Below are 288358 nucleotides of genomic sequence, written 5' to 3'. Positions count from 1 at the left end.
CTATGGTGGTTCGATAATATTTTCAAAGTCCAAAACAATAATAATTGAAGCTATAACCTAAAAAGGAAAGTTACTTAGAAAAAATGGTCGGTTACTTCTAGATATAATGGTAATTATTGGACCGTTTTGAATAATTTATGTAAATTTTCTAGCTTGCGAAGAATTTGTCAAGCATAGAAAACATTTTTTTCTAATTTACACAATTTTTAAGCCCAAGTCTATTATGTTAATTTTGTAGTTTTGTGTTCAAAAAATTATAGCTAAGTTAGATATAAGTATTGTGAGTGAATAAAGTAAATGCGACGGGTTGTTAGTTCCATTCTGAATGAGGTAAAGCACGGCGTTGAGTGCCGCCAATCAACACGCAGATAAGATACATTTGACCTGAATGGGTATGAAGTATCCTAATACTAACTTCCCGAGGCCTCTCTGTCTACTCTGCTATATGCGGGATACATTATACAATAATTTTGAACCCTAAACTTTATTACTATGGAAATTTTGCTTAACAGCTTTTCACTTAAATAAAATGCAATATTTTCGGCTCTCACTCATAAGAGCAGAATGAGATTTACATAATAATTACATCCAGCTTTTATGTGCGCAAACAAAATATAACATAAACCCTATTATATTAAAAAAAAGTCCGTTTGAAAAACCGAAGACATTGAAAATTTACAGGGAACTCTCGAGAAGGTCTGAAGATGAGGTCGACTTTCATCGTGGCTGTGAACAAGTCATTTTACCGGAGCATTCGACGTTTGAGATTCTACTTCAGAATAATTATGCTCCTCAAAGAACACAGCAGTTTTAACTTATTCAATACGACAGTATATATATTTGGTCACTAATATTTTTTAAACATGGAGAGTAAAACAGAGAGAATTGAAAAATCGAGAATACACAATTGCAATCTGCAAATATTTATAAGTTTTTCTTTAGCTTCACGCAGCCGATACAATCAGTAAAAGGTTTTTATCAAATAATACTATACCTTTTTATATAATTTATTTTCAGTCACTTAGATGATGGAAGATGGAGAGATGGAGCCCACAACCTGTCACGTTTACAGTCACACGCTTATGCTACTGCGCCACGACTGGCCTAAATGTCTCCTCCTCCTCCTGGTCCTCCCAGAGACCTAAATGTTGATATCATCTAAAATATTGTAAATACTACTTCCTACTACTAAACTGTTTTTGAAAAATATTAAGAACTATGTCGTTATCAAAACAATTATCCAATTGCTGTCTCGGAAATAGCTTCTTGACACACACTTTATTAAGTTTATGAAGGTCTTGAAGTTAACGAACGCTCGAACGCTAAGCGCATATTAAAATATTGTATTTTATAGTAAAAACACTGGTGCTTACGCGTGTTCTTTTGAATATTGAGTTAAGTATGAAACAAGCGCGAGTCGGGCTCGCCCACCGAGGGTTCCGTACAAAAATTGGAGGCCTCGAGATTTTCTAATATCTATCCTATTAAGAACTCCTGTATGCGGGATATAGGGTGAAGCTTTTAAAAAAATCTTTGTAATTGAAATCTAAGTTATTTATGTTTTAAAATGTGTAAAGAATATAAACATTGAATATTTTATGCGAGGATTTGCCACTTCCATATAATGATAAAAATAAGATTTTCATTCAAGATTCGAGGATATACTCGTATGTAAGTAAACTGTGTTCCTTGCATCATCAGAATTAAACAATACCAAATAAACAATAATGTTTTCAAGAATTCTACGATTACGCAATGGATAAAATAAAAGCTAGTTAAAGTCTATAAAAGCTAGTTTACGAACACTGCTTGAAAGGACTTGAAAAAATAAAGTCTTTTTTAAATATCTACATAGAAACATAAGCCTATTATAAAATAAAAAAATAAATATTATAATATAAACGCTTCTCAGCTTTTAACGTATTTTCATTTTACAAAATACCTGAGATTGAAGTTTTTTTTATTCATTATTTCAGGGAAGATTGAAAGAATACGCCAAAGTTTCTTTTTGTAAGAAGTTTTTATTGCCGTATATTAATTTTACTTAAACGAAGAAGAAAAAGAAATCGTTGTACGTCGAGGAGGCGTGTTAATAATGTTTTTAAATAGAGAATGTAAAGCCAATCCAGATAAATTAGGTAAATTGCGGAGCGGATCTCAACACCGTGCTTTGACTCGTAGCCAGAGCAAAGAAATGAAAATATTAAATATTTCATATCCCTGAATGGGAATCAAACCCTCAACCCGTCACATTTACAGTGGTACGCTTGTCTCGCGCCACGACTGGCTTCTTCGTCTATGCCACAATAATTCCATATCGTATGTTTTTTTTTTAAATTGTATATTTTATTAAAACCTAAAGCTTATAAATAAATTCTGCAGAATAAATCCGGCCATCATGATCGCTCTGGTACCAACCTAAAAGCGCGGCGTTAAGTTTCGCCGCTTTCACACAGTATCTGGAAAAAATACCAGAATGTGGGTAGCGGATATTAACATTAGGTTCGCTCTGTTTACCCTGCTAATTGCGGGATATAGCGTGAAGATGAAGAAAAAGTACAAAATATTCATAATGTACATAAATATAAATTATTATCAACGTTAATTTATTCATTGTTTGCTATTAGAAGTCAATTAGTCAGCTCTGGAACACGGAATTTTGAAGACTGGACGGTTAAGTTTACGGAGCGTGTTTGACTCTAATATCCTAGACATTATATTGCCTATATTATTCTTATTTCCTACATAGGCAGAGAGATTTTTTTTCTTTTATGGTTCGAAATCCTAGAAAAGTATAGTTGAACTTAATGATCATAATCGAGGAATGTCTAATAAAGATCTATCTTTTGATATTTTTTTAAGACTTGTCAAAAGACAATTTACTTAAGTGTTTAAATGAAGCACAATGAAATTAAGGACAGAGTAAGTACTTACAGAAAGTAATTTATAAAGTTATGGACTTCTCAACACTTTATGTATGAAGTGTTAAATTTCAGATAATATTGTTATAAAGAGATTTATTCGCTAAGTTATATGACAAATACAATCTTAGGAATGAAGTTTGTTAAAACTTTTATAAGTAGATGACTTAACAACCTTTTGAAGTTTATCAAACGTTTATTTGTATAATAGATATAGGTTTAGAAAAATTGTTCTGAAATTTAAAAAAAAGAATTATTTTTATATTTCTTCAAAACTAAAATAAATTTATCTATCAAGTTTAGTAGACGCGTAATGTTTAATTTTACCTTTATTTTTTATTTTTTTAAATAAGCTATAAATGGATCTCGGAGTTAAGTTTTAATTAATTCTACAGATTTTATAATATAATAAAAAAACACCCTGCATCGAATATATAGAGGTTTAAACAATTTGTTGCAATCCCAATGTTGCTATCGAGTAGCAGCGTGCGTCACTCGTGATTTAGTGTTCCTTGATCAACTTAGCCTGAGGCAGCAGCTGCGGGAAGGATTTACTACCGAAGCCTGCAATACCCATAAATATATCGTAGCATATATGGTTCTATAAAGCTTTTGCACTGAAAAGTCGTCTAAGTGTAAATGTTAAGATAAAACACTATAGCAAGAATCTTCATTAATTCATAGTAAAAGTAGTAAAGTATTAATTATGTCTTAAAATTATATAATCTAAATATACATTAAACAAGATAGAGTATAAGCATAATTTTGTATTAATATTGTGGTAAACAAATATGTACATTTACCATATTTACATGGGTTCCATATAAAGTTTGCTCTCTCCATACGTATCCTATGTATTTTAATTAAATTGGCCATCATATTAGTTCCAGAGCCTCGTGTTGTTATAATTTGCAATTCAGAGATTATCTTTGAACAAACATTGTATTGATAAAAATGCATCGCTTTTTTATTGACATTCGCTATCGATAACTAAGCTTTACTTACAATGTAGGAACTTTTTAGGATTTTTTTTTCTTTTTAAATTATAAAAGTTGAATACTATAAAGATTAATACTACAATTCTAACGGAGATAAAACACAGCTGCTTGCTTAAATTAAAAATAATATTTAATTTATATTCAACCCTCTTTTCGTGCCTCTGTTATTACCCATGTAAGCTTCAAAGCTTTAAATAAGATAATAATATAAGAGTACTAATGGGTAAGATCACGCTCGTGTTTGCTACTTGTCGATGTAGGTCAAAAAGAGATCGAGTCTCTGATATATTTCAATGAGTTACATGATATAAAAGTCCAGCATAAATTTAAATTCGTGTTCGTAAATTTTAAGAGAATATTATAATTTAAGAAGTAAAGAAAAAAATGACACAGAATTATGTTGATTTTGATGATACAAAATCAAGCTGTAATTAGTGTCAAAATTTTCAGATCTACGTTCCCTCAGAATACAGAAAAAAACACTATGTTCTATGTCAACACAATAAAAAAAAAGATACGAGTATTTATATCTATGCATCGTTTTTGTAGCTTTTTGATAAAGTTAAGATAGCTATGGACATGAAGTGAAAAGTTAAAATACAATTAAAGGAAAAATCTAAAAATGAAAAATACAAAATTAGTGCATGCAAAAGTTTGTCAACTTCATTCCCTTTTTATGCTTGAATTAACCCCGTAAAGCTGTACTGGAGGTGAACAACACCAACCAAGGAACTGAATTGAAAGAACGGCTTATTACTATTAACTTAAAGTTATATTAATAAAATAATAAATTTATTATCCATATAAACCACATACAAATCAGGGACTTTGCCGGTTTCTATAGAAGCATTACTTCAAACAACCATTCTCCTTGTACCCTTTTAGCTTTATAACGATAATTACTAACACATGACGCTAAATTGTCATTAGATGTCATATGAAGGGCAAACTGGACTATTTAAACTTGATTTTAGCGATTGATGAGAACGGAAGCAGCTTTGAAGTTCTAGGTCAGCCCTTAGGCCATTCTATATAACGTTATTAATTCCCAGAAACGATTCAGGTCGTTTTAATAACAGTAGAACTTGTATTAATCTTTTAGATATTTCCATTGAAATAAAATGTTAATTAAGTTATCTTTATGATAGCTTATGTCATTTTTGTAGCTTATCGTAGTATTCTTCGAATAATATGTGGTGCTTTTTCAGCTTTGTTTGCTTACTGTTTTGTATACGTTACTCTATTACAATTTTCAACAATTTTAAAAGTCTTTTTGGCGTAATTTGGGTAACTATATTTACATTTTACTTTAAAACAATGCGAAGCAATATTTAAATTTAGTTGTCTTTGTCAACCAAAGCGGGAAAAACAGAAAAATTTAATATATTCCTCGAATTCCTCGCCCATTGCCTTACCCTTGAAAAGTAATTTGTGAATTATAAATCAGATAAAATGAATATATTGTTTAATTTTATTCGCTAATTAATTATGTTAGAATGTTGACCGCATTTTTATTACGTTAACCCGAATCACGTACGTAGAGAGCGCCCCCTCAAATAAATACGTCACAATTACACCGCCTGACATAATCCCGTACTATATCCTTATATGACAATAGCTAAATCCCCCTTTATTGCCGTATAAAATATGTATTGTATTACCAGATTTAGTATTTTTTTAGCTTCATGATGTGTCCTGAACCTAGTGGGAACCTAGTGTTTCCCACCGTTTCTCACTTTCTGCCGAATTCTCGAGGCATTGCGTGTTAAGTAGTTAACTTAACACCGCGCTTTGCCTTGTTACCAGAGCGAACAAATGAAAATATTACAATTATTTTAAAATTGATATTAAACTATTACAAAAAATATTACAATTAAAGCCTTCGTAACTAGTTTCGAAAAAATAAAAAAACATAAGAAAAATAGAAAAAATCTTGCTCGAAGTGTACTCTTGAGAACGGATTTATGTCTAATGTGACTAGTTTTGCCATACCTCAGTTTTATTATAGCGTTAAGTTACGAATTTAATAGGAATAGTTCATTTAATATAAAATTAATAGAAATATTTGTATCAGAAAACTAATTAAATTTATTGAGGGTCCAAGTTCTGTGAAGTCGGTTTTGGAGGAATACTTCCTTTGCCTTTGGAACTTACCACAGATTTTCACTGCAATTTAAACTTTAGAGTAAAATATAATGTTATTATGAATACAGTGAAGTAGGTTACTTAAACATGTTAGAAAATGTATATACTCGTAATTATGCTATGCACCAAAAGTTAATAAAAAAATATTGTTTGTGCGTGTGCCGAATGAAGTTCTTATAATTGAGTTTTCTTTTAATAATGATTTATTTTGATATATTAATACTTTTATTTTATTTCAGATTTAGCCTAATATGCATAATTTCTCTGCGTTTTTAAGAAATTACAAATTAAATATAAACATTCTGTCGATGCAAATCAAAAACTACAATCATTTTACTCTTTTTAGAAGCAATTCAATTGAAGTTTACGTAAAATTTTGTAATATTCCAAATATAAAGGAAAATCAGTATTTATAAACTAAAACTTATTGAGCTATAATAGCAAAGTTGAGTGAACTTTCAGTCCGTTCAGTCTCAGCTGGTATACAAAGACATGCATAATTTTATATCATTTAAAAATTTAGATGAATACACTGAGTTATCAGATCGTATTTCTCGATAATTAGTCCAAAATCTATGTGGAGGACAGCTATGGCGCAGGGGCACTAAGTATAATAATCCCCACTAGAGGAAATTAAATATTTATTTAAATTTTTAGTCTGGTGTCGAGGCAAAGCGCGATGTTGAGTCAAAATTTGGCAAAAAATGAGGACGGAGTGTCGTCAAGCTAGGTTTCCTCAGCCTACCCTGCTGTGTGCGGGATACAGATGAAGCTGATATATGTTTTAGTATTTTGGTCTTTATAAACAATCGCATTGGGCTACTCCTAATTTATAATAACACAGTACATTACTACGTAGTACATTCATCTCCTGTCCTAATCATGTGCGAACATAAAAAAGTCAGGAAAATTCGCGCAGTTATATTCTAATTTAGACCAGAAAATGTTTTCATGTATTTTAAAAATCAACCTTTCATTTACAAAGGCTGAGTGCGCGAAGGCATTAGTGATTCAAACCAAAAAAAAAAACAGCCCGCGTAATCCCGGGAAAATATTAACTTTAAAAGAGGCTTGAGTAAAGGTAAAAAAGTAATCTTTTTATTTATGCATGGGATGTTGGTTTTAATAAAATATCATTAAGTTAGCATGCAGCCATGTTGGCGCAGTTGAACGCCGTATAACTGTGAATACGATAGTTGTGGTTTTGAACCACACTTAGGTGAATAACTCTTCACGGCGGAAGAGGGCGGAAAATGGGAAATGAACTATTAATTTAATACATATATACTTTTTTATAACTTTATATTCCGCACATATATGTAAATGAAATTACAACTTAATAAATATTAGATAGCTCATACAGTCACGATCTACGAAGATAAGTCATATGGATTTGAAATACATTTCTTATTATGGTATATAAAGTAAAAATTTTTTGCTCAGTTTTAATTTCATTTGATATATTAATTTTATTATTGTTAAAGAATTATTAAAAATATTGAGTTTATTAACATTTATTATTAATATCATTTTCAGTTTTACGCATATAGATGAAAACAAAACCTTTAAAGTATTTCTCACAATATTTCGAAAAAAAAAATTAAAATGTTTGAATAATAACGAGTATCACCGGCGTTCATTAATGACAGTTCAACATGGCATCTGTTAATGAAAAAGGTGTGGAATTCCAAATGAGACGTGCGATATGAAATGAATCAATTAACAGGAAAGTTGGGGCACGTTTCTCCGAATTAACTTTTTTATGACTAGTGTGCTTCTATTTTATAACGTTTATTACATGTTAACAGCTCTTCTGCTGTATCCTGCATGTAGCAGGGTCGGCAGAGGGAACCTAGTGTATGACACTCCACTTTCTCTTTTCCACAAGTGACCTTTATTTTATTTCCGATAGGAGAAATTGCAAATCGATTTCTCTATAGGTATCATTGCATAGATATCCTATGGTGTTCGGATAATTTCTTCATCGCCTAAAACAATAGTGATTGAAGCTATAACCTCAAAAGGTACTTAGAAAAAGTGCCCGGTTATTTCTAGATATAATTTAAATTATTGAACCGTTTTAAATAATTTATGTAAATTTTCCAGTTCGTGAGGAATTTATCAAGCATCGAAAACAAGTTTTTCTCATTTACACAATTCATTTAGCCCCAAGTCTATTATGTTAATTTTTAAGTTTTAAGTTTTTTTTAAATATAATTGAAAAAAGTTAGAGCAATACCTATTTGGTTTTGTTCAAAAAAATATATCTAAGTTGGATGTATGTGTCGTGACTCCTGAGTGAATAATGTAACTGTAAACGCGACAGGTTGTAGGTTCCAATCTGAACGAGGCAAAGCGCGGCGTTGAGTTTCGCCACTCAATACACAAGGCCTTAAGAATTAAGCGGAAAGTCGGGAACGGAAATATCTTAATGGGTATGAAGTATCCTAGCACTAAATTCCCAGGTTCTCTCTGCCTAACCTGTTGTATGTCAGATATAGCGGGAAGCTACAAAATCTGTAAGTTAAAATATTTATTACATTATACAAAAACTTTGCACCCTTAGCTTTATTACTATGGAAATTTTGCTTAACAGCTTTTCACTTAAACAAAATTATGCAATATTTTCCGCTCTCACTCATAAGAGCAGAGTGAGATTTACATAATAATTACGTCCAACTTTACTTTTTGTGCGTAAACAAAATATAACATAAACCGCATTATATAAAAAAAAAGTCTGTTCGAAAAACCGAAGACATTGAAAATTTACAGGGAACTCTCGAGAAGGCCTGAAGATGAGGCCGACTTTCATCGTGGCTGTGTACAAGTCATTTTACCGGAGCATTCGACGTTTGAGAGTCTACTTCAGAATAATTATGCTCGTCAAGGAACACAGCAGTTTTTACTAAAGCACATATTTGGTCATTAATATTTTTTTTTGTTTATTACACAGTTATTAGATCCTCTATAATTTCAATTTGAATTACTTGTAAAGTCTTATATGTCAAACAGGCAAATTTCAAAGGGTAAGTAAACTTTTTTGAACTGGTCTGGTCATAAAATCTTATTCAGAAGTAACATCGTGTTAAAGTTTCAGACAAGTATTTAATTACTACCGCCTCAGAGTTTGTTCGGGCAGAATAATGACCAAATGATTAAAGGCCACGGATGATCCGTCTCATCCTTAATTTGCAATTTATAGCAAAGTAAATAAATGTGTTTCAAATTTGTCTTATATGACAAAAATTAACTTTAAGCTGGGAAAGCCAAGGACAGTTATGTAAATGACATGGCCAGTTCCAAATATATGGAATAGTGTAAAATTTTACAAAATATACCGATCAACTGTTTATATTATAACTAGCGGACCTGGACGCGGCTACGCCTGCTTGAAATATAAGAATATAATTTCTATAAAAATATAATTTCAATCTAGATGAAATGCTAAAAGTGACTATTATATTTATTTTCATAAGGATCAATATCAAAATGACGCGGTAACGAACGCGGTCGCGTAGCGACGACGGTTGTTATTAACATGGCAGAATAAATTGCATGTCAAATTAGAAAGTATTTTAATTTATTAGTATATATGTGTAATGTAATATTATATATAGCCTATAGCACTTCTGAAGAATGCAGCTTTCATACAAAACAAAAACAAAGTAAATCGGACGAGTAGATCCAGAGATCTTAGCGTTCAAACAAACAAACAAACAAACTCTTCCGCTTTATTATATTAGTATAGATAATTCAAAAGTTAAAAGTCAGTTGTCTTTTGACCACTTTTGAAAAATTGAGCAGATAACAATAATTTTCACAAGAGATTCGGTAGAGCAGACTATTAGATAGGTACTTTTCTAAAGAGTAGAGTTAACTTCTTAATGTAAGTCTTATATCCGCTCGTGTTAAAAGTTTAAGAAAACTTTGCGTACACTTTAATCTTTTCTATTTTTAACTTTCAAACTCCTAAATTGCCATAAAAGTGTGAAACTCTTTAGCAAACTAAAATTGCGATTAAGTAAAACAAATTTAATTTAAAATTAATAAATTATAAAGAATAAAAATTAATAAGTTATAAGGGTCATAATCAGAAAAGTGGACATTTTCGAATTCGTAACGTAACTGATAAGTAACAATACTGATAATGTTTGTTACGAAACTGATGTTATAAGGCATTATACACAACAAAATAAGAATATTATATGAATAAAACTATTGGTTTTTTTTATTTAATGAGACACAAATTAAAATTTTAAAGATTCAATCGTTGAATTAATAGATTATAAATGTAAGAAAACATAACAAAGTGGCAATATTAACTATATAATAACGCTAGTTCGTAACGTAATAAACTTATATTTCTAGTTAGAAATCACAAAGTTAATGATAAAATTAAACCCACTTTAAAATATATCAAAATTTGAGTCGTTATCACGGGAATTAAGTTGAATTCTTTGTAAGTGTTTATTTCGCATATCTTCATTGATAGGATTGGTCTATTTAAGACGTTCTCTATATCTTTTTTGTCTATCAGCATTTGACATAGGAGCCATGACGCTTACTGAAAATAAAAAATAGTTATCAATAGGTATTTAATAATATTTCATGTATATTGTCTAGTACAGAACCTATTTGTTTTTAAATAAAAGCCTCACCCGCTTGAGCTACATATTTATTAATGCACTATCTCCAGAGAAAAAAAAAATTACAAAATCACAACTAATTTCAGGAAGAATAAAAAAATGTTTTTAACTAAATCGGTTAAGCCGTTCTGAGATAAGCGTGCACAAACACATTAAACAAACAAGCAAACAGACAAAAAACTTAAAAATCATTATTTTTGGTTACTTCACGTTATCAAAAGTCACTAATTATTTTTTTCATATGCCAGCATTTTTTTTTATATACATAATCTTCCTATGGTAACGTAATTATGAACTAGGCTTCATATTTTCTCAGTTCCGTTACGTAACGAAATATAACAAAATTGAGAATAAAATCTGAGAAATTCTAACCTTTTTAAATATTTGCTCATAAGCCACGTGTTGCATGTGCAAGCACTGAAGTTCTTTTGTGAGATTTTGTAAAAAGACGCAAATAACATAAACAAGAAAACGAAATTATAGAATACTTACCAAAATAAAAGCCGTTTATAACCCTGAGATGTAATTTCACGCATTCCCTCTAAAACATTTGAACCCCTCAACTGCTGCGAGAACACTACTGGTTGTAGTTACGACAGCATTGACTTTAAGAATTATGGTGCCACAATAAAAAATAATATTAAATATCATTCAAAATAATTGCGTTCATAATTTAATTGTACGTTACTAGCCCTGAGTAACAAAAAGACAATATTTTGGGACAAATCTACTTAACTAATATATACTATTTACTAAATAATATATCAATAAAAGTAGTTCTATTTAATATTATGCATAATGTAAAGTAATATAAACACATCTGAAATCAAATAAAACCATAAATATTCGTAACAAATCTATTTTTAAAAAGTAAAGTGGTGAATGGGACACGAAAAATTGTATGGAAGCATTTTGAAAGGATTTTTGCAACTAACAAAAAATACTATTATTAGCCATAATACATTTAAAATATTACAAAAATCTTTAAGTTAATAAGTAAATTTATCTTAAATGGCAAAATATTTAAGCTATCTTTAAAATTGTATTTTTAAAACGCATTCAAAGTAGCGGGACAAGAAAAGACACAAAATGGTCACTTTTTCTGATTATGACCCATAAACGAATAAACTATTAAAAATGATGTATTCGGCGTTATAATGCTAATCGAAGTCGAAATAGCGGGGTGTCTAAACACTAGGTTCTAGTTTCTTATAATACCTTATACAGCTATGAAACTATTGTAGGTATGTTATTCACAGTAAAATTTTATCTACCCACTTTATCAGGCTCCGTTTCAATTTTTCTAGTTTTCTGTTGTAGCGTTTATATAGTACCTATTTTGAACTATCGCAAAATTTTCATCTTTAAATTCTTTTCTTGATTATTTGCAATTTAAACTAGACAAACAAACAAACAAACAAACAAAATACTCTTTATTGTACCATAGAAAATACACATCTACATGTATTAATACATAGAACAGTACAATAGGCAGCCTTATCGCTAAGAGGGCGATCTCTTCCAGGCAACCTTTGGGTAGAGGTGAGAATACACTGTCTGAAAAGGGAACGGGTGCACAGAGCTGATATCTAGTTTTACATACACTACTACTAGATACTATATAATACTAGACTTAGAAGTAGACAACAATTTACTTTAAAGTGTTTTACGTTGTCATTTCACGACATGAAATTAAGAACGGAGTATGTACTTACAGAAAGCAATTTATGAAGTTATGGACTTCTCAACACTTTATGTATAAAGTGTTAAATTTCAGATAACATTGTTATTAAGAGATTTATTCGTGAAGTTAAATGACAAATACAATCTTAGGAAGGGAGTTTGTTAAAATTAAATACGACGATTAGACGACTTAGAAACATTTTAGAGTTATATTTTTAGGTTCTTATATTATGGGTAAGGAATGTGTAAGTAAATAAGCTATAAATGGATCAAATAGTAAAGTGCTTATTAATTCTATAGAGTTTAAAGGATGCAAAAGCGTGAAGTTATATAAAAAATCCTTCAAATATATAGAGGTTTGCAGCGTGCGGCACTCGTGATTTAGTGTGCCTTGATCAACTTAGCCTGAGGCAGCAGCTGTGGGAAGGATTTACTACCGAAGCGTGCAACGCCCATAAATATATCGTTGCATATACGGTTCTATAGAGTTTTTGCACTGAAAAGTCGTCTAAATGTAAATATTAAAATAAAATCAGTAACGCAAAAATCTTCATTACTGCTACAGGAAAACTATATTGTAATAACTTTAATGTACTAATTATATTGTTAATTCAAATAACACCAAACTCACGCAAATCTACTCCAAAATCGTTAAGTTTATGTTGCTTGTTTGCTTCCACATGTTTACTTCATATTACACGAACATTACGTTTTGTAATATTAGTATTAATATTGTGGTAAACACATATTTACATTTACCATATTTACATGAGTTCCATATAAAGTTTGCTATCTCCATACGTATCCTATGTATTTTAATTAAATTCGCTAACATATTAGTTGCAGAGCCTCGTGTTGTTATAATTTGCAATTCAGAGATTATCTTTGAACAAACATTGTATTGATAAAAATGCATCGCTTTTTTATTGACATTGGCTATCGATAACTAAGCTTTACTTACAATGAAGCAACACGAGCTACAATGCCTTTTGTTTGTTTCATTTATATTTATTTTCTTGCAGTGAAAAATTATAAAAGATTAATACGTACTACAACTTACTGAGTGCACGACTGAAAGTTTTAATACTAGACTCTATCTTTCTATTTTACTTCGCACGAAACCACGTAAAGCTAAAATTTATTTAATATAAATAAAAAAATATCATATAAAAATTACAACAGATTATATAAGCTCAAAAGGAAGAAAACACTAACTAACTAGCGGGCGCCCATAATCCACGAAACTTACGTTTTTTCATTGTTTTCTATAAACAGAAACAAAGGAGGAAACTTTAATAAAGCTTATTGTTTATATAAACATTTATAAGAACATAATATCGCGAAGAAAATGTTACAAATAATATTAAGTTATAATATAAGGTCTTGAGATGTTTCTTGAGGCTCGATTAGCTGACAAAGATACTCCTTTAATTGGATTATTGTGAGGTGAGAGCTGAATGGTCCTCTCATGAATAAGAGCTCCCGGAAAATGGTTTATATTGATATGGGCCTATTGAATAGAATCAGGACTATTGAGACACAATCAGTATCCAAGTAGATATCTTCATAGCGGCTAATAATTTTTTTACTGTTCAAATATATAATATATATTTTTTTATTGCTTTTTTTTATGGTAAAAGGACAAGGCAAACGAGCGTTCGGGTCACCTGATGGTGATCACCGCCGCCCACGACCCCGTGCAGCACCAGAGGAGCTACAGGTGCGTTGCTGCCCTTGGAGGTGGAGATAGACGCGCTTTTTAAAGGTACCCATATCGTACCAACCTGGAAACACTGCCGCGGGTAGACCATTCCACAGTTCTGTGGCGCGTGGAAGGAAAAGTGGAGTGCCACGTATCCAGATGGTGTGGATGATATTTAAGTTTGTGACGTGCTGTGCGGTTAGAAAATTCAGCGGCAGGTAACAGGTCAAATAGTTCTTCAGAACACTCATCATGATAAATGCGATAGAGAACGCACAGCAAGGAGACGTCTCTACGCAGAGCCAAAGTGTCAAGCCTTTCACAGCTTACTGGGTCCTTAATGATATAAATAAAAATCAGCTTCGGGCTGTATCCCATAAACAGCAGGGGGCAGAGGGAACCTAGTGTTAAGACACTCCCGTCTCCACTATGCCCTGAATTCTTGAGTGGCGGAAAAAGAGAAGAAATGGAAATATAAATTTTAAATAAATATTTTATTACCACGAGTGGGGATCAAATCCACAACCTTCTTCAGTCACAACCTTGTAGCACTGCGCCACGACGGCAGTATATAGCTAAGGTATAATATTGAATTGAAAGATTAAGTGACCTGACAAGACTTTACTAGACTTACTCGTTTTTCCTCACTTTGTACTTTAGTTGAGTAATTGAATACGTGGCGAGTGAAAAATGCTAGCTCCGCTTGTTTTATTGAAATGGAATAGTTTAAAAGTTAATATAATTTTACATGTGCGAATAAATTAAAAATGTAATTAACTACGTATATTGGAAGCGCCAATTTCTATAATAAATTTATTGCGACATACAAATTGTATAATATAAAAATAAATTACATTTCGTAATTATCAACGTGACGCCATGGTGGCACAGTGGGAAACCATCGGATTATTAACGCCACGGCTTTAGCTTCAATCCCCGTCATGGTATTGATTAATTTTTTTACTAACAGAAATAAAAAAAGGAAGCTGTTTGATTCCGCGATCCCCACTCGAGGAAAGAAAATATTTATTTAAATATATATTTTCATTTCTTCCCTCTGGCATTAGTTAAAATATAAATATCTATCTGATATCTCACATGAACTTTACTTTGTGTCTCAAATGGGAATCGAACCCACAGACCGTCGTTCTAACAATTACCTGAGCCACAACTGGCCTCGAACTTTATATTAAAGGAAAACATGAAATATTATTATTATCCTATCTTACATAATTTTTATTCAACCTTCAACTCTTCTTACCTACAAAATATTAAAAAATATCAGCAAAAAAACAAAGTTCAACACAAAATTCAATTTCTTCCTATAAGAGCGGAGGCGGAAATTCAAACAAATGCTTGAGTTACTTCGTCACGTAATTTCACTTGGAAAGAAAGTAAGAGTTATTAAGGATATAGGGCTGTAAAATGCAGACAGTCATTCTTTGCCCTGATGCTAACAAGTACCTACTTCGTTTGATCTACTCATGGACGCCACTGAAGTTTTTTTAGGGTTCCGCATCTTTTAAGGAAAAAAGAACTCTTATAACATCATCTTGTTGTTCCGTATGAATCAAACTTAATAGAGTACTTCTGGTTGACCTAGAATTTTGAAATTTGGCCGCTAGTATCTACAGATAGTACTTGTTTAGTAAAAAAATAAAAAAATATACATTTATGATTAAATCCTAAAAAATAATAGCCTAGCCTAAAAGGAGAGCAAATTCTAATATTAAAGTTGCTGTTATATTTAGGAATTAAATTTATGAAAATAAATATAATTTTGTAAAGCAATTTGTTTAGATTAATTAACTTAAATATACTATGCTATTTTCATCACGCTTTGACCTACTCCTGACCATGTATGCGTATCTTCAAGTAATTGGTAGCAAGGGGTGTAAAATTAGTGACAAAGTTTAATTTAAAACAAAATATGTTTATGGAATATCAATATAAAGTATTTTTAAATTATATTTGCCAGAAAGTAGTGTAGTTGCAGTAAATTAAAGATATGATTTTTATTTTAATAAATTAAAAATATCCATGTTCTTAAAACAAAAGCGTAGAGTAAATCTATAACATCTTTTATCAATAGGCTTTGTCCCGCATATATAGCAGGGTAGGCAGACAGAAAGAGAAAAACAAAATCTAATCCCCCGAGTAAGAATCGAACCCACAACCATCATATTTGGGCTTAATCAGAATTAGAATTAAAATGAATAAAACACATATTTTATTAATTAAATTATTTTTAATTATAAATTTTAATACAGTTCAAACGTTGTACATAAAAAGTATATTATGTATTATTACAATACAAAACAGTAAATTACAAAAGTTTAAATAAACAATAATTAACAATATACTATATGTAAAATTAACTTTGCACAATTTTAATTAATGAAATACAACATTTTTTATTAAATTTATTTTACATATAAATAATAGGTATTTACGAAGATTTTTTGGACCCTAGAAGTTAAAATATTCACTATTTCTGTAGAAATATAACATATTTAACTAACAGTTAATTAAATTACTTAATGCTATAAAGGTTATGTGTATTCTACGAGTATACGGTCTAGTTTTGGCGTCATGGCTCAAAAGACGCCAGAACTAGTACCTATTAATATTAATATTTACAGAAAATTCCATACTTAATTATGTTAGGATATAATATACAAAATATAAAACAATTTTCATGTACTAAATTATTATATATATAAATCTATTAAAATTAAATCTATAAAGACGTAATCTTGCTAGTTTTAACAGGTCGGACTCGGACATATTATCTGAAAAGAAAGTAAGAAGGTGTGAAAGTTATATATTTAGAACAACACAATTAAAAGTTCTGTATAATAAAAAAAAATAAGGACATAGTGAATAAGAAAATAATCATGAAGAAGAATATCATCAAAATCACCTTCACACTATATCCCGCACACAACAGGTAGGCAGAGAGATCCTAGTGTTAAGACACTCCGATCCCCACTTTCCGTTGAACTCGCCTCGACACCAGAGCGAAAAAATGGAAATATAGATTAAAGAAAATATTTAATGTCTTCGAGTGGGCATGGAATCCAAGAAAAGTCGCGATTACAGTCACACTGTGCTCGAAAAAAAATTATATCTTTTTGAAAGTAATAAATATTAAATATTTATTATATTTGGCCAACAATGCTATAGTTATTACTTAATACAAGTAATATAACTAGCATTGTTGACCAAATACAATAACATAAACCTAGCGTAATTGTTAAGGCAAAATCAAGAAGATTAAACAAGTAAGTAGTTATGATGTAGGGCTTCCAATCTTCTGCCTGTATTTAATCTCGATATTTGCGGGACTGGAAATTTCGGTCCCACGGGATCCTAGTGTTTGCGGGATCCCGAATTTAGAAAATGTTGTTATTGTTATAATGCACAAAAAAACAAGTGCAATTAAAATAAAAAATTGAGACAAAATAAAAAATATATTTATGTTTTCTAAAGGATTATAAAATACAATCAATGAACAAATAAGTATGAAATTATCTTATAAAGTAGCTTTTCCATTGAGATACGTTTAAATAAACAACACATTTTAATGCTGTTTTCACTAAAAGACAAAGATTCAAAAATATTGTATAGTTCAAAACAGCAAAGCAGCGGCGGAACACTAGTTTGACTAATAAAAAGAAGAATACAACGTTATTATCTCGAATACTAAAAAATGGCAATCAGAAGAAAGACTTTTTATGAATTGTATGTTTTGGCATTTTTATATTCAATGCGAATAAACTTTCAGATAGTAGAGCTCGCTTTTTCATGAAATAAAATACAACGCTAAAATGATAATAATATGACGACTCATGTTTATGTATGAACACTATTTAAATAATATTGAATTCTGAAGATATGTTGTTAACATGAAACTAGTAAAATTAAAAAAAGCTAAGCAAATGGAACCTAGTGTTAAAATACTCCGTTTTATACTGTGTAACAGTTTAAAGTAAGTAACAAATCGAGGTCAGTCATGGCGCAAGCGACAGTGACAGGTTGTAAGTTCAATTCCCACTGGAGGAAATGAATTTCATATTTTCATGTCTTCGCTTACGTCGAGACAAATGCGGCGTTGAATTTCACTCACTCGATTCGACTCCGATTCTAGCATTCGGTCGAAAATGCCCTACCCTACCCTACACTGCTGTGTGGGAATATTACTTAACGTTTAAAAAATACAAAATGAATATTGTAAAATATTATAATGTAGATATTAAAAGCAAAAAATATATATCATAAATAAAAATTAGGCCAGAAATAAAAACATAGGCCATAAAAGTGATGCCATAAGTTGATAAATGTAAAATATACTCGTAAATCCGTTCTTGAATTACATAACAATTATTATTTGATGTTTTACGAATGTACTTATAATGTTGCCAATATATTATTATTATTTATTAGCATACAAGCCGGCCAAGTTTCATTTAATCATCAAAACGCTTTGACGAAAGCGAGGAATCCTTACAATTATCGATATTCGATTTCCGAATCGATTTACTTTAATACATAGCGAAGCCTAATTGTTTACCTGTTCAAATCTATATTATACTCTCCACCACCCTGCTGAGGGCGGGAATCTGTCGCTATAGCGGGCCGGTGACCTGGAACAATGTCGTATATTTTCATTTTTCATAAAAATAACATCGTTCAGGTTGAATTTCCATTGAATTTCGGCCTTTTCGCATTAATAAAAGATGGACAATGCCGTTATATTTTACATTAGTAAGTTATATAAGTGAAGCAACAGTTAAGTATTTAAATTAAAAAAGTTAGAAAGGGAATTTTGTAAGGTATCTACCGTTTCTTAGGTAAAATGTTTTACCATTAATTATTTAACTAAATAGGGATAACGTGATAAATATATAGAATCTTATATAGATGGTAAAATAATATAATCAAGAGTATATGTATGTGAGTAAATAAATAAATAAAAAAAAATTGTGCGAAGACTTCGTCAGTATAACAAAGTCTAAAGAATTTGCGATTAATAACCGACAATTTAGCACTAACATTTATATTTCCTCGAAATTTAGTTCAGAATTTTGTGTCGACAGGATTATATTGCTTGCAAAATAAATTTGTTAATATTGTTTTCTTAGCGAGTGACAGGCTCTCGATCATTTCCCTTTATTTATTTGACAGTGTTGCCACTCGAGCTTTGTTTTCAGCTTTTTAAATCAATTATGTGAAAATTATTTGAGAAGAGCTAAATCTTGTGAGTTTACAACATAATCACAGTTCAGTTGTTGTTTTATAAAGTTATAAACGTTCACAAAATACTGCCAACAAGTTTGCAAGCGAATTTACTAGGAATCCGTTGAATTATAAAAAACCTAACGTAATTTAGTCAAGTAATAATAAATGAGGACTAATAGGTATGTATTATAATTTTCTGTTTGTCTATATATCTGTGTATAACCCACTTCTCTGTAAGTTCTGATTACCTTGCGAGTTTCGAAAGTTTGCGAAAATTTAATGGCTTAATTTTTTTTTTTCAAAAAACCAAGGGTAGACCTGAGTATTTGATATAAATTTCAACTTGATACCTCTACGCATTCCTCACAAAAAGGGTCTGGACGGACGAACGGACAGAAAACAAAGTTTTTCTTTTCGAAGTACAGAGCCCTAAAAATTAACATTTGATGAAAAATCATCATTAACATTAAAACATAATGAAATGCTTCTTTAGCAACGGTGTTCGGTGTAGTGGGCAATTTTAATTAACAAATTATATTTTAATTAATTTTATTTCCCCACTTCGGTAAACCACTTGTAGGTACAACTTATACATTTTATATAAAATTACAAATATCAAGTTTCCAAGTATCGAGCTTCCAAATATATTTAAACAAATTGTTACTTTATACGTTGTTAAAAAGGTAAAGCAACTGAAAAAGCTAAATAACGTCGAAATGAACCGATAATGGCACTCAAGGGAATTTCATTGACGTGCTTTTATTCACACTGATTTCATCTCGGCTTTTACAGGGTTAGCAATAAAAAGTAATTTTAATGCACTGACACAGACAATTTTCCGTTGTGTTAGGTTTATCATTTTAGAGGTATAAAAATTGGAAAAACATATAAATCTAGAAATTTTTCATGAAAAACCTTGTAATCGATGTTATTAGATTGACAAAATATATTAATTATAGAAGTAAAGCGGGCAACTAATAATAATAATAATATTGATAAATAAATATTTGAAATAATTTCGGCTAGCTTAATTACATGATAGAAATACCAAACTACTTCAATGATATTGAAAACGGCGTTTTGTTTACTCAGCCCTCATTGCGCACTTCAAATTCATAATAAGCGAATGCCAGACTAATATTTTGACGTATAAAGTTTCATTATTTTGAAGTTTTACATTTATCTATATATATAAAATCGAAAGGTCACTCACTCATCACGAAATCTCAGAAACTACATGTGCTAGGAATTTCAAATTTTGCATAGGAGTTATTTATAGGACGTAGGTGCTCGCTAAGACGGGAATTTGTAATATTCGACTTCTAAGGGGTTGTTTTTGGGGTTGAAAGTTTGTATGAAACTTCGTTACTACAAATGCTAGGAGTCTCAAATTTTGCATGGACATCACATATAGGACGTAGGTACTCATAGAGACAGAAATTAATAATAGCGTAGTTCACGCAGGCGAAGCCGCGGGCGGGCCGCTAGTTTCTAATATTAGCTGTACGACAGTATGCAAACATGCAAAATTTTATTACGATTACTATAAGAAGCTATACTCAGTTATTACAAATTTAGAAGTGTTATCGCCTACCTGCGTTGTAGGTTCAAGTTTAGTACCGAATTTAGCCGGTTCTTCTGTTGTGTATATCATTCGTCGAGCAAGCCTCGCGAAGGTACACCTGAACTGTCTGCTCATACTGCAGTATAACACGAAGTTTACTGATGATGTGAAGAGCGCCAGGACGTCCATCAAATCTCCTGCAACAGAATTTAAATTTTAGTTTTTAAAATATTCAGATACAAACCAACTAGGGCCTTGTGTTAAGAACCAAAGAAAATAGCTGGATAGCAGATATTCTCATTTTTTTGCCCTGGTGTTGAAGCAAAATCGCAGTTCCTTCACTCAACACGCAATGCCTCCAGAATTCGGCGGAAAGTGAGGAACAGAAGTGTCTTAATGGGAACGGATGGTCTTAATACTACGTTCCCAAGTGATCTCTACCTTCTTTGCTAAATTAGGTCAATTTCTAAGCAACGCTTCTTCTTTGTAGCAACCTTTTAGCTTTGATCTATATATAACGATTTTTGCTGGATAAATTGAAAGTTAAAACGATTAACGAGGTTAATCACCACGCAAGAACTTTAAAAGGAAAGCTACGTAGTGATTCATCAAAAAGTTTGGCCCCTCCCCCACCAGGGATCGAGCGTGATATCCGTTTGTCGTTTTAGAAATCCGTAAAAGTAATATTATCAGAACAATTATAAAGTAAATAATAAATAAAATATAATAATATTGTCTTGATAATTGAGACCAGTAATAGCTAACATGACAATATTGTTATTCTGTTCATTTATTAATCTTTATATAATACACAAGTTAGTATGGGCAAGTACAAAAATAATTATATCTACAATCAGCTTACCTGAGTAACGTGATACTATTATAAAAGCTTAAAAATATAAACTTATTCTTTAAATTCTAATTGTTAAGAAGTAGGGTCTGCTATCATCATCACCGTTTCAGTAATATCATCAGCCGATGACAATAAGAAATTAATATATGATTATTACAAGAAATTATACGAAACACGTAGTACGTTCCTATAAAATTCGAGGATTTCCCTCGATCTTCATTGGATTTCATTATCAGATCATGATTTCGTGATAATGAGACCAATAGGAAAGTATGGTCTTTTAAATATCTCTTGTACAACCATTACCACCATTAATTACCATTTATGGTCCGATTTCAGATTTTTATAAGGGAAAAATAGAGGGACAAACATAAAACTATAAAAATAGTGAAAAAATACTAACTTTGTTAATAATTCAACAAGTTATGTGAATTTATTACGCACAGCTGCTTCAGATTTCCACGGTGAAAGTCAAAATGTATGTTCTAAGATATAATCTCTACCACATTATTTAATATTAAATGAATGTTTCATACAACTAAAACAGAATCATTTGCTTAAAATATTTTACACACGTGTACGTGTACGCACTTTACATTTACTGAGATACACTGTGTATTATTTATTTACTTTTAGGGTTCCGTACATCAAAATGTAAAAACGGAATCCTATAAGGATTATGATTTTACTTCTATGACCGTCTGTCTATCTGTCAAGACCATTTATCTTGAGATTGGTGGAGGTATCAAGCTGGAATTAATATTATACAGGATGGAAGCGTCTGCGCTCTTTTTACGGAATCCTCGGTGGACAGGGCCGACTCGTACTTAACAGTTTTTTTTTATTTTCGCATGTTCTCTATATAAAGGTTAGGCAGAGCCAAAATTGCTTCTTTTTTCTATTGTCCGCCCATTTTAAAGACAATGCATATTGTGTAGCGTTAGCTAAAGCTGAGCTTTTCAAACCAAAATGAAGAAATAAAAATGGACATAAAAAGAAATAAAACTTTTCTTCTGGTTGAGAATAAATCGAATCTATATTCTCTATTCTATGTCCTATATTCCTCAACTGAGCTCATATGGCGTGAACAATTTATCTAAATTAGGTAAATTTGATTATTCAATACATATATTGAAATAGAGGAACTATTTGCTCCATTAGTATTAATAACAATGCAATTAAATTACAGTATAATGGTTAACCGCAGATTTACTTTGTGTAATTACATTAGTGCTCTTACATTAGTTAATTATAATAAATGGAAAAAAGTACCGGAGTTGTATGTTCATATATTCTTGTTTACCTTATAAAGTATGACAAAAAATTGTAAACTTTGTAAAAATTATCACATTTTTTTAAAATTCGGGTAGGTTATCTCTGTCTACCTTATATATAGTAATATACGGTGTATCCCGCATATAGCTATATGCGCGTGAAGCTGGAAAAAATTCTAAAAAGCTGGAAAAGAGTCGATTTCTATACGATTAGGTACTATTCCATGCTCTACTTTGCCAAAATGGCGCCGAATTTTCCTCCAAGCAAGAGTAAGCTCAATCTTGACGAGCCTTATGTTTACAGTATATTTTGCATTTCCGCAATTTATGAAACCTACCCCTTTTGGTGAGCGTATAATTAATAATTTATAGGGAAAATGATGATGTTACAGGACTAGAGTTTCTTTGAACCCTTCAGACCGTGGTTTAACATGGTAGGGGCCTGTTTACATTAAAAAAAAATCTTATACACATTTATTCATATCACTGGTGTTAACAATATTATACACTGATCCTAGTTTAATGGCATGTAAAATGCATAACTTCTACTAAAATTATTGAGTTTTATATGATTAATTTTGTCACTTTATTCTCTTTTCTATGCTATCATAGCATTTTCGAGAGCAAAACTAAACGCCACAATATTAAATGCTAGTTACATTCTCGGGTGGGAGATGTTACTGCAAATAGTTCCCTAAATAAAAAATAATAATATAAACCATTTTTCATTATATTTTTAATTCCATCGAAAAGAATCTAACAATTCCATTAAGATCACAAACAAGTATGTATCTATAAACACAGATAAAGCGATCCTATTTCGCCGTAATCCCAGCTGTAAGTACGCACATATAAAAGGTCCCTCCGACATTCAATATGTGTGTCTCCTCGTAATCGGCGCACTAAGTCTGGTATTACACCGATTTATTATGATTTACATAACAATATATATATATATACAATTAATATATATTCTACTATCGTACCAATATTATAAATGTTGAAGTTTGTGTGTGTGTTTGTTTTACTCTCACGCAAAAACTACTGAACGGATTTAGATAAAACTTTACAGTAATAGCTATCATCAGAATAAAGCACAAGCTACAGGCTACAATTTATGTATGATGAAGTATAACTTTAATATAATAATAAGTTTAATCGGGTGAAGCCGCGTTTGGATCGCAAGTATGTTCATATATATAAATACTCGTACTATACATATATAGAACTTCTATAATATAAAATATATATATATATATAAATACAGAATTTCTATTTTAATAAGCTTTTTTGTTGTCACTGTCTTAATAATTGTATTTGGCAAAGATCTAGAGTCTAGAGTTTTCTAATACTATGATAAATATAATAACCATTAGCAAATATAATATATTTGAAAACGTTAACTACAAATTTATTTATATAGGATCCAAATGCTTAGAATAGTTAGTGCCTCGTAAATCAATAGTAAGACCTGGGATTTACTTGGGAAGCTGGATGATTTAATCTTCAAACGATAAGTTCAAAACAAACATTTAACAATGGTATTCTATGTGACGCTATATGAATTAAAACAGTATTTGTCTGACAAAAACATGTATACGTATTACACATAGATTTATCTAAAGTAATATAATAATATGATTTTCTTCTTTTCTTTTCGCTTTTAAAGCGTTTATGAATTTACTGTTGTTTTTTTCCAATAATCCACGAACACAAAGATTTTTTAAAGTTCACCTTGATATAAAAGATAATAAAGAATCTTATAGAAACCAATAAGTTTCTTTTTTCTTTCACCTTAGAAAATACATACTGTATTTCCTATATTTTTTTGGCTTCTTAAAACTTCTCTAAGAATAATGTATGCGTTATATATTACGTTGCAATAAATCAAGTTTAATTTATTAGAATTTCTCACAACGTACGTCTCAGTGGTATATTTAATCCAACGTGGCTGTTACAATTAATTTAGGCAAAGAATTTATTTCAACCCTTTCCCTAATACTGAATATTTATAAATGGATAAGGAAAACTTACTGAAAACGTACCATATTTGGTATTTCCCCAAATAACAAAATTTTCCTTTGGAAATTACATTAGTACACTTTTAGATATTTTAAGTGATTATAAATTATAATATCTTGATGAAAATATATAATATTTGAAGAGAGATTAACCAAAATTACTTTTAGCTTTGCTTTACTTATTAATGTGAAATGTCCTAAGGAAAGCCCAACTTAAAGAGAAATATCGATACTTAATTATGTTACTACACAATTACTTTGCCCTAATGTATTAAAAAAAATACCAAAATACTTTTTGTATTCTACTGCTGTTATATATATAACTGTGTATACATTAGTTAGAATTTGAAATGTTGACTATAATAAAAATATTTTAGTCGAAGAATATTGATGTCTTACTCTTTTCTCTTTCTCTTTCTTTGATCTTTTTCGCTGTAATATAAGTGTGAATTAATGCGAATAAGACGAAGGTTCTGGTATGTGCTCAGCTGGTTTGGGTATGTCGAATGAACGAGTGGCGAAATAATGGCAAAAAGGATGTAAGAAGTGAGAGGTAAGAGAAGTAGGGCGAGACCTCGGTGGACGTTCGGAAACACAAGATGACAGTGGACGAGGCGGTAGAGGTATGTAGAGGTGTATATTTATTTATAGCATTAAGACGATATATACAAAATCTAAATTTTCTACGATAACAACCACATTAGTGTAAAGCTGTGTAAAAATATAAACAATAAATAACAAGATGAAACAGGTAGGGTTGAAATACAATCCCTTCTACCTATCCTTTGACCCATTAAGTCTTAACAGGAACTCATGTATAAATAATCCAATTATTTTACTAAAGTTTCAACCTCTACATGCCTAAGTACTTGCTGAGTGGTTTACTAGGCGTATTATACTGGCTATTATTACACAATGTTTTAAGCAGACAAATTCCAGTTTAATTAAGTATTTGCGGCGTTGAGTTGTGCAACTCAACACGAAATGCCTCCAGAATTCAGCAGAAAGTGGGGAATGGAGTGTCTTAACACTAGGTTCCCTCTGCCTACCCTGCTGTGTGCGGGATACAGCGTGAAGCTGAAGCTGAAAGAAAGTAAGAGAAAGTAATTAAGTATTTGTCTTTAACAGGTCTTTCAGACCCTAATGTGTAATTATCGTCATCAGTATAAACTTTTACGACCTGGGACGAAGACCAGTCATAAAAATTTTACTGACTTCGTCGTTTGTAGAGCCATCCATCTAAACATGAGATAACATAGTGCATAATAGGTTTATACTAACTAAGTTGACAACTATAAAACAAATTAGTCCAATTATTTTAACTTTGGCCTCATTTATATGAGTACAGCGTTATTTTGCGCTAATTAAAATTCTACTCTTATACGAGTACAGTACAGCACTGTGTAAATAAAAATATTTTCATAATATTTTATATATTTTTATCTATAATATACAATTCACTATGTACTGTTATTCTAAAGCATAACAATAAGAAACTATAGTATACTGTTTTTCTTTTTCTAATAAGTTCAGAGTGTTGAAGCTTTATTTTTTAAATATAAACATACATTTATTATACAGTTTGAAAGCATGCTTACCAAATAAACTGTAACAGCTTTTGAAGAAATCTGGGGCCAAAGCGCTCGCCAAACCAAGCAATCCTTGTGGCACTTCAGTGGATAGAAATAGACCCAGGACTGCAAGCAGCATCCGAGTTGTTCGATCAGTTCGGCTTGATCTCCGCGCTGATGATTCCTCGGCTAAGGTTTGCTTTTCAGGCTATTAACAAAAAATGCTATTATGCTTTACTATGTGCTCATGTACGTAATAAACGTTTAAAATTTAAAAGTAGGGAACTGAGTGTCCTAGCACTAGGTTCTCTCTGCCTACCATACTGCGAGATACAGCGTGAAAAAAAATGAATCCTATCTAAAACGTGCCTTATTATATATTTTATTTATTTAATAAGACCGGTTTGGATTCTTATTGAACAAGACCTGTCATCATTTGAATATGACATCCAATTTTGTTGTGAATAAATAGTACGTCAACCACTCTACCCCGGAACGATTGTACGATTTTTTTGACATATGTACTTATTGGAAAATTATTTTTTCTTTTTTGACCTCCTATTTAATATCCTTAATAAGAGTTATCATTTTATATTTTCCTTATTCTATCTATACATATAATAAAATTTTAACTGACTAATGGGCCCCCCCATATAAAAGGGGGCATTAACTAACCTGAATTTGTGATTTTTCAAAGTTTTGTCTGTTTGTCTATATATCTACGTGTTTCTGAGAGTAACAGCGTAACTGTTTTTAAAACAGTTCTCACTATTGTATTTTGGAGAATTTCGCTTAACATTTAATATTTGTTTTACTGCTCTTGGTGTATAAATGAAAAACTTATTCCAATATTTTTTTTTTTACTAAAATCCTATAAAAGTTTTATTGAATAGAACTTTCGTTTTAATATAGAGAAGAAGATGTTGTATTAAAAACGATAATTGTATTAGAACACGAAAGTAGTTCACAAGTTAAATAATTGTGCAAGCCTGGGTGCAAGTCACTAGTATAGTGTATAAGAGATTTTCAAACACTCACCTAAAGCGATAAATAAAGTTAAAAATATATTTTAATTGCTCTTCAATAAAACTATTTCATACCAATTTGTATGAGTTTTATTTGAAAATATTGTACGATCATCTTGAAATGAAATTCCATAGATATTTTTAATATTTCCTAGTAAGTATTCGCTACCATTAGTTATATTATTTTAAATATGTAATACTAAACAATTCTTATTATATTAAACAGAACTGAATTGTTCTATCTATTAAATAGAAAGGAAAACGTAAATTCCGAAATTAAATAACACACCTAAATGCTTTTAATATAATAAGCTTCATAATTATAATTAAAGCAAACGATTTCTATTTCAATAGCCATTACGTTAATTGTATTAGGCAAACATTACAAGGTTTTCTAGAAAGTATACCAGTACAAGATAGTTTGCAGACGGGACTTTAATTTTGCCGAAGTAGATTTCTGTGAATTTAGACGTTAGATCTCATTTCTCGAAAAAGGGCCATGTTCAATGTTTGTAGTAGGTTTTGGTAACGACTATTCTATACAGTAGTAGTCTCAGTTTTATTTTTTATCTCTATTTCACAATACTACTTATGTAAAGTAAACAAACATGAAAATATAATATTTAAATATTTACAATAACAATCTCATTACTTTTTTTTATTAAATTATATTATATGTATATCATATTATTATATTATATTTTTTATAATAATTTCAAGACGCTCTGCCAACGTTCGTAGCTTTTACAGGCGCACGCCTGTGCCCCTACGCTACGCTACGACTGGCCTCATATTATTTACAGTAGCTACCTACATTGTTTACATAATAATTATACATAATATAAGGAATATTTTCACTTCTAAATGTTAAAAAATTAAATTTCATCGTAAATTAATTTTGATTTAATTTTATTGAATATGAAAATTAAATTGCGCCAAAAGTTTTTTCTAGTTCCAATTTTAGTGATTTTCGTGAGATGTTCTCATTATTATAATTGTAACATACAAAAATTTTACACAATATCTTACATTTGATAAAGCGACAATGGGTCACATTATGTAGTTTCTCAGCGACCTTTGGAGAGTCATACAAACCGTGAATAAAAGACCAGCAGCTGTGTCCTAAATAAAATTACAAGTACTTATGCTTAATATATATAATTTTAATATCACTTTCAATTCCTAGGGACGCCTGAGTAAAATATCAAAAGTAAAAAATTAACGAATGTTGTTATTGTTCTTTTGAAGTACTAAAAAGTTCAAATGTTTTTTACTTTTTCTAAATTTCAAATAAATAGTTATTTATGGGTGTTTTTGACATATATGTAATCGAAAACTATTACTTGCTATTTTTTTTATTCTTCTCACAATATCTTTTAAATATACCCATATAATAGGCAGCCATTTTATTCCCATTGTTCTCGAACGTTATATGTACGATATTGATATTACTCTGCTCAGAATTCTAATGGAGAGAGTAAAAAAACACTAACATAAAGTTAACTTGACTAGATACTTAAGAGTGGAGCAGAAGTCACTAGCAGAACTTCGATGTGTCTAACGTGACGCGATTAACGTGACCTACTTATTTGGCTTAGCGTCTGTATAAGTGTTGTGGTTGTATAATTCTTTAAAATTTCAATATACATACTATATATATTCGCTAGAATTCACATCGATATCAACTTTTCATTTAATATTATTGTACATTTATTTTGCAATGGGACCATTCAAACCCCGAGGGAATGATGATAATATTTTAATTCTTTTCATTTCCCGGTTCGGCAAAGCGTGGATTTCTGCCACTAAGTGCAATGTATCATGACTTTGATGAGTGGGGAGTGGGAGTGTCTTAGCACTAGGTTCCTTTGGGGAAAATACGTAAAATTGCTACATTACATAATAGGAGAAAAAATTCACCAGGATGCGTTGTCTAAACAGACTGTAGAAACGGAAATACATATAAACACTGCCCATAAACGATATTGGAACCAATTACCATCACGCTCAGCCAGGCACGTTCTCAAAGCTCATTAATTTGACAAGTATATATAGGTACATATATATTATGTATTGTATATACTTTTCAATTGTAGTATGTCAGTCTCAACAACCCAGTCTGTTTGCCCAACTCTGACAAAGGCCTCTTTCCTTTCTATCCATTCGATCTAATGTTAAAAGGAAGTAAGCAATATTCGAGTATATTTTTATTATTTTTGTATTTGAAAAGATAAATTATTTTCAAGCAGATTTAATGATAAAAAAAAAATCTAAACTACATATTTTAGTGAGGCTGTTTTGCTTAGTGAGGCCTGTGTCTGATTGCACATACGACAGTTGCAAGTTCGATTTCTACTCCAAACCCTATAAGAAAGTTTGTGTAATATATTGGAACGATCGAACTTTAGTGAACAGTGAGGAACGGAGTGTTTTAACACTAGGTTCCCTCTGCCTACTCTTACTATATATGCGGCATATATAGGCACATGCATACGTTTATATATGTATATCTCAAAAACTCTATTTCCTAAACTCAGTGTACATGCGGGTGATATCGTGACCTTAATACAAACAATTTGTTTGACACCAAACCGTTAGTTGAAGTAGATAAACAGTTTTTCTAAGGCATGTATAGTTATTTTTTGATATAAGTGTATCTCCTCTGTTCCCTATGAGATTCGTATAACAAGTTCACTTTCATCAAAGGTTAAATAAAGAAATCCATAACTATATTATAAATTCGAAAGTAACTCTGTCTGTCTGTCTGTCTTTTACGCAATCAGGGCCAAACCGCTAGTTTAATTGTGATAAAATACTCATGTACAGATACTTGAGGGTCTCTGTTAAGGATGAGCTCGCTTAACGGATCTCTCTATTGAAAACTGAAAATAATTTCATAAATATATTTAATAAATATTCGTATAGTTCAAGCGGGCGTAGCCGCGTTCGGGTCCACTAGTCTTAATATATAACTACATATCCTTTAACCAAAACGTTGACAACAAATCGATATGTAATAAGAAAATAAGATAAGCGTGGTTTACTTTAGAAGGCAGTAATCATTACAAGCGGATTACGTATAATTTATTCAAAGCTCGTCGTTAGAGTTTTTCATAATGAAGTAACCCGGGGCTATTGCTAATGACGCTTTTCCAGCGCATTTTCTTTTAGTAATAAATTATAAAACCATTTTATGTATTTACTCTAATTTAATTTGTTGTTTTAAATATATTTTATGCTTTTATTGATTAAGGAACTAATAACATGTACTGAATAATAACAAGAATTAACTTGTGAAAATGATTTTCTTTTTACTTTTTATTCTTTTTGCTTCACACTGTATCCCGCAGACAGAGACAATCCGGGAAGCTAGTATTAACAGTCCGTTTCCATTAAGAAAGTTCTGTTCACTTTTCACCGAATTATTTAGTGTATAATATATATATATATATATTATAGTATAGTAACCTATATATTATAGTATAGTAATTGTATAGAACATTATATAAAGTTTAATATACCACATATATATAAGTAACAAGAGAAGAAACTACTTAGCATTCTAAAGAGCCATCGCGGGGGTGCCGAACCCATCGCGTTACAGGGTAAGGAATTCAGAAGTGCCTCGGACTTGTGACCCAAGTAAAACTTTATGGTAAATTTCTGATGGCCTTTAAACACATATTAAGTGTCATTTCTACATACGAGACGCGTCAGTCAGCACAGACATGACATGATGAAAAACTGTCACCAGAACTATTAGCTATCACGAGCGCCATGGGAAATCAACCACTAATATCGCTAATTATGACGAGACCTCAGAATATGCGCACACTAGAAATTAATATACGATATTGTTAGAAAACGGAAGCGGTTAACGTTTTTAAAATAAACACAATAAAAATAAATACCGTCTATATGTTTTTAACGTACTCGGATAGAGGTTCCACGTAATTACAATAAGTGACATGTATCACTCAATAACAACACTACACACTGGATACCTTCCAATCAGGGTTTCCGCCTACAAGCAGTTCCCGTTTGACACAATTCCACTGCTTTTATTATCTTTTTGTCACCTAAATCTACCCACTTTTACACTTGTACGCTAACAATATATATAAAATATTTTATTACCATGTTTATATGTCTATAAGGCGTCTATGTTTTAATATTAAATCGTACAATTAATATCACAGACGTTATATTATCCCAGTTTGTTTCAAAGTGGTATATTTCCCCGACGTTTCAAAAGGGTATGATGATATCTTATTTACATAGCATAATTGAACACATTTAATTAGAGTACTGACATATGTATTTTGAGGCCAGTTGTAATATTTTCATTTCTTTGCTTTGATAACGAGGTTAAACGCCACTCAACACGCAATACCTCCAGAATTCGGTGGAAAGTGGGGAGCGGAGTGTCTTAACACAAGGTTCCCAGGTTCCCTCTGCCTACTCTGCTATGTACGAGATGCAGCGTGAAGCTCAAATATATATTTTGCCGCAATTTATCATGTAACTTTATTTTAGTTTAATATTGTAGGTACTTTCCGTGTGCTGCCGTTATTTTTCACCCACGCGAGCTTACGTGAGCGAGTGCTGTGAATTAAAAATGTCTATATAGATCCTAATATAAATTTTGCAAGATATAAACAATTTTACTATAATACATATTTTAAATATATGTAAACGCGGCGTTGACTTCCGCTACTCAATATGCAATGCCTCAAAAATTCGGCGAAAAGTATTCTCTAAGCACTAGGTTCCCTCTGCCTACCCTGCTATATGTGAAAAAAAAAAATTAATAAACATTTCGCTATATAGAAATAACTTGAAAAGATATTGAATATTGTGTTTCAGTCGGGAATTGTTTGTACTACCATCACATACTAACTACCCACGCTCCAAAAGAATCAGTTCCGTGAACATTGTTGGGGGCACTTCACTTTTATTAATATTAGGTACTCAGTAATAGGTACACACGTCGTGTGAAAATGTAAGTACCTATTTGTGAAAATCTTGTTTAGAGGGATATAAGGTAAGTACTGTCAGTAGGTTCTTTAGTATAAGTTATCTACATTTATGTGTTTTTAGGTTTATAATATGTAATAATAATATTTTCTTCTTACTATGATAAATATGTAGTATAAACAGTAATTAACAAATCTTTGTATTTTGCAACTTCCTAAATAATCTGTATTTAAACAACAGCACAAATCTATAATTGATTTAAATTTTGAGTTTCATGGAAAAATGTAATGTATTGTTAAAAATAAATTAAAATATAATTTTATGCAAACAATATTTATTTTAATCTATATAAACACAAAGAGAAAGAATAATAATCTATCTAGTATTTTTTATAATGGAAAACGGCTTAACTTAAATTATAACAAAAAATCTAAGAGAAGCACATCCTCGTGTTTTAAGAACCACTTGAAACTTGCACTCGCGGAACTTTGTTTTTGCGATTAATTCAATAATTTTATAAATATTAGATTTTATATGGAGAGAGTTGGACATTGAAAAAATATAAATAATTAACGTTTTCCTATGGGATTTTTAAGGTAAATATGCAACAATATTCCATTATTCAAGTTATACTTCTAGTATTTTTTTATGATATTAGCGCGAACCGCCACGAAAAATGGACACTATGAAATTATTACATTACAGTTGGAAGCAATAGCGGCAAACTTCACCTCGTACAACGTCACACACATCCGAGTATGAACTGTAACTTTATAATAAAATTAAAATTCTGCTTACATATTTTTACTGTGTGAAAATACAATTTATTCAAATTCATATTTTCGTTTGATTCGGAACTTACGCTGCGTAGGTGGAAGTTGTCACTGCTTTTACGTAAAGTAATATTAAAAAGTTATTGGTGTATATTGTATTAAGTTGTAAATAATAAATTTATGTGTGTGTATATACACCCTCACTAAAAATATTTAATTTCTGTAAAAAATATTTTTTTTATAATTACTAATTAATGATCTAAAGACCACTGTAGGATAAATTGCAGTGAATGAATTTCGTGCTACTAGCATCAACCCGTTAATTCCACTAGCTTATACGGAAGTTAATTTTATTGCAGAACAATCACACTAGAACCATTTTTCCGATCACTCACAACCACTTTTTTCCGATGATAAACAAATTAACGCTGTTCCTAACTAAGGAATTCCGAGAGAAAGTTTTACTGTTAATGAATGAGAAAATTTTGTTTTACCTCAAGATCCTGATTCTGCTGATTCCTGCGGTTAGAATCAAGATATCGAACTGAGGAAAAGTAGCAACAATAGCAAAAGTACTAGCGTCTTTACCCTACAAAAAAAAATTGTGAGAATCTACGCGGCCATCCAAGCAGCCGACAGAGGATGGCTTTGAGGATTGAAACCTATTATCTTATAGCACAATATATAAGTACCGGTAAGTACACTTAGTTCAATTCTTTACTTATACTTCTTAACTTAATACATCTTTCCAGTATAAATTACAACTATATCTTTTATCTATATAAATTAACTTAACTTCACTCTGTATCCCTAGCGGGGTAGTCAGAGAGGACGGAGCGCTAAACGCTACGGTACGCTATACATGTTCATCACTCATTCCCGACGTGCTCCAACCAACAGATCACGTTCTTCTTCATTCTCATCGTGGTATCCTCGCTAGTACCTGCCATTCTGTGAATTCATTGTGAATTCGCAATGAAGAGATACACAGAATAGCAGGCATTTATCTACATAATATTTGTTAATTAATTAGCGTCAAAGTGCATATGAAAATGTGAGAAATTTGCTAGAAGTTGTTATTAGCGTTTAATTTGTTAATAACTAACAGTTTAATATTTACAATATGTTTACATATTTTTAAATTAATGTGTAACCCAGATTATTGTAAAATAGATTTGAAGTGTAAAATGTTCAAATAAGCTTCTTATTTCAATTAATACATATTTCAATTACTGTCGCCTTAAGGTAATTAAATACAATTCAGTACTACACAAAATTTACCCAAATAATAATATGTTCAATCAAAAAATATTTAGTTATTACATAATTTATACATATCTGCAATTTGCCAGACTTTTTAAGAGGATATTTAAGCCATAAAATTAGTATTAAAAATAATACTTGCCTCGGCAGATCCGATCGTTGATCGCTTTAATAGCTTTTGCCTCCTTCTTTCCGTCGTTGTAAGCTTTGATATTAAGCAAGTGCTCAATACTGACAAAGCTATACTTGGCACAAGTTTCAATATAACACTGTAAATCCACATTATTGCGGTAACTAACTCTTTGTTTTTAGACATTTCTAACACATACACGGTCCTATTTTGCGGCAAAGACAAATCCTCCGCAAACTGGGAATTGTTATGGGGAGTCACTTCACTGGGCACAATGTTCATCGCGAAGTAAATTGGGAGACAGAGGAAAGGGCAAATAATATACGCGCTAACGATCGCTAAGGTCGTGTTCTTTTTGTTACACCAACTTCGATTTTTCTGTGGAAAAGCAATAGCCACATATCGCCAAACTGCTAACGTTACAGCCAACCAGATTGATATCGTATGAAAAGTTTGACTGAAGATGGAGTGGAAATAAACGAAAACAGCCCAAGCGTAAGTATTTTTGTTCACCTGTGGACCGATTTTGATATTCATATGCAAAGCGTAGGGTATGTATTCTAACATAACAAGAAGGTCCGCAACCGCTAGACCTGTGAGAATTGAATTTGTGGAGCTGATCATTTCTCGGCGGCTGAGAACTGCTATGTTTATTGAGTTGGTGGCGGATCCAATAATACATATTACTATAGCGATGTATCCATGGAGGCGACTGTAGGCTTTATTGAAATTGGTGGCGCCAGGGACGCAATACGCATCAGTCGCGTTTGCCATCCTCGCTATTCATCTGTTATAGACTCCGTTATTGAGGTTAAGCATTTTCGTATTTTCTTTCTTTTCTTATTTTAACTTGTAACTGTATAATCTGTAACAAAGAGAAACAAATTTAAAATTATTATTCAGATTGTCAGTGTTTTCAAGGTCGTGTAGGCGTGTGGGCATGAATATTTATCGTTTGGACAGAAAATGAAACTGTTGTGATATTAAAGTACATCTTATAATAGCGTCAAGGTCTGTTATATACATACAGAGTTACATCAACGGCACGTAATACCATATCTGCCACATGCCATACATATGCTCTTAAATAACGTAATTTCAGGAAATTGTCCAAAATATATACCTAACAGGAATTTGTTTTAAACAAAACCGAGCACTACACAGCTGTTATTGACGTAATTCTGAAGTAACATATTATATAGTACGATACAGTGAGTTCTTTAAAGAAAAGCTTATTTACTTTAGGTATAAAAATATACAGCAAATCTTTTCAAAGTAAATAGTAGTATTGAAACACCTAAATTCACTAGACCATTTGGAAATGGGTTTACTTTATTGAAAGACGTCAACTGACGAATAAGCTTCGTATATCTATTTACAGCTCGGCATTTCCCTTATATTCAGTTTTGTAAGAATGCATTGGAAAGGGATAACGAGATTAAATTTGCCTTGTTACAATTTTTGGGTGGCTTTAATAGTTTTAGTAAAGTGCGGTTATTGGTATAAATATATAAATTTTAATGAATTGTATTAGTATCAATGTCTTCAAACTCTTTCATGAAAAACTTATTTTCTTTATCTTATTTTCATCTTATTTTCTTTCTTCTTTTTCATATAAAATTATTATCAATGAAAGAGTGTTAGAAAAATATACTATCATATATAAAATACATATTATTTTCATTTTATACGTATATTTTTGGTTATTATAAGTAATTCTTATACATACCTATATACAAGTTAGAATATGAATAAAGCGTGCAAAGAAGATTACATAAACTATGCCGTCGCCTTAGAATAATCTGTTCAAGGAAGTCTGCTAAATGTCAACAATTTCACACTGGTATTGAAGCTAAATCTAAAGAGTACATTATTATTATAACTAAAACATGCATTACGTTTTTGCTAGTAGGATTATTATTTATATGATATTTAGATATTTAGATTAAATTAATTTTCTACAATTTTAAATTCTACAAATCTTTTAGAAGGTGGGTAATTTTTAATTTTATATTTATTTTGCCTGCTGTCATTTTGTTCATTTTAATTTATATTCATTTATTTCTCCGTATTAAAAGTAAAAAACATAAAATCATTTTGAAGGCACGAAAGGAAAATTTAAGAGTAATGGTGGAAAAGGATTTGTGAAAGGTACTTCCCGTGGAAGTACCTTAGAAACCTCTACAATTTTGATATTTGGCACGAAGTGAAAACTTACACTGCAAATAAAAATCCGAAAGGTTTCAGTTTGATATTTCCACGAGATAAATAGTTTTGACAGACGGGAAAACAGATATAGAATGTGTTCCTATAAGCATTCCGCTTTAAAAACCATTACAAACTTGTCTTTGTTAACGTTGACCTATAATCATAAAATTGGTACTGTCAGTGGGCGCGTCCGATTCCTATTTGACCGGCTTCTTTTCTGCCATCAACTTCTTGAAGGAAATCCATAAAAGTTGAACAGAAGCCACACACCGCCCGAATATTGGAGTCGAATATTCGGCCAGGAGCTGGAAGAATATTCTGTATTCGGCGTACTCTCAAATATATCAATAAATAACTCAGCTTCACGCTTCAGGGAACCTAGTGCTAAGACACTCCGTTCCAAATATACAACTCAATTTCAAATATACATACAAAATAAAATGAAGTCGTCGTAGCCTAGTGAAATACCATTTAACTATAGATGTGGGGTCGAGCCGCACTCGGGAGGATGACTCATTTTCTTTTCAATGCTCTTCTCAGACCAAGTTCAGGGTTGAGTTTCTCCATTCCCAAATTTAATATTTGTAGGACTATGGAAAGTATAGATTCTAATTATAGCGGCTTATCATACAAAATGTTAAAAAATCGATGCATAAACGCTCGTATCTTTTAATTGCGTTGACTTAGAAGGCTTATGTTTTATTAAACTTAAACTATAAAGAAGAATCTTTATTTATTCTAATTAAAGATACACTATCAATTGAAAAAGTTGGTTGATTATGTATCAACTTACTTTTGCAATTGATAGTGTATTGTTTAATGTGAAAATAGTTATAAGCGACTTTCCCAACAAATAAGAAAATCGGCCGTCGATCAATGTGTCGTTCCTACTATAAAAAGATTCACGACCAATTGCTTAATTGATATTACCAATTATAATTAAAATAATGTTTGCGGCAAAATAAGACGCTATAATATTTACAGTATCATTTGATTTCTTCTATCATCGATGAGGGATTATTCTTAATCGATGATGGCTTAATAAATAGATAAGCATTCATCTCTTCACTCTTGGCAATTGTAACATAACTAAAGTAGTATAGGCGGTATACGGGGGAAGCCGCGAATGGGCCGCTAGTCTTCCATATGACTTGCGTTTTCGAGAAATTTGTAAACGAACAACACACACTTCTTGCACACTTACTTGAAACCCTAAAGAGATCAGCAACTTCAATAACCCTTTAACAAGTTTATTCCATAATATTTTATTATCGCAATAGGGCAACAATAGAAGTCGATACATATAGGGTAACAATACATGTCTTTTAAATAAATGTTGCCCAATAACCTTCGTTATCTTAATATTACACGCACTTTTGGATTTGTTACTACTGTATCGTATTACCTAATCAATCGAACTAATGGGACTTCCAGATACTAGCATCGGATGACAATTGGAAAAGTTTTCTCGATATTGAAGATAATATCTGGAATAACGAATTTTCAAGTCGATACTGTCATTGAAACCAATACTTCATTTCCAAGAGAATTCTCGTCTTTTGTTCAATCAATTTAAGTTATAATATTATTTGTATAAGTCAAAATTTTATGTCAAAGTTTAAATCAAGTTTCAGCAAATATTGTATTGAAATAAGTTAAGATTGTCCATTAAAATATATTCTATAGTAGGTTTACTTCATTTTCTAAATTAACTGTTTTTCAGACCACATTTGTTTTATCTTAACAAGTTTTGATAAAGCGGCATTTTATTATGTCTTATATTAAAATTTAAAAATAAATTACTTGTTTGTCAGACATTATTCCAGATCTTCGTATTTTTTATACGTCAATGCAAAATGTTCTCTATAAATTTTCATTTTTAGGATTTTTTCCTTTGGTCGTTTTGTTTGGGTCTACGGGGATCTATAGGATACTTATCCTATAGATTTTATTTGGTTGACGTCGCGAATTTCATACAAAATTCACCAAAATCGATGCTTAAATACTTGTATTTCGTTATTTACGTTATATATAAGGTTTATTTTTATCTGTGCCTCAAGAGACCATAAACTTAAATATATGATATTAATTTCAGCTTAATACCTCCACGCGATCTCGAGATAAATGATTTTAAGACTTATAAGGATTTCGTTTTTCATTTTGAGATACGAAACCCTAAAAATATAATGCTATTTACTAAGCGTCAAATAAAACGTAGTTTATATTTAGATCATTATTTTTATTGCCTACAACTTTAACAAACGATGTGGTATAATATTGTCGACTTACAATATAAGCTTTTTAAGTGTCCACTTTCGTTCAGATTTACTTCGTTATTGTTATTATATAACAAGTTTGTATAATCCATATAGCTCGTTGTTTGTTATTTAAAAGCAGTTTAATTAGCAAATAAAATATGTTTTACATTCTTGTCTTAAGTAGAATATTTTGGATTAATTTTAAATTTACAGTGTAAATTTACTTGCGTATATATTTACATATTCCGTATAACCATAATTAAAAATCAATGTTTCTTTTCTAAAATTGCATACATATCCAATATCACCACCATTTCCAATATCACGATATTGAAAAATATTTATATTTATTTTGGTCCCGAAATTGAAAGTAAAAAAAAATGTGTATATAATAAACATGCTAAAATTGTTAATCAAATGAATAAATCTAATAAGAGCATTATTAATAAATAGTGTTTTAAGGAAAAACCGTAAATTAAATACATAAATAGATAATTATTGTCATTTCATCATTCACACTAATCTTTTATCTATTAGACTAAACACTACAATGAAAGCATGTTCCTGGTCCGGCCTCGGTGTCAAAAGGTGAGGGAACCCAATCACGCAAAGATGTAATATATGTGCGCTTTGCGTATGTGTGTATGTACATATATATTTTAATATTACATCAGATAAAATTCCGTAGGATAACAACAGTGGCTCAGCGGCACAAGGGTTGTGGATTCGATCCCCACTCGAAAAAGTGAAATATTTATTTATGTTTATAATTCAATTTCTTTGCTCTCGTGTCAGTGTGTCGTGAGGCAAACCGCGGCGTTGAGTTCTACCACTTAACACGCAATGCCTCCAGATTTCAGCAGAAAGTGGGGAACGAAGTGTCTTAACACTATTTTCCCTCTGCCTACCTTGCTGTGTGCGGGATACAGCGTGAAGCTGAAAAAAAACAAGTATGACTGTAACGCAACGCTTCTAGGTTCGATCCCCACTCGTGAGAATGAATTATTTTCTGCAGAACGTGGAACTGGAAGTTTAATTATACCAGTGTAGGAGACGAACCTTTACCTACCACGTGTACGCTCACCGACTGAGCTACGACGATGAAATTTTAGTTCAGTATAAAATTAAGTACCTAAATATTTTAATTAAACGTTAATTGCCATTCACGTATACTTGTGGAGTAGCGTTAAATGAAAAGTTGAGATCTTGTAAATTAATATATTTCTATCTTATAAAGGACTAAAAATATAATTTAATTAATATACTACTTATAATAAATATATTATCGAATTAAATTTAATGACAGTTTCAGTTTTAAAGAATTTAATAAAAATATTATTCGTATTAATTAATCTTAGTATATAAATAAAAAATTAAAAGTATGAATAAATCGAGATTGTTAATAAACTTTTTTATTTATTTTAAAGGAAAAAATGAAATCTATATAAATTTGTTTGTCACATTCCATTCAGTGAGATATATATTATATACCTAATATATAATTTAGTAGTAGTAAATATTAATATTTAAATGTATGTTTGTCTATTACCTAAAAGATAAAAAAGATAAAACACATTATCTATATGTAAAAATTAGATAACTAGCTAATTTATTAGCTCGTTAAATTGATCAAACCCGTGTGTTTACAAATTAGAACATAATTTAGTCTAAGAACAATATGATTTTCTTATAGGAATTTTAAAATATTTTAAGTATATTAATATATGACAGTATTAATAAAAATTTAACTAAATATACCTTCTTTACCTAAATTTAATTCTCAATCAACACTCAAACGTATGTCTTGGTTGTAGCAAATATAAGGAAAAGACATAAACTAAATGTAGATAAGAGTTTAACAATTTTCTTTAAGCATAAAACAATAAGGATAGGTAAATTGAAATGAGATCGAGAAAGAGGGTGGATGGAAATTCAGCTATATAGAAGTTATATAAAATTTATTAAAAATGTATATACATATAAAATTCTGAAGGCGCTAACGCAAATAAAAAAATATATTTTATATTACCAAAATTCTGTTAACGACTCCTAAGAAGTGTACTGACAAAAGATGGCTATTGTCATGTTTCAGTGAACGCTTGGAACCATTAGAAGTCGTTACATTGCCTGTCGTCGGTAGATATATACAAATGTATGTAAGTTGTGTAGATGTTGGTAAATGTTTAGAAAAACAACATATGATAATAATACTTATTATATATTATTTTATTATTTATTTAAACTTATATTTTCATTTCTTCTCTCTGGTGTCGAGGCAAAGCGTGGCGTTGAATTCCGCCACTCAGCACGCTATGCCTCCAGAATTTAACGGAAAGTGGGGGACGGAGTGTCTTGACACTAGGTCTCTCTGCCTACCCTGCTATGTGCGATATACAATATGAAGCTAATTTATTTTAAATTTTATTTTATAATTTACATTTCATTACAACAGCCAAATCATTTTGTATAATATTAATCTATTTATTGGAAATATATTATTCTGCGGACAAAATTCGTCGAATTATAACCACAGGCGGTATCAGTTTCGTATATATTTGTAGCGCACATGAAGCCTCATTATTTCAAAATATTATTATGAATACTTTTAAATAATATCTAGAATCATATTTAATCCTCTAAGTATTTAAGAAACAATTTTTATCAGTCAAAAATATTATAAAATAATAACTTAAGCCAAAAATTGTCTTTAATATATTTTTGTATATCATCTTTTAATAGACAACGACTATTATATATGGGACTTACCAATTGTTCCAGCATGATTAATGTTTGTGTCAAACTTTAGTGATGAAGGGTGTGTGTCTTGGAAAAGGTTGGCATCACTTATATTCGTTGTTTTGGTGAACGCGGCGAAGTACGCGCGGGAACGTGCTACTCTATCGGCGACGAAGTCCGTACTGCTGAACTTCGTCTCCAGATCTTGCCGCTCCTCATGTTGATAGCCCAGGTAGTCAAGATTCATTTTCCACATGTTATATTTTAATATTATATCAAATAGAAAATAAAACTAAAGAAATGTCGTACAAAGACTTATGATTAAATACGAATGAACGTGCTAACTAATTTTTTGTTGTTATGTGGAATTAGAAATATTGCTATATTTTTCTAAATATTTAACTATGGAAAACAATAAATCTAAAAGTCTATAATAATAATAGTCTAAAATCTAAAAGTTATTTAAATCAACGTTATAATAAAATTTTGAAATATTCGTTTAGCTACTTAAAATTCATATTTTTTATAGGTACATCTTAGTATAATATAAATAAAGAATTATCAACGCCAAGTGAATTGTAGACAAAATAAATCTGTTAACGCAACTTTAGTAGATATCGAAAAATTTATTACATTTTTTATTTATTATGTTTTTCATGATTTAGGCGTGATTCATCTATGCGCAAAATAGAAACTATAAATATCAAAATTACAGCCAATGCCGTCAACAATTTGTGAAGTATTTTGTAGGATTTATTTCGGCAGTATTTTTAAAATGAGCCAATCTTCAATCACAATCAATCATCGATAGATGTTGAGAACCCTGGGCCTGAATGCGAGCAGCGCTTTCTATTTCAAGAATCGGAATTCACAAGATCCACGCCACATCCAATTAATCAGACAATTAGTTTAACTTGACCTATAAATTTTTTATTGATTCCCAAAATGTTGAAAAAATTACAAAAATTAAATAAATATACATCTACTGTATAACAAGTACTTAATATATACATATTTATAAATAGCTTGTCAGACTGTGGTCGTTATTTCTATATTAGTTTCTCTAAACATAATATAAATACATTTTATTGCCTAGAGTATATACTAAAGACAAAATTAAGGAAACTAAAATAACAAATTGTTTTTAGATAACAAATGTATTTATATACAATAGATAAAAGAATCCCCTAAAAACAATAAGATAACATGCTTTTTTAAATATAATTCAAGTTCACCTGTCGAGTATTGGCGTCTATTATTTTAAATCGCAATATTTTTAAGACAATACTATGCAGAGCGCGCGATATACTGTGCTCGTTACCTTGACATATGAGCAGTTAAAATTTGATGGAGGTATACTTATTTAAGACTGTTTGAAGCTTTATTTACTATTAAAATGAATTATGTTTGAAATTACGTAAGCACGGCCGGTGTGGGTTCGGTTCCAGTTGGGGGAAAAAATATTTAACATTTTCATTTTCTCTTTCTAATAACGAAGCGATACGTCGCTGTGTTCCGCTACTCAACGCAGTGTTGCGAGAAAAAGTTATAATTTAGATGAATTTAAGCTTAATATTTAGATCACGTTTCCATATTATTGTCTAAAAATACTTCTAATGTTATACGTAAAACTTCTAATATTAAATGTAGTTTTAACAAGCAAAAAGCAACGATAACATATAAAGTATATTAAAACAGGAAAAATACAAGAAATTTTAAAATTAATTTTTGTTTTTCATTTTATACGTTATTTATGAAAAATTATACAGTCAACTCTCCAGCGCACGAAATTAAATATTCCATATAGCTTTTTCGCTTACTCTACTGTTTGTGTAGGTGCTAGTCATATTTTTCAAACAGACTAATAAGTAGGTAATCTCGGCACATTATTTCCTTCTTTATACTGTAGTAGTATTAGGGGGCAAAATCCACAACCGTACTTCACCTATACATAAGAGAAAATAAATAAAAACTGCTGGTTATTTAAATATTAAAGTAATTTTGTATTTCGAGGTCGAAAATGATCTTAAAATATGTACTGTTAATATCAGCAAAGTTATTATTTGACTTAAAAATTTTAGCTAAGCCAAATAGATAATAAATTTTGTTCAGATAGTGGATTATCTAGCTTTTTAGTATGCAAACAATGTAATATGCTATTATTTTCACGCTGTATCCCACACAGCAGTTTAGGCAGAGGGAACCTAGTGTTAAATCACTTTGTTCTCTATTTTTTAACGAATTCTAGAGGCATTGCGTTTGAGTGACGGAACTCACCGCGCTTCGCCTCGACATCAGAGCTAAGAAATGATATTAAAATTTTTATTTCCTCGTATGGGAATTGAACCCTGTAGCGTACTTGTACCTCTGCGCCACGAGTGGCCTCGACTGGACTGGTAATGTAGCAAAGTATGTACATATATCAGGGGCACCCGCATGTAGGCAATCGATAGTTGTAAAACATTCGATCGATTTACTACATGGATTGAAGCTGACAGACGAATTGTAATCTACGAGTAAAGCACTAATAAATTAAAATACTTTTTGTAATTTTTTTTTTGGTTTTACATATTTTGTACCATATATTATTGACTTTTGAATACCACGTTAATATTTATTGTACTGGGAGAACACCTGTGTTGAACGGCGAAACTCAAAGCCTTGCTTTGCCTCTTTACCAAAAAATATGTATTAAATATTTAATTTCCCTGACGGGAAATCCAACCTAGAACCGTCGCGTTATAGACAAGCTCTTGTATCCCTGTGCCACCACTGCCACAATTATAATATAAAGCTATATTATAAAAATATTATTCAATTACCGAAAAGCTAAAAGAAAAAAATGTTTGTGCAAAATTTTAATAACCAACAAAAATGTTTGGCCTAACTCACTACGACTATCACGCCCAGGAGGATAACAGCTGTGTTCGAAATTTTTTAATTCAGTATAAATTTGAAAATTTTGCATATGGCCGCGACGTTGCTTTTGTTTTGTATTTTTTAGTAGTAAAAGTGGATAATGGGAATTACATTGAATAAAAAAATCTTATATAAAGTTACTATAAAAGTAGCATTTTTTTTAAACACGCTGTATCCCGCACACGATATTTCCTTTTCTTGAGTGGGGATCGAACCAATCGATTTTAAAGCACATTTTGTGCCACTGCGGCACTACTGGCCTCAAATAATTATGAAGTAAATTAATATTTTTTTAAAAATTAATTTTCAATGCATTGTTATTTGTGGTGTTTGTAACGAAATATGATAAATATAAACTTATTCATTTATTATTTTCAATTCGTAGTTGAAAAGCGAAAGTTATGTTCTTTTTAATTTTTTCGTTTGTCCAGAATAAAGAACTAAATGTTAATTTAAATGTATAAACGTATCAAAAAGTTTCTCAGTATTACAGTTATTACTGTAGATTTTAATTGGTCTTGTTTGTTAAAGAAAAAAATAATATTGTTTTCTTTGTCGTCATTTGAAGTTGAAGTATATCGGATTTTACTTAATATTTTACAAAGGTTAGGTCATTTACAAATATGCTTTTATTATAATAAATAATAAGGAACTTTTGGAGGTTTGACTAAACGCGCTAAATAGAAGAATAGTGATTCTTCACTATTCATAGTGTGGTTTATTACGAGACTATAGGTCTACCTAAAATTATTTATTATATTTAACACGCAGGTGTCTAAAGATAATATTTCTATAGTAGGTACTGAAAATAAAATTTATTATATAGCCTATTAGTTCTGGTCTTTAGGGGTTAAACGTTGGCCATAATTGTATTTAATAGCCACTCACGGTAGTGGGGGATCAGCTCGAATGTGTCATAAAAGTGACCTTGGCTTTTTATTAAAGCGCAAAAGACTTAATTAAGTAAGTTGGGGTATAGTACTTAATTAATTAACTCATATGTTTGACAGCGTGTGGAAACGCGTTGGTGGTGGGTTCGATTTCCAATTCTTCCACGATAAATAAATAAATAGATTCAATAACAGGTAATTTTACTCACATTAGTATGTTTATACTTAAAAACCAAAATATTTAAAAAGCCATTTTATACTATACAGCGAAATAAAAATAATAGGAATGTATTGATATATTTCATATTTCTTTTTATAATGTCTCGTAAAATAAACCAGGCAGCTCCTAGTCATTGATGTAGGTAGAAAAGGGCGACACGAAACGTCAGATGCTGTTGACACCCAAACCAGTCGAAATGGCAAGGCGGGCTGTTTAATGTCATAAAAATACACACCTAATAAATTAAGTTTCCTCAAATAAATATTACTTTATATAATAGATTTAAACCATTCCCCAAAGTGGTTGTGGTTATACGATTTGATTCCCCCATATGTACTTTTTGATTATTGATTTGAAACAACCTAAAAATTACATGCAAAACTGATAATATAGCATTATACCTAACCGCTATTTATTCTCTCTCTCTCTCTCTCTCTCGCCACCTATCGTTCTTAGTTTTAGCTATACAAAAACTATATAATAATGTATCCTTTTTTAGGCAAATATCGTATTTACAAAGTCTATTTCAGTGTTCAATAGCGTATCAAACTTTTCTAATATCGCTAAGAGGGTGATTTTTAGGGTATACGCTTAAGCTGTAAACTTACTTAAATAAGGTTTTACCCATGTGTGTACATATACCTATAATATATAACATTTTTTATATTCTACTGAAAATATTCTTACAAAAGAATGGAATGGAAGGTGTGCAACTAAAATTTAAGCAACATAGTTAACACAAAAATAATTTTTAAAATATATTATAAACGTATTATATTCCTCAATTTACCCTTTTTTAGCTTCAAGTTCTGTCCAGCACATAGCGAGATAGGCAGAGAAAATCTGGGAACGTAGTGTTAAGACACTCGATTCCCATCAAGACACTTCCATTCCTCACTTTCCGCTGATTTCTGAAGAGATCGTAAGTGTACAGTGGCGGAACCTTGTCATAAGAGCGAAGAAATTAAAATATTAAATATTTCAATTAATAAGGAAAATATTTGAATAATAATAATAATTTTGGATGAGCTCTATACTTTTATTAATGTTAAGTATTTCACATACCACCTATCTTTAGTGTCTTTACTTGGTAAAATTTAATAAATCTTTTTCGGGCAGTCCTTGTTTTCAGTTTAATTAATTAAACAGAAGGATTCTTCACGTTATACTTAATCTTGATGAGATAAAGAATATTATTTACTCAAGCATTTTCGACGAAATGATCGTTTTATTAAGTAAGTAATTTGTTCAAGTTACTTTATTACTAATTTTAACCCTCTAATAAATAAATTAAGTGCATGGACCAGAATACGATGTAATAAAACGATGGACAGACGGGTACGAGTAGTTATTTTACTTAAGACTAAAGTTAATCATATGTAAGAAGCACAATGCTTTATATTTTTATTAGGAATAGCCATCATGGCATAGAGTCTTTTAGTCAATGCGATGGTTATGAATTCGATTCTCGTTCTGGGCAATGAATTGTTTTAATTTACCAGTTACCTGTACACAAAGTGCGGCCTTGTGTTTCGCCTCGCTTCGAATTCAGGCGAAAGTCGGAGAACCAAGTTAGTATCCTGCTCCTGCTATATGAGGGATATAAAAGCGTGAAACTGAAAAAGAAATATCATCATAGTCGGAACGTTTCTCTTTTTTCAGCTTCGTAGGTAGTGGGAGTCTAGTGTTAAGAGATATTGTATTGAGTGGTAAAACTTAACGCCGCGCGTTACCTCGACACCAAAAGGAATAAATGAAAATATTAAATATTTAATTTTAAATATACTACAGACTTTTATTGGAATTCAAAAAGTAAAAATATGTATAGGTTAAGATTTTTTAATCAATTCTCAGATGATCTTAATAGAAAATCTTTAATTATTGTAAAAACTAAATACAACACTAGATGATAGACATTCAAGGTAAATTTTAAAATATTCACAATTTATGCCATTTGTTTACCATATCTAAATCGCGCTGTCCCATTTGTCAGTCGACAGTAACTAATTGGATCGACCGTGGTTCCAGATAGGATTGAACCATATTTCAGAATAAATTAAAATTTCACAAGTCCACTGCAATTCTAATAAAAAATATAAAGTATTTATATTTTATTATTTTTTAAAGATTTTCTTATTATTTACGAATAAAAATAATAATAATTATAAATACAAGAATATTTATACGAAAAGCCTATGTATCATCGATTTCCCTTGTATTTGCAGGCTGTAGTAGGAGATTACTTGTGTTCCAGATATATAACGTATTTAACCCAAGATAGGCGTAGAGTACAAAGAGTACTTCTCACTGTGGGGTTCCTGAAGGATCTGTATAGGACCATTATTGTGGAACCTCGCATATGCTGCAATATTGCGAATGAACGATAACTTTATATTATTCAAACCCGAATACTCCAAACTGTTAAAGTAATTACTCTCTTTGTGTAGGAGATAAAATGTATACTACGATTAGATAGGAATAAATGATAAATTTCCACTTAAAAATATAGATTATAGATATCTATAATCCATATGGACTCCATATAAAAAATAGGTTCAACTCGAGTTGGCCTAACCCACTGTGGATTCTGTATGAATTTCAGGATTGTAGGTTAACAGGAAATACAAATTATAAAAGTTGACAAACTTAGCCTCTGTGGGTGAGTCCGATATGCACTTAACCGATTTTTTATTACATCTTCACAATTTGTACAAAAATTGCTATTGTATTCCTACAAATTGAAAAGCTATAATAAAAAACAATGGTTAAGTACGTGTTTTTAAAGAAGAAACTACTTAGCATGCTATATATTCACAGCACGAGTCCAGGTTCATCGCGTTATAGGGTATGGAGCTCAGAGTACAGAATGGAACTTACGATACAAGTGTTGAGTTTTTTGTTCTTTAAAAAACATACAGAAATTCGGACCGTACCCTTCTCCCTTCTGAAAAAATGATATAAAAATATAAATAGACCGAATAGGTTAGGACTTGGAATTAAAATCGCAATTTTAATGCTTACTTCCTTCCTTCCTTCCTTCCTTACCAAGCACCTCTAACTACGAGTATCTTGTAATACAAGTAAAATATTTTTACTTACCCACACACACCAAGATAGGTAGAGGCAGTCCAGGTAAAACACTCCGTTCCCACTTTCCTCCGCATTCTGCAGACATTGCGTGTTGATTGGCGGAACTCAACGACGCACTATGCCATTTCCTCGAGTGGGAATCGAACCCGCAATCAGCGTTTACAGTCACATGTTTGTCACGATTGGCCTCTAAATAGGCCTCTAAAAGGCTAATAAATTAATATATTAATTTTCTACATATTTTGTGTTTATACGAAGAACATGATTTTTAAAAAAGCGTATTAATTTGTAAGATATTTATTAATTTGGAAGTTGGACGCTTTAGCCATATAAATCAATATCACCATTTAATACAAAGACAAAGGGTTAGAGATGTCTATTGATATTAATATCTCAATTTGAAATACATAATTTATCAAAATTTCTATCTAGCCCCCATATATCATTGAATTATGCTTCATTAACAAACCCACTAGATCCTTCACTAAAGGACCGAAATTTGAGTAACTTTGCCAATTACAAAATTATATGAATTACGTAAAAGTAGGGCAGAATAAAGGAAATAAGAAATAAAAATATTATTATTTATTGCTATTTTAAGTAACGCAATTAAATTAAAGCTTTCTAAACTGTAAGATTCTGTTCCATTATGAACAAAGAAAATATTTATACGCTGTACTCGTATTATGTTCGCCTTGGCGAAATCTTTTCAAAGTAAAATATAAATTAATTATGAATAAGTAATGCTATTTAAACGAAATTCTATTAAAATATGACATTTTTAAATTTCTATTCAACTCATGTTTTGGTTTGGTTTTAACGTAAAATATGCTTAACGTAGAAATGAATTTTCAATTTAATATTTTCTGCATAACTTCTGCATCAGTTGTAACATATGTTGCTAGTACGTGCCGCAATAACGGCTATGTTAGTTGTCGTTGCGAGGAATCTGGTTCTGACAATGTGAATAGGAAGCGATGATAATAGGGTCAACTGTCTTTTTTCATGATTTTGTTTCGATGATTAGAGGTTTCTTTATTAGTTCTTGAGCAATTCAAGAAACACAAGAATAAATAAGTAAATAAATAATAATACATCTCTGTTATAATTTTCAGATACTAAAGAAAAATATATAAAAGCAATCTACATTCAAATATTTTAAAACTAAAATTGGCAGACGAGATCGTCTGTTATTATTAAATTATTAAACAAGTCTCTTACTATTCGTATACGTAAAATTAATATACTATAAAATCCACAATATTAAAACTTATAAAATTTTATACAGCTCTTAACTACAATTTATATCCAAAACGCGAAAGTAGCAAAAATACACTTTAATTACATAATCAAAGAGAAATATTCCTCCCAGAGGCATAATAACATTTTATTCGTACTTTGGAACCTTTGAAATACTAATCCCTGAAGGTGAAGATAAATTTTCAGTTCAAACGTGCAAATCTCTGCCTCAGGTATATTGAAATTTTCACACGAAGTCAATTCTATGCTAATGTACAAACTTAATTTTCTTTGCTAGGGAGTTTCTAAGCTTTACTAAAGGAGGTAATAAAGGACGTAATAATTAAAAGAAATAGATGAAAGTACTTTTTTTGGCTCCATTGAGTTCTATTTAACTATAGAAAATATTTTTTTACTTATCTTCTATTAACTGTATTATATATAGTATGATATAGTAAAAAATTATACCTACATATATTGCATCAGAAAATTTTCATTCAGTATTGATTTAGCAACTTGACTCGTTTTAAGAACCAAAGGGCCTCTCAGAATGGAGTGCCCTCTAAATGGAATGCAAACCCTACTCAGCTGAACTTCTTATTTATTTTGTTCCGAAACCTAAAGAAATCCTTGTTAAAAGTTGATCCGTTTTCGAAATTTTAACAATATTTGTTGAAACACAGACTCCATTACGATGAACTGAACTTTATTTACTGCATGTTTTAAATAGATATATACGTATATTGAAACAGCTTATCTTATATGTTTTTCTTCTTCCCTTAGATATTCGTAAAAACAGTTTAGAAACTATATGAAATCAGCGATTTTCTTTCTAAATACAATTTAAAGTTATTACCTAGTAAATTAACATTTTATTGAAATTACATTTGACATATCTAAAATAACGAATTAACGTTATTTAATTAAACATCAAATCATGAAATTAAATTGGTGTTAATTGGTGACACCTGTGGTCTCGATGCTTACTTGAAGGATTGAACTATATTCATTTTCTCACTCGGCTAACACGACAAAGCGCGATCCACACACAATGTTATGAAAAGTGGGCATACAGTCAGAAACGGATTGCTAAAAAGAAATATTTCCATAAAATTCTCATGTAACGAGAAGCATTACATGCGACAAATGCATATTATTTATTGTTATTTTCTTTCAATAGGCGAATAACAATATATCACAGAAACCAACATAACTTCCGAAAACTAAATCTTAACTTAACATTTTGAGCATAAAGTTAAAGATGGATGAGCGTAACGTGGAATGTTTTAAACCGTAAATGGCACAAAAAACTTATTCTGTCATAAATTATTCTGTAAATTTTTACTTATTTAGGTTAGCAAAGCAAACAATGTTGGTTTATATTGTATTACGGATGTATAGAAGTATACATCCCTACAGTAAGCCATTAATGCCATCGTAGTCCAGTTAAGAAGTGCTTGACCCAAAACGTGGTTGAAGCTATATACACATTGGGTCTCTCTTCAGGGTAATGTTTATGTTAAAATTATTGATGTAAAAGCCTGTCATTGGGTTCCGGTACCCAATACTCCATGTTTCTAAAATGGGGGGAAAGTGAATAACAAGTATCTTAACCTTTGCCTTTCTGACTAAATTCGAAATATGAATACATTGAAACTGTGATAATTGATTTATTATGCATGAAGATTGAAGAATGAAGATATATATATCACTTCCGTTTTCCTTGAAATTCTGCTGATAAAATAGAATTATTTATTTTGAGCAATATTCAAGCTTTACTCAATGTCCTGGTCATAAAGATGTTTTGGCTAATTTTACGAGCATATTTCAGATGAAGCTCTTTAATACCCTGATGATTACTTTCTTATGCTGGGTGACTTCGATATACCTAACGCTGAGTATCTGTTATGGTGTTTTCACCTTGGTTAGAGACTTTTCATCTGATGTTGTCAATGAGCTGGCTTCATTTTTATTTTAATAATTTTCGTTTGCTCCAGTTGAAATGAAACCCATAGCAATTTTGTCTCGTTAACAGTCACATGCTTGAGCCTCTGCGCCACGACTATCCTCAACGAATGATATTTAAATATCAAAAAATATAGTATAATCGTACTTACCAGGAAAAGAACCTCATCGTCTTTTATAATAAACCTGAATACAATTTAGTTACTAGATTTAGTGAAATACGTAACATTAGTGTTTATGTGGATGATATATTATTGTTTGCTTATCATATTAACTTTACGAGTCAAAGAGCATACAAAGTCATAGGCGTGTATCAAAGGATTTTAAACGAGCTGAAACCCTCATCACATTGTTTAATGCTCTGATTCGGTCAGTCTTGGAGTATTATTCCACATGCTAGAATCCTCGATACAAAGTTTATACCAAAATAATTGAACGTTTATTAACTATACTAGATTAACCTGACGTGAAGCCTCAGGTACTCTAAAAACAAACTAGGGCCTCCATCCCCAAAATGTAAAAATTTTAACTTTAAAAGTTGGCATTATCGACAGAGATTCTCATATTATACAAACTGCTTTACTAGAATCATAGCTTTTTTGTATTGTATTATTTAATTTCCTCGAATGGCAATCGAACCCACAACCTGTCGAGCTTACAGTCGCTTGTACCCCTGCATCACGACTAGCTTCAATCAATAATAGTAAAACTCTATTTCAAACTAAATAATAAATTCTAGCAATAAAGTACCGATAACGGGTAATTTTATTTCTAAAGTAAGTGAAACGCTTCTTGACACGACTGAACTGAGAGCGAATCAGTCTATTTGCCTTCAATCATCTCAACAAAATATTCCTAGTCTCTCTCCAACCCGAAGATAATAAGGTTTGTTCCGTTCGTTTATTCCAATCAGTGTTTTTTGTTGATCTTCTTTCAATGTAGATTTTTAATTTAAAATTATATGAGGAATATTTTAATTGAATCTTAAATTTACTTTTTCCGGGCAACGCAGAGAGAAATTACATTTTTAGAGGATTTTATACTATCTTTTCTATTTAAACTTTTACAAGTTATACTATTTTTCTTTAATTAATATGAAACCACCAAATGTATTTGTAGTTCCAGTAGACAGAATCGAAAAAAAACATTCAAATAAAAAAATAACAATATAAATATTAGTATCGGCGAAAGCGAGGAAACGAAAACAATCAATTAATACCCCACAGAGGAAAGTGATCCCACTACCATCGCGTTCACAAAGACAGATACTGTACCACTGCGCCACAAAACCTTTACGAAATAAATAGAAATCTTAATATATATTCATACTACCATTCGATTATTCCACGAAACTGTTTACACATTAACAATGCTATTAAGCGTCGTTAGAATTGTAAGAAAACAAACAGCTTTGAGCTTTATATCCCAAATATATATGATACGATAGAATCTTGTTTTCAGTATGTATTGTTTTATGTACGTCTAAAAAGTACATAATTAGGGAATTTCTAATATATTTCTGCTATTCAGGATTTATTGATTGAACTTATTGATTTTTTTGGTTTTTATTTAATTAATATCAAAATTTATTTAATATGTTTACTCTAAAAACTTTTAAAGTAAGGAAGGTAAGGTAAGGTAAGGTTTTTCATAATATACATAACTTGGAAGCTATTTCGTACGCTGTATAAAAAACTCCTTTATAAAATAACGAATGAGAAATATTTTTCGTAAAATACTAAGAGCCATTGTCTCTACATGTATGTATAAGAAAATGTTTTGTGTTTCAATAAGAAAACTACACGGATATTTTTTTAATATTTTTATAGTTAAAGCTTTTTATTTATTCAAAATTATTCTATATTTTTTTTATTGTTATAGGATTATCTACTTTATAAAAGATAGATAAGAAGTTATAACTTAAAAAATAACAAAATAAAACAGTCTCGATTTGCAAGTGGCAAAGTAAGCAGAAAGAACTTAGTGTCAACACTCTCCGCTCCCCAGTTATCGTCCAATTTTTGAGACAATATTTGACATGATCAAGCGAAAGAATCCAAAGCCACTCTTTTTCTTTTTGCCAGAGCAAAAAATGGAAATAATTAATTTCCCCAAGTGCGTATTGAACCCACAACCATCACGTGTACAGTCAACAGACGTTATGTCGCTGCACCACTGGGTACAGTAATATTGAAAGTATGGAATAATTTTATTTATTTGATAAATTTGGATTAAATATTTATATGTAATGTGAATGTATGTGTACATATTCGTGTTTTTGATGTTCAGTTAAAGCCCGATTTGCTTAAGGATTTAAGTTACAAAGCTTTTTATCATGTCTCAAGTTCTCTCTTAATACTCATTTAAAATTGTTACCTTTGTAGAATTTTCACTTTTTATTTCTTTATTTTGTTTTCTAAGGTATATTCAAAATATATTATTTAATTTTGTTATATTGTATATTTATATTTTCACGCTGTATCCCGTATATAACACGCTCGGTACAAGGCAGTGTCTATTCACTAGGATTCCAAATTCTCTGTATATGGAATACAGCGTCAAGCTATAAAAAAATAAACAATTTTTTAATAGCAATAGCTACATTTTTTCATACTAAAGCGAAACAATGAAATATATTTCTAAAAACTAATAAATTTTAACAAAGCTTTTTGTAATAGTCTATATCTATATTGTTATTGAGATTTTGTAATACTAATTGCTTTTTGAGAAGCTAATATAATTTAAAGCGAATAAAACAAACAAAATTGTTAAAAGCATAAATATTTACGTTCTGGAAATGGAGTAGACGTAAGCAGGCATTCCTGTGCGTCTATAACAACAATTGCTCACGTTGTCAGTTGCTGGATAAAACCACGAGTGAATTATGTGAAAATAAAATCTAAGTTGATATACACCTATATAGAAAAAAATAATTTTAGAAAAGCTTTTAAATATCTAAATGACACTGTCTATATCTGTGTGTAGCTCAAAAGTAAGGGATTCAAATACAGCGAAAATAAGTCTTTATAATGTAAAGTTAATTTTTGAAATACAGCTAACATTTTTAGTTTATTTACTTAAATTTATATTTTCGTTTCTTCGCTCTGGTATTGAGATAAAGCGCGGCGTTGAGTTCCGCCACTTAACACGCAATGCCTCCAAAATCGGTGGAAAGTGGGGAACGGAGTATCTTAACACTATGTTATCTCTGCCTACCCTGCTGTGGTCGGGATACAGGGTGAAACTGAAAAAAACAATAGTTTCCCCTCATCATGTACAAAAGAAGAAAAGAATAGAAATTTCTTCGTATAGATAATATATTAACCACAATATGGAACACCACCCATTAACGACATAAAGCAATTAACCTCCCCTAATTAATCAACGTCAAACGTGAATAGTTCATTTCATTTTCTAGATTCTCTATTAAAGTTATATACCTACTGTATTTATGACCGTCAGGGCGCAGTGGAACAGCATTTGATTGTACTCCAATGGTCGTAGGTTTGATCTTTCAGATGAGGTATTTTCTTTTTCTTACTAAGGTAAGAAGACAGGCGTCAAATTCTACCACTCAAAACAATTTCTCGAATTTAAGGAGGGTCAAGGAGGAGGAAAGGAAGTGACACTATACTCAGTAGAGATTCTAGTCATTTTTTTTTATTACTTAATGATATAAATTATTACTAGAAATAGATTGGTGATGAAAAATTAAATAAACTTATATATACGTATACGTTATAAAACAAATATATATAACGAGACAATAATAACTATTCAATTATCGATAACGATAGGCATCTATTATCAACGGCAAAGATCAAGTTATGGCAACATTGTATATATTTAATTTTCCAGTAGCTGTATTAAAAAAAGGGAAAAAATAATTACAAAGAGCAATTAAGTTATAAAACTTAATTAAAAAACAACATAATGAATAAAAATTAACAAACCTCCTTTCCAATCGCTGTTCTGATAAATAATTTTTAAAATTGTATAAAGTTAATAATTAAAATTCAAAATTGCTCTTTATATTTTCATAGCTTTCAAACGAACGATAAAATGTATTAAAGTCTCTTCATAACTTTTAGCCACTCAATTTATCAAATTTAAGACAAAATGCAATTTTATGACTATATTCATACTATTTTTAATTCTCTTAATAATTTTAAAAGTCAATTGAATTCTTTATAACAGAAAAGTGAGTTTTTTAGAAAAGATTCCATTATAAAATTGCATAACATCTTAAAACGGAAGCTAGGCAAATAAAAATAAGTTTAATATAAATATCTTGAAAGCGGATTGTGGGAAAGTAGTTTTTCTTTTTTTTTCTTTTAGAACATTTTAAGCTGAACTTAATATTCTAAACAATTTCAAATAGCAACATTTGTGTATTATTTTAAATAAGGTTGATATATTAAAAATAACAAAAAAACGATCAACTGCAAGACAGATTCACGCACGAAGGGTTCCGTACCATTATCCATAAAAGCTATATAGGCATCTGTCAATAAAATGATCCTATGATATTATCATTTTTTGTCGGTTTCTTGGTCGGTAATATTTGTGTAGTTCCAAGTTCTAATGCTGCTATTAGCTTGTATAAATTAGTAAATTTAAGTTTAGACAAGAGAATTGCCGAATTGTAATAGTTTTTTATGTTTAGTTTTTGCTACTAGTTATTCAATGTCAGAGTTTAAGTTTTAATATAGATAAGGTGAATGTACAGTGGTTATTACAGAACGACATGTTACTTTTTGTGTTACAAGTCCTTCAAATAAAAATTAAAAAAAAAGATTGTGTAGTTCAAGCGGACGAAGCCGTGAGCGGATCCCTAGTACCGGAATGGAAAAGTTGAAGCTGAAAGATAAATAAATAAAACGATTTCTACAATATACGAATGCCAAAAAGCACAGCGTTGAGTTCAGCCACTCAACACGCAATGCCTCCAGAATTCGGCAGAAAGTGGGGAACGGAGTGTCTCAACACCAGGTTCCCTCTGCCTACCCTGCTATGTGCGGGATACATTGTGAAATTGAATTAAAAAAAGACTGATAGTCTTATTTTGGTCCTGTTCAAAGTACTTGTGTAATATATAGTTCCATTTTATATTCAGTTGATTAATATCTCAATGACTTTTGAAATACTATAAAATCCAGCAATAAAATGAGAAACAAGTAACGTCATCTGTGTCCCTTTCAGGTAACCGCAAATGTTAATTTTGGCGCCCTCTTCACAATACCAACTTAACTAAATCCTTACACAAAATAAAGCACTTTATGTCTGCTAGACCCTCGTAAATTCTACCCTAGCTGTCTTTACGGTAGAGCATAATAAATTAATATTAACTGTGATAAACAACTGGAAGTTCATATTTAAAATTTTATACATATTTTATAGTGCCAATTTTAATTAAATAAATAATAGATATATTTTTTATTATTGTATCATATATTATATTTGTTTTATATTTATTGTTGATGCAGTTAATTAATTTTTGACTGAATATACCTAATGATTATAGAATGGAGGTTTAAATTCTATTCAAAATTTAGATAGTCCCGTTCTGTATATTAAAGCGTACTGGATTGCTATTAGAGAACCTTATAATAATTAAATTTTGCGTAAAACGTTTTTCTTAATATTTCTCATATAATGACCATTGAATGAACTATAGTTATATTTACATAGGATAGAGCCCTTGAGCCCTTTAGGTCAGTCGGGGCGAAAAGACACAAGGGTGTGACTATAAAAGCAACAAGTTGTGGGTTCGAGTTCCATTCGAGGAAAAAAAAATTATGTCTTCATTTCTTCGCTCTTGGAACGAGGCAAAGCGGGGCGTTGACACCAACGGCGGAATGTATGAAAAAAATGTATTTAACGAGAACGGAGTGTATTAACACCAGGTTCCCAGTTTCCCTCAACTCTGTTCTGAATGAAATACATAAATACAGTATGAGGCTGAAAAAAGCGCAGAATTTAGAAAAAATCTCAGTAAGTTAATTTCAGAAGAACGCTTCCAATAATTTATTATGGCTGAACGATCGAGTACTAAACTTTATTTCTATTATAAATGTACGAGGCGAGGCGGCGTGCTAATAATTAATAAGCGCAGATGGAATCATTAAGAAAATTCACAAACTCTAGTAATGCTACGAAAATGAGTGCTTAATGAAACAGAAGTTAATTTATATAATTAGTAATAATAATTATGTTGCTTCGATAATTTATTTAAAGATATAAAGATATTCTATTTTCTTTTTTAACTCAGTAATATTATTTATATGGTTGCAGTGCATTAATTCAATAAAACAGTTATTTATAGCAATTTTGTCAAACAACATTTTTTAAAATGGTATAACTTTTTTATTTATTACTATTAACCAATTGAAATAAAATAAAAATACACCAGTGAAAAAATTTGCAATTAAATCGACTGATCCGTTTCTGGCATTTGCGTAAACACAAACAAAAACACAACACAGACAAAAAATTTAAAAAATCATAGTTTTTGCACCAATTACATTTTATCTTCCATGTACAGACTGATCCTTTACGATTTTATTATAAGTATACATGTAGACGTTATAAACACATAGATAGAGACAGCTTGGTTGCGAAATGGAAGGATAAATGAGTCCCGAATTAACATTTGGAGCTCATTTAAATTTTTCAGGGCTCTTGGGAAGATTTAATTGGTTAAGGATTGGGTTAAAATATTACCAGTATTTCTTAAAGATAACATGTTCGTATGCTACAAAAAAAACGCGTACTCTTCTTATCAAAAACTTTTCTTTAATAATTTTGTAGGAACATTACTGTTTTAGTCACTTTTAATTTACTTTTTTAACTCACTCTCGAAATGTACGAAATTAACGAAGTTTGCTCTAGCAATACTTTGTAAATCTGTTATAAGCAGGAATGTTTATTGTTTTATATTTAATATTTTTCAGGGTTCGGCTCCTCAAAAGGAAAAAACGGAACCCCTTATAGGATCTTGGAGGGCTTTCGTGTCCATCTATCCGTCTGTCAAGACCATTTATCTCAACATCGGGTGGAAGTATCAAGATTTACGATGCCGTGTGCTTCAGCACAGAAAAATTCAATTTATACAAAAAAGTTCATTTTTTACAAAATTGGTGCAAATGCCTGCAAACTTAAGTTTGTCGACATTTAATTTCTTCCCGTTGACCAATAATCCTGAAATTGGTACGGAAGCCTCAGTAGGCAAGTCCGACTCGCACTTACCCGATTTTTTAAATACAAAAACAGAAATTAGTGTAATAAATGTTAAATATGTAACACCTCGTTCAAAATCACTTTGAAAGTACATAGTTGCACCTATGATCGATATCGCTTAATCCGAGCTCCGTCCGAGCGTTGTCACGTTTCATGGCTTAGACGGATTGCTCAAACAAAAACTTTTATATTAGTATTTAAGACATTTTTTATTGCAAAATCTTTAATACAAATTTTTAGTAATAAAATTGAATATTAATAGAAAATAAAATCCTCATGAAATGGAATCCACTCATTTAGCAAATGGCGAAAGTTGATGGTTGATACCGCTCGACTAGTTTATTTTAGCTAGTTTCTTAGTTATTTAACTGCAACACAGATATCGTACCATTACAGTGATTGCAATTGAACCATGTAGCTAGTTGCTTCGGAGATCGGGCTTATATTTATTTACTACTCGCGGCCTCCATTCTATGTCTGGCACTAGCGTTTTATATATCAAACAATTTCATTTCTTCGCTCTTGTACCAAAACAAAGTGCAGCGCTAAGTTCCGCCACTAACAGGCAATGTAAAAAATTGGATATTTTATTTTATATTAGATCTTATAGCAGAAAAAGTTAAAGAATAAATAAAAAGAAGAATAAAATTCGTGAATCGTTGATAGTCAACAAAAAATATTGAGTTGAGCGTATTTAAATCTGAAGAGCCTAGCCTAAGCTTCAATTTCTAAACAATTTCAAACTTTGAAGAAATTCTTAAAACACCTTTTAAATCCAATTCCGAATTAGACTCATCATTGTGCTACGATTTCTTCGGAAAAACTTTATCGAGGCCCTTTTTGTTCTTATTTTGATTGGTACTAAATAAAGTTCTAGTACTTATTAAAATTCGAGGCCATCGTGGCGCAGGGGCAAAAGGGTGTGATTGTAAGGCGACGGTTGTGAGTTCGATCCCTACTCGACAAAATAAAATATTTATTTAAAATTTATATTTTTATTATCTGTATTGTCTTGTATACGCTCTGGTGTCGAGGCAAAGCGCGTCGTTGAGTTCCGCCACTCAACTCGTAATGGGAAACGTAGTGTCTTAACATTAGGGTTCATGTGCCTACACTGCTGGGATACAGCGTAAAGCTAATTTTTATTTATTTATTTAAATAAAACAAGCTTTCACTTTTTTGATATTACTATAGATGCCCATTGAAAATATTACCATTAAATCATTTACCAACCATTTACCATTATTATCCATTAAACGAGTAGTTGATAATTTCTTTACATGTATCAATTTTAATTTCTTTTCACTAAATAAAAAGATTTCTTTTATAAGTCCCAAAACGTTTCCCTCTGGTATCTAATAATATAGAGTGCTACTAGGAATCTTATGTAGCTGCAAATATCTTACGTACTCGTATATATACAGAAGTTACACAAAATAATAAACACATACAGCACAATTTTGTGTGAATGAGATTTAATGAAATCTATATACTTTCCTAACAATAATGTATAAAATAAAAGTTTATCTTATATGTAAATAAAATATTCTAGGCGCGTACCTCGTACGGTCCTTCCTGGGAGTTCTATATTAGATTATAAGGGGCGTTAATGTGTATTACATAACCTGTAATCATATTTTCTGAAATAAAATAAAGATAATCCTGGTTTTGGAAAGATATGGATTATATAATAATTAATGTTTGTGTGCTCCGAGAATTAAATATTTTCATTTCTCCGCCTTGGTAAAGACTTCACTACTGTAGTGTACTATGTACTGTAGTGTGCGGGATAAAGCGTGAAAATATTTGCGACAGTTTCGAGTTGAACTTAACTACACAAACTTTCACTTTAGTTCAAAGAAGTAACAGAAAAATAGACAGTCAACTAACTAAATATTGATTGTCTCAATTATAAAATTTAAAAATAATTAAAAATATAACAGACTAAAAATTTATACGCAAATACTCGAAAATATACTTTTAATCTTATTTTTACAATCTAATTTATCTAAATAAAATTGGTAGTTTCTCTTTTTCTAAGGCACCTAATTTTCTAGAGCATTACATATTAATAAACAACCAATTGTTTAAATGTTTAAAAATAAAATATAAATTACATTCGAAATAAAGGACTACGTAATCTATTTAAATCGTAAAAGAAATTGTATATAGAAACATAATTAGGATGGATTCTCCAATTAATTATTTGGGACATTGAGAGAATAGCAAATACCTAAAGTGGGGAAGTTCCTTAAGCTCAAAAGGAACATAATATAATACAAGGAAATCGGTTGGAAAAATCTCTACCATATTGGTATTAGCTTATTACTTTATAAATCTCGTTTGGGACTAATTACAAGAAAATATATAATTATTATTTTGTTACACAAAAAAAAAAGAATTTGGAAGTACAAAACTTATATTACTCTAATTTCAATTATTTTATAAAAAATGGATCTTCAGTTTATATAACTGAAAAGTTTGCAATAGCATATTTGAAATATAGTTCAAGGTGCAGGAATACAATCATGTGATGGCTTCATTTGGAGCCAAAGTACGGCTTTTATTTCCACCACTCAACAAGCAATGTCTCCAGAATTCGGACACACTACGCTCTCTCTGCTTAAGGGGCGGAGTAAAGCTGAAAAAAAGCGCTCTTCCACAAAACCAGTAATGGTTGACGGCTTCCATCAACCATCTGTACATTCATCATCACTAATTTAGTCCGTCTGTTTTTACAAAACAAATACTGCAGAAACCATTCTAATAACGCTAATTGCTTTTAATTTGAAATAACAAAAATTCATGGCAACCAAACAATTCCATTTGTAATTTATCAAAGTAAGCTAATTTACAGTCTGGTGCTGGTAAACAACACTTTGCCTATTACTTGCTATCCCTCGCTGTATACACGTAATTACCTTATTTGGGTTTGAATAGTCTGTAACTAAGGCAGTATTTTAATATTCTGATCTACTTCTGAAGAAAACCTCAAGAAAACATTCGATATCTAGTAAAAAAAGGATTAACGCAATAATTAATATGAGAATGTTATAAAAAATCTTTTTATTTTTTTATTTTAGAACGTAAATCATTGAAAAACCTAATATCAGGTCACTTCTGTCAGACATGATAAACGTTTGAGATATATTCTATTTTTACAATGTACAATCCACGCTCATGGTCATCAATTGGAATTTCAGATCAACCAATAAATTTCAATTGCAACCAAAAAAAAAGCATAGATTATTTATTATTTGAGGGAACATTTTGTTAAAAATATTAATCTATCTGTGTAATAATTAACATTTTTAAAATATAAGCATTGAATTATTATTCTGGCGATTTATCCATATCCTAAGTAGATTTGTTTTATTTTATTTAAATAAAAGAGAAATAGAAAACGTTATATCTTATTCGGTATAGTTACGACATAAATAACGAAAATTATGAGACCACGTGTAGAAACCTAGAAACTGGGCAAACTTTTATAAATATGTAATGAGACTGTAAGTTCTTTGAAGTATTACTTTAGTAAGAGACACAGAATCTCAACAAAACCATCACTCATTTTACCTCCTTTTTTAAGCTTATTTAGCTAAATAATAAATTTGTTCTACCATCATAAAGATTAATGTATACAACTGCTTAAACACTAGTTCATATCTGAGTGCGAACTTTTTTGCTTTTACAGTCCTTAATTTCCCCAAAAAACAAAGACAAACAAAGAGTTTAGAGTGTCAAATCACTCTATTCTTTGCTTGTGTTCAAAATTACGCCGCAATATAATTTTCTTCAGTAGGTACATACTCGTACTTATATAGAACAGTATCATATGAAGTTAGTTGATAGGTCAATGTGGGTGTGATGTGGCCTAATTTCATTTCCATTCATTAGGCGCGGATGACTTTTAGTACATCAATTTATCCCACTTTTAGTGATGCTTTAACTATTTTACACTAGCGCCTCATTTACTTCACATGACCTTTTATGTACTTAAATACATATTGTTTCTACGTAAAAAAATTAATTATTTTTTTCATATTTTTTGTAAAAAATAGTTAAACATGAACATAGAGAAACAAGAACGTTAGAACCAACTAAAGAGAGAAAAGAAAGAAAAAGACTATAGTCTACATTCAAGCATTATAATATTATTTTAAAACCGACAACATATTAGGTTAGCAATCATGACATAACACAGGAGAGTTTTCTAAGAAAAGTAATGAATATGTATAAAACATTTTATTCCCTAAGAATTGTGCTGATTTCTACTTTCATTAGTTTCTAAATTTTATATTACTCTGTGGTGGATGCAAATAATTTACAGAGCTGCAATTTGCAATTCTCGTAACACCCTTGCAAAACAATTTTTTACTCTATTCGAAATAGAATGTTCTCGTAAAGTAAAATAGTAAGAATCTAGATCGACATCAATTTTAAATTGAGGCCGCAGTGGCGCAGCGGCACAAACATGAAACTGTAAACGCGAAGTTTGTGGGTTGGATTCCCTCGAGTAACGAGGCAATGCGCGGCGATAAGTTCCGCCATTCACCACGCAATGTCTCAAGAATTCTCAAGAAAATGATGGCTGGAGTGACTCTATGGGGACCGAAGTCTTAATATTAAGACTTCTGAGATTCCCTCTGCCTAAAAAAAAATGTACTTTAACATTAGTTATACTACCACTAACTCAGTCAAAAGGCAATACTACGAAGAGCTGACTAAAAACTTAAGTATTTTTTTTTCAATTGAAATAATCATAATTTCACACATTTTAGAAAACTCCTGAACAGTATCAAGCTTTACTTAAGTACAAATAGCGCGTATTTAAGTATGCGCGGTAGATGAAAATAAATAATAAATTGTAATCTTTTTTTATACAACCTATGAAATAAGCGAATACAATGAATTTTTATTTTTTCCTACTTATCATCAGTATATTGAGGCCCAGCGGCACAAGGGTGTGACTGAAACGCGACGGTTGTGGGTTCGAATCCCATTCGAGGAAGTGAAATATTTATTTACTTTTATATTTCCATTTCTTCGCTCTGGTGTCGAGGCAAAGCGCGGCGTTGAATTCTGCCACTCAACACAAAATGCCTCCATAATTCGGCAGAAAATGGAGAACGGAATATCTTGACACTAGGTTCCCTCTGCCTACCCTGCTGTGTGCGGAATACAGCGTGAAGCGTATTTATTTATTCATAGTTTTATAGTTGGAAATCATACTTACATATTTATCTTTGGCCGCATTTCTGTTTCCTTGCACGCTGCTAAGTATTTTCTCGGGTAAAGCTTATTTCATTCAAAATTCACAGCGATAAAACAAACGACCTTCACTATCTCTATATAGTGGGATCTTTTTAAAACTAATGCTATTTCTATCCGTAGTTTGTTTATGTCTTTTCTTTATTACTGTCGACGAAGATATATTTAGTCGTCACTAAATAAAGAAGACATAAACCAGATAAAATAACGGATACCATAATAAAATTTTATTTTTATATTTAATGTTTGCAATTTTTGGTAACGATTACAATATACAGTTAAATATATAATACCTAACCATTCGCTTACAATAGTGTTCCGAAAAATGTATTTCAAGAGAAAAAAATATTTTAGTTTATTTACCCATAACTTTCATGAAATGTAATTTAATGATTTACTGCGAAACTATTAATAAAGCTTTCATTTTGTTCCATATACACAATAAAGTAAATTGACCAATTGTGAGTCGGTCTCGCCCACGGAGGGTTCCGTATTTATTTCAGGATTGTAGGTCACCGGAAAGTACAACTTTTAAAAACAGACAAACTTAAGTTTGCAGGCGTATACACTCATTTTGTATGAAATACAAAATGTACACTATTATATAAGTTTGCAATGATTTTTTTCTATGAAATCTTATCTAAACTCATAAATTTTCACTTTTCGGATTTTTTTCCTTTATTTGTATTGCAAGTTCTCACTTCGTGGCAAATTTCATAACTAATAACCTAGTACCCTGTATGTATTTATTAAGCGACGTATTACATACATAATGCATTAAAAACGATGCATAAATCTAAATATAAATCTTATCTAGATATAAATCTCTTGAATACGTTGACTTGGATTTTTTCTGTGCTCCTCGGGACTACAAACTTGAATATTTGGTAGAGATTACTTGGTACCTCTATACGATCTCGAAACAGGGATTGAGAGACGGACAGATGAACAATAAAATGAGGGGTTGCTACAAGGGTTCCGTTATTTCCTTTCGAAGTACGGAACCCTAATAACACTATCAACACAACAATAATATAAAACGCTTAACTATAAAAATATCAAATTGTCGTTTAACCTTTACATACCTTAACAATAATAAATCATATAGATATTAAAATACCTATAAACATAGATATATGTGAAAACACGCCTTGATGATTGATAAGCTCGTTAGTGGTTCACACGTCGTTATTAACGGCGGCCAACAATATCCTTTGTTTATAGGTTACAAATCATAAAAAATAAAACAAAACATTCGTTAAAAAAGTCGTAAAAACTTTATGTGGGTGTAAAAATGTCCAGTTTTTGGCCGAAATAAGCATTTTTTATTAAATGCGTAAATTATATTCAAATTATGTTATCTCAATCTTAGCATGTACTAGGACTAAGCAATAATTAACACGTAATTTTTATGTTAGGAAATAATTATGTTAGGTAAAATACCAATTTGTATCTATAATATGTAAATATGTCAAGGATTGTCGAATTGAATCTGAAAAAACTAGGTTCATTCTCGTTCTAGTTATCGTTGCTGTAGAATGCTAAAAATTAAATCAGCTATGCTACGATTCTGAATGAAAATATGAAAATATTAAATATTAAATTCCCCCGAGTGGAAATCGAACTCACAGCCTGTCGCGTTTAAAGTCACACGCTTGTAACTCCTTTCCAACACTGACCTCAATTAGTTCTTTAAATATTTGAGCAAACAAATTTAAGATAAACAAATAATATATGTGTTTTTTTCTATTAGTGACCTATAATAACATTTAAAGTTATATACAAATAGGAATACAATACAAGACTTTATTTATTTCTTCTTTTAAATAATTAAATTTAATATTAATAAATTGTAGATATATACACATGTAACGTAAAATTCTACACAATTTTTATAATAGACCCAGTATTTCTACCTATACGAGTATGTATTTAAACTTTCATGTTTAAATAACATGCCCTTTCATCGTTGTAACAAAAGGATTTAACAAAAAGAACGCGTGCAGTGGACATGAAAAAGCTGTTTTTAGGAAATTGCCTACAGGGTAATAAATTAACATTACAAATAAAAAAATATATACAGATATATACATACTTTTAATTATTATTAAAAAAATAGTTTTAATATTGATAGAAAATTATTTATCTTTCTTAGAACGAACAGTGTAAAATATATAATTTAAAAGATATTTATGCAAAATTTCTTTATATTAATAAATGTAAAATATTTGCTGAATTTATATATTATATTCGTATAAAATTATACCTACTATAAAAAGCGTTAACTTTTGGATAAATAAGTGAGTCAAAAAATAATAGATATGTAAGTAGCCATAACGATGGCCAATGAGGAAACTAAAAACATCGATATTCCATAACGTAATGAAGCGTCCCTAGGCATTTCCTGATATGGAAAAATTATACGTGAAACTAACTATATTTCATTTTCAACGACATCAATTACCTAATTGCTGTAAAAGTTACTTATTTTTCTTTTGTATTTCGTACCTAACTTTCTTTGGTTTTGGTGTATACTTTATTATGATGTTTTTGTAAAGGGTCACACAAATCCATCGATTAGTTCAGATTACTTCATGATGTGTGTGCATGTACAAATACGAAAACAAACAGACAAGAATTTAAAAAATCATATATCCTTTGTTCTATAACAATTTTTATCGTCCAAATAGATTTTTTCGTAAAAATTCTTAATGGTACTTTAAACATAATTTTTACTAATTCATACGCGATGCTTCCAGAAAATAGCCTCTCTGCCTACCCTGTTATAAGCGGAATGCAGCCTGAAGCAGAAAAAAGGCAACTTTTGGCTGCTCCATTATAGTACAGACTTCTTAATAATTAAATAAATGAAATTTATAAATATAGCATCAGATATCTAGGCTTTGAATTGCATTTAGATACATATGTACTTGTACATTAAGGCTACAAAAAACTACATAGTAAATGATTCTCATTATCAAAAGTGCCTATATGATCGTTTTCTGGAACATACTCTACACGTGGTACAATCAGTACAAGCAAAAGTTCACAGAAACTGGCAATTAGTCGGGCAATCCGGCTGCTGCCCAGCTATTTCTCCTTTTTAGAAAAAAGAAAACTGCTGAAAACATTTTGAAACGGAACTAAAGTTCGATTGTGTTGGCTGTTGTTTCAATTTTCAGTTATATAAAGACTCCTAATGATTGCAAAATACGCGTATAGAGTATAATATATATTAGGAACTTAAACTTTTTTAGATTCTATTTAAGGTCGAATAACAAATTACCTGGGCGATTGTTTAAACATTCAATTCATTTATATAAGCATATTTAACAGTGATATATGTTCTTGTGATATATACGAGGCAGGCATATAACAAAAATAAGACTATTAGAAGGGCATTCCACATCTTGAAATTTCCCTCCAATCTATCTTTAGCTGCGTCTTTGATAAAAGCTATTAATATTATGGTATATATCTTGAAAGATTGTCGGGAAGATATCAATTCAAGTAGACAGAGTTAGATAAGGCACTTCAATCTTTCATAGCTACTATTAAAAGCTACTAGGAAAATGTATAATTAGTAAGGAGCTTAACGACAGAATTTTGTTATAACAATAACCATTATTATTATCTCGGCGCATTTAGGGGGTGTTTAGTTAAATACGCGATAGTTAAGTGTGATTGTGCTATATGAATTTTTTTTATTTTTTTTTATTTTTTTAATTTTCAGTCTGCCATTAAAATGCATAATTGTAGATCACTACGCAATTTACAAATAAACACTTTCTCGCATAGCAGGGTAGACAGAAGGAATCTAGTGGTAAGACACTCCTTTCCCCATGCACCGCTCAATCTTCAAAATATAGCATGTTGAATAGCAGAATTCATTCATGCTCTTTGTACAAAGAAATATATTAATTTAATATACAAATATTGAACTTTTCTTATTTTTCTATTCATTTAATAATCAATTCCAATAAAAAAGGAGAACTCAATATTATGTTAATACAATAAATTGGCAGGGAGCTGGAATCATTCTAGTTTATTATAACTTATTTCTCTATATAATTGCATATTATTCTTTTCTGGTCCATGATATTCTAGCAAGTTTTCAATTTTATCAATTCTAAAAAATTTAAGTAATTTCAATAAACAGCATTTAAAGTGTGCGATGGGATTTTTGTCAATCTTTTCGACATTACAATGAATATAATTCCAATTTTGAAGAATGTTAATCACATCACGATGATTTTGACAAATCTCTTTTCTAATAGGTTCACTGGAGCCATCAATCTTGGATGTTAGGTCACATGTTGTTGTACTGCGACTAACGCTATGTACGTGTGCACTTGTGGTTTTATCAACACAAGGAGAACGTTTCTGGCTTTGAATAGAAACGTGACAGTTACATATCCGCTGTCCTACTTGCACATATTTAGAAATAAACTTTTTACTATCTAAATCGTATGAGCATGACGCTTCTGCTGCTTTATTGGGTGCAACCTCTGATAAACTTATTTCTTTATCATTCAATTTATTCACGGAATTATTCGTGTCTGTATTTAATCCTTTATGTTCTTTCGCTTTGCAAGTAGATTTATGTTTCGTTTGGCTTGAAAAACCCTTGCGGATTAAATTTAGCACATCACTGGAAGGATCGTTTACTAATTGTGCAACACCCCAAAAATATTCAGCCATTTAAATTTTGTATACTTCAGCTTGTTTTAGTCATAATGACAACTGTCAATAAATTTATGTACAAAGGTTTTAATTTTAAAATTTATTCTTCTATAATGAATTCATATTTTTTAATTTAAAACTCACGCTATGACCAAAGTGTTGTCGAAGTATGCAAAGATTAATAGTGTTATAATAAATTAGAATAATTATGAGATCGTATCCATTATATATATTTAATAATTTTAATATTCATTGAAAAGATTAAAAAACTATTTTATAATGTCACTGAAATAGAAAATCAAAAAATAACCGAAATAAATTGCTAAGCTAAGTTTTAATTAGAAACTCAACCATTATTCAAACTAACTGAACTGCAAAATTTATCATAATTGAACTTTAAACTCTTCAAGTAAAATTGATTATCAGACATTCAGTAAGTTTGTCGCAAATTTATGTAAAACCTATTTACTTTTGCTAATGTTGCCAACATACAAATTAAATGCTTGAAATAAACTATTATAATTAATTATCTATATATATAAAATCGAAAGGTTACTCGCTCACTCATCACGAAATCTCAAAAACTACCAAAGCTAGGAGTTTCAAATTTTGCACGGAGGTTATTTATAGGCTGTAGGTGCTCGCTGAGACAGGAATTTGCAATATTCGACTTTTAAGGGGTTGTTTTTGGGGTTGAAATTTTGTATGAAACTTCGTTACTACAAATGCTAGGAGTCTCAAATTTTACATGGAGGTCACTTATAGGACGTAGGTACTCGTGGAGACAGAAAATAACGTAGTTCACGCAGGTGAAGCCGCGGGCGGGCCGCTAGTATTATCCTATCCTATATCTTATAAAACAAAGTCGCTTTTCGTGTCTGTCTGTTGTTTCTAACTCTTCTTCTTCTAAACCACCCAACGGATTTTGATGCGGTCTTCATCATTAAGTCGAGTGTTTTTCGTAGAAGGTTTATATATAGTTTATTATTTGTACATTCTTATGTAAACTAACATAAATACGATAAATGTGTATAAAGTCCTACCCGTTGAGACACTTTCGCGCATGCGCTGCTCTAATGGTAAGTACTACATGAAAAAAATGTACTGGAGTATTGTTCCTCTTAATAAGATCTACAAAAAAGTCCGCGAGAGCATATTCGTATCTTTTAAGAATAACGTGTAGTGATCATTTTTCTGTCTAAAAATAATAATTTCAATATATTTTTTATTGTGAGGGATATTTTTCCATAATGGTATTAATCCTTATCCTTTAAAATACTTTATTAATTTTCTACGTTAAACGAAGATAAAATTTGCTTTTTACAATATTTCGAAATTGCGAATAGTTTTACAGAAAAACGCATTTAATTGTTGACACATCCCGCCGTTGACACATCAGCTGTATGTTACTCAAGTTTCACTTATCCCTTACTCTCAGCATATAAATAAGTACATTAGTTACGTTGGCCGTTTAATGTAGACCAAAACTGTCTTTTACTGTTTTTCATTTTAATAAGTACTTTAGAAGTTGTTACAATATCAAAAAAATCCTTGCTGCAAAACGGCTCGCCACTCGCCATGCGTCCGCCGTGCCCGCCTGCCTTACACGCATCGGTGGTTCAGTGGTAGAATGCTCGCCTGCCACGCGGGCGGCCCGGGTTCTATTCCCGGCCCATGCATTCTATTTAATTTTCCACAGGCAGCCACGTCGTGCTTGCTTTTCATCAGGGACAGAATACCACCTTCAGCATTAACCACAAGCTCGAAAAAAAAACCCGGCTGCCTCTATAGCAACGAAGATTTAGTTAGATGCGTTTGCACGTATTGGATAATTGGAGTTGAATGTATTATTTAAGCGCGATATATTTGGTTTCACATTTTTTGTAGTAGTTATTAGTAGGTAGGTTTTTGTTTATAATTTCTTCCGTTTAAAAATAGTCATTTAAATATATTTTAATAAGTACTTGAAAAGATTAGTAGCACAGATTTAAAATTACGGTACCTACTAAAAAATCCTTGCTGTGTAAAACAATTGGAAAATCCTTATTGACACTACGATAATGCGGGTTGCATTAGGGTTTAATTAATTTTCACATTATCTTAAGTGTTTGCAAACATACATTACATGAATAATCCAGTAGTTAAAGCGGGCGAAGCCGCAAGAGGGTCGCTAGTATATTTATAAAATATTTCTATATAATATATTTCTCGCATAGAGAGCAGTATGGACCACTGAAATATGATCATATAATCCATATTTGAAACCTTTTGACCTACATATGTACGTGCATACATATTTAATGTATATGAAATTGGAATGCCCAAATATCAAATTGACACATGCTCCCGAATCCACCATAAAATATGATTATATACTCTGATATTTCCAGAGAGCAAGGAAAGTAATGATACGTCGAAAAGCTTCATAAATGTGACAAATATAATATTATTTAATTAAATTTATCAATATTAGCAAAGCTTTCAATTTTCAACATGAATCGCCAATGTCTTGTTCTTCAAATATGAAAAAACAAATTAATCCTATAAGGTTTCCGTTATTATTTTTGAGGTACGAAATCCTAAAAATGAATTTACTTAAGAAAAAAGGAGTTTTATTATATAATAAAACTCCTTTTTATATCCTCTCCATATTAGATAATTTAATTCGTCGGCTAAAGATTTGATATAATTAATTTCTATAGAGTTTAATTTAAAAATGATATAATTTTTCCCATTTTTGATCTTTTCGTTAAACGTTAACAAAGTTAATAAATATATATATGGAAATTTCTTTTTAGTTACTTATAAGATGTATTTGTAAAATTCTTTTCGTTAAAATAACTTTAGTTGTTATTTTTAAAATCAACTCTAGAATAACGACTAGTTTACCGAAGCAACCATTTCTTTGTACCTGTTTCGTAAAATGCACAATCTTGAGAAAAATGTATCCCGACAAAAGTAAATATCGTAAAATAATAGTCCTTTGTGTGGAAAGATGAAAGAAGAAAGTTAAAGGGTTTCGTTATCAATTCACTAGTTGGGTAAACTTTTAATGGTGATATTAATTATTTTTCAACATACCCTTAACTATTGTATCTTTGATGTTGGTAGGTACATTGTAAATAGATAAAATTCAAATATGAAATTTATTACATAAATTGAAATTAGTTTATTGAACGATTAACTAATTGATTTTAAGTTGCTAAGGAAAGAGGAGATGTCCTCACTGGAGGACACACTCGAAAAGCGATTACAAATACCCTCATCACATCTTCTAAAAGTACTGGGCGTAACTGATTGCAGATAAAACTGAAAGAAAAAAAAAAAAAAAAGTTTATTGAACAGTGGCTAAGACCAATCATGGATATGTAATTTAATGCGAAATGTAAAATTATTAATAAAATATAATATTTAGTTCACTAATAATAAACAGCTTCACTGTTATGGCTCAATGAGATAGCGTCTGAATAAGCGTGATGGTGGTCTATTCGATCTAAAACAAACTAACTATGAAATCTGTCCACTTTACAAGAATAACAAACAACTCAATATTTAACTTGTGTATATATGTCCATTTCCTTAGCACGCCAACAGCTCAAAGGTTGGATGTTTTATGGCATATAAGATGTCGCTGATCTCGTCCACTACATATGATATTTCCAAGAGGCGGCCGCAAAATAAAATAAATGGTGGAAGTCCTTTTCTTATCATGCCAAATAAAGGGACCCTAGAGGGGCTAAAGTAACCATTTCTAAACAAAAAACTTGACTGCTTAAAAATTCTGATAAAAGCAGTTAATATATGATCACTTTCCTTCTGTCAACTAGTTCAACTGGTCAACTAGTTCAAGTAGTTTTCATTATCATTTAGTATGATTGACATTCTTTTACTACTTCTTCTCTCTCTCTCTCTCTCTTTAGTCATATTTTATTATTCTTATATTATGTTTACTTAGTAACACAAAGTACTCTATTTTTTTGTTACGCGTTATTGATATATTATATCATGTACACGTAAAGTTATTAAGAAAATCGGTACGATAATTGTACCTGTCACTCGCGGGGTGCTCCAATGAAATGTGTGACAAGTGTCTGTCCAGCCTCACCCTCCGCCCAATGATCCGAGGACCCACATCAAAGTTTCGACGGTGCGTCAAATTATTCAATGATTAATTGTCTTTTGTGTGCTACGATTATTATCGTTTTGGTATTATCATCATTTAGTATCGAATCGTTTTATGGTAGAATAAAAATATTTTTGGTATTTTAACGCGATGGTTGTCATTTTGATTCCCGCTCGGGGCAATGAATTATTATTTATGAATAGTTTCGTTTCTTCGCTCTGGCACCAAGGCCTGGAGTACAGGCACGGTATAAATAAAGAACTGAACTGAACTACACGTTCATTTTTTAAAAAATCTTATCAAATTTCAGAGCTTTTAAACTAAGAAACTTATTTATTATCAACGCTCTTAAAATATATTATAAGAAGATTAAAAATAATTAATTAACGACCCTCCTTTTGTTTGGTCTTTTCTAAAGAAAACAATTTCTTGTTTAAAATTGATATTGATTTCGTTTGTTATCGTATACTTGCAATGTTTCTGTTTTAGTTACGTATTGAGGCCGTCATGGCGCAGTGTATCTGTAGAAGCGACAGTTATGTGTTCGATACCCCAGGTGGGGGTGGGGTGGAAGTTTTATAAAATATTTAATGATTTCTTTTCTTCGTTCTGGTAACAAAGCAAAGTGCAGAGTTTAGTTCCGCCACTCAACATACATTGCCCCGAATGGCAGAAATAGGGGAACGGAGTGTGTTAACATTAGGTTCCCTCTGTCTACCCTTCTATTTACGGGATACAGCGTGAAGTTATCATTAATTAAAAAATAATAATTTTACTTATTACAAAGTACTGTAAATTATAATTAATAGTAATTAATTACTATCTATATGCAAAATTATTTCAAAATTACAGTAAAAATCCTCAGCCAATATTTAATACATCCTTCTTTTCGCAAAGTACACTCCAGTACTAATGGTCTTTTTTGCTACTTCCAATACGTCAAAGAACAAAAATTGATACTCTAATAGTTATAATTTAGTGATACATCACTCTCGAAAAGAAATTATATACATACATAATTATACAATATAGATGTATAAACAATACAACTATAACATAGTTAGTGACGATGACGCAAAAATTAAAAGAACTTATGTAAAATATCAATTTATTTATTAAAATTGAAAACCTCGTTCGTTTCGTGGTTTGTATATAAAAAATACAATACCTAAGCAAGTAATTTCAAAGAAGTACGCCAGAGGCATGATGAGATCAGGCTATTTCAATGCCAAAAATATTTTTAACACATTTTTATTTGAAAAGGGAAATATAATCTTCGCTGAGTTTCTAACACCAGCTTGTTCGGGTGCTGGAGTATTGACTTTCAATAAGTAGATTTACTTCAGATATAATGCGTTCTTCTATACATACATAATTATGTACATAAAAATAAGTGTTTTATTTTACAAAGGTTGTTTTCTTTAAACTCATATGGAAATTTGCCAAAGCCTTTGCTGGATCTGGATTTATTAGATACTAAATAACATCATGTAGAGTATTTGGTATTTATTCATAACTATATTTGTATTAAATACCTATTCGTACAATACACCTACCTACTTTCCTTCTCATCCTTCCTTTACCTCGAATATATTTGTTTTCTTAAGTATATTTGTTTTTTTAAGCCAAAAAGCTTATGCAGCTCGCTAGGTGATATTTACATAAGTGCATTCCTAAAACCATCCATCGTAATTTATTAATTACATTCTTCTTCTTCCCCCTGGCATTAATCCCGGCCTGCTTTCCTACTCAATCTACTCTACTTTGCACGGTCTTTTGCGGTCTTTTGTAATTTATTAATTACATTACATATTTGTATTTATTCATACAATATCCATATAAAATACGTTTTTATTCCGTTTACTATCCGTTAGTTTGTATCGTAAGCTATGACATATGTGACACGAGGCATAAATAAAAGCTTTACAATGTTCCTTAAATTGATTACACTCTAGTGCTCCTTTATGTCCACAAACCTGCCCAGCATAATAAGATTGAGAATCTTTCTTGCGTAAGATAAGATAAAGTAACAATTTTATATATAATTTTAATGGAAAAAAACGTAGAACCTGTAGCATCTTTAACTTTTCTTCCATATCAATATGATTATTATTTTAGATATTTGATATGAATTTCATTTTGACAGACGTACCGACCTATAGGCAGATGGACAACATGGTGATATGTGCTCAACTGGCACACTCGAAACGCGATATTCCAAGAATTCAATTCAATTCAATTCAACATAGTGATAGTTCTATTGACATTGTGGAATTGCCATTTTTACTATGAAGTACTTATCCACATCACATAAAAATGAAAAAGTTTTTTAATAATTACCTACAGTTCTTACTTAGGAATACATAAAAATTGTATTAAATAAAAAAAATGGTAATTTAGTGAGTACACTACAGAAAATCAAGTACTCGCTTCGAAATATTTTCCTTTATATTTCATAAAAGAAATGGCCCTTTATTATGTATACAAAATTTCAGCTACTGTTTTATCGTCATCAATCCTTTTAACATTTCAACCGCAATTTTCCTCGGGTCTAAAAACACTCAATGTTTTTGATTAATCAATGCAAAAAGTTTACCACGTAAAGCTCAGGTTTTAGTATCTAGGTTACATTTCTAACTAGCTTTTCCTTGCAACTATGCTTGCGTGATTAAATGGAAATGAATTATAGTTGTATATTATATTATTATCATATGTACGAGTATATTCTAGGTGCCCAAGTAAGTCCACACTAGGTGCAGATTACAATGGGTTTCATCAAAACTGTAACATTCCTCGATAGATAGACTACCTTGAAAGAGTAGTTCCTGAGATTAGCGGAAGTAAAAAAAAATCTTCCCCTTATTATTTAGTATAGATATTAGACGCTTTTCACTCATTTACAGTTAGTTAGTTTTATATATGTACACTATTTACAGTTAGAAACATTTATTCCAACTTTACCATGCTAAGAAATAAAACATCATTGAACCATGACGGAAGACGATAAAAGTTTTATTCTCAGTACTCTGAACGTCGTTCACGACTTTTATGTACAAACATTCTGTATAGAGAGCACAACTGCATATTCTTTTATCACGCAAGCTCCAATCCCAATGCAAAGACAAAGTACCTACTTAACTTAACATTACGTAGGTGAAATTAAATTTTATTTATTTTAGTTATATATTATAGTTAACAAGTTATTTGTATGGCGTGTTGGGTGGCAGAAACCACGAAATGGCATTCGTCTCTACTTGATACTGTAGCGGGGACTCAATTATCTCACAAGGTGCACGTGGCGGATGGAACGTTGCAGGCCTCAAAGGGCTGGCAGGGGTCGCTGCGTGCAAGCCTTCCATTGTGGACTTGAAGCTGGGGTTCAATTACCGTACCATTTGGCGCTCCGATCTCTCTGGCTACCCTGCTCCCTAGCAGGGCTGTATCCCTATACAGCCTAAAGTTAACTAAGTAAGTAGGTATAGTAAACAAGTAATCACATCATATACCCTTCATGATAATCCGATAATATGTGAATTGAACATGGCCAAAGAGATCAAGGTGAGCTTTGCACACCCTCTTAAACTCTTATATAAAATTGAAATATATCTTCTTTGATATATTTGCAAATATTGCTGTTTCTTGAAAATATTTTAACCTTAATAAAACTGGTGTTAGTCATTCATGAACAATTTCATAACAATTGACATTGAAGGAAGACTTCTCAACTTCGTCACAAGTGAACTCAGTTCAAGCGATTCCAATACAATACAAAGGAAATACAAAACGGTGGCGTTTGATAAGCATGGGAAGTCACACGTTGATTCATAAGCTACAAACATACATTATATACTCTAATAAATAATAAATATAAAAAATAATAAATGACTAAATTATATAATTGCAATTTTTTATTTCATGTACACGTGTTTACGAAATATTAAGAAAATATTTTTGCTTACGTATCGGTTTAACTGAAACGTGGAAAACTGCTGAAAAGGTGCTTATTTTCTTGTAAGCTTTGCTTCTTGACGTTCACTTTAGGAGGCAATCGATATTACTAATTCACGCATATTCCGCAAGTATACTCGGTGATACCATCGTACTATGAAACTGCTCTTTTACTGTTTAAGCTGCGGTCCACTGGAATGCACTCGTGCACGAAATACGCCGTTCTAAGTCAGTTCATATTTCCAAGTTAAAAGCTATTTCTTGTCGCTATAAAATATCGATGTATGTAATTGAAATTTATGAAAGTTTATTTAATTATATATTTATTTATATGCAGTAAGTATATTTAATATTATATTTTTAAATAACTATATAAAAAACAATACTTGACGTTGAGTTCCAAGTAAACACTACACACATTGTCTTGAATTTGGACTTAAAGTGGAGGACGGAATTGTTTGACAATATGTTCTACATACACTGCTACATCAACACGAACCTCAAAATATTTTAATCCAACCCTTCAAATCATAATGTGATATATGAAAGCCATTATATATATAGCTTCTTAATCAATCACCGCCATGAGCAATACTTAAATAATTATAGACATAATATAAGATTAATTATACTACGAATACCACATGAAAAGCGATACAACCATAGCTTTGTATAGATTGGCAATTAATGCGCCAATCAAACTGACGCGTGACTTCGCGTTACGAACTTGGTTTCCCGATTATTTCACGGCATGGTCGAAATGTGAAAATGTTTTTATTATTATTATATTTTTTTATAAATATCAAAATCAAATCAGCTTCACGCTGCGCAGCAGGTTCGGCAGAGGGAACCTAGTGGTTAAGACACACCGTTTCCCACTTTACACCGATTTTATTGAGGCATTGTGTGTTGAGTAACGGAGTTCTACGCCGAGCTTTTGCCTTGGTGCCAGAGCGAAGAAATGAAAATAATAATAAATAGTAATTCATTCGCTCGAGTGGGGATTGAACCCACAATCGTCGTATTACAGTCACACTCTTATGCCTTAGGCCACGACGGTCTTTACAAATATGTTATTCACGAAAAAATATTTTTTTTATCATAAAGTACATTGAACTTAATGTTTTATTTGTATCAAAAAGTGATATATGTAAGTAGTACGTAGATATTATTTATTTCTTAATAGGTTCCTAGGTGCATTAATTTAGCGCTACTTAAAAGAGAACTCGATGCCTACTTTCCTAAAAAATATTAATTATTAACACTATGTTCGTGAGACATTCAACATTCGTATAACTACAAAAAAATCTGTCATTTCCTAAGTTAAAAAATGTTTTATGTCAAATATTGTACTTATAAATCGTGAACGAATATCTCAGAATCGGCGTGGTTTATTTAAATGAAAAAGCTAAACATTTAAACATGTAAAGCTATTTTTTTCGGTACTTATTTATGTACACGCACCGAACTTGGTGGAGTTTGGTAAATGAAATGGAAAGCTGAGATCTCAATTTTTTTCTTTGATGTACCTACATTGAAATATTAAAAGAAACCTTTCTTTGCAGAAGATATTACGTTCAATAATATTTAATGGGATGTTAAAACAAATAGATGTGTTTTTGAATAATATTGTAAGATGATGTTAGTATCAGGTGTTCACATTTTTGCCTAAATTCAGTTTTTGGTAGATCCTACAATTTTTTACGTGAATAACTCTTTATCTATTCTACCCGACACCCCTAGATCTATTTCATAAACAATTCATATGTTTCATACCGCCATTGTGGCGCTGTTGTGGAAGATAAACCCACAAACTTGGGTGTGATTCTTGTGGACTCTAGAAAAAAAACATGCATTTTTTTCTAACATAATCGAAAAGTGGAGGACATTGTTGGTACTTATCCTACATTTAAGTGTTTATGTCTACCTCAATCCAGTTGTAATATTAATATAAAAAACAAATCAGGTATATAAGTGTTTTACGAGGGACATTTTATACAAAAAACATAATAAACGTTGCATCAATGCCCGTATCTTTCGATTGCTTTGATTTAGAAGCTTAATATTTTCTTTGCTCTAAGGAACGGGCGTAGAGCTAGCCCATATTTAATAATAATTTAAGCTTAGTACCTCTATGTAATCTTGAGATACATGGTATTGATTAATGGACAACAAAGTCATCCTGTATTTTTCATTACTAAAATAAAACACAAAAAAAAACAAAATTATATGAAAGTTTGCAAAATTAACTCCGGTAATATATCCTATCCTATCTATATATATAAAATCGAAAGGTCACTCACTCATCACGAAATCTCAGAAACTACATGTGCTAGGAATCTCAAATTTTGCATAGGAGTTACTTATAGGACGTAGGTGCTCGCTAAGACGGGAATTTGCAATATTCGACTTCTAAGGGTTTATCGTTGGGGTTGAAAGTTTGTATGAAACTTCGTTACTTTAAATGCTAGGAGTCTCAAATTTTGCATGGACGTCACTTATAGGACGTAGGTACTCATGGAGACAGAAATTAATAATAACGTAGTTCACGTTGGCGAAGCCGCGGGCGGGCCGCTAGTATCTTATAAAACAAAGTCGCTTTTCGTGTCTGTCTGAACTTTCTAACTCTTCTTCTTCTAAACCACCCAACGGATTTTTATGCGGTTTTCACCATTAGGTCGAGTATTTCTCAGGGAAGGTTTATATATAGTTTATTATTTGTACATTCTTATGTAAATTAACATAAATACGATAAATGTGTCTAAAGTCCTACCCGTTGAGACACTTTCGCGCATGCGCTGCTTTAATGGTAAGTACTACATGAAAATAATGTACTGGAGTATTGTTCCTCTTAATAAGATCTACAAAAAAGTCCGCGAGAGCATATTTTCATCTTTTAAGGATAACGTGTAGTGATCATATTTCTGTTTAAAAATAGCAATTTCAATATATTTTTATTGTGAGGGATATTTTTCCATAATGGTATTAATCATTATCCTTTAAAATACTTTATTAATTTTCTACGTTAAACGAAGATAAAATTTGCTGTTTACACTATTTCGAAATTGCGAATAGTTTTAGAGAAAAACGCATTTAATTGTTGACACATCACGCCGTTGACTCATCAGCTGTGCCGACTCAAGTTTCACTTATCCCTTACTCTCAGCATATAAATAAGTATATTAGTTACGTTGGCCATTTAATGTAGATCAAAACTGTCTTTTACTGTTTTTTCATTTTAATAAGTACTTTAGAAGTTGTTACAATATCAAAACATCCTTGCTGCGAAACGCGCCCCGCGACGTTTTGCTTATACAAGCGCGTCATGAGCAGTCATCAGTGGTTCAGTGGTAGAATGCATTCTATTTAATTTTCCTGACAGGCAGCCACGTAGTGCTTGCTTTTCGTCAGGGACAGAATACCCTCTTCAGCATTAACCACAAGCTCGAAAAAAAACCCGCCTGCCTTTATAGCAACGAAGATTTAGATGCGTTTGCACGTATTGGATAATTGGAGTTGAATGTATTATTTCAGCGCGATATATTTGATTTCATATTTTTTGTAGTAGTTATTAGTAGGTGGCTTTTGTTTATAATTTCTTCCATTTAAAAATAGTCATTTAACTATCTAAAAATAGTCATTTAACTATCTAAAAATAGTCATTTAAATATATTTTAATAAGTACTTGAAAAGATTAGTAGCACAGATTTAAAATTACGGTACCTACTAAAAAATCCTTGTCGAGTAAAACAATTGGAAAATCCTTATTGAAACTACGAAAATGCGGGTTGCATCAGAGTTTAATTAATTTTCACATTATCTTAGGTGCTTTGCAAACATACATTATATGAATAATCCAGTAGTAAAAGCGGGCGAAGCCGCAAGGGGGTCGCTAGTAAATATATAAAAAAAAAATTTTCAATATCGTCTTAATCTTTAAATCTTAACCGACTGTAGGTAGTTACATATATATTGATAATAATTGGCAAATGGACATTTGAGTGACACTTTGCAACATAATACATAAGACCGTCACATAAAATAGGTCTATTGAAGTCGAACAAAGCTGAAGGTCTACCCTCCCTATATGATACTTATCCGATAGAAGGAGAAATATGTACTAAAGCGTAAAGATATAATTCTATTTCAACTAGTATTTACTATTATTGAGAGATATATTAGACTGTAGTGCTTATCGTCACTTTTATATGTTATTGAAGATTGCTTGCTCTAACCCAGTAGTTTCCCACGCTCTGTCGAACTTTAATACTGCGGTATAAATATTCTTCGTGGAATGATATTATGCGAGATATTTTATATAAGTATTTTCAATTCCAATGCTTTTACAAAAGCTAGTTAAATTTTCTTTTTATATTCGATTTGAATCATTTATAGATTCAGAACTGTTAGTAGTAAATAATAGTTATTGAATAACAAACTATTATAATTTTACAGTTTATGGTTGTTGCCATATCTAATTGAAAATAATATAAAACCTAGACTCTACAATATAAACGGTTCTTGATATTTACGTTCTAAAATCGCGACGATTGAGTAATAAAGAAAATAATACGAGTCATAAAATATCTCACAGGTGCTACTCACCTTTCAGTTTATGTTTATAAAACTATAAATTTTATTTGTTACTGGCAAACACTCGCTAGAAAACTACTTAAATAACAATGAAAACTGAAAATATACTGACGATTAAAAATGATATATCTATATCTATATATATAAACGGACTTGTCCTCACTAGTCAGTGAGGTAAGACGCACGCACAGCAGTAACCGCTGTGCGTAGATACGTCAAATTTGGACAGATGTTTACTTTCGTAATCTGGACATCCACTAAGAAGGGATTTTGAAAAATTTTAAGCCTAAAGGGGTGAAATAGGGGTTCAAAGTTTGTATGGAAAAAAAATTAAATCGGCACCGATTTTTATAAAATTTGAAATTTAGATTTTTAAAAGTATTTAATTGAACACGTGTTTCATCGTTTTCTAGAATTCTCCCGCTAAGGGTGCAAATAAGGGGTTGAAAGTTTGTATATATTTTTTTTTAAATCGGCACCAATTTTTATAAAATTTGAAATTCAGACTCTTAAAAGTATTTAATTGGACACATGTTTCATGGTTTTCTAGAATTCTTCCCCTAAGGGTGCAAATAAGGGGTTGAACGTTTGTATAGAATTTTATTTAAATCGGCACCAATTTTTATAAAATTTGAAATTCAGCCTCTTAAAAATATTTAATTGAACACATGTTTCATGGTTTTCTAGAATTCACCCCCTAAGGGTGCAAATGAGGGGTTGAAAGTTTGTATGAAAAAATCTTTAAATCACCACCGATTTTTATAAAATTTGATATTTAGACTCTTAAAAATATTTCATTGAACACATGTTTCGTGGTTTATTAGAACTCACCCCTAATTACGCAAGCGAAGCTGCGCGCGTCCACTAGTTATATATGAGAATTGCTTAAATCAATTTGTTTTATAGTAAATGCGACTGAATTAATTGAGCATTAATTCAATCAGTTGTGTAGAAGCAAAATTATTTTTAAATATATTTACTTATATATTTAAAACATGTGCATATAAAAATATATAATATATATTCTTCTAAAAGTATATTTAGGTCACACGCATAAGGCAGGGTCATCATTGGTGGCTTCAGTGGCTTGCAGAAGAGAGCAAAAATAAATGATAAGCACTTCAATGAAAATAAAAAAACTTGCTCAATCAATGATTAAGGTTTATAAAACGGTAAAATATGTTTAATTTATAGCATTCTTTATAATCAGCTTCACGCTAAATCCCGCACACAGCATGGTAGGCAAAGGAAACTTATTGTTAACACACTCCGTTCACACAAGGTGTAGGCATAAGGCAAAGGCATAAAATAATATATTCAAATTGATAATACTTAATACTTATTTTTTCTTTTACAGAATACCTAATATTAAGAAATTTCTTAACATGAAAACAATATGAGCTATGGTTTATTATAAATATTGAAAGAACGCAAGAATCGCGACCGAGGAAAGGACAATAAGCGACAGAGTTAATAAAAAAATACTTCATAGTGATGTCATGTTACAATATTACTCTGAAGGAATTTTTCGATGTTGTTTGTTAAAAATATTTTTTAATACCTAAACTAGACTAGACTACTAGACTATAGAAAAGAAAAAAAAACGTACAAAAAGATTTTTTAACTCATTAAATATTTCACTTCTTCTCTTCTCTCTTCAATTACTAGCTTATAATTCTTATAATGTAAACTTTTTTTAATTTTAATGATTATTTAATTTTATAAGAATATTTATATGTAAGCTTAAAAGGATTATGTAAAATTTATTAAATTTTCTACTTATTCTGTTCAAAAGTTAATTACCGAATTTGGATATTACCGAGAATTGCTGTATTGTGTTGTAAGGGAATAAACGAAGCGCATGAAGCCGTTTATTAAACATGGTAAGGAAGTCGACTTCCTGTAATTTATTCAGTATTTATTATAAAACATTTAAATCATTTATTAAATATAACAAAAATGTTATCCATTAAAGAAGTATTTTCACCTTACAAAAACCGTAAATTCCTATAAGTCAACATTAATCATTACTATCAATTTCATTATATAAAAACGTTTTCAGAGTTCTTTGGTAAATGAAGCTTATAGCTAATATATATAGCTAATATATCTTCTCGTTCTTAAAAACATGTATCTGCGTAAGCTATCGCTTTCTTTCAATATCAGAAAATATATTACAGAAATATATACGAGTATACTTACATGACGACATTGAAGTCAATTTGAATTCGGTCCATTGGTTTCTTTAAATAGGACACACGGATGGAGTTGCTAAAAGCTACTGGGTACTGTTTGACTTTCAAGGGAAAAATGCTTGCCGGTGGCTAAAAACTGTCTAACAAAGATTTTTAATCAAATAATTTAATTTGATACAAAGGTTATAAATAAAAGTTAGAAACAGGCATAGTTGTAGCTCTAAGCGCGACAGCTCTGAGTTCGATTTTCTCTCGACGGAATAGATTATTTAATATTTTCATCTCTTCGCTCTGGTACCTAGGCAAAGCAAGACTTCGAAGTTCCGTCACACAAAGCGTACACACGCGACAGGTTGTGGATTCGATTCCCACTCGAGCAAATTTTTTATGTTTTCATTTTTCGCTTTGGTATCGAGACGGTGAGTTCCGCCACTTAACACATAATGGCTCCAGAATTCGACGGAAAATGGGAAACGGAATATCTCAACATTAGGTTCTCCATGTCCACGTGTTATTTGTTTATCTAAATAATATACTCCGTTTCTGACTTACATTCATGCTAGGTTGAAATCATAAAAAAAACATGTCATGTTTGCACCCTTTTAGTATAAAAGAAAAAAATCCATACTGTTTCCTGCTTTTTACCAAAGTGAGTGGAAACACTTCTCACGCTGAAATATACCAAATAAGAGTATACGAGAAGGAAAATGTGGATACAAGAACCCACAATGGAAATGACTCTATTGTAGATTCAAGTGCCTTTTGGGGAAATATCGTAACTATAATATTAACCCAAAATGTCTAAAAAAATATATGTGTATTCTTAATTATTAAAATAACTTCTTATGTTTATACCTCTAATATACGAATATTGATAGCAAATTTGTCACACAAATTCCCACAAACTGGCCCGTAATATGGATGACATGAACATTAAATAGGATGATGCAATTACGCAATATAAATCCATTAGCTAAACCAGTGCATGTACTTGTAAAATCAACAAAGTTCGTTAAAATTCATCATACTAGCAGTATCATCTCGTGATCCACATTCAAAAATCGAGTAAATATGCTGATTTACTTTTTACATTTCCCTGTGTATTTACAGTACAAACGTTTGTTGAATTACGAGGGAGCATGAATTATTTTATTTTCCTATTCTGGTAAGCAATATGCGGTATTGAGTTCGTTTCCATTTGAACGGAAAACGGAGAACGCAGTGTCTGGACACTAGAAAATCGGCAGGATAAAGCGTAAGGCTCATAAAAATAACAAAAAAATGTACACTCTCTTTAGTAGTAAGTAATACAGCACTTTGTTAGCTTAATCCTTTTCTTATCCCGCATACACCAATGTAGGCAGGCAGAGGGAACCTACTGTTAAAACTTACGAATTCTGAAGGCATTGCGTGTTGAGTGGTGGAACTCGAGTGGGGGACAGTCACGCGCTTATGGCCCTGCGCCACGACTGGCCTCAACTAACCTCACTGGCGTTTCATTTCAAAAACGTAAATATGAGTTTATTTGCTAAAATTTTGGTGAGAAGTGGCAAACAAAAAGAACAAGGGATAACTTACTGATGATATGACCTTCATTGGCCACTCGTAAGTCGTAATAGACCAAAACAATCGAAATGGCAACCTATTGTTATCGAATGAAGTAATTTTAATGGCTTGCAAAAGGGTCACGGGGGAAACTCTACTAAACTAAATATAGATTAACTTGTTTGTATTGCAATCAAAATAATTTAAAAGACATTAAACGTTAAATAATACACAGAACATAATTGACGTATTTCTTTATTTTAATACGTTTTTTTATCTATACAAAATTTTGACTAACTATAAACGTTTCTACGACATATACATACTACAACATTTCACTATTAAGTCTCAATATATTTAAATATACACAATTAATCCTTATAACACATCTAAACACATAAGTATAAGAAAACAGAAAAAACCATCAAGTGAAGTCAGACTCGTCCATCGGGAGTTCCGTGCCAATTTCATTATGTAGGTCAACGGGAACTATAACTTACGAAAGTTAAGGTAACGGCTTTATGCACTAAACTTGTATGAAATTTACAACAAATATAAGTGTGTAATGGTTCTCTATGATATAGGAATAAATTTCCTAATTCGCATTTCCTTTATCTGTGCTGTAAGTTCTTATTTTTTACCAAATATTATAATTGTAGGTACAACGGAAAGTATCCTACAGGTTTTGAATATGCAATAATTTTAATCGACTGTAATCCCGAATATTTGGTATTAATTTATCTCCTCGCGATATTGAAATAAATCATCACGGGCAGACAGATAAACGGACTACAAAGATCCTTTATTAAATCTTTTTCTTTTCTATTATTTTGATGTACCGAACCCCAAAAATAAATAGGTAGATATTTATACAAAAGACTATATATAGATATGTAATAACAGTAGGTATTTATACATTAATTGCATTAAGATTTTTTTACAGCTTTATGCTGTATACCGGATATAGAGAGAGAACCTAGTGCCAAGACACTCCGTTCTCCACATTTAAAGTTTAAAACATACAAATCATTAAAGTCAATAAAATAGAAGCATTATATACAAATACACATTTTTATACATTCCTAAATGGAACATTTCTAACAGATTTTAAGTACAATGTCTATAGATTATTATTTTCACGATATATTATAAGTATTTTATCATATCTTATCTTAAATCATAAAATATTTTAAAACCAATTTATTTTTATAAATCTACAAGTAATTTTCATCAAATTTAGTATTTTTAAGCTTATTCTTAAAGCATAACTTACATTTCAACCGAGTTTCTGAAGGAGGGTGTCTAACTATTGAAGACTTTCATTTAAACCTAATGGGTACCATTAACCGTCCATCAAAAACAATCGACCCATATGACCCAGATTACAACGGACCTTCCGATCATGTCGAGTTTCAATATACTTCAACAATTGTATAATATAATAAAGATAGTGTAAGTGTAAGTGTATAAGACATTTAAAATCTTTGATAATTTCTTTTGACATTAAATTGAAAATAAACTACATGCTATAAATTTAAATATTTGTTATAAATTCAACCTGTCTTTCCGTTTTTATAACCATAAATTGTTACAATAAATCTTGAAAATAAAGTAAATTACATACAAAACCACTCCTTAGAATTAATTCTATTTTGACGTTTAAAAGTTGAAAACGTATTATTATACGCTGTGGTTACTCAAACTAACACGATTTACGATTACTCCACTGATTAACACGCAATAGAAATTTTGTATTTATTCTTGAAATGTTATAATAGCTAACACACAGCAAGGTAGGCAGAGGGAACCTAGTGTTACGACATTCCGTTTCCTATTTTCCGCCGAATTCTGAAGGCGTGATGAGTGGCAGAAATAAACGCCGGGCTATACTCGACCAAAGCAAAGAAATGTTAATACAAAGTTAAATAAATATTTATTTTCCTCAAATGGGGATCGAACCCACAACCTGCGCCACGACTGGCCTCGATTTTTGGTATATAGCTAATACTTATTTACTATTTACAATTTTATTCACACTCGATGGATAGACGGTGTAAAAGATTTGGATGATTGACCTAAAACTTAATTGCGTCTGTCGCAATAAAAGACATCCATTAATGTTCATTACGTCTCGTCATTATGAACTTATAATGCAAATTACAGAATCCTACAGACACCTAAGATTACCTATTTTTTCCTATTCTATTTACATTTATATAAATATACTTTTATTATATATATTAACACTTTCATTTCTTTCATGATATTCGACTTAAACTTAACCAACAAATATGAATAAATATTAAATTTATATATACAACATTTTTAATATATAAAAGAGCTTTTATTTATTGAGGTTTTATGAAATATAATGTTACAAAAATCAGATATATTATTCAATTATAATTGCGATATATTTTCCAATTATAAATTTAGAAACAATGTAAAATATGAATTCAAATTCTTACATACCTTTTATTTAACGTACAAGATCTTAATTTAGGTATATTACTTAAAACTAGGCACCATTAATTGCATTCAGATAAACAATTACTTACATAAATGTCTTGCAATTTTCTACTTTTTGTAAATAAACCTTACGTTTATAGCAAATCAAGGCGAGAAATTATAATCGACTAGTATAAGTAAGTATATTTGCTTTAGTTCTATGGTACCTATTCTAATTAGTTCCAACATCGCCAACCTTTGAATTCCTTGCGTGGGAAACCCTATAATTGATTTCACTTTACAGAAACAAAGCAAAAAGTTGTTATACAATTTCTAACACAATAATCAATAAATAAATATATATTTAAAATATTAATATTTCAGTTGTAATACTATCGATACTAAGGAAACTTCGACTATCGAAGTTTGCCAAAGTCTTCGCTATTATACCTCAACGATATTGATCCTGCAACCATACGACGTTCATTCGTTAGACGACTTAAATGTATGGGCTTATATTACATTACATACAAATAGAAATAAAAGAATTCGTAGACAGACATTACAAACCCTACAAGTATAGTATATTCACAATTGCGCAGCCGTCTCGACCGCGGACCGCGATCGCTACGCTTTTACCGTGGTGGTTGTGGTGACTCGCTCGCTGTCCTGGCGGCCCAGTGACGGTCGCAACTTGCCTGCCAGACGAGTGAACGTTGAACGGAACTGTCGGCTCATGCTGCAGTACAGTACAAAATTTACTGCAGATCCAACTAATGCCATCAAATCCATGACTTCACCTGGTAAATAAATAAAATATTATTATATAAATATATGTATGTACTTACTTAATAATCAGTTATAAGAGTTCATTTTGACCAAAAACTCTTCTTAAAACAAAATGGTAGGCAAAAATTGACACCAAGAGTAATGTCGAAAAAAGGTATTTGATATTTTCTACGTTTACCTTAAATTTAAAATTAATATTTAAATTAAAATTAATATTAAAGAAGAAGATTGAAAGAAAGATGAATATTGTGATATGGATAGAATGGCAGATACTAGCGAGGATATCACATTAAAATGAAAGAAGACGCGTCTTCAGGTAGTTTGGGCATAACGAAAATATGAGTGACAAAATATGGCAAATAAGTTTTATGAAGCAAAAGTGAGTGAGTGATAAGAAGTAGAGTTATAGATCATAAGGCCACGTCACGTCGACCGTACTATATGCTAGGAAGGGCATCAATCATCAATCAATTGACTTTCATGAAGAAAGTGTACCGATATGTACCTTGTTACATAAGAAATAAGACATAATTTACAAAAAATATATAATTAAACACTTTATTAGCATATAGCAATGTGTGATTATAAATTTGGCAACTATAAATACTGAATTAATTAAATCATTTATGAAAATTAAACTTTACAACGTGAAATTTCCTTCTAACGCAAACAGTTAATAATCGCGCCCGGCGGCATGTTTTTACTAATCTAAGAATATTTTCTTTCAATTTTCAAAGTTATATGTGGAAAGATATAGATATGGTATGATTATATAGGTGTGTGAATATATAGATGTGGTATGATTCGAGCTTATTAAGTATGTAAGCAATAGGTATACTGCTTTAAACACAGTCATCTGTAATATCGTGATTTCCTTGTAAGTAACTAAAACATCTTCATATGGATCAGGCATATTTTACTATGGGGATTTTTCTTTAACTTCACAGAGGGAACCTAGTAGTTAAAACACTCCGTTCCCTACTTTCCGCCGAATTTTCGAGGCATTGGGTGTTGAATGGCAAAACTCAACGGCGAACTTTTCCAAGTCAATAGCGTGCTTCAGAGTGGAGAAATGAGAATATTAATAAATAATAATTCATTCCTCTGATGGGGATCGAACCGCCGCTTTTATAATCAAACGCTTGTATCACTGCTCCTCTACGTCCTGAACTTAGTTTAAAATATTGTTATCTGCGTAGCCCCTATATTTTTACGACATACTGACTGTGTATACAATCTATTGACATTCGATGGATGGCGAAGCGGATGAAATACTGCGCAGAGATTTAACCACACCGGAACAAACAGCTATTAGTCAATAGAATACTCCCTGCAGGGATCAGATCAGGCTCTCGTAAACAATGCTCTAACTTTTATAAACCTACCTAACAAAGAAAATTTTATTTATAATTTAGAAAAGAAAATTCTTTTACGAATCGTATATATTTTGGTTGCCTTTAATAAAAATCTATTAGTAATATATAGCAATATTTTTTCCATATGTAATAAATAGCAATATTATTTTGCTGTATCCCGCATTTAGCAGGATATGTAGAGGCAACCTAGTGTTAAGACACTCCGTTCCCCTGAAGCCTTCCGCAGAATTTTCTAGGCATTGCGTGTTGAGGCGAAACTCAACGCCACGCTTTTGCCTACAATCTTTGTTACTACTTCTTTTTTTTTTTCAACTTGCCTCATAGGAGGCATTTCTTTGTTTTCTTTTATTTCTTTTATATCTTTATATAGATAAATATATAAAAGAAAACAAAGAAACTTTCTACGCTTAAAAAGAACATAGAAAAATAAATAATATTTTACTGTAACTTAGAGTCAAATTGGTAGGTTAGGTAAGATTCCCTTACATCGCGTTGTCTAACGATACCCTTAGGAAAAACATGTTTGACGACCCAAAAGATTTTAGATAACATATTTCGGGGGATTGGAGGGATATCCATGTACCTTACTATAAAGGTACATGTCAAATTTGTTCTTAAGTTTTGCTACAGGGTATGATGGCTTTCCTAAGGCGTTATGTAAAGTAGATATTTCCGTTAATAAATATATATATCGGAAACTTCTCTGATTTTTCGAGCCATTGCAACGATACAGATATTTTGTACGAATTGTATCGAGCTAAATATTTTATATTTATAAATATATATTTTTATTTGTGAATCGATTGACGTTAAACAAAAAAGTAACTACTAAATGTTTGCTAATGTATTTACATTAGTGAAAACAGGAATTTAAATTGGATAAGCTGTTTCTGAGATTAGCGTGCTCAAACGCACAGACAAACAGACAAAACTTGTAAAAATCACTGTTTTGAGTTTTATTTATTACATTGTCTAATGCCCCTAAAAATAGTTTTTCTTATGTATCTTCCATTTACAAAATTACAGAATTCCGGGATAAAAAGCCTATATGATAACCTTCTCTATCTGTAACGAAAGTCCTAAAAAAATCGATTCAACTGTTCCGGAGATTAACCGGGACAAACAAAACAAGTTTAAAAGCTTCTAACCTAACCTAACTTGCACTTAAAAACCACTAAATATGTAGCTCGAATATAAGAATATGGACCAAGATCTAGAATTCATCTATCTAGAATCAAGAATTCTATTCATTATCTAGGTAAAGTATATAATGGACAATAATATTTATATTATTTCATACATGCCTAGACGCCCCAGGTATTCTATACATTGTCAAGGTATTGTATAGAATACAGATTACAGATTGCCCTAAGTAACATAGATAATTTATACTTTACATAGAAATTCACAAATAATGTAGCGTTGAAAAAAATATTCAAATCTATTTTAATAATGTTTCTGTATTCATAAGTCTTTGCTTTTGGCAGAGCTGAATAAAATCCGACTCAATCACGAATGATTTGCTTCTTACTCAATCATCGACTTAAAACAAATCACCTAATGGCTCTTTTATGTTCGAACTTCAAAGAATTTTTTTGCAAACATTCAAGGTTTCAGTAAATGTAAACAAAAAAATCAACATTATCAATCAAATTTTCATCACATTCTTTTAAAATGTTTCAGAATTCAATACTAATATTTAATTTAAAAAACTCGTGATTGGAAAGTGAAAGCCTTGATCTTACTTTTTTTTACTTATTATATAAATGATCACAGTCTTGGAATGGGCAGAGCTCGAACAAAAATAATAAACAAAGATTTTCCGAAGTACAAAATATAGAAAAATATTAATATTATATAATAAAGAAGTGAAAGCGAAACAAAAGAATATTTAAGAGTAAATAATACACGAGGAAAATATTTTTAATACAATCTTTCATTAAAACAACGTAGACGTCAACGTTGAACGCGTACAAATTTAATTAATAACGCTTAAAGACTCAAATTATGAAGCATGCCTGCTGATACAAAAATACAAGTAAGTATATTAATAAATAAATAGAAATATAAATATACAAAAAGACAGATTAATCAAGCGGACGCGTAAATCTCCTTTCCTTTCCTTAGTCCGTGAAAGATTTAACTCTAACAAGAACTGAGAAATATGATCTTTAAATCTGCCTAATATTTTTGGTATAATTATAAAAAGAGTGCTTATTTTAAATATTTTTTAAATTACTTAGCTTATTTTAATGTTAGTTTCATAGTATTATTAAATAAATATCAGCATCAGATACAGTACAAGTCTAATTTTAAAAAAGATAGAAGAAGAATATTTATAATGGGAATTAGTAGTCTAAGATTAAATTACGCCTCTTTGGAAATCGTTTAAGCCACACCTTACAGAGGCCAGTCGTGGCCAGCAGGGGCATAATCCCTGGAACCTGGTGTTAATACCCTCCTTCTTAATACCTCTCTCTCTCCACTTACCCCGCTGTGTGCAGGATACAGCGTGAAGCTGCACTACAGTACTTCTTATAGAGCATTGTCGAAATTCTTATATGCTTCTTACAACTTTTTATTGTTAGCATTAACAATTTAAAAGTTAAATTATTCCTACGAATATTATTTGACATATATAAAAGGACTTGTCCTCACTGACTGAGGTAAGACGCACGCACAGCCGTAACCGCTGTGCGAAGAAACGTGGAATTTGGACAGATGTTTACTTTCGTAATCTGGACATCCACTAAGAAGGGATTTTGAAAAATTTTAACCCTAAAGGGGTGAAATAGGGGTTCAAAGTTTGTATGGAAAAAAATTTAAATCGGCACCGATTTTTATAAAATTTGAAATTTAGATTTTTAAAAGTATTTAATTGAATACGTGTTTCGTCGTTTTCTAGAATTCTCCCTCTAAGGGTGCAAATAAGGGGTTGAAAGTTTGTATGGAAAAATCTTTAAAACGCCACCGATTATTATAAAATTTTGAATTTAGACTCTTAAAAATATTTAATTGAACATGTGTTTCATGATTTTATAGAATTCACCCCCTAAGGGTGCAAATAAGGGGTTGAAAGTTTGTATGGAAAAATCTTTAAATCGCCACCGATTTTTATAAAATTTGAAATTTAGACTATCAAAAATATTTCATTAAACACATGTTTCGTGGTTTATTAGAATTCACCCCTAATTACGTAAGCGAAGCTGCGCGCGTCCGCTAGTTTGACATATTTTGATATATCTTATCACATTTTGAACGCTAACTAAGGAAAAAATTTAGAAACATTAAAATTTGAAAGTAAATCTCTTGTAACCCTTGCCTTCTGCCAAGCAAATCTAAACATAGGAAACATTTTATTAAAATACGACCAAAAGGTCAGGCCAAGTGTGTGACTGGAAACGTGACTGGTTGTAGGATCGACCTCACTCGAGGAAATGAAAAATGTATGTATGTATGTAATATTTGCATTTCTTGGCTCTGGTGTCTGCTGTCAACCAGAAGCGCGGCGTTGAGTTCCGCCAATCAACACTCAATGCCTTCAGAATTCGGCAGAAAATGGTGAATGGAGTGTCTTAACACTATGTTTCCTCTGCCTATTTCACTATGTGTAGGTTACAGCGTGAAGTTGGAAAAATACGACCAAAATGAAATCCACTTTTTATTATTATGAGTAATTACTTTGGATTATATACATAACGTTACTGAAACATATTTAAACGTCCCACGTTTCAGTAATAACCATACGAATATTTTTGAATATTTAAATAATTACTGTGCGCTACGGAGGACGTACTGAGCCTCCTTTGACGTTTAATTCGCAAAAATCCGTTCACGTCGCAAACATTATTCACAACGTCGACCCAACCAAAAGGTTAATATTTTTACAATTGCTTTTGTCTAAACAAATTGAGAAGCCATTTAAATAAATCCTTTTAAGGCGAAGGCCACTTGTGGCGAAAACGCTATACTCATTTTGTTCAATAAACAGAATATTACTTATATCGAAATTTATAAAAAGGGTAAAATCATATTTTTTATTTGGTAAGTTTTTGGTAAGTTCAAATAAGTCAATCCATATAATAAAAGTATGTGTAGACGTACTTCTGCCTCATTCTCGGACAAAAAGGTAAGAAAGTATCTCGTTCACGTAATACATTTGTGCCAGTAATATTATTTAAGTGCCTTCTACGACGTGTCTACGAGCAAGGGATCGTAAAATTTATCGAATTCAATCAAGACCTCAGGGTCCAGGGAACATCCTGACTTTTTATGACGCTACTTAAATTACAATAAAAAGTAAATATAAAGACTTCACGAAAGATAACTATATGTTAAGTGAATAACAATTATTTTATCAAATATATTCTATCAATAGGTACGTTTAAGCTTTTAGTTACATATCGTTAATAGTTACAAATTCAAAATTCAATTCAATTCTAAAATTCAAAAGTCAATTCAATTTCTAAAATTAGAATTTGGAATTTTTAAATATTAATTTTTGTATAATGACTTTTAAACTTATATAATAATTTAATTAGTCTATACATAAAATTACGATATACGGTATTATATGTACACGTGTATATTACTCGTAAATTTTGCGAAGATTTAATTGTGAAAAGGGCCTTTAATATGTATATGTCTCGTCGGGTAAAAGATCCCTCATTATCACAGAGTTGTGCTAATAGGTTAATGGTAAAGTTGTTTAGCAATTATAGAGAAAATAAAAGCAGGATAAGATTATTTTGTATCTTGGAAATATTTATATGATCATCGTCAGTAAAGCGGCGTTTGGCAATGGTCGTAGGTTCGATGTGTGGCATAGAAAGAAAATTTGTATTAATATTTTCTCTATTTGTATAATCCACTAAGTCAAAATGAATTGTTTCGACCGTAACGAGACCGAGACCGAGACCGTAACGTAAAACAATTTATTTTTGTGAAACTCCTATGGTACACAAATATAATGCAATTTTTTCAAATGTTCTACGAGTATTTTAAATTTTATAGAGTAGTCAAAGAACGTTATGTTCAAAGAAAGATTTCAGATACCTATATGTAAACTGGTACTCAAATACCTCATTCTCGTGAAGTCATCAAAAGGACTAACTATAATACCACACTGAAAAGGCATGATCTTGTTTTTCGATTACATTTATGTTTTCTTTTTTAGACGAAAGACTAAAAGTAATTTGCACTACAAGGAACGACGTTGATTTGAGTTCCATTTGAATAAATCTTTGAAATTGTGTAAATTTAACTTTAGACTTTGATTTAAGCAATAGAGATTTACGATTTTATTATATTTTCACTATGTTTAGTTTTGTGGAGTCATACCAATATAATATATGGGTCTCTATTCACACATCACATTACAATCTCTACCATAAAAAAATAACAAAGCGTTATTATTACTTACCAAATGCATAATAACACACTTGAAAAAGGTGTGGTGCGATCGCTGTGAGGAGACCGAACAAGGCTTGTGGCAGTTCCGTAGCGAGGAATAGTCCAAGTAATGCTACGAGCATACGTGTCGTACGATCAGTTCGACCGCCGCTTCTCTTGTTGCTATCTTCATTGAGACGAGCTTTTTCACCCTGCACAAAGATATATACAATTATTTAATACAATTATAAGAATAGACTAGACTAGACTTCAATATACACTATATGTGTATCTTGTCAACTGTAGAAACATACTATGTAATTAATGGAGATATCATTTATGTAAAATAAATAGTACAAAATTACATTATTATTAATTGTCCACTAAAAGTGGCTATATAAGCTAATAAAAATAATAAGTTGTAATCAAAGCTGCGCTAAAAGATTATTAAAACAATATTATATGCGTCACAGTTACCTCATTTGTCATGATAGCAGATTTCTTCAACAGCTTTTGCCTCCTTCTATCGCTCGATTTCATTTTCAATATAAGGCATATACTCAGAATAGATAATACTATACATGGAATCAGTTTTAAAAAGACACTATAAATCCAAAATATAGCAGTCAACAAGTGTTCATTTTGAGTCATCGATATAGCAAATGTTGGCTCCTTATGTATGGAATTATTCGTAAAACTTGTTACATTCATTGTACTATTACTATTCTCATCGTTATGTACCGGTAACTCTTTTATGGTCATTGCAAAATAAATAGGAAGGCACACAACTGGACAGACCATATATGCCACAGCTATAGCTATATTCGTATTTGTTCTGTTACAGAGGGTTTTGTTTTTCTGAGGAAATTTTATTGCAACAAACCTCCAAACAGCCAAAGTTATCGTTAACCAGATAGAGACAGTGTGGAAAGTTTGACTAAATATCGAATGGAAGTATACAAACAGCGCCCATGCGTATGAATTACGATTGAGGGGTTCAGCAATATTCGTGTATATATGAAGGGCTAAGGGTATATAGTCAATCATAACCAGGAGATCCGCGAAGGCGAGAGCAGTTAAAATGGAATTAGTAGAAGATATCATTTCTTTGCGACTGAGAACTGCTATATTGACAGAATTGGCGACAGATCCAAGTAAACATATTATAAGAGCTATATAGCCATGGAATTTCACGTAGATGCGTTGAAAATTTGGTCCACCAGGATCGCAATATGCCACCACATGGTCACCGCCGGCTTGTGTGTCAGACATAGTGATATCTTAAGAAGTTTCTGATAAATATTCAAAACAACAGTATATCATCCTTAGGCCATGACACATTTTCTGAAAACAAACAAGCTATATTAAAATGATTGAATATATTACGTTTCATTGAATATAAAAAAATCTGGAATATTTCGTTATATTATATCATACAAGCTAAATTATCACGTCTAGAGAGTGTTCGATAAATATTTAGTAATTGAAGAAATATTGAATCTCCATTGAGCTGATTCAGAGGGTGTATAATTAAATAAAGTTACAAAAAAATATATCTATATTTATTTGTAAGCTTATTTCAGCTTCACATAGTATACTGCACAGAGGGAGCCTAGTGTTAAGACACTCCGCTTACCACTTGCCGCCGAAATCTATACACATTGCGTATTGAGTGGCGGAACTCAACACCGCACTTTGCCTCGCGTGGAGCGATGAAATGAAAATATTAAATATTTCATTTCCTCGACCAGGAATCGAACTCATTGAACCTCTGCGTCACTACTGATCTTAATAATTAATGACACATTAAATATTGAGAATATTAAATAAATAAATAATACATTTACTTTATATATTGTACGAATTTAACATATGAAAGTAGCTCATTTGATAGCAAATTCGAAAATATGTAAATGAACAAGTGGTTTAACCATAAGTAGTTGAATATAATAATTGGAACGTGATGCTGCTGGTTTTATTATTCCCATATTCAAATTACTTCTGGAACATACATATTGGAAAAAAAAGAAAAATTTTTTTAATAATATTTTGGTTTGGAGCTTTTCATTTTATAATATTTTCAATCTTTTCCTCATTTACTTTAAGATTTCCATAATTTCTTTAAGCCTAAAGGTAAGTTGTATACAATTTATCAATTATTATACCCATTTGCTGCTCTTTGTTTTCCTGAGGCCGCCCTCGGGGCTTAACAACTGCCGAGTACCGAATGCTTGGAGCACAGAAAAAAAAGCTTCTAAGTCAACGCAATCACATGAGCGCTTTTGCACTATTTTGCTGCATTTTATATGACATTCGACGTGTAATCAAAACCTATAGGGTACTTTCTGTGGACCCACAGTTTCGAAATTTGGCAAGAAGTGAAAACTTACAGTATAAATAAAGGAAAAAAACCAAAATCTCCAAATTCATATTATGTTACAAAAATAAACCATTTGAATCATATTTGTAGTACATTTTATACAAAATGAGCATCTGTCTGCAAACTTACGATTGTCAACTTTTATAAGTTGTACTTCCCGTTGACCTACAATCCTGAAATTGATATGGATCCCTCGGTGGGCAAGCCCGACTCGTACTTGACCTGTTTTACGAATATCTATTCACCGATACTCTACTTGACATAGTTAGCAAAATTTTATTTTATATTTCTAATATTAACAATATGGCCTCTGGTTATCCCTGGTGAACGTCGATTAGTATAACGTCTTCAGAGATATTTGCAACCAATAGAAAATCAATAGACTGTTAAAAATATTACCCACCTTTCGTCACAAAGAGAAAAATAAAGGAAAGAGAGTATGAGAAGAAAGTATTTTCATTTAAATATGAAATTTAATTTCATTCGAATTTGTTGGGACTCAAAATTAAAATAAAATAAAACTCAAATCTAAACCATCAAAGCCGCATTCAGAGTAGTAGTTTAAGATATTTCTAATTATCTTTTAATTTATTTAACAAAAAAAGCCATAAGCTATCATTCTATAAAACTTTATAACTCAAAAACTCACACTAAAAAAAATTATAGAATAGAACACAATAGAATCACAATGTAATACAAGTTCTAACACGAAAGAAGGTTTTATCTTCTCAAGACATACTGTAGTGATAGTGCTGTGACAATGTTAGTGTCGTCGTATATCAACCCCTAGAGAAAACCCATTATAGAAAAAGCTCTACCAATAGCAATACTCGTAATGTATGTAAGTACTTTATCACATATGTTATTTATCTAGAGACCGAAATAGGAAAAAAAAGACATTAAATATAATTTCCATTACGCTGACGTTATTTTAGAAGTCACATGAGACCATAATACTTTCATATTATTATGTAAATGTAAATTATTAAAGGCTCCCAGCGGATACTCAGAAAGTTCTATTAGGCGTCTCTTCTGAAGTTTGGTAAATTATTACGAGTATAATATTATTTCATCTTATTATTAATAAGATATATATATTGATCTTGTTTTGTTATTTGAAAAGAAATTTTAAAAGTCAAAAGATTTTCAACATTTTCAAAAGACTGACAACAGATTTTTCGATAAAAACAAAATTAATTATTAGACTCTACAATCTCTACCACCAACTAATTTCATAATGTACGTAGCTTCAAATTAAGTTGTAGCAATATATAATACATAGATAGCATTTGTAATAAACTCTGTGATAACATTTGTAATAAAAGACTATATATATGAATGTATCCATGTGTAAATAGCCTAAAAAACTTTCACGTGAAAATTAATAAAATAATTACTAACGTGGCAAAATACAGATTAAATATGACGAAGTTACTATAAAACCCTTGTCAGTAATAAATGGGTAAAAGCATTAGGTGTTATTATCGAGGAACTCGATATCTATCTAAGAGATTTTATAAAGTTATTTTCGTGAAGAATCTTGCAATTAGATTTAAACTTTGCACTTCGGCCATAATAGAGTCTTAGTACATAGTCTCGTGAACTTGAGTGTACTTGTGGATTGTTGAACTAACAAAGGCATTAAGGTTCATTCAGTATATCCAACGACTACGTATATCCAACTTTAAAAGCTTAACCCTAAAGTTTATTGTTTAAACTTTTGATATACAATAACTGTCAACGTCTTTTTTTTCATAATTTATTACACTATTAAAAATTATAAGCCTTCTCAGGTTATTGATAATTATTATATATATATAATTATGTAGAGGCATTAATAATTAGCTTAGATAGTATCAGAATGATATGATTCTGGGTCCGTTCTTCTCTCTGGAGAATGAAGTGGTTTCATTCATTCAGAGAAGTATCTCCACTCTAGATACTTCTCTGTTTCTTTGAGGTATTTAAAATTTCTGAACGTTAAACCCAAATACCTATATAATTTAATATCAATATAATATCATTAGATAAAAAAGTAGTCATTACTTTTTAACAATTTTGAGAAGTTACTGTCAAATTATTCATAAAAGATTTCTTCTCGTAATTGACGAAGACTTTAAAACTTCGCAGTACATGAAGGCCACGTTAGCATGTTACACGAAGCTTTCTGTTTCTTTTCCCTCTAAATTGCACTTCAAGCATACATTATATCTCCCCGAGGGATGCAAAACTTTGTATTCTCGTAGCGGTTGGTCTATTCTTTTATACTACTTTAATACTATTACGACACATATAACAACATGTTTACAAAAAATATTGTAAAATTCTTAGTAATCCAATTATTATTGAGATAAATTTAATATTTGTATATTATTAATATTTTTCCACATTAAATAGAGTATCAGTACATCGAAAAATTCGGTGTTATAAGAAAATATTTACCAAGATATAAGAGGACCGTCCAAGGTTGTTTTATTAATACAATTTTATTTTAATATTACGAGAGCTGTACAATATAATATGTATGTATTTATTTACCCAGAAAAATGTAGATATAAATATATAATAAGAAAATAATATACACAATCTATAAGTAATATAATATTAACTATACAAAAAAAAAATTGTTATTGAATTAAAAATATACTTTTATTAAACGAGTGAATAAATTTTACATTTTTAAATATAAATTATTATAAAAAAATACATTTAAAAATATAAAAAACCACTCTTCCGAGGGCGGGACAAGGGTCCAAGCCATCGGTGGCTAGGGCTCCAGAGAGAGGAACCTCCGCACAATACGTGCCGTCTCAAGTAATACTGCCTTCTGTATCCGGTTCTTGATCCAACAGCTAAGCGATAGCCTCTTAAGGTGTTGTTTTCGCTATTAAACCGTTAACTGAAACTACTATCGGCACAATGATAGTCGATAGACATCCCACATGGCGGTAATCTCATGGACTAGGTCCAAATATAAAAAAATATATATTATTAAAACCTTAGAAATTTATACGTCTATATATATATGACGGCGCGCTGCTATTTATTAGTTTTAATTATAGTTTCGCAATTATTACATTTCGATTTTAATTGATTTATGCAATGGATTATATTAGAAGAATATTTAAAATGGAGCGGGTAACCCCGAATAGGGTAGTAGGTGTAGTCTCGAGGAATAGCAGACGTCATTGGTTGACAGCTATGGCGTGAGATGTTCACCAATTAACCTATTGGCTCCTAATCTATCGTAATTTTGTTAATCTTATGAGATTTATTGTAAAACTGTTATGTAAACGAGTAATAAGATACTGCAGAATATAAGTGTGACTTTTATTTAAACATCTCTGTTGCTACAACGCCCACAAATGAATAGAAACAGCCAAGACCGCTTTGAGGCCCCTTTTGATGCTTCTACATCAGAAGTGGGATTACCAGCAACGAATATGGAACAAAATACAGAACAGAGTGTTAAAATTTGACAAGATGTGAAAATTGTAAAAAAATGTGAAGTTGAAAATTTATTTTTGACATGCAGAAACAAAATTTTACGGGAGCCATTGGTATCTGACATTAAGAAAAATAATGTTACGAAAGTTTAATTCTGATGCTGCAGATCACGACGTTCGCATTTGGTGTGACATATGTTTACAAGAAAAACTTATTTTTGGCAGTGATTTGATAATTACAATGAGCAAGGCACAAAAAAGTTGAGAGAATCTGACAACTCCGAGATTGTGACAGCAAAACCAAATAATAAGAAATTTTGGAAAGTATTAAAAAATAAGTTAAGTATTTGTGACAATAAGAATGTCGCTTCTGAATTAATACGGAACTCAAGTTCCCCGCAGGTCAATATCAGTGGAAAACCACAAATAGATAACATCAAACTGTCGTTCGTTTTACTTGATACTGATGAAATTGAAGTTGTAAGAATTATAAATTCGTTAAAATCTAACTGTGATTTTGGTGTAAGGGTTAACGAACACAAACTATTCGAAAGCTATCTCACGGATAGAATGCAATGCACTAAAATAGAAGAATATACCAGCATATACCTTATCAAATATGGCATTCCACAGGGTAGTATGTTGGGACCGACCCTATCTTTAATATTTATCAATGACCTGTGTAACTTACCTATAACCTTTAGAAAAATTGGGTCTTTTGCTGATGACACCGTTTTACTGGTAAAAGGAGAAACCTGGGAACAAGCCTTTTATAATGCTCAGGCACTCAAGGGATCGGCGTCTTCTTGGCTTGCTGAAACTAGTTATTCCCGGAATTAAATGGCCACAATTAAAAGATCTGTTCTTAGTGAGATTTGATATTGTTGAGACTCCAGCTGCAAATTTGTAGCGATTAATCAATGGTGGTCCAAGGGAAGACGAGTGTTTATCTGCGTATGTCGGGGGCAGCTTATTACACTGTTCAGAAATATTTAGAGCATAAACATGTATGAAAATAATGTCTATTGAATGTCATGCAGGATAGCTGCCAGCTAAGATTATTACCAAATTAATGATGTTATAAATGATAACACGCCTTGGGAATGAAATGCTCGCTCCAGTTTGTTTCAAAGAAAAAGAGGACACCCGATTGGTGAGAAGAGTACTCCGACTATGGAAGTAAAAAAGCCACTAATAGAATTATCACAGCGATGCTATAACTGTGACAAGCAGGGTTTTGTACCCAGTGATTGTTGTAACAATAGTAGTTGTAATAGCAAATTCTTATTTACTTTGTGAGATTTCAGATACTACCTCATCTCTACAGTCTAAGGAAGTTGGTGTGCATATGAAGGTGGTTACTCCAACTTGCTTCACATGTGGTGAATGCGGCCACATCGCACTGCGCTGCACCAGTATGGATACCACGGCAAGCGATGAACGGGTTGAACGATGGGTGAATGTTTGCTCCATTCAACCAGCTATGGATCAGTTCTTAGATGAATCTGGTGAGAAGTTTTCATTTTGTTTCGGCTCTGTTGCCGAATGCTCTTTAATAAAGTCAGCTCTGTCGAGATAGATAATAATCATGGCATGTCGAGATAGACAAAAGTCATGGCATGATGCACTACCTGACAATCAGCTAGCCATTAGCGCAGCTATTATGAGTAGGATAACCAGGGTGAGTCCTTTAGAATTGTTAGTAGTAAAGGTTTCTATGCCTCTAAACTTAATGTAATTAGCCACGGATGAATTTGATTTGAATCTTATTATCGAGCAATCGACACGAGCAAAAGAAGCTAATGCTTCTTCTGAGAAGGTTTAGTTTGATAAACGTAAAGCAAAGTTAAAGAATTAAGTAGGTGATTATGTGCTGTAACCAAACCAAGCTTGACCCAAACTTTTCAAGACTCTTAAAAGAGCCCGTAAGCCCGTAGTAATTGGCTTTCAATTCTAGTAGCACGTAGTAGTGCCGGAGATTGCAAGCAACAAAATAAAGTCAGAATGTGCCGATGACGGCCATGTTAAATAGTTACATACCTCTCTTACCCTGTAGTAGCCTGTGTGGCTAAGACAAACAAACAAAGCTAAGACAAACAAAACAAACAAAAAAAAAAACAAAAAAAAAAAGAACTAGCAAACTAGAAAAACTAGCCTTTGTGGAAATGCTAGACCTTGTGGCAACGACTAGCCTTTGTGGCAACGACTAGCCCTTGTGGCAACGACTAGCCTTTGTGGCGACGACTAGCCCTTGTGGCAACGACTAGCCTTTGTGGCAACGACTAGCCTGTGTGGCGACGAGTAGCCTGTGTGGCGACGAGTAGCCTGTTTGGCGACGAGTAGCCTGTGTGGCGACGAGTAGCCTGTGTGGCGACGAGTAGCCTGTGTGGCGACGAGTAGCCTGTGTGGCTACGAGTAGCCTGTGTGGCGACGAGTAGCCTGTGTGGCGACGAGTAACCTGTGTGGCCACGAGTAGCCTGTGTGGCGACGAGTAGCCTGTGTGGCAGCAGCTAGCCTGTGTGGCAGCAGCTAGCCTGTGTGGCAGTAGCTAGCCTGTGTGGCAATGACTAGCCTGTGTGGCAAGTACTAGCCTGTGTGGCAATGGCTGGCCTGTGTGGCAAAAAGTAGCCTGTGTGGCAATGACTGGCCTGTGTGGCAATTACTAACCGTTGTGGCAATGACTTGTCTGTGTGACTGTTAGCGTGGTATTGACTAACGGATGTGACATTTGTAAGATTGTTATGTTTGCCTTATACGAAACATTTCGTAGTATTTGTAATACACTTATAAAATTGTATTCACTATGAGTTCACTGTTACATCCACTAAGTCTGGTGTATATAATATACTAAGAATATTGTGTGGTCAGGAAGACCGAACGGGATGTATTGCAAAGCACTATGTTTATTGTTCACAGATTGAACCTATGCACACGAGGACGTGTGACGATGCAGGACGGCCGTGACGGCGCGCTGCTATTTATTAGTTTTAATTATAGTTTCGCAATTATTACATTTCGATTTTAATTGATTTATGCAATGGATTATATTAGAAGAATATTTAAAATGGAGCGGGTAACCCCGAATAGGGTAGTAGGTGTAGTCTCGAGGAATAGCAGACGTCATTGGTTGACAGCTATGGCGTGAGATGTTCACCAATTAACCTATTGGCTCCTAATCTATCGTAATTTTGTTAATCTTATGAGATTTATTGTAAAACTGTTATGTAAACGAGTAATAAGATACTGCAGAATATAAGTGTGACTTTTATTTAAACATCTCTGTTGCCACAACGCCCACAAATGAATAGAAACAGCCAAGACCGCTTTGAGGCCCCTTTTGATGCTTCTACATATTATATGTCAACATGCTACAGTTACAATTCGCTAAAACGTTTCACAGAAAATATGTTCGCATGTTTTGGGTAAAAGAAGTGGGTAGGAAAGAAACATATATTTTCGGCGCATGACTAAATCACTGAGATTTATACGGTCTTTAAGCACATAATCGGTCCACGTTTACGGAAACAGATTCTTTTAAATAAAATATTATTTTTTCCTCTCAAGATGATATATGTATGTATATTTCTAATTTTCGCACATTTCACGCTTCTGCGGTAGACGCGTTTTAGCGTTTTTCTTTTGTATGTTTTAAACAAATTTTGACTCGTCTTGTACCGGGTAGATTATACTTATAGAATAGGTATACCATTATACCTACTGATCTGGATTAATGAACAAAATCGGGTTCATTTTTAACTAACACTTCGTTAACGTCATGAAATTATTGTAGAAAACTTTTATGACACACTCGTAAAACTTTATATTACTATGAAGCTCTATGTATCGCACGGAGGTCAAGTTTGTAGAAATCCAAATAAATTTTAAACCTGACAAAAAGTAAGACCTATTGCTTAGCTTGTAAAATCATTCGTATTAAATTAAAGCTAAGTAATTAAGTGAGCAAACAAATATATTTCTCAAATTTACTCTAACAATACAAATAATGCTAAATCCGTCTCTTGTCGTAAAGGCAATTAAAAGTTGCCTAACACGTACTCTACATTTAAATTGGACGTAAAATAAATCCTTAAAGGAACAATACAGGCTTAGGCCCAACATGTTTAATGGTTGTATTAGATGGTATTTATTAAATTCTAGTCACGAGTCAAAGTATAGAAATATTCAGGCCAGAAGAACTATGTTCCAGCACTATTAAATCACAATAGAATGCCATCTTCACTGTAGTATTACGAAGCTGATTGTAAAAATAGATTTAGCTATAGTAGGTATATAGAAAGTTAAAAAATTGGACCATTTTGAGAAATAGTTATCAATGCAGTAAGTTTAATTATGTAAAAGAATGGATTATAATATATTTAATAAGCAAATACTTTTAATCTTATAATCTCTCGATTCGTTTCTTGTTTAAGAAAAAATTGGCTTTATGATTGATCGCATCATTTTCATACAGATAATAAGAAATGTCACCGAATCCATTATAACTTCATACGTATTTTATACGTAAATTAATCACTGTAAAGTATTTATACTATGTTATTTTTTAAACATAAAGTAAATATAGTTCAACATATTTGTTGTCATAGAAATTTTAATCAGATTATATTATAATCACAAAATAGTAAGTGATCATTTAAATAAAACATATAAATTATTTTCAAAGCTTACCGAGTTTTAAAATAATAAATATTACGTTAATTAAATTTCATTTCAAAAGGAACCTCAATGGGTTTTTGTAACTGTCGGCAAAATAAACATTTTGAAAAGTAAGTAAGTACGCTAACAGATGTTCCGAAATTGTTATAAAAGCTTACGTAAATAAATCAAATTTCGAATAAAACTCGTCAAACTTAGCTAGCAACTAAAGCAATATAAACTATGATATTAAATTTATGGATTGTATTTCCTACACATTTATAATTTTTCTCGCTTTTTTATTTTAATATACAGAGTATAATTAATTAACCGGAATTATATTTAAAAAAGCTTTTTCCGTTCATTTATTTTTTAATCCAATTATACAAGCATTCGATTGTTTACTTTAAAAAAAAACTTGTCACAATAATTGACTATATATACACACTTTAGTAACAAGCTTTGATTAAAATAAATATCATATTAACTTTAATTAAAATAAAATATCATATTGTCCCTTTTTATATTATGCTAAACATAATATTTTTTTATCAACATACTGTTTTTGCCATTGAAGGGAAATCTGGTTCTATAATCTCATCTCGGATTACCAACGACGTAATAATAGCTTTGTCACAGGCTTAACTAAACCCTATAAAAATATTTTGTAATTTGCTTTATCGTGTATATATAATACTAGCGGCCCTCTCGCGGTTTCACTCGCGTGAACTATGTTACTATTAATTTCTGTTTCCATGGCCCTAGTGACGTCTATGCAAAATTTGAGACTCCTAGCATTTGTAGTAACGAAGTTTCATACAAACTTTCGACCCCAAAAACAACCCCTTAGAAGTCGAATATTGCAAATTCCCGTCTTAGCGAGCACCTACGTCCTATAAATAACTCCTATGCAAAATTTGAGATTCCTACCACTTGTAGTTTCTGAAATTCCGTGATGAGTGAGTGAACTTTCGATTTTATATATATAGATTATCTTATCTAAAATCCTTTATTACTTAAGAGTTTGAGTTGAGTTTGAGTTTAACTGTGTTTAGAAGCCTGAGCCAGCAGGTACGATTTAGAAACTTCCGGATTTCAATTAAACCAAGAGATCCAGCTCAATCAATTCCTTAATTTAACTACTTCAGATGTCTGAAGTTAGCAAGTCTTTGTCTACGTGACTATGATGGTCGTTGTCATAAAAGTTATTTACTATTTTATTTTGTTATAGATTATAAATATGAATTGCTTGGCATTTTGAATGAAATTGTATATGTAATTATGTATTCTATACGCGTGTTCCCAAGTTTTTTACAAAAGTTCACATGCTCGTCCCTACCAGAGCTTTTTCTATTTTTCTAAGGTCACCCTCGACATATTTATACAAAAACTTATATTATTTTAATACCAATAATAATTAATACATGTATTCCATGTAATTATAGCATTAATTAAACAACATTTTCATACGACATCGTTAGCTCAATATTAAATCTTTGTACTACGTACATAATGTATATATGCCAATAATAGGTATATATATGTTTTTTTAAGTTAACTAATCGGATATTACTTTAAGCATTAAAAAAATAGAATAACCGAAAAAAATACATTACAAGATATTCTGTGATAAAATATTTTTTTTGCTTGTGGATAACACACACGCTACAATAAAAATAGTGACCCGTTTCAGAATCATGCAACAGTATCATTCTTTCATAAATAATCAATGTAAGCTATTTTTTTATTTCACGATATACCCTGCACAGAGCAGGGTAGGCAGAGGGAACCTGGAAGCCTACTGAAGACACTACGTTCCCATTGAGACATTTCTGTTCCCCACTTTCCGTTGAATTCTCGTGGCATTGTGTGTTGAATGGTGAAACTCAACGTTGAGCTTTGCCTTGTTACCAGAGTGAAAAAAATTTAAATATTAAATATTTTTATGTCCTCGCGTGGGAATCGAACCAGCCAGTGCTGGCGAGACTATCTCGAAATGAAAATATTTTTCGTGTATATATGAAAGTTTCCTAAAATGTTTTAAATGAGGGGTTTCTATGTTATTTGTTATCCTTTGGAAGCGGAAAGTATAAACAAAACCCACGCTTCAGTCTGAAAGCTTATATTAACATCGTAAGTAACTTTTAGAGTTAAGTACATATTTATTTAATTTAAGTGACTTTTTTCTACATCTATTTGAAGAAGTTATTGGAAAAGATAGACTTACTTTGTAGAAATGAACATTAAAGAAAAAAAATTATATTTATTCAGCCATAGTCATTATATGATACAGCTTTATAGACTAGCGGCCCGCTCACGGTTTCACCCGCGTGAACTATGTTATTATTAATTTCTGTCTCCATGACTACGTCCTAGTGACGTCTATACAAAATTTGAGACTCCTAGCATTTGTAGTAACGAAGTTTCATACAAACTTTCAACCCCAAAAACAACCCCTTAGAAGTCGAATATTACAAATTCCCGTCTTAGCGAGCACCTACGTCCTATAAGTAACTCCTATGCAAAATTTCAGATTCCTAGCACTTGTAGTTGCTGAGATTTCGTGATGAGTGAGTGACCTTTCGATTTTATAAATATAGATAGATGAAACGAGTTTGTTATCAGCACATTTATCCAACTAATCGATTGTGATAAGAATGCTATTATCAGCTTTTATAGTTAGAACTTTAAATATACCTATATAGCATTTTTAACATATGATAAAAAAATGAGGCCAGTCGTGGCGCAGCGGCACAAGGGTGTGACTGTAACGCGACGGTTGTGGGTTCGATCCCCACTCGAAGTAATGAAATATTTATTCAAATATATATTTCCATTTGTTCGCTTTGATATCGAGACAAATCGCATCGTTGAGTTACGCCACTCAACACGCAATGCCTCCAGAAAGTGGAGTACGGAGTGTCTTTACAAAAGATTCCCTCTGCCTTCCCTGCTGTGTGCGGGATATAGCGTGAAGCTTTTATTTATTAAAAAAATGTATATAAATAAATTTTTATAACATTAATTATTATATTAATGATTACATCACAATGTAGAGTCTGATGTGTTTGACAGTATCAATCGAAGAAATATACATAATGCAAACAAAGTTGCCAGAACACAAACAAACGAGAAATAGTGCAATGAAATTAGTTCATATTTTTGAATTCTAATTTAGTATTGTAATCAAATACTTTCAAATGTAAACAAATTAAAAATTACTTTTTTTAGGAAGTAGATTACCTTGACAAGCCTTTTTAAAATATTCCTACTAAGTTATACATCTTAAAAAATAAGTTACTCTTAATGACATTATAATATTCTAATTTCAACTAAATATTTTTTTTATAATATATATTTATAGTGAGGTAAGTCATGGTGCAAGGGTAGAAGCGTGCCACTTCAACCCGACGGATTGTGGGTCCCACTCGAGGAACCGAAATATGTAACATTTTGCCTGACGTTGATCTTCGCCACTCAACACGCAATGCCCCTAAAATTCGGAGGAACGTGGAAAACAGAAGCGCCTTAATGGTAACGGAGTGTCTTAACACTAGTTTCCAAGGTTCCTCAGCCTACCCTGCTATGTGCGGCATACACCATGTAGCCAAAAAAAAAATCTTATTCGAGCATATCGTTAATTTTAAAATCAAAACTTACCATTTAAAGTTAACAATAACTCCACACAATCACTGCAAACTTTGTTTATCTATAGCAAACATAAAATCACAGTATATATAAAAACGAGTGACGGTAAAAGGATGATAATTCATCAAGATTCCATACAGAGAGAGTATCGTGACTTGAATGTAGATCAAAAACTAAGCGATTGTAGCGACGGGAGGACAGAGTGCCATGAGGGCGTGCTCCTCCAGGGCCGCTCTCATCGTAACTGTTGCAGAGACCAGGGTACGAGAGCCGCCGCCTCGAATAACCGCCCAACAGGGAAATCGCTGTAAGCCGCAATGAAACGCGAATTGCACTAGATAAAGTTATATATTACTACTTGTAAAAATCTTTATTGCTTCTTTGTAACAACTTGAAATTGAAATGGTGTGTATATTACTACGTATTAATATATTCTGTTCTAAGTGATTTTCTTTATGTGTGTACTTAATTTTGAAATGAACTATATCGTTAATTTAAATATATATATATACTAACTGACTAATAAACAACCAACTTATCAATTTTGGCATTGTAAAGCTGAAAGATCTGGAAAGTTCTCTATTTTTTGTATTATTTTTCCACATATTTAGGGAATATAATTTGTAAAAATAATAATTTCTATGATTACTCTATAGACCATTAACGGCACAAATTGTAATGAAAGATATTATTGAACACTTACCAAATATTTATATACTACTGGAGGAATATCCAATTACGTTGGCTTTCAATTATCCGTTTAAATTAACTAGAAATTTGCGGTGGAACAGTGGTCAGCCTACAGTTGAATGAAATTTATTTAAAAAATATTGAAAACCATTAAGAAACAAAGTAGTTCGAAGAAGCATATTACGAATTGAATTTTTTTTAAAACTATACACAATCGGACTCATATTAATTTAATATTTAATTTAAAATATGAGTTTTGTCTCCGTAGTCTGCATAGTGTACACTACAAGTACTAGACAATAATAATATACGTATTATTTTATACTAGTTATCACCCACTACATGGGCGTGATTTTGTAGAGAATAGAGAAAGAGAAATAAATTTAACATTTTTAAATATAAATAAATTTTATAGATACATATAAAAATATAAAAAATAGTAGTCTTCTGAAGGCAGGACAAGGGTCAACACTATCGGCACAACGATATTCCACATGGCAGTAACCTCATGGACTAAGTCCATAAATTTAGATAATTTTTCTTTTTTACGCCGTATTGTGATATTTTTTACATTGAAAATTCACAACGACAACCAGACGCTATATTATGAAAATGAAACTAAAAGACCTACATTGTTACTTTTAAAGTTAACAAACTTAAATTTGCGAGCGTATGCACTTATTTTGTATGAAATTAACTACAAATATAGGTTGGTAATAATTTATTTCTATGATAAATTCTTGTTAAATTTTATTCAATATGGTAATAGGTCCAAGGGAAGTACTCTACAGATTTTGATTACGCGGTGAATTTTAAACAAAATGCAGCAAAAAATACGCTCGTATCTTTCCATTGCGCTGACCTAGAAGCTTAATTTTTTCTTTGCTCCATGGAACGAGGACCGATGAATGCGGTCCTACTATTTAATAGGTATCCAGATATTTGAATTAAATTTCAACTTAGTATCTTCCCTCAATCTAGAGATGGGTTCGATAACGACCAGACAGGTGGGCAACAAAGTGATCCTATAAGAGTTCCGTTTCTTATATTCCAATTAGAAATCCCGCTTTTGGCGGAACAGAAATCCCACTTTTTTAAACGTTTTAAAATCCCACTTTTACCCGAGGTAAAATCTGGTAACACTGACCTTCGATTTGTACAAAAAATGAAATAGTGTCTATCATCCTACAAAAACAGATTCTTTTCAATACAAGAGTGATTCAAAAAAAGTAATTTTCAACCAAACCGGAGATAACACAGTACTGTTATTGACGTGTACACGAAAACTATCGATTACTATTTACAGTTACATAAAATTTTGTCAGAAATATAAATATGAAATAAGAGCCAAGTTAAATGTTGTTTCACTCGACAGTTTTATACGTACAGGCGTTATGATGTTTGGAGGTTTAGTGTACTTCTAGCTTCTACTGGACTATTAGGTTGGGTTGGGTTTGGTGCTTGGTAATAAAAAAGTCAGCCAAATCAAATTTATGACTTGACTTTGAACACAGAACTTGGCACCTGTTTTTTATCGATGAAGTTAAAGTCAAAGACGCATTACTTAACATTTAACTTGGCTTTTATTTCACATTTATGTTTTTGATGGGATATGATTATTTTTTGTAAAGAAATTATTACTATTAATGATTAATACTTTATTACTTTGATGAAAATCGAATTACTATCCTACATCATTTGATCAAATGTTTACTTTTTAATAATAATAAATATTTTTATTTTTTCCTATACATAATATGTATTATACATCTTATGGATAATTTATTACCCTGGTACAAAATATTTTGTTGACACTCAAGATGAGTTAGGTTTTTGATGAGTGCACTAGTAGGTGTAGTCATTAGAAAATACCAATACTTAAGCATTAATATATCGATAACTGTTTCTAACAAATGTGCTAAATGAAACATTTAGGCTAATTTGTTTATGAGTTATACAGTGCTCAAAAATAGCTTGAAATGTTTCATATAAAGTATACACTGCGAGTTTCCAGCTATTTAACTTGGCTGGACACGCTGGCGAGTGTTTTGAGAAAAATAAGTAAAATAAACACAAAAACTTTTTACGTCAAAAGCTTAATTCGCTTTGTAAGATTTAATCTTATCTTTTGATTAATTGTATTCTTGATGGGTGTTATGTAGATTGTAAAAACTGGTATTTAATGACGTTTTACTTAGAAATAGAAAAAAACTATGACTCCTTTGTTTAACCATCACGCAATAAATGAAACTTAATTAACTTATCGTTTTGGGAAAAAATACTTTATATAAAACATATTCAAATTGTTTACCGAACTAACTTACCCACGATCCAAAAAAAATGTCTCATTAGTATATATTTTTAAGTAAATGTTATAAGTACTATCTTAATCTTATAATATAATTCATTACCTCAAGTGGGATCGAACCCTCAACTGTCGCGTTACAGACGCACCCTTGTGCCGCTGCGCCACGATGGTCTTAATAATAATTTATCATTATTTATTAAGTTGAACATATAACTGCTACTTCTCTAAGTCTAACATATTTATTTTGTGGACCCAGGATTGAAAATATCCAAAAGAAATGCCATGGAACATTTTTATTTGTTACAGAAATTATACTCAGCATTACTTTTTATTAGATGGACCTTTTAGGGCTCCACGGCAAGATATTGTAAGTCTTTCTAAAGCATATCGTAATCTAACGAAATGATAAGTGCACAGGTGCCACGCTTATCAATAATAATATTTTTCAAAAGCTTCACGCTATATCCCAGATAGAGGGAGTCTAGTGGTAAAACACTCCTCTCTCCACTTTTCGCTGAATTCTGTAGGCATTGTATGTTAAGTGGCGGAATAAACACAAGAACGAAGAAATGAAAACATTAAATATTCCTAAATATATCCTCTTGAAAATCGAACCCAAAAAATTATAATATTGTCCGGCAGGGCACAATTGTAATCACAGGGTTGATTCTCACTCCAGGAAATTAAATATTTAATATTTTCCTTTCCTCGCTCTGATAACGAGGTAAAGCGCGACTTTGAATTTCCACTTAACACGCAATGCATCCAGAATCAACAGACAATGGGGGACGGAAGTGTGTTCATGAGAACGAAGTGTCTTATTAGGTTCCCTCTACCTACCCTAGCAGGGTACGGAATACAGCGTGGAACTTAAAAAATACACGATTTCCCCAATTTTTTAAAATATCCTTGTACTCACAAACATTGCAAAAATACGTTGTCCTAATATAATAATTCTTCGTACAACACACGTTACTTTAGGGATCTTTAAATCAGGTATAAGAAATTTGCTGATAAAGAACGTGACTTTACTAACAATCGCTCAATTTGAAGATTACTCATGCGTTACATCCAATTCCCGCGACAAGAATTTAAAAATTTATTCTATAAGTATAATAATTCGAATTTGAATTTAATATTAAATTTATTAGACGTCTTTATGAAATTTATCATTTGGGAAGAGGGTTCATATTTTGCTTCCGCCGAATTCTGGGGACATTGTGTGTTGAGTGGCGGAACTCAACGCCGCACTTTGCCTCGATACGAGAGCGAAGAAATGATAATAAAGAATATTACAAAACTTTTAAGAGAGAGAGTCTAACTCGCTTTTTTTTTCACTGTTAAGAGAGCCTTACCCGAGAAGACCAAAGAACTGCGCCAAAGTTTTAAGTTGATGATGAACTATTTCGAATACGAACAAACAAATAAGTACTAAGTTCTGTGTAAGTAAATTTAGTTTTGAAGTTTCTTATGATGCTGATAAAAGCCAGATGGACAAACAAAGCCATATTGGATTTATTCTCTTTATATCGATTGGTATTTATACAAACAGTTTCAAGCTTTTTCTCCTATAGGACAGTAGACTGAAAGAACATAGTGTCAAGACACTCTATTCTCAAATTTGCTTATTAAATATATAATAATGGAATATTTTTAAATTGGACTTAATAGATAATTTACTTTTATATATAACAAAAGAAGTCCATCGAGTGTTGTGAATATCCTCCCCTCGACCAAAGCTCGTAAATGTAAAAGCTTTAGATATCCAGGCTAGGGACGGGACACTCCCATGTGAGCAATCCATCTTCACACGTTTTGGCTACAAAATCTTGTAGACTCCCCTGTAATTCCATCTACATTCAGTAAGGGATAATCGTATCAATTATTGACGATCAATAAGCATTAGACATTAAGAATAAATTAAGTTTATAAAATGTACTCATCTACTTTGTCTTCTAACCTTTCCTTCATTGAATTTATATTATAATAATTTGTATACAAATATAGTTTATAACTGCATTATATGCAAATGGGGCAGCTGCCCTGGCTCCCACGGAATAGGAACACAAATTATTTTTTTTATCTTGTCGGCTTAGCAAGTTTTTTTTTTCTCACCGACAATACTTGCAAATTTCAAAATAATATATCTTATCATATTTGGGAATTCGTAGCACATCTCTATACATTGCTATCAATTTTTATTTTCATGAAGTAATTGTAAGTTCAGCCACCCAGTGAAATTCAAATTTCTAATCAATATTGTTTTGTTAAATTTCACAAGTCAGTTATTTTCTATCTTAAATATTAAGTTACCATAGAAAGTAACTGATTGTAAATGTTTTCATTCGTTCATTATTAATTCGATTTCCAATTAACCTTGTTTACCACCCGATTGTATGCCAAACCAAAAGAATGCTTTGTTTTGCTAATAGAACGAGAAAGCTTGGAGTTCCAACACTCAACACGCAATATTTGGAAGATTGGGCGGAAACTGAAGAAGAGAATATGATACAGAGTAAAGCTAAAAAAACTAATAGTTGTGCTTCGTTTTGTTTGTGTTCATCTTCTAGTTTAGATGGATTAAAAAAATATTTTTATTTCCTTACCCATTTACTCAGCATTTTTTTTTGTGCCAACACTTTTATATATTTTTAACGTTTCAATTAAAATTGTCTATGAATATTTTTTTCTGATGTAAAACCAATGAGGACTCTTAGTAGAATTCAAAAATTAGGACCTAAGTATTTTTAACTGTTTTGTAATTATTGATTAAGGATATAGAAGTCTGGCTCTGGCTATATCAGGTTAATTAGAAAACTTCTTAAGATTAATCTACACTCAGATGAGATCAACCTCGGTAAACATACTGAGCCCTCGCTATTAGAACTACCTAAGAGCCTAGAAGGTGGTAGCGTTCGAAATTTTGTTGTCTTGGCCAGCAGAAACCTATAAGAACAATATATAAGAAGATGCAAATTGAAAATATATTAGAAAGTAAACTTTGAACATGCTACTAGACCATACCAGAGCTACCAAAATTGAAGAGCATGTGATTAAATATATTATAGAAACTAAGATACTTCTAGATTACTTCAGGTATTTATACAACTTCATATTTCATTATTACATCAACTTAAATGTCACACCTACATTTTCACACAATTAAGGTCGGCAACACATACACTAGTTTGATAAGAATGACGCAACCCTCCATATGTAATATATTCAGCGAAGCGATCACCGCTGACCATCGTAATATTTCAAAACTGAATTATACGACCTGGGCTTTCATATTATGATTGATGAATGTCCTTCTTGTGTATGGAGAAGAATAATTGATAGATTTTTGTTGGACATGGAATAATGATCGGTGAATTTATTATACATATATGAAAATAAGTCTCATATAATGAATACATGGACTTATTCGGAATATTTATATTTGTACTTTATGTACTCTATCTATTAAATTAAAGTATAAAGTATATATTTAATTAAAAAAAATAAATCAGCTTCAAGCTGTATCGCGCATACAGCAAGGTAGGCAGAGGGAACCTAGTGTTCTCTCCGTCCCCCACTTTCCACCGAATTCTGGAAGCATTGCGTGTTGAGTGGCAAACCCAACGATGTGGTTTTACCTCGACACGAGAGCGAAGAAATGAAAATGTAAATTCAAATAGACATTTCATCTCCACGAGTGGGGAAGGAACCCATAACCAACTGTGTTTACAGTTACACCGTTCCCCTGCACCACGACCGCCATACGGCTGGCTAATTATCTTGAATTGCAAAAAACTTTTTTTTAACCTGCGTTATATCTTATCTATCTACACAAAACCAATACATAAATAGATAGATAAATCTGTTTCTTCATATTACTAACATATTTAATATAACAGCCTGCCACCAAATCTCAAGTGGTTTGTCTTATATTAAGCTTGGTAATTTAAGACCGCTATCTACAGGGGTAGTTGATGTGCGGAACGCTAACTTTCATCAAGTGTGAAATTGATGTCATTATGTAAAGCCGTCATAAAGAGAAAGCGGCTTGCCTTACATATTATGCAAGATTAAGTTATTTTATATTAAGACTATCTCAAAAAACATTCTTTCATAAGTTACACAATTTTTGATACCATGTGAATGAATTGATTTTTTGACTTTTTTTATTTAGCTTGTAGTAAATATTAATTTATAGCTTTAATATATTTTCTTTTAAATTTATTAATTCTTTGTTGCACACATTTCTTGAAATAAAAATACATGTACAATAGGCTAACGCTTAAAAGCATTCTCTACGGTAGAGAATGCTTTTAAGCGTTTAGCGTAGAGACTCTACCTGCCTGCCTGCTCAAATGGTTAGAATTTTTAACCGACTTCTGTAAGAAAAGGTTATCAATTCGACTGTATTTTTTTCTACAGTATTGTTAAATGTAATAGTAAAGCAAATTAATAAATTTTACTAGTCGTTCTACTATTCCATTCTGTTATATCCATATAAGATTAAGGACTAAAGTTATTTATCCATTAAACGTCGTCTCATGTATCTGTCATCCCTTGATGGGTAATATAGATTATGAATTAAGGCACCCTGATGAAAATATCGATAATATCACATGACAGTAGCCACTGGCCCGACTCTGATTCGTAGAGCTAGTGATGGATAAACACGCTTGTGTACTTAAAAATAAACTGCATTAAATCTTTCTAATTTTTTAATATAATTATTTTGCGTTGTGAGTATTCTTTTGAATTAGCAATATATATACAGGTGTAACGGACAGAATAAACCAGACATAGGTTAATGACAATGGGCGAGACGAAAGAGATCTGCCTATACCATAATGTTCTGTGCTCCATTATTTCTGGCTCTCCTGCTAACGATAAAACGTGAGCTAAAAATTCAAATCAAATCAAAATGAAAGTATTACCTATGCAAATGTTTTCATTAATTATCACCAATATGCAGCTTTAAAGATAGAGTAGGTACAGAAATTTAAGTAATAATTAAAGTAAAATAATTGCCAATCTAAATTAATTCACACTATTACTTTACTATGACTTTTGTAAAGTTAGATAAAAACAAGATATTCTTCTTATAAGAAAATATAGAAGGTAATATGTACGTAATATGTATGTATAAAAATACTAAAAAGCTTTTGCTAAGTGCTTAATATTATTTATATAAAACAGCATCGGGAAAAAATCTTAAAAATTATTTTCTTTTAATGAAAAACAAATATTTATAATAATAAAAATGCAACTTGACAATATATTTTTTTATTTATTTGAATTTGTTTATATGACATAAAAAAATCGTATATATCTGTGACTTTTTATATTTTATACTGGCAACACTTAACAAAACTACAAATTATGATTTTGTGGCTATTTGGAATTTATTGATGGAAAGCTCGTGGTTTGCCGGTTATTTATACACACGCAAATATATAATATTTGCGAAAACAATGTGTTAAAACAATTTTTGTGAAGTAATAAATAGATAATTATATTCATTATTCACGATATCATTGTATTCATAATCAAAAAATATGTTTCGATTTTTAGTAATTCCTATTGTATTAGTTTCCTGCCTATTAGAAAGCGCTACTGGTTTGGGAGAAATAATATATGCTGTTAATGCAGGTGGTCCCGCCCATACAGATATTTATGGCATCCATTATGAGAAGGATCCTCTGCAAGGCAGAGTAGGCACCGCATCTGATTATGGAAAACAGTTAGTTATGATAGGAAGAGTAAATTCCAAAGATGAAATATTATACCAAACTGAACGATACCATCATAGTACTTTTGGTTATGATATACCTGCTAATAGAGACGGTGATTATGTTTTAGTGCTTAAGTTTAGTGAGGTTTATTTTAATGCACCCAATATGAAGGTTTTTGACGTGGTTCTAAATGGAGATCATACAATTGTAGCAGACTTAGATATTTTTGGTAAGGTTGGACGTGGAGTAGCACATGACGAATATGTACCATATTCCATAAAAAATGGTAAATTATACTACAATGACGAAGAATCTGACATAAGAGGTGGTAAAATAAAAGTAGAATTCATTAAAGGTTACAGAGATAATCCAAAAATCAATGCTTTGTTTGTAATGAGAGGAACAATCGATGAAGTGCCCAAGTTACCACCAATAGTTTGGCCTGAAGCAGAAGCTGAAGAACCTAGAGAAGAAATAGAAGAAAAATCTGCAAAGGCTCATCGTGCAAGTGGCCCCAAACAGCCTGATCCTTACTCGACAGATGATAACTCTGTGTTAATTCCTGTGTTCATTACAATCGGTGCTTTTATTCCATTATTGTTTTGTCTTTGCAAACTTTAACAAATAATTAAATTAATGTGTTATTTATTGATAATACATATATGTAATATGCTGTAAATTTATGTTTCTATATATCGCAGCTTTGTTTTTATATTTTAAATAAAAAATATCCTTTGAAAGCTCAAGCCAAATAGTACAAAACAAATGAAAAACTAGTGCCTGTCCCACATAGGATATTACTATATTAAGCACAATTCACTGCACATGCACATATTTTACAAATAAATTATTAAATAACATTATTTAGTTTAATTTTAAGAGAAGTATAATAAAAAGATAACTTCCATGTAATAATCAAGATTTGAAAATTATGTTTGACATTTCCTGAAAGTTTTGGGTAAAAAAAAAGAAAAGTATTCAATTGAAATATTTATTGCAGTCTTATTATTTACAATCACATTATTGATTAATACACAATTTTATAGTTATTATGGATGCTTTTAACCAATAAACATTTGATCATGGATTTTGATTGCTTTTGTTTTCTCTTCTTAATTTTAATTTATGTGATAATTTCACTAGTTTTAATAACCTGCAAAAAAAAGAATTATTAAACATTTAATATTTATTTTAAGTTTAAACTTGAATTATAAAATAAAATATCTTTTTAACTATGAAAGTTACACTTTATATTTACATGTTATCTATACATAATAAAACTATAACTTATCACTGACTAGTATAGTACATGAAAAATATAAGAGAAAATCTATTAACATAAGTAAGGAACCAAAAACATTTATTTTTGTCTGTCTAATCTCAGAAGTGGCTTAACCAATTAAATGCAGTATTCACAAACACAGACACACTTCTCTTAATATTTAGTGTTAGTTTTATTTAAATCTGTTCATAAATTTAAAAAAGGAGCTTATATAAAGAATTGCATGTGACAATATTGTCACAAAACAAGTTTTTTTAACTGTTTTTATATTGAATTGCTGAAACTAGGTTTTATTATATAAATATTGTATTTAAAATGATAATTTGTTCACAGCAATAATTTAGATGAGAATTAAAAAACTAATATAAAAAAATAATAATGTAATAACATTAACATAAAATAATAAGAATAGTACTTATATGCTTTAATGTATTCATTAAACATGGAACTCAATTTACATTTAATTATAGTTCCACTGTGATTTGCTCTTGTGTTTATTGTAGATATTATTATTATTATTATATACATTTTCCGCAACAAACAACTATCAAAGCGGTGACACATTATCGGACAAATGCGATGATCGTAGGTTCGATTCCACTGACATTCCAAATTAGAGTGAATACTGCAGCAGTGTAGGCAGAGGAAACCTAGCGTTAATACAATCCGAGTCCGTTCCGCACTCCATCTAATTTTATGAAACGTGTTGAGCGGCGGAACTCAGTCCTGCGCTTTGTCTTGTTATCAGAACGAAGAAAAGAAAATGTAAAATTATATATGTGGGAGTCGAACCCACAACCGTCATGTTCACACGCTGCCACTGTCCGAAACGACCTCTATTTAGTCATACAAATTTATTGAGAATGTAACTTTATTCAATTAAACATAGTATAAAATTACTTAAACAATAAACATTGACCATGGCCACGCAATAAAACGTTATAAATTATAATATCTATATATCTTCATAGAAACAAGCCATAATAATATTATTCGTAACTAGTCGACAAGTGATATCTCTTGTTTTTCTATAAATTAAAACACGGAAGTGTTCGCGGAATAAACAATTTTTTTCTTTAACCAAAAACGAAAATTTTAAAATTTTACAGTTGCTCTTCTACAAATAAAAAAAAACAGTCAAAAGATTTTTGTTACTCTTTAAGAAAAAATATACAAGTAATTGAATGTTTTTATTATCTTCTAAATTTATATACTTACGCATTGCCTGTCCCTGTATTATTGAGTTTGAGTTGGCAATTTCCTTTTTCATTTAAAATAAAACCCCGCTTACAATTTTTTGCAGTCGCGTTTAACGCTGGTATAATTGGAGTACTCGTGACATTGAATATCAGTGGATTTGTTTCAGATATATTTTTTATTGGATTATTAGTGGAGATATTATCTGAGGTGGTAAATTCCTCTACGTATGATGATGTCGTATTTTCTCCTAACGCTATAGCGGGCACTGAATTATTCAAGGTAGTCTGTATTCTCTGTGTGGATGTGCTCATACCGTTAATCGGTTTAATCGTCGTTCGATTTTGTGGTTTAATTGTGAATTCCGAATAATCGTATGCATAATCATAATCCTGTAAATATAATTAATATTTTTATTAAATGTATTTATTTATATAATGGTTTTTTATATTCAAATAATAATTAAACTTTTATTTATAATTTAAATTAAACTCTTTTAATTAATAAAGTAAATATTAAGATTTAATATTTTTTACGAATGTTACACATTCAAAATACATTTCTAAATTCAAAATAACAAGCTCTATCGCTATAATATTTTGATATAAATATTACCACATATTCTTCTTTTTCGCCTTTCATCACTGCAAAGATTTGAACATCCTTAACGTCGACTTGGATATTAAAATCTCCATCTTGCCGCTGATCTATCAGAGATGACTCCCCATAACTTGACAGAAGAAATACAAAATAAACAAATAACATTTTTGAGAGAAATAAGCTCGTTCCGTTCGAGTCCCGCGAACTTGCACAACTGGCTAAGCATCGTCGCCTGCCGCCCTGCGTGCTTTGTACTTTAAGTTATTTCCATCAACATAACAGTTATTTCAAGTAACCGTGAGAAGGTCGATAGCCTCCGCTAGTGCATTGCGTTCGTTGGATTGCGTAAAGATCGCAAATCTTTAAAAATAGCACATTTGTTCAATTTTTAAATGTATGTTTTTTTTTCAAAATAATCTAGTAGAATCTAGATTTGAAAAAAATATTCTACTTTAATGACAATATTTTTTGCCCCCCTCGCGTGGGCTCCTCTTGTACTATACGAATATTTCTTTAATATTATTTAAGTGAAATAAGGAAAAATGTATTGATTATTTTATTATGGTTATCTCTACTGCTATGAACTCCATACAGCGTTATTTGAACTTTTAAGCCTTTTATTAAATTTTGCTCATATTTAATAGAAAAATGTTTAGTTATTTCATACCCATGAAGACATTCAAATCGCTTCAGTTGTACTGGAGATACAGAAAGACAGAATAAAATGGTTTTATAACTATATACGCACTTGAAGAACACGCTTATTTTGAAATCACAGAGAGTTGCGAGAATAAGCCTGTATACTTAATTATTGTAACTGGTTTGCCTATGAAGTTATGGATAGTCCACTCACAAGAAGTCGCAAATCTGGCGTGAGCTAGATCAGTAGGTATATCATTTTAAAGTTGCATCTCAATACAGTTTTGAAAATGTTATGTATGTGATTTTACGAAAATTGGTGATGTTCATGATATTAATTTTAGAAATAAGTAGGCTTAAGCTTAAAGCACCTGTAAGTCGATTGCATCGAATCCATAATTATTTTATGGGACAATGTGTTTTTTTACAATAACAAACACTTGCAATAGGATCCCAAACAACATCAGAGAATTCTCTATAACACTATTTAAAAAAGTCGTCTTTTGACGACTTTTTTAAACGACGACGTCTGTGCAGTAAAAGTTATTACTAAATTAGATATTTTATAAATAATAACACGCCTTGGGAATAAAATGCTCTCTCCAGTTTGTTTCAAAGTTTTCATTGTCACAAATAATTAAATGCATATTTGTTTAAACTACTATAAAAAAAGCCCCACTTAGTTTCTAGCGCCAGTTCTTCTCGTATAATCTGTAGCTTGCAATTTGTATGATGGTAAAAACACCGAGATTTCATGATATAGGAGCGGGATTGGAGTTTACGCGGAAAAAACTGCGCTTGTCGTGCACGGGTACGCACTGTCTAACGTATAACTAAATATTTTTCTTAAAATACAACAAAATTGGCGAGCAAAATCAAATAAATTCCCAAAAATCTTAAATTACTTAATGAGACCATCGTGGCGCAGTGGCTCAAGCGTATGACTTTAAACACGACAGTTTGGGTTCAGTTCCCACTTGGAGAAGTGATTATAATTTATAAATATTTTGAAACCAGTCATGGCGCAGGGGCACAAAGTGTGACTATAAACGTGACTGTTGTGGGTTCGATCCTCACTCGAGGAAATGAAATATAATTAATAATTATTTACTTTTAAATACAATAATTAAATGAATTTCCAAAACACTTACATTATGATTTATTTAATACATCCATTTCAATCCAGAGTTTGTACCTCAAAAGAAAAAAATCGGAACTCTTATAGGATCACATTGTTGTCCATCTGTCATATACATGTCGCTCGATCCTCGATCCTCGATTGTTATCCGGTCTGCATAAATGCATTTCCCAGCGATAAAAAAAAGGTATACTGTTATCAAAGTTAATCCATAGACTAAGATTTTTACAATTACGTCATTTTGACGTTTGACATTTGTCATTGTTATTATACGTAGGAATGTTATTATTCTTTATTTACAAAATAGTTATTGAATTCTTACTCTATTTACCTTAATGGAACGACATACAAACTTATGTAGACTATTTTGTCTGCTTTTATTTTATAGCCAAAACTCCAAATAGCGTATTGTTTACAAAATGATTAAGTTTTGGAAAAGTGCAGGTTTGTATTTATATTTATACATTTTTTATTGGTGTAATAAACTTTCTATCGTTAATTTCCGATTAATTCGATTATTTTCAGCCAAGGGAAAAACTGGCTGCCCAGTACGACCACCCGAAACTCTTTTGGGTGAAAAGACCCATTTTTCTCTCATGGACGCGGATCTGCACGAACATAGCGATGGTATTTACTATTTATATAATGCTAAAGAACATACATTTTATTTTATTATTTTAAATTATGGCCATTACAGTATCAGCAGTCTTATAATTTTTTTCAATTACAATTTTTTATTAATTTTTGTATTGTTATTTCCAGATAATTTAAATATTTTTGACAAAAAATCAAAATTATCAATAAGTCTATATGACATACTTATTGATAAAATTGCTATTAATTATTTTATGATGTACATGGAAAATATTGGTAAACAAAATCTTTTAAAATGCTGGCTTGAGGTAGAAAAATTCAAATTGGAAACATCAGGTGGTAATGTAAATGAAGGAAGACATCCTAAAATAAGTCATACAAAAAGCTTAGATAACCATGCAAATGATAATGAGCTTGAAAAAAATTGTGATAGTTATGTGTTTCATAAATTTGGATGGAAAACAAACACAACTAATTTAAGAAAAACTAAAAGTGAAAGCTCTACAAGTTCTTCCATAGATTTAACAGAAAATTTAGAAATTGATTATCAATTTACAAATGAAAATATCAATGAAATCAGTGGTGTTGTGACTGATATAACTGATAAAGCTATAAGCATGTTTAAGAAATATATAGCTTTAGAAGCTCCTATACAATTAGATTTAACTGATGCCATAAGAAAAACAGTAATTTCAAATATTTGTCAACCTGAGGGTGTGAAGGAAGATTGCTTCAAGCCAGTTTTAGATTCACTATACCAGCAAATAGAGCAAAATTACTTTAGTGGCTTTCAAAACAGCCCTCTCTATATAAAATCCCAGATAGACATTTTAACAAGTGGCTGCATCAATCTTAAGGATATTCTTTACAATGATACAATATTATTTTATTTCACAGAATTCTTAGAACAAGAATCATGCAGTAATTTACTTGAGTTTTTAATAGCTGTAATGCATTTTAGAGACAATTTAATGAATGATAATAAATCCAACCTTGAACCAGCTCAGGGAGATGCCATAGTACTTTATGATAAATATTTTTCCCTTCAAGCAACAAATCCTCTTGGTTTTCCAACAGATATTCGCTTGAAGGTTGAGAGTGATATATGTAGTGAGCTTAACTTAATTTATACCTGCTTTGACACACCTTATAAAATTATATATAAAACTCTTAACAAATATGTAAAAAGCTTTTTAGGATCTGAATTATATTATACTTATTTGTCAGAAATGATCAAGTCAGTTGACCAGTTGTGGTCCCCCAATTATAAATCACATTCTGACTGTAGCAGTGAATTTAGTGTAAGTACTCGAAATACTCTATTAGCAATGGGCGACCCTCACTTTAGAAAAAAGCGCAATCATTCTGTACCTGATATGACAATTGATTCTAATCAGCTGTATAATGCTGACTCTCTATGGCAAAGAAAAAAATATGATGGTTTAAGTCTAGGTAGGATAAATAGTTTAGGAAGATTTGAATCGAAATTTGAACCTGATCCAGACAAAAAAGACAAGTCGGTGCTAAAAAAAATGGTAAGCAAGTTTGTGCCAACTAATACATCCAAAGTAGAAGAGGAAATGGCTTGGCAAATAGCTCATATGATTGTGAAAGATGTTACGGATCTAACCATGGCTCCACCAGAAAATGATCATAATATATAAATGTGTGATAGCAACCATTATAAATAAGTATATATTTTGTAAATATGTATTATAAGAAAATAAATATATAACCATCAATGCTGTCTTATTGTAAAGTATTCACTGGATGTTAATGTCAGTAGGGAATATGAAATTTCGATGGTAGTTACGTAGTTACTGGGTATATAAGGTGCAAAAATAGTACCTAATTTTCGTTAAATTATAAAGCTCTATTTTTTATATTTTTCTTTATAGTAACATTAGGAATGACGTTATACATTGCCAGACACTTAGCACGGTTTTAAACCCACTCAGACACATGTTAATCCTACTAAGCTATACGCGCCTACAAAGATTAAAAACAACCGATTTTCTTAAAAAAAAATCTACAATCTAACATCAATAATAAATCCTTTTTTTTGCATTTTTTTTTCTTATTATATTTGTAGGCGCCATGTTCGTAGGATGTGGGGTAGCCAGGTAGAACGTGCCCACCCCAGAAATTTTACTTACAACAATATTTGTCCAAAAAAAAAAACAACATATTCACAAACATATTTGTTCAAAGTTTAAGTCCAGAAAACATCTCTAGATACCCTCATGGTAGGCGCTTGTAATTTATTAGGTTTTAGAGGTCTGGGAGGGGTTGAAAGTGCCTTGCTAAATATCTGGCAATGGATAACCTCATTTCTCCTATTATTCCTAAAAACTGGTTTTTTTTTAAATAATTTAACGAAAGTTTGGTAATATTTTATTTACCTAATAACTGCCAAAGTACCACCATACAAAATTCATATTCCCTTATAGTACTTACTGGTGATGGGTGTATGCACACAGGAACTTTTTTATAAACTTTATTATCTTTTTTATGCAGGTTTTTTTATAAAGAATTTCTGGTTTGTTTCGAAAAAAAATAAAGTAACTGTATATATTACAGTTACTTTATTTATTTAAATTATTATTGCAATGAAAAAGAAATTAAATATTACAATTCATAAGAACTTATTACAAAAAAATGAAAGTGTAATTAATTAAAAAGTGCAAAATTTTATTATCATTTTATAAATTTGTATAGTGTAGATATAAGATATAAAAAAACTATAATGTCGCATAATTATTAATTGCTGGTGGTATTGCTGATAGTGGCAGACGTGGCGGCTCGGAGCCCAGCAAGGGAGACTGTTCATCTTGAAAATTAAAATCTTTGTGTGTACTTGGATGGGCCGGTCTGAGTTTCTTTTCTACAGGACTCCATTTTCTATATACCATTGCATTTAGTAAAGCCTGCATTGGGTTCAATAGAGCCTGAAAATCACATAACAATTTAATATATGTCTTTTTAGCTTTACACTATATCCCACACATAAAAAGGTACGTAGAGAGAGCTTGGGAATCTACCGTTCGCCATTTTCCGTCAAATTATGGATGCATCGCATGTGGTAATAAAAAGAATTTTAAAATAACTTAAGACTTCTTAATTTGTTGGTTTTTAAACTTTCGTAACTTGGATGAGTTTAACAAGATGTATAAATTTTATAATCTTTATTGTCCAAAATAAATACTTTTAGACACACTTACCATAATATACCATATAGTAATAATGACTTTAACAGGCATGTTAAACCACATTGTCCACACCAAAACACCGTTAACAAGATTAGGCAGCCAACACACATAAAATACAGCATTTATTAAAAAGAATTTAAGTCTTAAAGTGTCCACAACTCTCCTTTCTTTACTTGTAAACTGTAAAATCATCAATTTTTCTTATAGCATTATGCATAAAATGAAGTTTAAGCACAAAGGCTGGTAATTTTATGTTATTGTAATTTTATTTTAAAAAAAAATACTTTTTAAGAATGGTCTATATAAATTTACCTGAGCCAAAGGTAGTGCTACTGCCATCTCAATATTTTTACTTGCCATGACATATATTATAGGGTTTACTATCATAACCATGGCAATAGGCAAATATGTTGCACAATAGTTTGGCAATATTCTTAAGAAGGCTGTTGAGATTGATGTTATATTATGACATCTGAAAAATTCACAAATATCTATTACTAATAAAAAGTTTTGAATTTAATTAGAAATTATGAATACATTGATACTTTTCATGTTTCTTGCTCTTTCTTACAATATATTTCACATGACAATTATTTATTATTCAATAAGTATCTATCTATGTTTATTTATATATATAAGGTAGATATACTACATAGAGTTGCATTAGTTGCAGCATAATGGTGTCTAACTATAATATATCAGTTGTGGTTACAAAATACGATCCCTTCTTGGATATATGTAATTATATCCAAATTGATCTCCTTGGTTTGGTTTTATAAAGTACTTGAAGTAATTGAAGAATATTAGTACTGGATTAACAAATATTCTCGTTTCTTACCTAAGTTACTAAAAGATTAAATTAACATTAAAAAAGGTTTTTCTACAAAAGATTAAGTTAAATATTAAGCATATTTATATAACCATAATTTATCCTCCACCAAATTCCTCAATGGAAGTAGAGAGAAAATATAAGAAAATTATGAAAACATGTTACTTACGTAGCATTTGGAATATATAGTATAGATAAGCCAATACTTGTAGTAGCAGCAGGTAGACCCCAAGCTAAAGAATGATAGAGTGTTGGATGTGTATTATTGCCTCTAATTGAGTTCCAAGTATCTATTGCATAAAATAATGTCCAAAACCATGTAGCTGTATAAAAATATTGAGTCCAAGCCTAAAATATAAAGAATACCTATAATAAGTTCTTTGATTTTCACCATTATTACACATAACATTTTTTGAATCACAACATTTTAAACATTTTCCAGTAGTAGTAAACTACCCAAATTCAAATAGTTTTATTCAAAATTAGAAGTTACATGCTTCATTTTAATAAAGTCAAATAATTTACCACCAGTTCACTAAAGTTAATGCCACAGACCTGAGAAGAACCGGTGCAAGAATCTCAGGGGGACTTATGTTTTTAAAATCAATTTTATACAAATATATATTTAAGTTTTTGTGACAATGATATGTGTACTTTTAAAAAGAATAGATATTCTTTTATATAAAAAATATAGATACATTTTTTAATTTTACACAGATTTTTTAATCATAACATGATAAAAAAAAAAAAATACTGTAATCAAGAAACTTTATATGTAACAATTATATAGATATAATGTGTATGTTGTAACAGATATTTGTGAACTTACAGATATAATACTACAAAACAAAACACTGACATCATCATTGGGCATAGGCATAATATTTTTATATTGTAGCCATAAAGATGATCTAACTAAAACACCTGGAAAAAAGCATTTGACATTTTAAAGACATGCAATTTAAATGAAAGATGCACTTATAGTATTCCAAACCTACCTACCTAGAGAAGCCAGTAAATCTGCCACAGCTAGCCAGATGATGATATGACGCCCTCGAGCAGTTGGTAAGTTTTGGGCTCTGTAGGAGGAATCTGATGTCTTTCTTGGTATTATCTATTTGATTTTTAAAAGAAAATGGATGTTAGACTAGTTGTATACAAAAATATAAAAATAAAAAAAAAAAAGTATTTTTATGGACATAAAATATATTTTTACAAACACTTGATGTTTCTTACCTGATAAAGAGAACCTAAAATACCAATCGATGAAGAAACTAGGCAAACAGTATTATATGATTCTGTATTAAATTCATCCATGATTTTGATTGCTAAATCTTCTTTGTTACCAGTGTGATGGCAGCAAAATGTTTGAATAGTCGGATCTGACATTTTCACGGAAAATATTTATTGCACTTGTCTAGACGAATGTATTAAAATCAATACTCGGCTATCTGACTGTTTATAAGTTATAAGACATTTTGAAAGTAGTTTGATATTTATTCACTGTATAAATTACCTAAGGTTTATAATGTAAAAGTTAGGAAATAACCATACTGAGCGCTCTTAATTTTTAACGAGTTTTATTTTTTAACAATTTTATAAAGTTGTTTAATATAAATCGCATGTTTACTTTATGCACTCCGCGAAATGTCATTCTCAAACATACCCTATTTTCATAACTTGTCATTTGCAATTTTTTTTAATAATTTCGCAGCCGCGGATGCGTGTTATTTATACTTATAGTTTCCTCAAACAGCAGACGGTCAAGACGCTCTGATCTGTATCAATCAGGGAATTATGGAAGAACATAAAATCAAATGAAAAATTTATGGATTCTTACAATAAATAAATTTATTTTTACTGTCACAATTTTTACAAGAAATAATTTAATACGTACTGTAATTGTACACTCAAATACATCAATATATTACAAAGTATTATTATAACAAGTTAAAGGTAATAGATTTCTGTAATTAAATTTAAATATTTTTAAATAGAAATATGACCGAGTACGGCGTTGCGTCATACAACCCAACAGGCACTGTCTTCATTCTTTAAACGTGTAAAGCGGGGTAATGAAGTTATGCTCAGGCAAGAATCGGTCGTAAATGAGGCAACACAAAATTTTCTTATACACTACTCATACCAAGTGTAAAAAATTTTTGGTTCACTCAAATTATTCATATTACGCGCGTTCAATTTGACTCGAACATGTGCACTATTTTATTTAAAATATATATTATTTATGTTAATATAAATCGTACCATATTATCATACAATTTAAATATTCAAGTAAAATCCTATTAATGCTAACCTACTTTTTCTAACTGTTCAAAAAATAAGCGGGATGCTTTCTATATTTATAGTTTCTCCTTTGATGCAAGAAATTTACAATATTCATATTGCACATAATATTATGTTGACTCAGTGAATGATTACGTTTACAAATTATTACTGCAGTTGATATCTCTTGTTAACTTTGAGTAATAAGCTGTATATCTCAATGTATAATATTTAAATTTTACTAATGTATTAAATACGAAGTATTATTTAAAAAAAAAAAGAAATTGAGGTACCAACTTATTTTAAACACTGTTGTAATCTAATTAACTAATGTAGATTTCAAAAATAAATATTAATTTTGAAATAATATTTGAATTTAAGTAAATGATACTTTATAAAAAAAAACCTTGTTGAACACGAATAAATATTTATATTTATAGATAAAATTACAGATGTGATAATAGTGAAAACATTACTACATTCTTTGAAAGTGTAAGATTTATATTATTAATTATTCTTAAATGTTAATATACATAATAAGTGTGTAGGTATATTGTTCATGTCATTTAATATATTGTTTACATTCAATCATTATGATTTTCAGTGTCGTGTTGTAAAGGAATTACGGTAAGGTTGTGCTTTACGCTAAAGCAAGGATTAATTGGATCACGTATATCCCCAGATTCTTTAGTACAATTTAAAGTAAATGTTTCGTTGATATTTAAATAAGAATTTGATGTGAGAGCTATAGGCTGATCTCCATATAGTTTATCATCTTGTAATATCGATGTATTATTACTCAGATTTGATGGGTTTTCAATCATAGGCGGCTCTGTGACATTGTTCTCAGCTGCCGAGTTAAGAAGAACCGAACAGGGTATGGTAGTCATAAATTCTTTTCCAGCTTTTGTTAATACTGTTACAATGCATTTTGTCGTATCTTCTTTGTTATCACTCATACTTACATCTTTAACACTCGCATCCGGCGTAAATGAAGTTGCAATTGAACAGGGAATTGCAAGGATTTCTGTAGCGTTATCATTAGTTATAGTTAGCGTGCAGTTAACCAAATCACTTAATATGGGATCCACAGCTAATGTCGTATTATTATCTGGTGCAACAGCTATTGGCTGACCTCTATTATCGTAGATGACAGTATGGTGATGGTGACCGGTAGATCTAGCTAAATTCCATAATGCTAAACCTGTCAACACTGTACCAATTCCAGCGCCTGCAATGCCTACGCCTGTTAATGCGCTTCCAGTTCGACTTACACTTCCAAAATTCCGTCCACTATTCATATAATTCCCAAAATATCCAGGAGTTTGTGAATTATATCCATGGCCTCCGTATCCTCCATTGTTATGTCCAAAGTATGGTGGTGGTGGTCCTTGGGGATGATAGAAATTATTTCCGGAACTTGAATAAGGTGGCGGTGCTCCTGGTTGGTTATGATACGTATTACTATAACTATTACTGGGATAGTTGCTTTGATAAGGTGGTGGAGCTACATTTGACCCGGATAGTCCAGAGCTTGAACCTTGTGGCTTATAGTTAGGCGTATTAATTCCTTGATATGGCGGTGGTGCAACATTCGAACCTGATAAGCCTGTACCCTGTGGATAACCTGCACCAGAACTAGGATTGATATTTCCAGAAAGACTATTAGATGCTGGATATGCATGACTTGGCTGGCTATTCTTTTGAACTGGTGTAAATTGTTGAGATGGAGCATTGCTTCTTTGTATATTTTCTTGTTGAGGTGCCGATTGTTTAGGTTGATTGTTTCCTGACAGACCAGTATTACTTGATGGATAAGAATGACCTTGATTATTTGGTTTGGATTGTCTTGATGAAGACGTTTTCTCTTGCCATCCAAATAGTGAGGGCTTCGGTGCTGATGCCTGGGGATAGCTTAATGAAGTTGGTATCGGTTGTGGATTAGAGTTTTGTTTTCTTCCAGAGCTACGACCAGATCCTGAACTGCGACTGCGAGATAATTTCCTTGCTTCAATGTTACAAATCACTAAAATAGATACCAAAAAAATGGCGTAAAATGTCTTTTTCATCATTTTTATGTTTTAAAAAAGTCCTATAATTTGTTTAAACCACTTATTTCTGTACAACTTTAACAAGTGTGATCATATCAATTGTGCGAACTTGTATGATTCTAGAACATAACTGTTGGTCACCTACCCAGGGACTATATGAAATGAAAAGCTATAAATAGAGAGGTCTACCATGTACCTATCGAGGCTACTATTTGACACGCGCAAACAAACACTTTTATAAAATCAATAAAGTTACCACGAAGGTTGCAGAAGAAGTTTTTTCTAAATCAGAATAAGTTTTTTCTAATTGTACTTAGAGAAAGAACATCACCTAAGCGACAGACGATTTTATGTGCAAAAACATTGAAAAACGAAAACCGATTTATTACAAAAATATTCTTTACGCACAAACATAAACCAAAACTAGCAGAAAATAATATATAAGTTACGTCAATGTAAATAAAAATTAAAACAATAAATAAAAATATTGATACTTTTATTAACTACTTATAACTTAAGTTCCGATACTTTTGGAGTCGAAAACTTTTTTCTATTCCTATTCATTTTGTTAGTATCTATCTATACTAAGTGGGTAATTACAAATTAGTGTAAATAACGAAAAATTGCAATAGGAAAAGGAAAATAAAATTTTATAGATAGGTACGTAGAGCAACAACATGCCAAAATTATATCACAATCGAGTCAAGAATCGATATCAGATTATAACTAAAATTGAAGAATTTTAAGCATATCTTTTGAAAAATAGTTTCGGTTTCCAATAGTAACGCTTTACCAAAACAGCGGAAGTTCCACTTGCGCTCGTTACTATTGTGAATGCTGAAATAGTTCTTATTGTAATGATGTAAAATTCAAAAATGAGTACATTATAAATGGTTTATCCCCATCTTGAGTCAGAGTTTATCAGGTTCATTTTGTCTTCTAATGAAACGAAGTATTCAAAGACGTTAGTCATTACTGGAATTCCGAACTACGACTCAAATAATAAATAATTTAAGAAACACTTCGACAAGTGAAGTAATAAATAGAAATAAATAAAAAAATTAAACAGAGATGATGGTTGCGACACTCGGTAGGACGGGACCCAATACATGAACTACTTAGGCAATATTAAAATGATATTAAAGAGATATAGTTTGTATTATTCATAATTAACTATGTTATTTATGTGTATTGCCATGCATATTTCATTATTGTTTCTCTTTCATAATTTACGGGTTCAAAAGAACCCGGTCCTTTGGAAGGCTTGCGTGGGGACACAGGTCCAACACGTAGAGGGGGCCTCTACGAGACCTTAGAGACCTTAGAAAATATATAAATGTTTTATTGATACGTATCAGTAACAGGTAATTGTCCAGAGGTGGTCGCCGGTTAAAGCGTGGGAACTTTGGAAAATGTGGAAATCTAAACTAGGACTGTGGAATGAAATTTGGATGGACTGGCTACTGGGCTATTGAGTGAGACTAACGGATGTCCGCCGTTACAATAGTCTCAAATTGAATAGTTGACGGACAGTGACTCGCCTCTCACTAGATGGGCCCTCACAAAGCGGCGTAGTCGGGAGCAACATCGACGTGGTCGGCTAAGGGTGTAGAGAGTTGTGCACCGGTTTCACCATCACGAGGAGCGGGTTTCCCACTATTACGCAGATTGAGCACTTCCACCCTTTCGAGCATATAGCTCTGCGCTCCAAGAAATGAAACTATATAGTATTGTTAGAAATCGGTGAGCGCTTTTTTTAAAAAAACACGATAAAACGTATACCGTCTGTATGTTTCCAACGTACTCGGATAGAGGTTCCACGTAATTACAATAAGTGACATGTGTCACTCAATAACAATACTACACACTAGATAGATACCTTCCAATCAGGGCTTCCGCCTACAAATATTTCGCGCGCAATATTTTTTATTTAAATATTTATATTGGCGCTGCGCCACGACGGCCTCTAAAATAAAGAATTCTTAATAAAACTTTGAATTACGTAAAAGATAACTTTTATTATTTATATAGTATTGTTAGCTATAACTGCTTTTTTATGTTATTGTTACTTAAAACAAGTAGATGTACCTAGGCGTCAATAATTTTTTTTTATACATAGGTATAGTTTTTAAATATTTTTTTGTTTGTTGCTATTTGTTAGTTAATACTGTATCCAGCACATTACGTACCTACCTAGTGTTGAGACACTCCGTTCCCCACTTTCCGCCGAATTCTTAAGTATTTGCGTGTTGAATGGGCGGAACTCAAAGAACGCCTTTTGCCTCACTACCAAAGCGAGGAAATGAAAATAATAAATATTTCAAGGAATCGAACCCACAACAATCGCACGTATGTGTCACTGCGCCACGACGGCCTCTAATATAATAATGCTATTGTGAATTACATTTTAAGAACTTTATAGCATTTGTAAAATCAATCAAATAAAATGGTAAAATCCACTACTAAATCAGACTAAGGGAAAACCAAAAAAATAAACACTAAAACATGTTGCTATAATATTGGTGTAGTTTACCTTGTTTTCTCACGAAGTGAATAACATAAGGATACAAAAATACAAGTTACAATTGTTATTTAAAATAATAATAATAACTTTCTTAGTTTTGATTGTTTAACACAATGAACATCAAATAGATAACGTATCACACACAATAATTGAATTTATCTTTCTACTTTAAATTATAGATAAAGAACAATTATAAAATATCTTTGCTTCAGTGGATAATCAGTTATTCTTCTGTACACAAAGAAATTGTATTTCCATTTAGTTACAATGCTACTAGTTTGGGTATTGTTGAGTGTTTTGCCCATAACTTTCGCAAGACCGGGACCGGAGGGCCTAAAAAATGTAATAACTGTTCCACCAAACTGCCCGAGTGGACAAGAATGGATAAACGGCCAATGTCGCGATGTTTGGTCTAGATCCCTTTCAACTCCAGCAGCACCAATTAATGCGTAAGTAAATTCTTGTCTAGTACGTAATAAGCATATGAGTATTCGTGAGAACTATGTTAGACTTTATATTATATGTTGTTTGTTATTTTAACGAAAATTATTTGTTGTCACTCAAAATACTTAACACAATTCCATACAAACTTTAATGATTTAGCTTTATATTTGTCCTGTCCTGAATCCTGATGACCACACAAGGATGACTGAAGTAAAACTTTTGTAGCTCCACCTATATTCATTCTTTTTTCTATTGCGATCCGTAACTTGCTATGAGAGAAAGTGTAATGAAAACTAGGATATAGGATATAGATTTTGCGCGGCAAATTTCTTTCTTTTTCTTCTAATTCAAACTTACCAAGGATCTACATTAATTGATATTAGTAATTTCAATACAAATAAATGAAAAAAAATAATTTAAAAATTTTTTTTTAGAAAAAAATATTACAAACTTATATTTGTAGTTCACTGTTTATACTCGCTTAATTAAGTTAGTGAACTTTTATAAATTGCAATTCCGTTGACCTACAATCCTAAATTAAGAACTAAACCCTCAGTGGCCGTCACCGTCTCGCACGTGACCGGATATTTTCCAATATAGATATTTTTTACTGCTGTTGATTTTATTATTATTTATTATTTAACTGAAAAGAATTAATTTGATATACAAAATATTGAATCTTATTTTTAAAAAAAGTAATTTAATGCCCAAATTAATTAATGAATATAGAGATAAATCAACACAAACCATCATCCTTTTCTACTGTTTCCACTTCTACTGTTTCTACTGTTTTCTACTGTTTCAACTTAATGTTATATTAAAGCAATAAATTATTTTATTCATCACTTAGTGCTTAAAACCACAATCTCCTCTTGTTTAATTTTTACAATTATAATAATAAACAATTATTATTATAATATTTAATCAAGAAAATAAGGAACCATATTTACTGGATTAAAAAGAAACTGTAATGGGAGCCGTCGTGGCGCAGCAGCACATCGCCTGACTATAAATGTTACGGCTTTAGGTTTCTTTCCCACTCGAGAATGAATTATTTTCATTTTCCCGCTCTGGTAATATAATAAATATTTTTATATTTTTCAGGCTTATTTTTTTGTAAGCAAAATTCTGGGATAGGCACGAACCAATCGGCCCCCTCCCCCAATTTTTCGTCCATGAGCGCTCCCATCTAGCATAAAGCTAAAAAAAATAATTTGTGTTCTTTTTACAGAGCCGTGCAAGACAATGACAACAATAAGGTTAAAGTTATCGACCAAAACGAGAGTTTGACTTCAGTAAAAAACATAATAAGCGTTCCATCTCAGTGTCCTATTGGTTACAAGCCTGATGCTCTTGGAATTTGTCGAAAAGTTGTAGATTTTACATTGATTTAAATTTCGTGTACCTAATATTCTTCCATGTATTTGCTTAAATATTAAAATATATCACTTACAGAAAGTACTGATAGTTTTTTTTCTTCTAAATACATATATAATCACCTCGAGTCTACATTAAATTTTATACAGATGCCCAGTAAATAATGGTCCAAGATGAAACTGATGAAATGAATTTAATCGAAATCCGTACAGAAGTTCTTTCGCATTATTTAGCAAAAAAACATAGCAGCAAAATGTCAATATTTGTGACTTTGGCCGTTAAATTTGTGAATTAATCTAAAATTTTATTAAAAATCACAAAATTTTAAATATCTCGAAAACTAGGAGGGTTTCATTTAACACGAAATTTCATATTTCAGTTAGAAATTATCTGAGGAACACCCTCGTCGTAAGATTGTAATTGTACTTAAAGCAAAGCTGCATTACAGTGTGCAATTATAACTATATAATTAAGATAAAATTATGTTAGTCTAATAATATTACACCAAAAAAGGTGTATTTGCGGTATGTAAATTATTTTTTAAGCTCGTCTCAAAGTTAGACAAATTACGTATTATATAAAATATATAAGCTTGAAACAGCCTGATGAAAAAAATTTTGGCCAAGAGATTATTGACAATTAATAAAATAAACTAAAATTATAGATTAAATAAAACTTCAACATAAAAAAACATTTTTGTATTAATTTCTCTCTAAATAAAAATGCCCTTATCACGTTCACAGATTATTAATCAAGGTAACAGCTGCCAAGCTCCAATGACTTTTGTCACTGTCATCAACGACGATATAATAATATGTCATATTCAGTAAAAGTAACCAAGAAATTATTATTTGACTTATTGACTGTTGACACATCATTGCAATATTATTCATTTTTCTACTTATAAATCACTTTAACTCTAAGTTTTAAGTAACTTATTATATCCAAAACAATAAAATACTTTCAATAAAACTTTCCAAAATGGTATAATCAACTATTGTTTCACACATCATCTACGATGTATGTTATAAATATTAAAAAAAAGTATTTAAATAAATTGTAATCATTAAAATCTTAAAGTAAATAAAATGTCCGAAGTCAAAGGAACAAAAGCTTTAGAGCTATGGTGTAAACGATTAATAAGAGATTGTCCTGAAGTGCAAATAGATAATATGACAACATCCTGGAGAAATGGAATGGCATTTTGTGCTCTTGTTCATCATTTTAGACCAGATTTGATGTGAGTATTCCATTCATTTTTGTTGAGATATGAATTAAATTTATCAAATATATTAAAACATGTACATCTTCAAAAATTCTAGAGATATATCAAAATTGAAACCAGAAAATATTTATGAGAACAACCAGTTAGCTTATAGTATTGCAGAAAAACATTTAGGAATTCCAGCTCTTTTGGATCCAGAAGATATGGTAGAGAATGAAGTACCAGATAGATTATCAATGTTAACATATTTATCTCAGTTTTATCAGCGTCTTGGCCATACTGGTATGTTTTTAAAATGCTATCTATCTATATATATTTTTTTTGTATTAATTATTCATAGCTTTTCTTATATTGCTACACACATTGTAGTGTTTTTTATATTTGTATTCTTTTTTAGCTTTACTGTTTTGTCTGCTTTCTACTCTAATTGACTCAAAATGTGTTGTCAGTTGTGTTTCGATTTGTAGAAATCAATGCTGCCATTTTGTCAGCACCAATAATTTTAATTTCCCTACAATGAGGGGGGTAAATAATTTGCCCCCTTGAGTGCAGTTTTGAACCCACAACAACTATATCATTTGCAGTCAGATGCCGTCCCACTGTGCTTTAATGACTATTGGAAAATAATAATAATATAAAGCTTATATTTTAAATTTCAGTGAATACCAAAGTATCAGAAAGTGAGTCAAAAGTAACCTCCTCACCACCAAGTCATGGATCAGTTAGTATTTTTTTATTATAAAAAAACACTTTTGTATTATTTCCATGTGTATGTTTGTAGCTTCACTTTGCACTGCCCTTTTGTAATGTTACATCTATGTCTTATGTTCTATTTCTCTTATTCACTCTTTTAGACGTCCATGAAATTTGGAAAAGTGGCTCTTGATAAATGTGCCGCATGTGGATTGCCTGTATACTTGGCACAGAGGCTCATGGTTTCACAAAAGCTCTACCATAGGAGATGTTTTCGTTGTTCCAAGTGCATGGGACATTTGAACCCTAAAAATTACCATGTTATTGATTCCAACAACTTTTCCTGTGATTCATGTAAAAATGAGAAATCTCTACCAAAATTTAATAATAATCATCAAATAGGAATGCTGGCATTTAGTAATGATGTAAATCCTTCCCCATCTGTACAGAATGAAGAATCTGTTAATCAAAAAACTAAGACAAGGCCACAGTCAATATTAGGTGAGAATGAACTATATACTTTTCTTTGTACTATGCTTACATAAACTTTGTTTTTTTATCTATTGTATGTGCCTTCTTAATTCTTTTTTTTATCCTTATATGTTTAAAATCTTCTATGGAATGAAATTTTTAATAATCTCACAAGTGTCTTCACCTTTTTTATGTAATAGTATAAGTGTATATATATTATATATCAGTAATTTTATAAATGGAATATATTTAAATATTGTTAAACTTTATTAAAACTATATAATATTACACATTTATATATTTAGTGCTGAAAATCAGATATCAGCTTAGTACAAATTACATTTGTAATTGCAGAAAAAATAAATTTATTTGAAAAAAACATAGAAAAAGATACAAACATTGAAAATAAAGTAGCCAATATTAGTTTAAAAGAAAATTTTAATGATAGCTATAAAGATGTATATAAATTAAATGATAGTGAAAAATTTTGTAAAGACATTGGAAATACGGAAATAAATAGTAAAGATATTAGTGAAACTTTGGAAGAAGCAGATGATAGTTTTTTAGATAATCAAAATATTGTAAAAAATGCCCCTGAAAAAGTCTATAAGAGCAACAAAGAAAAATTAATTTTTTTACAAACACTTTTAAGTGATAATACATTAGGTGTACAAAATGCTTTAAACGAAATGGTGGAGCCTGCACAAATCGACAGTCATGATAATGCACATGACTCTCTTATTCAAGAAAACAATAAATTACCTTTAAACAAAGAAAGTGACAGTAATATAACTGATGATAGCAGAATAGCTTTAGAAAATGGACCTACAATAAATACAGATAGTTCTGAATTACAAACAAGTGATGTAAAATCTGAACAAGAAATTAGTATAACAGTGCCGCCTAGAAGGAAAAAACAACAAATGATTGATAAGAAAACAGAAGTTAATGATATAAGAACACTACCTGAATTAAAAAAGGATTATCCAGTCCACTTAAATCCGTTTTCGGATGATGAGGATGAAGTAAGTTTTTTTAGTCAAGCTAACATAGAGAGAGCTATGATTGATTTTGCTGTTAATGATACTGTTTGTTACATTGTTAATTTATATGAATATTAATATCAAAGCTCTACCTATGTGTTAAAGCATGGCAATAGTATTAAAAGAGGGTTATAATGCATGCATTTCTATTTAGCATGAACAGGAAGAGCCTAGGAAAATCAGCACAAATCCCTTTGGTAGTAGTGACGAAGATGACGAAGTACCACCGATGCCACCTAAAGTCTCCATTGGCCAGACATCAACGCCGATGTATGTTTTTTTATTAGTAAAAAATTAAAATCTTTTTCCTTACTTGCTATAAACAATATTTTACTTTTCAGAAAACGTCACATTAAAGCTTATAATCCGTTCTGGTCTGATGGTGAAGAACCATCAACAGATGAAGAATCAGAAGATAAAAGGTAATGTTGACTAAAAAAATTTTTAGCTTCACGCTGTACCCCGCATATAGCAGGTTAGATTTACCGAATTTGAGAGATATTGCGTACTGGGAGCGAAACTCAGCTCTGTGCTTTTTCTCGTTACCAGAACGAGGAAATGATAAAAAAAATAAAATGATAAATTTAAAATTAAAAACCAAAAAGAAAATGTTGTGTAATATTATAAATTATATTGTAGGATTTTTCTGGTAAATATTTAGTTTTATTATGCTTTTTCTCGTGGCCATAACCTTAAAATAGACAAGTTCTTTTTAACCATATAACAGAAAAATATGTAAAGTATAATAAGTATTTCTTAATCTTCTATACAACAACTTATGTATTATCATAACAATTGTAAATTTATAAGCAGTTCGAGCATGCACAAATCGCCAATAACGGCAAGTACGCCTAATTTGGACGTGCCATCAAGTACGCCGCGCCGCAGGAAGCCCAAAGCACCACCGCCGCCGCCCTCCATAGCGGAGCACTTGGACCTGCCCTCTACGTCCATGGACGATGTGGCCAGCATATCCTCGTTTAGCTCTCACACCTCGACTATACATTCAGACCAGGTAAAGAAAAATATATTATTAAGGTATACCATATACCTCCTACACAAATTGTAATTGCCCAAGGCATGTTCGTCTGCAGGTACTGTGGATAATATGGAAAAGCTTAACGTTCAGAATATATCATGTAGCCTCCTTGGATAAATAAACTATCCAGCCCAAAATAAAATATCAATATGAATCAGTAGTGAGCATGAAAAACATAAAAAAAAAACAAAAATACCTCTTCGATGTTTGAATCCCTTGTCCTCGAAGGCCATGGGTGGCCAAAAATCTATATATTACTGAAACTACTATCCGTAAATAATTTGTTGTCTCATAAGCCAATTGCAAATATTTTAGATACCTCTTTTTTCGGCTTTTATTAGAGACTCGTCATGACGTCAACGATCCTAATATAGTTAAATGTATAAGCGAGTAAACGCGACGGTGGTGGGTTCAATTCAATTCAAAGCAACAATAGATTGTTCCCAGTACAGCGAAGATTTTTCTATTTTTTTTTTATTTGACCTGAAAAAAATAAAATAAAAACGGAGCGACATCAGCACTCAATATGTCACAGTGTTGTCGGAATATTGGTATTGAAAACGGTGGGATGTGTCACTACGGTCTTAACTGTTATAAAAACACACTATTGTCGGTGTCATGGAAGAATTTATTATTACTTTATTGTCTTTTTTTTTCATTAGAAAGCTGTTCTTATAATGAATAATAATTAGATATCATTCATAAGAAGTGAAAGGCTGCCAATTCTCAATAGGTTTATTGTTGCAAGTCAGAGGCATGTATTGCAGTAACAGTTGTACCTATTCGATTTTTTCTAAGTCTTTATTGATATGTTTATTAAAAAAAAAATTAGGACACTCCGTTGTGCGTTTTTCATCCTTTAGGATAGCTCTCTGTGGGTCCATTTTAAAAAACACTATTGCTACAACTAATTTATAAAGCCATCGTGGCGCAGCGGCACAATGGTGTGACTGTAACGCGACGAGTTGAGGGTTCGATCCCCACTCGAGAAAGTGAAATATTTATTTACGTTTATATTTCCATTTCTCAACACGTAATGCCTTCAGAATTCGGCGGAAAGTGGAGAACATTAGGTTTCCTCTGTCTGCCCTACTATGTGCGTGATACAGCGTGAAGCTTCAAAAAACTGAATGTCCTGTTCCTGTTCTGTCCACTCCCGTTTTCTGCTTTCTACTTTTTTTTCAAATGGAGATTGACTCCATAACCATCAAGTTCATAATCGAACGCTACCTCCATGTACCAGTTTCACCATAGACAAATTTCAAAATGTAATACTAAAGCAGACATTATATTGTTAAAGAAGTCTTTCGGCAAATCTACTCCAAAATTAAAGAAGAGACGACCAGCGCCTACGCCTCCCGACAGTCTCTCCATCTCTAATGTGTCCGGTTATGGAGGATCTGTTGAAAAGGGCGTTGATTCTATAGGTGTCCGAAACACATCTGATGGTAAGCAATTTTTAACTTTTTATGTTAAAATTTTATTTTATTAATTTTTAAACGTTTTAAAAATGAAGTGCGAACTAATATACTTCACTTCGGTTCTTCATTTAAATTTCCAAATATACGAAAGTTATTTGAAATTTTATAGATGCAATAATTAATATAAATTTAAGACTTTTAGTTAAGTAAATCATGTGATACATTTAAGATTTTATTAGGCTGTAAAAAAAAGATACATAATATATAAATTTCACTTTTTCATCATATTTCACGCTATATCGAGTTTATTGATATCACCTCTAATTTAAATTATATATTTTAGTTGTAGATAGAACTGCATATATTTGTGATAACTATTATTAATCTGTAGACTATGATAATTAAACAATAAAGTATACAGTAAAATCTAATCAGAATATTAATCTTGTACTTACTATAATATGCACTATAGTCGTATTTAAATGGGATTACATAAAGATAAACAATATACATAGGTACTAATTCGAAACAGGGATAAATCTAGGTACCAAATCGAAATTAAATATAATACTATGACAAGGGACTGCGCCTTTATCTCTCCTCGCTGATTAAACTATCAGAGAGTAATTAGGACAGCAATGTTGAAAATTTACAAAGAAGATTTTTAAAGAAAAAGCTATAAAGCTAGAGCAATAAAAAGTTTCTTATATTTGCAAAAGAATTGAGATGCCAGTCGTGGCGCAGAGGAGCACTAGCGTGCGATTTTAAAAGCGACAGTTTGTTGGTCCATTTTTTTCAATATTTTCAAACAGAATATAATGTGAACGGAGTGTCTTAACACTAGGTTCCCAGGTTGCTTCTACCTACATTACTATGTGCGGGTTACAGCGTGAAGCTAAAAAAAAGAAATGTATGCGTGACGCTGTTTCAAGGAATGTATAGTTTCCGTTTCGTCACATATTGATAACATCTATTTTAATTTCCCTTAATATATAATATTGCAATTACTTACGCAACAATTAACAAAATATTTTTCTACTTTACGTCGACAGTCGATAATATCAACCACCTCTAGTGATTTAAGTAATAATCACTTAATTTATAACTTTACAAGAAGTTATAGTATTACAAGAAGTTACAGTAATCAACGTGTTAATCAACGTGTTGTTAATCAACGTGTTAGACGATAAGTAAATATTCTTTTATTGTATAAGTAATAAATTGTCTTTTATGGTTGAATTTACCTTATGGTTCACTTTAGTTTATTGCTTTTACTAGATAGATAGATAAATTTCTTTATTGCTCATATACAGGGAAAAGAAATTCGCAGAATACCGCCCAAGCTCAAGGGGCTGATATACAAGAGCATCGTCCGACCGGTTCTTTTATACGGCAGCGAATGTTGGCCAGCACTATCTCGCTACACTCAGGAGCTTCACGTCACGGAAATGAAGATACTGAGGTGGATGTGCGACGTAACGCGGTCTGACCGCATACGCAACACATTCATTCGAGGTAATCTTGGGGTCCGTGACGTAGCGGATAAGCTTCAAGAACGTCTCTTGAGATGGTTTGGCCACGTTACGCGCCGGCCTAAGAACTATGTCGGACGCAAGTGCCTTGCTATACTAGTTCCTGGGGCGCGACCTCCCGGACGCCCAAGGAAGCGCTGGTTGGATGTCGTGATGCAGGACATGAGAGCCAATGGTCTAACCACCGAGGACGCAAAAGATCGTGCAAAGTGGAGTAGGTTAAGTAGGAATGCAGACCCTGGTAATAGCCGGGATTAATGCCAGGAAGAAGAAGATACAGGGAAAAGAAAATATAGAACAAATAAAAACATTTACATTAAATAACTTAACAGCTGTCATTCACATTTAAATAGTAGATACTTTAGTGATTAATTGTTTTTTTATTATAGTATAGATATGTCTAAAGAATATAACATCTTCACCCTTATGATTATGATTTACATAGGGCCCTGAAAATGTTACATTTATAATATATAAAAATAAAAATACATGAACCAGAATTACATTAAAAAAAATACTTATATTTATTATTTAGCTTTTGTATTACGGTTTACAAATAAATATCGTTACAGGTGTGCGTCGAGTAAAAGGCCCGGCTCCAGGACTCCCGCTTCCAGAACGAAGGGAAGTCAAAATGCAGATGTCTGTGGAGGAACTGCAGGTTCAACTGGACTTACTTGAAACTCAACAGCTGGGATTGGAGCGTCAGGGCGTACTCATTGAACAGATGATACGGGATAAGTGTGAGGGTAAACTTCATTTTGCACTATTATTGCTGTTCACGCTTATTTATTACATTATTTTACTTTTTTTGAATTGCAAATTTGCTATATTAAGTATACTTGTATGGCTACATGCACTTTAACTCCTGCATATAATAGAAATCCTGCACATCTGGAGTAGTATCTTACTGAAAAACATTCTTTTTGCTTTTAAATAAATATTACAGCGACTTTTTACAGACTTAAATCTTCACGCTCGAAGTTTAAAAATCATAAAGTTGGTATTTTAAATATCTAAACTTTAGTGTAATCTTACAGTTGTGATTTATTTAAATTTGTTTTTTTTCTATAAGACTTTGTATTTCTAAAATATTTCATTGTTAAATTGGCACAAAATATAAAAAATATAATATCTATATACAAAATAATCAGTACCAGATAGGAAAACAAAGATAAATAAGGTGTTAATTATTATTTTTACATCATGTTTTTATAAAAAATGACATCATGTTTACTTGCAATAATTTTTTATATAGGACCAGACACCTCTATTACTTCAATACTTTACATATCCATAAAAAGAAAATAAATATGCTAGTACAATTCATTTTTTATTTAGTAAATTTTATCTGTTGCTTTGAACGTACGATGGCCTACGTTCCTATAATGTACCTACATTACCTTGGTTTGTTTCTTATTATAATAAGAAAATACTGTATATAGTGTCAAGTTTATTAGCCTTTGTTATAATAGCATTCAAGTGCCTCTATGAATAACAATTACATAGCACCAGCACGACCGCATAGTTCATTCCTTATTGTCACTGAGCCTCACAGCCAGCACGTGCATGATTCACCTAAATGGAAAACGTCACGATTTACATACTAATATGACATTACAAAATTTCCTTTAACAGATTCCTGCTTTTGATATAATTAGATAATGGGTTTTTTGAACGTATTACAATTGTTGAGTGTAATTAATTTCGAAAATATTTAGATTAAGCGTGATACATTATATATTTACATATAAAATCAATCACGATTTATATGTGTAATTTTATATAGAATGAAAGTTATTTCATAATACTTTAGCACATGCCTGTGATTCGTCTGTGCACCGTCTTATCGTAGAAAATAAATATGTTCATATGTAGGTATTTACATATCAACGTACGATAAACTTTGTGTTATCTTATTTAAATTTAGATCTTTATTGATAACTTTCATTGGTTATGTTTTGAATAAACAAATATTAGATGTGTTATAGAACTGTATCCTACCATACTAAAATAAATAATATCCCTATGTAAAATAATGCACAGTTTGTTTTAAAAATGTAGAGATATACTCATGTACCTAGGTAATAGTTTAAGAAAATGTACATTTTACAAACAGGCCGTTTAATTCTTCCTGATTTTAAATAAAAATATGTTTTATTAAATGCATAATGAAAGCACTTTTATCAAAATCGTATACTGGTTATTTTCAAAATGAATGTATAATCCAATAAAAATTATATATTATGTTATGAATTATAAGGTGACGATGGACCAACCGCACCTCAAGAGGAAATAGAAGACCTCGTCATACAACTATGCGAACTAGTCAACGAGAAAAATGATCTATTCAGGAAGCAGACAGAACTTATGTATATGTAAGTAATTAACAACAATTTTCCTTATACAAATGTTTTTTACATTTCTATTGCTTCTGCCTGCTCGTGTACATGTACACAGTAGGGTAGGTAGATGGAGCCTAGTGTTAAAACACCCCGTTCCCCACTTTCCGCCCAATTCTGGAGGCATTGCGTGTTGAGTAGCGGATTTCAACGCCGCTCTTTGTCTTGTTATCTGAGCGAGAAAACGAAAATATTAAATATCCTCGACACGGAATCGAACGTCAACAAACTGTCGTGCTTAGAGCTTCTGCCTATTGGCCACCAGAGGCTGTAAATCAAATTTACATAATATTTGTTTTACTAATCGGGATAAATCGAGTTTGAACGAAAGTCATAACATAATAAGAACGGTTATGTTCCTTGAACGGAAATAATTATCTGCTATTAACAAGCATTAAGAAAACAAGCAGCATTTGTATTTAATTTACAAAATTTCATTTAGTATAATATTTATAAAGGCCAGGTCTGATGACTATTGTACATACAAACGTTATTTACAACTTTATTGCTTTAAGATTTAATAGTTAGATATAAGTATCTATTTACATAATAGGTAATACTGGATGAAGATATCGATATGTCGTTTGACCTTTAGAGGCAATGTCAATATCTAGCATATCAAGGTTTTGCAAATAGTTAATAATTAGTTTACACACTATACATAGTACTACACATACATATATATATATATATATATATATATTCAATATTTTAATTTTCCTCGCTCTGGTAACGAGGCAGAGCGCAGCGTTGAGTTCAGCCACTCAACACGCAATGCCTTGGGGTAAACGAAATGAAAATGGGAAAAGGCAGTTTCTTAACGGGAACGGAGTGTCTTAACAATAGGTTCCCAAGTTCCCTCTGCGTATGCGATTGATATAGCGATAAGAAAAAAAAAACAAAGCGTGACGACTTTTGTTTGTTAATTCTATGCATCATTTTATACAACACATTTAATCTTAGTTTATGTTGCAATATCAACTCTCTGGATCGGGTCGCTTCTTTTGTGTAATAAATTTAGAACAAAGTAATTTAAACTACATGTTTTTTGTCTTCAAAAGGAAACAAAAGAATATTTATAAACCTAATATTTATGTTACTTACGTATCTTGAATTATAATAAATTATTTATGATATAAATTTGGGTATCAACCAAATTATACTATTACTTTCTAAGAAATCGTCACAATAATTATAATATTATGTATTATCTATTTATAATTTAGATTATAATCCGCGATAGTATTGTCAACTGCGCTAAAATGTTTTTTGATTATTCACAGACTACTGATGCCAGTCATGGGGCAGAGGCACAAGCGTTAACTATGGCGGTTGTGAGTTCGATTCCCACTCAAGCAAATGAAATACGTAATATTTTCATTTATTTGCTCTTTGCGAAAAGTGGAGAATATAGTGTCTTAACACTAAGCTCCCTTTCAGAAAAAAGAATTGCAGACTACGTAATATATAATTTTTGTGAATGGATGTGTGGATTTAGATATATATATTTGAAAGTCATAGATTTGAAAGTCCTCTAATAAATGCACATTATGTTGAGTTTTTTTTTCTAAGGCACCATTTCTATACTGTTTATAGGTTAGTTGGTTTCTTGGAGTTCCAAATCATATGTCATTGGTAATTACAGGGTGAAACTAATTTGATTATATTTATTTAGACGGCGACAACAAAGGCTGGAACAGGAGCAAGCTGATATCGAACATGAAATTCGAATAATACAGTCGCAACCAACCGTGAATCGCATTGACGCTGATAAGGTAAATCCCCGTTATCCCAATACATATGCACATATTGTGTACTGACAACAATGGGTAATAATAAATAATGCAATATTTATATATAAAATTGTATATAACTTCGTATGTAGACTTATATCGGAATGCTATTTTATTAACTCGTTATCGGATGTGAAAACAAAATCATTAAGTACCTAAGTGTACCCCCAAGGCACTTGATAAATGTAATGAGATCCTTTAAAAGGAGTGTTTTTGATATTTCGCAATTGTGAGCTACTTTTGTAGCAACGGAAACACATATCCACATATCTCACTCAGGTGTGGAAGTTTGATTATATACATAGGTCGGTGCTCACAATGCCGTACCATAGATGAAATCCTCACTTTGTAAACTCTCGTCATCTACCCGGCAGGTGCGTGAGGAGCAGCTGGTCACGCGGCTGGTGGAGATCGTGCGGCTCCGCGACGAGCTGGTGCAGCAGCTGGACGCCGAGAGACGCCGCGAGCGCCAGGAGGACCTCGCCATCGCCGCCTCCATCGCCAGTAAGAGAGGTAACGACATACACTAACACCTCATACTTATTTCATGCAATAGAGTAATGATAACTACTATAGACAATTGATTATCTATCTATACCAGTTATAAGAATTTGCAATTATATATACTACCGCGACAAATTATATTAAATTTGTACCTAAATAAGTGTGTACATAGTATATTGGAAAATGCATTTCTTAATAATCTAAATAAACACAACAATAATGTACTATATATGCACATAAATTGTCATTCGAATAATCGAAACACTCCGCTATAAATCGAATCCACCTCGGATTTGAACGAAGTGGGAATCGGTTTACGCTTTTTTCCCATATATAGCAGGAAGCCAGAGGGAACCTAATATTTCTTGTTGAATGGTAGAACTCAACTTATCTAGCACATACGGTCTAATATTTAATTTAAAGCAGTTCGAAACATCCGCCACCAAGTACTGATGGTGTGTGGAGTGGTGCGAATCGAAAATAAATATAAAATTAAATTAAATAAAAAATATATATCACAATTAATATTTCATAATGCAAAATTGTTCAATGACTTTCGCTAAGTATCATAATTTGAAAACTATTTCTATTTATTAAACGAACATTACGTATCAATTACAGCACAAAGAAACAGTGAGTCCAACAGTTCATCCATGAAGTCTGGTGACGCAGTTACACCAGTCAAAAAAAATAAAGTGAAGGATAAAGTTAAAAAACAATTGAAAAAGGCAAAACACACACTCATATCTAAGAAAAAAGATGAAGACAAACCAGAAAAGGAGAAAAAGTCAAAATGATTTTATTTTTCACATAATTTTATTCACTACTAACATAGACTATAAGTATTATACGATTTTAGGGTTCCACCGCCGTTGATCAAGTATTTTATATATTACATATGAAGCCGTCAGCGTGATAGCGACAGACTATAAAATTGTCGGTTCTTGAGTTCGATTTTCACATTCGATACACATGAATTGTTTTCATGTCCTCGCTATTATCACCCAATATCTTGAAAATCTCAAAAATTGAGCGGAAAAGAAATGACTTAACAGTATGTTTCGCTTACCCTTCATTTCCTAGAGTGGGAATCGAATCCACAACCTGTTGTACCTACAGTTGCACGCCTGTGTGGCCTGAAAATAATTTAAATCTAACTATTCCGCCGAGTGGAGAATGAATCTAAGACCACCATGTTTATATTCAAAATTATATGGAACCCTAAAGTATACTGAAAAAGATCTTTGTAGAATCATAACGTAAAGGTGTGTAAAGTACTTAAGACTGAAACATTCCATTTAATTAAAGGAATTTTAAATATCGGATTTGTAAATGTATTTAGGAATGTATAGGATCCACTTCATAACCAGCATTCATTATAAATTATCAAGATTACTGAGAAAATTAATCATATCATTCATATAAGAAAACCGACTAACTAGAAAACTAATATTATATTAACAAATATTATAAAAATTAAAATATGCTGTAATTAATACATTATATTATGTTATATCGTTGCACAAAAATATATTTTGCTATTTAACCACTAAATGAATCTCAGAGTGATATTACATAATTAACTGCTTTGTGCTTTTATAGACACTTTCTAGGTAATTAAATATTGATATACAATTTTCCTTATTACGAATTAATTGTTATAATAACAAATATACAAAAATCCTTATTTTATGTATTAACATAATATTATTTTCAGCACAGATGCTTAAAACGAATCACAACCACAAAGTAAAGTAATTATCATGATAACAAATATAAAGTTTGTTTATAAGTAAAAAAAACAATAATTACCATTGTAAAATATTACATATTTCATTATTAACTTGTGTGCTGATGGTATCTATCTATCATATTGGATTTTAATAAGTTCTTTGATTTTCACGATTATTACACATATTAAATGAGAAAGAAGAAGAACTATTTTAACTTTAATTTGGATAGTTTGATAAAACTAATTTTATTTTGGATAATACATCTTTTTGGGAAAATCGGACGTTTCGAACACTTTACAGTAGTCCGTGGTTAAACGCAATTAATCCAGTTAAAATACTTTCATTTAATATTGGATTTTATTTAATAAAAATGTTGTATCAGTAAAGCTATACCAAAAGTTAAATTCCAAAAATCTCAATACCTTCATAACTATTGCTATTTACATATTAAATAAGTTAAATATAATCACTACAAAAACTTCATAAAATCGAATTTAAATTTACAAAAAAAATAGCAAATAGTTAATAAAATTTAAATCTAAATAATAAAACCTAAGATAATGCAAGTTCTGTAAGATATAACATTTCTTATCAAATCAAAAATTTATATTGTGAATATGTGTATAATAGTGCTAATCAAACATTTCGCCATACTATTATGCATAGCTTGGGGTCGTTCAAGTATTAAATAAAGTTTTTATAATGTTTGATCCTCCATGTAACATGCTGTAACTTTTCTTTTCTTTTCCCTGTATGTAGTTAACTAATACTTGACAACCCCCATTTTTATATTAGTATTTTTTTTTTTACTTATTTTAGCTTTGGTATTGTAATTTTATTTATTTACTGATGTAATAAAGCACCACTGTACAGTTGACATGTATGATGATTCATACATGTCAACTGTACAGTGGTGCTTTCCCAAAACTAGCTGGCTGGCTATATTTAGAATACAAAAAACTTTCTTATACAATTTTTTTTTATTGTTTATTTAACTAGAAATTTGAAGCGCATTTTAAATGATAAAGAGCATTGGATTATAAGTAAAATCCACGATGTGTTGCTGTTTGCAGTCAATCCGTCCCAGTTTCTATGAATTGTGCATTTTGATGGGTTGTTAATAATATCTTAAAAATACCTCAAACTCCGTTGATTATTTGAAAAATAAATATCATACTTGCTTTTTACTATTTTCATTATATGAGTTAATTGAATAGTAATATATATGAGATAATATATGAGAAAATTTATGTTCTAAACGTAATAGATGTATGTTGAAAATATTGTATGTTGATTAAGTATAATTTCCTCAATATATGAGACCACCTAAACAATGTCTAACATTTTGTATTATTTTGCAATGTAAACATTGGTTACTAACAAGTATTAAAAACTATTGACACAAATATCTGTGACAAATATGAAGTAAATATAACAATAACAACAAACTTACTGTTAAGTACCACAAGCCAAATCAATTTATTTACAAGTGTTGAAACTGTTAATATTATAAATACTCATGTTCTTTATTTTGCTAATATCTATATTTTACTACTTATTTTTACACAACGTTTCAATATTATTTGCCTACAACCTGCATTTGATTCCCGATTGTTTACTTCTAACATAACGTAAGTGCACACAAAAATATAATTATTAAATGCACAAATTAATAAACTTTATTTTGAAGTTTAATATCTGTTGTTTATTTTATTATTACCCATGTATATACTTTAAAAACGCTGAACTTGCATGTCTGAATCAATAACTACATAACTGAAATACTAATAAGGAAAATAATAATAAACTAAAATGCTTGTGGACATTATCTTCCTATTGTCCAAGATTTCATATTTAAGTATTTAATATTGTAGCTCGAGGGGCTCGCTCCATCGCACCAGGCATTCTGGGCGCTGTCGCGTGTTTTTAGAGTCGATTGTCTCTCGACTATGCCTCCTCTCATTAGGCCAGATTTATCAGTTGCCGCCGATGACACCGAAAAAGCGGAATGTCTCGCTGACAGTTTAGAGGCTCAATGTACTCCGAGTAGTCAGCCCTGCGACCCGAGCCACATTGCGCGCGTGGATTCCGCGGTCGCAGAATGGGCGCTGACGCCCCCGCAAGGGGAATCGCTCCGCCCGACCTCGGAAGACGAGGTCAAAGACATCATCAAAAATCTCAAAGATAGGAAGGCCCCGGGGCCCGATAAATTGTCTAATAGAACACTTAAGTCCCTTCCGGCTCAGTTCTTATCTCTATTGGTCATTATTTTTAATTCCCTTCTCATGTCGTGCACCTTCCCCGACGAGTGGAAGGAAGCCATTGTCATAGGTATACCGAAACCTAACAAGCCGCGGAATATGCCCTCTAGCTATAGACCTATCAGCCTTCTCAGCTGCTTAGGAAAAATTTATGAGAGAATCATTCTCATTAGACTCTCCGAGGTGGTAGAGGCCAAATCTCTGCTCATTAAAGAGCAATTCGGTTTCAGAAAGAAACATTCCGCCATCCACCAAGTCCATCGCGTGGTAGAGCACATAGCCCAATATAAAGTAAAAATTTCCTACCGCAGACATACTGCCGCCATTTTTCTCGACGTAGCGAAAGCCTTTGACAAGGTCTGGCATAACGGCTTAATTTTCAAGCTGCGGCGCTCTGGCTTGCCAGACTGTCTCGTGCGCATCCTGCAGGATTTTCTGTCAAATAGATACTTCCGCTATAAAGTAGAAGGAACTCTCTCCTCCCCCCGCCTCCTCCGCGCAGGCGTCCCCCAGGGTTCAACCCTCTCTCCTATGTTATACGCGCTGTACACAAGAGACATACCTCGTACCAGGGATGTACACTTGGCTATGTACGCCGATGATACCGCCCTATACACCTCTTCGCGTAACACACGCATAATAGCCGATCGACTTCAGAAAGCGGCCCGCGTACTTGGTGTGTGGTTCCGCCAATGGAGAATCGAGGTTAATCCAGAGAAGAGTAAAGCGATACTCTTCCCTCGCGCTCGTTCAGAGCAAATCTCTACCATCTATCTATTAGATAAAGCCATTCCCTGGGAAAAAGAGGTCAAATATCTAGGTGTCACATTAGACTCTAAACTCTCCTTCAAACCCCACGTCACGAAAGCTTGCAACAAAGCTAAATTCATTCTTAATAGATTATACTATCTCATAAACAAGCGTAGTAAAATGTCACTTAGAAATAAGCTGACACTATACAAAACTTGTATAAGACCCGTCCTCTCTTATGCTTGTGTAGCGTTCGCGCACACTAAGCTAGATCCCATGCAAAAGGTACAAAATAAATTCTTACGTATCGCATCAGGTTGTCCCTGGTTCGTGCGTAACGTCGACCTACATAGAGACTTTGAACTGGAATCTATTCACGAGCATTGCAAACGTTTAGCGAAGCGCTACTTTGAGCGCGCAGGCTCGCACGCGAATCCCCTCATCGTTAATGCGTGTGATTACATCCCTAACGCACTCCCTAGACGTAGACGCCCGCGCAGCGTCCTTTTAGACTCCGATGACGCCATTACCATAGCGAATGCCCCGTATGTAGGTAGGAAACACACTACTCACACACGACACAAACACCGTCGTCGACGGAATCGACGACGAAGTCCAGCTTATTCAACGGCTCGATCGCGTCTCGGCGCGGTCGGGCCCAGCGGTTAGGGACCGTTAGCTCCCTTAGAGTAGTCTAATTTGTCCCCAGTCGCGACTTCATGTCGCGGCTGGTTTGCTTAGCATAGGTGAAATCCCAGTCCGCTCGACGGCCGCAAGCCGAGGTTCGAGTCCCGCAGGGGGCGCCCTTACAGTCGTCGACTTCCTCACAGGCAGCCACTTAGTGCTTGCATTTCTTCAGGGACAGAGTACCCTCTTCCCTACCCAACCGGTGTCGCTGTAAAAGCCAATAGGGCTAACAGCATTATCCACATGTTCGAAAAAAAAAAAAAAAAAAAATTGTAGCTAGATCCTAAATGGATCCTATATATTATCCTCCTATCTCTAGATCCTATATATAGCTTCACGCTATATCTAGTACATGGCAAGGTAGGCACAGGAAGGTTTCCTGTGCCTACCTTGCCATATATCGTACCTTGTTAAGACGCTTCGTTCCTGGTTTCCTGTCCAATTTTCGACACATTGCGTGGCGGAGCTCAACGCCGCGCTTATTTACCTTAGCAGGGCAAGGAAATGAAAACCATAAATTTATATCCCCTAGTGTGAATCAAAACCCCTGAACCTTGGCAGAGTAGGAAATTAAAAATAATTTAATGATAATCATTTCCATAAGTAGGCATCTGACTAATAGACAAATGAGGCTAGCTTACTACAGTGTTTGCAATATCAAGTTCAAGAAGGTAGATAAATTACAATTTTTGTGATAACTCTGTCAATATTACATTTATATACAACATGTATGAAATTAAATATTTCGTAAATTTGGCATTTTTTCAATTTAGCAATTTTAAAGTGTTTAAAAAGCTCTTGGTGTCAAAGTTAGCAAATTAACATTAACGCAATCTAATAGGAAAAAGATATACAAGTATATTTCTGATAGGTTACTATCAGAAATATACTTGTATATCTTTTTCCTATTTTTTTTCTATAGAACTTTATTACGAAATTTTTCAGTACCATCCATAAATGGGATAAAAATAATTGAAAACCTCCTCTATCCCCTGTTGAAGTTTGTCTACCTATCTACCAATCGGCAATCATCCGGTATATTTTCACTATGCTTTGACCTTTACATATGACTATAACTACTGCTTTTCCCTCACGTTATATAATATAAATAATTTTGTTCATGTGTTGTAATGTTTCTGATTTCTATAACTAAGGTAAAATTAATAAGAGTTTTATCAAGAAAAAATATAATTGATTTAAAAAATAAACAATTATATAATTAATCAGTATAATTATTGTCTATTTCAATGCGCAAATTGCATTGTTTGGATTTACTTAACTTATCTCTTAAGTCATCAGATTTATGCTTTCGTGTTGACAAAATTTGTCGTAAATCATTTTGATTAAAATTTTTAGCAACATTCACTTCTAGTCTGGACCACACTGAGCTTTTAGATTGATTGGGGACCTTTTGCACTCTGCTCATTGTGTTACGTTCATCATCAGAGGAATCATCACTAGAACTTAGTTGATTTTGTACTACTTTAGCACCAAGTCTAGATTGTATACTTTTAACAGAATGTCGTAAATTTCTTTCTTTATATTTAAATTTATCTGATATCATTTTCGTTTCTCTTGGAATAAACATACTTCTTGAATTAACAACTTCTATAGATAATGGTGCAAAACCACTATCATTTTCTTCTTCTAATTGATCTTGTATTTTGCGTTTCCCTTGTCTTGACTCCTCATCATCAGCATGCATTCTCATTCTAGGAGTTTTAGATTTCTTTTTCCATTCTGAATCAGAGCTACTGCTATCTTTGTCGTCTTCAACATTATGATTTCTTTTACCAAGTCTCATTGCAAGTTTCTTATTCTTCAATTGTATTGTTTCAAGCGGCTCATCATATTGATCCTCATCGGTTTGTGGAAATTTTCTTTGAAATATTTCTTGGTGGTCATAAACACCCCATGACTTACATAAGTCACCCCAAGGATTTTTAGTTGTACCATTCATATTGGTATCACTTTCAACATTTAATTTTCTCTCTGGCTTTCTTATAGTCACTTTCTTGTCACTATTAGTAGCAAATCTCATCAATATGGTATCTCCTTTAGGATGAGGCATTCCTTCTCTCCAATGGTATGATGATTTATCCAATAACATATCTTTAATTTGGTCATTTTTTATTTCTCTAGAATGCACCAACAGAGCTAGAGCAGCAGATATATGATCATGACAAACAATATTACCTGAAATAATATAAAAATAACATTTTATATAAATATTTTATACTTCATGTAATAACTCTACATTATCAATGACAAACCCTGATACTTAAGTATCAAAATACCGTTTTCAAACTTATTCTGAAACTTACACATTTTTTAAATATTTGTATAATATTTACTTCACTTTTTACTACAAGTTATTTATTATATATTCCAAGAAAAAATTATAAGTAGGTCAATATCGCCATTGGAGTAAAATATGTAACATGTTTTATAAAAACTTTGTTTTATATGTTTTGTAATGAAATTTTTAGAAATTATATAAAAATAAATTTTGATGAAACTTCATGACAATTCTTTATCTATATAGCTCTAGCAATAAATCAATAATTATCTGCATAAAAGAAATAGCTTTTTTATTGCAGTAAATTTGACTACTCGGTAGAGTAAGTATACAGGATTGATGGAAGGTTCAGTGTTAAGTAAATAGTACCATACTTTCTTTCAGCAAAGAAGCTGCCAAAATTAGCTAAAACTGCAGTTATGTAATTATCTATTTTGTTTATTATTTTACTGTCATGTTAACTGTAATATTGATTATAATACCTGCATCAAATATTCCAAAAATACTAAGAGTATTAAGAGAGACAAGTGCTTTAAATTAAATTAATTCTCTTCCACACATAGACTGTTTCATAGTTGTTTAAGCAGTAAAAAAAAAATATTTGAGAAATTAATTAATTTACTGTTATTTGACATTGATAGTAATAATAATTGTAAATATTCACTCTCATAACATAACCTGAGCAGCATGTCAAATGTTGTTGTGTAGATTGTACACTGCTGATTACTCATTATTGATGCTGAATTAATACTTACAAGAGTTATCATCAATCCACTCCAAAGAAACTGGTTTGTAATCCTCAAGATATTCAAAGATGTCCTTTGTTGTTAGGCCATTTACTCCATTTAAGTGAAGTGTATCAAACCTAAAATGCCTTTCGTTGCCACTTTGAATACCAAAATTAACATAGAGGTCATCAATTTGATGTTGTGTGATTATTTTATTTCCAGACAGATCAAGTCCAAATCTCTTAGCTCTCTCTTCTAGTTTGGTTGCATCAATTTTTTTTAACTGTTCAATAACAAGTCCATTTTTATCTGCTTTATAAAACTGCATAGAAAAGGAAATTTCATAACAATATATTAGATTATTTATATATCTTAATTGTTTTTACAATATATGTATACTTACCAGAGTGTTATTTACATTATTGTCAATATTGACAGTCTGTTCATCATCCACAACCATTTCAGTGTCATCACTCATTTCACCTTCTTCTTTTTCATGCTCCATTTTTCTACTTACTTTATTAACTAACGTAATCAATTCTTAATACAATAATTGTGATTTTATAATAGTAAGAAGTAAAGTGACCTATATAATCATTACAATTAGTTTAATAACAAAACATCCACGTTTATTGTTATGCATATTATATTATTAGTATTGGCAAACAGTATCAACATCGTCACATTTAATCATGGCAAAGACAACTATTTGTAGGTTACAAACTTATAATTCACATTACACAATATGTTCACAAATTATCAGAAATCAGAAAATGCTCTGTGTCTAAGCTATACTATATTAAATATTAATGTAATGTCGCCTTCATCATCATCTAGTATATGTTTTATGTTCCTTGGTCGCCATCACAGAACACATATACAAAAAGGGACTCTTTAGTCTTTGGCTCAGCACTTTATAGATGTTTTCATCTATTATTCCGCTTTGACATTCTCATTCTAATATCTACAGTACGGTACATTTGTTTTTATCTTTTAAGGATCCTAAGGATCAAATTTTAAAAAATACCAGTGAGAATTAAAAATGGCCAAATCTATTTAATAGGATATGGTGCTGTACTTTGTACTTTAATATTTTATCAATTAATTTATCTAGAGTATATAATAAAAAATCTTTTAAGTCTGTTAAAAATATAAGAAATAAAACAATTATACTAATATTTATTAAAAATATGACTTTAGAGTGCAACTATTTCTGAAAACAAAAATATTGTAGAAAGCTACTTTTATAATAAACAATACTATGCTAAGATTGTGTCCATCGGCACTTTTACTATTGTCTCTATTTAAGGGGAAGACACTGATGTGTTCTTTATATTTACGATTACACTTTCACCACTGAACTGTTATGCACTACACTAACTCGAAAGGTTTAATTCTCTTGAGTCTTCTCACTATGTCCGTGTTGTCGAGGAGCTGCATTGCCTCGACGTTCACATGATGATGAAGTCTGTGTTCGTGAGCTTCTGCATAAAAGTAGAAGAACAAGTAGTTTGTAGAAAGCAGTGACATCTTTATTTTGTATTCATCTTAGCAAAATGAATAACGACAAATTTTATTTTTAATCTATGTATATATATGATCTGTGCACTGTGGTTAATATGATGAATGAAGTACAAAATTATGAGTACCTTATTCTAGTTGTCTGTTTACTAATTGGATTCAGTTTTAATTTCTCATATAATTAAAAGTTGTATATATTATATGTCATAAATCATATTAAACACATCTAAACCAGGTTTCAAGTTATTTAGAACAAGATATTTGTAAAATACCTTCAACGCCCTCGTAATGGCATCGTTCATTGATTTGAGCTTAGATGATATAATACAGAAAAGAAAGAAGGGAAATTCAAGGTAGTGTAATAATGTTATTTTTTTATTTGTTTCTGTTTTTTCCTAAATCACATGCATTATCACAGTCATTTGGACTTACTTTTACTTTTACTAAAAGTTTACGCATACTATTGTGGTTAAAGAGTATTTATTTCTCAAAAGAAATTACATTTCACTTAAAGAGAATACGGAGTTATCTTAAATAAGTACATATTAATCGATGTGAGCGTTGGCATCAGCAAATCATGGTAAATAACAAAAAGAAAACAATAATACACACATGTAAGTGAAAGAGTGGGTATATTGAGATAATTTAGACATATAGTATGTTTTTAATGTCCTTTAGGTACAAACCCAAAGTAAATAATAAACAACCACCTTTTAAACCAAATGTGGTAGATGCAAGAAACAAAATAATCTCAAAAAAACGAACTCAGATAATTGATGCAAGAGAAAAATTAGCAGAAATTGCAAGACAAAAAGATGCACGCTTAAAACTTGAACAATTGAGAGCAAAACGGGTTAGTTAAAAGTAATATATATAACACAGTAATCTGACGAATGTACACAAAATTGTAACAATGATACAACTTACAAATATTTGTGCTTTCTGTGACAAAATTAAAAAACAATACTCATATTATTCAAAGATTGTTAAACTCAAAATTCTGTTAGTCACTTGAGATCTTGAATTAGATTAATATAAAAATAAATTATTTATTTCATATTCTTCTTAATATCTGCTATGCATGTCTTCATTAATACCTGCTGTGGTAAAGATAAAGTAAACCTGATTTACTTCTTAATATTAAATGGAGATTTATTTTTTAAATACAGGGTAATGGTAAAATTCATGGAGCATCATCATTTCACAATCAAACCAAATTTCCAAAACATCAGCCAACAAAGGTGGAATCAGGTATTTTATTGTAGGTGTATATCATTGGCTAAGAGTGTAAACCTGCTAACTTCATTTTTTCTTTTTATTCATTTTTATATTATATACATATAGTTTTTTAAAGATATTTTTTATCTCTTCTGATAATTTGCTTAATACATTGTTAGCAGGATTATACTCTAAGCCAACAACATATTTTTGTTACTTGTAATAATAATAAAATATTATTACAAACAGGGAAGCCACAAGTGGGTAGTTAAAATTAAATGTATAACATATATTTATTTTGTTATAAACTTAAAAAATGTATTATATTGTTTTTTTCTGAAGTATTTACAGACCGATCAAGGCAAGTTGTCTCACAACCACTGACAAGAAAGACATCTAAAAATCAATATATCAGTAATAAAAGAATATTAGCTGACAGGTCCATAGAAGCCAGAAATTTGTGTAAGTATTTCATCATACGACTTATAGGTAAATTTTAAATGCATATCAAAAATTTAGGCCATTGTGACACAATGAAACATAATCTGCCTTCGACGCATGAAGAATGGAAAAGCGGTGGGACCTGACGACATTCCGATCGAAGCGTGGGAAATCGTTGGGCTCTCTTGGTGTGCTCATGCTTACTGACCTCTTTAACCATATCTTGAACACTGGTAAGATGCCGCATCAGTGGCGGCTTAGCTTCATTACCCCTATTTACAAAGGAAGGGGCAGTGTTCAAGATTGTGGTAGTTATAGGGGCATTAAGCTTATGAGTCATACCATGAAGCTCTTCGAGCGCATGATCGACCTCAGGCTCCGCCGAGAGTGTACTGTCTCTGAGTCTCAATATGGATTTCAGCCAGGATCGGGCACCATGGACGCCATTTTCGCCCTCAGAACTTTGATGGAGGCATACAGGGAAAAAAGGAGAGCTCTGCATGTGGCCTTTTTAGATCTGCAGAAGGCCTTTGACTGTGTACCTCGTCAGTGTATCTGGTGGGCATTGCGATCCAAAGGGATCCCTGAGGCCTATATTGAGATTATCCGAGACATGTACCACGATTCCGCTTCTATGGTTAGGACTGCTGTTGGCGACACTAGACCCTTCCCGATTACGGTGGGGGTTCACCAGGGCTCGGTTCTTAGTCCGTTCTTATTCAATGTAGTGCTCGATACTGTCTCGGCTCACATCCAGGACCAGCCTCCATGGCTGATGATGTATGCCGACGACATAGCACTCATTGCCGAGAACCGACTGACGCTGGAGCGTAAAGTGAACCTCTGGAAGGGTACGCTTGAGAACGGCGGTCTTAAACTAAATGTGTCGAAGACAGAGTACATGGCCTGCGGGAGCCGGGACTCGAGCACCATCCTTATAGGTCCTGAGCCAGCCGTTAAGTCGGAGAAGTTCAGGTACCTTGGATCCGTTATGCACGAGTCTGGAGGCATCGATCACGATGTCCATGGCCGGATAAGCGCTGCCTGGGCCAGATGGCGGGAGGTCACTGGTGTGGTCTGCGACCGCAGAATACCGCCCAAGCTCAAGGGGCTGATATCAAGAGCATCGTCCGACCGGTTCTTTTATACGGCAGCGAATGTTGGCCAGCACTATCTCGGCACACTCAGGAGCTTCACGTCACGGAAATGAAGATGCTGAGGTGGATGTGCGGCGTAACGCGGTCTGACCGCATACGCAACACATTCATTCGAGGTAGTCTTGGGGTCCGTGACGTAGCGGATAAGCTCCAAGAGACTCGCTTGAGATGGTTTGGCCACGTTACGCGCCGGCCTAAGAACTATGTCGGACACAAGTGCCTTGCTATACCAGTCCCTGGGGTGCCACCTCCCGGACGCCCAAGGAAGTGCTGGTTGGATGTCGTGATGCAGGACATGAGAGCCAATGGTCTAACCACCGAGGATGCAAAAGATCGTGCAAAGTGGAGTAGGTTGTGTAGGAAGGCAGACCCTGGCAATAGCCGGGATTAATGCCAGGAGGAAGGAAGAAGGAAGGAAACATAATCTGACTGTAAATTAACTGTTTGGATAATTTATTTGCCTTGGTAAAACCATGGTGAGTTAGGTCACTCAACACCTAACAAAAGATAAAGTATCTTATCACTAGGTTTCCCTGCCCAAATATATTATGCATGATAAAATGAAGCTTACAAAATATATAGGTATATTAGATCAGGAAATGTTGCAGTCATATAAATATTATTGTTTTAGCCAAACCAACTGTGAAACCTATTATCAGAACTATTGAAAATGATTTAGAGATTATTGATGACCCTATGGAAGAAGATCACATACCAATAAGAACAGCACTTACTAATGGGAAACAAGGATTACAACTTAAAATAGTAACTCATAACAATAGTGTTCAAAGGTATTTAATGAAATCAATATTTAAAGTTTAGGATTATTAACACATTAATTATAATTCTAGAGGGATTTTCTAGAGATAGTGTCTGAATGTAGTCATGATGGTGATGGGTTCAATACCAACTCGGACAAGTGATTGAAATCAGAGAATGGACTGTCTAAGCAGTTTTTCTCTGTTTACCCTGCTATTTGCAGAATGAAGAACCAATTCTTAAATGTTTATATTTCTTATTGTTTTTTTTTAGGAGTGCTATAATAGAAAAAGAAAAAAGTCCACCGAGGCCACCTTCTATTTTGAAAAAACGACCAATGGCCGCTCTAAGAAATGATAATAAAACGGAGAAATCCGAAAAGCCCAATCACGAATATAGGATTATTGTTAGTAATCTACGTAATACTGTTACAAGTGGAGACATTGAGGTATGTCTCATATTTGACTGTATCTATTAAAATATACTTTAGTCTTATTAGACTTTTATCATCACATATATGCAAAAGTATGAAAAAGTAAAACTGGCTCAAGCTTAAAACCTTTAGGTGCATAATTTTTTAAAGCAATTCTTGAACCTAGGTTCAACCCTAGGTTTTACCCTAGGGTAATAACCAAAAAATAACACCAATCTTAAGAAGACATATTGACAATTGCAAATTACAAGGAAAAATTTTTAGAAAGTAGTTGCATTTAAAAAAAAACTATTAGCTCTTTGTTCTGCCACCTAATTATTGATTGAAAATAAAGTATTTGTAACTATAGTGAATTAAAATGTCTGAATAATTTTAGGAACTTTTTGGAGACGTTGGTGGCATGGTAGAATCTCGGTTAGTCAGACCAGGGACTGCTGAAGTTATATATAAGACTGTGGAGGATGCTCAAGTAGCTGTTGATCTGTACCACAACAGACAACTAGATGGACAACCAATGAATTGTCTTCTTGTCACCCCTCGTGCTACATCCGCTACCACCAGGCATGTAAATAATTACAACATTAAATTATAGTACAGTCGAATTTAACATCATTATTAATACTCTAGTATTCTTTTTTTAAATGAATCTCATGTCATACAAATGTTTAATTTTATTAGGGTTTTTAAATATTAACACAATTATTACTGATTTATTTTTAAAGTGTTAATCCACACTTATGAGAAAGAAGTACTTATTTAGAAAATGTGTAAATAGTTGATCGTACCGAGATTTGAACCCGCGACTGTTGGAAGCCGTCCGAGCGCTCTGACCACTAAGCCATACGTTTTACTTATGAAAGCTATACATTCTACGTACGAACGTATGGCTTAGTGGCCAGAGCGCTTGAACGATTTTCAAGAGGCATAGATTCAAATCCCGCTATGTTCAAATTTTATACATTTTCGAAATAAGTATATTACCAATTAATTTATGGAATTACTTTTTATCATATTTTTTCAGGACTACCAGCAAACCAGCTTTGTACAGTACTAATTCAAATGTGGAACCAGACATATCCACTTTCCACAAGGTTTTGTTTAGCAACTTCTAGGATAAGTTTTGTATGAATCAACATATTGCAAGTAGTCTGTTTTCAGTAATCCATGAACACATAAGCTTACTTATCATTGGAAATTTCTATACTGACTGCTATGAATATTTAAAATATAAATATACTTGATTCAAATATTATAAAGATTTTATTTATTTCCAACATTATGGGCCAGGCGCATACCTCAGAATAAATTGACTCATCACAGAGTAACAAAAAATTAAAACTGAAATTTAAATTAAGTGCAGAAAGCTCTCGGGCTCATAATAAATTTCATTTTCTAAGTAGTAAAAAATTAAAGAATCTTAATTTGAATACTTAAAAAAATGATAAATTTTATTAAATTTTCAAGATTTTCACAATGTTTTATTATACTAAAATCCCTAGTTCACATAGGAAATATAAAAATAAATGAGATTTTTAGCACTAGTATTAATCAATACTTTAACTAAATGGAAAGTTTTAAATAAAACAAAACAGAAGGGATTTTGTCAATTTAATAGAAAGCTTAAAGTTAGATATCTATAATACTCACACAAAGTATTTATTTTATTGATAAATTCTTTCACATACCACTAGAAGTTTCAACACTATTTTAGCCTATTGAAATAGTTTGACTCATATAATTACAAAGGTAACAAAAAATAACATTCTATGTCACGAACAAATATCTGTCTCAAAAACGGAATTAATGTCAGTAAGTATTGATACGTCAATCATTGTTTAAAAATGAATATAGCATAATTTTGAATGTATACAATTAAAATAGGTAATATTATATTAATCGTAAACTAATTTAAGACTAATAAGGTCTCTGACGATCTCGGCCTCTGAAAAATAAAATGAATATACATTAAAAAAATTATAGAATTGTAAAATGTAAAAATGGACATATTTTATGTTGTTTTATTACAAACATATACATATATATTACATAAAACTATATGATGCTTCCGTAAATAACATTGTTTGGCTATACAATTTAAAAATTCTCTAACATGACCAGTAACTAACTAAAACTAGAGGTACATTGAGTTTTGGTAAAAGGTATTTGTAAATCTGCTAAACTACGTGCAAGACTATAAGGAATATTCTGAAACGTTCTGAAACATTAACTACCGAAAATTAGCATTTTAGCATGATAAGTTATACAGTCTTATATAGTATAATACTAGTTATAGTCTTTATCTTTCTACAAGATTATCGGCTTTTCTGCATCTTACTAAGGGTGGAGATCGGCCCTCTTTTAGTTAGTTGTTTCTAAGTATATTACAGTATATTGCGTACATCAACTAAAAGTTAACAGCTGTAATCTTAAAATCAAGTGTTAGCAGGTCTATCTACGTGTAGCTTTGCGTTTTCTTCCCTACAACAAATGCAATGACGTCATGACTAACTACTTAGTCATATGGAAATTATCTGTAGTATATTACCCTCCGTCGCCTCTCATAGCGCCTCCTCCGGGCCGCTCTCCACCGCTGCCCGAGCCGCGGCGCTCGCCACCGCGGTCGCCGCTGCGGTCGGGGCGTCCCCCCCAACTGCCACCGCCGCCTCCGCCACCGCCACGGCCCCCACCACCCCGCCCTCCACCGCCGCGTCCGCCCCGGCCGGGCGGGCCTCCGCCGCCACCCCGTCCGCCAGAGGGAGGCCCACCGCCACCACCGCCGCCGCCGTTCCCGGCACCTCCTGGTTTCTCTTCATTGCATCTGTTGCAAGCTTTGCGCCATGAGAAGTTGGTGTTGCCACAGCTAGGGTTAGGGCAACGCCAGTCGCCGGCGCGGTTGCCGGAGGGCGGGCCTCCTCCCCGGCCGCCGCCGCCGCCTCCGCCCCCACCACCGCCACCGCCTCCGCCACCGCCGCCACCGCGTCCGCCGCGGTATCCGCCGCCGCCGCCGCCGCCTCCACCACCTTTGCTTCCGCCCCACGTATTTTGTCTCTGCGCTAGCGAAACTTTTATGGTAGCTCCGTTAAAATCTTTTCCGTCAAACCATTGTATAGCTGAGGAGGCGGCATTGGAGTCTTCGTACGTGACAGTGGCTTCACCCTTGGGCTGGCCGGTAGCTTTATCTTTGTACATCCATACTTTCGGTCTTTGAGTTTTCTTGTCGGTCTGTTAAATAGAAATTAAAATAAATAAATAACACGAAAGCTACAAATTAAGTTAAATGCTAATTGTAATGTATATATAGATATATATCCTACCTTTATAATACCAATAGCTCCAAAATGTTGACATAATTCCTCCTCAGTAGTTGACGGGTTCATGCCCTGAATAAATACTGTATCTTCTTGAGTTATCATGTCACCTCCACCCCGATCTCCGCTGAAGCCTCCACCTCCTCCGCCTACAAATGACAAATAAATTAGTAATAAAATCAACAATTATCGTGTTGATTTTATTACTAATTTATTAACGTTATTTATAACGTTAGGAAAAAAACGTTGAATTCTTTTGTACTGTTACTTTTTTAGACTATCCAAAAAGAATTAAGTTCTCTCTCTAATTTATCTTATTGAAAAATTACTCTTTCACTACGTACTAAGTTGATGTTTTTTTAATACCTCTTTACGATTTAGACGATATGTATTTCATTTGTTGCACTTAACGTATCAACAAAGATTGAAGAGAAGGAGAAGAAGACTATCATTATAAAACCCTTACATTCAAAAGTTCACTTACTAACAATGTAGTGTATATAAAGATATTCTAAATTCGCAATTACACATTCAATAAATATGAAAAGCACAGGGCTGCCAAAATGTATAAATTACTTGTCGCAATATATGGGCCATCCTTTCATTACCAAAAAATAACAAATTACCATTTTGAAACACAAAATTCTATTAATAGTCTATATTATCTCTTCATATAATAAACCGTCATCGTTAACTCGATACACACTTGGCTAGACTGCTGACAACTGTTCTTAATATCATACACCTCGGAGTAACAAATGTTGATTAATGATTTCTGCATGTCACACCCTTAAATCTATTAAGTACGCATTATGTACAGAGCATCGCGGACCAGAGGAGAGTAGCTATAGCTACTTTTTATTGTTGTATACTCACAAACAATATATGTATCTGTTAACTCACAAACAAAAACGATCATCGGTCACTACATAACTTACACATGAAATAATAGAAAATCAATTTCATAATGTGTCAAAAGAGTCCTGTGTCAACTCATGTCACGACGAGTTACAATAATTGGTGGTTGATACGCATTATACGCAAGGAAGTCCGTAAGGAAAACGTACAATAAAATAATAATATGCGCTACTTTAAAAAATAGTATTTGTAATACATATGTATAATAAACAAGTACTGTATTATAATTATTCTATTAAATTCAACACTAATGTAGAATATAAAGTATTAAAAAACACATATTTTTTTATATACAGAGTTTGTTGTACATAGGATCTGTTAATCGGGGGTAGTCCTGATGTCCACCTCCAAGAAATTGATGAAAACTGTGAATATTTTTGTATGTTATTCTAAGTTTTTCTATTGCGACTAGTATTTTCATATTTATAACAAATTAAAATGTATTAATATATTTTTTTCTTTTACTCGCAAATGTTTGTACTATCTAAAAAAATTACTATTTCAGGTATAACTCATTATAAATTTTTGAAAATTACCGTTAGAAGTTATTTTTTTATCAACTTTTAATTATTTAAGAATAATGCAGTTTAAGTAGTTTGTACCGTTATTTTAAATTTGACGTGGCGGACCTCTTTATATTATATCGAAAAAGAAAACAATTTGAAATTTTCAGAGCACGTGCGTTCAGGCGCTCAGTTGAATTTAAGGGAGCACTGAGCAGTCGTGCTTGCAGTTTTATTATACGCATAGGACCACGTGGATTTATACCTTGACTGAGAGAAACGCCGGCCTACAGCTACTCCCCTCCTTATTGCTCTATGACGTAAAGTATCAAACCCATCATTGTAATTTCTAAATAAAGAAGACCACATTTTAAAGAATACCTTTAACAAAGATTTACATACAACACTTTTATATTGGTACCTCAAAAATATAATAAAATTCACCAATTACGTACACGACAATTATTTGTACAATACATTATCATACAAATCAAGTTTTACCGGAGATGAATAATTATGTATGTTAAACTTCTCCCACGCTGATTTCTGCGAGTGTTTGGTAACGGAGTTGTATCGGACGGAGAAGACATCCACGCATATCCGTTTAGTAACGTGTTAAACTTAACAATATCGTTTGTCAACAGCCAGGAAGTGAAGAAGAGACCAGACAATATATTTGGCAGCCCTTAAAATACAAATTAAAAATATGACAACAGCACCAAACGCACATAGCGAGGAGCTTTACCTTTGTTATAACCACCCCCCCTGCCGCCGCCACTAAAACAATAAAAACACCATTTAGTTCACACCAGGCAGGCTAGGGCAGGCTGGGGGCAAGAATGAAGCACGCAGACGTAACTAAGCTCGCATTTATCTGTGATCGTTTCGATGTTGAATCCTTTTCTTTCACATTATGTTTTACCTTGATACCTTGAAAATCTTAGAACATTTTTGTGTGAAACATATTCTGAATGTTGGTGAGTCATGCACACACATACAGCATATTTTGAAAAAGTGTTTTTGATATATTTTATGTTATTGTTTTTTCTTTGTTTGAATACATAATTATAGTAAAAAAAAATCCATAACATTTAATACAACACTTTTTCAATAATGAAAAATATATAAAAAGTATTACAAAAAAGTAGTCTATAATGGTTTAGAAGATTTTCTTGATATTGCAGTAGTTCATCATTTTATGCTTCAATTTGCAGCAATCCATCACCATCATAATGTTTTTTTTTTAGAATTAACTATAAACATGATCCAATTTCAAGTTGAATTGTAATAAAAGTCCATAATGTATATGATTGTTGTCATGTTGTCAGCTTTTATAAGCTTTGGTATCATTATCACATACTATAAAATTTCAAGTAAAAAAAATGATTTTTTGCAAAAATCAGTATAGTAATTCATTTAATAAAATAAAACAGTAACTCTCAGCAACTTTTGAATTATTTGCTGAGCATAAAATGTTAGGTAAAAGAATGACAAGATAGTGTTGTAATCAATCAGAGAACGCAAGTGATGAATTATATACACTTAATTTAAAATTTATTAAAGGACGATAATCATAAGGCAGGCCGGCAAAGTTTCTTAGGGCTTAACAGAGACAGCTTTAGAAAAAATTTATAAATATATCCTACAAATAAGTTAATGAAAATAAAAAAAATGTGAAGATTTTCAGTTTATACTGAACAATATCATTATATATCATATCCAAGATCTTTTTTGGAGAGGTTGTATTCCTCATTATCTATATAGAATACTGCTCCACCATATGATGCAAACCCACAGTTTAAGAGCAGTACTTGTGTTGATTGCATATCATGCACTGAATTATTGATCTCATGTACATTTTCTTATAGGTTGTATAATATTTTTACAGTAAAGTGTTATGAATTTATAGATTATATCTTTTCAAATATAGAACTAGAGCATTACACATTAAGCCAGTAAAAAATTGTCTATAAATTATTCTACTTTTTGATAAAATCAATTAATAATAACACATTATTTCATAAAAATAATATACTTTTGTAAAATGATTATAACAACTTGCAAACATCTCTCAATTAAAAAACAAACTTGGCTACAGATATATAAGATTAATGGTGAAAGTCTAATAGAACCATTGAATTAGCAATACCACAAGTATAGTTTTTTTAATATTGATGAATACTTCACCTGTCAGACCCAGATTTTTTAATATTAATGAAGTGTTGTTGAAACTGAAAACATGCAGAACTTACAAACTATGAACATACATATCATAACAGTATCAACCATGTCTAATAACTACAGCCATAATATTTTTTAAATTGTAATATTCATCTTAAATCATAGTCTCTTAATACCAATAATGTAACCCATAAGGTATAACAACATTAGCCACCGTAAACTTTACCAAATACACTAACACACCGGACCTTAGGTCAAATAAAAATATTTTTGATAACTCCCTTGATTTATAAAAAAAAAAAAAATTATATGATAGATATTTTATAAAATTGGTAATAATTCTGCCATTTTTACTATTAGAAATGAAAGTTATTATGCTTACCCATATCCTCCATCTCTATTCCCCCCATCTCTATTGTAGCTGGATCGATCACCTCCTCCATAACCTCTGTCACCCCCGGAGTAGCCTCCTCCGGCACCACCGCCGCTGCTGCCTCTGTCACCACCATAGTTTGAGCCTCCACTATTGCGATCATTGCCACCATAACTGCTGCTACGGTCATTCCCTCCATAACTGCTACCTCTGTCACTGTTGCCATAATTGCTACCTTGTCTTTCATTTCCACTTGAATTGTAATTACTACCATTGTTTCTATCATAGCTGCCACTGCCATAGTTAGAGCCATAGCTAGGACTGTAATTACTGTCTTGCTGATTTCCACCATAACTCCCTCCACTACCACCTTAGGATAGAAACATTATTTATTAGACTTGCTAAATATAAGAAATAAAAGTGACTTCATTTTCTAAGATTATTTAATGTTGATTGGGTTTTTAAAGACAACAACAACTCATAAATGATTCCTAAAAATTTTATGTGATCTCATCTCAAACAATTAGAGTAACACTCTTGCCGGTCGATTTCAAAAACGCAGATAATAATTTTGAGATTTAAATGATAACAAAAACATTAACAATAATGAAAAATTGAGGCCAATAAAATGTACTATATTTTATACTTACTTCCCGAACTTTGTTGATTCCAAGCAGGGCCAGAGCTTTGGCCTGAATAGCCGCTAGCATTGTAACTCCCTTGTTGCTGTGCAGGATTATAATTACTATCACCTGAATTTATAGAAGGTGGTGGCATTGAATATTGTTGGGCAGGATATCCTCCACCGCTATAGTCACTAGATGCGTAAGCTAAAAGTAATCGCAAGTATTACTTATTGTCGTGGTATTAATGAGATTAAGAAACTTACTGATATGTATAAATTATACTTACGATCTCCCATTTTGAAGCTTGAGAGGATGCTAAGGTACAAAACTAACACTGAAACTTTTAATTCATAAAGAGTTTATAATTTAAATATTATAGAAATTAAAGTACAATCCGTACCGCGCACGGATATTACATTAATGGCCGCCGGAAACACGACGCTGACAGCACAATGGCATTACGGAAAAGGAAGTGTCAAGGGAGCTAGTAACTCTATATAATATTTTGTCTATGTTTTTAAATATTATAGTCTGTTGTAGACATTTATATTTAAAAGTCTACTTGACTCATATGAGATCTAATTATATATATTTAATACGTATTTCCCTATAGTATTTCATGTAAATAAATAAATCATGTATTGGTTTATATATCCAATTATTTAAAAAAAAAATACTTGAAATATTAGAAAAGATATCGGATATGACGATGCTTAATACGCAAAATCTAAAAATTGTAACTAAAGTAACTACAAATTTCAAAAATCATAAAAAATCAGCTTCACGCTGTATCCCGCACACAGCAGGGTAGGCAGAGAGAATCTAGTGTTAAGAGACTCCGTTCCCCATTTTCTGCCGAATTCTAGAGGCATTGCGTGTTGAGTGGCAGAAGTCAACACCGCGCTTTGTCTCGACACCAGAGCGAAGAAATGGAAATATAAACGTAAATAAATATTTCACTTCCTCCAGTGGGGATTGAACCCACAACCGTCGCGTCACAGTCACACTCTTGTACCGCTGCGGCACGACAGCCTCAACACAAATTTCATAACAAGCATATTTCCAATTTATGCTAATAGATACAACGTTATTTCCGTCGATATGTTCCCGTGTGTATGTTAATTTAAGAAAAGATTTATTTTCTCACAAGTAAATTGGGGCCATCAGAAGTTGCAGGATGTATAGACACAAAACCAGTAATCAGCTTTACGTTGTATCCCGCAGATACCAGGATAGGCAGAGCGAACACAGTGTTAAGACAGTCCGTTCCCCACCTTCCGCCGAAGGAGGCATTGAGAGTTGAGTGGTGGAACTCAACGCCGCGCTTTCGCTCGACACCAGAGCAAAGAAATGAAAATATAATTTGAATAAATATTTCATTTCCTCGATCGCATCGAACCCACAACCAGTCGATTTTACAGTCACACTTTGTGCCCATGCGCCACGACAGGATATCATAATATCCACATGTTTTCGTTAATATACAGTCCCCTTCTCGGTACTTAAAGATTAAATAATGAACACAAATAAAAACCACATGTAAATGAAAACGTTTTATTTACAACTGAAATTAAATTAAAATAAATTATGTACGGCCGACGCACTACACATCTTTGGTTTATATTGGATGCTTTATGAATGAAGACTATATGACGCGTCTACTTCGGTATCAACGAGCTACTCTGGTAACAGTGACATGAGTGTTCAGTGACGTTGGAAACTCAACATCTTGATAAGCATGAGTCCCATGATGGTGGCTGCAGCGACGCTTATACCCGCCTTCCACCATGACGAATTCTCGCCCGCCAAACTTGCGAAATGTTTCAGGTGCCTGTTAATAATAGTAATATGTGACAATATTAATTTTATTGAAACCGTAGAGCAAAGAATATGATTGTAAACTCAATGGGTGTGGGTTCAATTTCCACTCTGGAGGAATGATTTTGTTCTAGTTTTTTTTTGTCTAAAACGTAAAACAAAAGAAAATTTACTCAGCAGTTTGTGATCTACAAAGCTTTAACCTTTTTATAGTTTATACTTCGGAAGGGTTATTTAAAAAATATTTTTTTAAAATTAAAAATAAAATAAACTTTTTCATTTATAATTACGAAAATGTTACTTTTTTAAATTAAATAATATTCAGCATATTTTATAGATGTGATTTAACGATTTTACGAGTTCAAATATTTTTACTAAGTTTTATACTAAGAACTCAAGTGATATATTAATTGTGCCTTAGTGCAGTGTTTAATATTTATTTAAAATACATTTTATAATTACCTGTGTTTGCTGAATAAAATCCAAGCAGCTTGAAATTGACTGATAAAAGCATAGTTAGAATATTGGTTTTAATTTAAATCCTAAATTACTTGTTATATTTAACATATAATGTCATGAGTCAATATCTTATTGCTACAGAATAGAATTTGATGGTAAGGTTTCAAGTTTCAATCATAAGGGATTGAGTATGGTACAGTAGAAACTCGATTATCCGGCCCTCACTTGTACGGATACGCGATTATCCAGACTATCAACCACGATAATTTATTACATCCTACTATAATGAAACCTAAGAAAATTTATTTGTACGTAAGTAAGTATGTGTACAAATCGTACGTTCGTACGGAAATTGTTAATATTTTTTCAATAAACGTTGATTTTCGTTGACATGTACTTGTTGCTTTTATTAGACATATAACAATTTTGCGTTACATATGCACAAAACCAACTTTTCTTTATACATTAGATTATCCGGATTTTCGATTATCCGAATGACTAATGACAACAATTAGTCCGGTTAATCGAGTTTCTACTGTACTTTCATTAAATACATATAATATACAAATTTGATGTAAGCGTTAGCAATTAAACATATAGTGCAATCATTATGAATGATTTTAAGTGTAGAGTTGTGTAGAATTAAAAGTTAGCCATTTAATTTTTTGTAAAATTTTAGCAGTTTACCCATGAGTAGCTGTACACTGTACTATAAATAATTTACATATATGTATATAATTTAATTGTCATATATATTTATATAATTTAGTAAATTTTAAACAATACTTACGGAAATGCAGCCATTGTTGCTAATTTAACAAAAACATCATGTTTATTTTCTTTAATGTTAAAAAATTGTGGTGGTAGTAATTGGTACTTGTTGCAGAACACCTCTGGTTGTAATATGTACTCTTGTCTAATTATCATATTATCGCCTTTTGTACCAACAATTAAAACAGGAATGTGACTTTCAGCAAAATATTTCTGTAAATAAATTAACTAAGCTCGAAATATGCTTCTTATACATAAACTACCGGTGAAAAATATGAGAAAACAAATAAAAGCCACCATATTTAAAATGTTATGAAAAACTAGATTTATTTTCATGTTGTACGCAAGATTTAAAACTTTTTAGTTTAAAAGAAGTCTTGACGAATACATTGTTCCTAACAAAACACACACAAGAAAGTTTAAGCAGATTTTTCATCGAAATATTCTCCTTTGCACTTAATGACTTTTTTAGTAATCTTGGCATACAAGCAATTCATTTATCCAAAGTTTCTTGCGAGTGATTATTCCAGCTTTCCTCTAATGCATTCCACTTGGCCTGCTGTGAAGTGGACACTGTTCCCGAATGTTTCGATCAAACTCTTCCCATAAAAGCTCTATGGGGTTAGGATTGGGACTTTGAGGTGGCCATATCATGTTTTCTAATACTTTTCGGACTGTTTTTTGTCTAAGTAAGATTTTGAGACAATGAACAATAAATTGAAACAATTGAAAAATAAAATTATAATACATACAATAAATTAAATCCTATAATAAAATATAAACTAATGATGTAGACAAATTATATTTCTTCACCGACACCAAAGATATGTACTTACAATGTATATTCTAGCGATATATTCAAATGATCTACACGCGGCCACGTCGTATACAAGGCAGGCAACGTCACAATTCACTTCATGAGGCTGCAAGGGGTCGGACACACGGGTGATTGGAATTTCCTTTAGGACTAAGTACTTCTCTTGCCCATACACATGAATAGTGTTAATGCAACAGTTGCTCTCCACACCGTTACCATCACCTCGCTCATGAGTACTTGGCTTTATTTTCTGAAATATTACACAATTTACAAGAATATATACAATAGCGTAAACTCGAAAATAAGTGTTATTACGATAAATATTCCATCAAAAAAATAATAGTTGTTTACAATAAGATAAATATAAATTTTATCTTGGTTCAGTAAATTAGATGCATTAGTTTTTCATACTTGTGGAAAATTATATAATATAGCTCATTTTACCATCTCTTATCTCATACCTTATGGGCTATACCAAGAAAGCTCCTACAGATGGAGGTTTTCCCACAGGACCTAGGTCCTATAATATGGCACTGATAAACATTTCGGCTAGATTGCTTCTTGGCAATATCAACCTTTTTTTCTCTAGTTACTGAAAAATCAATTGTGTTAATAAGAATATGAAAAACTGATAAGAAATAAATTATAAGCTTTATCGAACTTACTGTGTACTGCTGATTTTTGAGAATCATTTTCCAAGAAATTAAAACCTAGATATGCTAAATACAAACTTGTATTTTGTAAGTCAAGTAAGGTCATAAGGGTCCACCGGCACATCCAGCCTTGCAAAGTTAAGTAACCCTGTGGAATATGGAAATGAATCATTGATAAAGTTAATGTTATATTTATATTTAAGTAACTGTTAAAGCTTGGCTCTTAATATTAAATTTTCTCTAGATTAAATTTTCCATAATAAAAAGAAGATTTCTTTCAAGATGATCATTTCTTTTAACATCTACATTCAAGGGTTTCTGGTAGAGATCTCTATTAGAGATAAGTTATCCATTGTACACATTTTTTCTGTTGTCAAAGTTTTCTGTACTTTATTTCTTGTGTGGTACATAAATAAATGAAAAAGAAAAAAAAAGAAGAATTATTAAAGATACTTACTTTGTCATTTGTTGGAACTGTGTAACGTAAGTTGTGCCATGGAATTCGAGGGCAGCAAGAAAAAACATTTTTTAACTCCGTTGGATTCAACATACCATCTCTGTCTTTGTCATATTTTTCAAATAACTGCGTTAAAAATTGTTGCCCTTTATAAGAGAGTTCTGATGTGCATCCAGGAGGCACTTTTATGCTGTAATTTATAATATTATTAGCCTTTGTATTATGTTTTTTTTTTACAATTTTATTTATTCAGGTTCCTTAGAGTCTATGGTAATACTTAGAGAACTTTTGGCAAAAGATTTATCATAATTCTCTGACTTTATGCTGTATCTCACGGATTACTGTGTAAGAGGAGAGAAACTAGTGTTAGGATACTTTGTTCACCATGAATTGTCCAATTTTCAACAGAAATAAATGAAATTATTAATCAAACATAGCAAATTCTACAACACAACACTAAATAGTTATTTAATGTGAATATACTTGTTATTTTATAGAAGAAATTGTGGTGAATTGGAACAGCATCTGATTGTAAGAGTGACAGTTGTGTGATGTTTTCTCTAATGTTATGTATGATTATGCTACTTCATAAGCAATGTCTCAGGAATGGCAAATGTCTCTGGCAGGCCTTCAAACTAGGTGATGTTAAAAAAACTTACTTAGGGTACAAATAGCTTTGTGTTAATTCTAAATTTTCATCATATCCAAACTTGCGTAAGACTGTCCATGTGGTTTCATTTCTGCCTCTTTGTATAAACAAACAATGTAAAAAAATAAATCCTTTCATTGTTATACATTCATTCTCTATACCACCTGCAATATTTTGTGCAATTACTGATTTTACTTCATCTAAAACCTGGAACATAAAAAAATTGCAATCAACAAAATAATATTTCAATTAATTATAACTTACTTTGCAATTTGTGCCTGTTCTAGTTCAGCAGCACATAGTTGACTTTAAGCACAACTGTTATGGATTCGATTTCCACTAAAGGAAATAAAATATTTTAATTTTTTTGTAACCCATTTAAGTTTCAGAAATTGAAAAATGCAATTTTCTTAGCACTTTGACTCCTCTGTCTACCATGCTAAATGGAGGTGTAAGAGAAAAAAATGATTGATAGTATTGTGACCTGTAATTGTAACGGCGTATCGAAACATTTCTTCTGGAATACTGTTATTTCATAATCATCTATGAGGCCATCCCCATCAAGATCACAAATTCTATATATTCTTGTTAAAGCTTTCTTGCACCTCTCTGTAAGCTAAAAAAATATTGTTAATTTAAGTGGTTCATAATGTGGTGGTGTGGTGGAATGGCATCAGTCAATAACCATGATGGTTGTGGGTTTAATGCTTATTTAGAAAAAAATAGTATATTTTAATTAATTACGTGTTTTCTCTCTGATAGACAAAGTTTGACTAAGTTCCATCATTCAATATGTTTCAAAAAAACTGGATTAGGGGGTAGCGGAGTATATCAATACGAGGTTCCCTGTGCCCTGTTATACAGGAAAACACATGAAGGTGCTATTATCTAAGATACTAAGCTTATTGAGCAGTTATTTTTAAAAGTCATTAAATTTATTAATCATGTACATATAAATATTTATTATTAATGTAGATAAATCTAAAGAAAATTACTTATCATGTAAAAACATGTCAAAGTAACATTTTTTTTATTTAAAAACATCTGAAAAAAAAACTTAGTATTTTTGAAATGATTTAGTATTAAACAAATTTATATATACCTCTTGTTCTTCAATGGAATATATGGGATGAATAGGATGTAATACTGCTTTCTGTGCATTATAAAACATTTCAGACACATTTGTTAAAGTCTTTGCAGAGCATTCTATGCATCTGTCAACCTCTGGATATTCTTCAGCTATGTCCCAAATATTCTAAAATAACAAATTTGATTAGTTATGGATAGTAATTTGATAATAATTAATATCCAACAGTTTAAAATAAACTTACATCAATGACAGAGTAATCAATTAAATCAATTTTATTTCCCACGAGTATCACAGGCTTTCTATAATCATCTGGGCAGTTATCTCTTTCTCTTACAAATGGAAGCCAATAAGAAGCTATTTTATTCAATGTTTCTTGCTTGTCAACAGAAAAGACTATACATATTACATGCGCTTTTTGAATCTCTTCTGCAACTTGTTCTATTGTTTGTTCAGACACTAGAAAAAAGTGTGAAATATAATTCATTGCATAATTCTATGGAATTTATAAATTACTCACCTCTTATTGTTATGAAACTTACAGCATACATCAACGATATTTGTAGGGACTTGCTCTGGAGTAACATCAGCTGGAATTGTTATTTCTTCAGCTTTAGGGGGAACATGTTCTGCGAATTCTTCGGTAACTAATGAAAGAATTAAGGATGTTTTACCGACTCCTGGTTCTCCGAGCAATATAATCCGAACTGTTCTAGGAATAGATTCATACACCATTTTGAATTTTGTTGTTATTCTTTGTCAAGACATAATGGAATCATTGTAGTAATGAATATTGCTGATTTAAATAACGTTTTGATTTATAAATACTTTTATTTTTACGTATACGAGCCTAAATACCGATTTTTAACTTTTACTTTGTATTCTTGGTCTGTGAGTGTGACTTTTACCATAGATAGAATAAAAATTTCAAAATTCAGATAAGAAACAAAATATAGGTTATATATACCACTTGTAAAAGATTTTGTACAGATGAAAAATAAAGTATGCCATGCACCATTCAAAAGTCTTATTTTGAGGTTTTTAGACCTGCCAGTTAAATGAGTTGAGCATAGTTTATTTAGAGCATAGTTTTATAGAGAAGGTAATATAATGATTGATAAGTCTGCTAAAATCTAGACTGGCGCTGCGTACATGCGTAAATTGAAATGTTAAGGACGTCAAAATAATAATGTCAGATTGACATCTATCTATGCTAGGCCATTTGTTGTGGTAAATCTTTAAATAATCATGTTTTTTTTTAAAAGCACAATGTTAAAATAGATATGTACGCAGGCTCAAACCACTAAAATGGGAGAAATAAATAATAAACATGCAGAGTGGGACACAGGAAAAGGCTTAAGAGAACCAATAAAAGCACTAGAGGTTAGTAGTTTTTAAGTGCATGCTTAAATGTTATGATTATTTAAACATACGACAATATTGGTAATAATAATAAAATAATAATAGAAAGAAATTTAAAATTTTGTAATATTATGATTACGGTTAACATTTTCAGGATAAATGGAAGCTAGTTCCTTCGTTTCTCCAAGTAAAAGGCTTAGTTAAACAACATATAGATTCATTCAATTATTTTATAAACGTGGAAATTAAAAAAATAGTTCAAGCAAACGAGAAAGTATTTTGTGATTCTGATCCTTTGTTTTACATTAAATACTTAAATGCTTATGTGGGCACACCAGATTTGGAAGAAGGCTTTAATGTATCCAAACCTACTACTCCACATGAGTGTAGACTCAGAGATATGACCTATTCTGCACCAATTACTGTTGATATTGAGTATATAAGAGGAAATCAAAGAGTTATTAAAAATAAGCAATTAATTGGAAGGTTTAAACATTTTTTTATTCTATTAAAACATATAATTAATTATTTGAAATACAATAAATAGATCTGATGATTAATATTTAACATATTTTTTATTATAATTAATATTTCAGAATGCCATTAATGTTACGATCTTCTAACTGTGTTTTAACAAATAAATCTGATTTTGAACTAGCTCAATTGAATGAGTGCCCACATGATCCTGGTGGTTATTTCATAATAAGAGGTAGATACAATTTTTTTTTAAAAAATTGCTGTTAATTAATTTAAATACCTGCCTTCATATTATAGAAATATAAAAAATAGTTCCATTCTGTCTCCAGGTCAGGAAAAAGTAATCTTAATACAAGAGCAATTATCTCGAAATAGAATGATTGTAGATGAATTTAAAGGAGCTATACAATGTCAAGTTACAAGTTCAACACATGAGAAAAAAACAAGAACTAATGTTATTGTAAAAAATGGGAAATATGTTCTTCGACATAATGCTTTATCTGATGTATGTTACAATGAACAGTTAATATAATATTTGTTTCTTGCTATAATTTTTTTAAATATTCTATGAAAAATTCATCTCAAATATTATTATTACACATGATATAACTGAGGCCAGTTGTGGTGCATTATGCCCCATAAAGTGTGACTGCAAAATCGATTGGTTGTGGGTTCAATCCTCAGTCAAAGAGATGAAATATTTATTTAAATTTATATTTTCTTTTCTTTGCTCTGGTGTCGAGGCAAAATTGCGGCATTGAGTTCCGCCAATCAACTCGCAATGCCTTCAGAATTTGGTAGAAAGTGTGGAATGGAGTGTTTTAACATTATGTTTCCTCTGCCTACCCTGCTGTGCGGGCTATAGTGTGAAGCTATTGAAAGACAGTCTTAATATGGAACAAGGCATGAACCTGAAAATAAATATTTGTATGAGTTTAATTTTATATTATTTATTTTTTTGTATTTTTAAGGATATACCCATAGCAATAGCATTCAAGGCAATGGGTATATGCAGTGATCAAGAAATAATGCAACTAGTTGGAACAGATGATGCTGTTGTGAAAAAAATGGCTCCATGTATAATAGATTGCCATAATTTAAAAATATTCACCCAAAACCAAGCTTTAGCGTATATAGGAAGTAAACTTAAAGTAAAAAGGTGAGAAAACAATATTTTTAGTAGTAAATATTTTATTCATATTCAATGCAAAAAATATGAATAAAATATTTTTATGAAATAAATAGCTTTGATTAAATAAATTAGCTCCATGTTGTATCCCACACACAGCAGTGTAGGCAGAAGGAACCTAGTGCTAAGACACTCCATTCCCCACTTTCCGCAGAATTCTGTACGCATTGTGTGTTAAGTGGTGGAACTCAGCGCCGAGCTTTGTCGAGGCAAAGCACGGTGGTTGCGCGGTTTCGAGACACCAATAGCGAGGAAATGGAAAATAAATTAATAATATAACAATAAAATCATAATTTCAATCATTTATTTAATATGTTAAGACAAAAATATTATAGTTTCAAATTTAATAATATAATAAAATATTTGTAGATTTCAAACAGCAAATACAAAATTTCGAACTCCCATAGATGAAGCACGAGACCTATTCGCAACAACAATTCTGGCACATGTTACTGTTGAGAATTATAATTTCTATGTAAAAGCTATATATTTGGCCATTATGGTTAAGAGAGTAATTGAAGCTGAAAATTGCAAAGCAGCTATTGATGACCCTGATTACTATGGTAACAAAAGACTTGAATTAGCTGGATCACTGTTAGCACTCATGTTTGAAGATTTATTTAAAAGATTCAACTGGGAATTGAAATCTATAGCTGATAAAATAATACCTAAAGTAAAAGCTGCTCCATTTGATATAGTCAAACATATGAGACCAGATCTTATTGCAAATGGGCTATTTACAGCAATATCTAGTGTAAGTGTCTCTATATTTTTTGCCTATTTGTTTCTATATACTGCAAAGTGCCTATTTCAAATTCAAAATATTCTTTATTCAAATAAACTTATAATAAGCACTTTTGAATTGTCGAATGAACATATGAACAAAAAGCTACCACCGGTTCGGAAGGCAGTTCTGCTGAGAAGAGCCGGCAAGATACTCAACAGTCAAAATCAATGGTACAATCACAGTCTATTACATTAGTTGGCAGCTATCCTGCATTACATTCAATAGACATTAATTCCATACATGTTTGTCCTCTAAGTATTCTTGAACAGTGTAATAAGCTTTACTTGTCAGAATTTTTTTTACTGATATTTTAAATTTTGGAAATGGTAAATCTAGAATACACTGTGGAATTTTATTATATACACGTATGCTCAGACCCATAAAAAAATTATTAACTTTTTGGAGGCGAAAACTTGGAGTAACAATCTTATCTTTATTTCTCGTTTCTATCGTATGATTGTCACTATGTTTACTATGACAATGTATATTTTGTCGGACAAAGAGAATATTATAGTATATAAATTGGGAAGCAACTATAAGAATACCTGCATCTTTGAAAACATCTCGCAGAGAATCTCGCGCTCTTAGTTTATAAATATATCTCACGGCTCTTTTTTGGAGGATAAATATTGAATTTATGTCTGAAGCACTGCCCCATAGCAGCATTCCATAAGATAAAATACTATGGAAATAGCTATAGTAGACTAGTCGGGCAGTGTCAACGTCCATTTTACAAGCAATCCTTATCACATGTAACATGTTTTATTGTAACAAACACATGTAATATAATATATTTTTATTTAAAGCTATGTTAGATGACATTATATTACTTAGTTCAATTTATAATTATTTTAGGGTAATTGGACAATCAAGAGATTTAAAATGGAAAGGCATGGAGTGACACAAGTACTCAGTCGTCTCAGTTACATATCAGCTTTGGGTATGATGACTAGAGTGAATTCTCAATTTGAGAAAACTAGAAAGGTTTCAGGGCCTAGATCATTGCAGCCCTCTCAATGGGGGATGTTATGCCCGTCGGACACCCCCGAGGGTGAGGCGTGTGGCTTAGTAAAGAATTTGGCTCTTATGACTCATATAACAACTGAATGCTCAGAAGGACCTATAGCAAGACTAGCGGTCAACGCTGGTGTGGAAGATGTGAGACTGCTAGGTGGTGAAGAAATTAATCATCCCGCAGTGTACATGGTTTTCCTTAATGGTATAATTTGTACTCTATAAAGTAATAATATTATTAATTAGATAAAATTTATGTACGCAATTAGTAATTTAGTTACTAAATTAATGTTATTGTTACTGTAAATCGTATTCATTAAATTTATTTAATATTTTGAAATATTTTAGGTAACATATTAGGTGTCACAAGACAATATAAAAAACTGATCAAAATATTCCGACTTTTCCGACGTCGTGGTCTCATATCAGCTTTTGTCTCAATCTACCCTAATCATAACCAACGAACGGTATATATATGCAGCGATGGTGGCCGACTGTGCAGGCCCTACATTATAGTAGAAAAAGGACACCCATTAGTCCAACAATCACATATAAACGAATTAAATAGAGGCATTAGAAAGTTTCAAGATTTTCTATCAGATGGCCTAATTGAATATTTGGATGTGAACGAGGAAAACGACAGTCATATAGCGACCGTAGAGTTGGAGATAGATCCATATGTTACGACGCATTTGGAAATAGAGCCGTTTACCATATTGGGAGTATGCGCGGGTCTTGTACCCTATCCGCATCACAATCAAAGTCCAAGGAATACGTACCAGTGTGCTATGGGGAAACAAGCTATGGGTTAGTAGTAGAAATTGTATTTTTTTTAGATTATTAAAAATCAACGTGTCTAGGGCGATGGATAAATGCTGATATTTTTTTGGTAATATTAATATAATTTTCTGCTTATTATTTAATTATTTAAATTGTTATTGTATTAATTGTATTAATTATTTAAATTGTTTATTTTATGCCAATGGTTTTATTTCAGGTACAATTGGTTACAATCAAAAAAATAGAATTGATACATTAATGTACAACTTGGTGTACCCTCAGTGTCCAATGGTCAAAACAAAAACTATAGAGCTGACAAATTTCGACAAATTGCCTGCAGGGCAGAACGCTACAGTGGCAGTAATGAGCTATAGCGGCTACGATATCGAAGACGCCTTGATTTTAAACAGAGCATCAATAGATAGAGGATATGGTCGGTGTCTGGTCTACAAAAGTGCCAAAACAACTATGAAACGTTATAGCAACCAAACATCAGACAGAATTTTGGGGCCCTCTAGAGATGCAGTCACTGGAAAAATTATTAAAGCCCATGAGGTTTTGGACGTCGATGGCATTGCTGCCCCTGGCGAGATGGTGGAGAACCGCCAAGTCCTCATAAACAAGCAAATGCCACCAGCTACCTTGAACCCTATAAGCCAAGGTCAACCACAGCAAATCGATTATAAAGACGTCCCCATTACATACAAAGGCCCGGTCGAATCATATATAGAAAAAGTGATGGTTTCATCGAATTCGGAAGATGCCTTTCTTATTAAAATCTTGTTGCGACAAACGAGGGTTCCCGAAATTGGTGATAAGTTCAGTTCCCGGCACGGACAGAAAGGTGTCACTGGTTTAATAGTACAGCAAGAGGATATGCCGTTCAATGACCGTGGCATTTGTCCCGACATGATAATGAATCCTCACGGGTTTCCCTCGAGAATGACGGTTGGTAAAACAATCGAGCTGTTGGCAGGAAAGGCTGGGTTGATGGAAGGCAAATTTCATTATGGTACGTGAGTGTGTGTTATCTCTTTGCTGTCGTATCATTTATTTTTAATATTTTGATTAGAACACAAATATTACCTAAGTCTATCGTTATTTAAAAATGTATTAGTGTATTTACCTATTTTATAAATTATACAATACTTATGTATAATTTATAAAATACAATACATCTTTACAATTATTTAATTGTATTTTATAGGTACAGCATTTGGCGGATCGAAGGTGCGAGACGTTTGCAAAGAACTGGAAAAGCACGGCTATAATTACCACGGAAAGGACATTTTCTACTCCGGTCTGACCGGGGAGCCCTTAGAGGCGTATATATACTCAGGTCCAGTGTATTATCAGAAATTGAAGCATATGGTGCAGGATAAAATGCACGCGAGGGCGAGAGGGCCCCGTGCCGTCCTCACGCGGCAACCTACTGAGGGCCGCTCGAGGGATGGGGGCCTGCGGCTGGGAGAAATGGAACGCGATTGCCTTATAGGTTATGGGGCCAGGTAAGCTACAAGTTGTTTTATAATATAATTTTTAGTTAATTTGTTACATATGTTTAATTTTTTTTTAGTTTCACGATATATCCCTCACATAGCAGGGTCCGTCTGCCTAGACGGAAACTAATGTTAAGACTCCGTTAACATTAAAACACTTGTTTTTCACTTTTTGCAAAATTTTGGACACAATTCGTTTTAGGTGGCGATGAAATGTAATATTCAATACTTTCATTTCTCGAGTGTGATCGAACCTCGAACGGTCGACTGTAACCACGTGTATGGTTACAGTCGCACGCTTGTGCACCTGCGCAACGAATGGCCTCTTACTACTTAATTTCTTATTACAAGTAATGTAGCGATAACTTTAGACTATCATTACATTAGATATATCACTACTGTATGTATACATAGATTGTGTCGAATTATTTGAACAATTTTTTTAACTTAATGAACAAGAAAAATTTTGCAGTTCCAATTAAGCTCACCTTTAAGAATAAGCGTGTAATTATTACGTGACTATTGCGTTTCCCTATCGGGGAATGAATTATTTAATATTTAATTTCCTCTCTCTGGCAAAGCGCAGTATTGAATTCCGCCACTCAACGCATCCTTCGAGAATTCGGCAGTGTTGCACTAGGTTCTCAGGTTGCCTACTTGTGCAGGATACAGCAAGAAGCTAGAAAAATAACCAAGAAAAATGTACAATTCCTATTAATCTAAAGTTAATCGGATCACTTCCCACAGTATGCTACTGATGGAGCGGCTGATGCTGGCGTCGGACGCGTTCAGCGCGGACATCTGCGGCGCGTGCGGGCGGCTGGCGGCGCGCGCTTGGTGCCACGCCTGCCGCTCAGCCGCCGCCGTGTCCTCCGTCGACATGCCCTACGCCTGCAAGCTGCTTTTCCAGGAGCTGGCCGCCATGAACATCGTGCCCAAGCTCACGCTTAAGAACTACTGTTAATTTTGCATCGATCGATTTAGAAGATCCTGGTCAACAATATCAAATTTACGCTATAATAGTATTGTACTGTCATCGGATCCCGATCGACATTCAGAATATACTAGTGAGTCAAAATAACATACAATGCTATTCATAAATTGTCACGTAATAAGAGCGTGTAAAATTTTGTGACATTTTCCAAAATTACTTTTTGTATTCTAGAGCGTAAGCGTGTTATTTTCAAGTCAATGTTATAATAAATATACTTATTAAATATGAACATTTGGGTTGATCTTGGATTAATAACAATAAATAATTTCATCCATCCTTTTTTTCTAGCAAAGATATGAGATATGATATGAGAGATGGTAATTGTGTGGCTTTTAAAAAATGATTATTTGGAATTGAATTATGAATTTACTTGGAACTTTTATATAGCTACAATTTTATTTCACATTATAGTTCTTAAAAAGTAAAATAAAAATTTGGCTGGTTGTGAAGCAAACTCAAAATTTATCTCTTAAATTGTTATCTACTATTAAATGACATGTCGTACGTACATAATCATAAAAAATAGATTGGATAATTCCAACTATATAAGATTTCAAATTTTGAAAAGAAATCTAAAGTATAAGAAAAAAAAATACCAGAAAAAATTGCCAAAATAAATTTATTCACAATGTATCATTCATTTATTATTCTTAATATTTTAAAAGAGGCTCTGGAGATTATATAAATAGACCACATCATAATAAGAAAAAAGGCATAGAATATTCCATTATAAGATAACATTCTAAACATAATATATCCTAAGGTAATCCATACAACAAGCACATGTGAAGCCAGGCGGCGCAACGATAGTCTTGGGGGAAGGTCCCGGTACACTATGTTCTGGTGATAGCTCTCATCTTTCACATACGTTTGTATTGTTAAAGGCTTTTGTAACACTTCACGCATTATGTACCCTAATAAGTCGTTTCTTCTCCATAGCTTTGTAAATTCTTCTCCATACTGAAATTAAGTTATATTACGATTTAAGTCATCGTGGCGTAGCAGGACAGTGTTTTGACTGTAACCGCGACAGTTGTGGATTCAATTCCCACTGGAGAATGAATCATTTTCATTTCCTCCCTTCGGTCATAAGACAGTGCGCCGTTGAGCTCCTCCATAAATCAAGCAATGTCTCTTAAGTTGGGCAAATGTGGAGAATGGCGTCTTGACACTAGATTGCCTATGCTTATTCTGCTATATGCGGGATATAGCATGAAGCTTAGAAAAGATGATTGAGAATTTTATTACAATATTCTACTTTATAATATAAAGTAATAATATACATTACAAACCATCTCATTCAGTCTCGTTGTTATTTGGTATAAAATCCTTACTAATATTGTGTTTTCATAAGACATTATTGGCATCAGATCAGGATCTCCCATATATTGAACCCCAGTTGGTTTATTCCTAAGCTAAAACAATAAATATACAATTAAAAATAATGTTTTTACAATATAATCTAGAAACACAACAAAATGTTCACACTTACTTTTTGTGCAATAGAAAGATTAAAGTTATTGGAATTTGCTAATGATGAATGTTCAGCAGAATTGTCCATTACCTCTGTTTCTAAAGGCAGCAGCATATTTTCATTTAACTAGAAGTATATAAAATTACACTAGAATATTAAGAGCAAAAATATAATTATAAGAATATGGAAACATAATTGTAATCATACCCCAAATATGTTAGTGAAGAAATTAACACAGCTTGTTAAGTAATTAGGAACTTTCTTATATTCTTCCAACATCATAGCTTCCTCTTCTGTATTTCCAATCATGAGCCAGTGTTTTAAAGAATTCCAGATTCCTTAAATAAATAACCCAATTTTATTAGTTAAATGTAAAAAAGAAATATTTGGCATTAAAAAAGAGTATGAAAAAAAGTATGGATAGAAAATAAAAAAGCATGTACATATATGTACATATATAAAAAATATTAATGATTACCTTTATTTTGCTGGCTCAATCTATCGACGTAATTTTCTAAATTTTTATCTGCGGCATGTTTTGCAGATAGTATTCTCTTTACAAAATCTAATGTAAAATTCTTTTTACTGTCGCTCCAGACAGGGTCGTACTCAAAAGTGGCCGTCATGTTTAATTCTGATATAGCTTGTTTAGCTATTGCCACCCACTTGTTTAAAGCAATCCCATTGTATGTGTAGCTAAAAATATATCAATTTGAGACTTGGAGATTTATAATTTATTATTTATTTGAATCAGGTGTTTCTTAACACTCGTGTCACTTACAGACTCTTGTCTGGGAACCTAAGGTTAGTGAGTGGAAAAACTAAGTACCATGTCGAATTTTAGAGATATTGCTTATTAGGTAGCGGAACTAAATGGTGTGCTTAGTCCTATTACCAAATCGAGTAAATGAACCCAATTTATTACCTTGATATGGGGAATCTAACCCACAACCGTTATGTGTACAATCAGACACTGTACCGCTGTGTCACAATGACCTTTATATATAGTATGTACTTTGTTTTTATACATTATTTTACTATACTGTAGTTGCTTTCAAATTTTAAAATCTTTTAACTGTTTAGTATATACTACATCTAAGTTATTATTTTTGTTATTATTTTAGCAAATTTAAGTAACTTAAAATATTTTAAAGTACCTTTGGTCTAAGTTAGAGTTGTTATAGCTGTTGTCGAGAGTTTGTAACCCAGATACATTATCCCTTATCGCTTTTTCTAAGTTAAGTAGAATTGGCACCAAATGTTGTTGAGAAAATACCTAAAAAAGTTAAGTTACTAATAAGATTCAGCTGAAAATTATGTGAAGGTTGGAAGATCTGATCAGTTTCAATTATTAATTATTTTATAAAAAGGTGGAGTGAAATACCTTTATAAATGGACATAATTTATACATAAATTTGTATATTTTATTCAAAGATTAATGAAAAGTACTTACTTTGCCTAGTCGGAATAACATAACTGCGTTTTTGTATGCCGACAAGTCCAACCTCATGAACCTTGGTAAGACTAATTGAAATATGCAAGTGTAAGAAGGAAAGTTTTCAGCAATGAATTGAGTGTAGCTTGCATCTAATGTACCACTGTTACCTTCCTCTTGGTTACTAGCCGGAAATCTGTATAACATACATAATAATTGATATATAAAACAGAAGGATGTATTGAATGTAGAAATAAATACAGTTTTATATTAATTGAATGACTTAGTGGTACAGAGTCTAATGTATGCGTGACTGTTGCGGGTTCCATTCGCAGGGAAAGAAATATTTTTGTTTTCCTTACTTTGATAACAATGCAAAATGTCTCGAAACATTAACACTAGGTTTTCTCTGCTTTGTCTACTACATAAAAGATATAGCGTCAATAATTAAATCTACCCGTCGCTTGAAAAGGCACCCAAATGTTTGCGACTGAATGAAGCCCACTCGCGTCTTCAAAAGTATAAAGCGCAGAACTCCCCAGGATCTTCTCTTATCATAAAATAGTATCTTTTGTAATACTTCTTCACATTATATGGATGTGAAGGAGTATTACAAAAGATACTACATGCACGACAAATGCTACGAGATAGAAGGGCAGATTGCAGGAATAAAAAGGAATTTAAAAAAAAAATCTAAATGGTTAAAATAATTACCTATCTTGAGTTATACTGCTGTTAGTATACCTCCAGGGTTGAATTAGACTGAGCCACAATTCCATTACAAGCCTAAATGACGCATCTAATGGCCAAGTCATCACTAAGTTTTTAATATAATGATATGCTCTGGAACACATGATTTGCCTTGCATATTTTCTTAATGCAGATGATCTAATAGCTGGGTCTGAATTATATTTTGCAGAAAATGAATGTATATGTTTGACTAAAACTCGCACTATTCTAACTCTTTCAGGGCTTGAATTTGCTGGGCAATAATTGCGGTCATATATCTAAAAATATATAATTGATTTAGCATACAGTTAAACATAAAGTGAGTACTTTTAGGTGAAAAGAATTACTTTATTTTTTATCAGAGTAGAAAGCCGAAAGAATGTATATTTTTTATACATATATATTAACAATCAATATAATGTCACAAATATACAATACCTCAAGGTTTCGATTGCTAAACTGTTCAACACTCATCCATAAATCAAGAAAAACTTGTAACACAGTTTCAGATCTCCAAACTTCATTTCTAGACTGAGTCTGAGAAGTGCTATGCTGGTTGCTCATACCAGATAAATCAGGTATTAATAATAATGATGGAGAATACAGGGGTCTAGAAAAAAATATTTGTTACACACACAAAAATATAAAAATACACACAAAAGAGTCAAACTTAATTTTTATGTTGAAGTATGTGGTTTGCTACAAGCCCATTGTAGTGTATTGGAACAAAATCTGACTATTAATGCAATGATTGGGGGTTTGATCCTCACTTGGAATTAATTTTTTTCACATCCCCAATCACTCCATAGCCTCAAATATAGATGAAAAGTAGACAAACAAGTGTTTTGAAACTGTATTTGGCCTATTTAACTTGAGAAGCTAAGCTAGTAATTTGCTAATTACCTATTTGCAGTTTGAAGAGGTGCAGCCATTGGTACCTTTCCAGTGTAATGAGGGATATGTGGTAAAACTGGAATATTTGGATCCGATGGTAAAAAATTCAACAGATAATCACAAGCTAATGCAAAATATACACTATTCCAATTCTCCCACAAGGCTTTATTTTGGTTATTATTCACTAAGTACAGTGCAAAGTGAAATATATAATAATCAAAAGGATCTGATATTATATGTAGAGAAATTAGAAAATATATGTAAAAGTACAAAATAGTTTCAAATCTTACTTGAATTCCAAAAAAAAAAGTATTGATGCTACAAGACAGGAGAAATGAAAAAAAACATATAATCATTTCCTCCAGTTCAAGATTAAACCCACAATCAAACAGAGCACCACCAGCCAGTGACTGGTGGATACCAGTAACTTTGACCCCTATAACTCCTATATCTAAACAACTGTATTGAGGATCCATATAGTTTTTTATAACCAAATTAAAAAGATAACAAAAATCAGAGACCTCAATATTTTTTACTTGTCTGCTTCACACAGAAAGCCCCATATGGTAGTTTTTTTACACAGAAATATTTTTTTATTTTCAAAATTCTTGACAGCAGCAAAAGAAGAGTTGAATATAAAAGTTTTAACATAAAGGAATTAAAATATAGTTTAAAAGGATACTCAAAGCAAGTGCCACTACATTCATTGATTGGGAGTCTGTAGCTAGCAGATCTGCATAAAACTGTGGACATCTCCCTCTTTCAAGAGTTATCTGTAGGTCTATCTAGAATTTTGGGTTTTATTAGTAATTATAGCCACACACAATTGTATGATACCAAACTATATATAAATGTACAAATACTACTCACAGGAAGAGTGTTTAATGGAAGATTATACTTCAGTTGTGGATCAGACAATAGTTTGTAACAAAGACGAAACATCGGTCCGAGTGGTTCCAAAAAACTCAGTAAAGTCTGATATTCGTACCTGTTTGTTTCAAATGTAATTTGTCTTAAGTTCCATCCATTTTGCCCATAAGGTGCAAAAATATTACTTACAAGCTGAGGAAATATTGCTTGCAAATCTTTATTGGGACTAGCTCGATCAATAAGCGTAGTCAATTCCAAAATTCTTTCATGTAGTGGCAAATTTAAGCAAGAGTAAAATTGAGTCTGAAACGAAGAAATTAATATTTTTAATCGTGACAATATTACTAATACGAAATAAAAAAATATTAATAATTATTTAAACAATAATACCATAATATCACATGCCATGATGTACCACTTATTTATAAATTTAACCGGCCTAAAATTCTATGAAGTGTAATTTAGTTAATGGTTCATAAATTAAAACACAAGTCTAATAGGTTCTTAATGCAGATATATTCTTTTTCTTAGCATATCAATAAATATTAGTATATTTTTTTTCAGAGTATTAACGATGATTTTTTACTTTTAATTTTTTCATTGATATCCAACCAATTACCAAACTCCAGAGAGAATCGTACGTAACAACAAAAAGTGACACTGACAAGTTTTCAGTGTTGTCAGCACTTGATCAGTTCAGTTAAGTTCTTAATTTATGGCGTTTCGACCGTGCCAGTTGAGCACTAACACTAAATGTGTTCTGTGAGCACTAATCACTTCGCCAGCTTTTAAGTATTCTGTGGTTGTCAGCCAACCATATATATAATATATGATTGACTAAAATGACATATTACCGTATTTTATTAACGAACTTTATTAAGTTTAAATTATTGAGCGTAAGATAAATAATGAAAAAATTCAAAGTTATAATTCCTAAGAATCAAATTCCATTCATGTATCTTATATGCGTGTTGATTTATAAAAAAATACAATGTTAAATAATTTAATTGAACGTAGACTGTTTGGTTTCGGCTAGACTTGACGTTGTGACAATTTACTAATGTTTGTAAATAGAAATGTCAATGTCAATGTCATGTACGAATCATAATTAAAATTGACATTGACTTCTAATTGTCATTTGTGCATTTAGCTCTGTTATTTTTATTATAATTTATAGAGTTTGTCGCTCTTGTCACAAAAAATAATGGTAAATAATTACCATGTGTAATGTGAAGTAACGTTTAGTGTTGGTGAAATATATGTCATGTAGAGCTGAAGTTAGATAGCATCCAGCAACGATCTTAAAAAGATAGAGTTCAAGTAAGTATGAGTCGATAACCCATTACAGTAATTTCTCGGATTTTAAATTTGATCATATGAGATTTAATATATTTCGTGCATTATAATAATATTTTTAGAAGGAAAGATTTTACAAAAATATTTTTCTTAACTAGCTTATTACAATATTTGTAACTTGACGCAATATTATAACAATAGTGTTAACGCAATATCATGGTAATACACAAATATTTTATCTCTAACTTATTTTTTAATTTTCTTTTATATCTATTTAATTTGCTTTACTATCACACTAGCACAGCTCACTAACAGAACATAGTATTGGGACACTCCAGTCTCTACTTCTCTCTACTAAGGTCTAGAGTACCTAATACACAACCTTGTTAAACCAGAGTGTGAGAGGAAAGAAAATGACAGAAAACAGATGGGGTAATGAACTCACACCTGTTACAGATACAGTTAGATGCTGTCCTAGCCTAAATTAATGAAATACCATTAAAATATTTTTATTTTTAATAATTTTCACCATTTTATTTACTTTTTTATGTTACTGTTTATAATTTGCTGTTATTATAGTTATTTTTTTTAAACCTCTAGAAAATATAATATTTTTACAGAAATAGTAATTTATAAAATGGTTTATAAATATTTTTTGATAGCCCACATATAGTTTATAAATATTGTTTGTTTGATAGAGAGTAGATGGCCCACAAAATGATTGTATTAATTAGCGATATAAATTAATGTATTATTTAATTAAACACTAGTAATAAGAGATTTTCTGCTTCATTATTATAAAAACGAATTATTTTATCTTGTTTTTTATTTTAAAGTGAGATATGAGAAATTTTAATTATTAATTATTAGTATTTACAAAATTAAAAAAAATAAAAAATTCAACAGCGTACAGTAGGGTAGGCAGAGGGAGCCAAATGTTAAGACATTCTGTTCGCCACTTTCTGCTGTATTTTTCGAGATATTGCGTGTTGAATGGCAAACCTCAACACATTTCTTTTGTCTTGGGGCCAGAGCGAAGAAATAAAAATATTAAAAAACAACGATTCATTCCCTTGAGTGGCTGTTGAACTATTACAAACATACCTTTGTGCCCCTACTCCACAACCCATTTCAAAATTTTTCATTTGAAAAAAAAAAAAGGAATATATCATTATTTTTAAACATGATTAAAAATAACTTTAACATAAAATGTATCTTATGTCTTATATTACATATTTATCCTATCATAAATATGTTAATATAAAAAGTAATTTTAATTCTTTAAAAATACCATTGCTTTTTTTAGAGAAAAACGTTAGCGATTGTCCTGTGATTTAGCGTTCAATCTCCTTCACACACGTGTTTTCGCTAACGTCGTCTCGCGCCGCAGTCCGTATCTGGCGTCGCCCGCGCCAGACGCCCGCCACTCGATTGTCAAACCGCGCTTATCAAAACTTCGCGAAATGTTGTTCTTTACGTAGCGTTCGTATTAGCATTTTGTTTCATCGGTGTTGTATATTTAACAAAATGAAGAGGAAAGACTCTCAATATAGTTTAAATAAAGATGCATCGAGATCCGCTCGATTGCTTACGGACAGTATGTCATCTGATGAACCAGAAACTGAAAGGCTACTCAATTTACAACAACCTCCTATTGTGATGGCAATGGGCAGTGGACGGCGACAGTCGCTCACTGCACCACCTTCACCCACTGACTCCCGCAAGAAACGCGATGGCCGTCATCACAATTATATGAATCACCTTCATCATCTCATCCACTGGAGAGACATTTGGGGCAGCGAACCGCACAAACCCCAAGAGGTAGTTAAGACATTTATCTTTTGCTGTTTTGTTTTATATTTTGAATATTTGCATGGAACACGCATTGTGCCGTTACCGAACTGAATCAAATTTTATTCCTATATCTCTAACTCTCAAATCCTAATATGGTAATTTCGATCGAATAAACTCTACATCACCCTAAAGTTGGTGCAATTACCAAAATAAGATCAGAAAAATAGCTGTTATCAAAAATTTTAAACAAATATAAAATCTTTTTATTTCAAAAACTACTGTAAATATAATTTATACTTATTTAACAATCTGCTGTAAGCATAGAAATGACACTGAGGCGAGTTATACATAATTATGTACTCGTATGTACGTAGATATGACATTATTAAATTACAAACGTACCTCTTACTATTATATTAAAAGTTAAAAAGTTTGACAATGACCCAGACAAAAAATGTTTAATCGTCTACTTGATTTGTAAATAAATGACAATGATAGTTTTTGGCTGATTCTCTTTGTCTCTGTAACCTTGGTCTACTTTTTCCAATTCAATAAAACTTGCCCGTAAACGTTATATAGGTATTAGGTATTAATTTTACTGAACAAATGTGTTTATTTAATCAAATTAATATAATTAAAGAACCAACTCAAATCGAGGTTTTCTCTGCATTATCTGCAATATGTGGGAAACGGGTGAAAAAATGCGGATAAAAAATAAATATTATAAATAATACAAAAAAGAACTTACCGTCTCTACACATTTTTTATTATTTAATTTTTCTTGTAACGATTCAAGGTTTTATTAATATTATGTCACGGTTCGTAATAAAATTACAGATAAAATTATTTTATATGTACATAGATATGTATATAATTTTTAATGGTATCATTTAGTTACAAGTTGGGTAATATTAAAGGAATGTTATATTTTATTTGGCTTTTGTAGTAAACTTAATTTTCCTGACTTAATATTTAGTAGTTTTTCTGTATACGTAGGTACATTTTTACATACATTTTTAAAAATGTGTTATAGCACAGCAAAAAAGCTTGTTAATTTTGCTTAGTATGCATTTTTTTGCTTATTGAGTGGCAGAATTGAACACCGCGCTTGTGTAGAGTGGATAAATGAAAATAGTTTAAATATTCGAAGAGAGAGATCGAGCCCACAAGTATCGCGTCTACACCTAAATACTCAAACTGCGCCACAACGACAACATTAATTTATAATTTTAAAACCTTTACATATGAAAGTTCTTGTTAAGCTTTACTAAGGCATTTACGTTCAGGCTTTGTGTAGTCCTCAACCTTGGACTTCTTAAAGAAAGGTTCCTCAGTGCCGCCATACCTACTAATTCTAGACACGATAAACTTTTAAAAATAACATTGTAATACAAAATATTGCTATACTACTTCTGTAAGAATATATTATGTATTCTAAAAAAAAAACAGCTTCACGCTGTATCACGCACACAGCTGAGTAGGTACAGAGAACCTAGTGTTAATACACTCTGTTCCACAATTTCTTCCGAATTCTGGAGGCATTGCGTGTTGAGTGGCGGAACTAAACGCCGCCTTTTCCCTCGACAGCAGAGCGAAGAAAAGAAAATATAAATTTAAATAAATATTTCATTACCTCGAGTAGAGCTCGAACCCACAACTAGTCGTGTATACAGTCACACTTTGTGCTTCATGCCTGTATAACAGTAATAAAATGAAGAGATACGTTTTACTTCACTATAATACCTATTTTTATTGAACACATAAGTAAGTAATAAAATATTGCAGCTGTGCATAATTAATGTCAACTTCTGTGTGAGGAGAATGACTCAATCAAAATGATGCATATTGTATTGTAATCTTGCCAATTAAAGATGTACTCTTTACAATCTACGAAATCTACGAAAGAACAATACACAATGTTTTGTTGTCTGTATTTTATGCGAATTTCTCGTTCCACACTCTTGTCCTATCCTTATTATTTAAAAACCAAAACAACTCTTATACCTACTTATTATTTCAAAATACATTTAAATATATGAGAATTTATGTGCATATCTAAAAAGTAATTATCTATTAGTTACTGGTAATTATGTTGAGAAATAAAATATTATATTGACGCTACATTTTCTAACAGGAAAACATAAAATCTACTAAGCTTGTTAGCTTATGTATAATATTTTATATCTTTTTATACTGTTTAATAAATTAAACCCCATTTATAATATACCTATTACCTTTTCTGCTTTGAAGTAAATATAAATCTGAAGGGTAGGTGGGGATTAAGAATTATTTATATTTCAATAACCAGTTAATGTTAAAAATATCTTTTGTTATTTTCTCTTATAAAATATGGTAAACAAAAAGGTTAATATAACCTTTTGACTAGTATTTGCAGTGTGAAGGTAGAGCCGTATTTTTATATGGCTGTTAAACCTGTGTCTAGCAGAAGAGAAACGCGTGCTTTTTTTTTCGACCATGAGGTTAATGCTTTGAGCCCTATTGGCCTTAACAGCGACAGCTTGAGAGAAACGTGCGCAGTGAAGAGTTGCTTAAGTAGTATACACCTTTTAAACTTTATAAAAAATATAATGTAGTGTTTATCACTCTATCACTTATATGATAGGCGTGAATGATACTATGACAGTAAAAATAAAACAATCAAAGTACCCTACATAAAGATAACAAATTTTGAAGGAATGTCATGAAATTGTTACATAATGTTAGAAGTGAGCAGTTAGAGACTAGGTACTAAAAGGTGACGAATAAAATATTGCGACAAATCTGATTTAAATTTTACTGCGTTGAATTAGTTTTAAAATATCAATAGTTTTAAGGAAAGCCTTATATGTATATAAATTTCGAGAGTATAAGCAAAAAAATATTTTTATATAACACAAATGAACCTATCGATATCGCCCACAAAAATACTTAGGACCAGCGCCTAATGTTATTTTATCAATTGTAAGACCACTAAAGAAATATTTTTAACAATATAAACATTGTCAAAATTAAATATGGGCGATAATTGTTATAATTTCAGAGAAGTAGGTATTCGTCATCGTCGTCATATCACTGTTTTCTGTTAAAAGTGCCAACGTTGAACATTGGCATCTGTGCCTTATCTACCCGATTCTATATTACGTATCGACATATTCACATACGTATGTATCAATAAATTTATATCGAGATTCATTCTAGATCGTGTGCTAGTCGATTGCCTAGATCACGATATAGCTGGGTAGCGCTTAGGTACTAACTTAGCCAGCAATGATGGGTCCAGTAGAAATGTGCCTAGTAGATTTCTTGACATTCCCAAATCCCAGGTAACCACAGGCGAATGAATGAAATGACGACTTCTAAATGTACGAATACCGAAAGTATCTACATAATAATGTTAGCTAAAACCACTCAACGAATTTTAATACCGTTTTTAGTGGGATTTGTATTTTTAAATTCTTTTTAATAACATAAAATAGTTACAACATATTAAGTGTTACTTGCGGCTCGTTGCCTTTTTTTAATATTATGTACTGTTTTTTGTAGTATCATCTGTCCTTGACTGATAACTTCATGTACTTTTAAAAATATGTGAACAAAATTTGAATTGGATAAGTTGAATAGTTTAAGCGTAAAATACAAACAAACTTTTGCATTTACAATATTTAATATTGTAGAAATTAATCTTCTGGGCTGAGCTGAGAGCTCCCGATATACGCTTATGCCCAAAAATTCCGACATATCCTAAGAAGTTGTTAGATTGGCCCAAACTTAAAGCTACTATTGGGCTAGCAATCTTTTTAATCGACTTCTGTAAGAAAAGGAGGTTATCAATTCGACTCTATGTTTTTTTAAAGACAATATATTTTTAATATTGTTACAGTTATTTTTATTGATTACTTATCGAAATTTATTCTATCTAGACAGATCTCACAAATCTAACGGTACGTAGCTATGTACTATTCGATATAAAAACATTGAAATTGAATATGCTAAAAGTTTTATCATAAACATTCTAAGTGTTTGAAGGTTTGATGCTTAGAAAACTACCATAAAGTTTATTTTTGTTTGTAATATGTTTTTCTAACATAAGTTAAGCTGGAATTCATCTATCGTATGTACATGTTACAACTATTTTATATAATATCATAGAAGACGTAGACAGTAAAGAAATACTTTTCATCTATTTACTCTAGTTCTATTTATGTAATAGAATAGTATAGATTTATATACTATATTTTTAATTTGAATCCTATGATATATTTCATGTAAAATCTTGATTTCCACAGTAGCTCTTTATCGGATAATAATTGTTTATCTGATTTCGATAGAAGAATTGGGGAAAAATATCAGATTTTATTTATATCTATAGATATACAGATAAAACTATACGCCGCTTCGGTAGAATGCTTTAAAAATCGAGAGCTGTAAAAAATGTTGGTGGCATGGTACACATTTATTTTACGTGTATGTTGACCAAACATTATGGTCACTATATCTTAGCGTTATCACAAGCGATATTTATGATGTTAACATATTTCTTAAGATTTAAACGTTTTTTTTGCAACAATTAACATGCACATCTGTTTTTTCTTTAATTGTATACATCCATAACTATATTATAAATTTGAAAGTAACTCTGTCTGTCTGTCTGTGTCTTTTACGCAATCAGGGACAAACCACTAATTAAATTGTGATAAAATACTCATACAGAGATACTTGAGGGTCTCGGGATGAACATAGGATACTTTTTTTTCTCATATTGCAATGCAATTTATTCCGCCATGTTAACTTTAACTTTGTTCTTAGAAAACGTCACCCAAAATGAGCTTGCTTAACGCATCTCTCTATTCAAAACTGAAAATAATTTCATAAATATATTTAATGAATATTCGTATAGTTCAAGCGGGCGCAGCCGCGTTCGGGTCCACTAGTATCTTATATATTTTGATATCTTAATATCGACATAAGCTACTTACATGTATGTTGTGATTTCATAATTAATGATAAGTAATATTATAACAGTCAGTATGTTTTCATTCGGGTGAGCTGTTTACAATACAATGACTAATTAATGATAAAATAAATATCAATATAGGCATTGTTAGTATTATTATCTCTTAATCTCTTAAGACCTTCGCGAGATATTAAACATCAAGATATATAGCTATGAATTCACCTTATGTTAGATTAAATTATAATTTATATATATATGTGTATACAAATGTATGAGCCTCGTGAGTTCCGCCTCCCATCACGCAATGTCTCCAGAATTAGTTTCTTCTTAATGGGAACTGAGTGTTTCTGAACACTAGGTTCCCAGGTTCTCTTTTTCCCTACCCTGCAGGATACAACATAAAGATAAAAATAAATGTATACAAATAAAGAAATACGTTCATATCTTATTATTAGTAATAATTGCGCTTTGCTCAGTTGCTTTGCGATAAGTTTTTGATTAGAATAATAATTACAAAGTGGGGAACACTAGTGGAGTGTCTTAACACTAGTTCCCTCTGGGTACCTGAGTGAAGCTTATTTTTTATTTATTTAGGAAAATTAGATAGATACCTAGCATAATTAATTGGCAATATTATTTGATCGTGTACATATATATCTTTGAACTTGTTATATTTTTGAAATTGTTGTATTATCTGATGGTGTAAATTATGACAATTTCTTTAACTATTGTTTTAACTTAGTTTTTGACTCAACTAAAAACGCCTTAATAAACAAACTCAATGATAATAATCGTTATGTCAACACAAAATTATAGTCTTACAAAGGTACGATAAAATATATATTTGTACCTGTCACCAATTGTTGGATTCCTTTGTGTTGATAGTATTCTAAGTAAAATGTTGATACACCGGTCCCTTTAGTTGGAATATCCTCGGTCCATATTAGGACATTGTCGGCTTAACAGGTTCTAGGTAAAATGCTTTCTGTTCTAAACTTCTCATCGGGAATCAATTAACTCTTTTTGTCAAGTTTGACACGACACTAATCTTTAACACTATATGTTTTTAGATTTTGATTTTGACAAGAGTTTAATTGTACCTAATGTTCTAAAGTACCTAAAATACAAATTTAAAACATGTACCTATAATTTACTAAAAATCTTTTTTATAAAAGACTTCATTATACAGGAAAATTGTCCAAATATATGTGATATTTGTAAATTAAGCTCCAAAGCAGGTAATAATCCGATTTTGCTCTTCAATGTCATTCGGAAGATCTTATATGGTATCTTTGCCTAAAGTCAACTTTATGTAATAGCGTAAAATAATATTAAACTAGAAAGGTATGTGCAGGTATTAAACAACAAACGTTAGTAGAGCCCTACAATGTGAAATGTACATAGGTAATAGATGACAATTCCGTAGAACTAAAATTCTTCTATTTTAGTAGTACGGAAATTAGTTATTAATAGTAGTATTAGTAAGTTTTAGGCCACAACGCGACGGCCTGGTGATAATAATAAGAATAACTAATATACTACTATTTTATCGTTTTCATTAGTTTCTAAATGTTATTTTATTTATAGTGTATAAACTTTGAGAACAATGTTAAACGATAAATTAAAAGTCACATTTTGTATTGATAACATTTTCCCACTGTTTAACTCTTATAAACATTTCCACGTGTAACCAAATACTTTATTATGCCGTCAGTTCACTTAACGCTCGCACTTAAAACCTTGTTGTAGGTACACTTACTTTCGCTGCCTCAAATTGGTAACCCAATATTATATTTTATGAAGAATATTTATATATATAACGGTGTTTTTATTATTTCAGTGGCTATTTCTTTATTAAGAAAAGCAATTATTATTCTATTATACTGATAAATAAACAATTATTAATAAAAGTTAAACACTCATGACTTATTATTTGATACATTTATACCGTTTTTTTTTGTAAAATTGAATGAAAGCTAATTGTTAGATTTAATTATTAAAAAGTAAAGTTTGACCGAGAGGTCGCTTAAAATTAACATAACTTGCCTTCTTCCTGCATATATACTCAATTTCTTCCGATTCCGATACTTTCTCAATTTTATCCGCTTTTAATCGTAAAGCTAATTTATTTTTTTATTTTTTAAATCGGTATCGCTGTATTGGCCTAAAACAAGACTGTTACTTTTCTTGTTGTCTGTACAAAAGTATAGACGATTTGATACGATTAATTAAAGTTGATTGTTGTTTTAGTGTTCCGAATTATGGTCTTTAGCGATCTCATATATTTGTCGGTATAACATATGCCTACTTGATATTTGTTATACCTACCGATAAATATATATATAGTATATTTATTATTGTAAATATATTATTCAAAACATAAATAAAAATAAACGATGTCAATGCAGTGACAAATGAATTTACCTTTATTTTTATATCAAGATTGATCATCGTTTTACATAGTGCTACTTTATCATTAAGATTTAAGAAATAACATATGTGACACTCACGTGGTCAAGATATTTAAATGTTTTGTATTTTTCAAAATAGGTATGATATACATTAAAATGTATAAAAAAAATAATAAAGGCATTATTGTGCATAAATTGTTTGTAAAAAAGTAAGTTTCTAAGCAAGTAAAAATTATAGTAAAAAAATTAATGCTTCAAAGTTGATTATATTTTATTATTGTTTTAATTGAATAAAAAATACATAGATATCTTTTAATAGAAAGTACAAAAAGATACTTGCGCATTTTTATTTTAACACCCGTCCCGATCGACATAAGGTAATATTTTATTTATAAAAGTATTATTGATATATATCTTCTTTTTATCGGAATCTTGTGACATTGTTAAATTTCTGTTGATTTAAATATATTCGAATGCACTTTATCATATAGATAATTCAAAGATGACAAGCTCTATGTTCTCTATTTCAGAGATCCTTTAAGAATGTAAAGTGTTCAATTTTAAATTATTCTTTACGTTATTTATATTGGAATAATATTCTATATTCAAATTCTTAAACACATTCTCTATTACTGTTACAACACTGCACCAAAAATATCTAGTAGGTATATTACATAATATTACAAAGTGAAGAAAAGTGTACGAACTAGGAAAACTTGGTATTCCCAGACCTTGCACTTCGTGTGTGTAATATAGAAATACGTACTCAATTACATTATAATATAATATGTGGTTCATTACACAATAATATAATATGTGTTAAACTTGGTTTAAAAATAAAGTTACGAAACTAAATTATTTTTTTGTTTCTTATTTAACGTTAAAGTAAAATTTCTGGGATGGGCACGGACCATCCGGTTCCCCTCCTTCCTACGTCTATGCATTTATCACGATAAAAAGCACTTATCTATTTCATAAGTTGTCATAAAAAATATATACAATAGGTATGTGATTGAATGTGGTGGAGGTAATGCGAAGGACCTAGTCACGTAGTGATTTAAATGTTAAAATATTTAACATAACTAAACAATGGATCATCTCGATATAAAACAATGTAAATATCGTAAAAAGTAACATAATTTACAAAATATAAGATGAAGATGTTCGTAGCCATATTGTTTCGTCCACGATTTTTTATTATATACACTTTTGAATTCCACGTTCTATAATCTCATTGTTTTTTTTTATAAATATAATATCTAGCTATCATATCCAGCTATTAATAAATAGCATATTCTCATATAAATATAAATATTTCTCTTAAAAGGCATTAATTACGATAAGCGAGCATTTGTAATGATTCCTGGCTGCAAGGTTAAAATTAATTGGCAGTACGTTTTGAAATAATATCTAGTTTAGTAGCCTATTTATTTGAAAGTATATAATATAATAAAATAAATTTCTATAATAATAAAATCTTCCTAAGTTACTTAAAAAGGGAGCGAGGAGTATGTTTAATTTAATTTTATTTATGAGTTCATGTTCAAAATATTTGCCTTGAATTATATTGTATTTGCAGTTATTGTAAAGCCACTATGCTAATTTATTCATTTATGTTGTTTCAATTGTGCCTATTACAGATATCAAGAAGTCGCAATTGACATTTGAATAAAAAAACGTGACTCACTTGTTAACAATAAATTTATATTAATATTCTATCATTTTAGTTACATAGGTACTTATAAAATAACTTTTTTTGGTGATTAATCGCGATTTTTTTTTTAATAAAAATATTATACGAAATATTTAATATTAAAATTGAATGGCAAATAAATGAGTTATAAAATATTTTTGAACCATGCCAAATTTAATAACTTTAAAATATATAGGTATAAAATCGTAAGCGAAGACTTTTGGATGTCTTAGACAAAATTTATATTTTTATAATAGAAACAAATATATATAACGCCATCTGTAACAAAATACTGTCGAGCTTCAGTTGCGCTTGCGCGGTCACAGTTTTCATAGTAACTTTGCCATTCTCTGATAGATGGCGCTGTCTGTTAATATTGCAAATTGCTACTTACATTAAACTCTTAAAAATAATATCTATTATTATTCTGAAAAAAAAAATATATATTTTGGTGTGATTTGTATAATTGTCTAGTTATTATTATCGTAACTTATTCCACGTCACTTTAAAGTTTTTACCTGTATGATTTAATGATTTTACTTACCTGTATAAAAAACTATTAAGGTACATTTTAGTAATTTAATTGTCTAAGTTTATTTTCCTATTTCTTTCAAGGGTAGATTATCATAAAAATATATCATTATAAAAATTTTATTTTTTTAAGAATCTTATACATTTATATATTAAATTAATGAAAAATATAAGTTGACAATGAGTAAACCTGTATCGTCCCAGTAAACACGCCGATAACTGATAAGAACTATGTAATTTAATAATATTACTTCAATCACTTCTTATCAATATAATATAGAACGGCTGTGGCAGCAGGAGCGACTGATCCTTTTACTGTCGTAGTTTTATCATGTCTACCCACGCGTTTGATAAATCATTACAAAAAATAATTTCTTTCTTTTGTGTTGTGTAAAAGAAGAATAGTTGATGCTAATATAAAATAGTGATGCGAGTGAGAGGATGTGTAAGTTAAAATTCTAGTGAAATGTTATCTTGGTGGACCCGAGGCCGGCCCTCGTCTTCGCCAGATTATAATGAAAGGAATCCTCTCGTCCTACCATTTAGAGTTCCAAGGAGCTATGGAAGTGTGTTTCCGTATTATAGATTTATGAGGGACGCTTTAGGAGAAGCGCTGTCGAATGAGGTTACTATTTGTACTTTCTTATCTAAGTTAAAATGTGTAATTGTAATTTTCTTAATATCTTTTTTCTTGACAATCTTTCAAAATACTCCTTCTCAAAGATAGTAATTATAGATAAGTATAATTCTATTTTCACGTAAATTTAAAACGAACTTCTTCCTGTATGCATGCACGAGCACCAAAATATATGTATGCGTGCATTTCATGATAATGATTAATATTTTGGCTTTATTTGGTATATCAGGCTATTTGCGGATCAGGTTTACAAAGTGTGACTGGAAAACTCTCGGTAATGAAATATTTATTTAAATGTATATTTACACTTCTTCGCTCTGGAGTAGTGGCCACTCATCATGCAATGCCTCCAGAATTCAGCGGAAAGTGGGGAACGGAGTGTCTTAACACTAGGTTTTAGTGGGTATATTAGTATATTTATACCTGTGTATATACATAGGTATAAATATACTGTATTAGATATCTAATATCTACAATAACAATATGGATATGTGATTGCATACATATTATAATGGTTACTACCTACCATTTAATTTTTTTAATAAGTATATGTAAACAAGGGTCATCGTGTGACGTAGGCGAGAACGTAGGTGTGTTTGCATTTTGAGCATACAAAGTAAAAGAGAATAACAAACAAGTGGCTTAATTTAGATTGAAATATTTCTTTGTTATAATAATATACAAATTTAAATCAAATGGTCAAAATTATTACAAAAATAAATTAAAAATTAAATTCAGAGTTACAGTCAATATGGGTAACTTTGACAGATACCTACGAACGATATTTTACACTAGCGGACGCGCGCAGCTTCGCTTGCGTATTTAAGGGTGAATTCTAATAACCCATGAAACATGTGTTCAATGAAATATTTTTAAGAGTCTAAATTTCAAATTTTATAAAAATCGGTGGCGATTTAAAGATTTTTCCATACAAACTTTCAACCCCTTATTTGCACCCTTAGGGGGTGAATTCTAGAAAACCATGAAACATATGTTCTATTAAATATTTTTAAGAGTCTAAATATCAAATTTTATGAAAATCGGTGGCGATTTAAGAATTTTCCCAAACAAACTTTCAACCCCTTATTTGCACCCTTAGGAGGAGAATTCTAGAAAACCATGAAACGTGTTTTCAATTAAATACTTTTAAGAGTCTAAGTTTCAAATTTTATAAAAATCGGTAGCCATTTAAAGATTTTTCCATACAAACTTTCAACCCCTTATTTGCACCCTTAGGAGGAGAATTCTAGAAAACGATGAAACATGTGTTCAATTAAATACTTTTAAAAATCTAAGTTTCAAATTTTATAACAATCGGTGCCGATTTAATTTTTTTTCCATACAAACTTTCAACCCCTATTTCACCCCTTTAGGGTTAAAATTATTCAAAATCCCTTCTTAGTAGATGTCCAGATTACGAAAGTAAACATCTGTCCAAATTCCACGTTTCTACTATCAGCGGTTACGGCTGTGCGTGCGTCTTACCTCAGTCAGTGAGGACAAGTCCTTTTATATATATAGAAGATTATATCTTAAAATTTAAAACTATTTTTGTTTTATTAGTGCCCTCATAATACTTTTTACCCATAGACATTCACATAAACATTTTAAAATACATTAGTATAGAAGAAAATCTGTTTTCCGAGTGTCTTAAGTGAAATATTTGATATTAATATTTTCATTTCTTCGCTCTGGTGTCGAGGCAAAGTGCAGCGTTGAGTTCCGCCATTCAACACGCAATCCCTCTAGAACCCGGCGGAAAATGGGGAGCGGAGTGTCTTAACACTAGGCTCCCTCTGCCTACCCTGCTACGTGAAAAAACAAATATTATTTTTGTAAATGTAATACAACCAGCGCATGTATAATATTTAAATTTTAACTTAAATTGCAATTACTTCACCGGAGAAGCATGACATTGAAAATGATAAAATCCACGCGTGTAATCTGCTACATCGAGGTTTAACGGTAAACTGTATTATCTCCTTATGGTTTATGGGCCGCGAGTAAATGATGGTGTAAGGTTTATCAAATAGGTAAATCTCTGTGTTCAGAGAAAACTGTTTTATCCCAGAATCAACAACCTCGGCCTGCTATCGCTATATAAAACTTGATTATGCCCGGGAGCTCGTTATTTCATAGTTATCGCAATTGATATTAGAGAATCGCGCGTAGAATATGGTATGCGAAAGATATTATAAATTACAAAAATTAGTAATATCCGATCGGTTGGAACTTTTGCAATTTGTTTGGTGAAGTTTCTGCGAAATGCTACGTGCGGCTTCTTTTGTACGGACATATGGACAGGTAGTATAGAGGCTGTGTACGATTATTATTTATTTTTTAATTCTCCGAATCTAATTAATATTTACATGGCGGGACTTTTGTTTTAATTTTATATTTGATAATGTTCTGTACTTTTGATGTGGCCATCAATAAACATGGAGGAAGTAACGAATTAATTATGTGTTCTTGGTTTATTTGCGCTGACTTCCTTTTTTAAATTGTGAAGAAAAAAATGTACTTAAAATATTCAAATCTACAAAATAAGATGATATTTTTTATTATAAATTGAAAACTTGAACTCCTGTTTAAGATCTAATATGAGAACTTCGTTAGTGTTAAGTCAATTTGAAGAGAATTTCTGTTCAATATCCTTATGATATATCTAATATAACAAATCCATTAGACATTTTATAATAATATCACCTACTCCCATGACGTCATTTAAGGCTTACTATTTCATTACAGTAAAATATACTTTAGCTATATTTAGATATATTCTGCTTCAGCTACTTGTATAAGAACAGTGAATTAATTTTGTCAGTTTTTTGTAATGTTGACCATCGCGTTGACTACATATAAAAATGAAATTAATCTTTGATAAATCAACGAAAGAGCAGATATGCACAAGGCCTGACAGCCTTTGAGCGAGTCCAGCGGTAACAGTGCGGGCGCTCGACTGGGCGGAATCCTGCAGTCCCCGTTATTTTTTTGCCGTACACGCTTCGCGGATCTTCAACTTTATTTCTTTTGCTTTTTCTTATATAATTCCACTTACTATATCATACAAACTGGTTTTCATAAACACAATAGGCTGTAAGTGACTCTTCTTCCTATATCTATGTAATAAAGTAGGTACATTGACTTATGTAACTTAGGATCAAAAAAAATTAATATGTATGTATGTATACGTAGAGCAAATTATCGCTAAATATTTTAAACTGTTTATTATTTTAATAACCACAGTCGTTTCCATACGTGAATGCAAAATTAAACGCCGTATATATTTTTCTATGTAATTATTAATATTTTACATACATTACTAAATACTTAAATAATATTAATATTTACCAATTAAGACATATCTAATAACTGCCGCTTACAGTTGTTCAGCGTTGGCTAACTTGTTTTGGTATAGTTAAACATGACACAATGATTGGCATATAACAAAAAAGGTCATATCATACAAGCGATGTATCAGCTTCGTGCTTTAAAAATATTTAATATAAAAAAAAACATAAGAGAATAACGGCCTCGGCGGGGAGCTTCGTCTCCAGCGATGGCACTAACATCACATTCGACTGCCGGCACATCGTGTCCGGACTCCGAGCGATATGCTGCCTTCAGAGCGAGCCGTCCATCGCACCACCTCCGCGATCATTAAGCGTCTATCACTAGGAACTTACAGCGCGTATTCTTTAGTACGTATTCGACCAGGTTCATTCATCGCGCCCGCCCTCCGCCCGCCCTCGCCCGCTCTCACTACGAGGAGCTGTAAATAGTATCCGCCCATCGTGACCACGCGAGACAGTGTGAGCGTCCCCGAGCGGTTAGTCACGGCTCTCGCATATCTGTCACGGGACGTGTTGCGGTGCTCTTGGTTTATTATGCCGACTGTCGCGGTATGTCGCAAATGCCAGAATTACCTAAATCACAAAAAGACGATGAGTACGTCCACATCCGATGCCTTATTGCAAATATACATAAGCCTAGAAATGTGTCTAGGCCCCCGGGATTATCAGACTCACCCTTGGAGGTGGTTGAAGAATCACCTCCTTCGTCTAATACGGATCGAAGCCGGTCGGCCTCTGAACAGTCAGAACGGTCCGAAAACATGGATACGTCCCAGGTCAATATTATAGAAGAAGTCACGACACCGCCACAGCGTGCGAAAAGCAATAGTTTTGCGGGTGCTATGTTGGCGCCACCGTTACTACACAAACGCAGGAGAACCTCATTTCTGCATCTGCATATTAAAGGTGAACCGAACACTGGTCCCTTGTCTGCAGGCCCACACCTCAACGTGCCCCGGTTCACCGTCACGGCGCCGCCAGGGGAACATCGTCGGTTCAGTCATGGCTTCCCATTCCATGGGTTTGCCCTCCGTCGCCATTCAAATACGGTCTGCGATGAAATGTTAATCAAAAATTTTACTTGTGATGTGTTTAGCAACAAATAACGCTGATTGCCATGTCCATTAGAGTATTTGCGCGTCTATTTACTAATATTTTGCATGAATTGTGAGCACGTCCATATGTATGTTTTTATTAATGAACATATTTTAGTTGCCGCACAACTAAAACGATCTATATAATAACTCGAATTACACCAGTATTGAAATTCATTTCAATAGACATTTACGCTACGTATAAAAAAATTGATAAAATTCTACTCTAATTCTTCATTTAAATAACATTAGATAAAATTCGACATTAATAAATGCTTCTTGTACCTTTTAATGCTATATTAGTGATAGCATAGTTTTTAATTTTTACAAATTATTAGTTAGGTATATGCGTATAAACAATAAGATAACTTTATCAGATAAAACATATGCATTAATATATCGGGATATATATTATAAAACCTTAAACTCGTGGAGACATATGTGTTTGTGAAGTTGCCTTGTGATATCTGCTCTTTATCATTATATCTATAATAATCATTACTATTCATAATAGGCTTTGTTAACCGTATATGTAAATGTTCTCTTGAGTTTTCCTTAGGTGATTTTCCACTCTTACTAAAGTTTTTCAAATAGTGGTGTGACTATGTTACGTTGGAGCTTACAAGCAACTGAGGTGTCATTTTAAACTGTTTTTATAAAAAAATATAGATATTTAACAATGCATGAATGCGAGAATTTTAACAGTGTATATTAAGAAGAAAATATTTTTTTATCTTTTTATGTATGCAAGTGGCGAATTTCAGTGTAACTTTACCTATGCATGCGTGTTTTTGTGTAAAAATAAAAAAATCTTTCGAATACTGTTGAAAATTACTTAAGAATTAATTATTTAATTTGAAAATTATATAAAATGTGTTTTAACGACAACCTTTTCATTTTAATTAACAGAGCCTTCACCGGAGCGAGTCGATGGTTTCCCTGGCGTGTTTCAAGACTCTATCTCAGTTGGTGAACAGCGATGGCAATGAACTGCACAACTATCTCACCTCCAATAGGAACATCAATGTTGACGACAGAGATGAGGTGAATATTTTTATTACTATGAATATGTTTAGTAATATAGGAATTAATATTTTAAGTAGTTACAAGTCTTCAATCGAAAAACATAGCTGGGATGTACTTAATATATCAATTAGAATACGACATAATAAGTTGCGTTCTTAAGAAGTATAATGAATACAATTGACACTCTTAGATAACCCGACTATTTACCGCTAGCTTGGCTAAAGCAAGAACGAAAACTTAATAACCTTAAAATTTAATAACCATTTCCGTAATAATGCTAACCGTAGTAACTGAAACAAAAGAATTATACATGCATATTTTTTGTGTAATATCATTAAGATGTAAAACGACCCCTGTTCTCCTATGCGTACAAGTAAGGTTTCACCTAAACATATACTTCTAAATATTGTTTATAATTTCATTGTAGCACAGAACAATACTTTTCATGTGTTTTTTCGGGATTTTACAATTTTTATATATAAAATGTAATTTTAGTTTCAATATAAGTTTGACATAATCAATTTCAGAATGGCACAACAGCGCTTATGTGTGCTGCTGAGAACGGGCGCGCCTCAGCGGTGCGGCTGCTGCTGGGCGCGGGCGCGGACGCGTGCGCCGCCGACACTGACGGGTGGACGCCCCTCGCCTTCGCCGCCAGGGGAGGACACCTGCCCGTGGTACAAGAGCTTGTCGACGCCAGCGCACAAATCGATTCTAGGGATTGTGTAAGTCTTCGGAACCTTAATGCAGCTTAAATTTTTATTGTTACATTTTATCAAACTATGAATATAAGATAACAGAATCACTAATTAAACATTTTATACTACCGTTCACAAAGTTTCTGTGTATAAACATTAAAAGTGTACGTTTCTTATCATAGGTATAGCATTAGGTTGCTTCTGTAACAATATATTGTTTTTAAAGTGTTTGATAGAGAGTGACCTAAATAACTATAATAGAGCAATGACCAAGTGTTCTGGACTGTGCACCTAAAATTTGTATATTAATACTTGTGGTGGATCATTGCCAAGAAAGCAGCGACATCCCCACATTCTTAAATCTGGTTAAATACATAACTACCTATAGTGTTTTCTTTCTTAGCAAATAATAAATTATATTTAGAACTTCTACTAATACAAAGATAACAAATGCATCGACTCGGCACGTCATCGAAATATTTTAAGATATAGATTGGCTATTTTTGGTTAGAAGATACAATACTTATAGCTACACATTATATATTTTTATACTAAAAAGAAACAATTTTTCTTAACTTTACTTCATAAATATTTAATTACAAAAATGTAAAACATTTTTTTATTTAATTGGAAGAAGTGTTTAGTTAAAAAAAATTTTTGATACATTTCACTTAAAAATGTTTTCTTACAGGGTGGATGGACCCCTCTCATGTGGGCGTCGTACAAAGGTCACGAAGAGATTGTCGCATTGCTCCTCGATAAAGGAGCTGACGTTCATGCACACGGCAACTATAATATCAAGTATGTTTTTTTTTCTCTCAGGTTTATGCTGTCTCTCGCATATAGCAAAATAGGCAGAGTGCTAAGACTCTCCGCTCCCGAGTTTCCGCTGGACATTTCATATTGAGTGGCAAACCTCGCTGCCTTTTGACACCAGAGCTAAGAAAAAAAAATTGAATATTTCATTTCCTCAAAAAGGAATGAACCCACAGTCAGTCGCGTTTCCAATCACACACTTGCGCGCCTGCGCTACTATTGGCATCAATAACATATGTAGGTAACTCTAAAATACTAGAAATGTCTATTTGTGTTACCACATAACGAGCTTATTATATTTGACGTCTCTTTAACATATTGTCATGTGCCTCAAAGAATTTATAGGTTGTAAAAATGTCACTAGCTGCACTTGTATTTAAATAAGTATTATTGTTATCTTAATAGAGCCATTTAGGAATATCTTGATGCTTTTCCTGTTACAAATTCTTGTGACCGTTTTAAAAAACTCCTTTATAATGTGATTATTAATTAATATATAACAAAAATAAGAAAATTTCCATAACGTGATACTGATACAGTGCGTCAGAAATTTCTTAAAATGCACAATACGTACAATATATGTACTTCCTTACTTATTTATAATTCGACTGTGGATATTGAACCTACTACTGATGAGGAAATTTAAATAATTTATGATATATCGTGTAATAATAATATATTGGAAGAAGACCTCGTTTAAGTAGTCATGATTGAATTGTAAGATCATTGTAAAGTATTTTAAAAATTAAAAAGAACAAAATTGCAAGTATCTCGATATATCTTCCCAGCAAGGGTAGATAATTAGACAGATGAAGCTAATAAAAAAGTACCTAATAAGTAAAATGGAGCGTCGGATCCGGATTAATTAAAAAGAACATGGGTGTTCGGATAATTGATAATTTTGGACAATTTAATGAATCGAAATAAAAACCATATTTGTATACATTATTATATCTTTATTGACAAATAGGAGTTAAATATACTTAGAGTGTAGCCTGAAACTGCAGAAACTCTTGAACGAAACATATTATTATATTTAAAAATTCTTAAATTGTCGTATATCAGTTTAATAACATTGTCTGGGTAACTTACTGCGGTCGCTCCCACAGCTCGCTAGTGTGGGCGGCGGGGCGGCGTCACAGCGGCGTGGTGGTGCGGCTGCTGGCGGCGGGCGCGCGCGCCAACTCATGCGACAAGTACGCCACGTCGGCGCTCACGTGGGCCGCGCGCGCCGGCGACGCGCCTGCCTGCGCCGCGCTGCTGCGTGCCGGCGCCGACGCGGGCACTGCCGGCATGTACTGCTGGACGCCGCTGCTGCAGGCCACGCACGGTACGCACCGACACTGTACCAACTACTTATATTTTAGACTTAGAATAAACGAGTACTTCGAACTTAACAATGACTCAGCAAGGATAGGTGGTAGAAGGAGCGAAATGTCGCTGTAGTTTTCTAAAAGACCTCTTCTTATCTAGAAGTATCATCAATTTGTTTCTAGATCTTACTCCGAAAAAGGAACTTTGAATTATTTCTAGTTTGATTAGACAGAGAGGAGCTCGGGCAATGGAAGTGATCGTTAAAGGAATGTGCATTCCTAAAGGGACCTTCTAGACCTAAACTTGAACGCAGGTCCAAGTGTAGGTAGTTAGATCCAAGCTTTGAGTCCTTCTCTAAGTAGTTTTTCTCTTAAGATACGAAAGGATATTTTTTTATGTTTTATATATAAAAAAGTATCTTAAACGTAAACAAATTATTATATATCATCCCTACTAAAAAAGCAGAGGCTTTTATGTGTTAAATATATTTTTTAAAAACATGTGAGTAATGTGATTATAATATTCACTTTTCAACCTTGTCCGATAACTATAATATGAATCAATATAATATAATCGTTTGATGTAAACGTTGGTTTAGATTGAGATAGACAATGTTAGATAAACAGAGGAGCGCGTAGGCTGCGTCGGATGCCAAATATCAAAAGAATACTATTTCGTTGTTGACGCTCCAGCAAAACAACATTTAGTCTTGACAGTTCAGTGACAGACTTACTTGGTTGTTAGCCAAATTTTTCGAACCACTCTATACAAAGAAACGTCCTCCGTTAAACAACAAATTGAATTAGTTCTCATTATATTTTTAGATTTTAATTATTAATTATAATTCTGGTTAAATTTATTTTTATTTTATGTAATTTTACCGTCTATTGATGCGATCAATATTTTTATATTGCTTACGTATACCCTATAACTGTGTAAATACAATTTTACTACTTATCGTCTTATAAAAAGAAATTCTTAAAACAACAACAACTACACTTTTCTTACCGCATTATTAATACAATACACGAAGTATCGTTCTACTATAAAAAGAACTAATGACTCAACTCCTTAATGTCTTGCTTATAATTCTTTGTCCACCACAGAGTAATAAAAACAAAGACCCAACTCCTCGATCTCTTGCTTATAATTCTTTGTCCATGATAGAGTAATGAAAACAAATAATAAATTAATATTACAAATATTTAGTACGCGCTGATTTATACAGGTAACCACTTTGAAATCGTCCAAATGCTACTGGAACACAAGCCCAACGTTAACGCGTTAGACAAAGATGGATGCACCGCCTTGGCGATCGCTTGCAAAGAAGGCTTTTATGATATCGCACTAGCTTTAATCAATTCGGGAGCTTATATTAACGTTCAAGTAAGTTTTTTGTTTTAATTAGTTATGGTTTTGTACATTAACATCATAATTTTTAAATTATATATTTAAATATGTATGGTATATGCTTATGTTAATTAATCATGTGCATTATATGCAACTTCTGAGACGTCAGCCTTGGACGATATGAGAGGATGCCAATTTTGACACTTCACTCAATAAATTAGACCCATTAATTTGTCACTAATTTTCTGGTAAATATATTTTGCTCATAAATTTAGATTATAATAACAAATATTTAACAATGCTGTTAATTGCTGGAGTACAAAAATGAAAAATATTAATAAGAGGTAGTAATCTTATCTAATTCGCTTTTTTTATATTCATATACTTTTATTATGATACTGAGACAAAATTATAAGATGAATCACTTTGCTTTGTCTTAATTTTGTTGGCACAAATGTTTATATATCTTATAATTATTGCATTACTGTTTGTATTTCAATACGATTTATCGTAAGAGAGAATTTCAACAATGATGGATACTTCTACATATTAAAAACTTCTAAACTAATTTATACATATGTATGTTGCTAACACTTTATTTTGTAATTTTAGGATCATTCCAAAGATACACCACTAATTTATGCTGTAAAAGGTGGTTATAAAAATATAGTAGAAGCTTTGCTCAAAAAACACGTAGATGTCGACTTACCGGGTAAAGAGAAGAAAACTCCCGTGTATACAGCTGTAGAAAAAGGTCATGTGGCTATCCTTAAACTTCTTCTTGCATCAAATCCGGACCTGGAACACTGCACAAATGTAAGGAAACACCATTAATGTTTTTTATAATATATTTTGTATTATATTTAAATATATATACAAAATAAATAATTTATAAGAAATTAGACGTCAATTAATACAAATATAAAGAAATTATGTCTATTGTGTTGTTGAAATAATTTTCAAATGTAATTTAAAATAGAGTAAAATAATATAGGCTTATATATCTTTTTTCTATGAACGTGATCAATTGAAGTAATACTTCTTGCCGTCAGATTTGTTTCAAGTTTTTATGCAAATCAGATGGCAATAAAAAAGTTCAGATATCATTAGTAGATTTTATTTCATTGTTTTATAGATAAATAAAGCATGTATAAAAGATGTATTTCTAAATAATACAGAGCGGCGACACGGCGCTGTTGCGCGCAGTGCGGTCGCGCAGCGCGGAGGTGGTGTCGCTGCTGCTGGAGCGGCGTGCGCGCGTGGCCGCCGCCGACAACCGCGGTGACACCGCGCTGCACGTCGCCATGCGGGCCAGGTCTAAGGTACGTCAACGTTTATTAATAATTTTTTACTCTACATTTATTTGTTAAATTTTAACGTACCGGATTCGAATCCTCTTCTCTTAGAGGCCGCTTAAGCGTTTTGTCCACTAAGTTATGCTTTCTTAACACGCCAAGTCGAAGTTCTTATACACTTGCTACAATATCTCTGTGTATCGATTTTATACATATTTCTAGTACCCAATATTAAAATTACTTAATTCCTTAATTTTTGAATTCCATTTTTATTTAATTGTACCGTAAACATACACGCAAGTTCTTTGTTTTTTCCTATATTAACAAAAAATGTATGATAGTATGAATATTTAGTTTTTTTTATAATTAATATGCAAGTATTTTCTTTAGTACTTGAATTTTAGTCAGTTTTCTCATATTGGTCAAAATTACAGTTGAAAGCTGTATAAATAGTGCTTATTATATTTCATTAGTATTATTCAATTGGCATATTTTTCCTCACCAGCAAATAGTTGAAATTCTTCTCCGAAATCCGAAGAACAGTCAGCTACTGTACAAACCTAACAAAATGAATGAAACCCCATACAATATCGACATGAGTTACAACAAAACTATATTGGGTCAAATATTCGGTGCTAGAAAACTAAACACTAATGAAGATAACGAGAATATGCTCGGTTACGAGTTATACAGTGCTGCTTTGGCTGACATGCTGTCAGAGCCAAGCCTCTCTGTGCCTATCACTGTGGGATTATATGCAAGATGGGGATCCGGGAAATCATTTCTGCTAAATAAACTTAAAGGTAAGTATTTTTTTTTACTTTTACTTCCCTGTACTGTATCCCATACATAGAAGGAACCTTTCCGCTATTGTGTCTTTGAGATTTTCTTAACTCAATGCCTCGTTTTGTTTTTTTATTAGAGCTAAGAAATGAAAGTAATTTATTCCCCAAATATTGTACGGTCGTCCAGTTATGGTCCTCTTGAAATAAAATGTAGCTTTTATTATTTTCTGAAAACAAAAATCAGAATTTTTATTTGATCGGTGTCGTTTCTCTAAATAATATTTATATTTTAAACTATCAATATACATAGGGTGAATAATGAGCGCTTCTATACTAATTATTTATATTTATAACACATGCTTGTTTTCGCCACTTCACTTTAATCACGAGCTTACTCGTGATCACTTCAGCTGTAAGCTTGCCAAACCTGAAGCTTAATAAATATGGATTAATTGTTTATTTATTAAGACATCCTATGATTAATGGATTATAATTTTTTATAGTGGCTTATAGAAAATATTTTAATATTTTTAATAAGCCACTACATTTGCCTTTATTTTGATAAAGATTTTATTCAGGTTTTGGTGAAATAACGTTTTCATTTATCTGCTAAGAAGGGAAAGCTCGGCGTTGTATTCCGTCACTCATTGACTCAACGCGCAAAACGTGTAAAATGGAGAACAAAATACAACGTAAAGCCGAACTCAAACCCAAATACTATGAATTAAATGTTTAAAAAAAGATTATGCATTTGTTTCTATATCTTCTGAAAATAACATAACAGAGGAGATGAAAAACTTCGCGCGCCAGTGGAGCGAGTCGGGGTGGGCATGGTCGTGGGCGGTGTCGTGGGGTGCGTGGCACGTAGCACTGGCGGCCGCTGCCGTGGCCGCCGTGGTGGGCGCGCCGCCCTACGTCGCGCTGGCCGTGCTGTTCGCCATTTTCGCGTCGCTATACTTGATATTCTATATGCTGTGGTACTTGGGTAACAAGTGAGTGTGTATTGCTTATATTTATAATAATTTGCTATCAAAGCGAGGAAATGAAAATAATTCATTCCCCTAGCAGATAGGTTCACATATAATTCCGTTCCTCAAAAGGTAAAAACATAACCCTTATAGGATCACGATGTTGTCTGTCTGCCATTTATCTCGTGAAGGTATCAAGCTGAAATTAATATCAAATATTTAGATCTATAGTCCCTCGAAGCACAAGGAAATTTTGCTTTTAAGTCAACGCAATCTAAAGATACAAACATTTAAGCATCGATTTTACTGCATTTTGTATGAAATTCGCGTAATCAAAATCTGTAGGGTAATTCCCGTGAAACTACAGTTATGGAATTTGGCACGAAGTGAGAACTTACTATGCAAATAAAGTAAAAAATATAGATATTTCATAAAAAAAAATTTTTTTGCTAAGTTATATTTGTAATTCATCCATTTAATACAAAATGAGTGCCTGTAACCACACATAAAAACCGCAAATTTTCATATACAATCTTAAGTTTGTCAACTTTTATGTTGTAATTCCCATTGACCTAAAATCCTGTATTTGGTGCAGAATCCTCGATGGGCAAATCCGACCCGCACTTAACCGATTTTTTAATTTATTGATCTTTTTTGTGGTATGTGTGTATTGAGAACACACAATTTTATTGTGTCAATTAATTGTATTAAAGCTTTAAAGTATTGTACTTATAATTGCTGCTTATTTTTTTATAACATTGCTCAGCAGTGGGCCTAGCTCACTTGATATTTTATATAGTGGAATTGGAATAATAAGTTAAATATGTTTCATTAGTTAATTTTATAATTGTATAATAGTAATTCACACATATTTTGATTTTTGATAGAAAAAATAATTATTGGATATATGTATTTAAAGAAGTTAATTGCCAAATAACTTTATCAGGCCGAAAAATTAAATATTACATATGCTTATACTGAGTATAAATATTGCCTCGAGTGATATTAAAGACATAACCGACTCTTGCAGAAATTGTATGTTCTAAAAGTAATAAAAAAAAGATATATAACATTAAATATTTTTAAAGGTATGAGTGGTGGTGGGCGGGCGGTATGGTGGCGGCCCTGGGGCGACGTTTCAGTTCGCTACTGCTGTTTCTCCAAGTCGTTTTCTGTCACCCACCAGGCCCGGATGACCCGCGGGCTTTACCCGCTACACCTATCAGGTATTATAACATTCTCTCGATTAATTATATTATACTTTAGATCTTATTTTGTCTGGACATCTATTCTTTAGATACATAATTTTTATTATTTAAAAACATAAAAAAACCTGTATTTCTATAATCAATGCTTCTAATTTCAAATGTTAATCATAGGATTAAGACTTAATAGTAAGTCTGATGTTAAACAAAAATGATACACGCTGGCTTTTAAGAAACATACTTACTCTAGATTGAACCTCCGAATTGTATGAATTATTATACATTTAAACTAGGTTCCACTTCACGGAAGGCATGAAGGGCGGCGCAGGGCAGGAAGGCGAGGCTATGGTGGTACAAATGATAGGCAGCCTGGCCGAGGCTTTGGAGTGCCAATACGGGCGTGTGGCCACGCGTCTCGCGAGGGCCTTCCGACCTCGCCCCTTATCCTCCACGTCAGGGTGGAAGTAAGTATTTCAAAAATTTGTAAAGTTGTTATTCCACTTCCACAAATAATTTTTTTTTAAAAAAAATATGTTAAAATTTGAACATAGCGGAGTTCAACCTGCAGCTCTTAGAAACTATCCAAATGGTTGTTTTCTAAAAATATGTAATTTGGATAAGAAAGTGTTTAATTTTAATTCTAATAATCAAACTTCAGTAGATTTATAGCCAGGAAAGCTTTAACAAAAGAAAGGTTGGGAAGCCCTGAATTAGATGTTTTTGTGAAGAAAACAGATTGGGAAGATGGCTAACAAATTCTATTCAAATCCTTTCATATGTTTATGATGTAATCAAGAGATCTTGTTATATAATTTTTTTAACACAATGGTCCACCCCATAAGATTATATTATAATTTATTATCTTATATGTGTGATTATTTTAGATGGCGTCGTGCATGTTGCATCCCGCATATAGTGATATTTGAGCTGAGCTTTTTATGTGTACTCGTTGGTTTCTCCGTGCTTATTATATACTTCACCGACAGTGAAACGGATCCAACGTAAGTTACCTTGAAAAGATTGATGAGTTCTGTTTTTTTAATATAAATGTCTATATTCGACCTACACTCCACAAATCCATATAATACCACCAAAAACATCCTCTAAAAAACCAGCCAAGTTTCGATTAAGCTGTTTTTTTTTCTCTATAAAAAATAATACTAAATGGCCTTCATGCATATGCTGTATCCGGCTTTAACGTAACGTAAAGTGGTGCCCATTGAACGTGACGTTGTGTTCCGTAGACGCCGCGACGTGCGGCAGGGTCTGGTGGTGGGCGCATGCGCGGCGGCGGGCGCCGTGCTGCTCGCTAACGTATACGCGTGCGGGCGGGCCCTGGCCGCGCTGGCTCTGCCCCCGCGCGCCCGCCTTGCCCGCCTCGCGCGCGCGCTACGTCGGGACAGGGCGCACGCCGCCGCGCTACGCCCCGAGGTGCAGGCGCTGACACACACGGTGAGTAACTGGAGATGGCTGCGCAGATATGAGTTGATTTTTTATTACTTTTAACTATATTTTCCCTAGTATTTAAAACCTATATGACCTGATATGTTGTCACATACCTTGAACATAATTTAACAAAAACTGTATTTGACTTTGTCAGGTCCAATATAGGTTTTGTTCAAGTGTTAAATTATGAAATATTTTCACATTTTTCAACAATTCAATTCAAACAATTTCAGCTGCATGTTATGTATGTATCAAACATCAGTGTAATTTTTTTTACAGGTTTCATGCCTAGATGCATTTACTGGCCAACAAACTCGCTTAGTGGTGGTCGTCGACGCTTTGGACAGCTGTGAGCAAGAAAAAGTATTAGCGCTTTTAAACGCCGTACACGCCCTTTGCTCTGATCCTAAGAGCCCTTTCATACTACTACTGGCTATCGATCCTCACATTATAAGCAAGGTGAGTTTTCTGCGGGAATAATTATATTTAGATCGTAAAGTAGAAATAAAATTTTGTAGAATGACCTAATTTAATGACACAGTGAGGTGATGTAGTCAACCTATTCAAATAAATATATTGCACTTATTCTTGCAAGTTGAAGGACAGCTTAAATTTCTGTATTGATGTATTAAACTAATGATCTATTTACACAAATTATTTATTTTAATGAAAAATATTTATTGTAGTATTAAATATAATTGGCAATTCATCAAATTTCAAATGCGCAGGTTGCTTGGATGGAGGTTAGTTAAATGTTGGGTGTGTCCCTGTCAGTCAATGTTGTGACTATCGATATATTATTAAAATCGATGTAATGTCGTGTACTTGCATGATCGGTCTTTGATTTTGCCGTTCTTTTTATTTATTTTGACATTTGCCTTTGATGTCGCATGAAATGTGAAAGTGTATTTCGACATATGTATATGATTTTTTCCTTAGTTTTAATTATTGTCCAGTTTTCTGAATAAAAATATCTGAATTTGTAAATTAATTTGACGTGTAAATAGCATTTTGAATATTTTTCAAGTAGTAAAGACAAAACTACCAGCTAAAATAATATTTAATGTTGGTTCATACAATATTATATTCAGGCGGTAGAAATAAACAGTCGTCGTGCGTTGTCGGAAAGCAATATCGGTGGTTGGGATTATCTACGGAACATGGTGCAACTGCCTTTCTACTTGCAAAACTCAGCACTACGTCGCGTCAAAGTTGCCCAGCAGACAGCGGCCAGGAGGTTTCAGGCGTTGGGCACTGATGATTTCAGCACATCCCTGCAAAGATCTGTAAGTTAAAAATTTTCTGTCTAGATTTCTTTTAGCAAATGAAGCTGTATAGCTTAGTTTTAATGCTAAAACAAGTTTATATGATCTAATTAGTTAAAAATATTATGCCACCTTGGTGCAGTTAGGAAGAGTCTGCTTATAAATGATGTGGATGTGCATTCGACGTTCTTTTATATCCACGGTCTGATTAGACGAAATACAGCATTGGATAGTCAGCCAGCGCTGCCAGTTAACACGTAATGTTTCCAAAATGACTAAAATGGATAAAGGAGATAGTCTTTACATCGGTGGAATTAATTTCTGTGGCGTCCTCGTGGCATATAACGTATTCGTGTGTACCTCCGAAACATCAAACACATAGTGCGTATGCTTGAAATGATATTTTCCATAGGTATCTGCACGTCGTCTATCATCCACATCCGAGCTGATGTCGAGCCAGGAGCGCATCAAGGGCGGGCGCGGCGAGGGGCGCGGTGAGGTGCGGGGTGAGGGGGCACGTGTGGAGGGGCGGCGGGGGCTGCGTGCCTCCGACTCAGTCGCGTCGTCGGTGGCGTCCGGGCTGCACCGCGCGCCCGCGCCCGCCGCCGGCGCCGCCGACCTCGGACGCGTGCTGCTGACGGATGATTACTTTAGCGATGTCAACCCTCGCAGTATGAGAAGGTTAATGAACGTGCTGTATGTTACAGGTGTGCTGTACTTTACTATCACAATCCCTTTATATTACATCGAATTTATTTCAGTTTTTACATCGAATCATATAAAAACTGAAATAAATAGTAAACATAACGTATCTCCATTAAAATTAACTCCATATTTTTGTAACTTCACGCTGTAACCTATGTAAGATAGGGTAGGCCGGAAAAATAAAAAAAATAAACGGCAGAAATCAACTCCGCTCTCTTCGTCTTCTAGACTTAACTTTGATATTTTATTACTAGGCTAAACGTTTTACGATTGTATTTTATTTCATGTTCGACTACTTTCAGGTCGTCTACTTAAAGCATTCCAAATAGAATTCAACTGGTATCAGCTAGCCTCTTGGGTAAATTTGACGGAGCAGTGGCCTTTCCGCACATCCTGGATCATTTACCACCATGAGGCATACGAGGAACATATTGACGATACTACATCTCTTAAACACATATTTGAAAAGTAAGAATTTTTATTTTGATACCAGTCGTTGCGCAGGGGTACAAAATGTGACTGTAAACGCGACAAGTTGTGGGTTCGATTTCCACTCAAAGAAAAGAAATATTTTATATTTCTTCGCTTTGCTCACGAGACAAAGTGCAGTGTTGTGTTCCTTCATTCAATACGCAATAACTCGTAAATTGGGTGGAAAGTAGTGAACGGAGTACTAACACTGCTATATGCAGAACGCAGAGTGAAATTAAAAAGAGTTTTTTTCAGGGTTAAACCTTTAATCGGCGGGCTTCGTGAAGCCAGCACGCTAATGGAGTTAGACCGCGATGAACGCAAGCTGGAAGTGTTCCTTAGTTTCCACCGCGCTACGCTCACTGCAGCCGACCTAAAGATATTTCTGCCCTTCACTATCAATTTAGATCCATATATTAAAAAAGTTATTAAAGGTATTTGGATGGTTTATTGATAATTAATTTCTTTAAAGCTTTCTTTTTAATTATCTAAATATTTTAATTAAATAAAATCTTGTGAAATAATCAAACAGTAATTACTATTTAGCTCTAATTTCGGTGACATAAAGTAATTAATTAAAATTTATTTTTTGTGTATATATTAGAAGAGCAAGTGCAGTCAGGCGTAGAGGAGGAAATAGTAGTGACTGGTTCATCGCCCTGGCCGCAAACTTCCAGACAGCCGCATTCCAAGACATTCCATAAAAAACCGGTAATAATTTTTTTTTTCACCTTCACGCTATATCCCGCATGTAGAGGAAGCTTAGTGTTAAGACACTCGGCTCCCCACTTTCCGCCGAATCGTGGAGGCATTGCATGTTGACTGATAGAAGTCAACGCCGCGCTTTGCCTCGACACTAGAGAGAAGAAAAGAAAATATTTCCTCGAGTGGGAATTGAACCCGCAACCTGGCCCGTTTACAGTGACACGCTTGTAATAAATATACAATAATATATTATTACCTCTTCTATATCTAGCAATCTCATTATTACTATCGACACTACTGTAAATAGAAACGTACTTTAATAATTTGATCTTTTCTTGAGTGTTCTTCAATGAAGGATCATCTTAAGACGATTATCAATTATCATTTATAAAAAAATTTTATATAAATATAAAATACGTTAATGACTTTTTATGAAATGCTTTGTCTATTATATAATAAAGTATCCTATCATTCCATTGTTTGATTTTTACTTGTGTGAGTTTGTGATAATACATTAACATTTATTTGTCTTACTAATTTTGGCCAATATTTATATTTGAAGCTGACAATAATATTTTTAAGAAATTTTATTATGAATAAAAAATAATTAACTGATTAATTTACAGACAAAAGCGCTAATAAACCCAGTACCACCAGTGTCGAACACAATGATGTCGCAAACAGTATTGACGGGGTGGAGCACGCACGCGCACGCGAACGCGCCGTCGCACGCGTACTCGCAGACGCAGGCACAAGTGCAAGACCAAGCGCCGGTGGTGCCCTCCATAGCAGTTAATCCCATCGTGATGTTGAGAACCGCCTTCCCGGGATTGGTGAGCGATAAGTGATATATTTCATCGAATTAAATATTTATTTAATGCATGATCCAAGTATAGGATTATTTTCCAATCTATTTGTGCAGGGCGACGCGTCGGGGCTGCGACTGTCGTCGCTGAGCGTGGAGCGCGTGTGCGGGCTGGTGCGTGCGGCGTTGGGCGCAGGCGGGAGCGTGGCGGCGGCGGCGCTGGCGGCGCACCGCGTGTGCGGCCTCGTGCTGGCCGTGTGCCGCCTCGCGGACCTCAAGCCGGTACAACTTCTGCACGTTAACGCCGAATGGATCCACTATCCTTTCCGTTCAACTTTTTGATTCCTTTAATTTTTTTTTAGGTTTACATCATATACCGTATGTGACAGGGTAAACAGAAAAAACTTATTATTAAGACACTCCGTTCCCCGCTTTCCGACACACAGCAGGCCAGTCGTGTCCCCGGAATTCGGGGGAAAGTGGGAAAAGGAGTATCTTAACACTAGGTTCTCTCCGCCTACCCTGTTACCTGCGGAATACAGCGTTAAGCTGACGAGTAAAAAATAAAAACGTTAATACATTACAGATTTTAGATCTACCGTTTGGCGATTGGGAACTATTTAAGATGCTTATAATGAATTTACGCGAGTTGGAAGCGAACGTGCCTCTCAACCCTCCCACTCTTACAGGTATGTACCCATAATTTATTATATATTATGAAGATGTAAACTAGACAGATTGTAAGTTCGATTCCCACTTTAGGAAATCAAATATTATTTATATCTTATATAAAGATATAATGAAGAACTTATATTAAAGATATACGTACTTTATATATACTTATATAAAGCGCGTATATATATATTTTACTATAAGTTCGTGACTTAGTTATGTTGTAATAATTGCATTTACAGTGATAGCCGATAAAGTGAGCGATTCAGAAACAGACAACGTAAAACCGAGGTCTGGGATTGAACACCAGAGATCGCGCCCGTCGAATGTTGAAAAGCAGGTAATTACAAACAGTTTTATAATATTTTTATTAACATATATCTATACAGACCTGCAGTATACAGAACTGCAGTATAGTTCGGTATAAATGTTTCGTCCATAATTACTTTTAATACTAGCTATCTTCTCTATCCATCCATCCGTTACCCCGTCTGTCCCCCGTCACACAACACCTAGTCGAGTGACCCATCTGCCAACTAACTGACCAATCAACTGGCCATTAGATCAATCTACCATTCCAATTTCATCAATCATTTACCTCACTTCTTGCCATTCAATCTGCTCGAACACTTGAACTTACTTATTGATACAATAGCTACTTAAATATTCCTTATATATGAGAAGACGGACGTTTTTTTATCTAATTATTTTTTTTATTAAATATTACATTATAAATCAATGCCTAATTTTCTTATTATTGCAGCCATTTGCCGAATACCAGGTGAAGGTTTTTGATAAAAAGTTATCATGAATATGTAGTATAGTCCATTAGACACAATGCGTTTTACAATTCACGATTTATTTATTTTATTTTCATCATTTGGGTAGAAGTAGATTTAGCTTAATTGGAATTTGAATTGTGTGATGTAAGTGTAACAATGTTTGCTGAAAGCACAAGTAATATTTTTAGTTAGTATGTTTTCAGTTTAAAGTTTTCATTTGCACATCCCTATTGTATATAATTTCATATGTAAAATATTGTATATGACATTACGATGGAAAATTGGGTAACTTCACAAGTAGCTTATTGAAAATTAAACCTGCGTGCATATAGCTAACATGCACTTGTATAGGCCAATCCAATTTATAAATGAACGCTCCTCCATTCAATGTGCCTATTTTAATGTGTAATGTAAATATTGCAACACTTCACCTGTGTGCGTATTAAGAATTTACTGCAGGCTTGGTATTCGCCCGCATATTATGAAGTCAACTGATTATGCGATCAGTAGATATATCAATTGACATTTTTTGGGGCGAGCGTACTTCGCGCGACACGACCGCTCTATAACGCGTTTGTTGAGCAGTGAAACTCAACACCGCGCTTTGTCGGGATACCAGAGCGAGGAAATAAAAATAGTTAATATTTTATTTCCTCTAGTGGGAATCCAATCCGCACACTTGTGGCACGACTGATCTTGACTGACGTGTGAATTCTGAATGAAATGACTGGATGTTTGCTGATGTTATTTTTTGCTGAAACGTTTACTGAGTGTTCTAAGACCAACCTGTGAGTCAGTATATATCATCATGAGTCAGTATCATCGGATTACCTAATTTGTATGTGTTTCTAAGTACAGTAGAGGGGCGTTCGGTTTTAGAGTAGACGATCTATACATACATAGTATATGGCATGCTATACTATACGAATATTACATTAACTGATTATTTAACATTTTAAACATATATATTTGTAGGTGACGTTAGAGGAGCAGATGATATGCGGAGCGCTACAAACGCTAAACGAGGAGGCCATGGAGGATGTCCTGCAATCGGAACCTCCGGCGCAGTCCGCCAACGCGCCCCCAGGTGAGGCACTGCGCACCATCCGCGAGACCCTCCCGCCGGCCGCCATGCCCCCTTCCCCTCGCGCGCCCTCTCCGCACTCTGCCACCGACTCAGAGGGAGAGGGGGAGGGGGGAGGGGAACGCCGCCCTGAACACGTTATCGTTAACCTATCGGATGACGTGTTCCTGTAATATTACCAAAGTTTTATAATTTTAATTATAATATCCAACAAATTATTTAACTTTTATAATTTTAATGAAATCGAATATTTGACTATCTCCGTTTTTATTTAAATATAAAAACAGAAAAAACTTTCTGAACATATTTATTGTGTTTGCTTATGCTGGATGGTTCAGTTGAAAATATTTTTAAATAGTCAAATACTTATTTATTTCATTTTAGTGCCATTTGTGACTGAATTTACAACTTCTTTAAAAGAAGGATTATTACATGATCATTTAGAGCTTAGTATGCTTTCATAACAAAAAGTCTCTAAAAGCTTCCCCACTATTGTACATAAAATGTACTTTATGCTTGTAAACCTTTTAAATTGCACTACTAAAATATGTTGCCATATTTTTAGAGGCCTTATTGAGATTAATATCTTAAATTTATGGTTGTTTGTATAATATACTTAAAGTTAGGCAAAGTGATAAATCGGAGACTTATGTTAAAGATCTCAATCTGCCATTGTAGATACGCATATCTTATGTTATAATTATTAGTAAAATTATCATAATAGATATCATAAAATTCAATTTTTGATTTTAAGCACGTATATATTTTTTTATGTACGTTGTATCTTTTGTAGAACAAAGTTGCTGTAGTCAAATGTCAGTTTCGTCACAGATATTAATAGCAAATGCAATAAACAATAAAATAAAATAATAAATAGTGAATTGTAAAAATATTGAAACTGCTAATATATAATAAGAATTGTGTCTAATAGATGATGCACCTGGTATTCCGCAAACCGCTGAAATAGTAAGAAACTTAAGCATTGATTTATAATGTTATATTTAATTGAAAACACAATTAAAAATATATTTCGTCCACCTTATTGTGTAATGAATATTTGTAAGATTATATATCTTATAATAAATAACCTTCAAAAGGTCATCACAAAAAAATTAATTTTTAATGTTTCTATATTGATATGATTATTTTAAAGCAACTTTTTTTAATGAAAGGTACAAAACCTAGTGTTGTCGTGTCAAACCAAGTGTTGACAATTGATACAATGAAAGGAGTGGTACTTATTGATATCTTGATATGTTTAATATCATATTTATAAATAATTGTAACAGCCATATATCGAGACTTACCTTTAATATAATTTAGCCGATTCCTAATGTTTTGCAATAATTAAGACTATAATAAATTTAAGAATATTTATTTTGGCTGTGCCCTATGTCCCGTGTCCCGAGCCCGGTTGTGATACACACGTGTTAGTAAATTATAAGGTTCTAATTGTGCCATTACACATTTCGATGAACAGATATGTTCACAACTTTTTATTGTGAGTTTTATATTTACTATTCAAGTTTTAGAAACCTATTGTACTTAACTATTCATGTTGTACATTTTTGTAGACTTATTATACAAGAGACTCCTAAAACTGTTATGTAAATAGTAATGATTGTTTCTTATGTATCCAGTTATGAAAGTAATAGTCTTTTAAACTCTAAGGCTGTTTTAGAAATAATTATTGTAGTTCATTTTATGCCTTTGTACTTAGTCATATATGACTGTAGAATGTGCCAGATCTGATAGAAGCGTACATATCGGGAAAAGCTCCTCGCCTTTTAGAATTCCATTTATCATTCCGTAGATAATTATTTTGATAAAGTTATGAATAAACGTTTTAAACCGAAAATTCGTTTTATTTGTTTCGCCTCTTGCAAGGGAGGGCCTCGCGCCGCGTGACGCCGGCCCCCCCTCGCCCCCGCGCCCCTCACGGCCGCCTTGCTTTCAGAGTGCCCGCCGCCCGAGCGTGCACCCGTCGTCAGCTTCAGCGTGGAGAGCGATGACGCGCCCATCTCCTTTGTGGCGCGTCCCCGCCCGCCCCGCGCCCGCCGTGCGCCGCGGCCCTCCTCGCTGCGCCTCGCCGACGACGCCGCACCCGCCGCCCTTGCGCCCGCCGCGCGATCTCTCTCCGTGGAGGACGACCTGCGCCTGCGCGGACTGCGCCTGGGTTGGCTTAAGGACAAACTGGTGCCACGCGCGCCAGAGCCCGCGCCGCGCAGCGACGACGAGAGCGCGCCGCTCGTGGGCACGCCCAGCGCCGAGCTGTCGCCGCGCTCGGACGCCGGCGCCGCCTGGGACTCCCCGCCCGGCGGCGACTTGGCCGACCTGGACCTGCTGCCCGAGGGCAAGGGCGGGCGCGCCGCCAGTGACGCCTCCGTGTCCAACATGGTGGAACCCTACAACATGCGCCTACTGTCGGAAGGGCTGCGCGCACTGTGGCGCCAGGACGCGCTCGACTGCGACCCGCCTTGGCACGAGCCCGATTCCGCCGTGTGACCGCGCCGTATCGACGTGGACGTCGAGGCGGCCCATCTATGAGTACTTAAGAGTTACCTCACGACGATTTTAGACAGTGACCTTGTACTTAATTTTTCTTTTTATAAAAAGCTTAAGGGCTTACTATTTTCACAAATAGTCGTTGTGATATAGCAATATAGTTGTTTAGACTTATTAGTTACACCAGCGCTATTTCAAATGGCACAAAAACAAATTTTATGACTATATAAATAGGAGAAATAAATGCAATTGAAAGTTCACATTGAATATTTTTATTACTACTTGTCAGACTATAATAGTGCAAATTACGTTATTCTTTACCGCCATTTATTCTTATTTTTTTACCTTCACATCTCCTATATTTTGCAGGATAGCAAGAAGGTTGTCTTTACATATCCTGCACACAAATGATACCTAACAATTGCCTAATTAACATATGAAATTTTTTGGCTTCATTCTCCACTAACTACGTCACTACAGTTACCTAGTTAATATTAGGTAAAAAAATACACTAACTTAAAAATTTACTAAGCTTTTTTAATGAGATAATGACGACACGATATGGATTTTATAAATGATAACACGCTTTGGGAATTAAATGCTCGCTCTGTTTAAATCGTCAGAAATAATTAAATACATATTTGTATAAAGTTGATTTAAAAAAAGCCCGACTTCCTTTCTGAGGCATTCACTTTTGTGAGCTGGTGGTAAATTGTTTGGCGTTCTAAAAGTGAAGCTTCTTATATCGAATAAAATTATTTGACTTTATCAGAGACACAACAGTCTTATCCAAGATGATTTGATTTAAGGATGAAAATTAAATAAAATTAAATTACATGAATTGTTTAATATACATTATAATACCAACAATAAGTATATATTAGAGATCACAAATTAAATATACGAGCAAATTTACTACATGTCTACTTTACATAAATTAATCCTACAACTAAAATATTTCAAACAGATTGGCCCATACTTGTCACACAAAACTGTTACACACGATAATTCCCTGTATTCTAAAGTAATACACACATAAATATATCTAGTACAAGTACGGATTTATCTTAATAATTTCTTTCATCGATATTTTTATATTGCACTCAAAAAGATATATTTATACACACATAAATATATCTAGTACAAGTACGGATTTATCTTAATAATTTCTTTCATCGATATTTTTATATTGCACTCAAAAAGAACATATGAGACGAATATGGTTTCAGTTGGATTCCCATAATACCAAATTTTGTGTAGTATCAAAGTAGAATATCTACATATTTTATATGTAAAGCATATCCGATATATAATCGTTAGAATATTATATCACCTAAGCAATTGCCACACAGGCTGTCAATATTTCAACAATCTTCTATCACTAATTACTAAGTCATAAATATGGCAATATTTATAGTTACAGTAAAGTAGCAAAAATCAATAAAAAATAAATAAACTTTCAAATGTAATCTCATTTTTATTTATAAATAAGATAAATGTGTGAGATAATGCATGTAAATAAATATTAAGCTACTGCCTACTACTAGTTAAACATTTCGAAAACTCTAAATAAGTACTGTCAAAGTAAATAGCCGAAAAAAATAGAATATAAACATTCTCATAAAATATTGTTAAAAACAAACATTAAATGAGAGCATTTTGTATTTAAACATTTGGCCGTCTGTACAACACAAAATAAACTAGACATGATATCTTAAATATATTTTTTAAAAGTGGAAACATAAGTATTATAAAATATTACAATGATAAAGAGTTATTAAAATCCACAAAAATAATCTACACTTATAATATATAACAATTACTATTCAAGTATCACACTTCAAATGACTTGTATGTTGCTAATACTAGTGATGGTGTCGTCTTGTATAAACTTGTCGGGCGGGTCGGCGGCTGCGTCGCGCACCCTGTTGTCTGACGCGGGCTCAACCTCGTCCTCGGCTACCTCAGCGACCTCGTCGGGGTCTCGGACATCGTCGTGGTCGCAGGGGTCGTCGGGATCGCAGAGGTCGTCGGGGGCGGCAGTAAGGGCGGGCGCGGGGGTGGTGAGCGCGCTCCACCATCCTGAAAGGGCGCCGCGCGCGTGCGACAGGGCGCCGCCAACCGCGCGCGATGTACTGGCGACCGCCCGCCCGGTGCTGGCCACAGCCGCTGACACCTTACGCCCCCCCTCCGTCGTCGACATTGTGCTGATGATATAATTCGTATTTTATATCAAAAAAAATATTTACAAGCAACAAGCTAAGCGGACGCCTGCCCGCCTAAGCTTATTGTTATATTATACCCAAATTATATAAAATTGTAGCCTATGAGTTATTTTGATGTACAAGAAATAATACTGTAAAGTTTCATCTATACTCAGTAAGTTTTTACGGGAAAGTAAAAAAAATATATCTATCTTCACAACCCTTCACATTTATAATATTAGTAGGATAGGATTCAGATTCTGTAAAAAACATTACATGCAAATCATATGGCCGTATGAATTCAATTCCCACTTGTTGAAATCACTCGCTCTGGTAACGAGTTGAGGTAGAGTTCCGCTACTCAAGACGCAATATCTCGAAGGAAACGGGTGGAAAGTGAGGAACACTAAGTTTCCCTTGCTTACCCTGCTACATACAAGAAACAATGTGAAACTAGAAAAAACTTACTGTGAAAATTTTAATTTCATGTCGGCAACAGACAATTGACCAGAAAAAGGATGCATTGGTGTAAGATTCATGAAAGCTTCAATGTCTGCATTGTTTGTTGACTTCAGCCATTTGTCATAGGCTGGTGTTGATTTGAATGCTGACATAAATTGAGCATTATAAGATTCCAACTCACGACTCCCATCTATAACACAATTTAAACAACAGTTTATTAATTTGAATCACTAAATGTTATTTTCTTTTCTGGAGCTTAATTTTGAAGGTACTGAAGTGTTTTAATATTTGATATAATATATCTTCAAAATAATTGTTACCTATCAAGATTAAATTGCCTTGAAAAAGGCATATAAACAAAAAATAATGTGAAACAAATACCTGGTAACAGAGAGGTCCTTAATAAGTAGATTGAGTAGCTAGCAAATTGGTCCCTTATCCAGTTGTCACCCTGCGACGACGCATGGCGCACCACATGATCCGCAAACCTAAGGTCCTCTGTACTGAGGGTCAGCTGCCTCCTAAGGACTAAGTCTGCCGTCTCTATTCTCATTTCATTAAGTTCTACCAATACATCAAAGAGCTGCCTTTTTTGTTTAAAAAGTACATTAGAAGCTCCAACAACAAATCCTTTGACAGCTGCATCAGAGAGAAGGTCTAAATATTGCAGCGACAGATACGGTAAACAGAGGTAACCATCTTCGAAAAGTGGCAATGGAAATCCACATTCTGTTTGATCAATTTGACCAGTCAAATTGTAAAGGCCGTCAACACTCATATCTCTTGCCATAGTAGGACTTTGTTGTGCCTCTGGTATAGATTTCTGTGACTTGTATTTTTCACCAATGCTGTGGCATTTCTCTCTGCCGGTAGAAAGCTCTTGCCTGTCAACCACATCTGATAATATAGATTCATCAAAACTTTGCCTACTTACTCTGTCTTTTTCATCCATCATATTACCACTTTCCTTAGGAGACAGCTCCTCATCTAACTGACTTGTTCCATTAATGAATGTTGTATTAGTATCAGCAATATCTACTTTTTCTAAAGAAAATGCTGGTATAGGTGATAGAGGCCTAGAAAGACTGAAAATTAAATATAAGCAAAATTTATAACATAATAAAATTTATAAATAAAAGCAAAATTTTATATATATTTAGAAACATACATATAGGATGTTTGGTAATTCAACCAATACCCCTGACGGAAATGAAAATCCTTAACTAACCGTTACTACTAGTTACCACCACTGACGCCATAAACAATTGTGAGGTTGATGTGTTATAATGAATTTTGACAGAAGTTTTTTATTTTTGCTGTAACCCACACATAGCAAGGTAGGTAGAGGACATAAATGTCTAAATTATAATTACTATAAACTCCAAATTTCAACAATGAATCAGTAACATTTTATGGAGTACATATTTTAAAATTAAATATTAACTGAAAAATTGGCTTTAGCTTGATTGCCGTTGGCTTTAATACAAAAATAATTAATAACCCTGTGTGCTATGTATGTGTGTACATATAGTCATTTCTGTTAGAAATTTGGCAATTAACTCACACTACATTAGCAGACTGTGACAATCCATATTCTAAGCAGCGTGGTAAAAGTGATACAAGAGTTAAAAGGGCCCCTGAGAGGGCACCAACTGGTGACCCATAAATAAGAACTTTTCTTCTTAATAACAAAAGTTTAAACAGTAATAAAGCCTTGTGTTTCCAACATTCTACTAATTTTGTAATTGACAAGCCTAAAACAAAAACAAACATTAAATTGTATAGTTCAATATGGAATTCAAACTAGAATTTTAAACTATCTATATTTACCTTCAAGAGCTTGATCTATCTGAACAGGGCAACTATTTAGATGCTTGAAAGCATCCTCTAACAGTTTTGTCTGAGAAAAATCACCTTGCAGAAACCATGCCCTCACAACTAATTCCATTTTTACAGCAAGCCTTCCAAAAAGTGGGACACAACATATTATGCAGACACTTTTTTGCACAGAACTACGAGTCATATCTTCAGTTTTTTGAATCACTTGCTGCAGAAACAGAAAATATTAATTAGTTTTTTTAACAGAAGAAAATATAAGTATTAAGCAATAAATTGTAGTAATTTATTAAGTTCCTTTTTACCTCCACAGGGATTTGGCGAAAACATGATATACCGTAAACAGTGTGAGGAGGGTCAGTCAAACTAGGTAAATTAAAGAATATTGTGTCTGAAAGATAGTTATGGGAACCATCAGGTAATGCCAGAGCTGGAAGATAGCGCCAGGCTGCTGGTAATTCAGATGGACGACCCGGTACTAGTTCAGGATAACAGTGTTCCACCTGCCATTAAACAACAAAATGATTCAGTAAACTTAGCTTACAAAAACTGTATTGATTTAAGAAGTGTAATGACGCCTACCTGACAACCTTTCTTATGATGGAAACCTACAACTATTATGTTTAACACTGGCTCGTTAATAAACGACATTTTATCTTCAAACAACTTTTTTACATAAAATAGGATTCATATTTTTAGTATTTAATTAAAAACAAGTAAATAATTTTCGACAACATCAACTACATCATAATTTGGATTTGAGATTGACATTATAGAAGGTTCAAGGTAGATGCACAGACAATGTAAAATTCAACTTCAATCATAACTTTATCGTTATAAAACATTACTCATATTTTAATTTTAGTATGTTGTAGTAGTATGCTATTTGCTGGTAGTAGTGTCTATTTTAATATAATATCAGATCAAGATGATTTTCAAAGTGTAAATTAAGTTTTCGATAACTTAATTTAAAAGTCAACCATTACTATACGACCTACAACTTCTTTTATCATAATTAAAATATTATATAATAATATTATACACGAATACTGCATAAACAATAATAAATATATTGAATTTTATAGCAATATTTTTAATTGAATAATCATAATTACTTAAAATGTATTATAGTACCGTAAGTAGCCACTGTACCGTAAGCGGTACGTTTCCGACCGACCTTTGTCAAAATCCGGACTATTTTATCATCTGTCTAGCATTGTCTATGTAGGAGCTCTGTTGTTTTGTGTGCATCTGTGCTATCGTTGCAAATTTTGATTTGCATTTTGCACTTTTTATTACTTATTAGCTAAACAAAACGGAATTAGTTTTTGTTGTGTTAATAGTGTTAAATTATTTGTTTTGTCGTTGACAAAGTTAAATCATTTAAATTAGTTGAAATAGTTATATATTTTTAGTGTTAATCGAAAACTATTGTTGTTTACAATAAAATTTATGCGTCGCCATTTTCGCACTTATTGCAGTGACAATTTATGGGCTCGTGGTTTAAATACAGTAATACAAAATCAAAAGTGTGAATCGAATTATAACATTTTGCAGTTAATACAAAGTTGTGTGTTAAAGTGTTGCGCTTTCATTTTGGATGTATTGTTTAAAAAAGGTTAGTGTTGTGATTTTACTTACATTTGAACAATCTTATTGACATGCCTTTTTATTTTGCGGTCCATAGTCTATCTATTCAATTGTAGAATTTCTTATTGATAGAAATAATTCTATTAAGAAATTAACACAGAATATTCTTACACTTTAAAATAATAATTTAAGAAATTTTCCAGATTATTTATACTTTGCGTTAATTATTTTAAAATATCTTAACTCGAACTCATAAAGTGTTCGATCTAATAATTTTGTCAATAGTCCACGTAGTTAACTTCGAAAAATCACTCCGGAAGCCATTCTTAAATATTTTTTTACTAAATATAATGAATATACGTTATCTTACTCGCATTGCCATTTATAAGTGTAACTTTGTACATAAACGAAAAAACATAATTAATATTCTAAAATGCATATAATCTTGGATACTGTTACATTTAAATTTGTTAACAATTTACTTATAAATATTTTATTATTATATTGATTTATTATCTTTATCTTGTTATCTATAATATAATAATGCATTTTGTGTTTTTGTAATAATTTTTAAGAACCGTACATGATTTAATGCAAATTTGACACGAAATTAAAAAAAAATATGTAACATATTTTCATATTCAATTATTTTACAAAAAGGAAATTAAATTAAAAAGCATTTTAATATAAAACATACTGAACTTTTTTGCTTTTAGCTTTGATCTATTAATAAAATTTACCAGCTTTGTTAGTAATTGTTGTTCAGATGAACTGTTTACTGTTTAGATGAAAGATTGTGTAGATGAACCCCACACTATTTAAGAGTGGGCACAGAACCCTCTCTCCCTTTGTAAGCCCACTCTTTAATACTAGAATTAAATGTTTTGATTATTATATAATCATTATATATAATTACATGATACATTTCTAATTCGTTGTATTTTTATGTAAGTATATATTATTTTAGACCTCAACTTCTTCCTTTTCCATATCAATTTTACCGATCAGAATTCTCAAATTTACATTATTAAAATTAAAATTTTCATTTGAAATGTTATAATTAATATTAAGGTTAAATTGTTTAATGTAATTGGCAAAATGTTTTTCAATACACATTAGTAAAAGAATAAATAAAAATAGACATGAAAAATTTGGAGTTTAAAAAGGCAAATTTGGTCAGTCAAATATGAATTTAGGATTCAAAACAAATATTGTTTTAAAACTATAAAATATCTTTCACAGGCTTCAATGGATAACACATTAGATCCATCGGCATGACTGAAAAGGTGCTATACCCAGGTAAAGAAATATCTTCCATTTTATTTAACTTATACTTTCACTATAAAATGTTCCCTGTATACTGCATAGGCAGAGGAAATCTAATGTTAAAACAGTTTGTCTCATTTATCAGATCAAGGAAATGAAAATAATTAATTCCTCTTAGTAGCCATCAAACCCACAACCATCACCTTTACTACAATAATTAGCTATTTCAGTATAGCCAATTCAGTTTAGTATATTTTTTTTATAGAGCTGTTACATAAACATCAATAATACAAACAAGGTTTTATTGAAAAGAAACATAGTAAATAACGTAAAACGTAAAATAAAAAAAAACGTAGTAAAAAAAATATTGTTTTTCAAATTTACTTATGTATCTTGTTTTTGGTTTGCTCATGCTCAGGAATTTTGTTAAGATTTATATGTAGATCTATAGACTGAGAAATTAAATTTTGCATTATCTTCTATAATAGATTTATGTACATATAATGCAGTGCATTGTGTATAAAAATAAATAAAATATATGGTGAGTAAATAATTTCGAAATTACTCTTATTACTTTTGTCAAGATTCATGGTTGTAGGTAGCCTGATGTTCATGCTAGATATTTATTATTAGATCGGTTTCATTTATGTGACCAATAAATATGCTTCATACTAATACGCGTATAACACCATTGAAAATTAGAAAAAATGGCAATGCGTTATCGTAACGTAAATCAAATAGAAACTGATATAATTGATGTTACGAATAATGATTTAAGCTAATATAACAAATATACAATTAAAATAATTTCTGACATCGTAATGAAGACGACTAATACCACAATGTATAAACCCTCTCATACAATATCACGTGGTCCCAACGTCATGGATCGTCGGAGTCGTCACCCGAATCAATAAAGATTCTAGATTGTTCCAACCCGACTATTGATCTACAGTCTCTTCTCTACAGAATGACTTTAAGTGCGAATTCACAGTCGTACCGCTTGTGGTCAGTTTTCTTGTAACTGGGATCAGTTTAGCTTTTATATATCTAACTAATAAACTAACTTTAACTTTAATAGATCATCCATTAAAGATTAACTACACTGTAGTTATTTTTAACCGACTTCTTTTTTTATTACGAAATGGTTTATTGTATTTTCTTTAAATAAACTTTATCAAGAAGAAAAATGATTTTAGTAGTTCTTTATATGACAAACGTTAATTGTTAGATATTATCGTTGTATTAACTTCAAAGGCCGTATTTGAATACGATAGGTCTGATAATAATCCAGAATTGTACGTCACCTTCAATGAGCATACGTGGAAAAACACAGCCCTATGAATCACACTAACGTATTTTAAGTAAATTTCCCTACACTCTACGAACAAAAAGAGTGAATAAATATTGAATTATCACTGCTAGATTCCAGTGATGGGCCAAGATTGGAATGTAGCAAGCTTATGCTCATGGCGCAGGGGCATGAGCGTGTGACTGTAAACGCGACGGGTCGTGGGTTCGATTACCAATCCAGAAAATTGAATATTTATTTTTTTTATTTCTTTACTCTGGTATCGGGACAAAGCGCGGCGTTGAGTTGCTCCACTCAACATGCAATGCCTCCAGAATGTAGCTTAATGGGAATAACACTGAATGGTGAATGGTCTTAACACTAGGTTTCCTCCTCTATGCTATGTGCGGGATACAGCGTAAAGTTAAAAAAAAATATATATATATTTTTATAGGATGATAAAAGTCACTGCTGTATATCTAATAAACTTTCTTCCTAAATGCTGTGAGGCGAAGTGACCTTCAATATGTGATACCATGACGAAAACATGATGTAGCACTTTTTGGTCATTTTTTTCGTATTGACAGTTGAGACTAATTTCTTTCAATTATGATACAAAACCGATTTACTTGTGCTATATATAAACTTTTAAGTAAAGCTTAAAAATAATAATTACAATCAAATTGTATCAAGTGTATTGTGAAAACTCATGTTGTGTCGTTTTCTTTCTTAGCCCAGCGAAAGAGATAGCGTATCTCAGTTTACTCTTTTGAAGCATATAAGAAGCATGTTTATTTGGATTACATATTTTAAAACGCAAGGACCAAAATTGATACTTGTTCAAAATCGTTCATATTTTGTATTAATGTGTAAACTATATATACTTTAAGGCTTATGATTCATATAAGCAAAGTTGACCCTATCAATGGTTAATGTTTATATAATATTGCGAGTTATTTCTGTGAATTCTTAATTTTTTTCATTATTTCTAAGATGGCATCTAGTTTGGGTTACTTTTTCAAGTAATCTTATAAAAATTATATTGATTTTGATTACAACATTTTTATATTAATGTCTCCTGATATGGAAACTTACTCAGTAGTTGGCTGCAAAGCTACCACTACATGTAAGTTCTTTACTTTACTACATATATATATTTCCACACATGTGTGCGGAGGCCACGCACGATCACGTGAGAAGTGTGAGAGATTTAAGCCGTGAAACAAGCGCTTATATACCGGTCTTGTTTACTCCGATGCGGTGCACCATGCATGTGCATCGGTTGGCGCATCACAGTTGAGCTCGCGGGAACATGGCCCGCCGTTGGATTGGATCGATGTCGGGGACCGACACCCGGCTCGCTCTCAATTCTGTCTTTGTGTCGACGTTACTTATCTAATCCTGGTTATACATATAGCTCCAATGTTGTTCTTATTAGAATAATTTAACATTATTCGTTCGTTAATCGCTGTCAGTTTTGTAAGTTTTCAAGTAAAATCTCATTGGATTTTTAAGTAAAATCTTATTTATTGTCAATTCTAAATATTTGATTGGTTTATTATTTAATTATTATTGCACTTTTTTTTTCATTAAATAGTATTGCCTTTTTTGAAAGCAATTGGCAACGTACTTTTTCACTAAAATGCCGTCTAAACATTCCTAATAAAATGATAAGCTTGCGTTTTATTAGATCTAAATAAAGATTGTGATCTTTATTTAGATATATTATTTAATTTTCTTACTTTACATCAAGGCCACTTACATGAATAATATGAATATATAAAAGATCAGATATGTTTATCTATTCTGCCACAGAAAATCTTTATTCTTTGCAATCAAATACGGCACATGCGCACCCCTGTGACCTTGACGTCTAGTGACAATTCAGGGGAAGAGTGTAGCGTTTGGTTAGTACAATAATAATATAAGAGAACTCTATAAACACTTATTTATCACTTATTATCATAACAATGAAAAAGAAATCTTTTAACGTCGTATATTTAACTTTAATGAATCTATAATTAGAGTTTAACTCACAACTCGGATATTTTGCATAGAGTATCGATTTCTGAGTTCTGATATTGTTCCGGCTGCTTATTGAGCACTTGTGACGCATTGCACCAAAGATGTTTAACTGCAACTAGAAATATATTTCATTAATTATTCAGCTTCACGTTGTATCCGGCACGCAGCAGGACAGACAGAGAGAACTTAGTGTTAAAACACTCCGTTCCCCACTGTAGGCCGAATTCTGGAGGCATTGCGTGTTGAGTGGCGGAACTCTACCGTCCGGCTTTGCCTCGACATCAGACGAAAAAATATAAATTTAAATAAATATTTCTTTTCCTTGAGTTATGATCGAACCTACAACCAGTCGCGTTAGTATTGACACTTTGTGCCCCTGCGCCACGACTGGCCTCGCTATATAGAACTATATTTACATGTATTTATTTACATTTACGTACAGTGGAATAATAGTTCTAAGTCTAACACATAATAGGGCCACTGAACTGGGCTGGGTGCCGCTCTACAAGCACGAGTGAAACCCGGCCCGCTCGAGGTCATTGAACCGTTCATTTTGCTGCATCCGTTGCAAATACTCTTATGCACATTTCTATTACCTGCCACCAACCTTCTTTTGTATGTATAAAGCAATTTTCGTTTCTAAGCCAAATGAAAAAATTATAGACTTAAAAAGTATTGACGACTGACTGTTAGAAAGTAGCAGAGATTGCGCTCGCTATAAAAGATATATTTTTAAGGTATTTGTCATTTTTACAGTTACTTGTTGTATTGTTTGTTATTTATTTTTTTTTTTATTTTAGAAACTACATCCACGGGCGCATAGTTGCCCGTGCCTTTTTTTATTTTATGAAAGTTCTTTTAATGTGGCGTACTTAATTTTGGGACAATTTAAACTGTACTTATATCTAGAGCTTATACTAGAGGGGTTGGATGAGACCCCTACCGACAATTTTTTTTTTTTTTACCCTTAAAAGAGAAGAGAGAGAGAGAGAGAGAGTAACCTTAAAAGAGAATGAACGATGAGAATTCTCCCAGGAAATGATTAAAGATATCAACATATTAATAAAAACTAAATTATTAAAAGTTTTAGTTCATATTAAAATGAGGGTAGTAAATAACGATGCGCATGTTTTATAGTCAAGTTTATTTTAAGAATTTCTCTTATTAAAAAGTAATTGGAAACTATTTGAGCAAGTAGATAAGCAAACTACATGACACATTTAACTACCATCGTATTCCTTTATCATTGTGTAGAGGCCGTCGTGGCGCAGCGGCACAAGGGTTCGAGCCCCACTCGAGGAACTACAATATTTATTTACGTTTATATTTCCATTTCTTCGCTCCGGTGTTGAGTGGCAAAACTCAACACGCAATGCTTCCAGAATTTGGCAGAAAGTGGGGAACGGAGTATTTTAACACTAGGTTCCCTCTGCCTACTCTGCTGTGTGCGGGATACAGCGTGAAGCTGAAAAAAAAATGTGTAAAAATGTTCAGTTCTGCGTTCACATTACAATAATGCAATTTTCCCTCTTTAGGGATTAAGGTGTCGTTTCTGCTTTCTGCGGTTTTCGCCGACGCGAAGCTTATCGACCGGAACCGTCGGATAGTAATTTACAAGTGAACCTACTGAGTGGAGACCTCCACCACCGCCACCCCCTCGCCACTTATTGACGAGTCACGCTGATAGTTGTCATGATTATACCAATTTATCCATTTCTAAATTAAAATGTTCATATTAAATTAAAATTTTACAAAATATATTTTTAAAGCACATTGCAAAAATACTTAGTATAAAATTATTGTGTGCAATATTTCTGTGTTAATGACAGTTTTTAGGTGTTTTAATCTAAATAATGCTTAGACCACTGAAATTGACATTCTTCACGGTAGCTCTGGTTCGTTGGCATTCGCCCACAGGAACAGGTTTCGCAATGCAATGCGTTTAGTCCGTTCTTAAGGTTAAATGTTTGAATAAAAACATACATGTAATAATAGGACTGAAATTTTGCCTTAATTTTTATAATAGATTATTTTCTTGTGGATTAAAGTAGCGCCTCTGATGAGTGAGTAGAAAAAGAAAAAATCTTTTAGTGTCGACTTCGGGGGAAGGGGAAACGGTGGGTGTAAGGGGTGCGGTCGGTGGTAGGAGTTGTTATATAGTGACGCGATCACGTGTACATTTTGCAGCCTGTATTGATCCTGTCGTCTTTTTCTTGTTAAATGCGGTAACACTGCGTGATTTCCTACAATTTCAAGTCCCTATTGAGATTCGCTCTAACTCAGTGTTTCTCATTATTCCTAGAATTATTTTAGTAAATTATTACAAGTTGGATTTGAGAATGAATGATATACAAGTATTTATACTAACACTTAATGTAAAATTAAATTAAATCAGCTTCACGCTGTATCCCGCACACACCAGGGTAGGCAGAGGGATCCTAGTGTTAAGAGACTCCTTACCCAACTTTCCGCCGAATTCGGAGGCACTGCTGTTGAGTGGCGGATCTTAACGCTGCCCTTTGCCACGAGACGTGAGCAAAGAAATGGAAATATAAATTTTAAATAAATATTTCACTTCTTGGAGTGGAGATCGATCCCACAACCTGTCTGCCTGCCTGTTTACAGGTACCCTTTGTGCCCCTGCGCCACGACTGGCCTCATTGTAATATTGTTAAGAATATGTGTTAGTTTTAGGTAACTTTAAATATATATAGAGTTTACATAAAGTACAAAATGTTATGATAGGTAGGTATAAAGCAGGTGTACGCCGCCGAAGCTGTCCCAAGCGAATTGTTGTGCCGTGACACCACTGAACGGTGTTGCTGTTTGGGTGCGTGCCATTATTTCCTCATTTTATGTTATTTTTGTCAAGCGAACCCACATTGGTATTGGGTCGATCGATTGGATTTCAAAATAAATTACTAAATGTTATTACGAAAGAGTGTTTGTCTGCTGTTCGACAAGACCCCAATGTCTATTTCTAATTTTTTAATATGCAAGCTTATAAATGCTATTAAAAAATGCTTTTTTACAATAGATTTTATGTAAACATGTCCTTTTATAGTGAGTAAAAGGAACACATTACATGTTATTCAGAATAACGACGCTAGTTCACGGCGAGCGGTCGGCAAAAGTTAGACAAGAGACTGAAAAGAGGCGTGTAAGTGTAGTGAAGTAGAACGAGATGCGAGATTTGTATGCGTGCGCTCTATTTTGGTCGCGGTGGCACACTCGACGGCTAATCGGCGCGTCACGTGGCCGCCGCCGGAAGGACGGGGGGTGAGGCCTCGCGGGACGCGGCCGGAATGCAGTCACCACCGCCCGGACCCCGGGACCCCGGGACCCCGGTGCACGGCCCACCAGTTACCACTACTTGGACCATGTCCACTGACAACAGGCACCTAGATAACTTGTGTTGTTATCACTGTGTAATATGATATTCAAAACTATATTTAAATTATGAGACGTATACAGGTGGGGTCGCGTTAAAGAGTTCTCTCTTTTCATGAGCCAATTCTGGTATACTAAATACATTTTTTGACAATTCATCATTTAAGATTACAATTCCGTTTTATTGAACATAATAGGAATGCGATGTAAGGATGAGATTTTGAAGTAGGAGCAAGTAATTGCACCGCGCGGATTGCAGCCACCCCCGCGCGCCCGCCGCCCGCTCTCGAACGCCGTAAGTAAACAGTCTGGTCTCGCTCGCACCGGCCGCCGCGTCGCGCACCCGCGTCTGAGGTGCACTCGCTGTTCCTATTATTTTCGTGACGGGTATTGCGCCGAAGCCGATTCCCGCATCCTCGCCCCGAGACGCGAGGTCCGGTCTCGCGGTGTCAGTCCGCGCCCGGGGCCAGTCAGTCAGTGATGTGACAAACTTAGTGTCGAATTAGTGTCAGTGGTGGTTCGCCGATGGTACACGTAAATGTGAATGGGGCACGAATCGGACTTGGAAAATGCATTTCAAGGAGTCGTTTGCGATGAGCGATCGTCCGAACGAGCGCAGCCGGCGCAACTCCCGATGCAAGGGTGGGTGTCTGCGCGGATGCTTTGCGCTTACTCTCTCGGCCCACGGGCCACAACACGCCACAACACGCCTGTTCGTATACAACAAACAGCTGCTTGTTTCTCGCGCACCCAGCGCGCATGGGTCGCATGGGTCGCAGGTTGCATTAAAAGCTACTACTGTCAAATGGACACTATGAAATTATAGCTTATGTATATTATGCACTGGTTTTTCATTAAATTTTATTGATTAGTCGCAGAAAAATTTACTTGTTTTCATAAAAAATATGAAAATCTTTTTTAATTATATTTATTTATTAAATCTATTTGTTTAGTAATTTTATTCGGTACTAAAAATACTTTTCTACTCAGTTACATAAATAATTTCACTGTTAAATTTTTATTAGGTCAAATGTCAGAATTATTAGTCGATTTCAAGGTATACCTTTTCTAAGCTCTTTTTTGCGTTATCGACCACAACATCGCTTCATGGGGTACACCCCATGAAGCGAAGCAGTAGAAAAAAAATATATTACAATTCAGAATTTTAAAAAATATTCATACAATCTCAATTCACAATTTTATATTATTTATGACTATTCATCGAGAGAAAAAACTATTAGTTGTTTTGAAACTAATGATTAGGTACATCAAAACATAACGTTACAAAAACTATGTAATATAAAAAAAAATAAGAATTTTCACTCGTAAAAGCTTACATTACTATTATTTAAAAAAATACGTCAGAAGTATCAAAGTAATCGTCTTTAGAAACAATTTGGCTATATACGTGATGGTTAAAAGTTTTAAATATTTAAACAAGGTGTGGCATTTACTTCATCACCCAAAAGATATAAATAAAAAAAAAAGCTACATATAATTATAATTGTAATAGAATTGAGATAAAAATAATTAAAATATCATTAAAAAGTACAAACATGTTATTACATATTATATTCAATTTCAATTCCTCGATAATTTATTACGATTTGAAAACTTAAAATTAAACATCTATTTAAAATGTATCAAAAATCTGCATGAATATTTGGAGTTTACCTTATAAATTTGCAGAAACAGGGTGCTTAGGTTATACTTCGGAGTACTTCAAGCAAGATTTTTTTATACATTTTTTTTACATTTTAACTGGTAGTTAACCCGTTGAGTCTCTTGTGGGTTGAATTCATTGGTATAATAGCCCTATTGAATTAAGACCCTTAAGTTTAGGTCTTTTGCTTTTATCAAATTGGCCATCCATAGTTTGGTTTCATATACCGTAAACGAATATTTTTGTAATTTGAAATACATTTTGGTGATCGCTACGAAGGCTACAATATTAAATAACATAAAATTTCAAAAATTATTAATTGGAAAATTTTATTCATAACTTAGCACGTTAACATTTTTTAAAGTATTATTAAAAAAAATAAGTAATTATTAAAACATTTATTATCAAACATAGAAAAGGTAAATTATTTCTTATAGGATATTTTCTTCACTTCCTTACGTATAAAAGTAGATTTTACGTTATTCACCTCTTTTGATTACTTTTGAGTAGCATACTCGCATGCAATGAACACACTTTTTGTCACCAGAGTGTTTTAACACTAGCCTCCCTGTGTGTGTGGGAGTCAGCGTGAAGCAAAGTTAAAAATTTCATATTTTTTTCGATATTTATTGCATATATTATTTACTTTCTTCTACTGAAAGTTTATCGTATTTGGTCGAATACTCTTCCACTAGAAATACTTGAAATCGTGCAGTATTTTTCATGCAATTATAGTATTTTTTTTGGTTTTATTTTTAAAGGCTACATTATCTCGATAATTGAAAGTCGTTTCAAGACGTTGACCGTTGTTTTTTTTGTCACAGAAATATTTCCGCCACTGGTGTAGAGGCTCGTAGAAAATCACTTAGCATAAAATAAACACTTTTAAAGAGTAACGTTAGTAGATAGACAGACAGATTAATAGTTTACATTCATAGTTTTCGTTTAAGACTAAATCTTGACCAAAAATACTATTTCGTATTTTATAATAGAGACAAGCTAATGTTGCCCCAATTATTTATTAATTATTTATATATTTTAAAATTTGAAATGTAAGGGCAATTTCCAATGGGTTGTGTATTATAGTGTATACATAAATTGGTGTAAATCGCAAATATTTTTATTCCAATTTTTTCTCGACCTGCTTATAAATAGTACCTTACAGAGTACAGGGCTGTTGCTCTACCACTAAATTACGAAATTGTAATAGGAAATAGGCGTACATAGAGTTATTAAAAAATACAAACATTTATTAGACGGGTAATTGTTATTATAAATCTGCTCTGTTTATAGATATTTTATAGTTATTAAATCACACGGAAGCAAAATACGAAACATATTAACATGTTTTATTCTTGAGAAGTCTTAAAATGTATAATATAATAGATTTTTCCTTTTATTCATTACAAGCGTACCTTTCAAATTGCAATAAGTATTACGTAAGGAAATAAATATAGACTTATTATTCAGTACCTACTAAGGCACGCTTATAACAAACATCAAGCCGTTTCATAGAAATTTATATGTTGCAAAAATCAATAATCAGGGTGTTCGTTGGAAAATGTCTTTTACTTATTAAAAAACATATTGTAGATTTGTAAAACAAAATTTAGAGTAAACAGACAATGCAAAGGTTATTAATTTCACACTATTTATATTGATAAATATTTTAAATGGTTACAAATAATAGGAAAATTCTACAGTTGGTTAGTTTGTTATAGGCTTTAGAATCTATGCGGCAAGAGGGATGAGGGGGGGAGCACTGAGATCATAGTGGCGAGTGGCCCGGGGAGGCGATCAATATGTACATTGAGCATACGTACATACCTATATAAATAACGGTGCCTAACTTCTCCCAACTCACTGTCTGCTCCAAATACTGCGCCAAAACCCCCAATACCCCACCCCTGATTATTTATACTATTCTTTTTAATAAACGTGGTTTTGTAATGTTTGGGTAGATGTATATATTTTTTCACTATATAGTGTGATTTATTTGAAACGAGTGTATTCTAGTTATTGAGAAATAAAAGAAATACGTATAGATTAGAATTCATTTGCTAATCAAAATTGACACCTATTGGTCCCTTAATAATTTGGTCAAGGACAACAGTGCAATTATATTTATTGAAAATATATTATCCTACTAATATTATAAATGTGAAAGTTTAGGAGGATGGATGTTTGTTCCACATTCACATTCAAGCAAAAACTACAGAACAGATTTGGTTAAAATTTACAGGACCTAGGTACCTAATATAGGTAGGTAATTTTTGTAAACATTTTGTATAATTTGGCTTTAATGTATAAATAAGTTAAAGCTAAGTCTAAGCTACTATTAGTGATAGAACATAATCCAATTATTAAATTTTTGTATGTATATTATTTATTTCACGCATCTTTACGTTTCCCATTTACTTATCAAAGCGCTACTAAACAACTCGGAGGAGTCGATAGGCAAATTGAAACAAGTTATATAAGTGACAGGACAGAGAGACATTTTCATCTATTTTTAACTCATACATAGTATGCGGCGAAATTATAATTTTCGATGTTGGTAATTTAAATATTCTAAAAACTCTATTGCGTTTTCAAGAATCTATTGATGGTTTTCTATTGCCTGATGTTGAAAGTAATTCATTGTTTTTGGTTGTGAAGTTGTCAAAATTAAAATTTTGGTCGCAAGTAAATTTCAATCGATGTTTATTCAAACTTTTACACAATTTTCTATATAATTATTGTAAAAACATTGTTTTTTTTAATAGTAATAAAAAGTAATTATATTGAGGAATCTCAGATTTAATAAAATTTACTGAATAATCTAAGATTATAAATAAAATAAATAAATAGAACAGTTTCACTCTGTAACTCGCATACAACAGAATAGACCGAGGGAACCTAGTATAAAGATACTCTACTCAAAGCAAAGCGAGGAAATGAAAATATTAAATACACATTACACATACATTTCCTCAAGAATCGAATGGAAAATCTGTGGGATCGAACACAGTCGCGTCGAGCTAACAGTCACACCCGTCACCCTTGCGCCCCTCCGCCACAACGACAACCTTATCAACTTCAATTACTGTTGAAGATTTTGGACTGAATCAAAGATCAACATCAGCAACAGCACAGCAAAACTATGATTTTTTTCATCTTAGACGACGACAACCTTAACTTGAAATTGGCTCTGGCTAAAAAAATACAACGTATTATGTAGTAAATATTAATTTTGTTAAATATTGATATTTTGAACGTACTTTTATTTATATTGAAAGTGCAAAATATGCGAATTTGAAATTTAAAGATACGAATTTGAGATTCCAAAAAGTGAAAGTTGCGTGTTAAAATAATGAATTCTAAGTTTTAAAAAAGTTAAAAATATTTCGTTTATACAAATCTTTTCAAACAATCCTTTTAAGTCAAGGTTATTACTCTTACATAAAATATAGTAGGTACTTACAGTTTTATTTTGAATCTGCATATACATTATTTTAAAATTTTATGTTTTTAAGTAAAATTTATTGGTCCAGGCAATCTATCATGAAAAACTTTGGGCCAAATAACAATAAAATAGCACAGGACTGCAATTTGATAGAGTTAGTGGAGTTTGGTACACCATTATCAATATAACATCAAAAATCCTCATCAATTACATGTGTACTAAGAAAAGTTATTCAAGGTCGCTGCCCAAAGCTTTCGGTATTTTTTTTATTTTAAGTATGAATGCGATTTTTCAAACTATACGACGGATTTAAATATGCCTTTCATTACAAGAAGAGTGATTTAAGAGGAAACTTTATATGAGTATATCGTGTATTTATTATTTATTCATTAGGCAAGCCAACGTTACATTTAATATATTATTTTGAAAATATAATATACTGAAAAACGTTTTACATTGTAGGTACACATCGCACAGGGTAGCTCGACAAGATTGTAAAAAAACCACAAACATTCATATCTAACAAACCTACACCCAATTGAAAACAAAACAAAGTTTTAATAATAAAATATAAAAACAATGTAAATATGTCTTACTTCTCATTAATTATCTATTAATGTGATGATGTAAAAATATATTTTTAGTTCGTGTAAAACGCTAGCTAAATGTTTACGAGATAAATTCGAATAATATACTACGGAGTTGCGTAGCATATTATATTCCGCGTTTTTTTAATATATAGAATTGTATATGCTATGAAGATCTAAAAAAGTCGGCGGTGGCGTACGACTGAATAACAGACTTTTATTATACATGCCATATACTTGATATTGCTACTATTCTTAGAACATCCGGTTAGCACATATAAAATTAAAATATAGTTTTATGGATAAGTAGGTAATTTTTTTATAAAGAATGTTTATATTTCTTTTAGCTGTTGATAATTTAATTTAATCAAAGTTCGCGCAGTTCGCAATCCTAATAAATCAACGACTTCATCATCCACAATACTTGTTTATTTTTCTGTGACATATGCTACAAACTCTTTTACTTAGATTTTAGATATAAGTTACTGTTTACGAAAAACCTAAAACGCCGAAAATTGTTGAATATTTTTTAAGCACGCATGGATCGATGGGGATTTCTGATATTTTATTTGTAATGGTTAATTCAAGGTCTCTACTAAAATTTTGCTTTGTGGGAATATTTGTTCATTGAAATATTTGTTTGACAGGCCTTGAGGGTTGAAAAAATATAATATTTTAAAAACACGTTTAAAAATATATAAGCACTTTAGTATTTCTTCTTGCAATAGTTCTTTTTCAACAACAACGTCGTTATACTCATGATGTATTGTTGTTAGGCGCTGGCGTCAAGATGGAGCATTTCCAGGCGGCGCTGGACCCTCGCAAGCAGGAGCTGCTGGAAGCTCGCTTTCTGGGCGCCAAGGTCAGCCAACTATTTTATACCTACGTAGACTGGGTCATTTAAAACATAACACATTTCTTTGAATTACAACGTTGTATGGTTAAAATAGAAAAAAATAATTAAATTTATTTTCTAATAAATAACCCCAACTTAAAGTTTCCATTTAACCATACCTTGAAATTAACCTAAAATGTGTCTATAAAAAATATCAATTTAAAAGCTTAGCGTTGATTGAAAGTGAATTGAAGCTCTACTCCTTAATATATAGAATATGCGAAATTGAATTCATGTTTTAGTGACTTTATTTTGATATCGCTTTAAAAATGCCAGTTTATTGATGTTTTCGTATCGATTCTTTTGTTCTCTCGTCGTTTCCTGTGCGTTCTGTTAGGTTGTTAGTTCAGTGTATCGGCTACGTGGAGACGTTGCTATGTATCATCGGGCTACGTCAGCACACCGGCTCGGGCTTACGTGTACAAAAGAAAATGGCCGCATCGCTAATAATGGAAGGGAAACAAACATTGTGTTTACGACGTTATGCAATTGTTAGGCGATATATTCTTTTGGCATTTTAAATTATTTTATGTGTGGATGCGTTTATTCCGAATATCTGTATTTGTACCATTATCTTTTTTTAATCTTTTATCTTTTTTAAAGTAATCATAAAAAAATTAACTGCCATATAATAATTGTATAGCAAATTAAGCTATTCCAAAAAGATATTGTTACGTAAAGATTCTTCTTTAAGTTATGTGGCTGTAGTATTTATTATACGTTCGTCTCGGTCTCGACCCCACCTTAGAGAACCGTTGCTGAGACTGCTTGCGCGGGCTGTGGCGGATCATTGTGTTGTGTCGCACCGCTCACTTACCTACATGTATGTATGTATATAAATAGCTTGCTTGCATACATATATTGTGGTCTCGGGCAAGTAAGTGCTGTAGATATGTAATTCCATTATGTGTCTCGCCTCCGTCCGCCACACTCTACCCTCCTCGCCCCTCCCTCTACTCCCCGCACTCCCCATACCGCCGTGCCCGCGCTTCACTTCCACTCCCCCCGGTGAACCTATTGACGCGTCATTTTGCCGCGCCAGAGCATTGGTTTTGTACGTTGTTTTGCTTTATAGGTTATTCAAATGATCTCCTTTTATTAACTAAGCTAAACTCTCCCCATACGCACATCGAAGTCGTTTTATGTGAGTAACTAACGTTTCAAATAATTTTGTCTACTCTCCGTCTTTTTTGTGGTGGCGAATCGTTGAGCACAGGTGTCGGGGGGTAGAGAGGGCACACGGTTCGCACTAGCAGTCTGTAATAATGAGCGTCGTAGGTACGAGACTACCATTTCGTCATTCGACAACAAGATGGCGGACGGACATAAATAGTTTGTCGGTAAATGTACGTTTGTGACTTATCAACCTACAAACAGATTGGTGCTCTCGCTGCCCGACTGCGCGGAATCAGAGCGCAAACTGGACTACGTAATTCTTGAGAATAATGCTCGGGCTTGCACGGCGCGCCGACTTTTTAATATATATTTTTATTATTAAAAACTACACTTTGTGCGTTTATGCTAATTGTTCGCGCATTAAATTAAATTTTAATTACGAATGTTGTATTTAACGTTGTACAAGGACGTCGATGTAGTATGTGCTTGTTTATAAAAGATTCTTGTATTTGGTGGGTCTAAATATAGACAGACTGTTCTAATAAGAGGGGTTTCTAAAATAATCGCATGGTTTACATGAGCGCATTGATCGCGTGCTTGCAGGTGAGCGCAGGGGCGATACTTGTAGAAACTCGACGAGTCACAGAATTCAACACGGTGAGTTTGGAATTTATATTTCAATCAATATGTATTGTCACATATCACAGTAGTAGAGATAGAGAGAGTTGATAGAGAGAAGGGAGAGAGAACCATCTGTTGCTGCATGATCGCATACGCTAAATATAGAAATGTAATTTCGCTAGACGTAAAATGTAATATGGCGCCCGTTATCTCGATGACAAATTTATTATGTACGTAATATATGATAGCGGAATAACAACATTTTATCGTTATCAGTCGAAATGGGCGTAATAAATAGAAAATATTTAACGTTTAGTACAACGCACATTCTATTTGTAATATAGCAGAGATTAAGTTAACCGGTATCGATTGTACGAGTGTACGCGACTGTGACAAGTAGTGGTTGCGGCGAGGCGTGTTTGCGAGTGCAAGAGAGCTAGAGCATGCCGGCGGCGGTGTGGAGCGCGGCCGGCCTTAGACTCGGGGCCGCGGGGTCACCGACACCGCCTCGTCCCGCGCCTTGCTGTCACCGTGCGACGGGTGCTTTGCCATTTTACTATTATGATTTATGTTGCACATATCATCTATCTAATGACATATAACAGTACTGTTGAAATACAGGTATTTTTGATACACCAAAAATATTGACATAATTATGTATATTTACAAATGTTATGAATAAATAGTATCGTTTATATTAAAACATTTATATTATATAAATTTTATGCTTATTTAGTATATTGAAATGTTTTATGAAGATACATAAATAGTAATACAAAATAACAAGATATATGTCCTTTGGATTTGTTACTATACATACATATATATTATACTATCACAACATTCCGTCGACAAGTTTGCACATTGAATACGAAGGAAAATTGTAATATGGCGCACACGGCCTCGCCCCGCCTCGACCACAATGTGCCGCCCGGTTCCGCAGTTATTTTTACACAGCCCGACCTTTCGCACCGGTCATCACCGCACTCAGCATAATTTACGTCTTAAAGCGCACTCGCGAACAGCACTATTCAGGCACTAACGAACGTGATTCGATATTCGACAGCCATCTGCGACGTCGCTTCGCTCGCTCGAAATACCCCCACAGTTGCAAATTCGAAAGTGAATCGGAATTGTAAAACATAGACGTAGATCGCAATCGTTACATACGGTACGGAGCGTCCGCTCATACAGACTGCCGCGAAGGCAATGAACGCGCGCGGATTGCTGGGGCGCTCCGGGGCGGGACGGCGGGACGGCGGGCGGGCGCCTGTCATGCGTCAGCTGAGCGTCACGCCGCGACATTGCAAGGTCCGCCCGTAGCGCCTCGCCTGACCCACTGCGCCGCACCGGCCGGCTTTTAGTGCCGCTCTTATCATATGTATATGCATTTGAGTAGTTTCTAATTGTATATTTTCATCAAATTATTTCATTAGCTCTATACTGGAAGAATGTATAAGTGAGACCAACACTAAATGGTGGATGTCGTAAAAACAGGCGATAAGTAGAACACACCAGTCAGCCGGTCCGCCCCGAGGCGACACGTCATTTGTTGTGAATGGAGCGCCGCGCATGCTCGCCACGCTCGCTGGCTTGCTGTAGACTTGTTTTCAATTAGATCGAGATACTAATAACTTCACACTGCTGCGCTTCACGTTTGTTTGTCTTTGCGTTCGGTTTTCACAATTCTCAAGTAATAAAAACCAATAGCTATCGTTATATATAAAAGGTATTACTGAGAACTAAGTCGAATCGAATTGTCGAATTGAGTAAAATATCTTCAAAACTATAATTTATAAAAAATAATATGACTTAAATAACATTCATTGTTGTTTTAAACATAATTTAAAACTTTAAGTGATTAAAAATAAAATATACAAAATCATTCAAATTCAAAAATTAAAATTCAAATTCAAAATATTCTTTATTCAAATAACTTTATAAGCACTTTTGAATCGTCGAAAGCACTTTTGAATCGTCATATACATATAAATAACTTAGGTATGTTAATGTCGTCGTGTCGCAGGGGTTCAGAGGTGTGATTGTAATGCAACGGTTGTGGGTTCGATCCCCGCTCGAGGGAAGAAATTATTATTTCTTAATAATTTCATTTTATCGCTCCGGCACTAAAGCAAAAGCCCAGTGTTCAGCTCTTCCACTCGACATGTAATACCTCGAAAATTTTGACGGAAATTGGGGAACAAGTGTCTTGACACTAGGTTTCCGTCTGCCTACTGAAGTGAAGCTAATCTAAAAATAGTCAATATAGGGTTATATATGGTATATATAGAGTAAAGGGTATATATAATTCATAACGTTAACCGTCTGTTTTCACTTTAGTTTATTATTTCTAGCACCGTTGCTTTCTGAACTTTTCAATACTATATGTATATGTATTTTAAACATCTCTAAAGTTTTTCGTTGTAAACTTTTATAATAGAATCATTAAAAAAATTTAAGTAGCTCTTTTATTTACATGAATGTTATATTGGAATATAGTATTATATTAGAAATATTAAAATCATAGACAATCGTAAGTTTTTGACTATATAAGAGATGGTTGCGAAGGCTCTCTAAACCCAAATAAGACAATGTGCAATAAGAATATCTTCTTATGGCTAATATATCTGTGTTATGGCTAGAGAAAGCGGAGCGTTTGAATTCCATCACTTAATGTCTCATAAAATGCAAGGTTATTCTTTTTAACCCGCTACATGCTGTTTTACCAATTTGGTAATAATAAATAAAGTATTATTTGGTAATCGTATAAAATATTTGTCTGATTCAGATTATTAAATTGATATAAAATAAAAAATGTCGAAAGAGAGAAGTAATGAAAATATTTTATTTTAACAAATCAGTCATTGTAGGTGAGTTTCATAGTTCACTTATAAGCGAGAGGTTCGTGCATAGAATGGTAGGCAACACAAGAAATAATCAATATTGCAGGGTCGGATTCCAATCTCGTGGCGCCTCGTTGGCGTTGCACACTTGTGGCTGAAATTGCGCCCTACCCTCCCCCTCCCTCTCCCCCTCTAGCCCCCCTCGCCCCATTCCCTCCTCGCTCTCACCTCGGGCCCTGCACACCCCTCGCACTAGAAAATTGGGTTAAACAGCACGCGGCTGAATACCGCACCGGAAGAGGGGATTTCGGGGTCCGCGGAACTGCGCTTCCACAATGAATGCGGGACAGAGATGTGACGGAGTATTGATTGTCTTTAACATCGAGACGCAGTTTCCTGCGCCATAGCTATGCACACGCCCCTTCCACACTAGACCGGTTTAGAAACGAATAAAAAATCATTCCTTCATTTAATGATATTCACCAAGTTACATTGCTAATGTAAATTAGTTCAACAATTGATAACAATGTAGTTGTTTATGTATATTATTACACATCACCAACTAAAAATACTCTCATTACATGTAAATGATAATTTTGGTTAAATTTTTAAAGGACAATCAACAGCTTTTTATTGGTCGCTTTGATTAATTTTACATTATACATTTAATTCTATTCTCTCTCTATTCTCTGCGCTCTTTTCAGCAGAAATGCCTTCCGAACCGGTGGTAGCTTTTTGCTTATATGTTCATTCGACGATTCAAAAGTGCTTATAACAGTCTATTTGAATAAAGAATATTTAGTTTTTTTTTATTGTTAGATAAATAGAAATACCTGGATAGGCTGACGAATACTCTGCTACTTTTTTTTACTTTGTTTGTTCTACTTGCACTTTATACACTCACACGCACATTATGCATCGACGTTAATAAATATTGTTGCCAACTCGCTAACTTTCCATTCGCCTGGTGCTAGGTCTGCTAAATATAGAAACAATGAGTATTGAGAAATAAATCATTAGACCCTTTCGAGTTAACTTGGGTAAGTGAGTGTAAGAGAGTGAAAGTGGAGAACGGAGTGTCTTAACACTTGTTTCCTTCCACCTACCCTATTAAACGCGGGATATCTGAGCTATAAAAAATAAAATACTTATTATTCTTATTTGCCAATTTATCTGATATGTCATAGAAACAAAAATTTTAAATTAATATAAGCTCGCTTTATATCTAAGTTTATTGAATTAACGTGGCATTTAGCTGTCTTATCATTTATTTCAAGTGTTTTTTAACACGTTGCATATAATATTTAAACGTTGCTACGATTGTAACTTTAGCAAGGTGGTAGGTTGATTCGAATTGGAGAGGCGGGGGCAGGAGGCACCGGAGGGAGTGCAGAGCGGCAACGTTACGATGATAACGCTAATATGCCCGTTTGATATGTTTCCATCGCTTGTTGTGCTGTTCTAAATCGTCGTTATTGTAATGAATCATTATTATTTATTAAAATAATCATAATGAATTGCAAAATATTGATAAAATTGTATTCGAAAAGCATTCACTTAATTTTAATAAATATGTTGGTAATTGCATATTTATTTAATATTTGACCTTTTAATGATTGGCTATCGTTTCTTTTTTAATACACAATTTAAAAAAAGTACAGATAGACTTATAAAATTTTCGCACAATGTTTTTAATAGTGTTGTTTTCTAGGGTGTCGTAAGTGGTATATTATATTAGTAGAATTAGTAAACAAATTCTTATATTTTTTAACGCTCGACAAATCAACCAGCGTCATCTTTTTGTCGCTTTCTCTGTCGTCTCCGCCAAAATTTAACCTTTTTAAAATCAATGAACGTATTATTTCATTCCTTATAAATGTAGACAAATATACATGTTATATTCAAGGTCATTAAAGCTATTATAGGTTGTTCTTGTTATGCCCGTGACCGCGTCGTCCACGTAATACAATCAATTTCTTTATAGAAGCCTTCTTGTCTCTACTTAGAGTAGACTCTACCAAGACTCTTAAATTTTGTATTGTTCTATTTTTAATTTTTGTTGTGTTCAGTTCTCGCCATATTCGTATTATTTATTATATTTGTCATATTTTTTAGTAAGGGATATCACATAATAATAAATTACAACAATGTTCTGTATGGCAACATTATATTTAAAGTAAAGTAAGATTGTAGATACTTTTATATTTCCCATGTTATAAAGAGTAGTCAATTATATTTACGTAGTCGACGTTAGTATGTCTCGAGTCTCGTTTATCGCGCATATACGCTCGTATACATAGTATAGGTCGCCGCGTACCTATGTACATTTAGGTATGTGCTCGCTCCGGCTCGTATCTGTGTTTATGTTGGTACATCGCGGCACTCGGCAGTCGGCACAGTCGGCACACTGCACAGACGCCTACGTAACACGTCCAGTAAGCAGTTTGTTGTGGGGCACGAGCGCCGATATCACGTACTCGTTCGCGGCAGGTCGGTGGCACTCCGCCCGCCACCCGCCGTTGCGGGAATAATCGGTCAAGTCGATTTCATTCCGAATAGAAGTACTCGTATTACATTCATTTCACATTCAATATTGTCAGTGATTATCGTGCTCCTTCGCCGTGTGTTAGACGGCATTGCGTTATGTGCAATTATGGGCTGTTGACCCGCCATTCTAATATTTAGTACGATCTATATCTTTTACAATATTTTTGCATAATGCATTTGTAAGAAATTTCCAATTTTCATATAAGTTTGCAGTGTTTTTATTTTTTTTATTGGATTAACAATGCTTCTGGCCTTGTATCCTTGTAAAATGGCGCCTCGCCCGACGTTATTATTATTACATTCGAAGCGAACTTCGTGACGATCTCCATTCTCCAGCCCCCCGCTCCAACGCTCCCCGCGGATGCGTATCCGATTGTCGTGAGTCGCGACTGGCGTTTACGACTTGTCAAACAAGTTAGGTTATTCGGATTATTGAGGCGAATATTCATAAATATAATAAAAAATGGACTTCCGTATACGTAAATAGCTAGTGAGTAGTGTTAATTGTGGACACACACTAAAGATTATTCAGTGAAAACAGAAATAAACTGGGCGAGTCATATGTAAAGACGCCATCTTTCTTTACAGATGTCAGCTGGGTCACAAATTCAGATGGCACCACAAACTACTGTCAACACGGGGCAGCCACTACATAATCAGGACTCCAATATGAGCACAGGTAAAGTGTGTATAAGTGGTAGAAGTGCAGTTTAACCTTGTGATGTGATCAGTGAAGTTAGTGTTACTACACGCTCACAACTTCTCGGGAGGGTTAACCTTATTTATGAACTTTGAGGACTAAACTTCTATGGATAACTGCCGTCGAAAGGACAGTGACGTAAACTTTTTGTGTATAATGCCGGATAAGAACTGTGAAAGTGTAATTTTTTCTACTGTGAACCAAAACTATTGCGTGACACAATGCATGACTATAAAAGTGGAACTAACGTGAACCACATCGGTCTGCTCAGCTCTTTGTCGAAAAGTGAGTTAAAGTTTATCCCTGCATACTGAGTTTGTGTCTAGTTGATTTTGTTGTGCTCATAAATATGAATATATGATAAAATTATCTTTCCTGCGTCAGATAGTTTGATAAGTGTTTGTGTAAATTACTTTACTAAGTGTTACATTATTTATGAAACACTCCCTGAACTAGTTGTAATTCTTGGGTGTCTGTGTTAAATTTGTTTTAAAATATATTTCTGACTTTGCAGGGTCTTCACATAGTGATAAAGAAGTAGATGCTTTGACACCTGAAAAGTCAGCTGCTATGAGAGGTTCAAATGTAGGCCCAGGCAGTGCCCTTGTACCACCCATTGGTGCCACACCAACTATAGCAATGCCAGAAAGAAAAAGGAAACGGAAAGGTATTTTCATACAAAATCAAAATTTATTAATATTATTTTTTGCACAACATTTATTTTTATTATATTTAATTAGGTTGTCCATTTTCAGGTGATGAAGGTGTTGGTGGAGGTGGAGGCGGTGGTGGTAAACAAAGACATAATCCATCAGACAAAAATATCCGAGAATATTTTTCAAAGCAACCCCCCTCATCTAGTCCTGTCCGGCACACTGGTGCAAAGTCACCTTCACCACAGGGCGCAAACTATCCTATGGTAACTATACCCATTATTTTATGATTTTAATTTAATTATATGTGTGAAATAAGGGATTGAATGTTTAATGTACAATATATTTTCCAGTTGACTAGCTGTGTCTCTTTAAGATCTTTATAAATATTAAAATAATATTATTACTTTTGCTTAGTACCCACCGTCACCTTCAGCATCACTGCCCTTGGGAGCTGATTTTCTACGTTCCACCTCACAACAGAGACCTCACACTTTAGAAAAAAAGGTACTAATATGTAATATATGTAATATAGAGCTAAAAACAAAAATATTGTACGCATATCATCTTTGTATATATTATAATTATACTTTAGTTAGCGATAGGTTCAATGCAATATACATTTTGAACCAAAGCTTTCAAAGGTTAAGGACAGGATAGTATAGCTATAGTTAAATAGCACTTGTTAGGCCTAGGAATAAAAAGATTATTATTATATTTTTTAAAACTTGTAATATAATTTATGTAATATATAAGCTGAATTAATTTAATATTTCATAATTGTATTTGCAGATGAGTAGTTATTGTAATAAACACATACATTAAATGTTCTTTATTTACTCAGATTTCAACAGAACTGACATGTCAGAGGATACAAGAGTTAGAAACTCAAGCCTCGTCTGACTTAGAAGTAAGGAATAATAGAATAGATGAATTAACGAGAAATAATGAAGACTTGAAACACCAAGTTCAAGCCCAGAGCAAGGTAATATTGTTATTATAAATTCACTTATTGATACATTCTACCTCTAGAGTATAGTGTTATGATCTGGTTAAAGATACCGGAAGCCACTGCCTGTGAGATCTTTGGAGGAGACCTATGTTTGTTTAGCTGTAGTGGTTGAAATGATAATATGATGATGATTACTTTTACTTAAAATATTCTATATTTTCATTGTCAGCTTCACACTGTATCCTGCACACAGTAGGGTAGGCAGAGGGAACCTAGTATTAAGACACTGTTTCCCAATTTCTGATGAATTCTGGAGGTTTTGGGTGTTGAGTGGCAGAGCTTCGTATTTAGTGCTTATTATGTCCTATTTCTGCAATGGATGTCCAAAATATTAGTAAATATAGTGTTAAAGCATATTTGATTTAGTAACATCTGGTGTATTATTTTGTATATATTTTAAGTAATATGTTTAATTACAGGTGATAGATGAACAGAAGTCACATATAAATAAATGTATAGAAGTGGTTAAGAAATTGTTAAATGAGAAAAGTACTATTGAAAAAAAGGAAGCTAGACAGAGATGTATGCAAAATAGATTAAGACTTGGTCAGTTTGTTACTCAGCGTGTTGGCGCTACCTTCCAAGAGAATTGGACTGATGGATATGCATTTCAAGAACTAACAAGGTATGTTATATATAATTTTATATAATTTTTATAAATTATTTATTATTTATATTTTATGAGGATAGCGGGAATCCGGCGTAGGATCGAACGGAGTGGCGAGCATTAGCTCCCCTAATGCTATGTATATATGTATGCCTATGTCCAGCAGTGAACTTTAAAAGGCTGATGGAATAGAGTGGAATTTATTAGTCCCTTAAAAAATATTTTAATTTCGATAAACTAATAAAGGTTAAAATAATAGTTTAATATTTAATGCAATTTATTTAGATTTTTCTTAAGTTTATAGAATATTTGTTAACGTTGACAAAGTTTTAAGAAATATTTTTTTACATTGTGTTTTTTCGATTTGATCAAATGTTTATTATACTTTTTGGTATAATTTGTGAATTTATCATGTAGCTATAGCTTTAGATAATAACAATGAATGTGTATATTAATGTCAATGTTTTCTTTTTTATATTTTTGATTATAACAAAAATTATAACATTAAAGTGTTAGAGCATATTATTTATTTTATAATAACTGAGAAGTCCTATTATTGTAAGTAACTGAAAGATAATGCATAACAGAAACTACTGGCCATTGAAACTATATTTTTCACATGTATAAAATGAACATTTTGAAAAAAAAAAAGGTTTATAATTTCCTAATATATGAAAAAACGGGATTTTACGTTAACGTTTTAGAATTTATGAATTCTAACTTGTATAAACTACAAACACTTAATAGATAAATGTATACAGATGAATGTAATGTCAAGGCAAAGTGCGGAATTGAGTTCTGCCATTCAACATGCAATGCCTCCAGAATCCCGCAGAAAGTGGGGAATGGAGTGAAGTGACGTGAAGCCGCCTTTATGAATGTAAAAAACACATAAAAAAATATAGAAATGATCTCTATATGTGACTTACAATCCCAGTATTATATCATTGCATCTAATGGTCTTATTAAATGAAATTTAAAAATTAAATTGCAGGCGGCAAGAAGAAATAACAGCCGAAAAGGAAGAAATAGATAGGCAAAAGAAATTGCTATCCAAGAAGCGGCCGTCTAACGAGGGCGGCGGAGGTCGTGGCAAGCGCACGTCTAGCGTGTCCGCGCCCGCCACGCCGCAGCCCCAGCCGTTGCACAACGGCACCGATGCGCCCACCTTCCTCAAGCCCGACCCGCTGCCCAGTATGACCTGGCAGGAGTATTATGAAGCTGATGAGATACTTAAGGTAGTGTTTTAGTTCAACTTCTTAGCAGGCATAGAGAAGCTAAGAACCCACTTTCCGCCGAATTCTCGAGGTATCGCGTGTTGAGTGGCGAAACTCAACTCCGCTGTTTGCCTCGTTACCAGAGCGAAAATATTAAATGTTGCAATAACTATACATATTTAATTTTGTTAGTATGTTATTCAAATTATTTCGAAGCCACGACTTCGGCGCAGGGGCTCAAGCTTGCGACTATAAAAGCGACGGTTGTGGATATGATTTTCACCATTTAACCAAATATTTAAAATTTTCAATTCTTCGCTCTGGTAATGACGCAAAGCGCGGCGTTGAGTTCTGCCACTCAGCACGCAATGCCTCGAAAAGTCAGCGAAAAGTGGGGAACGGAAATGACTTAATGGAGAACTTAGTGTTTTAACACTAGTTTCCCAGTTTCTCTATCCCTCTCCTGCCATGTTCAGGATACAGCGTAAAGCTGAAAATAATTATTATAAAAAAAAACCCACAAACTGCGATATACTTTTTAAATTAATTAAAAAATAATTAACTTTTTATATATATTTTTTCTATATTTATTGTTCACTTATTTGATTAATATAAATTGGAAAATTTAGAAACTGCTTAGTTAAATATTTATTGAATAATAATTAGTATTTTATTTCCTTTTATTTTTCTAGTAGTACTAAAAGTAAGGAGTATATTTAATTGTAATTTCAGTTGAGGCAAAGTGCCTTAAAGAAGGAGGATGCAGATTTGCAGCTAGAAATGGAGAAACTAGAAAGGGAAAGAAATTTACATATTCGTGAGCTGAAACGGATACACAACGAGGATCAGAGCCGATTCTCACAGCACCCTGTGCTGTCTGGAAGGTAATATATATACTTGTTTTCTTTTCATACATCTATTTTTTTCATGGAATCGGCCGTATCGGTATTTTTTAAATAATATACATAGATTCTATTGTGCTTTGATTGATTCTTTTGCATTTTATTAACTCTGTGAGTTAATACATGTTTTATGAATATTGAAATGATAGCTGTACTATTTATTAATGACTGTAGCCGGAAATCTGGCCAAATCATGGACTTTTGTCCATCCATCCATATAAAACCTATCTCATGATATATAATTAAATATTTAAAAAAACTGCCCAAAGCCTTTTCGTACATAATACAGTAGAAAGCGTCGATCTAGTGCTAAGACCTCCATTCCACTTTCCTTTTAAATTCGAGCGCATTTCCTTTTATAATCCTCAATATAAATATAATGTAGTGTTCGACCCCCGAGTGGTGATCGAACTTTCACGTTTACAATTAGACGCTTTTCCATTGCTATTTCAATATTTGAATTTTTCAATATTTTTTTTATTAATTATATTGAGTCAATGAGTTTTGTTGCTTATAATTACATACAGTGTTTAATGTACTTCTCAATGACTAAATTCAAGCAAATCCAATTAAATCATTATTGTTGGAATCTATATATTCATAATTCTTTAATATTTGCTATTCTACATTGCTATTCTTGTTTTTAATTTATTTTTATAAGGTCATGTGATATAAAAAAAATCTATTGTGTAATATGCATATTAAACATAAGACAAGTATCGTAATATATTTATGACGAAGGAAACAAACAGCTTACAATATGATTAATGTTACCCTTGTTTTCTTAACTAAAAATTAACTGTTGCTATAATGAAATAAATTCATTTACACTTACCATATATATAATAAGTATAAATTAAAGATATCTTTACATTCTTTATTGAAATCATATTTCAAGGAAACTTAGTTAAATAAATATATTTTTTAAAAAACTATGAATGGTTGTTTAATCATTATTAAAATAAAATATAAAGACTTCACTTAAAAAAAAGTACAAATAATTTGTATACGAAAATTTTGGTACCAGCAAAGAGGCACGATTGTGGGACTGTAAACGCGACAGATTGTCGTGGGTCCGATTCCCGCTGGATGAAATAAAATATTTATTATTTTCATTTCTTCGCTCTAGTGTCGAGCCAAAGCGCGGTATTATTTTCGCCACTCTACACGTAATGCCTCAAGAATTCGTCGGAAAATGAGGTACGGATTGTATTAACACTAGGTTCCTTCCGCCTACTTTGCTGTGTGTGGGATACAGTGTGAATCTAAAAAATAATAATTAACTTTTGTGACAAATAAAAAAACGTTGATTATGTAATTTTTTTTTTATTTATTGTAAAGTAAAAGAATTTAGTGTAACAAAGAGCAATTATTCCTCAGATATTTACTTCTAATGTTGCTCGGCAAAGGCGGTTTTAGTGAAGTCCACAAAGCGTTCGACCTGCACGAGCAGCGGTACACCGCGTGCAAGGTGCATCAACTGAACAAGGACTGGAAGGAGGACAAGAAGGCCAACTACATCAAGTGAGTCTGTACACCGATCGTGCAATGTTAATGTCTTTATTTATTATAGGCATTGTGTTGCGTTTGGTTTTTTTTAATGATTTTTGAAGCTTTATGAATCTATATGCGACAGTTGTGAGTTTGACTGTTACCTGTGTGAATGAATCGTTTTCATTATCTCATTTTGGTAAGAGGACACAATGTCACGACCTCTGCGTCTGTCTTTTTCGGTATACAGCGTGAACCAAAAATAAAAAGACTTTTCAAGAAAATTATATTTGTAGTGCTTGTTTTATTGTGTTTTTTGCAACAAATATATTTAGTATTAATTTTTTTTAAAGGTTTTAATTTTTTTGTTCCAGACATGCACTTCGGGAGTATAATATACACAAAGCTCTCGACCATCCGCGAATTGTTAAGCTCTATGATGTGTTTGAAATAGATGGAAACTCATTTTGTACAGTACTCGAATACTGCAATGGGCATGATCTCGATTTTTATCTCAAACAGGTAATTGTTGTAAATATCAGCGTATAACATACAAACTTTGTGTATAACTTTTTTTATGGGTGACATTTTATCTTATCTATTAATTGTTATTAAAATTATCGAAAGGTGTTTATTAAATGCACTTATATCTCTCACTAGCGGACCCGGACGCGACTATGCCTGCTTGAAATATAAGAATATAATTTCTATAGAAATATAATATCAATCTAGATGAAATGCTAAAAGTTACTATTATATTTATTTTCATAAGGATGAATATCAAAATGACGCGGTAACGAACGCGGTCGCGTAGCGACGACGGTTGTTATTAAGATGGCAGAATAAATTGCATGTCAAATTAGAAAGTATTTTAATTTATTAGTATATATGTGTAATGTAATATTATATAGCCTATAGCACTTCTGAAGAATGCAGCTTTCATACAAAACAAAAACAAAGTAAATCGATCCAGTAGATCCAGAGATCTTAGCGTTCAAACAAACAAACAAACAAACAAACAAACAAACTCTTCCGCTTTATTATATTAGTATAGATAAAATATTATTGTTCTGTTGTAAGCTTATTAATGTAATTTTGTTTACTATTTTTATATCCATGTAATAATAATAATGTAATGTAAGTGTGACTGTAAAACCAAATGGTTGTGGGTTTGATCCCCACTCGAAGAACTGAAATATTTATTTAAATTTATATTCCCATTTCTTTGCTCTGGTGTCGAGGCTAAGCGCGGCGTTGAGTTCTGCCACTCGTCCTTCCTTTCCTTTCTCCTAGAATTCGTCAGAAAGTAGGGAACGGAGTGTCTTAACACTAGGTTCCTTCTGCCTACCCTGCTGTTTATGCGGGATGGGATACAGCGCGATAAGGATTGTGATTTATGTGGCCATTTCCTTGTTCGCCAATATCTTAAATTAAAAGCGAATAGCGTATCTTGACATTTGAGTATTATTACAATTATAAATTTATTTATGTATAAGATTCATAAGTGTATAACTGGTTAAAAATATAATAATACTTTTTCGGCAACCAAATTTCATATCATAAAAATTACAAATTTATATATCTATGAAATTTATAAGTATAAAACTCTTTAAATAATACTTAACAAAAAAATTTCAGCATAAAACTATACCGGAACGCGAGGCCAGGTCCATAGTGATGCAAGTAGTCTCCGCACTGAAGTACCTGAACGAGATCAAACCACCAGTCATACATTATGACCTGAAGCCGGGGAACATTCTGCTGACTGAAGGCAACGTCTGCGGAGAGATTAAGATAACAGATTTTGGATTGTCGAAGGTTATGGACGAGGAGAATTATAACCCTGATCATGGTATGGACCTTACCAGTCAGGGTGCAGGCACTTACTGGTGAGTATTTTTTTGTTTTTTTTTACTAAGTGAGGTTCCTTTATAATTATCTTTTATAAATAAAAACATAGTCATTGCGATGCATTAAGCTAGAATATGGACCATACTATTGGCTAGATTTTCAGAGAATCTTAGTATGATAAAGTGCTCTGTTCTGTCATTCAACATGCAGTACCTTGAGTTCAATATAGTAAAATGTTTTGATAATATTTAGTAATATAATGATAAGGTTCTGTCTATCTATCTAGTAGGTGTGAATTAAAAATATAAACCTAAGTTTTCTTGGTTGTTTGTAGGTACTTGCCGCCAGAGTGCTTCGTAGTCGGCAAGAACCCACCAAAGATCAGTAGTAAGGTGGACGTGTGGAGTGTCGGTGTTATCTTCTATCAGTGTCTTTACGGCAAGAAGCCGTTCGGACACAACCAAAGTCAAGCGACTATCTTAGAAGAAAATACTATATTAAAGGCTACTGAAGTTCAGTTTGCCAATAAACCTACAGTCAGTAACGAGGCTAAGGTGAGTTAAAAAAAATTAAGCTCTAGTATTAAGTTTTGCTTTTTCATTTTGAGTCAATGGACATATTAAGTATTACACAAGTAATTATTATAATATTCATTGAAATGAACACATTAAAATATACTTAATAATGAGAATGCTGTAATTTTTGTAGTAGCATTGAAATTTGTGTACAAATTGAAAATTATATTGATTTTTCATTTAAAATATTATTGCAATGTGCATAAACTTATTAAATTGCTTATATAGATATTATATATCTTAAAATTTTTACAATATTATACTCTTCCAACACCCTAAACGTGTGATATAGTTGATGTATTAACCCTGGTGTGTCATGGTGTTGTTGTGCAGAGTTTCATCCGCGCGTGCCTGGCGTACCGCAAGGAGGAGCGCATCGACGTATTCGGCCTGGCGCGGCACGAGTACCTGCAGCCGCCCATGCCAAAGGCGCGCGGCGCGGCGGCGGCGGGCGCGGGGGCGGCGGGTGCGGGTGCAGGCGCAGGGGCGGCGGGCGCGGGTGGCGCGGCGGGGGGTGCGCCCGCTTTCAGCGCCGGCCTGTTCGCGGCGGGCTCGTCGTCCTAGCCGCGCCGCGCGCGCCCGCGCCGCCCGCGCCCGCCGCGCCCTTGACGCCCGCGGCGCCCGCGACGCCGAGGCGCGCCGCCCCGCGCTCTATGACTATATCGTTTACGGAATAAATTGTTTAAGATTATGCTTACTGTTGACTGTATTTATTGATCAGGTGATAAAATGTGATTCTACGTTCATCGACGGTTTCGACCTTTTGTCACTAGAGAAGAATCCTTGGGACTATCCCTAGCATATTATATAAGTTATCCCTATTAAAAAAGTTAAAATATGAGTGCCGTGTTTATTTATATCGATCCTCTCTGAGTATTTATGTAAATAAAATATTTGAGATCTTTATGCGTATGTTACTATGATGTATCGTAATTGTTGAGGTGCTACGTGTCGCTCCCGTCCGGTAGGAGGGGGGGCGTTTGTAGTGTGAACTACGCGAGTGGCTTTAATGCAAAGAAAAGATGCTCGTATTTAAGAGTGTTCTAAATTTGGCTTATAATTATTTTGAAACATGAATAAAAAATATTATTGACTTTATGCAAGTCTATTATTATTATTCACATTTTTCACAATTATTTTTTTTAATACATTTAATCATTTTTAAGTAACTATTATAATATGAAAAAAAAAATCCACCTATTTATACGATCTGATTCAACTACCTATTTTTTATTTTAGTATATTTCCCGCTGAGAGGAAATAATTATATATTAAATAAATTAAAGATATGTATATCCATCTCAGTTAATCAATCTTTTCGTTTTTCGTGAACTGTCCTGCGATTTGTTTTGCACAATAAAAAAAAAGGATACATATAATTATTATTAGATATTTATTGTCATGCACTTATCGTTATTCATACCTGGTTAATAAATGGATTCAATTATACAGTGTGAGCTTTCACGGCATCTATATTTTTCAATCTTATAACAAGTCAAGCGATCTGTATAAATAAACTCAAAAATATTAAAATTATTCTTGACTGTTCTCACTATTCTATAAAAAGCGGCGAAAAAATAATTTTCTGTCTGTGAACTGAAACTATTAATGATCAATTAAGCTTCACGCTGTATCCTGTATATAGCAGGATGGTCCGAGGTAACCTGGTGTTAATACACTCCATTTCCCACTTTCCGCCGTATTTTTGAGGCGTTGCGTGTCAGTGGCGGAACTCTACGATGATAATCCGGTTCCGTTAATGGAAGTGTCTAAACACTAGTTTCCCTGTGCCTATCCTGTTCTGCATATAGAGTGAAGCAAAAAAATCAAATAATGAATATTACGAAAACAAGGCAACGTAAATTGGATAATTTTTTTCTTAAAAATGATAAAATAAAATAGTGTGACAGTAAAAAATAACGAAGACGACGAACACTTACTTATTCGATTTTTATTAGATTCTTGCCCTATTTTATAAAACTTCTATTCGTATAGTAATGTTATAAAATATTCGTATAATAATAATTATTGCCCCTACATACTACTTGTGGGTACCATTATATAGATACTATTCCCATACCAAAATCGCTTTCACCATTCTAAGTGTTTGTTAATATATAGAAACATACAGATATACTATGAGAAAATAATGTCCACCAGATTTAACCACTTTCCAAGACATAATTTCTTTATAATGCGTCATACTATGGTTGATCTCTTCCATATCAGATGTTCTAGATCTTTCATATTCACACCTCAACAATAAATGCACATCAGGCTGAACTACTTTTGTTAAGCCACCATTTTCTTATATTTTACAATGCCCATAGATTGTATCTACTTTGAGAATGAGACGTTCCAGGCTGATTGGTTGATTTTTATATTAACTAAAAAATAAGTAAGTAAATGCTTATTTTAGGCAAAATTTTCTTATTTTTTATAGTTTTATAATTTTATCATGTTTAATACTTGTTGCACCCCTCAAAATCAAATTAAGATCTATGTTAATGGCATCCGTAACCGATGAGCGTCTATGAACAAAACTTCTAAATAAGGATATAAATATATAAATTATATATATATCTTAAATTGTGAACATTTAATAAAATCCGTATATCGTCAGGGATGTTAATATCATGCACTGAATGAAAAATATTTGTTCTTAAACATGATCAGCTCATTAATGTCGTCATATGTTGACTGCAAGAAACTAATATGATAATTATAAGAAATTATATGAAATATATTTCATACTTGTAAAATTTGAAGGCTTATCTAGATTCCTGTTATTTTATCATCAGATCCTGTCTTAGGTCTTAGGTTATGGCGCAGGAGCACAAATGTGTGACTGTAAATGCAACTGGTTGTGGATTTGATCCCCACTCGAAAGGTGCAGGTTCAAATCCCGCTACGTTCAATTTTTTATACGTTTTCTAAATAATTATTAGACATCTGACAAGTACTTACTAAGTTTCAGCACGATCGATTTTTGCCCAAATCGAAACTAAGACCGAAACCGAAACTTACACTTCAGTCGGTCACTACTTTTTTACAACTTATGTCAAACTTGTAGGTAAATTTATATGGCACACAAAATTTTACATTTGATAAACCACAACTTCCACATATTATGGTGATTTCATACGCTTGATGTAAGGATTTGTCAAATGCGGCACTTTATGCCCCACTCTCCCTTACTAAACAACAAATACTTAAACAAAATAATAAGTTTAAACATTTATTTTTAATTAATATGACGCATAAAACTTACCTACTACTGATTTAAGAAACGCCATAAAATATGCCATTAGTCTAAACTTTAAATATAAACAAATATAATTCATTCGCTCATAAGTAATGATCGGAATTTACTCTAGATTGATTTAAATTAATTACATGTTCTTAATTAATTATAGTGAAATAAACAGACTCTTGGAAAATAAACTGAAATGGTTGCAACCTAAATATTTAGACATCATTTAGTTTTTCTGTGTCTATCTATATAAGAGTTATTTTCCCAATACTCACCTAAAAGGAAAACTTAACTTTGTAATGAGAGTACTCTATTTATATGTTATTTAATATATAAAAGTTATGTAATGACAGAAGAGTTATTATTATTCTTTTAATTCAGCAATTTAAGTATTATTGCTAAAATTATGTGTGTTCATGTGGAGAGCAACGTGGCACACAAGGGTGTGACTGTAACGCGACGGTTGTAGGTTCGATCCCACTCGGGGGAATTAATTATTATTTATTAATATTTACATTTTATCGCTCTGGCACCCAGGCAACATATTTTTCCGCTTTTTCCGATGTAGAAATTTGAGATTTCGTCTTACCGATATGAAAAAAAGACGTTATCTCCTTTAAGTACCTATTTATTATAGTTTCCCTCTTATTTAATGCATTAGTAGGAATATTTTTATCATTTCGGTAAAAATATTGTTTTTTTTTAATTATCGGCGCAAACTTTTTATAAGTAAAATTTCTGGAGTGGGCACCAGACGATTCTGGAGTGGGCACGGATCCCCACTCCCTCTTCTCCCTACGTCCATGGACACAGTCCTGTATTTAGTTATAGACAGTTAAAATTAGTTGTACAGTTTAAATTATACTTGCCCTTTTGCTCCATGAGTAATATTAGTAGATACAAAATATAAAAGTCTATTCGTATTCATAAAACGCATTTCAGGACGAATTTAATTAGTGAGAATATTCAAGAGATGAGCCGAGTTACTCTGAATGCTTTTATAGAGTGAAGAGGCCGTGCTCGTGTTCTTTTTATTTTATATATATGCTGAAAACGAGAACATGCTAAACTCATGTGTATAGTGCTTTTATAGGTGGTTGATAAATAATTATTTACATGGTTGTTAATTATTTATTTTATAATTAAGAGTAAGTACTGGTTTAAAGCGACCACTCGTAAAATCAGCTCTAGCATCTATATTTAGGGTTCCGTACTTTTTAAGGAAAAAAGGAATCCTTATAACGGACCCTCGGTGGGCGAACCCTCGGTGGGCGAACCCGATCGCGCTTGTCCTGTTTTTATTGTTATATTTTATCAGTAAGGGAAATATGTAGGTATTCCAATTTAAAATTTTACGCACCGTTAGGTGAAAATTCCATACATATTACTAAATATATCACTACTGCCGTTTTGTAGTGATATTGAAGATTATATTATTATACACACTGTAAAAAATATACAGTTCCCTCTGCCTACCTTGCCTTGTGCGGGATACAGCGTGAAGCTGATTTTTAAAAAAAAAAAGTATTTATTTGGTAAAATAAAAATATACTTTTTTCTAACAAAAATATTTATAGGAGTGTTTCTGTAGTACTAGTACGAGTTTGAAAAACATTTTAACATTAAACAACAACATAGAAAGGATTAAATCCAACATTGGAGCAGAACTTCTCTTCATTTGTAGCGAAGGTTTTGCTTTTATATTTTTACATTCAATGAGGTTCCAAGCTTAGCTCTGCGCTGTAGGTACTCTCAACTTGTCACCTTCGATGAAATATTATGAGGAAAAATGAATGTTAAAAATTTTAGTTACCGAGTTTTTTTATATAAAAATATTAAATGAAAAATTTGGGAATTCCAAAGATGGTGGTAATGATATATTACGGTGTATAACCAATAAGGTAAGTGAGTTTGCGTCTTGCTTAAATCCTTTAACAATCTGTGTGCGCTTATTTTGTTTAGAGAGTCAACTCTTTAAAAGCGAACGACGCTATAAACGAGTATTTTTACGATAGCACTTCTTGATACATGATATTCTTAATTTTACACATCACTTGGTAGAAAAAGTGACAAATAATCACTTTTTCTATATTTAATAGAAAAAAAAACTTTTTAAATGAAGAAATGTTTTATAAAATAGTCTTAAATCCTCTTCCTACAAAGGCATTTATAAACAAGATAGAATTACTTATATATTATGCATTGTTTTGCGGAGGTGTAAATAAATTTCCTCGAGTGGGAATTGAGCCCACGATTACAGAGCCTACTCTCATCCATCCCACATAGAGACAAATCTTCTGTTAAGTATGAAATGTTCTTTTAATTGTTATAAATAAAGCGCGTGTTACTATTAAGTATTTTAATAATACTTGATATTATATAAGATCTTTTGGGTAAAAACGAGTTGGTGACAATCATCGATTCATTTATAATTTATATATACATAAAAATATAATAATTTTGCCTTTTCTATAACTACACATAGAAATATAATAAAACATTGTTTCATATATGTTTTGTTCATATAGGAATAGATATCTCGTAGAGTAACAGCTCACACGAGCTCATAGCTGAGGCACAAACGCAGTGAACGCTTTATACTGCACTAGTTTATTCTATCCACAATGCTACGAGACCAACGCCAGGCAGACTGCACTCCTGCAGGCCACCTTCCCACGAGGACTATTCACAAATCACGCCACGCACAAACAATACTTCCCCTCCGGTGCAAAACTGTGAAATAAAAAACGTTTTTCATCACCTCTCTTTGCTGTAATATGAAGAATGTCGTGTCTATACAGCTGGTTTTTTAAAATTATTTATTGCGTAGGTAGTTCAATTTTGGTAATAAATTGATTGCTTACAAAATTGGATTTATTTGTTCGACAAATTATTGATTTGACAAGTGGTTTTTTCAGGAAGTCGACACATCTTCCAATTTACAGATAAATTGGAAGATGTTTATTAGGAAATGAAGGAGATAAGGTCCTTTTAGCATTAACGAAAAATGTAACACGATTTCTTTTAATAAACACTCTGCTTTCTATTTAAAATGTTTTTCAACTTGGTTGAAAATATTCAGGCACAAGTTTAGATTACTACCTACATAGCAGCTCTACCAAGCAAGATTTGAAACTAGTATTCGTAATGGATAAGCGAAGCGGAATGAGAAGATAATTAACTCTATAATAGACTTAATTTAGAATATTGGCTACTTGTCAATAGCTGGCAGTTACTATGCAACTTATATTTTAAATTATTATCGTATTTGATTTTGTGTATAAATAAATAAATTTAAGAAAGAACACAAAGGGCCTAGCGACACACATAATTTTTTGTGTCTTACTGTAAAAGTTAGATATGGGGGATATGGGGGATAAAGGGGATTACAAACCTTGACGTAAAACTTTAATTTCTCGGTGACTACTAGAGATATCTTTAATCTGAACGTAACTTTCCATATAGGCTAATTATTTATTTTATTCCAGAGCTTTTGGGATATTAAAAATTGTAAATTGTAATTACTCAACATGCAATGCTTCCAGAATTCGGCAGAATGTGGGAAACAGAGTGTCTTAACTCTGGGTTCCCTCTGCCTACCCTGCTGTGTGCTGGATACAGTGTGAAGCTAAAAAAAATTATAATTATTATAACATGTCCTCCAGGCCTCCTACCTTAGAATAAATAAAGGAATAAATAGCATATGAAAAGCTATATCTAACATACCTACCATATGAGAGTATACTATAAATTGACATAATTTTTTCCTTTGTTCCATATTAAGTGCTCAGTTATTTCTGATCATATACATGTGTGATAGCGGGCAGGGCTTCTGTTCGACGGAGGGGATAATTTGCAGCGATCAAAGGCTTTGATGTTCAACGGCCTTGCGGCACGCGGCGGAGCGTGAGCTGCCGCTACCACCACCGCCTGTTCTCCGCGAACTTGACCTTTATACGTCCCATACGGCTGAACTACTTTTGATAACTTTTAATCCTTATTAGAATGTTTGACCTAAAAGCTCTTATTAGAAAAGTTTTTCGATTTGGTATGTACTTATTATAGTTTTAGAGCGATTTATGTTAAATTTTCAATATGCACTTACAATATAACGAGGCTATTGTGGCGCCGGGGCATAAAATGTGAATGTGAAATCGACTGGTTGTGGCCGGTGGGTTCGATCCTCACCCAAGGAAATGAAATATTTATTTAAATGTATATTTTCATTTCTTCAGTCTGGTGTTGAGGCAAAACTGTCGTGTGAGTTCCGCCACTCAACACGCTGCGCCTTCAGAATACGCGTAAAAGTGGGAATTGGAGTGTCCTAACACTAGGTTCCCTCTGCCTACCCTGCTGTGTGCAGGGTAAATAAAATTAAATATCATTAATTGCACTATATTTTAACACCTATATCTAAGTTACTAATTTAAGCTTTAGACAAATTATATTTTGAAGCATTATACATTTAAAATGGATTACAAACAATCCATAGATAAATTCGCTTCGATAGGTACATTTGCTGTCCTGTATTGATCCTAGGACCGTCATCGGTTATTCCGCCCATGTTTGCCCCGTTTGCGCAGTGCTGTCGGCTACAGGCTAAACTAATTTATTTTAGTGTATGCCCTAATATATATATTGAGTAATGTATGTCTATATGTCTATATTATGTATATATTATAATATATTGAGATATATGTTAGTCTACTGCTAGAAGGGTCAAAAACTTATATTTTGTATAGGATAAGTTATAAATATTAACAAAACCTAATACGTCCGATCGATAAGTAACAGGTAATAATAGCAAGTAAATCATAACGTTTCCTACCATTATATCTAATCTAGCCTCGTCGCTGGTGGTTTTCCCGCCTTGAGGCATGCAATGATCTAACCTCGAAAATTGACAAATCGCGTGCTTTCCACCATCAAAGCCACGTAACCTTCCGAAGCTATGCAAAGTCAATGTCGGTCCTTGTGAACTGTTTCAATGGTACTTATTTATAATACTCTGGATTCAGCGGTTAAAAATAAATGTATCGTATTGTCAGGTAACATGAGAGCGGTAGAGGAAATGACTATTTAAAAGCACCCACATATGTACGTCGAGTGATGCAATAGATGAATAATTTTAATTTTTAAAAGTAAAATAATATTTTTTAGCGTTACAATGTATCCCGCAAACAGCAGGGTAGGTAGAGAAACGTAGTGGCAAAACACTCCATTCCCCATTTTCCGTCGAATTTTAAAAATCGCATGTTTGAGTGGCGGAACTGCGAAGAAATTTAAATATTTCATTTTCTCGAGCTTTATTTTGATATGCCACTTAGAATTAGAGCTGATATCATACATTTGAAAATTTATTACTTTTTTTCAATATGTTTAAGACTGTAAATACTTATTTGATATTTTTCATTATTTTTAAAGCCAATAAACGAAAAGTAGGTACCAATAACTAGTATATACCGACGCTGGAAAGCGATTTTGCCGTATCTCTGAAGAAGGTTGCAGGCAAAAATGATTTACAACATTTTATTATGTAGTTTGTCGTAGTGTGTGATCATGAGGATCGCCAAATGCTTATAATAGACTCGAAGGAGGACATTGACACCTATAATGTATATATTAGCGCCGTTATTGAATATATTATTTTAAGTTACTATTTAAATATATGTATCTATGTCCTATACGTTATTTGGACGCCCAGTACTAAAGAAATTTACTTCAATGTATTTATGTATATTGTCAACCTCACGCTGTATTCCGCATGTAGTAGTGAACCTAGTGCTAAGAACTTAAGACACTCCGCTCTCCACTTTCCGCTAAATTCTGAAGGCGCGCTTTGCTTTCACCAGAGCAAAGTAATAAAAATATTTAATGCATTTGATGAGAATAAGCAAAAAGAAGAGACACATTACAGCCTACCTAGCTACTTCTTTCAAATATATTTACAATTGTGAAAAATATATAAATTTTTCCTAATTTTATTATCAGACTAATTAGAATATTTTCAAAGAAATATCAGTAAATTCTAAGAATTCCCTTATCATCTACCCTAATCTCATCTTTGTTACATACTTCCATACATATGGAACCTACTAGGCTGAGCAGACTTCCACGTGCCAACGTAGCTCTCAGTTACACGTCCTTAATTTGTCCTTTTCGGAAATAATAAAAGATATCCTTTTAATAGAAATCCTTTTCGCTATATATTATTGCATTTTTTCATTTTCTCTTATTTCAAAATTTCTTTCATTTAGTTTTGGATACAAATTATGAATTGAAAGTTGAATCTGAAGTACTTAATTAAGGAAATAGTTTCATTGTATTTTTTTTCCTTTACACACTAACATTGAGCTCATTTGTATCGTCAATGACGTTAAAGGTGTTACAACATCAAGGACGGTTTTGGGGGTCGTGACATTGGGTTTGTTAACATAGCCTCGGGAGTGGGGCTGGCAAATTCAAACACAGTTATTATTTGTAAACGGAATATTACTGGATAATTCACCGTAATTTAACGCTATGCGTAGGTTCTGTAGTAATGGCAAATTATAATAAACATAATATTTAACTAAAGAAACATAATAACTATAGTATTATAAATATCATTGATGTTTTAACTCATTTAAAAGCAAATAAGTACAATTGTGTACGAGGTGTGTTCAAAAAGTAAGGTGACTTTTCAAATTTGGCGGGCAACGTACTTTCGATTATCGATTTTTTTATTTTGTTATGTTGGTACACTCTTCCCGAACATCTGTACCAAGTTTCAAGTGTATAGCATTTTTTGTTTGGTTGGGAGAGGCGTAAAGGTTATAAGTGTTTTGCGTGCTCGGCGATTTCTTGCTATCGAAAAATATGGATCAAAGGATTTGCATCAAATTTTGGGTAAAAAATAAAATAAAGTGCTCCGAAACACTTAAAATGTTGACAGTGGCATACGGTGAAACTGTTCTGAGTAAAAAAAATGTTTACAAGTGGTACAAACTCTTCCAAGATGGCCGGGAAGATGCCAATGACGAGCCTCGCTCTGGACGCCCAAGCACGTCAACAACTGATGAAAACGTTCAAGCAGTGAAGAAAATTGTTCTGGAAAATCGTCGAATCACTATCAGAGAAGTTGCTGAGGATGTTGGTATATCGCTTGACTCGTGCCATGAAATTTTTTCTAACGTTTTGGGCATGAGACGTGTGTCAGCGAAGTTTGTTCCGAAATTGCTAAAATGCCCCTGCTCACTCATCTTTGCTGGTGAGAGATTTTTTGGCCAAAAACAACACCACAATCATGCCTCAGCCACCATATTCACCGGATTTGGCCCCATGTGACTTTTTCTTGTTCCCAAAACTAAAGAGACCTATGAAAGGACGGAGATTTGCAACGATTGAAGAGATAAAGACTGCATCGCTGGAAGAGCTCAAGGCTATACCGAAAAGTGCTTATGAGAAGTGCTTTGACGATTGGAAAAACCGTTGGCATAAGTGTATTGTATCTGAGGGGGATTACTTTGAAGGGGACAACATAAATATTGATAAATAAATAAATATTTTTTCTTAAAAATACAAAGTCACCTTACTTTTTGAACACACCTCGTATTTCACAATTGCCCAATAGTTTCTAATTTTTTTTATTACTCATTTGTTATTCGTATACGAATAAGCTTGTCCAATATAAGTTTAATATTTTTTGTTAGGTCATTTATGTCGGCAATTGAGACAAATCCAAGACCAAAATAGAGAAGAAGTTGGTATCGTGTTTTGAAATTTTGCTCACTAAAATAATTATATTTAATAATTAACTGGTTTGTGGTTCGATTTAACAAAGTCAGCGCTACGTTCTGCCACCCAACACGTACCTAATAACTCTGTGGGTGGAGAAGTGATTTATCATTCAGCTCTCTTGGTTTATCCTGCAAGATGAAGAAAAACATTAATTAAACGTAGAGAAAGTCGCCTGCAGTGCTTTTATACTATTAATAATATCTTTCATAATTAATCAGCTTCACGTTCTAACCCGCGTGCAGCGGGATAGGCGGAGGAAACCTAGTGTTAAGATACACCGCTCCCTAGGTTAAGCCGAATTCTCGAGGCATTAAGCAAGGCAGAACGACGAAATGAAAATATTGAATATTTCATTTTCTCAAGTGGGAATCGAACCCACATCCTGTCGCGATTACAGTAACACGCTGTCCCTGCGCCACGACCGGCCTCTACTACTTAATTGTTTAAGTAAATGTATTGTTTAATATAATTAATCAAGTATGCATATAATACAATAGCGTTACTTAATCCCGACTTATACACTAAATTCAAATGGAATTAATTTGCATAGAAACTGCCAGTGCCGAGAATTAAATTTTGCTATTGTTATGTATGTGGATACATATGTACGTAGTTGTTATAGTCAAAGCAACACGACCGCTTCGTCCTAAACTTACAGTATGACTGTATTCAGAATAATTTAACTAATTTACTTACAAGTTATATATCGTAGTTTACACTTTACAACATGATATCGGTTTGTACTGCTCTTGTATCATTGCTTTTTAAGGATAGTTTGCATATTTAGAATGGTGAAGTCGTATCACCACGTACTTTTTTTGAATTTATAGATATGTGTATGTGTAATTTATAGAATAAAGAAATAAGTATAAAAGAACATTAAGTATAAAAAAATTCACAGACCTACGTACAGTTAAATAAACTTTGAAAGGTTGAATTCAATCACTATCTGTCGGACATTAATATTCCAGAAGTGTCTCTAAAAACCATCCCTCTTCTCAAATATAAAATAATGCTCTTCAAGAGTACACGAATTACAATTATGTTATATAAAATTTTTACAAGAAATTTCATCTTTCATAACTAACTACTTCATTTATTGTTCTCACTTTCTTGTAACTTTTAGACCAATAAAAACATTAATGTAAAATGATAGCCAAGTTAAATGTTAAGTAATACTTCTTTCTCGATTTCAGCAACAAGAAAATGGTAGATCTATATATATCTAGGTATCAAGTTCTATTTTCACTCGGGATAAAATTCAAGCTGTAAATTTCCCTCAATACTTTTTTATTTTCAGACTCTATTATATTTGCAAGTTAATATACTTTCAGCTCGTAGTGGATTATTAGGTTGATATTTAGTTAGAGCTTGAATTTTAAAACCTTGAACATAGACTTCGCCTCCTGTGTAGATATCTCAATTATTAACGTTGAAGTCTAGAACGACGAAGTCGTGATCGTCGCTTTAGTTAATTACTACGACATAAAGTATTGGTAGTTGTTATCGCTAAATAATAAAACCTTTATGTTATAATTTCTTTTGAATGACCTACATGCAGCATATTTCAATATATTCCAATATCAGTATCTATAGCAAGTTTCATTGTCTAATCTGAGGTTTGGATTACGCTTAATGGATTCGCTTTATCCATAGTTTACTTAAGTCTTTATGGAAGATTGTCATTGTTTGTGCGGCTTCGACGGCTGCATTGTTCACTTTCTTAAAGGAGAGGTATAACAGCTATCGGGCTTACGTTAGTTGTAAACAATAGATAAATTATATGCTTTAGAATTGTTAAATTATTACCATAGCTATTTTACATTTGGTGATTTTATTTTACTTTCTACATCCAAAAATCCTGTCTGGGAAAGGACATTTTTAAAATATTTTTAATATTTTGGAATATTATACACTTGTCCTTACTCCAGTTTAAATTTTAATTTGAAAATAAAGGCATTAAATAAAAATTTAATACTACAAAATAAACAAATAATTTATGTCATTTGCAATAGAAGTACCTACATCAAACCTACATCAGCGCACATAAGTATTTGAATCTGTATTTTTCATTTTAGTTCGACTCTAGTTTTAACTCTCAATAACTTTACTAAGTGTCTTACGCTACAAACGGTAACACAGTCGACATTATAATTCTTGTTAAAATATTTGCTGTTGAAGTTTTTGTGTAAAAGAAATATTTATATTGTCTTTCATTTTCATAATGTTCCGTGTCCATAATATTATTGATATAATTAATTAAAATCGTAGTATTCTGTAATAATGTAATTATTTGCAACATTATAAGAGTTTAAAAAACAAGACAGCCAATTTACTAGCGCTATAACGTATAAGGTACCATGTTTATATTCGATATTGAGTATTGACACACGCAACCAAAAAACAAGATATTTCCATTTCAATGTAAAACGTTGAATAATGAAACAGGACAAAAGAATAAATTTCAATTATGGCAGTGAATTTAAACATTAGCTATGAATTTCTACTAAGGATAACTTTGTATGGGAAAACGTGGAAAGGTCAAAATATATTATCATATTTTAGAACAATGTTGGATTTAAAAGTGTGGGTCCTTTCAATCTGTCATTTGATTAGGTATGAATATTGGGGGTGGGGTTTGGATTTTAAAACATGTTAGTATTTGTTGTTCTGCTCGGTTCGATATTCGATTAGTCGAGCAAGGATGTGAAATGTTCCAGGCGTACCGTGCACTGGCTCGTAGCGGAAAGGATAAGTGGAAACGCATAGCCTACATTTTCAATCCGATATCAATTCCGGTTTCCTGGAAAACTTGCGCTCTGGAATTAATACATTTGCTGTAGTTTAAAACTAGCTACTACAAACAGAATTTAACATAATATATGTAAAAAGAATAAACGTATTTGAAAATAAAGTATTGAAAATGGTACACATAACGCTATTTCTAGAGAAAGAATTGCGAGAAATTATTTATTTCGACATAATAAAATGTATTAAAATGATATCTTAATATTTTCTAAATGTAAATATTTTCTTTTGTCTAATATCCAAGCTAACTCTGAAGTTAGTGAAGGCATTTTAATAGATAATTATACGGATTTCGACCTGGAATCAAATTTCGTATCTTTGAAACAAAAAATGTATATATTGGGGTACGTCAAAACTCTAAATTCTCTGCCTTCCACCCATATTTGAGACATTGTATGCGGAACCCACCGCTTCGATCAGTTTGGTCAGCAAAAAATATTAAAATGTTATGTAAATTCAAATTTACACCCAGGCGCGGTCAGGACACGCTAGTTTATCTCTATGTTACGAAACTTATCTATATTATATGTAAATAGGATCTAACGATTAATAAACATTTCGGTAGTCCAACAAAAAAAATGTCGGACAGAATATTATTAGCATTGTTTGAGCGGTGTCAATGTCAGAATATTATCTATGATGCTGCATCAGTCGGTAGCCAGGGACCCTGTCTTCGTCATATGTGATTGGAATAAATTATTCAAGGCGATTGACAAGACCTGGGGCCTTCGTTTTACCTTATCGACAGTTTGTTCCGGTTCAATAGACATACTTATCACGCACAAGTGAAAACTGAGGAACTTGTGATGGGGAAAATGGTATGTGTGTTGTGAATTGAATATTTTTTTTTTTTTTTTTTTTATGGAAAAAGGACAAGGCAAACGAGCGTTCGGGTCACCTGATGATGATCACCGCCGCCCACGACCCCGTGCAGCACCGGAGGAGCTACAGGTGCGTTGCCGGCCTTTGAGGTGGAGATAGACGCGCTTCTTGAAGGTACCCATATCGTACCGACCTGGAAACACTGCCGCGGGTAGGCCATTCCACAGTTCGGTGGCGCGTGGAAGGAAATTTCTACGAAACCGCACAGTAGTGGAGTGCCACGTATCCAGGTGGTGTGGATGGTATTTAAGTTTGTGACGTACTGTGCGGTTGGAAAATTCGGCGGCAGGTAACAGGTCGAACAGTTCCTCAGAACACTCACCATGAAAAATACGATAGAGAACGCACAGCGAGGAGACGTCTCTACGCAGACCCAAAGTGTCAAGCCTTTCACAGCACATTGGGTCCTTAATGATTCGAACGGCTCTACGTTGTATGCGATCAAATGGGTCAAGCTGATACTGGGGTGCACCAGCCCAGAGATGAGAACAGTACTCCATATGAGGCCGAACCTGGGCCCTATATAGGGCCAATCGGTGTTTTGGCGTGAAGTACCGTCTCGCTCTATTGATGACCCCCAGTTTCTTCGAGGCCAACTTGGCCTTGCTTTCCAGATGATCGCGATACTGGCAGTCACTCGAAACATTAAGGCCCAATATACTGATACTGGGCGCGGCTGAAAGGGGAGTGTTCTGAAAGACTGGCGATACGATAAATGGGGTTTTTTTAGTGGTTAACGCGCAAACCTGTGTCTTCAGGGGGTTAAATTGGACCAGGTTCTTCTCACCCCATGAAGAGACATTCTCGAGGGATGCCTCAACAGAAGACACAAGTTTATTTCGGCACTGTTCAGCGTTTTCCCGAGAAAGACTTGCGCGGCCGGAGTAAACAGCGTCCACCGTGCTGTCATCTGCATAGCAATGAATGCTAGAATCTTCCAGTATGTCATTGATATGCAGAAGAAACAGCGTGGGGGACAGCACGCAGCCTTGGGGAACGCCAGCGTTCACGGGCATATGTTTGGAGCAAAAACCGTCGACAGCGACCTTGATGCTGCGCCCAGTGAGAAAGCTGGCGATCCACCTGCATAAGTTCTCGGGAAGCCCATAGGATGGAAGTTTAGCAAGGAGCCCCATGCCACACTCGATCAAAGGCCTTCGCCATGTCCAAACTAACTGCCAGGCCCTCTCCCTTGCTTTCAATAGCCGCAGCCCAACGGTGGGTAAGGTAAACCAGAAGATCACCGGTTGAGCGACCATGGCGGAAGCCATATTGACGGTCATTAATCAATCGGTGATCCTCTAGATAAACCAAGAGCTGGCTATTGATGATGCTCTCCATGACTTTTGAGAGTAGGGAGGTGATGGCAATAGGCCTGTAGTTAGATGGATCGGAACCATCGCCCTTCTTCGGGATCGGGTGGATAAGAGCGCTCTTCCATGAATCTGGGACTACGCCGACTGAGTAAGAGTGCTGAAACAAACGCGTTAGCACCGGTGTCAGCTCAGGAGCACAAGAACGAAGCACTAAGGGGGAGATGCCATCTGGCCCGCTCGACTTATGGATGTCCAAAGAGGACAGAGCTCGCCTTACAGCTTTTTGGCTGAACTTAACTTCAGGCATTGAGCTCTGGGACCGCGAGATGGTCGGTGGCGTTGATCCTTGGTCATCCAAAGTCGAGTTCGAGGCAAAGAGAGCGCCCAGGAGATCGGCTTTCTCTTTCGCCGTATGGACCAAGATGTCATTTCCCTTGCGTAAAGGCGGAAGCGAAGGCTGGCTGAAGTTGCCGAGTGCCGCCTTTGAGAGCGCCCAAAACTGGTGAGTTCCGGACGGATAGCTCTCAAGCTTTTCGCCGAGGAGCCGCCATATTGAGGTGGAAATAAAATATTCGAGTCACATTTGTCAGCTTCACGCTGTATCCCGCACACAGCAGGGTAGGCAGAGGGAACTAGTGTTAAGACACTCCGTTCCCCAATTTCTGCCGAATTCTGGAGGCATTGCGTGTTGAGTGGCACAACTCAACGCTGCGCTTGGCCTCGACACCAGAGCGAAGAAATAGAAATATAAACGTAAATAAATATTTCACTTCCTCGAGTGGGGATCGAACCCACAACCGTCGCGTTACAGTAAGTCACATTTGTTTTAGTAGATTTTGATCCTATAATTTTAATATCATCTTCCAAGGCTTTGTAGATGACTAATAAATGCAAGGTAGTTAAGAAACTAACATTTTTGCATAACTTATAGATAGTCCAAGTGCTAAAAATTGTTAAAGTATCTTAGACCAGTATTTGTAAGCCGCTCTCAACTCTGAGATCGATCTTAAGAGCGATTTATAAATACGGGCCTTAATGTTTTGAAATGTTAAGAGCGACTTGTTATTAAAGCAGATGAACATTATAATATTATTACTTTGTGTAAGGTAAGCTAGGTACTATACACGCAGAATACCTACAAGTAACCTTTTATATTAGACATATGAAAATAAATTAATTTCAATGTCAACAATAATTGTAAATACTTCTATAAAACATTGAGCTGTTTACGTAATGTTACTTATAATATATAGGCCGTTTACTGGATTTGACTACTATTGTTTTAATAAATTTAATAGTAATGATAGTAATCTATATGCAAGGCTTGTTCTGTCGCGGACGTATGAAGCAGGAGCATAATATATAATTCGATAGCATCATATTAAGCGAGGTTACTGCTTTTCTATATATAGATTAAAAATTAATAATACAACTTATCCACAAATAATATTTAAAGTTAAATAAGATTTTTTTACTAAAGTCTAAAGCTACGTGTCAATCATCTATGGATAACTGTATTTTAAATAAAATATAAAGGTTACAAAATATATTATATTTTTCCAATTGGAACTGTATCAAATAATTAATTTAATATACATTTTTATGTTTTAAGTAATAAATAAATAAATAAAGCTTTCAACGTTTATCTTAAGTATGTTAATAATATTAAAATTTATGCATTAAAAGCTACTTGTTTGTTGTGTATTTATAAAAATTAATTTAAGCATATTATGTAATACGTGATTATTTAAATTTTATGAACCAAATAACTTTTAACGCTAGCTCTTGTAGATCGTGCCAAAATTGTATCCGACTGTAATTGACCTCTTGCCTTTTGCCCCCATTAGTCCTGGATACATTTTTTATCAAAATGTATGGAGCAAAGTAATATTGTATGTAGTGAATATTCTTATTATTTCTTTATTACGCATTCCCAAAGAAATTTAAGCAGGTAATTATCTGAGTTAACACTATAACTTCGCAATTTTTTTTTTGGTGAAAAATATAAGTAGAGGTTTGTTAATAGTTTTTTAAACAAGTTAATTCGAGCAGCGTTTTAACAATGTGCCACACTGGTGGCTGGTCTCATGTAAATTTGTTAATAAATAAATATGTCGACTCTGAAAGCAAATAAACGACAGGATATTATCCAACATCACTGCAAACTACGAACATTATATTTATCTCAGGTACCTATCTACTTAGATTTACGTTTTTTTATATTCAACAAGCAAAAAAATAGAGTGACGCAAACTCTATTTTGTATTTCTAAATATATTATTCATACTGTCGTGCGGGAATAGCGAACTCGGATTATGTGATGTTGTCATTTTCCACTTTTAAGGAAAGTAGCATAAAGCTTTTATGAAATAAACCTTTTTGAGTGTGGTATATGTATCTGTGGCTAGAGACGTAGCTGTAGTCCACCAATAGTAGGTAAGCTGTTGAAAATATTCCTGTTACTAGCAGAACTTCCTGTTCTTTAGTGTGAACGTATTCTTATTCGTTTAATTATAGTAGATATCGTAACAAGGAAAACACGTCGATTAGCAACATTTTAACTAATTTAGGTATAGTTAAAGTAAATTTTAATAATATTAGCTAGATATGATAAAAATTAAGAAGGTATTATAATATATCTAAGGGAATGTATTATTTAACCTGTATTCTATAATCCTTAGAATTCATTGGTAAGTCTTTGAATTACTGCAAAGTAAATGTAATGTAAAGTAAATTACTGAATTACTAATTTTCAGGAATTAGTTTTAAATTATTATTATTTTAATTAATATGTTTGTGGTAAAGATAACTATTATTACAAGCTTTAATTTAACCTGCCATGTTAGTATTTTATTGTAAGTGAAATTATGGAAGCTTAATTTGACCGACTTCCCATCCTAGTGTTCAATAGAGCTGAAATTTGGATTATGACTTCAGTTCTGATCTGAACTTATAACCAAATATTGATGTTATTTCAAAATGGCCGCCGTAATAAAATGGCGGGTTAAAAACTTTTGCATACCCGATATTGGTTACAAATGAAAAATATTGATTTGTAGAGTACAATACACCATAAAAATGTATAAAGCTTGTTTTTAAATTTTTAATTAATATTTTATTTTTAAAAGTCATCATATCTGCTTTATAACGCATACCAGGTGCATAAAGTGCAGGAGTAGTGGTACACACTACACTAGACATGGGCGTTACGTAGCGTCACTAGTTTCAGAAACTGCTTACAAGCCAAATCACGGCATAACTAGTTTCGGGCTGACGTCGAAACTAGTTATGCCGTGATTCGGAGCTACGCGGTTATTCGAAACTACACACGTGTCATGTTGTGGTTATGTGTCTGTACACATAGCGTTTATTTCACATACGTAGTTTCATGAGAGTAAGCAGTAAGCACTAATCAAGTTACATCGACACTAGCACAGTTGTATCTCGCTCTATTATAGTACGTACCGCAAGAAAAAAAGAGACGAGAATAGGCGAATTTGATTGAAAAGCTACAAAAATCGATTTTTTTTGTATTAAACACCCAATGAAACGAAAAAGCGATTCTAAACTGTAAATGCAGAAGTTAAACTATATTATTTACATATAGTTTTATGAAAATTCCAAGAAAAAACCATATTATTGTTAATAGCTACATTGACACTTATATAGTTGCATCTTGCTCTATTTTAGTACGTTTCCGCAAGAAAAAAAGAGATGACAGTAGTTTTATATGTATGCATTAATGCAATTTGATCGATTATTATTTTATATTGATAATTAAAACAAAACTCTGCCTCGACACCAGAGCGAAGAAATGAAAATATAAAATGTAAATAAATATTTAATTTCCTCGATTGGGGATCGAACCTGCAATCGTCGCGTTACAGCCACGCCCTTGTGCCGCCACGACGGTGGATTTTAACCAATTCCGAGTTTTTTTTGTTTAGCGTGACGTAGCTTTCTTAATGTTTATTATTTATTAAAAGAGGTTTGGTTACAATGGCTTGCGACGTTCACTTCACACTTGTATATCTTAAGCACATTGGGATTTTTTATTCGATCTACTAGACTTTTAAGAATTCCAGTTCAGTTATTATTTTATTTAATTCATTAATTAAGAGTCAATTAGAATATTGTTCAACTGTCTGAAATCCATATTATGAAACACATAAAAACTGATTAGAACGAATTCAAAAAAGTTTTTAAAAATGTTATCTTCCAGAGATCACGAAGTACGATGACTTATTAAAATATTATAATATGTTAAAATATCCTATCGCAGAAATATTGCCGATCTTTGCTTTTTACACTAATTGGTGTCTTGATTGTTCAAATATTTTAGGTGAACTTAATATTATTACCCTTAGATTGAATGCAAGATTATGTATGCAAAATTTCAAAACGAGGTTCGCTACAAAAAAATTGACGCCTAAATCCACCACTTAATAGAGCTTTGAGTGTTGATAATAAATTAGCGCAAAAATCTGAATTTGATGTTTTTAATGATTCCTTACGTTTGTATAAAGCTCAACAGAAAAAATATTTAAATACGTAATAAAGAATTCATAACTGAGCTTACAATTTTTTTTAAGATCTTAATTTTGGTTTTGTATTTTGTTTTTTTTGTTTTATGTTTAACTATATAGCAGTAGTGCAGGCTGCTAAAATTAATTACTTTTTAAATGTTTTTAATTTTAAGTCTTTTAAATTTTTATTGTATACCTTATTTTAATTATGCAAACAAAAATTCTGAAATGGTCAGCGAATAAAGGCTTTATTTATTTATTTATATTCAGTAGCAAAATTTTAACATTTAATTTTAATTTAAGTACTAGTTATACATTTATAACTGTGTTTATGTTACAAGTTTAAAAGCCTGTTTTTGTAGTATGTAACGCTGGCTTCCTAATAAATAAATAAATTAATCTATTGTGCTCTGTGCTTACTTTTAATTTTAAAAAATAAAATAAATAAATCAGCTTCACGCTGTTTCCCACACACAGCAGGGTAGGCAGAGGGAACCTAGTGTAACACTCTGTTACACTAGGTTCCCCACTTTCTGCCGAATTCTGGAGGCATTGCGTGTTCAGTGACAGAACTCAACTCCGCGCTTTACCTCGACACCAGAGCGAAGAAATGAAAATATTAATTTAAATAAATATTTCATCTCCTCGAGTGGGGATCGAACCCATAACCAGCTGGTTTTTACCTCAAGTTTGGTCTCAAGTTTCATCCAATTTTAAACCTTATTATTTTGCTATTACGTGTCAGTTTCGCGTTTATGTTTTTTTTTGTATTTTTAAATTTCTTTTTCCATTCTGTAAGTGTAAAATTATTCCCTCTTTTTGAATGTATTTTTACTTAATTTAGAATTTTAATTTCACTCCGTAATTAGATATATCAAATATTATTAAAAAGCGATCAGCGAAAAAACTATATAAAATTCTGTATATTAAAAATATATAATATAATAAAGTGTATATAAAAAAATATATAAAAATAATTGTATATAAAAGAAATTAATAAATAATTACATTTTAGTAGCAAGATATTGTAATTTAACCTAAAACGTTTTCGTAATCATAACTATAAAAGTATCGTATTAAACTTACAACTGCTTATGAAGCATTCGTAACTAGTTACAGAAATAACTAGTTTCTGAAACTAGCTACGAGTGTACCCGAAACTAGTGACCACTGGTTATGCTTAAAAGACGTTACGGCCCATGTCTACACTACACATTGCGACACTACATATTCCACATACTTACATGTAAAAAAGGCAACAGCTTGAATCATTTAACGAAATTGTTAAATGGATACTCAAGAGCGTCGATTATAATATCTTAATATAACCAAGAAATAATTAATATGTCATAAACAAATTCGTTAAAGATTAAATGCACGCGTTCGAGAAAGGTTCAATTAAGCAAGAGAGGTTTGCACATGAAAGTGATCAGATCCGATATTCAATTAAATGCTTATGATATGAATTATATTCTTTGCACAATAAAGAGGGCATCGTCCGTGCACCGCTGACGTCGGTGGTGGCTATTTGCGTCGCGTTTGACTGTTAGCTGTCAAACAGAAGATTAGCGAGCCGAGTACAGGTTCCTGTTGTGATTTACATTAATGCGATGCAGAAAACACTTGCAATGTTGCATTCTCTGTTTTTGTACATTAGTTTTGTAAATTGAATTATTTATTATTGTATTGGTAAAATAATTTTTCACTAGGCTTTGATTCTTGCATTTGATTTGATTGTTAAGTAAACAGGAAAAACTTGAGAGAAATATTTAAATCCAAAGTAAAATATTGACCCAACTACGGCCAAGTTAAAGTCTGTTGTATACTCTCATCTCTTTTTCTTATATTGTAAAGATTATTTTTCGAAGATGATGATGAAATAGATGTTTTCAATACAGTGTCTTTTGGTACATGTTATTTGACTGTAAAACAGGAATGTAGGTACTTGTAAGAAAATACAAAGTAGACAAACGTATAATATACAATAGGCGGCCGTATGGGTAAAATAGCGATGTTTTCCAAGCAATCTTAAGGCATAGGAAATCACAGACAAAGAATTGGTAAGAGTGTGCACATTGTCATTATTCATCTACTGCAACAGAATTACGAACAAGTTTAATCTTGAATTGTTTAGTGAACTTCAGATATTAGATTTTACTTTTGATTTAAACAAATAA

The 288358-nt window shown here is 32.4% G+C and overlaps 18 protein-coding genes across 47 annotated transcripts; 8 read left to right on the top strand and 10 right to left on the bottom strand.

Moving 5' to 3' along the window:
• Window positions 1-16450: 16450 nt before the first annotated feature.
• Window positions 16451-42162, bottom strand: LOC146527643 (G-protein coupled receptor dmsr-1-like). 2 transcript variants are annotated; one of them, XM_085205094.1, is made up of 6 exons: window positions 42020-42162; window positions 34800-35652; window positions 26647-26827; window positions 20931-21097; window positions 18669-18741; window positions 16451-16887 (listed from the first exon to the last, which is right to left on the bottom strand). In XM_085205094.1, the coding sequence occupies exons 2-5, from the start codon at window positions 35559-35561 to the stop codon at window positions 18724-18726; spliced, it is 1128 nt and encodes a 375-aa protein (XP_085061220.1). In that variant the 5' UTR covers window positions 35562-35652; window positions 42020-42162; the 3' UTR covers window positions 16451-16887; window positions 18669-18723. The 2 variants fall into 2 exon arrangements, with proteins under 2 accessions (XP_085061220.1, XP_085061219.1); XM_085205093.1 differs by lacking the exon at window positions 18669-18741 and having other exon boundaries at window positions 16452-16887.
• Window positions 42163-86148: 43986 nt separating this feature from the next.
• Window positions 86149-110319, bottom strand: LOC146527642 (G-protein coupled receptor dmsr-1-like). The gene is made up of 4 exons (XM_085205095.1): window positions 110053-110319; window positions 96391-97257; window positions 95945-96125; window positions 86149-89157 (listed from the first exon to the last, which is right to left on the bottom strand). Exons 2-4 carry the CDS (start codon window positions 97183-97185, stop codon window positions 88985-88987), a joined length of 1149 nt encoding a protein of 382 aa, XP_085061221.1. The 5' UTR covers window positions 97186-97257; window positions 110053-110319; the 3' UTR covers window positions 86149-88984.
• An 8077-nt stretch (window positions 110320-118396) lies between these two features.
• Window positions 118397-119627, top strand: LOC146527641 (malectin-B). Its single transcript, XM_085204959.1, has one exon. The coding sequence runs from the start codon at window positions 118591-118593 to the stop codon at window positions 119386-119388; it is 798 nt and encodes a 265-aa protein (XP_085061085.1). The 5' UTR covers window positions 118397-118590; the 3' UTR covers window positions 119389-119627.
• Window positions 119628-119744: 117 nt separating this feature from the next.
• On the bottom strand, window positions 119745-122141 carry LOC146527640 (uncharacterized). Its single transcript, XM_085204961.1, has 3 exons — window positions 121862-122141; window positions 121268-121638; window positions 119745-119920 (listed from the first exon to the last, which is right to left on the bottom strand). The coding sequence occupies exons 1-3, from the start codon at window positions 122009-122011 to the stop codon at window positions 119848-119850; spliced, it is 594 nt and encodes a 197-aa protein (XP_085061087.1). The 5' UTR covers window positions 122012-122141; the 3' UTR covers window positions 119745-119847.
• Window positions 122142-123861: 1720 nt separating this feature from the next.
• pkaap (A-kinase anchoring protein pkaap) lies at window positions 123862-125959 on the top strand. Its single transcript, XM_085204957.1, has 3 exons — window positions 123862-124067; window positions 124149-124250; window positions 124386-125959. Exons 1-3 carry the CDS (start codon window positions 124043-124045, stop codon window positions 125879-125881), a joined length of 1623 nt encoding a protein of 540 aa, XP_085061083.1. The 5' UTR covers window positions 123862-124042; the 3' UTR covers window positions 125882-125959.
• A 928-nt stretch (window positions 125960-126887) lies between these two features.
• Window positions 126888-129926, bottom strand: LOC146527638 (G-protein coupled receptor 143-like). Its single transcript, XM_085204958.1, has 7 exons — window positions 129492-129926; window positions 129258-129369; window positions 129085-129179; window positions 128425-128603; window positions 127739-127898; window positions 127439-127606; window positions 126888-127165 (listed from the first exon to the last, which is right to left on the bottom strand). Exons 1-7 carry the CDS (start codon window positions 129642-129644, stop codon window positions 126959-126961), a joined length of 1074 nt encoding a protein of 357 aa, XP_085061084.1. The 5' UTR covers window positions 129645-129926; the 3' UTR covers window positions 126888-126958.
• Window positions 129927-130948: 1022 nt separating this feature from the next.
• Window positions 130949-135156, bottom strand: LOC146527637 (uncharacterized; the record flags this gene model as incomplete). Its single annotated transcript, XM_085204407.1, has 2 exons — window positions 130949-132564; window positions 135123-135156. Coding segments are annotated over 2 exons (1476 nt in total), but the record flags the coding sequence as incomplete, so codon positions are not given.
• Window positions 135157-135318: 162 nt separating this feature from the next.
• On the top strand, window positions 135319-137018 carry LOC146527636 (uncharacterized). Its single transcript, XM_085204962.1, has 2 exons — window positions 135319-135562; window positions 136789-137018. Exons 1-2 carry the CDS (start codon window positions 135381-135383, stop codon window positions 136949-136951), a joined length of 345 nt encoding a protein of 114 aa, XP_085061088.1. The 5' UTR covers window positions 135319-135380; the 3' UTR covers window positions 136952-137018.
• A 753-nt stretch (window positions 137019-137771) lies between these two features.
• On the top strand, window positions 137772-152485 carry MICAL-like (protein). Of its 5 annotated transcripts, none has more exons than XM_085204954.1 (14): window positions 137772-138174; window positions 138257-138441; window positions 138819-138880; window positions 139014-139353; window positions 139678-140348; window positions 140521-140636; window positions 140708-140788; window positions 141177-141381; window positions 142709-142853; window positions 144931-145107; window positions 146622-146736; window positions 148436-148535; window positions 148928-149066; window positions 149679-152485. In XM_085204954.1, exons 1-14 carry the CDS (start codon window positions 138023-138025, stop codon window positions 149852-149854), a joined length of 2664 nt encoding a protein of 887 aa, XP_085061080.1. In that variant the 5' UTR covers window positions 137772-138022; the 3' UTR covers window positions 149855-152485. The 5 variants fall into 5 exon arrangements, with proteins under 5 accessions (XP_085061080.1, XP_085061081.1, XP_085061082.1 ...); XM_085204955.1 differs by having other exon boundaries at window positions 142706-142853; window positions 144931-145101; XM_085204956.1 differs by having other exon boundaries at window positions 137773-138174; window positions 141180-141381; window positions 142706-142853; window positions 144931-145101.
• A 3173-nt stretch (window positions 152486-155658) lies between these two features.
• LOC146527634 (uncharacterized) lies at window positions 155659-158465 on the bottom strand. Its single transcript, XM_085204950.1, has 3 exons — window positions 157919-158465; window positions 157543-157837; window positions 155659-156684 (listed from the first exon to the last, which is right to left on the bottom strand). Exons 1-3 carry the CDS (start codon window positions 158018-158020, stop codon window positions 155708-155710), a joined length of 1374 nt encoding a protein of 457 aa, XP_085061076.1. The 5' UTR covers window positions 158021-158465; the 3' UTR covers window positions 155659-155707.
• A 625-nt stretch (window positions 158466-159090) lies between these two features.
• Window positions 159091-164300, top strand: LOC146527633 (uncharacterized). Its single transcript, XM_085204951.1, has 8 exons — window positions 159091-159389; window positions 159715-159889; window positions 160206-160287; window positions 160597-160716; window positions 162484-162643; window positions 162885-163059; window positions 163421-163605; window positions 164066-164300. Exons 1-8 carry the CDS (start codon window positions 159325-159327, stop codon window positions 164154-164156), a joined length of 1053 nt encoding a protein of 350 aa, XP_085061077.1. The 5' UTR covers window positions 159091-159324; the 3' UTR covers window positions 164157-164300.
• Window positions 164301-164634: 334 nt separating this feature from the next.
• On the bottom strand, window positions 164635-171408 carry caz (FUS RNA binding protein cabeza). Of its 3 annotated transcripts, XM_085204947.1 has the most exons (7): window positions 171240-171406; window positions 170978-171157; window positions 170337-170697; window positions 168519-168550; window positions 166359-166501; window positions 165590-166266; window positions 164635-164986 (listed from the first exon to the last, which is right to left on the bottom strand). In XM_085204947.1, exons 1-7 carry the CDS (start codon window positions 171247-171249, stop codon window positions 164959-164961), a joined length of 1431 nt encoding a protein of 476 aa, XP_085061073.1. In that variant the 5' UTR covers window positions 171250-171406; the 3' UTR covers window positions 164635-164958. The 3 variants fall into 3 exon arrangements, with proteins under 3 accessions (XP_085061073.1, XP_085061075.1, XP_085061074.1); XM_085204949.1 differs by lacking the exon at window positions 170978-171157 and having other exon boundaries at window positions 171240-171408; XM_085204948.1 differs by lacking the exon at window positions 168519-168550 and having other exon boundaries at window positions 171240-171407.
• A 1085-nt stretch (window positions 171409-172493) lies between these two features.
• Window positions 172494-178589, bottom strand: Miro (mitochondrial Rho GTPase). 2 transcript variants are annotated; one of them, XM_085204945.1, is made up of 12 exons: window positions 178207-178589; window positions 177909-178123; window positions 177680-177832; window positions 177062-177193; window positions 176588-176784; window positions 175929-176118; window positions 175484-175619; window positions 175280-175410; window positions 174838-175068; window positions 174021-174214; window positions 173234-173272; window positions 172494-172784 (listed from the first exon to the last, which is right to left on the bottom strand). In XM_085204945.1, exons 1-12 carry the CDS (start codon window positions 178397-178399, stop codon window positions 172658-172660), a joined length of 1938 nt encoding a protein of 645 aa, XP_085061071.1. In that variant the 5' UTR covers window positions 178400-178589; the 3' UTR covers window positions 172494-172657. The 2 variants fall into 2 exon arrangements, with proteins under 2 accessions (XP_085061071.1, XP_085061072.1); XM_085204946.1 differs by lacking the exon at window positions 173234-173272.
• A 262-nt stretch (window positions 178590-178851) lies between these two features.
• Polr3B (RNA polymerase III subunit RpIII128) lies at window positions 178852-185995 on the top strand. 2 transcript variants are annotated; one of them, XM_085205362.1, is made up of 11 exons: window positions 178852-179047; window positions 179181-179512; window positions 179623-179735; window positions 179833-180008; window positions 180475-180662; window positions 181062-181446; window positions 182335-182698; window positions 182842-183300; window positions 183491-184285; window positions 184481-184781; window positions 185520-185995. In XM_085205362.1, the coding sequence occupies exons 1-11, from the start codon at window positions 178973-178975 to the stop codon at window positions 185734-185736; spliced, it is 3405 nt and encodes a 1134-aa protein (XP_085061488.1). In that variant the 5' UTR covers window positions 178852-178972; the 3' UTR covers window positions 185737-185995. The 2 variants fall into 2 exon arrangements, with proteins under 2 accessions (XP_085061488.1, XP_085061489.1); XM_085205363.1 differs by lacking the exons at window positions 178852-179047; window positions 179181-179512 and having other exon boundaries at window positions 179635-179735; window positions 179816-180008.
• A 372-nt stretch (window positions 185996-186367) lies between these two features.
• On the bottom strand, window positions 186368-191827 carry LOC146527629 (sphingomyelin phosphodiesterase 4). Its single transcript, XM_085205364.1, has 13 exons — window positions 191559-191827; window positions 191169-191471; window positions 190981-191083; window positions 190308-190524; window positions 189843-190014; window positions 189390-189682; window positions 188694-188871; window positions 188398-188516; window positions 187719-187936; window positions 187448-187578; window positions 187259-187366; window positions 187059-187181; window positions 186368-186726 (listed from the first exon to the last, which is right to left on the bottom strand). The coding sequence occupies exons 1-13, from the start codon at window positions 191574-191576 to the stop codon at window positions 186400-186402; spliced, it is 2310 nt and encodes a 769-aa protein (XP_085061490.1). The 5' UTR covers window positions 191577-191827; the 3' UTR covers window positions 186368-186399.
• Window positions 191828-192293: 466 nt separating this feature from the next.
• On the top strand, window positions 192294-229088 carry Arms (Ankyrin repeat-rich membrane spanning). Of its 7 annotated transcripts, none has more exons than XM_085205360.1 (27): window positions 192294-192488; window positions 209841-209975; window positions 210485-210682; window positions 211347-211456; window positions 212581-212801; window positions 214014-214171; window positions 214748-214951; window positions 215314-215457; window positions 215936-216233; window positions 217000-217207; window positions 218272-218409; window positions 218682-218852; window positions 219273-219389; window positions 219633-219840; window positions 220114-220293; window positions 220926-221120; window positions 221512-221806; window positions 222107-222272; window positions 222531-222709; window positions 222880-222986; window positions 223607-223813; window positions 223903-224067; window positions 224372-224474; window positions 224700-224797; window positions 225221-225238; window positions 226215-226326; window positions 228281-229088. In XM_085205360.1, the coding sequence occupies exons 2-27, from the start codon at window positions 209862-209864 to the stop codon at window positions 228826-228828; spliced, it is 4662 nt and encodes a 1553-aa protein (XP_085061486.1). In that variant the 5' UTR covers window positions 192294-192488; window positions 209841-209861; the 3' UTR covers window positions 228829-229088. The 7 variants fall into 7 exon arrangements, with proteins under 7 accessions (XP_085061486.1, XP_085061481.1, XP_085061482.1 ...); XM_085205355.1 differs by lacking the exon at window positions 192294-192488 and adding an exon at window positions 193851-194285; XM_085205356.1 differs by lacking the exon at window positions 192294-192488 and adding an exon at window positions 204116-204472.
• A 1191-nt stretch (window positions 229089-230279) lies between these two features.
• Window positions 230280-234128, bottom strand: LOC146527627 (late secretory pathway protein AVL9 homolog). The gene is made up of 7 exons (XM_085205365.1): window positions 233913-234128; window positions 233636-233833; window positions 233325-233541; window positions 233059-233248; window positions 231876-232579; window positions 231501-231684; window positions 230280-231035 (listed from the first exon to the last, which is right to left on the bottom strand). Exons 1-7 carry the CDS (start codon window positions 233979-233981, stop codon window positions 230669-230671), a joined length of 1929 nt encoding a protein of 642 aa, XP_085061491.1. The 5' UTR covers window positions 233982-234128; the 3' UTR covers window positions 230280-230668.
• Window positions 234129-234547: 419 nt separating this feature from the next.
• Tlk (Tousled-like kinase) lies at window positions 234548-266715 on the top strand. 15 transcript variants are annotated; one of them, XM_085204468.1, is made up of 17 exons: window positions 234548-234948; window positions 236163-236219; window positions 249364-249449; window positions 251202-251255; window positions 257198-257288; window positions 257824-257976; window positions 258050-258228; window positions 258380-258469; window positions 258807-258947; window positions 259394-259599; window positions 260576-260819; window positions 261531-261682; window positions 263081-263224; window positions 263566-263713; window positions 264830-265080; window positions 265377-265596; window positions 265951-266715. In XM_085204468.1, the coding sequence occupies exons 2-17, from the start codon at window positions 236195-236197 to the stop codon at window positions 266179-266181; spliced, it is 2415 nt and encodes an 804-aa protein (XP_085060594.1). In that variant the 5' UTR covers window positions 234548-234948; window positions 236163-236194; the 3' UTR covers window positions 266182-266715. The 15 variants fall into 15 exon arrangements, with proteins under 15 accessions (XP_085060594.1, XP_085060599.1, XP_085060601.1 ...); XM_085204473.1 differs by lacking the exon at window positions 251202-251255; XM_085204467.1 differs by lacking the exons at window positions 234548-234948; window positions 236163-236219 and adding an exon at window positions 243204-243534 and having other exon boundaries at window positions 258065-258228.
• Window positions 266716-288358: the final 21643 nt, after the last annotated feature.

The sequence above is a fragment of the Heliconius melpomene genome, chromosome 20 (assembly GCF_056956725.1).
Source record: "Heliconius melpomene rosina isolate 202511_hmr_F chromosome 20, ASM5695672v1, whole genome shotgun sequence".
Classification (NCBI taxonomy): Eukaryota; Metazoa; Arthropoda; class Insecta; order Lepidoptera; family Nymphalidae; genus Heliconius; species Heliconius melpomene.
Note: the sequence above shows the minus strand (reverse complement) of the source record. Positions and strands in the feature narration are given on the sequence as shown.

Excerpts from the sequence above, each read along its gene's own strand:
- LOC146527643 (XM_085205093.1), bottom strand. The coding sequence starts at position 35,561 with ATGGCAAACGCGACTGATGCGTATTGCGTCCCTGGCGCCACCAATTTC. Across the intron at positions 21,098-26,646 it reads AAGCTGTTACAGTTTATTTG|GAGATTTGATGGACGTCCTG; the intron begins GTAAGCATGCTT and ends ATTCTGTTGCAG. Across the intron at positions 16,888-20,930 it reads AACTTGAACCTACAACGCAG|ATAATATGTCCGAGTCCGAC; the intron begins GTAGGCGATAAC and ends CTTTCTTTTCAG.
- LOC146527642 (XM_085205095.1), bottom strand. The coding sequence starts at position 97,185 with ATGTCTGACACACAAGCCGGCGGTGACCATGTGGTGGCATATTGCGAT. Across the intron at positions 96,126-96,390 it reads CTGCTATCATGACAAATGAG|GGTGAAAAAGCTCGTCTCAA; the intron begins GTAACTGTGACG and ends ATCTTTGTGCAG. Across the intron at positions 89,158-95,944 it reads AGTGTGTTATTATGCATTTG|GTGAAGTCATGGATTTGATG; the intron begins GTAAGTAATAAT and ends TTTATTTACCAG.
- LOC146527641 (XM_085204959.1), top strand. The coding sequence starts at position 118,591 with ATGTTTCGATTTTTAGTAATTCCTATTGTATTAGTTTCCTGCCTATTA.
- LOC146527640 (XM_085204961.1), bottom strand. The coding sequence starts at position 122,011 with ATGTTATTTGTTTATTTTGTATTTCTTCTGTCAAGTTATGGGGAGTCA. Across the intron at positions 121,639-121,861 it reads GCGAAAAAGAAGAATATGTG|GATTATGATTATGCATACGA; the intron begins GTAATATTTATA and ends TTATATTTACAG. Across the intron at positions 119,921-121,267 it reads AATACAGGGACAGGCAATGC|GTTATTAAAACTAGTGAAAT; the intron begins GTAAGTATATAA and ends TTTTTTTTGCAG.
- pkaap (XM_085204957.1), top strand. The coding sequence starts at position 124,043 with ATGATTAAGTTTTGGAAAAGTGCAG. Across the intron at positions 124,068-124,148 it reads TAAGTTTTGGAAAAGTGCAG|CCAAGGGAAAAACTGGCTGC; the intron begins GTTTGTATTTAT and ends GATTATTTTCAG. Across the intron at positions 124,251-124,385 it reads TCTGCACGAACATAGCGATG|ATAATTTAAATATTTTTGAC; the intron begins GTATTTACTATT and ends TGTTATTTCCAG.
- LOC146527638 (XM_085204958.1), bottom strand. The coding sequence starts at position 129,644 with ATGTCAGATCCGACTATTCAAACATTTTGCTGCCATCACACTGGTAAC. Across the intron at positions 127,607-127,738 it reads TAGCACTACCTTTGGCTCAG|TTTACAAGTAAAGAAAGGAG; the intron begins GTAAATTTATAT and ends ATGATTTTACAG. Across the intron at positions 127,166-127,438 it reads TTACTATATGGTATATTATG|GCTCTATTGAACCCAATGCA; the intron begins GTAAGTGTGTCT and ends TGTGATTTTCAG.
- LOC146527636 (XM_085204962.1), top strand. The coding sequence starts at position 135,381 with ATGCTACTAGTTTGGGTATTGTTGAGTGTTTTGCCCATAACTTTCGCA. Across the intron at positions 135,563-136,788 it reads CCAGCAGCACCAATTAATGC|AGCCGTGCAAGACAATGACA; the intron begins GTAAGTAAATTC and ends TTCTTTTTACAG.
- MICAL-like (XM_085204952.1), top strand. The coding sequence starts at position 138,023 with ATGTCCGAAGTCAAAGGAACAAAAGCTTTAGAGCTATGGTGTAAACGA. Across the intron at positions 140,349-140,520 it reads TTTCGGATGATGAGGATGAA|CATGAACAGGAAGAGCCTAG; the intron begins GTAAGTTTTTTT and ends ATTTCTATTTAG. Across the intron at positions 142,854-144,930 it reads TGTCCGAAACACATCTGATG|GTGTGCGTCGAGTAAAAGGC; the intron begins GTAAGCAATTTT and ends ATATCGTTACAG.
- LOC146527634 (XM_085204950.1), bottom strand. The coding sequence starts at position 158,020 with ATGGAGCATGAAAAAGAAGAAGGTGAAATGAGTGATGACACTGAAATG. Across the intron at positions 157,838-157,918 it reads ATAATGTAAATAACACTCTG|TTTTATAAAGCAGATAAAAA; the intron begins GTAAGTATACAT and ends TTTTCTATGCAG. Across the intron at positions 156,685-157,542 it reads GTGGATTGATGATAACTCTT|GTAATATTGTTTGTCATGAT; the intron begins GTAAGTATTAAT and ends ATATTATTTCAG.
- LOC146527633 (XM_085204951.1), top strand. The coding sequence starts at position 159,325 with ATGGCATCGTTCATTGATTTGAGCTTAGATGATATAATACAGAAAAGA. Across the intron at positions 159,390-159,714 it reads AGAAAGAAGGGAAATTCAAG|GTACAAACCCAAAGTAAATA; the intron begins GTAGTGTAATAA and ends AATGTCCTTTAG. Across the intron at positions 163,606-164,065 it reads GCTACATCCGCTACCACCAG|GACTACCAGCAAACCAGCTT; the intron begins GCATGTAAATAA and ends ATATTTTTTCAG.
- caz (XM_085204947.1), bottom strand. Across the intron at positions 170,698-170,977 it reads GAATCAACAAAGTTCGGGAA|GTGGTAGTGGAGGGAGTTAT; the intron begins GTAAGTATAAAA and ends TTCTATCCTAAG. Across the intron at positions 164,987-165,589 it reads GCTATGAGAGGCGACGGAGG|AGGCCGAGATCGTCAGAGAC; the intron begins GTAATATACTAC and ends TTTATTTTTCAG.
- Miro (XM_085204945.1), bottom strand. The coding sequence starts at position 178,399 with ATGGTGTATGAATCTATTCCTAGAACAGTTCGGATTATATTGCTCGGA. Across the intron at positions 175,069-175,279 it reads TTCTTGGTATAGCCCATAAG|AAAATAAAGCCAAGTACTCA; the intron begins GTATGAGATAAG and ends GTAATATTTCAG. Across the intron at positions 172,785-173,233 it reads ATTTTATTCAGCAAACACAG|GCACCTGAAACATTTCGCAA; the intron begins GTAATTATAAAA and ends TATTATTAACAG.
- Polr3B (XM_085205362.1), top strand. The coding sequence starts at position 178,973 with ATGGGAGAAATAAATAATAAACATGCAGAGTGGGACACAGGAAAAGGC. Across the intron at positions 182,699-182,841 it reads GTACATGGTTTTCCTTAATG|GTAACATATTAGGTGTCACA; the intron begins GTATAATTTGTA and ends GAAATATTTTAG. Across the intron at positions 184,286-184,480 it reads GGAAGGCAAATTTCATTATG|GTACAGCATTTGGCGGATCG; the intron begins GTACGTGAGTGT and ends TGTATTTTATAG.
- LOC146527629 (XM_085205364.1), bottom strand. Across the intron at positions 187,937-188,397 it reads AACTCTAACTTAGACCAAAG|CTACACATACAATGGGATTG; the intron begins GTACTTTAAAAT and ends ATATATTTTTAG. Across the intron at positions 187,182-187,258 it reads ATCTTTCTATTGCACAAAAA|CTTAGGAATAAACCAACTGG; the intron begins GTAAGTGTGAAC and ends TTATTGTTTTAG.
- Arms (XM_085205353.1), top strand. The coding sequence starts at position 208,389 with ATGTCGCAAATGCCAGAATTACCTAAATCACAAAAAGACGATGAGTAC. Across the intron at positions 215,458-215,935 it reads CCATGCGGGCCAGGTCTAAG|CAAATAGTTGAAATTCTTCT; the intron begins GTACGTCAACGT and ends TTTCCTCACCAG. Across the intron at positions 221,121-221,511 it reads GCACATCCCTGCAAAGATCT|GTATCTGCACGTCGTCTATC; the intron begins GTAAGTTAAAAA and ends TATTTTCCATAG.
- LOC146527627 (XM_085205365.1), bottom strand. The coding sequence starts at position 233,981 with ATGTCGTTTATTAACGAGCCAGTGTTAAACATAATAGTTGTAGGTTTC. Across the intron at positions 232,580-233,058 it reads TCACAGTCTGCTAATGTAGT|TCTTTCTAGGCCTCTATCAC; the intron begins GTGAGTTAATTG and ends TTTAATTTTCAG. Across the intron at positions 231,685-231,875 it reads AAGGACCTCTCTGTTACCAG|ATGGGAGTCGTGAGTTGGAA; the intron begins GTATTTGTTTCA and ends ATTGTGTTATAG.
- Tlk (XM_085204466.1), top strand. The coding sequence starts at position 243,462 with ATGCATTTCAAGGAGTCGTTTGCGATGAGCGATCGTCCGAACGAGCGC. Across the intron at positions 257,289-257,823 it reads GGACTCCAATATGAGCACAG|GGTCTTCACATAGTGATAAA; the intron begins GTAAAGTGTGTA and ends CTGACTTTGCAG. Across the intron at positions 263,714-264,829 it reads TCGATTTTTATCTCAAACAG|CATAAAACTATACCGGAACG; the intron begins GTAATTGTTGTA and ends AAAAAATTTCAG.